This window comes from Vanellus vanellus, assembly GCF_965231255.1.
Source record: "Vanellus vanellus genome assembly, chromosome: 2".
Lineage (NCBI taxonomy): Eukaryota > Metazoa > Chordata > Aves > Charadriiformes > Charadriidae > Vanellus > Vanellus vanellus.
Genome location: NC_138906.1, coordinates 26,995,228 through 27,258,837, shown reverse-complemented (window position 1 = coordinate 27,258,837; position 263,610 = coordinate 26,995,228). Strand labels below are relative to the sequence as shown.

General features: G+C 38.9%; 3 protein-coding genes across 3 annotated transcripts; 2 read left to right on the top strand and 1 right to left on the bottom strand.

The window, feature by feature from the left end:
* Window positions 1–43,809: 43,809 nt before the first annotated feature.
* On the bottom strand, window positions 43,810–140,418 carry VPS50 (VPS50 subunit of EARP/GARPII complex). Its single transcript, XM_082480020.1, has 28 exons — window positions 140,298–140,418; window positions 138,004–138,072; window positions 129,727–129,849; window positions 129,047–129,118; window positions 124,945–124,998; window positions 121,581–121,651; window positions 121,035–121,152; window positions 120,907–120,942; window positions 118,310–118,392; window positions 112,674–112,716; window positions 109,631–109,729; window positions 106,497–106,637; window positions 101,593–101,728; window positions 94,868–94,965; window positions 94,018–94,112; window positions 93,196–93,294; window positions 89,728–89,818; window positions 88,263–88,439; window positions 79,410–79,528; window positions 77,758–77,864; window positions 69,772–69,893; window positions 65,778–65,858; window positions 53,313–53,461; window positions 51,613–51,709; window positions 51,307–51,465; window positions 48,821–48,942; window positions 45,904–46,093; window positions 43,810–44,459 (listed from the first exon to the last, which is right to left on the bottom strand). The coding sequence occupies exons 1-28, from the start codon at window positions 140,328–140,330 to the stop codon at window positions 44,340–44,342; spliced, it is 2,904 nt and encodes a 967-aa protein (XP_082336146.1). The 5' UTR covers window positions 140,331–140,418; the 3' UTR covers window positions 43,810–44,339.
* A 3,133-nt stretch (window positions 140,419–143,551) lies between these two features.
* Window positions 143,552–164,967, top strand: HEPACAM2 (HEPACAM family member 2; the record flags this gene model as incomplete). The annotated part of the gene is made up of 10 exons (XM_082499042.1): window positions 143,552–143,621; window positions 149,027–149,377; window positions 150,493–150,777; window positions 155,473–155,769; window positions 158,609–158,734; window positions 158,819–158,843; window positions 158,966–159,003; window positions 160,732–160,805; window positions 162,758–162,870; window positions 164,931–164,967. 10 exons carry the CDS (start codon window positions 143,552–143,554, stop codon window positions 164,965–164,967), a joined length of 1,416 nt encoding a protein of 471 aa, XP_082355168.1.
* A 20,710-nt stretch (window positions 164,968–185,677) lies between these two features.
* Window positions 185,678–190,476, top strand: SAMD9L (sterile alpha motif domain containing 9 like; the record flags this gene model as incomplete). Its single annotated transcript, XM_082479139.1, has 1 exon — window positions 185,678–190,476. One exon carries the CDS (start codon window positions 185,678–185,680, stop codon window positions 190,457–190,459), a length of 4,782 nt encoding a protein of 1,593 aa, XP_082335265.1. The 3' UTR covers window positions 190,460–190,476.
* Window positions 190,477–263,610: the final 73,134 nt, after the last annotated feature.

The following is a 263,610-nucleotide window of genomic DNA, read 5'->3' as shown; positions in this document are numbered from 1 at the left end:
TTCCGTATGGCCACCACAAGAACTGTTTACCCCCTGTGCATCCTACATGTTTCCAGGAGGAACGTTTCTCCTTTACAGTTTGCACCTTATGTTGATGTTGATCCAGGATGTACTCACAAGTCGGACTGGAAATTGTGAATTTTAATCCAAACCAACTCATAGAATTCAGGTGCTTGGCCCACATTGGTTGGTTTTGTGTTGTTTTTTTTTTTTTTTTTTTAAATCGGTGGAATTATGGAAGTGGTAGGTGAGGATTTAAAACTAAATTAGGGATAAAAGTCGGAGCACATAGATCAAGTATCCTTAGAAGCAGAATAACATTACCTTTCTCATTTTGACAGAATGTAATCCTGTCATCTAAAAAAACCAACACCTAAAAGCTCTTGAGAAGTTGAATGTTAGATAAAAGGCACAAAAAAGAAAACACCTGGAAATTCTAGGTAGCATACATACATATATATATATAAAACTATATATATGAATATATATACTATGCATTATTGTAAGAACTGTGTTCAGGTAGAGAGTGACCCGTAGTCCCACCCAAAATGCACAAAGCATCAGTCACGAGTGAGAGAGGCTGTGGGGCAGAGAAGGTATGTAGCCTCTCTTAACTACCTTAATGCTTTCTGGGGACCCCGTATGGAGCACCTGCAACTAGGGCCACCCATCTGCCTGCTCCTGCACCAGACAGGTTCATGATGGGAATGACTGGGACAAGGGGTGTTGGCTACACTGCATTTCTCAGCTTGCTGAAACAACACTGAGCTGATGAAAGGGGCTGATCAGGAGGCGAGCAGAAATAGGCTCTTTCCCAGCTGCATGTCTGCTCTTCAACAGTTAACCTCATCTATATCACCAGCATAAGACCCACTGTTGTGGAGAAGACTGACCTGAGACACAGACAGCTCCTTGGTGTGGAAAACCTCTTATTTCACTGTACCCTGTGTAACACAGCAGTAATTCTCACTGACTTCAGCAGTGTAGCTGAGGGCAGGATTTTTCCCTCGCTGATTTAAGGGGTTATCTAAATATCTGGCAAACACTGAAAACACTTGGTGAACTACAGTCTCACCTACATATTTAACATGAAGGATCTCAATTCATCAGTATCACACTACACATTGACTGATAGCTCTTTAGTTTTGAAGAAGTAAGGCCAAGGTATCTCAAGGGGTATCGAAGAGTAGTGGCTTCAGACTGGAAGGGGGTAGATTTAGAACAGATATTAGGAAGAAATTTTTCATTAAGAGGGTGGTGAGGCACTGGAACAGGTTGGCCAGGGAAGTTGTGGGGACCCCATCACTGGAAGCGTTCAAGATCAGATTGGATGGGGCTTAGAGCAACCTGGTCTAGTGGAGGTGTCCCTGCCCATGGCAGGGGGGTTGGAACTAGGTGATCTTTAAAGGTCCCTTCCAACCTAACCATTCTATGATTCTATGATCTCAATGCAGATGGTGGCACCAGGCCTATCACCAGAGTGTTGCACAGATAGGTGCTTCTGGCAACTGGTAAGCAAGGAGATGTACGGCTTCTCCCAATAATTGCTGCAGGGGATGAACTTATCCCAGTGTGTGTGTGTGTCTGCACATTTTTAATGAATAACCCCTTTACGGATAAATACCATCACTATTAACATCCCTTCTGAGAAGGGCCTCAGAGGGAGTTCTGTGCAATTTAAAGAATCTGTGAAATAAGATCCATGGAAAAAGAGGCCATATCTCTGCTTCAGGGACAGCATCAGCAGTATTGGCTTCCACAGGGATGAAAGTTACATAGAATAGCTGCCTATGGTGAGCGTTGCTCTACAAACGGTCAGAGCTCATATTCTGCTTGCTGCAGACTGTGTGGGCAGCTTTATCAAGTTCAGGCCCACAACAAATGAACAGGAAATAGCTGAAGTAAAGGTTTTGCTTATTGAATTGTATTGTACTACAGGCTTTTTTATTATTATTATTTTACAAGCTCTTTTATTGTCTTTGGGTATATAGCAAGTATTTAACTCCCAGGGACTTAGCCACCATGCTCACAATTGGCTCTCCAGCAAGCGAAGGGAGGTGACCCTCTGGCAGAGGCTGTAGCTTTGAACTGGCAGCGTCTTCACAAGAATTATAGTACAAGTGTGTCCAACACAAAGTAGATACAATCTCTACTGCAGCCTTCATTTTCAAAAGGAGGGAGTGCAAGGATTTTTCATTTTATTCCTCTGCTGTAACATTTCTTACTGATGGGAGACTCCTTGGGAAGTCAGAGTCAGTAAGGAAGTGGAAGGATAACAGGTCACTCCAGTTGTGCCATCACCTGCACAGGTACTGCCACGTACCTGATCAACAGTTTGTCACGACTTGTCAAGTTTGGGAAAATGCCAAAAAGGAGTCAGAGCGTGTTTCTCCTTTCTAGCTATAGACCATGTAGTAGTAGCATAGTATCAGTCTTTCTTACATATCAGGATATTGTGAACAAAGGTCTCTGCTTTTCAGCCATTTGTGTTACATTACACAAGTACTAACACTCTTGAGTGCAGAATGTTGTATCAGTTACCAATAATGCACTTCAGCAAAAGAAAGGAATTCAATCAGGACAAAGAAACATAATAAATATATTTTATGCTTAGCATATAAAATCTTTGTAAATTGGCAATAGACCTTCAGGAATCAAAATATAAACAAAAAAATCTGGACATACTTTAAACTATTCCCTGTGCATATAAAAAGTTTTCCTTTTTTTTTTTTAATTCATATTTAGATAAAATATTACTGCATGTTCGTGACAGGAAGGTTTTATGCAATTGAGTTTTATTGGATTATGCTTGAAATGCATGGTTCACAAAATTGAAAAGGCTTGAAAATGTAGCAAGACTTCCCATATTGGGAAATCTGAGGGACAGTCTATAAGCCAAAAATTCATTGTTTATGGCTGATATGAATGAAAACACAGTTCTAATTGAATCAACCCTTTGTTTTTATGAGCCAGGAAACTAACTGTCTACTTTAACATTTACTGTGTAATGTGTTTTTATGCCATAAAAATACCCTGATGCTTTTCTACACCAGGAGATGTATATTTCTGATTGTAAACCAATTTTCTGTTGCATTGTGTGCTGTACATAAGCTGAACCCTGCTGTAAATAATTCCTCATGTGTAGGACACCTTCTTACAAAGAAATACTGACCGATGTGAGTGAAATCTCAACCTTACCTTACTGAAATCAAAAGCATCAGCTGCTTGAGTTCTGCGGAAACCAGGATTTCACCCTTTACAGCTCATGTTTTATCACCATTAATGGCTTTGGATGGATCAGAGGGGATGCTTGGTACTGCCCCTGCAACACCCATGTTCCCCACAGGGCTGCAAGCATGTGGGGGCTGCTGTTGGCTTTTCAGGTCATTGCCCCAAAGAACTGAGGTGATTTCTCAGAGAGCAATGTTGGAGGAAACAACGCAGAAATTAAACCTTGCTCTGATATTTCCTATTGCAGCAGACACAGGAAGACGGAGCCCTGGAGGGGGGGTCAGATACCCTGGAAAGCCTGGTCCGCTCTAGCCCTCAGATCAGGTGGTGCCCGGTGGGGTCCATGTTGAGCTGGGTGCCAGTCGATTGCCCTTCCTTGGGTTATTTTATGTGTTGCACGGGAGTGTTTTACATGTAATTTCTTTGGTGGAGAACTGAGCATTCAGGAAATTTTGGCTTTGTGAGAGGCTTCTATTTTTGCAATTAAAGAAAACTCATTTTAAAAATGTTGGAATGTCGTCTTCTCCTAAGGTAATGAGATAGAAATGAATACCAAGCCACTGGTGCTATTGTTAAATAGCCAAATAACCCCCACCCGTCAGGTATTTCTTCAAGTCTCTGACAAGCCCGGCTATAAGCTAGTAGAACAATAGCATTAAAGGTCAGATAAATATCTATTAAAATAAAGGAAAAACCTGTGGTTAAGACACTGGACTGCATGGACTCAGCAGACCTATGTTTGGGTCATGTCCCTTCCACAGACTAACTGTGTGGTCCTGAGAAAATGATTGCAAACAAAGTGCTACCCTCCCTGAATCCATTGAAACTACCACTGACAGATTTAGGCTCCTACACTCAAAATTCAAACTTTTCCTCCAAGCATGTTTTCATTGGTAAAAATTCCCAACCTGTCAGATCCTTTTATTAAACCGTCTCTAAGTCCTGACCAAAGTTCCCACAAAAGTCAGTGGGGAAAAGCTGTCCCTTCCTCCTCCCAATTCACATATTCCTGAGTGACTGACTTGACTTTCTGCTTTCTGATGGGACTCTTCCACCAAAATCTCTTTCTTTACAATAGTGCTCAGCCATGAGCTAATGAATTTCTTCCCTCTAGTTAGTCAATTTTTCAAAATATTTAAAACATTCTGAAGTATTAGAAGGAAAAATGTTCAACAGTTGTTGAAGAGAGACCCATGTCTTTGGGAACCCTCCAGTGTGCTGTGATGTAGAGACTACACACACACATATATTTAAACATACACATATAAGAGAAAATACCTACACGGACTCTACACCTATAGTCCCAGTCATCCAACTGGGATGCAAGTGATGCAATTTCAAGTGCTGCTGGGCAGGGAGGGGATTCAGCTCCTGCGCTTTATGTAGCGCTCCAGCAACTAGTTTGCTAAAAGGCAGCTACTAGGTGGAGGCAGGGCTGGTGTGCAGAAAGACCTGGCTAAATTGCACATATTTTTTAGATGCCTCATGTAGTTCAGAGAGCTGAATCCTTCTCCATCAATTAGGCCCATCTATATAGAAATATGTATTAAAAATAAAAGACGAGCATATCAAATGCATGCAATACATACAGTAGTAGCTGCACGCTTTGCTAACAAACTTTTGATGTACATTTTCTCGGCTTCTGCTATGAAACTCCTCCTTTCTGGGCAACAAGACAATGCTGAAAATCACTGTGGGTACTACCAGTGACAAAGCCACCAAGAAAGTTAAAATCTTCTTCGTGTCACAACGACCCGATGAACACACCTCTGTTGGCAGAAGGGCAAAACAGGCATAGGCAAGACATCCCTACACTGTGTGTGAACGCCAGCAGTCCTCAGAAAGACAAAGCCCGAAGGCCCTTTTCCCTTTAACGTTCAAAAATACCAGCTCTTCAGCAGAATTCATTTTGGCAGAGATGTTTGTCAACCTGCCAAGAGAGAGTTGCTTCTGAAGCAATGTGGCTGAGCTGTAGAAGTCAGCTAGCATAGAGAGAAAAATATATCCTGCCCCTGAACAATTTATATTATTAAGAAATGTTTCACATTAGATGAAACATCACCAGTGAGCAATATAGGATGCACAAATAACATTAGGCAATTAGACATTCATGGGACACAGCTGTGGTCAAATGTATCCTAGGAATATTTTCATTTAATCAAGAGACAAAACCTTTCAGTGGCACTTCCCAAATACAGTTGCATTTGCTATTCTGCTCAGTGAATTATAAAGCTGCTCAGGAGAGGCTGGAGCATTGCTACCCATCAGGTTGCTTGGGCTGGCAAATGTACCTCACAGATAAATGCTTCTTTGGCTTCAAGTATATCTTGCTCTCATTTAGTGAAGGCTTCTGCATCTAAACAGTATCTGTGAAGAAAAAGGGGAAAACCGTTTTTTTCATATTCTTTGGAAAAATGGCAGGACTAATGGACTTTGATTAACAGTTACGCATCATCTGTCTTCCAATTAGAAAGTCTTTCCTCATTTGGAGGACATATGGCCCCAGAGGGTGCTGAGTGTCTGTCTTGGGAGGGATTTTAAAGACATATTAGACAGGCAAACTTAGAACTGATAGAGATGGGCCTAACTGTTGTCTTTGATAAGATTGAGATAACAACGAATCACTTGTTAATAATATTCTATTTCCAGTGGGGCAACTCTCCTCCAACCTTCAAACACTTACTTCACTTTTGGAGGGTTCCTTTTTGTTTCTCCTGGTAGCAAAGCATTCATAATATTGCCCATCAAAATAGACTTCATCCCTACCAATATTTTTCCATAATGTTGCTCGAAGTTCTGATTTGAAATGCAGAATAATTGCATGTGTGGATGTGATTTAAAAGCAACAGACGAAGATGATTGCTCCATTTCCAAATTGAAAACCACTTTGCTTCACTCAGAATTTTGTACATTGCTATACTGTTTTCAGATATTGCCCTGGGATTCTCTACTGTGAGACATTAGTGACTTTCACAAATGGCTCTTCATCATGAATGAATTGTGTAATGCCAATACAAAAAAAACACCCACACCAAATATTTTTTTCTTATATGGATTTCAAGGTCATAGGTGAGGGGGGGGTTGTGTTCAGACTGTGTGGCAGAGACGTGTAGAATGGGCATGAAGTCTTTTACATGTTACAGCAACAGAGAAAGCCTAGCTCTTCAAAGGTATTTTCTTACAGTGAATTTCCCAAATTCACTTGAGGATGGGGTCAAGCTTCGAAAATAGTCCCACTGGCTCTGCTGGGTCAAAATCTGTACTCTCATCTGTCCTGAAAAGTATTTCATATTTTCACAATGCCATGTGCACAGCATGAAAGAGGTTATCGACATTATGTCAGAGTAATAATCTTCAAAGCAAGCCTCTGATTCTTAACAGTGTAGTAGCGAGGCAGCGAGTACTTCTGCAAGTCTAAGTTTAAAATAACCCCCCAAATAGTCTGCCATAGCAGGATGGATTCATAATATATCCATAACTCTTTTGTGATTAGAGCCCTTGCCCACTCCCCCAAATACCCACTTTATTTCTCCTCAAAGCCCAAACTCTTCCCTGTCATGAAAGCCTTGAAAAATTCCCACTGCTTCATGCTGGAAAGCCTCCAGCCCTTTGCCCTTCTCGGGCTGATTTAACTGGGGACATTCTACTCCTGGTTAAAAGTGCTGTTTTCTCCTTTGCTGGAAACAGCTTCAGCAGTAAAAGTTCTGGTTAATCTCCATCCGCTTTCTTTGGGTTTGGAATCTGTCTCCACCATTGGTGTGTTAGCTGTGAGTGATCCAGAACAGGCAAGGACCAAGAGCAATTTTCCCGCACATTTCTATTTTCTCAAAACCAGGCTGTGTGGGATGTAGCACCTTGGAAAATACATCTGAAATCAACAGAGGTTTGCTATTTTTATTGCACTTCAAAAAACACAGCTCACTGGATTCCTTGGGAAACATATCTGAGTAAATAGTAAAGCCAAGTTTCAGTGTGGTCAAATTAGAAGCAGCTGAAATATTAAACCCTAATTTCCAAGATGGAAACTACAATAAGCAAAATATTATGTTACAATTGGTACTAAGAAGAAACTGGGATTAAAGAGGAGCCATGGTGGCCTATAGTGGTAGAATATAGGTGTTCTAGTTGCATTTTTGCATAGAACTCAAAATGCAAAAGTCATACCAGAATCAGGCTTTGGATATCTTTTCTTACAGAGTAATTTTTCGTTTTGTCATCTTTGTCTTTCAGAAAACTGCTACAAATGGCTCTGTCACAACGTGGTTTGAAAGTGTCAGGATTTTCCGAGACCATGCACATGAGTAAGGTCACCTGAACTGTGGGTTCCTTAACAATAGCATGTGCTTATTAGCTTCATTTTTTTTTTTTTCTGACATTGAAAGAAGGCATTGATAGTGGAGGAACTGTGTCTTCCTGTTGACTTGGTTCTGGTTTCAGGTTCTCACAGCCCTCAGAGGAGGTTTGGGGGGTTGGGATGGGTTTGTTGTTATTTCTTCCCCGGTGATGGTTCTGGTCTTACACAGCCATAGGGCAAAATGAAAAAGACAAAACAGTTCCCTCACAGCCTGAACAACACAGATCAGAGTGACTATACTGAAAAAAAAAAAAACACGGCTGGGGATGTATGTCAAATTCCTGCAAGATACAAAGAGTTTTCTCCACCACTTGTTAGTGCTGCAGATCTTGGAGTGACATAAGCACACCGTCTGGAGATGGTGTTTGCTCCTTGAATTACAACACCACAAAATGAGAAAGAACCTTTCTATTGCAAACAATTTTTCTAGCTTTTCTAGCTAGAAATTTTGTGCCGTGGGGCAGCGTGCTCTATGTTATGAGGTTACTTTCTTTCTCAGGCTTGGGAGGGACTCATAAAAGGAGCACCAACACCACTTTACTATGTGAAGTCATAAGCAATCTGCCTAAAGCTGATACGGTCTCACTGAGCTAGTCAGATACAGAGGGATTTGGAAGGTCACCATTTTCCAGACAATCCGACTGTAACTGGACACACAAGAGTTAACATGTTTGACTTTACTTACCTTTAAAAACATGTGAGCTCCAAATGGAGCCTGTTTCCTGTCTCAAGCCAGGCTTGAGAGCTTTCACTTTCCACTAGCATCACTTCTGTCCAGAGACAATTTAGCTGCATGAAAATGATGTTGACAAAGCTTGTGTTGATCTGTTTTTATTTTGTTTGTCTTAGAAAAATCTCTAAAGAATCCAGAAAACACTTCTATGCATCCAAACTTCTTTAGCAGAGTTATTCATGTTAGCTCCCAACCTAACTTCTTGGTTTCTGGCCCTTCTACCAACAGCCACTAAGAACAGAAAATTATGAAATTTGCTGTACTCCTCCCAAACATGATGATCACAACACCCTTCACTGCTCATAGCTATCCTTCAGGTTGTGTCTAAGCTACGATTGAGACAGTCATAGTCTTAATTATGATTATTTCTTATTTAAGTGTTTTCATTGTCAAAAGATCCTATGCAATGGCTGGGAGTTCTCCTACCTGGGTGCAGCAAGACAAAGCCACCAGGAGAGCCTTCTCCATGAAGAGTTCACATCCTGACCACAGCGCCTCTGTTTCCACTCACCGCATTACACCGCAGCGGTGAAATTACACAGACACCTGGGCATAGAGCACTTCCTACTGTGAGAAAAGAATATTGGGAATTCAGTCTGCAAAGTGCAGAAGCAACACAAGTAAAAAAATCTGGTATGTGTTCTCACAAGTGCGTGTATACTTACATGTAGATGTGTGTGTCTCTTAACACTTTGGACACACTTCATTTGGGCCCCACATGTGCCATTCTCCTGGAGAAACTGGCTGCTCATGGCCTGGACAGGTGTGCTCTTCGCTGGGTAAAATCTGGCTGGCTGGCCGTGGCCAGAGAGTGGTGGTGAATGGAGATAAATCCAGTTGGTGTCCAGTCATAAGTGGTGTCCTCCAGGGCTCGGTGCTGGGGCCAGTTCTCTTTAATATCTTTATCAATGATCTGGATGAGGGGATCGAATGCACCCTCAGTAAGTTCGCAGATGACGCTAAGATAGGCGTATTTTGATGTAATGAAGCTTTTTTTTTGACTGAAAATAACTGTCATAGGTGGGGTGGGTTTTTTGTTTTGATTTGGGCTGTTCCTGATTCTCTTGCACCTGGGCTTCAAGGAGTCTTCAGCCCCTGCAGTGGAAAGGAGAGCCTTGCTCGCAGCTACTCTCCACCCCACCCTGCAGCTCTGTGTTTTTCTACATGAAGTTAGTTCTTTTATGAAAGCGCCAGCAGAGATTAACACTTCATTAACAAATTCCACTTCTTCTTTAAGGAAACTTTTTTTTATTTTCTAAGATCTCTCACTTCCTGATTAATTCCTCTGTCATTTTTTTTCACAGTGCCTCAGGTGGGGGGAGTACAGTCTTTAATGAATTACACAGCGTCATATTTTTGTCTTAGGGCTCCAGGTATATTGCTATTTAATTCTGATGCTCGTTAATCAGTTCCACCCTCCTCTTAGGCCAGACTCCTTATCTAGGGGGAACAGCAATTGTTACTAACCAGAACAAAAGTAATTTTTGAAAGTACATTAAGTGTTTTCTCTCTTCCCTCTCCCATCACAATAGCCATTTCTACATGCCCATGTTGAATTGCCGCATTTTGATTCTTTTCTCTAAAAATAAATACATAAATATATACATTGTGCACTCCAAAAACATTCAGGTTTTTTCCTCATCTATCTCAGCCATTTGATAGACTTGGTTGAGGACAACGCAGTGAGGAGATCGCAAACTGCAATGTGGGAAAGGAGAGGGGAAAAGGAAGCCCCTGGTATTGCTTGGCTTCCAGACAAAATGCAGTATGGGTCCTCTTCTTGTGTTTAATTTCATTCATCCTGAAGGCTGAATTGGTGAAAATCCCTCTTTAGTTATGCTCTGAAAAAGAAAAACACACTTCACACAGTAGAGATGAGGGGAATGGCAGCAAGAGAAGGGCTGATATCACCTGTGAAAGAGAAGATAAGCTGGCAGAAGATGGGCATGGACAAAAGTAAATTGAAAACCTCTACTTCTGTTGAGGTGGCTTTTTTTGGTGTTTAATACTCTAATCCTCAAGCTCAGCTTCTGAAGGTATTTTATACCCTAATCATATGGACTGCACAGAGAAGGAGCGTTTCATGGGCTCTCAGCACTGAAAAGCCATATAGCAAAGAGGAAGGGAACACCTGTTACACAATCATCTAGAAGTTATGGTTAGAAATATAGCAGGAAGGACTTGGAAACGCAGTATTCTCCCTGAAAATAAAATGTGACCTTCCTGTCATTTCTCAAAGACTCTCTCTCTTTTTTTTTTTTATTTTGGCCAGTTGAAGACCCCAACAAGCCACTCATTCTTTTCATTAATATCGAGTCTGGAAACTGTCGAGGCTGATTGCTAATATAAATGGTCTACAATTATTGCAAAAGGTCTCTGTCTCCAGAATTTCATTATGACATGGAAACTTCAGCAATTGTTCTAATTACAAATCTTTTGGTCATGTTTTCAGATCTATGCTTCCAAACAATTACAACTGCCAATCCCTGCAAAATAGGACTCACAAATGAAAAATTACTGGTTTCTATAACACTCATGCACGGGGATTTTATATCACTGCAGCTGACGATTGAAACAATCAGCAAAGAAAGGCTGAGACTCAGTCTGATAGGCTGACCCTTTTAATTATCTATTCATTAATTGGCTGCCTGCAGTTTGCTACTGTCTCCGTTTTCAGGAATTTCGATATTAAATTCTGGGCGGATCCAAAGGCCACTCTGAGGTTAACTGAAACATGTCTGTCTGTAAAAGCCATATTATAAATTCACTGAAGAGTCAGAACAGACCGATGGGACAAAATTAGTTCAGCCTCCAAGCACTGAAACCAAGGAGGTTGCTGGAAGGGCTCTAACAATTATTATTTGCCTACCCTTCCTATGTCCCCATAGCTGAACAATGATATACCCTTTTCCTGGTCAGCATTAAATCAAAACACTATCAATTTGCGGTCTTAGGCTAAGCTGTGAGCACTTTTGTTGTCTCTGATTTAGGGACAGAACCGTTAAGACCCCAAAATGACTGACAATGTTTTAAGTGATAGTGAGGATAAAAGGGTATTCTATGAATTGTCTGCCAAATGAGGTTCAAGGAAACTGAAGCTGCGTATACTTGTGCTTTTTCTTGAATAATTGAGCCAGATGTACCAATAACATAGAACAAAATAAGTCATTTTGGAAACAAAAGTCACTATACTTTGCTATAAAATTTCATTTTAAAAGGTAAGAGAATATCATATTCTATCAACATATTTTCAATCAATTTACCAAACCGGAAAAAATTTAATCCAATGCCAGAAGGCTAAAACAATAATTGTTTTGGTTATATGTGCCAAATCTCTACACTTGCAATGGAAAAAAAAATCATCACTTCATGAAAATAAACTGTAGCAACTACTTTTATTCAGAGATCTTGTAAAGGAAGCCAATAAACAGTATTTTATCTCTGGTTACAAAACATACATCAGCCACGAGAATGTGCTTACCATGAAAATAAAAAACAAATGAAAAATATTGTATGATTGCCTTGTGCAAATAAAGAAAAAATATTTGTGTAGGTCTTACAAAGGAAAGAAGAGGAGGCTTGTTTGTTTTTTTTTTTTCCCAGAAGCTATTAGTGACTTTGGATTACTGCAATTAGGATTCCCAGACTTGGATTTACCTTAAAGGAGTTATGGTTTTCATCGGTCAACATGTGCTCTGAAGGATATCTCAAGGAAGCTATAATATATAACATTATTTATTGTATTGTATTGTCATTATTTATTGTATTGTATTGTATTGTATTATATATTGCTTTAAGATGTATTGATATATTATATATTGATATATTATCATATGTTATAGTAATACATAATATAATACAACATAATTTTGACCAAATGTTTTGCAAATGGAGTAGAAACAACACCCATCAAATTCCAGTAAGAAGTTTGCTTCAGAGAAGGATACGCAAAGAGAGAGCTGGGGTAAGGTAGAGAACTGCAAACTAATTCACCAGCCACGCAATGAGGAGAGAGGAACTGTGCCTGTGATTAGTTAAGATTCAGGATTTCCATCAGAAGCCCAGGAGCTCTTAAACTGGGCAAAATGGGGCAGAGCCCTGGTCCCCCAAGCCCTGCTTCCCAAGCAGAGAGCTGGCAATGTTCACAGCAGCTCTCCACTTGAATCCTTGCTTTGCCGCATGTGGGACAAATATGTTCGTGAGAAATTTCTGTGCTGGTCCTGAGCAGGTGGAACTTCTTGTTGGGTTGTTGAACCCCAAAGGGCTTTGCCACCTTATGTAAGGCTCCTGGTTGCTGTCAGGGAAAAGCATCGGTGATACAAATGAGATCGGGGAAGAAAAAAACCTGTATTGCAGTTTTTGCGAGGAACTAAAAACGCACATAAAAATGAAAGTCTTTTATTTCATGGGCACAGCCTCAAAGTGGTGAGTAGGCAGAACAGGATGCAGACGTGTTGCAAAACAATCTGGGATAAATTGCTTATAGAAAAAAAATCCGCTTCAAACCCATGAAGAGTGTTGTGTCCAAGCTGCCTTCCCTTTGCCCTGGACTTCTGGAGATTAATTTCCTCACCTGGACTCCTGTTGTCAACGAGCTGACCAAGAATGGGGTAAGTGCATTCTCTACATGCTGGGGATGGTTAGATTAGGATCCAAGCTCTACAGCTGTACGCACCGTGTTGAGTACAGTTAGGGGAAAAGAGGCTTGGATAACAGTACTGCACCCGAAGTTAAAGTCACATCTCACAGGAACGCGAAGCTTCATTAAAACGAAGCAGAGCGAGCACATTCCCGACTCATTTGAATGTATGTTAGAGCAGGGAGCAGCATGATCTGGAGGATGGCTGGACTGATGTACACCACCTAACGCAGTACGGCACAGGCAGCTGGCAGGAGCTACGTCAGGGCTGGTTGCGGAGCTGGGAACACATCCTGCCAACTCATCAAAACTGATTTCTGGTCACACAGGTAACTCACATCAGCTCAAACAAAATTTAAGGTTGTGATTCACAAACAAAACCACTTGTCTTTGAATGACAGCAGTTGTTCTCATCCCCGCTAACCTGTACACAGGTATATAGTGCCAGCTAGTCCCTGTGACAACAGTGGCAGCCTCTAAAAATCAGTGTAACAGATAGGAAGGGGCAGGAAAAGCAAGGTAAGTTATCTTTGCTCAGACTCAGAGTGGTGAGAGCCACACTGTGCCACGCAGGCACATAAAAAAAACAGTGATGACCTCCAGCCCATAGTGACCTCCAGCCTGTGGATCCAGCTCACCTGCTGCCTGAGACCAGTAGGGAGGCAGAGCCTGGCACCATCTCCCTCGGCCCCGATATCTCCTGCTTCAGAGATGGGGCTGAGAGAAGAGGAGGAAACAATTTGGTCTTTTACCGTATGGGTTGCGAAGCTGTCTGGAGCGAGAAGGTCCCCCACTGGAAAATTAGTGAGGTTTAGAAAACAATTGTGCCACCTGAGCAGAGGTGCTCAAATCTAAGGTTTCAAGGAGTAAGTGACAAAAGTAACAGGCTTTCTAGATTAGCTAAACAATACTTAATACTTCAAATCTCATCCTGCTGTTGCAACTCTTTGCAGCTTTATTTAATACGAGAAACACAGACCATCTGCCGTCTGACAGCAGATAAGAGACATCTGTGAGGTGTAATGTCCCCACAGGATCCCAGCAGTTTTACTTGAAATCTCCAGAGTTCTCTTGGATACACCTTGGACAAATATCTCCTTATAAACCTGACAAGGTTTTCTGAGCCAGCGACACAGAGGGCTTTTTATGCAGTAGGGCGAGTGGAAAACCAGATGGATGAGAAGATCAAATTGTCAGTGCAGGTTTCTGTTTCAGACACAGCAAGAACACCCACATGTGGATGCTGCCACAGAGTACACACTACCCTGTCTTCAGCAGAACAAGTTTAAATCTGCTTTTATGATCATCTGGTTTTCTTTTTAGTAAAGAGAAGCAGCCCCTCTGCACCAGTAAAAAAATCTTCTGAGGTTATTTAACATTACTTCAGGAGCTCAATTATTCTTAAGAAAACCTTGAAAATTATTCCCCTGCCTTCAAGACAAATGAACGAGTAATCCCTCAAGACAGAATAAAAGCGAATGGCTAGGCAAAGAGAAACATACGCTTTTGAGTTTTCATTTGGCCAGACACTGCGAGGGCTTAAGAGTGATGCAAACACAGGTGTCTCATGAAGTAGAATTACCCCCTCTACTTGCAACACCCTTGCCTTCAAAAATCCACTAGGTTCACCACTAAATATTAGTGACAGTATTAGGAAAAGTAACAATAATGAGAGTTCTCTAACTGGCATGCTGAAGCTCTTGCTTGACCATTTCAATCCTGGAGTGGTGACTGTAATTAAAACAACACGAGGCTCACCAGCAGTAAGGTCCCTGCTCCGGCTGCTTCTGCAGTAGCATCCCCCGGTGTTTTCTTCTGACCTGTGATCTCCTTGCAGATAGTAGGGCCATTTTCAGACTCAGCTATAGTCAGAACCACAGGTTTCCATATAAGCGAAGGGGTGCAGGGGTGAGGAGGGACAAAGGGACCATAGAATCATTCAGGTTGGACGAGACCTTTAAGATCATCAAGTCCACTTGTTAACCTAACACTGCCAAGTTACCCCTAAACCACGTCCCTAAGCACCACATCTACATGTCTTTTAAATACCTCAGGGTATGGTAACCTTTTCTCCAGGCTGAACAGCCCCGGTTCCTTCAGTTGCTCCTCATAAGACTTGTCCTCCAGATCCCTCACCAGCTTTGTAGCCCTTCTCTGGACATGCTCCAACACCTCAATATCCTTCTCATAGTGAGGGGCCCAAAACTGAACACAATACTAGAGGTGGGGCCTCACCAGTGCTGAGCACAGAGGTACAATCACTTCCCTAGTCCTCCTCACCACACTGTTTCTGATACAGGCTAGGATGCTGTTGGCCTTCTTGGCCACCTGGGCACACTGCCGGCTCATATTCAGCTGGCTGTTGACCAACATCCCCAGGTCTTTTTTCTGCCAGGCAGCTTTCGAGCCACTCCACCCCAATCCTGTAGCACTGCATGGGGTGGTTGTGACCCAAGTGAAGGACGTGGCGCTTGGCCTCGCTGAACCTCATACGATTTGCCTCAGGATCCAGCCTGTCCAGATCCCCCTGTACAGCCTTCCTACCCTCAAATAGATCAACACTCCTGCCCAACTTGGTGTTGTCTGCAAATTTACTGAGGGTGCGCTTGATCCCCTCGTCCAGATCACCATTAAAGATATTAAACAGAACTGGCCCCAATACTGAGCCCTGGGAAACACCACTTGTGACTGGCCACCAACTTGATTTAACTCCGTTCACCACAAGTCTTTGGGCCCGGCCACCCAGCCAGTTTTTTTACTCAGTGAAGCATAGACCCATCCAAGCCATGAGCAGCCAGTTTCTCCAGGAGAATGCTGTGGAAAACTGTGTCAAAGGCTTTACTGAAGTCCAGGTAAACAACATCAACAGCCTTTCCCTCATCCACTGAGTGGGTCACCTTGTCATAGAAGGAGATCAGGTTTTTCAAGCAGGACCTGACTTTCATAAACCCGTGCTGACTGTGCCTGATTGCCTGGTTGTTCTGTACACGTTGCATGATGGCACTCAGGATGATCTGCTCCATACCCTTCCCCAGCACTAACGTCAGACTGACAGGCCTGTAATTCCCTGGATTCTCCTTGTGGCCCTAGTGGGGAGGGCCCCGGCAAAAGGGCATAAAATACCTTTTTACTTCAGCTCCATATTCAATGGCTAATTTCTTTCCTATTCTCTTATAGTTTACGCCAGAGAATAATGTATCTTCTGGTGTCTATGCACGCATGCCGGGACAAACAGTCTTCATTACTATTCCGTAACCAACAGGAGAAACAAAAACAGAAGGGCATTTTAAGGACAAGTTATAGTTTTCCCTGAAGCCTTGCAAATTTGATATGCTTCGCAAAAGTTACCAAGAATAGGGAAAGTTTACTGTCTTTGGATCATTTATAGATAAACTTGATGACAAGGTGTAGGAAAAATATTTCGGTTTTCTGACTCTGCAGTCAGCCAAGTGGACAGACCCTTAGGACTGAAATACTCTGCGAGTGCAGAACTACATTGCTTTTGGATCTAATACGTCCTTAGGCAAAAATCAGCTCTCCATTTTTCCACTGCCTTCAAAGAACATATTGACAGGCAGAATGTGACAATTTTAATTAATGAGGCGAGGAGAAAAAGCTGTCGATTTTGTCTCCGAGAAATTTTCCCAAATGGCTGTGTTACTCAATCAGTGAAGAATATTATTTCAGACAGTGGTACAAAGGCTTGATATGTTTGCCAGATCTGATCAAGATTGATGGCTCTAGCAACAAACAGCACAAGTGGACACCTTCCAGCTTCCCGAGCTGTTTAAACCCTATGAAGGCTGTTCCCCTGGTGCAGTAAGACTGTAAGGAAAAATGACTAAGCTACAATCTTTAAGCTAAAGAATACTTATTATTTACCTAAAGAAAAGGTAGCTGATGAAAAAGATTCCAACAACCTGAATCCCTCCTTCGAACACCCACCCTGTTCGGTTCTTCAGCCCATGTGCCTGAAGTGACAGGCTTGAAAACTGATCTGGCTGTTGAAAGAAGGTGTCCATTTAAAAGGAATTAAAATAAAATAATTTTGTTCAGGTAAAAAATGTAGTGGCCATTAAACACTCAAGTATTTTTTTTTTCTGTTAAAAGTTTAGCTAAACACTTTCCCAAGTGTTTCAATGAACTGTGGCTCTAATAGTTTTCAAAATCCGGTACTTGTCCTGTAAAACGTACTAGGTTTCCCTGCCTAGAGGCAAATGAAAGAAACTGATATTGTGTGTGTCCTGAAGTCTTTACTTAATCCAAAGAGGGACTAAGTTCTCCCTGACTTTAGAAGTGACATTAAATTGAGGACATAATGTAGCAGGACTTTTAGGATTTGACCTGTTGCAGGCTTGTGTGGCCCTTGGGCAAAGGCTGCAGTCCTTATGGATCACACAAAATGTTCCCCAAAGTTTACAGAAAAAAGATTTAATAAAAAGGCAGAGGAAACACCTCTGGAATTGTCCAAAGATTCCTATGGGATCTTGAAGGAATCTGCTAAAAATACAGAGCTTTTTTAAAGTGATCTTAATCCTGTGAATTATTTTTTTTATATCACCCTGTTCTCACAAGCTATTCGGTGAAATGAGAGACAATTTTACTTCATCTATCTGATATCTGCAGAGCAGAAATGCTACACAACAGTAAGGAAAAATAATCACGCAGCTGTCTTCCAGAACTGCTTATTCTAGCAAGGATTTTTCTTATAAAAATAGGTTGAAAGGTTGAAATCTGATGTAAAAAGCAATATTTACTAATTTTATTTTCTCACCATATTTTCTTCTGATGCGGCCCAGGATACGGCTGGCTTTCTGGGCTGCGGTCGCGATCGTATCATCCTGCATCTGCCATCTTCCACAGCAATTTAATTCCAGGCAATTCATAGGAATTTCGGTCCACGTGGCATAGCTACTCGTTAAACTATAAACTACAACTCAACCAAAACAAGCCTAGGCAACAGGTACCAGATGTTAGACAGTTGCTGTCTCAGTTAAACATCTAAAATCAGCTTCAGCCGAGACAGCACCTCAGGTTATGCACTTTCGGGCCAATATAAAGCCTGTAAGTAGTAATGGCAAAAATCACATTTACTGGCCTGTATCATCTGGACAGTTGTTCAGTCTGAGTGTAGTACCTTGGCTTTGTTGGAAGCTATGTTGAAAGGCTAAGGCAGATCCAACTATGACCTTCAGGCAGACCACAATAAATAGGCTGACTAGATTTTGTAGCTGTCAAGGCATTTTTAATTGTGCATGATATATTGAAGGACATTTAGTTGTCAGATGGATAAGAAGGGCATGTGCTGGACTCTGTGCAACAGTCTCAACCTCAACGTCGGACAAGGCAAGCAGTCCCATTTAGCAGCAAAAATCAATCAGTTCCAGGCACATGAATTCCAGATGCTTTTGCTTTTTGCCTTCAAAAGCTACCATAAAAATGGTGTTGCGTTTTTGCTAGCTTTTACCAACATGTAGATGAATGACATGTTCCATACATGTTCGTTATCCCATTTCCAAGAGAAATAGCAATGCGTTTGTATTTATGCCATTCTTTTCACACAATAGCAAGTTTTAGTAAAGAATGAGCTCTAAATGTTGAAGTGATTAGGGCTGGTTAAAGAAAGGGGTCTTGAAGTGTCCCAGTTTTGACATCTGGGTTGACTTCTCAGTATTGGTGGGAATTCAGACAAGGAGAAAATCTGTTGATGTGAAAATTTGCTGCCAGGGCCACTGGAAATTGGTACATTGCCATGACAAGTTCATTAGGTCTCCATTTCAGTCCTAGCAGTGAGGGCTGTTCAGGATTGGAGTAGGTTGGTATGAAGCAATTTTCTAGGAGTGATGTTCTGTATAGCGTGACCTCAGCACGTAGGTGAAATTTGCCTATTACACATGCAGAATTTTTTCCTCTTTCAGGCACAGGTTGACAGTATCCAGCCTTTTGCAATTTAATTCCAAGTCAGTCTGAAATTTGAGGGTAAATTTGTATAATTCTATGGGCTTTTCTATGCAATTCTATGTTGCATTTCTTTCAAAGATGATTATTTATGTGTGTGAGCAGAATGCTGGCTATTTAAATGGGTCCAATCCCATGAGTACCTAATGTGATTAATTCCCTGTGTCTGGTGTGTTTTAGACAATCATTTGTTGAGTGCTTGATATATGTGGAGCCAATGGAGACATCCGCATCAAATCTTAAATCCTCAAATCCTCAATGTCTTTGCCTTTGACTGTAGGAGCCAGGTTCTGCTCACTGTTTCACTAAGGGGAATAACACAGAGAGTTCAGACAATGGAAGAGCAATAGGCCAAGATCAAGCTCTTGTGAACTCTGCTATCTTATGAATTATTCTTACTTCCCTCTCTGCCATCTCAGTCACTGCTGTGAAGCAGATAGATTGATTCATTTTCTGCGTGTAAAGTGGTGCTTACCCTTTGGTTCCATCTCCCTGGTAAGCTGTTTGGGTGTTCTGTGTATGTTCACCACAAATAAACAAGTTGGGAGCAAACACACCATAGGATGTTTTGTGTTTCTGCTAGTGATGTGGCTCTTGGGTTTCAGACTAGAACCTCCTGTGGAGCCCCAGAGAGAGAAATCGACCCATGGAGCTCATGTGTGGCAAAGGCATCAAACAAAAAAACCCAAAAGCAGCAGATTTGTGGGGCTATAAAGCCCCCAGAAACCTTCCTTATATTAAAGTCTAACAAAGCTTCATACTGCTTATTTCTTAAATAAAAATATGGCTTCTTGTAAGACTAAATTTTAAAATCACAAAGTATTTCAAAACCGGTTTTTGATGCTTTGTACAAAAGTGCTCCCAGTACATACATTTGTATAAAATTTGAATGTTTCATATCATGCTGTTTCTCTTATATTACAAGAGTATATTTTCACTCTATTTCTGTTCTATTCTGTTCAATGTAAAAAGGAGCAGCTCCGATGTCCACCAGCACAGAAGCAGCACTCGTAAAATTCATTTCCACTTAACCACAACACACTGAAGCGTATGCTTCAAATCTTTTGACTTTGTGCGAAAGAAACGGACCATTCAGGCAATTCACTTTAGATGTTTGTTTAGGTACTCGGCTGAATCAGGGTATAGTTTAAGTGACGAAAAGTTATCTAATGATTGATCTTCAAAACACTTCATTGCAAAATATATTGGCAATATAAAACTACTCTATTAAATACAGGTAAACCAGTGAACTAGCGTGAGTCAGGAGGTAAAACTGAGCAAGAGCAGAGGCAGTGGCACAGACCCCAGACACTGCTGGGCAGAGCGACTTCCCTAGTCCTGTTTTATGGGTTTTATCTGTATAATGCCATGCAATGCATACAGGACCCCTAAGAGCCCCACAGGGCAAAAAGCCAGGCAAGAATGAAAGAAATGTCCAGGAAAAGGGCCAAACTCGGATGGAGAACATCTGGGTCAGCCTGTGCTGTCCTCTGCTTCCTATTGCTGTGGACCTCTCCTGGAGTTATGTACTCAATCCCAGTTTTCCCATCCACGAAGGACAAATGCAAGAGAATATTGCACATATTAGAGGACTCAAACATAAATATGCATTGTGTACAGAAGCATTCAGTCATTTACCAGAGACCATCCCTGCAGAACAGGTAGCAGCTCCCAGGTCAGGTGAGAGCAAGTCCCTGTTCAACCTGCTTCAAACCAAGGACTGGAACGTGCACGTGCTGCTGCGGGCGCCTGGCTGTCCGGCAGGGTTCCTAATGCCGTGCTCGGAGGCAGTGCAGAGGGAAAGACCTGGCTGAAGTTATTGTGGGTAAAAATTGGGTGTAGATAGATCCTATCAAACCACAACGAGAGGAAGTAACATCAGAGCCCTCTAATAGGAGCTTCTATTAAAGTGCTTACCATGGGGAACAGACTTACACACTGCATTTTGATAACAATTTTCTAAGGTCATTTTCCCAGATACAGAAGTGTAACCTTTTTCAATTTAGCTAGAAGTTAGAGAGCTAATTTCTGCAAAACATGGCCATTTTTCATCTCCTCCTGCATATCCAGTGCGTCCTTCCCCTCATGTTGCTCATTGTCATTCACAGTCTGCAGTTCACGGACACTGTTAAAAGCTTTTCATTTCACATCTGGAAGTTGAAGCTATCTTAAAACTTTCCTCATCTATTTTATCAGTTAACAAGAAGAATGAGGCCCTGGGGCCTCAGGGTGTAATTATGGGTGAAATTAGCCCAGCAAATGAAATACCTGTGTGTCCCTTCCGTAAACACACACCGCTTTTCTGCGGCAACTTGGATCATAATTTCAATAATGAACCTACTGTCGTTCAACTGGAGTTTGGTTTGCTGTGTGGTACGTTGGATCTCTTTATTTTCAAGGAGATTTTGGAATGCTGATTTTTAGGTGTCTCGAATACCAGGTTGAACATTTTTCACTCAGTTTTGCTCAAATAGCAGCTGTCAAATTACAGACCAAACAAAGAGACTTTAACTACATTTAACATAAACCTGAAGGTTAATGACATCACTCTGAACAATCTAAATATAGTAAAAACCATCTAGGTCTGAAGTACTAACTATAGACTTAGCACAAAAATAAAGCAAACCTGTGCAAAAGAGTCAGACACAGTTAGCCCGTAACCTGTGTTCAGGAAATAGTGAAGGCAACTGAATAAGGACCAGGTCCAAAGCTTGAATGAGTCAACATGAGTTTTTCTTTTGGCTTTGACGGGCTTCGAATCCCGAGTTCTTGTTTTGCTTCTCTCCCTGCTAAAATCAACATCAGAAACCCGCCTCTGACATCAGTGACGCACAAACTGGTGGCAGAGGTCCTATCCCAAAATTAAACACAAAAATCATGTAATTTCAACAGGAATAAACTATCCAGACCTAGATGGACAACAAGGTTGTAAGATCATGACCCCAGCCTTTAACTTTTAGAGGTTCTTCCGCCCTGTATAAGTCACAGCCCTGAAGTGTGGGGAAAGTTTGCTGTTCTAGCTAATGCGTTACTGGGCACGTAACTACTTGAAAAAGTTTAAGCTCTTGAAGTCGCTGGCAAAAATGTAGCACATAGTCTTGACGTACCTTCAGGGGCAGATGGGTTTTCAGGTTCTGCACTTTGAACTCAGGTGATTAAAGTGGAGCTCAATGAACTGCAGCGTGTTTTATAATTGATGCTTTCTTTTCTTACTCATAGTAATAATATTAATATATTCCTTACTTATTTCATATTTTATTATGCCTGAAGAAATGCTAATGTATTGCCATTTAAAGAATTACAAGATGTGTTTACTTAGAACGCTACTTTGCTCACAGTTTTGCAGATACTGAGATTCATATTATAAATAGAAATGCTTCCGTTATTGTAGCAAGGCTATTAAATTTTAAACCTACTGCAATAAAAATAATTGACAATTTTTTGTGAGTCATAAGATTCATAGTTGCTATAAATGTTAATGAAAAAATGGAGGGAAGAACCTGCATGAGAGATAAAAGTCATAACTTATACCAGACTTAATTTGCGTATTCACTATAAACTCAGTCTTTTATGATTCCACAAGCTTTGTCTGCTCTGTTCTGGCGTGCTTTTTCAAATTTTAGCAATATTGCAGCACTGCTGCTCCAAACACTACTATTGTCATTGTGGGGCCAGTCTCTCTGAACATAAATTATTTTGGCTCAGACCTGAAGCTGTTAGCAACTGGTTAACAAAACTAGAAATCTAATGGCTTGTGTTGATGGAGTTGAGGCAGACATGGATCTTTCTCATCATGTGGCCAAGAAGGACAGAGAAAATTAAAGAGGCCTCTGATGAGCCAACCGAAGGTGTGTCTGCTGTTTTCTGGGACACCTCAAGAGGAACTTTGTAGTTGCTTTCCAAGTCCAGGAGCTGTTAAAAGGAAAAATGTCCCAAGATCAAGAAAAAATGTCATGGTGCCTGAAGTCAACTGGAAATAAAGGCATTGTTTTCCTGATTTGGAATGAAGGGCATTCATATAGACTGATGCAGTACAGTTCACACATACCCTATCTCTGAGAGGACTGCCACATTCTCACACAGAGGAAGAGAGGTTTCCCTATGTGAACGTGAAATAATGTTCACAGATTTAGTTTTTCTTTGAAAATTGCTTAAAATTAACTACTGAAACTCTGATATTGTATTATCTCAGTAAATGGACAATTATTTGTTTATTTTTTGCTTGTTTTTGTCCCCAGTATGGCAAGGAGTACCAAATTTTTGGTTAAATAAATGTGAAAAAGTATTCTTTTAAATGGGTTTAATTATGCTGCCTTTTGATGCTCTTGCATCTTCAGACAAGAAGAATGGAAGTCCTGATGAAGTTTATCTGTTGCTCAACTTCTTAAATATTTTCATCAAACAACTTTTTAGTGATCCTCTTTCCAACATAAGCATTTCCAGACTACCTGTCTCTCTCAGAAGGGAGAATTAAATCTTGTTCTCTCGATTCCAGTGAGAAAGCTCAGGTGAATAGGGTATTTCTTGCAAAGGGCAAAACCAGGCTCAACTTCAGGTCATCCAGCCTCCTCGGGCCAGGTCTACCTTCAGAAGAGATCCCAAATGGGCAGCGCCACATGGTGAAAGGGGTGAAGTGCCCGCAAAGGGTGGTCACTCAGACAGGACTGTGCCAACCGCTGCCTAGTGCCCAATGTAACTTTCCTGTATGCCCTTTTAGAGGCTTCTCCTTTCTCTGCTGGTGTTATCCATGCTTTGAATCACTTTGTAAGCACCATGTGCCTTCCTTTAAGACTGATGATATCAACATTTAGTGGCTAATGTAGGCATTTTAACTCTCTCTTGAGTACTTTGGCTCCTTCAGAGTTCTTGGCGATGTAGTAATCCCTCTGAGGAATATACAGAAGAGGGTTATGCGCAATGGCACTGTGTCTGACAGAAAATCATCTGCCTTCTCAAAGTATTCCCTGAAACCCCTTGTCACCCCACAGACCAACAAATTCCACCGTCATTCTGCATCCAGCAGATTTGCAAGATTTTTTCAGTGTTCATACTTGCCATTGTTTGCTCTGAAAGATCTGGTGAGGATTCTGAAAGACAAGTCTCATGAAGAACAACTGAGGGAACTGGGGTTGTTTAGCCTGGAGAAAAGGAGGCTGAGGGGAGACCTTATCACTCTCCAGAAGTACCTGAAAGGAGGTTGTAGAAAGGTGGGGGCTGACCTCTTCTCCCTGGTGACAAATGATAGGACGAGAGGAAATGGGTTAAATTATGCCAGGGGAGGTTTAGATTGGATATTAGAAAAAAGTTTTTCACTGAAAGGGTTATCAAACATTGGAATAGGCTGCCCAGGGAGGTGGTGGATTCGCCATCCCTGGAGGTGTTTAAAAAAAGGTGGTACATGGGGACGTGGTTTAGAAGTGGTTTTGTCAGGTCAGGTTAATGATTGGACTTGATTATCTTAAAGGTCCCTTCCAACCTCAACATTTCTATGATTCTATGATCCTGTGATCTATTTTAGCTCTTCCAATTTCTCTTTAAGACATTGCTTGTTAAAATTTATGTCTCTTTTTAGTAGAATTTGTATGCCTACTTGTTGACAGAGAACTACAATTCCTCTGAGTGTATGAGCTGTCAAAACATCAATGGGTGCGCCACATTTTCCCACTGGAAGTCTCTAGAGCAAGATTGGTTGCCTTTCCAAGAACATATTTATAGCTTTGTCTCAGAATTTGTTGTCCTGATACAGAAAAAAATGAATGTAATTCTGTGGTCTGTGTTGTGAGGAAAGTCTTATTTTAAAAAATCATAGTTACACCCTTGATTTTAAAATGGATCCTGGTTGTATCTGGTTGTATTTTGTGAACATACTTCAAACACTGACATTCAGTCCGCAAACCTTATCTGTTACACTCCTGAAAAGCAGCTATTAATTTTTTCTATAATGGTACTTTAGGGTATTCTCCTAACTGGTTTCAGTGTTGTTTGCATGGTTCCTTACAGAGTTTGTTACCTGCCTAATAACTTTTTTCTTCCAAGAAGAGCACAATTAACCTCTCCTTCTTCTTTGTCTCTCTCCAACTGATACCAAACCCACGTTACAAGGATGATCTTTTTTGGCATGCGTGAAAGAGCCCACCAGTGGATTAGACGCACCAGACCAAGGAAAGCGTGGAGCACTTCTGTTTGTTACCTTGCCAGTGAAACAAAAATTTTGTGCCAGACTTGTAACTTCAAAAGAAGATCTAATATTTGAGATTTTGATGTTTTAAGATGTTGTTCTTTCAACTTACAGACCTGTGTGCTGAAAAGTAAGGCTGGTAAGGGACAGTCTGGGTGGAAAGTTAATTGTTCCTAGCTCAAAAATTGAATAATTTCTAGTTCAAAATCATTTGTATGTTTTATTGGTATAAACTGATGAGAGCAGAGGTGACGAGACATTATAGATAACTGTTTAGCTCATGTCATACCATGAGCTAAAATATATCCAGCACATTGCATGTTGAAGTAAGCTTATTAGTGGCATTAAGAACTACCAATTATACATGACTCTTACAAAACTGCCCTTGAGGTATTAGATTAAAAAGCCTCATAGGTAAGTATTTCGCTACTCTAAGTGGAAATATCCCAAGAGGGGAAGTGCTTTTTCCAAGAGTTTTGAATACTTTTGAAACCTCCGGGCTACCTTATGATTAAATATTGGGGAAAAATACTTTTAGGAAACTGCTACATAAATCGCTGTGGTATGAAAGCTGGCAAAGACTGCTGGCTCGGAGGTGCTGTGTTAGCTTGTGGCTCCCCACCTTACCCACCACAGCGTGGGATTCACTCTGGTTTCGCACAGCGTTTCTATAGGTTACTGCTATGTTTCTCTTGCAGTAAAACCAGCAGCAGCAGCAGTGAAAACCAACCTCGTGTGAAAATTAGTGTGTGTAGATGTGTCCAAGAGAATATTTATCACAACATGCAGCCTACAATTGGGCTGCCAATGCAGTTTGTAACCACGCCAACCTGTATCAAAACACGTCAGCAGTGGGTTTTTTTCATGAAATCTATTTATCTTTTCAACAGAGTTCTCCAGGGTCTACAGTTATTGTGCAACTTCTCTCTCTCCATCCTTTGGTCTCCCCCAGTCCTCTATAACATCAAATCTGAATTGCCTGTCTTCATTTTGAGGCCCAAGAAGTCCACCATGTCTTATACCTTGCTCACAATACCAGCTGTCCTCCCCATACTGATCAGTTTCCAAATGACCACATCTGTGTTTTCTCCTATTCTGTGCCTCATGTTTGGGGAAAAATGACTTACCAATAACACCCTCCTACCAACCCCACTGCTCTGGTGCAAATCACTCCCTAAAATTCTTTCCTTTGCTTTGACATTTTTAAAACCTTGGCCACTATGAAGTTCCTTATGTGCCAAGAATAACATCTGTCATGGTGACCAGCACTATCTCCCCGGTTTTCTGAAGTTCCTGGCTGTCTGCGTTTTTGTTTTTGTACAGTGCTGAGAAGGATGAGCTCTGGAGACATCTACACAGCAGCATCACACAGAAACAATAACAACATCACTTATAAAATAATGGACCTGCAGTTAAAATAAAACCATCTATTAAGGAAGATGAGGGGGGGAAATGGAGGAGCTTAGTTGTTTGGCTTCAGCGGCTTCGGCTGTTTGGATACAGTGGCAAGTGGGCAGCACAGAGCAGAGGACAAACATAACTTGGGAATATTTATGGAAGGATGAGTGTATGATGCACAGATCAGTGGTATGTGCTTTGGTGGTGGTGTGCTCTCCCCCCCACCCTTCCCGGTCTCCTGCTCCAGCCATAACTGTCAGTGGCAGCTGTGATGGGTTGCACCTGGATTTTGGGGGATGGATGGCAACATAGCCAAATGCTGTCTGTAATAAGGACCTAGATGTTTCACTGCTATGCAAATATGACTATAGGTCAATCATCTTACTCTACAAACAGCGTGCGCCCCAGGGCCTGCTGAGCTCTCCTGCACGGCATCAGGCTGTATGCCAGGATCTCCCCTTGAGTGGGGACACCTCTCAAGGTTACTCCTCAAGATTAAGAGATCCCTCGCTGCAACAGATCCTGGGTAAGTGGTTAATAGCATGCTAAACTTTGAAATCTTAGCTAAGTGATATAAAAGATTGATTGCACATACATAATCCTTTAGACACAAATCATTGACCAAGTCAGAGACTAAGATTGGATCCAGCTGCATCTAGACTCCTCTCTGAGAAGTTTATAAAGCAAGAGGGTCCTTTCTGAACATTGTGACTCAACAGGAGGGTCTCCCTGATAGTTCTGTCTGACCCTGTCCTCTATGCAATAAATAACCAAGTGTACTTTGCCATCGAATCTCATTAAAACACTGTTGCATTTACTATCAAACTTTGTTAAATCTCTGTTTTATATCAATAAATATTTTACTACTTCTCTCTTACGCATGAAGTGAATCACTGCACCCACGACACTGGCATCCCCCAGATTTTTCTGGGGGAAGGCAGGTTCCCAGGAACATTGGGAGCCTTGTTGATTAAACTCACTCTTTCTGTACAGTCGTCTTGCTACTGCCTAGTCACCATTTCTGACGATAGCTCTCACACTCGAGCACCTTGGGCAAGCATTTTTGTAAGTAGGCACTCCTACAAGCCCACCTCTGCACAAAGAGCAGAATTGTGCCCTATGGTCCCTTTGCCATAGGTGCAGGTTACAGGGGCAAAATGGAGGTGCTTTGTGTCGAGCAGTGCAGTAGAAGCCTGGGGTCAACCTGTATTATAAAATGGAAATTGCACATAGAAAAGAAATAAAGATGCATGACAGAAAAGGCATGAACCCGATGTTTCATCAGAGGAACGTGTGTTACCCCAGAGGCCAAACAAGTCTGAGATGTCTGACTGGGACTGGCTGAGGGGGATACAGGACATAAGAAAATCCATACTTTTCTGGAGGTGCAGCAGCCGGCCAGGGTATACCAGGACATTGAATTCAATGCTAGGTGTGACTTGTGCAATGAACAATAGATTTGCTTTCTTTTTCTAGACCTTAGTTTTGGGCTTTAAGCAAACAGGAAGTTTTACAGAAAATACAGATCTTTCTGTGCAATTCTTTAGCAATGAGGTTTTTAATCCACTGGTGTCTGTAAATTACTGGCATCTTTGATGACTGCTGTTTTCATGTGCCCATCATTAAAATGCAATTTCAGGCTGTGATTTTTAGCTGAGCCAAATGCATATGATATCAAACGTAGCATCCTATGTTTGCATGCCCAGTTAAAAAGTAATATATGCTTACTATCACTTTTTGAATCCCTCTATATCTTTGATTTTGTTCCAAAACTTTTTTTAAAAAAATACTACTTTACTTTAGGATAGTAATTTAAACCACTTCACTGAAGCTGTTGGATGTGACAAATGACTTCCAGGACAAATGATGGGACGATTAAATGGCTCCTTGTTTAGTAATAGCTGCAAAAATGGGAATTTTAGCTTCATAAAGGTTTAAGCAGGGGCTCAGGCAGCTGATTGAACAGATTCCTCTAAGGGCCTGGCACCGAATATGTAAAGGTAATTTATGTTTTGGTTTATTTTACTCTGTGTGTATCAGTGTGTGTACAGAAGTGGCAGAAGGAGCAGAGAAAGGGCAAGAAACTCAAGAAGATGTCCGGAGCAGATGCAATGACAGCAACCTAGAAGCAGATTAAAGACTGAGAGAGGATGAGTAACTGTAACTCCTTGGCTGAAGGAGAGACATGGAATTATGAGGAAAGGATCTGCTTTGCTGTGTCCATGGAGAGAGAGGGGTAGGTGCATAGTCAGTAAGCTTGCTTTATTAAAATAAAGTTATTTGAGAAACTAAAGATCTGTGGACTATAATGAGATAGAGTATAAATTCTTCTTAAACCACAGGACATAAACTGAGGCTGGCAGCTCCTCATAACCCCTCCACAGGCGCATACTCTGCAACTGTTGGCCTGGCACCCAGAGGAATATTGCAACGATGAGCGTAACAAGTGTACTAGGAATGGGGGCATCTTTCGTAACGTTTTAAAGTCTATTATTAAGGATTTACAGTATTAATTTGAATTAAATAGATGGACTATGAACGCATAGTATTGTAACTAAACTAATAATCTGTATCATTACACTCTAAAAACTTTTCATTAGACAAACAGCAAATTCTTGTTTTCACACATAAGGGAGTGTTCTCCCTTTTTCCTATAAAAAGATTTAAAATGTAAGAGTAAAGTCCTTCTAAATGCTTCCTTCCTGGCCACCCAGCTGCCTACCCAGCTGATCTCCCATCCAGATCAATTATATGGTATCTCTTATGAGTAGTTCCTCTGTTATTAGATCAGATCAATTTTGTGTTGTCTCAGGCTCTCAACTGCCACTGGATTGCAGAGAATGATTCATTGCGTTGCGTAGCAAATGTCTCGGGAAAAGCCAAAGGTGCTCGTTGGCAGTCACAGGGCAAGTGGAGCTTTTGACACACCGGAATAAAAGTCAGAGTTAAGAATAAGTCATTATGCACATAGGACCTGAGTGCAATAGAAAGGCTTGGCAATTTCAGGAGGTTTTTTCCTGGTGAAGAAAGCCGCGGAGAGCGAGGGAGAAAGAGGAGAGGAGCAGGAGCACGCAAGCACGTTCCAGAAAATGGCATAGGATAAAGCAAATTAGAAAAGTAACCTCCAGACCAGCCTGAAGTTTTGAGTAGATCGCAGTTCAACTGACTCATGCTTGTGTTCTATGTTCTCCTACATTACTTACAGATACGCCAAGCGTAAGCCTGTCAACAGTTACCAAGTAACTGGAAATTAAATAATATGAATTAATATTAATAAAAATGCAAAAACTCTACCATAAAATTGAATTAAAAACAGGAAGTATGGAAATATGCATATATATTAGCCTTTTAAAAATACAGTTATTTTTCAAAGTATCGACAGATTAATTTTATTCAGAACTGTCTTAACACTTTGTGACAGAGACAGCATGCTACAGCTCCTAATGTAAATTCGGAATAATACAAACTGTAATTCCATGAAATATTGCAAGTAGAAATCCTTCCTGTCCCAGGTAGAAGACAGTGTGTGTTCTAAGAAAGAGAAGTTTCTGAGAAACAACACCGCAAGCTCCTACATCAAATGGCAGATCTGTTCTATATGTTCTTTGGAACCAATGTAAATCAGTTTAGGAAGAACTCCACATTCTTGGTCATCCATAAGTTTCACTGATGTTTTCAGAAAGTGTGTGTGCCAAGATGACGGGTTTGAGCCAGCCATGGAAAAGTCACCGAAGTTTAACATGTAGTTTAACTCACAGGGAGTCATTTTAATTTACACAGGGTTGCCAGTGATCCCATGCAGACGTGTGTATATTAGAAATCTTGCGCATGCTAAGTCCAGCACCTTCAAGAAGCTCAGGACCTCCAGCTCACGCTCGGGGTAGTCACTTTACAAGTGGAAACAAGACGGGCACCTGGCTGGATCGCTAGCATGGCGGCTGCCTCCTGCTTAACACCTGCCTCCCTCTGTCCTCTGGAAGTATAGGAGACCTCAGTCTGCACGCTGCAGCCAGGTGCCTCCATGCAGCTTGTGGTCTGAACTGGGAGCCCACAGCAGTTCCCTAACTGGGAACTGTTAGGAGCCAGGAACCGAAATGAAGCAGGTATTGCAATTCACTGAGCTGCAATGTTCTTGCTAGAAAATAGTGTCTGTTCATGTTGAATGTAACCTGAGGGGCAGGTGATGAATAGATGCATCTGGTCAACTTATGTGCAGATACCTCTTCTGCAGAGTTTCGTTGTCGTGTTTTGACAAGTCACTGGCCCTGTCTGGTTTGGGAGAAAGCGCCATTGATTCAGTTTGTTTACTCTCTTGAAATATGTAATCACTTTAACCCCCACCTATCTATGTTTTGATTCCCATAACATTGATCAGTGAAATAAGATGTAATTTCCTTGACAATTTCCACTTAAATCACATGCAGGTAAAATTTCACAATTAAACTGTGGATTTTATCTCTTTTCCAGGGGCTTTGTGTTTTTAGTTTCCTCCCTATTCTTGGTGTGGTTAATTTTTAAGATTTAAACACAGAATCACAGAATCACCAGAGTTGGAAGGGACCTCTAGAGATTATCTAGTCCAACTCCCCTGCTAAAGCAGGATTGCCCAGAGCACATTACTCAGGACTGCATCCAGGTGGGTCTTGAAAATCTCCAGGGAAGGGGACTCCACCACCTCCCTGGGCAGCCTGTTCCGGTGCTCTGTCACCCTCACCGTAAAGAACTGTTTCCGTGTATTTGAACGGAACTTCCTGTGTTCTAACTTGTGCCCATTGCCCCTCGTCCTGTTACTTGGAACCATTGAAAAGAGCCTGGCTCCATCCTCCTTCAACCCACCCTTTAGATACTTGTACGCCATAATAAGGTCTCCCCTCAGCCTTCTCTTCTCCAGGCTAAAGAGTCCCAGCTCTCTCAGCCTTTCCTCATAAGGCAGATGCTCCAAGCCCTTAATCATTTTAGTTGCCCTTCGCTGGACTCGCTCCAGCAGTTCCCTGTCCCTCTTGAACTGGGGAGCCCAAAACTGGGCACAGTATTCCAGTTGTGGCCTCACCAGTGCCGAGTAGAGGGGGAGAATGACCTCCCTCGACCTACTGGCCACACTCTTCCCTATGCAGCCCAAGATTCCATTGGCCTTTTTGGCAACAAGGGCACATTGCTGGGCCATGGATAATTTACTGTCTACCACAACCCCCAGATCCTTCTCCTCTGAGCTACTTCCCAGCAGGTCCGCCCCTAACCTGTACTGGTGCCTAGCATTCTTCCTCCCCAGGTGCAGGACCTTGCACTTGGTTTTGTTGAACCTCATTAGGTTCTTCTCTGCCCAGCTCTCCAGTCTGTCCAGGTCACGCTGGATGGCAGCACGGCCCTCTGGGGTGTCAGCCACCCCACCCAGTTTGGTATCATCAGCAAACTTGCTGAGGATACACTCTGTCCCCTCATGCAGGTCATTAATGAATATACTGGGGCTTTTAAAATAGCTGATAAGAAAATGAGTAAAATCAGCCAGCACGACACAATTCTTCTTTCGCAAGCAGAAGAATCCTTTCCAGGGCAGCTCTTCGGTCATCAGAGTCTACGTTTGACTGTCCTCAGGAGCTGCATAGTGAAGCTCCTCATAGTGGAAGTCATGTACGCAACTGAGGTGAGCAGCTAGCGAGCCACTGGATGGGTCTCCTTAAGGTCATAAACAGAGCTCCTGCCTAAACAATCTTGTAGTTTCCCATAATACTTAGCAATACCTACGGCACTATTAAAAGTACTGTTGTGTATGGCTTAAAACAAGCAGAACAGTGAGGTGAGGTCAACCTCATGGAGCTCCCCCTCGAGCAAACTTAGCCATGGCCAAAACTTCCAGGCATTCCCCATTATGCCAGAAAAACTGGTCATATCCAGAAGGAGGAGGTGCCGATGAGGGGTCCCTGTTCCACTCACCACTTCCTGAGAGATTTAACTCAGAGATGGTCACTGATCTAATTCTTCTCATTGTAGCCCTCACTAAATTAAAACCCTAAGAGGAGACCTAAAAATATGGAAAAATGTCTTTAAAATAATTAAAATTAAATTAAAACAAAACCATGAAACTAAAGAAACAAACGCAGGAATTTGTCTGTATAGATCCTGAACTCTTGCTCTTTCTCCCTCTCCCAAAACACCAAAACAGACCCACATTCTCAACCAAGATAAGATCTGGGACTAATCCCCTTCCCCTGTAAAACATCTCCGCTGGGGAAGTAGAGGATGGAGACTAAAATTAAAGTCATAGAAATCTCTTCAGCAGCTCAAAGGCCAAGCACAGTGGTAATGTGAGCCCTGATATTGGTGCGTTAAGAAAAGATTTATTGAATGCCAAGGACCCAAACATTTTTTTTTTTTTCTCCCCGGGGCCATTACACAAGTTAAGGGAAAACAAAAGCAAATAAAAAAGAAAGAAAATGATAAAATTAATGACCTGAGGTTAATTGGTACTTCGCTGACTCAATTTGCAAATGGATTAGGACGGAGAAACAATGTCTTTCAGACAGAGTTCACATATAGCACTGGCCCTGAATACATTACTCTAAGGAGTAAAAAGTATGTTTGACTTTCTATGGAGAAAACCATTTCCTTCTTACCTTACTAATGGTTTTCATCTCAAAAGCTTGTTTCAGAGTCATTTCATTTCGTATGTAATGGGAATTCAGTTGCTGGATTTACTCTTTCAAGGCATGTATTGACAGAAGGTTGGAAGTCAATACTTTGTTCGTTTTGCTCAGGGTTTTTTTCTCCAAGTCCTTCCTGCAAAGTCTATTTTTTCCTCACTGCTTTGTGTTGGCTGAAACTGGGCTCATTCTGTGCTTTGTTGGTGTTTTTGAGAGAGTTCTGGACTTTCACTCCTTCAGTCCTCTTTATCTCAGTTGTGATGGTCTCCCCTGTATTTTGGGATTGATTTCTTCATACCTTCAAAGTTAACTTCAAGAAACTGTAAAAGTTTCAGTCACATTCATTTCTGACCCAAAACAGCACAATGACATTGAAGCTATACCATATCCTACCAGATGGTTAACGTTACAAGAAAGCCCTTTAAGAAAACTCGATGACTTTGCAAGATTTCAGGAAACAGGGACCCTTGCCGTTTCCTCTGGTCTCCTCCCCATTTGTGGGTTATCGAATCCCTTAAAATGGGAATTTATCTTCCAAGCGGTCTGCCTGGCTTTAGCTCCTGGCCGGCATTGTGCATTTCTGTATTGGACTAAATACCCCAATGTTCAGAAGAACATCCCACTTCCAGACCCATTAGACCTCACTCAGGTTTCTTCCTCGCCTCCTCCAGTTAAGGGCATGAGATCAAATCACGAGGGGACACCGGCGATGGCTTGAAGTTGCTGATGGTTGCAAGGGCAACGGCACCTGCCCAATCCCACCTCTCCCTCTGTACATGCAGAATCATTTGCGACCTTTATGTTTTATAGGGAAAATACTGACTATGGTGCTGCAGTAAACCTTGAGGTACACAGATGTGTCCATTTACAACGATAGCGGGATGTATACATGTACAATCAAATTGCCATTTCAGTCAAGGCTGGGGGAGGGTGGCTGAGTCAGAAGAGAGAATTATCTGACACAATGCATTGAAAAACCAATCTGTCTTTTGTCCCTGAGTTATTGTAGGAAGCAAAATAAAAGTGATTTGTCAAAGTAGTCCCTCTCCTTTCCAGGTTACCTTGCTCTTAGAGACTGCAATGAGAGTAATGAAATCTTAAGTCTTCTTCCAGAGCAAATTCAGCCTTTTCATAGCACTTTGTAGCATCTATATACTTCCTCTCCATTACACATAATTATTTGGACTAGGATCATTTTCACCAAAAATTGGCATTCTAAACAACAGACAATACAGATACACCCATTCTGCAAATCATTTTTCACGGTTACCCAGGCGGGTATATAATAATAAACAATGAAGAATGACTGCTTATGTAAACACAGTGTTTTCTGTACCTTCCAGAAGAAAGTGTTCAACGTATTCTTCATTTCCATTTATATGGGTTTGAACATAAAATAATGATTTGCGATGAGTATCAAAAACCAGGTATTAGGCTGATTTAACAGAGTGGAGGAGAGGAACCAGAAGGGTTATTGCTCCCGCTCCAGGGCAGGTGAAAGAGAGGCCACTTTGCTCAGTAGGTCTCCTCCTCTCCATATATTGGGGTAGATCATGGGAGATCCTATCAAACACGCAGACCATTTTCCCTTTCTCTGGTCCCTCATTACACAACTCCTGAGCCTCATCATCAGAAAACCATTTGGCCAATATAAAAAGTTTTCCATTTTGTAGTGGGATTTTTCCCACTCTTGCCCCTCTCCGGCCCAGGAAAATATTGGAAATACTGTCCTTGCGAGGTGGTGACCCTGTTTGGCCCTTGGCCCGGCTACTTTGCCAGTCTGCATCCTAGACCCTCGGTCAGCCTTGCTCCAAGGCCAGTGCAGAAATGCTTCTGTAGCCAGAGCCCAAGTTCCAGCACATGCTGAAAAGTCAGTCCCCGTTGCCTCCTTGGGGCACTTCATTTGAACCAAGATTAAATGAATCAGATTGGATTAATTTGCTCCTTTGATTATACTTGCATCTCCTCATCTGTCACTAGCAAAGAGAGGCCGGCGCTTGAGAGTGATGGCCTAATTTAAACTCTGCTAATACAAAAGCCAGGCAGCAGAGACTGGCTGGTGATTTCATTAGGAGGGATGTCCCCTCAGGACACCGTGGCAGAGAGCTTGTGACTCTGGGAGAGAGCGGCAGCCTTCTGTGTGGTCCCTCAGGCTGGTCTTCTGCTTCAACAGTGCAGGAAATGAAGTAAAACAAACCAGAAGATGCCTTTCTCTTGGCAGCCAGGTCTCCTCTGGTCACCAGCCCCCAGGTTTCTGTCACCCAGCCTGCTTTTTTTGCCCAGTGCCCTGCAATACCCCCCTGGCCGGCCACCCCTGCCACATCTAGCCCTCTCCTTGGAAGCCCACCACAGCCACAACGGGTGGCACAATGCAGAAGGTCAAAAAGATCCCACGGAGGCAGGGCTCATCGCCTGGGCAGTCGCAGGGCTGGATTCTGCTTTCCACTCCAGGGATGCCTCCACCCCCACTGACACCGGCGCTAAACCTGGCTGCGTCAGCAGAAGGTGCTGGCCCCGGGCAGCGCAGGCTCGCAGGTTGGTCCCTGCAGACTCGTGCAATAAACGGGGAGAGGGGCTGCTCCACTCAGCGACTCGGTGCACATACGTCGGGCTCCTGAGCTGGCCGGGAAAGGGGGGCGGGAGCGGGGATGAAGCTTTGCTCTCTCTGCGCTGTGTTTGTATACAGGCAAACTGACATCAGCCAAACACAGTCCTCCACCTGTGTTATTCTGAGATTTAGGCCCTAGTGAGGCAACTTGAACCATTTATTCCATATTTTCGACTGAAAGCCCAGCAGGGTGAGGACGTGGTCCAAGATCGGAGCACCCACGTGCTGGTGCAGTACTCACGTAAGTTGGAAGTAATGCCGACGACAAGGGCTCCCCCCACAACCTGCCACTGACCATTAATACGGTCTTTTTGTTTATGCAGTGTGCTGTAGAATGCAAAAGAAAGAAAATGCCAAAAATTAACCTGTCAGCTTTACATAAAAGCAGCTAATGCTTTGATTTTTATTCTACTCCGTACTGCAAAAGTAAAGAAAGGTGTAAAGAAGCCCAGTCTTCTGCATTTTTTTTTAATTTACTTTTCCTAAAAAATTAATGTTTGTAAACAGCAAGTATGAACACTAGCCCATTTTCAGGAAAGCATGCGAGGGTACAATGTAGAAGGGTTCAGCCTGAAAATCCTTCACTGACCTCCTGAAATAGTGAGAGCAGAAAGATTCACCGTGACGTACCAGGTAACCCCAGAAAGATTGCACTTGTATTTTTCAGGTTGCGATCCAGGCACATACTGAACTCCAGAAGATTTTACTTTATCAACTTCAAGATTTTTTTTTCTCATTCCTACAAAGAGTAAGCTTCAAAACTTCCTGCACGCATGTCACTCAGTCAATTCCCAGCCTTACTGACTATTCATTAGAAGTTAATGAATGTGTTTTAATTATGCATACAGTTCACTCTTTTCAAATGCAGAAAACTGAAATTTAACACAGAAATTAGTCTCAACCTAAAGACATTAGATAAGAGCACACAAGTTCATGGGAACAAATCACCCGGAAACTTAAACAGAGCCTACCAGCTTAGAGTCTGAACACCCACCCAGGCAACTGAAGCTAATCAAATAATTTAGTGCCTACAAAAAAAAAAAATATATATCTGTAGAGATATCATCCCATCATTTCCCATTATTGAATAGACAGATTTTAAAAAGCATGGATAGGCATTGGACAGAACTCTTCCCTGATCTCTTTACCTGAATACTTTATTTGGAACAGTCTCAGATTTGGCCTTTAAAAAATGTTCTTTGTAAAGAAAAGGAATGCTCAAGAGGATTTTTTCTTTTCAGGTTCTGTGAGCAAACAAGATATTGTCTTGTCTATACTGTTGTTGCCCCTCCTGGTCTAGCTCCTTTGTGTACTGACTCTGGCATTTAGATCATAACTCAGTGCCTTAAGAAAATTAACTTACTTTTCAAGCAAAATAAAATCCAGGTGGTCCCTGGAGCTTCCTGTGCTTTCTTCCAAGAGGTAAGAGGTTCTGCTGGCAGAAGAGCAGATGTTTGGTTCATAAAGCCAGTAGATACCTACAACTGGCCTGAAATGTCCCACATGTCCCAAATGTCCTCACAAGAAAAGTTTTGCCAGCAGCACTGTCATGGACTTCTCTGGGTAGACTTTCCTCAAGTCAGCCTCCTCTGGAAAGGGTGCCGGTGTGAATCCAGGTGTCTGGATGCATAGGGAGAAAAATATGGGCTACAGGCACACAGGAATGGGAAGGGAGAGGAACTGGTGCAGTGAAGACCTCTTGAGAGCATAAAGGTTTGAAACCTAAATGAAAAATGCCTTGATTATGTCCCCCAAATAAATTTTCCTTTACCTAGAAATCACGTTGAACATTACAATAAGGGCAAGATCTTATTTGCAAGCGTCTTGCCTCCTTGCACCTTGTGTCTCTCTGGAAGTCTAACTCTATAAACCATCTCTCAGCCTGCAACTATATGATATCTTCAGGGTACTTATCTTAGTATCTAACTATTCCCACAATTCACATGGAGGCCATGAGGTTCTGTTGACGATATATATAGAAGGACATCCATCAGGATGCCTACGTATGTATTTTAAATATCCTTTCACTTTAACAAAAGAAAAATCTCACTTTAATTTTTTCCACAGCCTTGCCTATGGATAACCTCTCTGGTTATTATTTCTGGCAGTAGCAGGTTACTGTAATGCACAGGTACGTCTCAGAAGAGTCCCATCCATAGCTGAGTGCGCTTTTTCCAGTTCGCAGCAGGGTGCCCCCACACAGGCAATGGCACTGCCTGGTGCGGTTTGAAGCATAGCCTCAGAAGAAATAATGTGCATGAGATTCCTTTGCGTCATGACAGAAGCCAGTAAACAGCCCCCAAAATGCCTGAGACACAGTGAAGGCAGTTTCCGTCAATGTTTTTTTTTTTTTTTTCTCCACGAAGATTTGATGTTTCGGCTTCCCCGGGTTTAAGTCACTGATTCACGCTAGAAAGTACAGCTCTGCCTACACCACTGATAGCACTTTACAAAACATGGTAGATAACATCATTCCTTTTATAGCTAGGGGAGTAAAGTACAGGAAAACAAACCAAACTTCCCTACACTAAGCACCAAGACAAAGCAGAACCTAAGCCAAAGCTCAGGACGGGTATGCAGCATCTCTAAAGTGTTACCGACCATGGCACCCACAGGGAGCTCCTTCCCCCCGGGGCCAGGGCAGCCGCAAACTCTCCTAGTGCGTACAGGCAACGCCACATGCACATCACCCAGAGCGCCGCATCTTATCGCGGAGATTTTGAGCAATAGAAAGCAGCAAAAATATCTCACTGAAAATATGGAGACCTCTCCTTCCCAGCATAAAAGGCTCTGTAAACTCGCAGAGGCAAGTGCCCTGTCGAACAGCGGAGGCACCAGGACAACGCTGGGCTGCACGTGCGGGGAGGGGGGGAGGGAAGGGCTAGCGGTATTACAGCTATGAGGCATTACTATTCATGGCAACAATTTTGTCTGGTTGAAATGTAGCACATTATAAACCGCCCATGAATGCTCAGCTGGTTGGAGCATTTGGCTGCTTAAGTATTCTAACCGCTCCGGAGGAGACAGATGTTGGCAGCTGAGGGCCAGGAAGCAGCCCCTGGTCAAACTCATTTACATCGATGACATTTTCCTACACTTCAAGAAATAAATGGTCCTGAAAACTCACAGGTGCTTAGTACTGTGCTAATAACTGCATCGGGCAATGATAATTCCTGTGTTTATCGAGGTTTCAGGTTTCAAGAGAACAGCGAGCTGTCCCAGAGGCAGCTGTGCATTCACCACGCTGACACACCATCGCCTTTCAGCCCAATTCTGCCCATCCTCCGACCCACAAGTTCCGTGCATTTGGAGCAGGTATTCCCCTGGGCAGCCAGGGCAGCAAGCATGGCTATCCACCATCGCTGCTTCAGGGCAGGAACATCATGCTCCACCAACAGTGTCCAACCTGACTCTTACAGGGTTTTGGGCTGGGTTGGGGCTCCTCTTCAGGCAGGCTCCCGCACGACGCTTCATACGCAGCACACGTCAGTGGCAGACGGGAGTAGTACGGTAGCTCAGATGTACTCAAAGCTCTGAATTCAGACCAAGATTATGACCCTGTCCTCAATGGGCACCAGTTACTCACACAAGGAAACACCTCTGCACTACCTGCCCAGGCTTCAGGGTCAGCCATTAACACCAGAGACACCAATAATGTGCTGCTTGCTGAATTTTGCTATTCTTTTTCATGGTCCCCAGTGTCGAATTACATTGCACACAAAGCATATATAACACTATAATATATGGATGAATTTCAAAAGGAACAGTTTTACGGTGCATATTCTATATGACATCCCTGTAGCTCTGAGGCAGCAGCCACAGGGTAATTTCTTTCCTGTACAAGGATCCTTTTTATTTTTAGGCTGAGTGACATTTCTATTTTATTCTTTACCGAAATACAATGAATGCATTGACTTTTTATTTGTGAATAGTGGTACTTATGAATAAAAGTCACTAGAGATATAGGGCAGGAAATACAAGTATGAACCTTGGATTTACTTGTAAAAAAGATCTTCAGAAATACCTGCAGTCAATTTGCACATCTGATTATCCATTAATCTTGTGCTTAGCGAAAAGAGGCAGTTCACTGCATCTCTTCTCGATCTTCAGCTTGCTCATATATTTTGTTTTTCAAAGATCAACACAGGTTTAGACAGTTGTTTGCCAGTTTTAAATCTGACAATGTTGAAATCTATGCAAGATAATCTACAAATGTAATACAGAGCTATACATCTCCGCTCTGAAAGTTGTTTTTCTTTCATGTATATATCCAGATCAAAAGTTTCAGACCACTCCAGCAGAGCTGAGGGGTACTGGGGGGACTTTCTTTAACAGTATAGCCAAGTAGATTTGAGTTTAGTTCACATCCAACTATTTTTAGTTTAGCTTATACATGTAAATTCTCTGGGACTGGACAGAATACTCCACAGCATTAAAATTGAGCAACGGATCCACCACACAAAAAAAGGTTACTCATCTCCTCATTAGTTTCTCAGGCATGTACTTCATCATATGGCATGTTATTGATTTAATGCCTTTTTTAAAACAAACAAACCACCCACCCACCCACCCACCCACAGGTTTGTGAAGTCTTTAGTATAGTTTAAAGATGCTGCTCCACACCACACTTTGGGACCTCATGGAAGAGCAGGAGATCCTTAAAAACCAAGTCCCTGCTGGGATGAAAACCAGCTCTGGCACTGCAAAAACAACACACTCACAAATATCCTTAAATAGCCAGCAAAAGCATGGAAACTTTGCTGTTTGCAAATTGTGTTATTTCCATACTTGCACCATAATCCTTATGTCTGGGGCAATGTTTAGTCTTTACGCTATGCTGTTTCAACCAGTGGTTATAAATAAAATAGATACCATCACCCACACACAATAAATCTACATATTTTCGTCCATCTCTGTTTGCATCATTTATAATATAGCAGGTGCCTGCTGACATTTTGCCTTTTGAGGATTTTGGTGAGAGACAGCACTATTTATCAATTTAAGCAGAGTAGAAGGTTTTCTTGTGTGGGTGTTTTTGAGGCTTTTGTTGGGTTTTTTTTGTGTTGTTTTTTTTTTTTTTTTTTTTAAAACATGGGCTTTATTCAAAGTTTGCCTTACCAAAGTACAGCTTGCAATACAGAAATTTCATAAACAATAACCGTGAGCAAGATCTTAAAGGGGAAAGACCCCAAATATATCACTTTCATAGTAAAAGGAGGGGACCTTTATAATTTTGTGTGTTCTGTGGCACAAGGACAAGTCAAGAACACAACCCACACCCACAGCTTTGCGTTCGGTATCACGAGACGTGCCTTTGTCACTCACAGCTGCGAAAATTAAAAGGGGATGCAAGGCTTTCACAGACAGCTTTGAGACAGCCATCGATCATTCCTCCATTTTTCTCTCTTAAGGGGACAGGGACAAAAGAAGGAAGGCTGTTTTTTCAGCGGTGTTCACAAGCTATAATCCACACCCCACATCCAGGGTTTGCTGAGCAGATCTAGGCAGGGTCTAGATTTTCACAGTGCAGATCAGAAGCAAGCCAAGCTTTCGTTTTACACACGGGAAGACTCTCTCCCATGCAGGAACAATGGAATCCAGAACACCCAATTATCTGGAAATCTGGCTACTTGTCTGAAATCATGGAGCATTCAAGTCCCTACCCAAATCAGGCACTTGAATTTACACCTCCAGGGGCTGCTCTGTGCACTATCCCATCAGCTGAAGCCCTGCTGGTCCCAGATGGTCTTTCCCATCAATACCATTCTCCTTTGAATAATTAAACCTATATCAGAGCAAGGACTTGAATCTTACACCAGGGTCACAGCAACTGAGCAGTTGGCTTCCCCCTACTGTTGTCCCAGTAGCTGCTTCTTTGGAGAACAGCATCACCATTAGATGCTTCTTTGGAGAACAGCACCACCATCAGATGCAACTGAGAGGAGCCAACTGTTGAAAAGCCAGTTCTATGCTGGTCAGGGCAGGGACAGGCTTTGCCTAACCAGAGACTTGAAAGCTGGTCATCTATGCTCCAGCTGAGTTTGGCAAATATCAGAGTACTCGTTGTCTGGGAAACAGGATTTAAATTCTTCATTAGGCTAAAGAAGGACTGACAGGTGCATTGCTCACCTCTGCAGTGCTGGTCATTCTCCTTGGAGACTGAAGGAAATCATCTTCTATTATTAGAGTATTCCAAAATACTCCTCTAAAACATAAAGAATATTTAAGCCACATTCTCTATTGCAGGAAAAGCAGTACAAGAGGTTTATTATTCTACAGGTGAATGAATACGTACAGAGATGCTCAAAAATCAACAGTTTGTGAAGAATTCTCATACCAGAGGATGGAAACTACCAAACAGACCCTTAGTAAGTTAAAAATTCAACATTCAGCCAGAACTTGGCTTCATTAGTCACTCAGGACCAAGTAATAAAGAATGTCCTGAGTTGGAAGGGACCCACGAAGATCATCCACTCCAACTCCTGAATACACAGGGCAAAGCGAAAGTTAAATCATATATCTAAGAGCATATGTAGGCCACTAAGCTATGTAGCTTCTCCCTTAGCATCAATCCTGGGCAGCAAGGGGAGGTTCCTCTGGAAAATATAATCATTCTGAGGCATATATGAATGAAGATCAAACAGTTGTTGCACAGGCTTAACAATGCATCTTACGCATTCTTTTATTTGGGGGCTTACTTAAAAATAACAAGTCAAACTATAGATACACTACAAAAAATTACCCCTATGATTCACGCAATTGCTCACCTCCTTCCTTGACCCTACATTCCAATCAGTGCTTATACTCCTACCTTTTGATAAGCAATCAAATGACAGCAACCTAAATAGTTCAGGAGAAAAATAACCATGTGTTCAGCTCACCAAAGCTCTGGTAAAGATATTTAAATTTCTTATTTCATCCATGAGAAGAAAATTGAAACGGATTCTACACTCATCGTCTCCGACATATTTCTATTTCTTCTGAGAGCTCTTGTTCAGGATCTGACTTCAGGGCAGATACACTGACACAAAAGTCCACACTTTCAAAATGAACTACACTGTTCTCTTTTTGAACCACCTTTTTAAAGAGGGTAAAAGTAATTCAGCTTCAACATATACATCGACACGCCACTAAACAAGTTTTCAGTGGAACTCAGAATGACAGCACAGTCAATAAAGAATGGAGTTAAATTTAGCTTTAGATCTTATTTCCCTTAAAATACAGATGAACAAGGGAGCTGAATACTAAACAGTCAATATTTAAAATGTAAATTCCATCACAGGCTTTCACTGAACTCGCATAATGATGCTCAGTGTGCTTCCGAAGAGGAAATTAAGCTACAGAAAAGAGCAATTATAATGATTCCACAGGGCAATTTTCTGTCACCAGGTCCTGCTGTTGTTCAGTAAGTCCTGACTCTCCTGTGTTTGAATTCAAACTACAATGGCAAATATGAACCCAAAACTGAGAATTTACCATGTTGTGGTTTGTAACTTACATAAATTATTTTACCTATTTTCTCAATGCTAGCATGTTTCCTTTTAAAGGGCCTGAGAGCACTGCAAAAGGTTTATTATACAATTTAAAAAACAAACAAACAAACAAACAACCTAAAACTTTACATACAGAATACCAAAGGCAAACCTGAAAACTTCAGTGGAGTCAGTGACGCTCTGACAAATTGATTTCTAGGACAAATAGACAGTCAAGCAACTTTGCTTTGCTCAGGATCACTCAGGATGTCTACAGCAGAGCAGGAAATAGTAAGATTATCTCAGTATCTATCTAAAACTACAGCCAAAAAAACATTATTCCTATTCCCTGACATTATTGCTTCTGAACAAGGAAGACTGCCAGAGGGACAAAAGGGAAGGGATATGACAGGAACAGTACTAATTTCTATTGTAAATGACATTTTGCATTGTTGAATTAGGAAAAAAGAGTCTCACAAAGAAATCATATTAGTGTACAGTATTTATTACCTTCTATTAATCTGAAGTCAATCAGTTTGATATGACTAAATTAATTCTGAAATAAACAGACATTTTTAAATACATATGAAGATGAGAGGCTTTAGTATGAGAGCATTTAGTTGATCTGCACTTTTAATCCACATGCAAAATACATCGATCAAATATTGTACATTTCCTTTCGTTTTACACTGGTCCATAATAAAGCACAATTTCTGAGGGTGACAGCAGGGAGGAAAGAAATCATATTTTCAAGTAGCCCTTTTATTAAAAAAGAGCATCAACTATATATTAAGCTAATGTGTTTCCGATTTTGATTTTACTTACAGTATACAGTTTTGCAAAATATACAGGTCACCAATGATACACAACAGTGGCCCTTTAGTAAGGGCAAGTAAAAACAACAAAAAAAAAAACAACAAAAAAAAGAAATGCAACATAAAAGAATTCTACAGATTAGAAAAGTCATGTTTTAGAATGTTATGCCACTTCAGAGTGCCTCCAACGCTGCTAAGAAAGGTCATGCACAATGTTTTTTAAGAGAATGTTGTCGTTAGTCCATGAGAGATTTGTCTGCATGCTTCACATGAACAGAAAAAGGTACAAGTCACAAGGAAATTAGATTTCTCCAGTTATCTTTTAGGCCTGTCTATGTCATCAATAGCAGCTAGCAGCTTCTGTCTTGCCTTTTTGTTGATGTGGGAGCCCAGACAAACATTCACCAGATTGGTCAACTGCTTAGTGGAATATTCCTGGCAAACAAAACCAGAATAAAACAGTTATGGCAGAATAAAACACTGGACAAAGACAGAAAACTAGAAAACACAGACATACACACTTCTCAACTGATAGAAACAGTCAGTACACAAGGGAGATTTAAAGTGGTAGTTCAGTCAGGTCTGGACAGATTTCATAGTTGAGGCAGAGGAAAAAAATGTATTTTGCTACATGGCAGATTATAATGGAAAATGCTTATAATTTTAGTAGTGTTGGACTGAGTTTACAGAAAGTAATTCTGTGAATACATATGTATATAAATCAATTTTTAATGTGTTTTCCATTCTTTGGGAGGTGTGGTGGGAAATATATATGCAAATGGGATAAGCTTTTAACATAAAAACATTTTTCTAAACAAACTGTGACAAAAGTTTATGATCTTTTTATTTTGACTTCTCATCTCCAATAAGCTTTGAAATACTTCTGTCTACGGTGTCTCCAAACAACATTAGTTTCAGTACATGATAAAAGAGGAAAAAATGGCAAAAATGTTAAGATAAGAATTCTTAGCACCTGTCAAAACACCACATTTGCCAGTACTACCTTTATACCTAACACCATCCAAAATATAGCTTCCACCAGTCGGTTTAAACAAGAGTTTTTCCATGTAGGTCACCAAACAACAGCTCACAATCTCCTTTGTGGCTCCAGGTAAAACAAGGAAAACGATATTAAAGACATATTTCTTTCATACATTTCTAGTGGGATTTAAAATAATCCCAAAATACAGATTTCAAAGTGCTCCATTTTAAAAGTCTTTTCATTTCAACAATGGGCAGCATGTGACTATAACTTACACAGTCCTGTAAGTTATAATTGTCAGGTTATGCTATCATGAAAGCATGCTAAATGCTTTCAAATACAAATGAAGACTTATCTCGGAGAGTAATGTTGACCCTGATTCAGTATTATTAAACAAAGGAAGAAAAAGCAATGACTCGTATACATTGTGCCTTACGACTTAGTTTAAGCCATCTACTCCTAAAGGCAAAGTAAAATTTCATGGTGTGATTTCAAACAGTACTTCTTGATAATCAAGTTGTGCACTTTGGCGTACTCTGAACGGCACACAAGTATTTTCAACTTCACTTCACTCTAGTTCCCTACAGTTTTTGATACAGTAGGTAGGTGTGCCTGGCTTACTTATCCTTCCCAGTCATCAGATGTTGAATCAGTACAAACACTTACTAACTTCATATGATAATAATGATATATAATGAACATACATATGCACACACGCTTTTATATTTATATAGTTATCCATACAGATTTTATTATAATAAATGAATACATACATATATATGCATAAATTCATTTTTAACACAGAGAAACGTTGCTCATTTATAGTTGTTAGCATGATTCTATCATCATGGTGAATTTTCCCAATAGACAGTAAAAGAATGCAAATTTAACCCTTACCCTATGTTCTTTTATCCAGCGCTCCATGTCATTTTCTGTTAGGTAGTATGCTTTAATGTAGGTCTCCACAAATTCTTTATCTGGAATAGGCCTAATGTCTGTTAACTTTTCTAGTTTCATTAAGAATTGTTGAAAGTCCAGTTGCATCAAGGCACGTCCTTCATTGCTGCACTTCTTTACATTGGCATAACTGAAAAGGGAAACACAGTGGAAAGTAAAATTGAAAAGGAAATAAAGATGAATTTTACTTCTCAAAGTTGTTTAACTCAGTCCTTCGAACCTTGAGGAGGAACATAAGTATGGCTTTAAGTTAAAAGCAGACAAGAACTCCTTTTAGGATGTCTGAAAGGTAATGCAGCAGCTTTAAGAACAGTCACCAGGAGCTTGCTGAACCAACAGTGGCAGCATCAGAGAAAGGCACAAATCTGTTTGTTCAAAAACATCCACAACAACCAGAGGATAAGGGATGGCAGCACTGGCTAATCTCTGAGGTTAGTGTTTTAATGAGAGTAGATGGACAGAAAACTGGTGACAGGTTTGAGCTCAAAGAAGAAGAGACAGTAGATGAACTTAGGGCAGTGTAATACCAGGAAGGATTACAGTGAGGTGACAGGCAACAAATGAGGAAAACGATCTTTGCAGTTTTTCAAATGGATAAGAAATTGCATTTGTCAAGATCAAAGGAAATGACACTGCAATGCCCTTAAGAATGCCAATTTCAGCTGTGTACAGGGAATAAGAGAGCTTTGGTCTGGGGCACGGTATCTTGATAGACTTAATCCAGCCCACCCACAGGCTGCTGCCCCAAGCGACGATCCTGTCCCACTGTTTCCACTTTTCCCTTCTACCAAATTTAAAACAAGCTCACTCTTCCATTGCTTCATGAAGTTGATCCTAATTATTACACAGTCCCTACATTATTAGGAATGCAAAGAAGGCAGCAGAAATGTGCAGCTGAAAACTGGATACACAGCAAGATCAGGTTAAGAATAAGAAGAAATTGCACCCTTACAGTTAGAAAGCAGAAAGAATTTGCAGAACACAGAAATAACAGAGGCAAAAAGAGAGGACTACAGCACAAGCCCTCTGGAGCTCCATAGAAGATTGGACGATTCTCAACAGGACATACTGAAGCACTTCAAGAAGTCAGATGTGAGACAGGAGAGAACATAGACAGGGCACACAGGGTAGGGCAAAAATTTAAAGGAGGATATGGCTGACTGCACTGGAGATGATTCTTCACTCAGCAAAGACCTGGATGAGAGCAATTTCAGTTGACTGGCTGACTTGAGCCTTCATGGCTTTTAATTCCATACCTTCATGGAATTCAGAGATGAAAGAAGTTACGAAGGTATTCATACTCAGCTGTTCAGAATACCTTCCTTCCCTTTCACCAGTGGCAAAAGAAACTACAAGATATGTAAGAAAGAAAGAATTTGGCAAGAATAAGATATTACAGGCAGATATTTGGGAGGAGATGATAATGAGTGCTCTTTACACTCTAAGAAAGTGCACAGGACAAATCACATCATCAAGGTATTCCCAGTCTACTCTGACCAGTCAGTGGAATGCGTAGATGAAAGTAAAGTTGAAAGTTTCATGGTAAGTCACAAGCATGAACCAAAACTGCAGCGTGGAGCAAGACATACAAATGATGATCTCCAGAGCTAAGAATTCAGTGGTTCGTGAACACTGAAGTCACAAAAGACGAGTAAGATTGTGAAGTAAGAAAAAGAAACAAGCCCAAAAGAGGCACAAGGGCAGAAGCAAAAGACGTTGATAGTGACTGACAGTGTTATCCACTTGAAAGGAAAGGGGCTAAGGGGAGGAGAAGAAACATGCTTTTGTTCCAATTCTTTTGATTTGAGGCATGATAAGTGGAAAATAAAATTTCAAAAAGAAACGATAGTTGTATAGGTCATATGAATGAAATGAGAAGCCAGAGGGACATCATGACTGGATTTAGTCTCCCTACAGATGAAACTGATCTCTTAAGAGACTGCAAAAGGATGATGGCACAAAAAGAAACAAGCATGACTTTAAAAATGATGGCTTGATGGAGCAGTGGAGGCTGATGATCCTCAATAGACAGCTAACACCTGGAGAAGGATATTGTTGAGGTCCTAAATTAGAATAGACAGCAGGAGAGTGGGATGGAAAGAAGTAAAATAGGTAGTAGGGAGTGCATAACGTAAAGATAAACAGGAAAGAAATATGGAAACATATGTAGAAGGAGTGGAAGACAGCACATATTCTATGATGTAGAAGAAGCTGTGATGAGAGCCCAGACAAATGTAGCAAAGGGACAAGAACACAAAAATAAATGCAGTGGATGAAAAGACTACAATACTCAGGCTACAATATTGACTTTGAAAAGACTGGGACACGGATTCAGAGGGAGGGATGAGCAAGGTATAGCTGGTCCTGGCTAAGGTGCCTGAGCCTCTATTGACTAAGTCAACTAAGATACCTCTCTGTTTCTGAATCCTGTTCCATGGCTAGTCTAAGAAAACTGCTAGGGTTGACAACTCCGTCTTTCTTCCTGGCAAAGACAAATGGCATCTCCACAGAGAGGCTGACAATTACACTTTAACTTTCTTCTTTGCTCTGTTGGGAAATGATAATTTTCTGACAGAAGTTTCTTCGAAAAAGAACTATTTTGTTTCAAGTGCTTCAGTAAAACACTCAGTGTCATTCTTCAGCAGTATCTAGGTAAAGACCACCCCGTTTAAACTTAATTGCTGTACCAGACTCCATGAAACAACTGCTAAGGACTATGTGAAGCCTTGAAATTTTTTAGGTTCCCCAAAAGCACAGGCGTTTACCAGTGCACTACAAAATTAGAACTTTTGATTCCATATGAGATTATCATTATAGAGGTATTTACCCAAAAGCAAGACTTTCATGAACTACTTACCCTTCCACGAGAGTTCTATTGGCCAAGCGTATGCAGTGCTCCCAAAGGATGTTGGAGACTGGCAGTGGAATACGGACTCTCTTGGACACCTCATTCAACCTTCTGTTAAATTCTTCAAATTCCTGACAAAACATGAAAGCTCATTATTCCTTTACCATAAAAGGGATTATATTCCATACATCCCTAGCAACAACAACAACAAAGAATTAGAAATGCACATGAAAGAGAATTCTGAAAAACAAGAGCAAAGCAGAGAAGCTTAATAAGCACAGACTGTAGAGACAAGCTTAATGCGTAAAGTAGAAAGCACACCACTTTCTAGTATATAATTCACAACATTACCTCAGTAATTTAAAAAAAAAAAAAAAAAAATACTGCTCTGTTCCTCAGAGGTGTAGCTCTCTGTGAAACTGCTATCTCTTAAAATTAACCAAGTAGCTAATCTTCAAATGTCATTTTCATTGCCTCACTCCCCAAACTTTAACTTTTTTAACATCAGTATACAGCCACTGAAGAAAATCCAGCGATTTCTTTATCGTTCTAAATACCCTCCCCATCAGCTTCAAAGAGAAGCTCAGAAATATTTTCAGTCTTCAGCTTCTCGCATTAGTTCCCCAATGCTTTAGAAAGAGCTGAGAGCACCCACTGAAAAGAGTGCAAATCTAACAGTTTAGGAGCATACTACAACACTGGATAACAATTCAGGTTGAGGGAAGGCACTTGTTTCCACCTGAAACATCAATGTCCTGGATGGATTTGAGCTGTTACTATGAGTGACAAACTAGTCATAACCAAACATAACTATTGCTACAATGATTTTGTGACTTACATAAAGTGAAATAGAAGTCTGCTGTCAGCGATTAACATCTCTATCATTTAAAAAAAAGTATCAAAAGACTTAAATATAAAGCAGACTGATAATGAACCGCTCTGTGTAACCAAGAAAAGCAGTTTGTACTGCAGCCTATTAAGACCATACTTGTCCAACAAAGTGCTTTCATTCCAAGGCTGTTAATCTAGGTGGTTTTGTCCTTCCTTTCCCTCCCCCTTTTTCTCCCCCTTCAAAAATTTAGTAAGTGAAGAAAATTGGAAAGGAAACTCAGTAACCAATTTAACCTAGTATGTGACCAAATAATTGGTGTTTAGCACAATATTTCTGAAAGAGGAATTTGGCAAGAGGAAGCAGGGTACCACAATGTCAGGCTTTAAACAGCATACAACTCACTCTTCTGAAGATGAAGATGCCTAACACTCTGTGTTAATGAATTTCTTGAACAATCCTCCTTCCCCACTTTACCTGCTTCCATACATGCTATGATTGACTATAGAATTTTGCATACATGTGTACATGCCTAAAAGTAGTTGGCTATTGCGTTAAACATTGTGCTTACGTCTGACACCCCTGGAGTCCCAGGGTACACAGAAGACCATTAATTGCTTAGCAGTAATCAACAAGTTTCTCTAGCAACTACTATTAGCTATACAATGTAGAGGCCAGAAATGGTTTTAAATGGTATTAGCCCTGAAGCAAATTCATCAGCACTCGCACACTCACTAAAAGGAAAAAGTTCTACTACAGAGACCAAATGTTGAAAGTACAAACAGATTTCAAAAAGCCATGGCAGCATAAAGAAGGGTAATCAAAGATTCAAATTCAGTGCAATGTTATATCCTCTATCAGATTCTCCCTTCTCTGCATTAATTTTTTTTTTTATAAGCAGACAACAGCTACAAAGTACAAAGGTCTAATCAAAACTGTTATTCAACACAGATGCATAACTTCTTCCGTGACACATACTTCACATATCTTTAAAATAAAATTTTTTGTTTCTCTGTAGGAATTAGTGTAATTCAACCACTGCCAGAACTTCCTTCTAAAGGCCTTTAGAAACATCCTTTAGGCATATATAAAAGGATGAGAGAGAGAGATTCTCCCAAGAAGTGGTTCTGTATTCCGTAAGACACAGCAATTGTACAACCCCTTCTACTGAATGCAGTTGAGAAGTTGGGTGAATAACTTCCCTTTTACCTTGCTTTTCAAAAGCTAACTTCTAAATATAGCAACTTTAATTAGATAGTGCATGATCATTATCGGTGCTGGTTTGACCCACAGCCCCTACAATACGTCTCAAAGACAACCGCTGAAATAATTCAAATAGCCATTGTTAAAAAAAACACTATCTCATGCCACTGTATTTTCCTCCACAGTACTCTGTTTACTACACATTTATCTACCATTCAAGACAGACAATGAAACTCATTACTCTTTTGTGGTCACTTTCACACACCATGTAGTCAAAAAATCATCACTGAAAACAATCTGTTAGCAGCAAGAATAATGAAAACTCTGAACCGACCTCCTTATAATAACTTACCGTTTGTCAGGATGCAGTATTGCTCTAACCGTGCTTTAACAGTTTTAGTGAAGTATTACAGTAATTTAATGTTTATATAAACTAGCACACCGTTTCCCAGAGAGTATTCACCTTTAAAAGAGCATCGACGTATATGTTGTGTTGTGACATGATTTCCTTCACATCCCATTTCACATTAGCCATGAGAAGCAGCATTTGTTCATAATCAATGGCTTTAGCAGCAACAATCCAATAAACTGGTTTACGCAGTTCACTGGCAGTTGACACTGTCTGAAACAGAATATAAACAAAATCCAATTCAGTAAATTTCTGGCTAATAAGAACAATATATAACTATGATGTACAAGTATTTGCAACATACTGTGGAAGTTTCAAATCTTCTGTTTAAAAATCAGCTGTGAATTACACAATTCTGACCTGAGAATAGAACTGCTGAAGAAAAGGCTTCTTGGCAGCTGGCATCACCGCATCAAGATGAGGCTGAAGAAATTCAAACTGCTCAGCCAGAAATACCCTTTGAAAGCAAAGAAAATTTACTGTGAACTAAATGCAACATTTGGCATGTCTCTGTACAACTTTTACTCTACAGTTGACATATTTGGCAATAAAGATAAGCAAGTTTGGAAAATTTAGTCCTGAGAAGAACCATATCAGTTTCATGCCAGCATATCAACAGGTATTCTTAATTCTGACAATTTTAAAATATGACTGCAAACAAGAAAACGCTTGAATAAAGAGATTAAGGATTGAATATCAACAATTAATTTCTATTTTACTCAGTTCTGGGCCCCTCAGTTCAAGAAGGACAGAGAGCTGCTGGAGAGAGTCCAGCGTAGTGCAACTAAGATGATTAAGGGAGTGGAGCATCTCCCTTATGAGGAAAGACTGAGGGAGCTGGGTCTCTTTAGTTTGGAGAAGAGGAGACTGAGGGGTGATCTTTTTAGTGTTTATAAATATATAAAGGGGGAATGTCATGAGGTTGGAGCCAGGCTCTTCTCAGTAGCAACTAATGATAGGACAAGGGGTAATGGATTCAAGCTGGAACACAAAAGGTTCCACTTAAATTTGAGAAGAAACTTCTTCTCAGTGAGGGTGACAGAGCACTGGAACAGGCTGCCCAGGGAGGTTGTGGAGTCTCCTTCTCTGGAGACATTCAAAACTCGCCTGGACGCCTTCCTGTGCAACCTCATCTAGGTGTTCCTGCTCCGACAGGGGGATTGGACTAGATGATCTTTTGAGGTCCCTTCCAATCCCTAGCATACTGTGATACACTGCAGAAGTTTAACTCAAAGTCTACTAAAGTCAGTGGACAAGTGTTATGTAATTTCCATACTGCAGGGCAGCCAACATCAATATTAATAAATCCATGTCAGAATTCCAAAATAACATTCCTAATTATTTACATACTAGTGAATCTTTAAAAGATAGAATATGAGACCAAATTCTCTCAGGGGTAGGATTTGTTAATAACAATATAACAAAGAAATACATTTCTAACTAAGTGTAAGTGAATGCAGAAGAAAAAAAATGTATTTTCAAAGGAGCTTATTAATATGAACTTCTAATCTTTAAGTGTCATCATGTATGGGGAAAAAAAATAATTCCTATCAGACTCTTACCATTATTCTGACCATATAAAAAAACACTTGAAGTTTTGCGTTACTTGCTCATTATAATCTCTTCTTCACAGGTACACTTCCACCCGTTGCAAAGAACATTGCAATCCAAGCCAAACCAATATGAACTAACCAGTTTTGAGTCTCAGCCATCACTATTTGAGTACTTAATATAAGGTTTAAATGAACCATACAGATTAAATACTCCCATTAGCCTATTTTAAATTAAACCTTTTTCCTGTTAGATTTGGCCTTGCACTGTAACAAATTACTGGACCAGCTGCAGTAAAATTTCATTGCTTGTGCTTGCAGGTGGTTAGACCAGATGGTTCGGCCCCATTACCTTTAATTAAGAAATTACCTCTATCACTCATATTTAAAATCACATTGAGACGTATGAATTTTTGACCTCTTAAGAAGGTTCTGGCTTGTAATCACAATCTCTTAAACAATCCATAGCTTCCAGTGACCACAAAATGCAGTGTACAGTAAATAACCTACAAGGATTCTGTGGCCACCACTCTCTCTGCCAAACCGTATAGTGAATTGCCAGATGTCAAAACTACGAGATGACTGAGATGTGGGCTTGGCACCTTCTCCTTTCTCTCTTCAGCAGCTGTGAGAGTTCCTGTGGGATCAGCAGAGACCTCCTAAAACAAAGAATTAAAAAAATGAAAACCCACAAAACTAGCAAGAATGGCTCCAGCTGAGCAGTTTCAGATGACAGATAAGATGAAGGAATGTTTCTAATTCTAAGGAGTAGTTTAAATCAAACGTCAATTAAAAGACAACCATAGAGTTTTCTATTTGAACAGTGTGGTGTTCAAACAGGTGAAAAACACCATATCATGTAGATCAATATCTATCTCAGAAAAAAAAAAAAAAAAAAAAAAAAAAAAAAAGAGGCAGAGAAGACACTTCTCACCACACCTTAATGCCCATACAGGCTTTAGCCCAACTGCCTACTCGGAGACTGGCTGACTGATCTTCAATCTGACAGTAATGAAATAAGGAGACAAATCAATGCAATATTACTTATGTATGGGCTTTCCTGCTTATGCGAGTTGTGGCTAAATTAAGCAAAATACAAACAATGTTTTTGAACAAGTTATCATTCCACGAAAACTTCTATCCTGCAGACATCTCGGTTGTAGAAAGCAAGGAAATATTTACAGCACAGGAAAAGAACCCGTAAGAAACACAGTACACCAGTGCCTTGTTGCAAAATTAAAACAACAACAAAAAAAGGAAAAAAAAAAAAAAGAGGAAAAACAACCAAACAAAAAAAAACAGAAACAAAGACACCGAAACAACAACAAAAAGAAATGAAAACAGAACAACAACAGAGAAAAAAGCAGGAGGGAAAAAAGAAAACAAAAAACTCAGGAAAACAAAGGGAAAACAAGAAGGAAAAAAAAGGGGGGGGTTGGGGGGGAACTCCACCTCTGCATTTGAGAAATGTAAATACAAGTTACAGCTAGAAGAGGAAGCACAGAAGGAAGAAATTCCTAGAGCTATCATATTGGTCTAAGTAATATATTAATGGACACCCTCTGAAGCTTAGTTGTTTGCCAAAACCGTATCAGGACATGAAAACATAAACGTAGTTCTGGCTTCAGATTAATTACTCATGCCATGCTTACTGCTTACACAAAGGCTACAAAAATATGAGAAATGGCACAAAGCAAAAGTGACATAGAGCACAGAACAGGTAAGGTAGGCATGATATGGCATTGATTTCTTAAGAGCCTTCCATGACCCTGGGGATAGAAACTCTGTGGCCAGACAAGTGCTATAACAAATCAGCCTGTTTGTATGGAATGAAAATAAATTTGGGCAATAACACAGTGTCAAAGTAGTGGTATAAATAATTTCTTCAAAGGCAAGATCAGCTGCACAACATGTCTGCTGTAAAGCAACGTATGAACGCACAACGCATATGACAACAATAATGCTTAAACATGACATTTATGGTTGGACTCAAAAAACAAATTAACATAACTCTCAGACTGCTGTAAAACTGGACAAAGATGAAGCCAAAAACATAATAATAAATAAAACAACTTTGCAGTTTGTGGGTTTGTTTTTTTTTCCAGTTGGAGACAGAAATAGAGAGGAAAACGCAGTGAAGTAAATAAAGAACAAGGAGCAAGAAAAATAGACTTAAGCTGACCACAACAGTCACCAGGAGTTTCTTCTAGGCTTTGCAGCAGGGAACAACTGTGAGGGGTGACATGAAATGGAAAAATTGTTATTTGCGTGTTTTTCAGACAGTTTGGCCTAAGAAGAAAAGGAGAGCAGCGAGCACTAGAAACACTGACAGAACTAAGTGGTGGTCTAACTCATTCCAAAGATCAGGATTGAGACAAGGAAGAATATGCATTGTAGAACTTGAAAAGCCAAGAAAAAAGGTACCACACAGATGATCAGGTGAGAAGGAGAAAAACAACAGGGAGGTTATTCTGGTAGCAAAATATCTGACAGACCCATTGTGTTTATACTGTAGCAATTAAAGGCAGGGCAGGCGAAAATTGATTACGTCAAAACATGTAAGGACTTGGTGAGAATTTAAGTGACACAGAATGAGCAGAAAGCTCAAAACTTTGCCACTATAAACAAAGCAGCATCAGAATGTGTTTAACTGCTTGGATGCGAGCCAAGCCAAAAGTGACATTAAGAATATAAGACAACTGGGAAGATAATAGTGTCCAAGCTGCTAAAAATGGTTTGAGGTGTGAAGGAACAAAAAGATCACAAGTTCCACTTGAATTATCTTGGATTTCAGTTAACAGTTGCCTCTTGTGATGTGACAGCCCAAGGCAACAGAGAGGTGGACTTGCTAAATCAGAGAGGCTTTCAGTACTGTCTTTCAAAGATGTCAAACATAAACATAAAAATGGGCTACAGCAGATGGAACAAAGCATAGACTGGGAAAGCAGAGGTCTCACTAACAAGGGTGAGGAAAGTATATTCAGACTTCGAAAAAAAAAAAAAAAAATTGTAATAGGTTACAGAAGCAGAGAGCGGATAAAGCAGGGAGCCTTGAAGGACCCCCACAGAAATTTTGACATTAAAGCCAAAGACTGCTGACTGAGCAATACCATCAACACATCATTTGTAGCGCTAAAAGATCTCACAGAAATAGATCAATGAGCAGAAGATAAAACTTCTAAAAGAAGCTTATGGTAAATGATATCAGATACAGTTGCACCAAGTATGGGAACAACTGTAAAGGCTAACCACATCACTAAGTTATTTGAAAAATGAATTTTCTTTGCTCTGATCTGTGTCCACATTCAGCCAGATAAATCTGCAATTAAACTGGCCAGACATTTCCCAATACTGTGAGGTTTGCATTGTGCTGAGTCTATCAGAATGGATAAGCAACCCAAAAAGCCCGGAAATCCGCTAAAATTCATGTAACCTCTTTCAGGCAGCTCTGAAGATACCTACCCAGCACATCCACTAGTATACTGCACACAAGCAATAACACCTAATCATCTAGGCATAATGGTCAATTCTCTAAAAATATTAACCGACCCAAAGACATCATTGATTAAGTATCAAAATCCCCTCTTTATCTGTCTTCTCTTTTTCTTTTTCACTTCATGTCATTCTCAAAAAAACCCAAAACGCAACAAAAAAATGAGAAGCTTTGAAATGTTTACACATGATAAATAACCAAACCCACAGCCCACTAACCAATTCCCTATTCTTCAGGGGAACAGCGAGCCACAGAGCTGAGGGAAGAGCATCAGTGGTAAAAATGTAAGCATCTTTGTTTCTTTCAAAGACTAATTACAAATTATGTAAAAACCAAATATTATAAAGACTGAATTTTGGATTTATCGCACTTCAAAGTTGTCTGTCACTTCAGTACTAATACCTTTTAGACATTTTTTTTTCTACCTGACTGCTTCCCATGAAGGTAAGTATCTTGTGAACCTATTAAATGCTGAAATCGTGTTGCACCTGAAGACAACTGGCTAAGTCAAAAGACATGATAGGGTTCAACCAGGGAAGGTCAAACTCTGGTTCAAATATACCAGCCAAACACAGCATGAGTATTTCATTCTCCTGACTTGTTCTAAAAAGCAGTCACTGTGTAAGCACGTTGATAGCAAAAAGGAAGCCCAAGGAAACAGCCGGTGTGCCAATTCCTAAGAATAGCACAAGATCATTCTGAAAGGGCTGCAGTGATGCATGTGTTTTTTCCTCCAGCCTTCATTAACAGAAATGATCAAATGACTGAAACCAGCAAAAAAAGGGCAAAACATACAGGCTGGAACAGGAAAAAAAGTCTACAGACTATTTAAAGAAATCAGATGTTTTGCAATGGACTGGACTTGTTAAAGTTAACCCTTCCAGTAATTTAAGAAAATCTGCAAGACAATCTGTTGTCAGAGATTCACTTTGAGTACCCATGGAGAGAGAACAGGTAAAGTCCCGTAAAACTGAAAGTGAGCAAAACAATGCTAATCTGAAGAGGAAGAGGAGGAGGAGAAGGAGGAGGAGAGTACAACCCAGGAAATTAAGCAGCAACCAATCCAACTATAATATCAAGAAATGTCAAGTTACACTGAGAACATATTGTAGCACCCAGCATCAAGCGTGTAGAGAGTGATACCAAAGCAGAACAAACTTTCTTAGCTTTTCTCTGCATCAGAGTAGCAGGTCGTGCTGATAGAACAGAATTGTGATATACCTAAGACATATTACAGCCCACATAACACCCTGGGCAAAATACAGATTTGATAAACGAATTTCAAGGTACATGTGGAAATGATGCAAACTACAAAATACTTTTCTACTTCCTTGCCAAACAGGAAAACACCCACAGTGATTAAAAAAAAAAAAAAAAAAAAATTTCATCAAAAGCACCAAACTTATCTGAACAATAACCAAGTCAACCGTAGCAGGTACAGCAGTAAACCAGCATTCCATGCAGACACCTTACAGCGGGTCTTATCTGTTCAGTTTTCTCTGGTCTTCGTCTAACTCCCTCATGCTGTCACAGGAAAAGAAGAGTTTTCTAATGCTACACATGATTGGCATACACAACTAGCAATTATTTATAAAAATTGCTTTGCTATAAAGGTCTGAAAACATCAGGATACAGAAGTGTTAAAGCAGGCTTATGACTGCTTTACCTGTTTAAGGGTTGCTAATAACAGTAGTATGAGCGTGCTTTGGGAAGTATCTTTATGCGATACCTATCTGAATCAAATGTCATCTGGAACGAGATTTTACAACAGAAAGGCACGTATTAGCAAATAACAGGTATCAAATAAATGTGAGAATGATATTGTTTGATTAATTATTGGGTATTTTATTTTAGCATTTAACTGTTTACTCCCAAGAAGAAATTCTTTAATGAATAAGAAAATAAATAAATAAATAAATCTATCTGTGTAAGGAACAAGCCTCTCCTTCAATCTCTTCCTCCAAAAAATGTCTTCTGTAACAAGAGGACATTTTCATTTCAACAGCTTGGCTGAACCCAGTGGCAGACCTCTGTTAAGCCTTCCATCTTAGTGAGAAGAAGAGACTATAAACTAATTACCTAAATCAGAAGTATAAACTACCTAAGCTAATTATGTAAGTCAAAAGTTTGACATGCAATTTGCAAGAGAGACATTTTTAAGGGGCTTGATCTCATCGTGAGCTCAGAAATATATATTTATTTCAGTTATCCAACAGAACTTATGACCAAAATAACTGATTATCTGCCACTTACGGTGGACAGTTGACAGTTAATTATAATCATCCACTTTCACTAACTTTAAACAAAAATCAGTAAACCCCACAGTGTGTCCCCAGCACACAAAGTTCTCCAGATCACACTAATAATCTTTCAAAACTGAGCTTCTCCTGACATAATACTTTTTGCTAAGACTTTAGCTTTAGAATTGTTTTGATGTAATATACGTACACAATAGGAACTATTTCAGGTTTGATTCTGCTATGAGCAAAGGGCAATACCTCTAAATGCTACTGAAGAAATCCCAATCTTAAAGGAATAAATGGTGTTTGAAAGGTATGGAAAAAATCAGACTACCTGAAAAAGTTCTGGCAGTCGAACAGTCTACAGCAGCTCTGACATACCGACACTGTTACCGAGAACTTGATGTGCACTGATGGAGAAGAAAAAGCAGACTGACTCCAGATGTTTACCTAAGACAGGATAGCTCCATCATCTCTGTTTAGAAACTGTAATTGATAGTTTCTGTAATATTATGAGCAAAGAGTACAAGAAAATAAATACTGGTAAAAGAAAGTATAACCCCTTATTGTATTCAAAGGCTGTCTGAAAATAGCTCAACTAACTGCAACTAATTGCTTAACATAGAAGAAGTTTTTATTATAACACACGTACTGAAAGTAACAAGTCAGGTTTTTTTTCCCTCCGCTTTAAACTTACACATCCCTAATAGTTCTTGAAAATAGATGCTGAAAATGACAGGTAAAGCCAATTATAAAATCACATTGCATTCAAGGGTGACTGCTTTTTGAATATGATATAAATGTGCTAAGGTTTAAAATGGTACTTTTCCATACTCCTACTACATTTTAAGTTGAAAACCAGGTATTTTCTTGCTGAGGGGCACAAAGCTTACGAAGTGGGTAATCCTGACTCAGCCCTTAGGAAACTAAACCAAATGCGAACCAAGTAACCTACTACCATGATCACCACTCAACGCACTGTAAGAGAGCGGATCATTAAAAACCAAACAACAAAGCCTCTTGAAAAAACATGCTATTAATTTTCTATTTATTTACAATCCTCTGCAGGCAAGTGATACCTTTACAGCACTATGAAGTGCCATGCAAGGGATCCCTGAGCTTCCCAACACTTACAATGGACGTACTACACACCAGCCCCAGAACAGAGTTATCAGCATTGCCTTGCAGTGGGCATGGGGTTTCTGATTTCAAGAGTGTGGATCCTTTATGCTCTTTGTTACAAAACAAACACGTCCCAAACCTCAGTTGGGTACTGACTTCAGTAACAGACTTCAATAACACGTGCACAGAAATTTATGGGATCTTTGCATTTCGTTTATTTCTTAGTGTTCAAAGTTAAATGGCAGACTTTTTGCATCAAAAATTACCAAAAGTTAGCAAGTTCATTTACTGTCTTGTCTAACCTAACGCAACAAGGCCTCTATCAGTAATCACTGTGTGCTGACAGACAACTCAGAAAATGAGTCATTAACAATTTTTTTTAAAAAAAATAAATCTCAAATGAGCCTCCACAGAAAAGGACACCCCCTGCCACACCCTTGGGAACCTGGAGCACTATCTTACAGAAACAAGGCAGCCAATCTGGTCCGGTCGCACACATTTTTACTGCAGCATTTTTCTTATCTGAAGAAAGATTTTTCAGGAGGAGCTGCTGCCATTCCCAGGTGCTTAGATGTGACTCCGCAGAAACCTGTACTCCTCTGGGACTAGGAATCAGCCCAAGTTTTGGGTGCCCAGGAAGAAGAGTCTGAAGTGACTAAAATGAGATGGCTCAGTGACTGCCCAAAGAGACAAAGCAATTGCCAAAACTCAAAATATTTCTTGAAAGAAATAAGCTAGAAAACTTCAGTAAATCATTCCAGTCTACTTAGGTAATACAGTCAAACAAAAAAAAAAGTTGTATGAAGAGCTCTAAATGAATAATGTGATGAAGCAAAACAGCTTCTAGCTTATTTTCAAAGTGTTTGTCACGTCAGAACTTTCTTTTGTACACACAGAGTTCTCTTCCCTTGACAAGCAAGTCACACAACACCTTAAACATCGTCATTATGCATGTTGTACAAATCTTTTCAAAGAGAAGAAAAAAAAACCTCCACAAATTGTCTTTTCTTTTATTTCCTTCAGGCTTTTTTTTTTTTTTTTTCTTTGAAGGAGCAGGAGACCAAGCAAGGAATGTAAAGGTTGCATAAATCATCTTCAGCCAAACAAAACCTCAACAAGAATCATAGCTCCCATTTCAGTGAGGAGCTTAGCTATGCCTTTTAGGTGCAGCATCTTGTGCTAGGCCTACCATGTCAACTAAGAAATTCCACAGCTTTGACTTCCCAGAGCCCGCCATTGGTATGCCAAACCAGGACATAACAGGGTACACATCCACATTAAGTAATGCAGGACTGTGCAGTGACATTTTAAGTAAAACTGAATTGTTTGTTTCCAGAACTGGGACTAGCATAACTGAACTGTACCGTTTCACAGCATCAAAGGGTCCAAGCCAAAATGGGTTTGAAAGTCAGGCACAACGAAAAAAATTGTTCCTCCCATTATTCCTTATCTTATTTGTACAGCTGAAAAATCTACATTTTCCATCTCTGCACCATCAATCTCTAACCTATTGTCTCTGCCAAAAGATATATACTTCAGGGGGAAAGAGCACAAAAGCTGAAGTAAACACAGAATCTAAAATACATTAACCAATACTTCTTTATACCAGTGACTCATTCCATCTACTCTTCTATACATTGCATTGCAATGCTCATATACTTTACTGCAGTGATTTATTTTCCACCACTGTAAAGCATAGTAACTCCAACAAACTTCATTCTAAATCTCACTTTTACTTGAGTAAGCCAGTTTGCAATGAAATATTTATGAGTATTCCATAGTTATTTGCCCCAAAAATCTCACTTTTGGAAGCAGCAGTATAACTCAAGACAGATATTTGCATAAACAGGACATTCACAAACAACATCTAGGTAATGGCAGTAACATGACTAAGTTACATTTTGGAACATTAAGGAAGCTGCTTATAGGCAGATAAAGCAAGGAAACAGAAGTAGAAATTTCCCTTCTGAGTCACCAATTATCATAGACCACATCGATCCGATTGATGTCTTGTACCTACTTGGGGGCTTACTGGTCTCAGTAGACTAATACAAACATCATTACCGTTGCAAAAACACATTCCTGTTAGAAATGATGAACACAAGGACCAAATGTGTGTAGGTATCTCTACATATCCCACTCAGGGCAACTGTCAGTGAGGAGACACAGGCAGCTCAGAAACAGGCACTTGTTTTGATGTGTTTGGCCTAATCAAAACCATACCTTAGCATTATAAGCAAGGCTGAATCAACAACACTTCTTCCTCCCCTTTTCACTGTTCTCTTTCTGTGTTTTCCTTTTAATACATCCTACCGGTATGAATGAAACACAGCTTGCACAGTGCTATTTCAGGAGGATCCAAATCATTAGCTCTGAAGCTGCTGCATAGCAGAAATCTGTACTGAAGCTACTTCACACTAGCTGTGGAAAGGCCTTAATACGAAGTTCAGATACACATACAAAGTTCAGTACAACGTAGCCAAACAAATTTTTGAAAGTCATATTGTTCTCTTACCTCTCAGAAATGAAACTGCACCCTGATCTACTTTAAAACAAATACTCAAAGTGTTTATATTTTCTGTACTTTTGAGTTAGCCTACAAGTATTTCCTTAAGGCAGACAAGTAGCTTAGACACAGAAAACTGGTTACTCAATCACTGTAAGCTCCCAGCACACTTCTACATAACTTACTGTAAGAAAGCAAATAAAGACAGTTTTGTTAATTGGTAGCTCCCTTTTATTTATACTTTAACTCAACCTATTTCATTTATATATCAAAAGAAATTTCAGACCATACTTAAACCAGTATCAATACTAGCAGTGCAGAGATTACCAAAACCCATCGCACGACAAAACCTCATTATTGGTATGTTTATAACAGTCTTAAATAGGCAGCATATTTAAATCAGTAGCACCTAAAGAACATGCTTGCTCAATCTTGTAAGGAGTTAAGTCCTCTCATCATTGTCATCATAGAGCTCCTTCATCCTTGTTATTTTGATTAGATCATACAAAACATCCAAATTAAAAAAAAAACACCCAAATGACAAACACATTTTTATGTCATAAATACACTTTTACTTCCACCTGAAGTGGTGATATTCGGTGGTTATTGTTTGGGGTTGTGTTTTTTTTTTTTTTACTACAATGTTTTATTATTATTATTATTATTATTATTATTATTATTATTATTATATCAGTGTAGAAGCAGCATATGGATAGCAAATAATATGGGTCACAGCTGAGGTGTCACATTATTGCCCTGTAGTGAAGTTAGCACAAATGAATACATGTTCATATCTCAGCTATTTCCTGTTCACCTTCTAAAACATTAATCTACACTGCAGGTGGACTTGCTGCAGTTTACAAAGTAAAGTTGGCTTTGCTATGAAGTATTAGATCACGAAACAGAGGAGAAGTGATTCAGCTACAGTTGAGTAGTGCTTAGAGGGGACAAGGATGCTCCAGCAGAAGCAGGGGGTACGTGATGCATGAGGAGGGATGCAGGGAGGAGGAGAGAAGCGCTTTAAATTGCTGCAGCCTTTTTGCTCAGTGGCCGTGAGTCAGAAACCCAACTCTCTGTCTCTCAGTGGTCCAACTGAAAACCAGGATAGTACTTGTCTCTCAAGTATGGTGAGCATGCTGTACCCTTTTAATATATACTGTACTTACACTTCTTGCATTATAATAATAGGGAAGCATAAACTTCAAACAGAGCAGCTCCATAAGGTCCTATTGGGAATGCCTCCAATTGACCTCCATACTCTTCATACAGAATACGATACAAAGATGCAAGAAAGAACATCAGAGCAGCTTGGCTTTACTTTGGCAGAAGTGGAACCCTCTCTTACACTTTGCTTTTTTCCTTCACAAAAGCAGCTCAAAATTCAGCGGAATAATAAAAGTAGTATCATAAAAGGTATCTGAAGTAAATTAGGTAGCACTAATTCAATACCAAACAGGAACTACAGAAAGTCTACAAAAAGCTGGAGGAGATGACCTCTAAACCCTCCAACTAAATTCAAATAAAACCCTCCATTCCTCTTTCTCCTGAAAATAAATATAGAATTAATAGGCTTTCGTCCACTTGCTATCTCCAAAATGTAATGGACAGAGTCCAAGAGGAAAGCTAGGAACAATCCAGTCTAAATGACAATAGAGTCTCAACATAGATCGTAGAGCTCAACCTTCACAGGCACTGAGAGATCAAAGGAACGATTCTGATCTACATGCAATTCTGGCAGAGCCTTAGTCACAGATTTGGAACTATCAGATTCAGACCATCTTTATGAAAATAAAATACTGAAAGATGCTGCCACCAGAAACTGAAATGCAACAGAAGTCCTTAATAAAGTTACCATGAATAGAAGACAATATATAAATATAAAAACAAAATTCCCAACAGGCCATGAGACTGAACCCCACAACACAAACATGAATATTTTCAGAAACCCATTTACAATAATCTAAGATAAGAGAGAAGAATTTTGAGAGCAGTCCAGAACAGTCCATAAAATCTTGAGAAATACCCATTTTATGGCACAGTAGAGACTAATCTTGACTTTCATAAACTCTTAAAAATAGCAAACAATAAAAATACCCAGAAGACTTATTCTTCCTCATGAATCAAAAAGTGAAAAAATTCCATTTATAGCATAAGACCAGCATAAGTTCATAAGATATTAATAAACCTCATGGAATGCCTTTAAGTTCATTGTAGTTTACTAAGATTTCTTCCTCCTTTCAAATCTTACCTGGAACATAGCTATTAATTTTAATTTATACTAACATTATCTGTATCAGCATTGTTAAATGACTGCAGAAGAAAAAGAAGTCCTGTTATTTTTCCAATTTGCCCCTAGAAATTATTTTTTTAAATTATTTTGATTGATTAAAAAAAAAAAAAAATCAAGACTGTAAAGCACTGCCATGAACTGTGACTACAGAATATGTTTAAAAAATTAATTCCATAACTTGCCATTTTCCCATAATCTTTAACTGACTCATTTGCAAGATCTTCCTAGAATTAATTTGCCTTTCTGAATACACTGTCTTTGAGAGGAATATCAATATGACTAGCCTTTTTCTGTTTTATAGAGGCCTGGGGTTATTAGTTATCTTATGCTCCCTCTACTGACTCTATAAGAAATGGCCCCAAAACCCTTTAAGAAGCTTCTCTGAAAGAACAGTTTAGGATTCGATATAATACTTCAAGGAATTAAAATGGTATAAAAGTACAATTCTGTGGAGTGCCAAATCCTTGTGAGAGTCAGAGAAGAGCATGTGTCTTCTACTTCTTTCTAAGGCAGAAGCCTTTAGAAAATAAATCCTTCCTGCAGCATCCATGGTATTAATTACTATACAAGCCATTTGTGCTACTCATGTTTCCACGAGCTTTATATTTAGGTGGAAAAAAAAAGAACTACAAATTTCCAGTTTTGCACAGTTCTTAGCAATATTTATAAACTCTGCTGCTCGGTTGAATCCACGAAAATCTACCTGAAGTATCCTGTTTGTCTTTATAATATGATGTGAAGGACAGTAACCTACTACCCCTGTGACACAAGCACCATATTTACTTTCCACGCTTTGAAAATAACTCATGAAGTGGCCAATGGAATATAATCTATAAAATACGTCAAGGAAAGTTCCCCACAATTCAGAAATGACTTAACAAAGGACTTAGTATACTACTTCTATTTATCTTTTTAGGTGAATGGTCTTCAGTAAGGCTTACTGGTTTGCTTTTTTACTGATGAAAAATGAGTCATCTATTGTGTTGTTTCAGTGTGTTTTTTATAAAATGTCTCATTTAATAAGGATAATACTGGAATGTTTCTCTCTATTACCGTATGAACCGTAATACATTATAAGATTTAAATACATAATTTTGTTGTTACATCTAGCAAAAGCTATTAAACTAGTTTTGTTGTATATTAGAAACAAGTGATTTATACAATAATGATATCTGTATCATGATACGGCAGGAAACTAAGTCTTTGTCATTATAGACACTGAATAGGATGTGATAAAAATCAGAAAGCCATGATGAAAAACAATTCCTAAATTTCCTACACAGACCTCATTTCCACTAAGCATTAAGAAAGTCCAGGTACTTACCAGATCGATCAGACTCTCCTGGATTCTGTTCAGTGTGGTGCGTAATCTGCTGCTACTGAGGCCTAGTCCTGTTGATTCAAACTAGAAGAAATACGTTCTATTTAAATTGGGAAAGGAAAACCCATTGGTTTAAACTTTACAGTGATACAGCAAAACTTCAGTTTGTAAACACTAGCTACTATTTACTTACATTAAAGTTTTAGCACATAACCACAACCATACAAAATAAGAAGAAAATCAACAGAGGTCACGGCACTCAACACTGCACTGGTGTGAAGAACGACCCAAGTACCTTTCATGAAGATGACAGCCTATCATCCATACCAATAAGCAAACAGTACCCTTTATTGTTATAACACTGTATTTGGGTGCAGGTCCCTAGATTTTCTCGTTTGGGCAATGAGCTAAGAATGGTGCACCACAATGCCCCCACTGAGACTCATATGCACACCACACACAAGCCAAAAGGTCTTGAATTCTCACTCAAGCTATAAAATTTCTTGTAATTCCTTACAAAATATCTGACTTGCAAATGTAAAATTATACCCATTGATCTTTATAAAACAGTCCTTATTACTTAATACTTATTAAGATCTAGCTGAGAAATGTGCCATCTTCATGTTCATGGCTTAGAGGTATTATGGGGCAGACATTCAGCTGGGATAAATCAATATAGCTACACTGATTTCCTGGTAAATGCAATGAATTATACCAGCTGAGGGTCTGATTCAACACGTGTAATTAATGTAGCTACTTATATTCTACTTCCAATTAAAAAAACCCCAAAGAATAAACTAAGACAACAAAGGAAGTGGAAATGGACAGCTAAGAAAAACACATTTACGTCAAGAACCTGGAAATATTTTAACACAGTTCTGGTATGTGATTCACACCAAAGGGCAATTTACTGAACAATATTTAGGCCACTGTTGTACACTGTATTATTAGACTTCTTTTCAGTGCACTACATCAGGGAAGGAAACGTTCAAGTTTATGTCATCCCATCTGCTCCTTTTAAATACAAAAAGGTATAAATTAGATCCCCATTTACTGCATCTAACATTTCTGACTTCAGATGTCCACCTACCCCAATCCTCCTATATATTCAATGAAAAGTTACATCTGAGCTGTATTCCCACTTGAAGTCCACTCTGCTGAAATCTAGAAACTGAACTAGGAGACATAAATCACTAATCTAGTGTCCACATGTGATAAAAATTGCTCACACCTTTGTTTTTCCACAGGTGAAATAAGCTTTTTTAGAAAAATAATTTTTATTTTTCTTCATATTTTTACTGTACAAATATTAGTTCTGAACTGCCTTTGATTTTGCAGGTATATGGGTGAAAAAGAAAATTACTTTTTTCCCTTTAAGAAACACAGCCTTAATTCTCTTTTCCCTCCTTAATATCATATAGTAGTTTTTTAAGACATGGCCATAAGGACTGCAAATTCAAGACTGACTATTCTCCCTATTAAGGTAAGAACAAACAGAAAAAATACCATGCTTAAAGCAAAAAAAAATACATACACTAAAAAAAAAAAAAAATATTTGCAAGTTTCAGCCACTAAATTTCATTAAGAGATTTGCACCTGCACCATCAAAACTACACGTCACACAATCTGCCACTAATTCTTTCTCCTTCTGCCTTTTAATTTATTAACTTTCAATAGCTATCAGTAACTTTTACTTACTTATTCTATAGCGCTATATTTAGTTCTAAAAAATGGCAATTTCTCATTTGAAACGTATCTGAATGAAAAGGAATGTAAAAATAAACTTAAATTTCCATAAAACATAATATGTTAAGAGCTCCAGATTTACCAGGCAACCAGTTACAGCCTTAAGCCATAATTGTGCAATCATATATATGAGGAGGAAAAAAAAACACAACAAAAAAACAAGCAAAAACCCCCCAAAAGATTGTTGCTTAGCATTCTTCAACAAGGACCTCATAACTTCACATAGAACATAGCAGTCAGCAGGAGGACTGCTTTACTTCATGGAAGTTTTTGCTATTTCTATATGCAAAATAGCAGATATTTAAATTCCACAAATTGATGACCTAGTAAGGCTAGTAAGCAGAGCATTAGAAAATTTACAGAATAATTTTACTCATCACCAATTCTACATCACCTCTTACAGTTTTAAAAAAAAAAAAAAAAAGTGTTTTCCATAAGAATAGCCATAGGCTTACAAATTATTATGTCCTGTCAAAAACATTAAAACTCATCTCAAATTTATTCTGCTGTGGTATGTTCATAAACGTCTTACACTTTAGTGAGCAGATATTAAATACAGGCAATTCTTTTTAATTTCATATTAGGTTGCTCCATAATTTGAGATCAGGAGGAAAGGCAGCCTTAACTTGCATCCCCCAAATTAAAAAGGTTTTGAAAGAGCAATTCTGGTTACAATGGTGTGCAACTTCTGGCAGTGAAGAAAGGCGAATACTGACTACATAGGGTAATCATTCTAAAGGGGTCTGGAAAGAGCAATGACTTAGCATTGCGACTGGACATAGAACTCAACATATGTATTTTAAATCCTTGGTCTGCACTGAACTGGCAATGAACTCTGTACAATTAATCACTCTCCTTATGTGTGTACTAACACATACAACATAAGCACAATATTCACAAAGAATTTCAGCCACTTAAGGAAGTTGTATATACCAGCATAATTTAAAGAATTCCATTTTATGCCATTTTGTAAATAAAAATAAAACAGGAACACTCTCAGTGGTCTAAATCACATACCATCACCCATCTCTACTTTCTAAAGGTTTACAAACACTATAGGGAATGAAGACATTCAAGCAGCATTACAAAAGGGTTTATTACATTCATAGACCCTTTGCAAGCATTATGTTTCCCATGGAAAATCACCTGTCAAAACAAAAATTGGGCACACTACAATAACATCACATTTTACCACCCATCTGCTATAATGTTTACCTGCCTAGCACTGTGTTCTCTGTTAGAAGTAGAGAGTGCTGAACTCAGTATGAGCTTCAAAAACACAAAAGAGGAGGTGCAAAAAAATAAAAATAAATGCAATACAAAGTGAATACCAAAGCAGCTGATTAAGCCAATGGAAAACAATTATCTTAACAAAACCCAAAACAACAACAACAAAACAACCAACCAAACAAAAAAACCCCAATGCCCATCTTCTAAATACAAACAAATTGCAAATACATTTGTCCTGCCAAAGGGAACAGCTCAAAACCATTTAGAACCATATGTGGAGTTTGAAAATCCATTACAATTTGCCAACAGATGATGATGAATTTGGAACCCCACGACATTATTACTTGTGGAGTAATTTAGGGGCCAAGAGAGGAGAAAATTGCTTTTACATGCAGCTTTTCATAAATGCTTTAAGATAATTCTGTTGAAAGTTGATCTATGTTATGTACAGACATTGCCAACAAGCATTTATTTCAACTACAAGATCACTCAAAAAACCCCGTTTTCATTAATTCAACTAGTTTGACAGAAGAATACTAGATCTGAAACCCCTTCAAACCTCTTAAACCTTAACTTTTACAGTCCCCTTCTCTTCCTTTTGCTATTCTTATCTAAGTTAGAGAAATACATATAGGAAAATTCAAACAACTCCTACTCTCTAGGCTCCAAACTACCACCCTCCTTCTACAGACTGCTCCTTTGCTCTCCACTTTCTGCCACTACTTTTAGGTATTTTGTGTTGTCTTTCCTTTCTTTCAAAATACTGCTGGAAAAGGAGTACAGAATCTGTTCAAAACATAATAGGATTCATGTCCCAGTGATAATGATGCTGCTGCCAGTGCTTATTCCCCTCATTGCTGATCTAATCAGCCTTTTCTTACCTCTCCATTCAAATCTATTCTGTTGCCACTAATTTTTCTGGGGATTACATATTAGGTAGTATTTTAAGTGAAGAGATCTCCTCTGTATTCTCATTCTGTGTGAGCAGTGATACCTGGAAATGAATAATGTTTCTACCTACCGTGTCATTTCGGCCAAAAAACGTATAGACTGCATACAGATAGTAATCGAAGAGCTGGGACATGAAGTGGATCACATCAAATGCAATTGGTTTCAGAATATTCATCATCTGCATGTATTTCCCTTAAAAATTAAATACAGAAGATCAGTTTCCTCAGCATAAGTGCTACAAAGACAGCACTGAGTTTGACAAACTCAAAATCAGCTTTATGAATTTTATTATTTAGCCTTGAATATTGATTAAGAACAACTTAGTAATATTTTAGAGATTGGTATGTTTAAAAAAAAAAGAAAAAAAAAAAAAAGCTAAATATGATGACTAAGAAACCACAAATGCCTCAAGACTTCTCCAAATGTAGATGTTCATCCGTATCGAAATGCCTTGAACCTTTCTTGGCCTCCTGGTACCAAATTCAAAATATACAGCTTTGTGGATCCTCTACAAGTTTCAGCTTCATTTACCCAAAAAAATAATAATCTCCTAAAGTAGTCTCCAGCAAATGATATATATAGCCACTGAAGATTTTATGCATTAGTGTGTGTTTGTATATGCACATATGGCTATTTTTCAAACAATAGAAAAGCACAGTATAAAAGTTATATGCCCAAGATTGGATTTCATCCAATAACTCGAGGAATAAAGTGTTTCACATCAGCAATATAGCATTTCCTGCTCTCCTTTCTTTTTATCCTCAGGTAAGAAACTCAAATAGTTTAAAGATGTATGTTTGAAATGTTTCTAGAGGGACAGACCAACAGAAAAGGAGGATGCTGGGACCCTGACACATGCAAGTAGAAGAATAACTCCTTCTCTTTCCTCCCTGTTATCTGTTGTTGCACATTTGACTTGGAAAAATAAAAAATAAAATAAAATTAAAAAAATTTTTAAAATATCAGGACCTTCACCTATACATTAGCTGAGTGAAACTGATCATAGGATTTGGACTCAGAAATAAATTTTTCCCTACAGGTCTACTTCACAGGGTCTATAGTTTTTAGTTCTTTTGTTTTTCAGCATAGGGTGTGGCTCTTTTCACAGAGTCCTACAAGAAGCATACTTAATGAAAACCCCAATATTGAAGATACCTTACATTTCTGGCTGGCTAGCTCAAAAATGACAAACTGCTTGCCCTATTAGCATCTAAAAACATAAAGAATAAACAATAAGCTTTGGGTTGTTATAGTAATAGACAGCAATTTTTGAACCAAAATATAAATGCAGTCCACCCAGAATGTAGGATATAGCAGATCATTTAACAAATGGTGATATTCCAGACATGTTTTGATGGGACAGGTTGGAAAAAAATTACATGAGGATACTAAAATATTTTCTTTTTCCTGCCATCAGCAACACTGTTTTTCAAGTTAATGCCATGCCCAGTAAAGTAATTTACTAATCGATACAGAAAATGTTATTTTATGCAGAGAAACTGAGTAACCAAAAAAAAAAAAATAGCTGTTAGTATTAGAGGAAGTTATAATATATTTTTTAAATAATTTCTTGTGTAGGTCAGTAAACATTAATATTAATTTGACAAATACATGATACAGCTACATACATAGAAAGATGATATAGCAGTATGGTAAGAATCAAGCAATAACCTGACATTGCTACTTTCAAGGTTTCTATGTAGCTTGGACTGTCTGCTTGAATACTACGCATCTGTGTCCCAGTTTGCTAACACATGCAAACATATATTTGATTATTTTGGGAGATTTGACACAGGTTGCAATACTTAATATTTGGCAGTTTAGCCCAATTGTTAATTATATGCTTATTTATCAATGTTTTGATTCACAGCATTATGAACAAACTGCAAAGCAGACTTAAAGAACTCTGTCTTCCAAAAGGGAAAACCAAATGCGGATAGTTCTAGCACAACACACTGTGGAAATTTTTGGACATTTGGGAAAGGATGGTACCCTAATCAAAGCAGCTGTCACCTCCACATGTGCTACCTGAATATTCTGTATTGCCACAGGCTGATATTTTCCACTTACTTTGTGATAAACACATTTTTAAACTCGCCTACAACGCATACGCTATATGAGGGTGATGTGTCACATTCTGGACAGTTAGATTTCCAAATATCTCTGCGGTTGGCATGAATATTCAAGGTAATCTCTCAGGCAGTGTCTTATGCTTTTCCAAAGGTCTACACACTGCACACTGCCCAAGTATTGTCCCTATAAAAATCTTCCGATGCCAAGAACATTTCTCTATTACTACATCACTCAGCATCTTGACACAACAAGTGTTCCAAGAACATTTCCTCCTAGCTGCTCCCTCTAACAGGACGCCAACTTTTAACGTCTATATATTGTTACCTAGTTGCACTAAAGTTCCTATTTTGGTTGAAAAGGGGTGTATGAGAACATTTCCAAACAGCACTAAGAGGCCAACCCATGCCGTGCTAGAAACTCCCAGAAATACTTGAAAACACTGCTTAGAGTTTCAACAACTCAAAGCAGCTTGGCTTTGTAGAGGCTCGCCGTCAATAGCTAAAACTGCTTAACATTTGCCAGGTTTCTTTTGAAGTATTATTTCTAACACTTCTTTTGTTCTTAAAGACAGTAAGTAGAGAGTACTCTCTATCAGACTAATCTATATAAAACTGATCACTACAACCAAAAAGGTAAATACACAACCTCCTGAATAATACATGTTTGAGTTTTAGTATATCTACGGTCATCAGTAAAATAATTTCCTAGGGAGTCTCACAATTCCAAATAACCAGCTTCTTATGACATACGTTAGGAGCTAAAATGCCACTCCGAAGGAAAAGGTGAAAAGCTCATTGTAACTATATCATTTTTAAAGACACTATCATTTTTTTAAGTCCCATGAGGTTCTGTGCTATGTGACCAATCACTTATTTCAGCTACAAGATTTCTGCTGTGAGATTTGTCATCACCATTATTATTTTTTTAGAAGTGAATGGGTTTTAAACCTAAAAAAATCTAAGTTTCTTCCCCAAAACCATTCACAACAAAAGCAAAAGTGAGGCAAAGAAAAGGCATTAAAAAACCCCAGCCTAAGAAATAGTCTAAGGAGTATTTCTTAAGTCAGAACGATATTAAGTAAAATAAGAAATCACCCAAGCAATACATACAATGACACAGTCATTAATTATTTTTGTTGATGTACAGAACCTAAGTCAAAATATTCCATACAGATTTAACACAGGTTCATTCTTGCTTTATATTTTAAGTCAATATGCAACAGCTTGATAGGAAAAAAATAGTCTTATAAATGAATCTAATGGTTACTTTATACCAGAAACAGAGAAATAACGACCTGCTTAGAAACGTCAGGGAAAAACAGATAAATTGATCCATTCACTTGAAATTCAAATTAAACAAAGTTATAGCAGTTCTCATTACAGTTATACATAGCAACTCATTTATTGTTTATATATATTAAGCTACACCTTGTTTTAGTCATTTAGCCTCCATACAAAGCATACAGCACACAAAAATAGTTCAAAATGGGTTATGAGCACTGTTATACCCATTCAGTGAGTACTACTAGTTTCTATAAAGTGAGGCAACAATTTCTATTACTTGATTGGGCATTGTGGATTTAAATCCACATCTTCATCTTACTCTGGACTTCCCTTTTTAAAAAAGTTTCCTTAATGATTTGTTTTTAATTAAAGTCAGGGTGCTAGTCATGCTGATGCAACATACAGGAGGCAGCAATATCAGTGACAAAATGCAGCAGGAACAAAAACTGCTTAAGTACTCACATTACGGCTACCAAAACAAATGTCTCTTAAAATAGAGCCTTATTTTCAAGGAATAAAACTCTAAGAGTACAGGCTTTCCATAGATAGGACATATCTATAGTGTCCCCTGTATTGCTGTTGTGGTTTGGGCTGGACTGGCCCCAACTTGTTTTCTGAGGCGCCACATTGCTGGTCTTGCATATACAATTCACTTTCTGCAACTTTATCTAAAAACTAGACCCTTAGCCCACACTGGTCGCCTAAATCTCCTGTGCAGAGGGCAAATAGCTCCAGAAGAAAAGTGCTAAAATATCTATGCAATGACACGCAAGCAACAACATCCAGGACAGTCAAACTCTATCACCTTCTGGAGTTACCTACAGTTCTCCATTGATAACGAAGGAATCCTAGACAACCACCTCAGTTATACTCCTTGAAATTAGTGTTAAATACCATTGCAGTTTCCTCGCCAAAAGTCTGAGACAGGGCAAGACAAACTGGAGTCTTCCATGGCATTAACAGACTACTGCTCTAAAACAGACATGTCCCAGGGCATTCCTGTCTGCAGGGGGATAATCCAGGAGACTGGATCAAACCTGGATCTCCTACAGCCTGGTGTCACACCCAGCCAAATCTGCCCAGCAACAACACGTTTATCTTCACGTTTTATAGGGATGATTCAAAAGACAAGAGGGGAGACAAAAAAAGAAAAACTAATAAATCGAATAGTCTGGCTAAATGGTGATATCTTATTCGCTTCTTGTTTCTGTAGCCATTAACCCTTTGTTAAAGAAACATGTCTGATGCTCCTGCGGATGTTGTCTAGAAGAAGTGAATGAAGTATTTGTATGCTAAGGCCAAAAGTCAAGACAAAAGATGAAGGCATTTTCAACTTATGTGGCACAGGTGTAATATGCAGTTTACATCTAATGGAAAAACGGTGCAAAAAACCCTGTTTCATTTATGATATCAAATGGCATGTATTCCTCAAAAAAGATAAAAATTAAGGTGAAAATAAGGCGGGCTCATCGCATATTAGAAACACAAGAAACTGCAAAGAAACTAGAAGGGAAGAATGACTGGGACAAGGACAAAGGGGAAAAACAGACCTATTCGCTCAGGAAGTTACATTAAGAGCTAGACGTACCAAAAGTCTTTCCAAAACAAAATTTTCCAAAGATGGTGACAATCAGGAGTTTTCCAATTACAGAAGAAAACAAAAACAAACCAAACCAGGGGGACGTGCCAGAACAGAAATTGTAGACAAACAAGAAAGCCCAAAAGCAAGAATGAATAGTTTGCCTTTGTTTTCATTGGGGACAATGATACTGACAGTGAGAAAAATGAGGAGAAGGGGAACAGGCTGTCTAATAGAGCTGAACTGGCCACTTTCAGGAACACTAAGAATGAGCTGGAAAAGACCTTAAAAGAGTCAAGCTACAGGAGCGAAGGAATCAGGACATAATAAAAAAATGGTTGTGAAATCACCAGTTTGGTAATCAGCAAAATAATCTGTATGTGCAATAAACAGGCAAGGCACAGGTTGTACCGCTATGATTGAAAAAACAGCAAATAAAGACATAATCAAGAGGAGGGAAAATAGTCATCCAAGCAACTATTGATCTACTGCTTTAATTTGTAGGACTCTCAGATCAAGTTCTGAAGAAAGTATGGAAGTGACAGAACCAGAAAGATAAAGGCAATTAAGATTTAGTCAAAGTATTATTTTAATGATACTGCACAGTAAACAAGTGAAGCTAGAGTTTTTTAAATGAGTAAGTGTTCAATAAAAGAAAAGACAGAATGGAGTGTGTTGGGAGGGGAAGTATCTGGAAAAGCTACTACTGGAGTTCCCAACAACTGGCCTCTTCTTTAATATTTTCATTAATGGCTCTGGCACAAAAATAAGAGTGTGATAATGGAAAAAAATAAGGAGGCACCACCAAAACAGAAAAGGACTGACATAATGTACAGAACAAACTGGAGAACCTTATTGACTGCTGTAATAAAAATTGGATGAAATTCAGTAGTACAAAATGTAAAGCCATGCATTTGAGGACCAATTAATTAAAAACACGCATCTTTCTACTATAAACTAGCAGCTCATCCCTTGAAAAAAAAAATGGGAAAGTGAAGGACCTGCTGGCTGTACAAAGCTTATTACAGATAGACTGAATGGCCAGTACAAGGAAGCTGTGAGAAATCCAAAGAGGTGCAAAAGGGAGGCAACTTGTGACCAGAATGCTGCGATACAACAGTGACACAATGCAGTGATATCTCATCCAAAGTACATCATTTTGATAAGTCTACAAGAGCTGAAAAAGAACTTGTAAGTAGAGGACTTCAGTTTCTGGTGGATAATTAGAGAAGATACAAAAAAGCTTGGCACATTCAGTTTAGCAAATCAAAGACTGAGAAGAAATAGGATTGCTTTCTGTAAAAACAGCCAGGCAGTATGCATCAAAGAACAAGATGATCTGTTAAAACTGAAAGTTTATTTTGGCACAAGATCAAGTAGGCACAAAATAGGTGGATAATTTTATTTATGTTATTTTTTTTTTTAATGATGAAGTTGATAAGGCTTCTGAAATAGAATCCTATCAGAGCGGTGGGAACAAAACAGAAATATTCTTAAGCTGGAGCTCAAAACAAGCATATTTACAGGCAGTACTAAATGACATGTCTTCCTGTAGCAGGAGCTGCAGGAGATCCCTTTCCAATTCCATGTTCCAAATAACACTATTATCAGTCATTACAGAAACAATATAAAACACCCTCAATAACAGAAGTATTGAAAATTCATTGCAATTCCAGAAGGGGGGGGAAAAAGCATACATAAGCATATAAAAGCTTTGCAAATAAGGTTGAAGTTTGGGGTTATGGCCAGAATCCACAAATACAAAGACTTGTTATGTAAAACTAGAAAACTAGAACTACAGCTCCACCTACTCTTACACTGTGTTAGGGCAGGGGGGGCAGGGGCAGAGGCTGGGGGAAAATCAAGCGGTTTGCATGAAAGTTCGATTTGCGATTTCTGGATTCAATTCTAACTTTTCTTAGAGCAAAAGCTTATTCTAGAAGGTAGCAAACAAATCTCTCTAACCTAACTCACAGATCAATACCAGAAAAGTTATGACAGAATAGTCTCAATTCTTATTTCATGTCTATATTGTAGATGCTCCAAGAGAAAAAAAAAAAAAAAAAAATGGCAAAACCAGTTTAGAAAATTAATTTCTGATTTATATGCTGCCCTCTAAGACAGCAAAAGGTACTAACCAGGTGTTGGAGTAATCTCTTTTAAAAATAGCTTACTCTGAAGTACCACCATTATTTCCAAGCACATAAACATTGAAGGTGAATTTCATTAATATAACATATACAGAATTCCTCTCTTCTGCCTAACATGATAAATTTAGGTAGTTACTTCCCATTATCTATAGATAAAAAGAAAGTCAGTAGCAGAAAACTGCTATTGTACAATTATCTAGATAATAAAATGGAAGTCATGATCACAAAAAAATAAATCAATCCCATTACACCTAGAACTGGAGTGGAGTGTTTTCATAGGAAGCTTTTTGGCTAGAAAGGACCTCCAGAGGTCATCTAGTGCAACCTCCTGCTCAGAGCAGGTCTAAGGAGATGAGGTTGCTCAGAGGCTTGCCTAGTCAAGTCTTGATCACTGCCAAGGACAGAGATTCCCTAAACTCCTCTGGGATTGCTAAAATGCATTCCAATTACTGAAATTACCAGTATGAGAGGGCACTTTTCTTCTAGTTGTCTACCATGTACTAAAAACAGTTATTCTGGGTGTGAGAATTTGAGTAATGAAAAGAAAGAAACCTCCAGTCTTTAACTTCTTACTTTTGCCACTATACTACTGTAAAACGAAGCATTTCCTCCTCCAAGATGAATTAGAAAGAAAATAGATTAATGTTTTGTGTTGTTATCTCCACTGGTTTTACGCATTTAATATTTTAGACAAATAATCCACCATTATTGATTAAAATCAATATATGCATACAGATTAACTTTGAAAGTAAAAATAAATCACAAGATATAACCAAATTTGTCTATTTAATAAAAAAAAAAAATATTTTGGTTTAGTGCTGTATTTCTATTTTATTAACATTTTAAAAGAGCAGAAATAGAGCCCAACTATGTATATTTTTAAAAGCTTTAACATTCATTTAACATATCTGCTATCAATACGTTTGCATTAAAATAAAAAACATATAAAAAACTACAATTGTTCTACATACCAACAAGCCTTATTACATTCAGCGTAGTGTTTGTTAGAATAGGTGCATTCACTTTATTGAGGTTATAATCTGATCTTTTTCTGCTCCTCAGAGTTTCTCGAGAAACACTTTAAAGAAAACAAAACAAAATACACCAAATGTGACTGCCTATTATACTCAAGGACATACAAACAAAATTTAGCAGAAAAGAAATCCTTCCTCCCCGCTTCTTTCATGACACAACAGCACGTCTTCCAGCACAGTATTTTATTCATGCCAAAGAAAAACGGGTTAGGACACTAACATTTAAAGAGAGAAGCCTGGCCTAATTTACATAAATTTGAGCTAGAGAAAGGAGTTTCTCAGTTGTGGTCCAATGCTTGAGTTCTGCAGGCCTCTGTCTGACCTCAGCAGTCATTTTAACCACTCTGACTCAAATTCATAGTTTATGAAGTAAAGAAAAGTAAAATAACCCAAGTCACAACCAAACAGAGACAGACTAGCAAGTTGCAGCTGAAAATTACTATCTGGAAATGGAAAAAAGAAGATGAAACTAAGACAACATTCCATTTTTCATAAATCATAGTCTTGTGAAAAGCAGGGAGCTGGACTCGAGGATCCTTATGGATCCCTTCCAACTCGAGATATTCTATGATTTGAAAAGAGAAACCTTCCGCCAGCTGCCATACCTCAAAACGATATTCTTCCAAAAATTCAGAATGCTTCAATTTGACAGCACAGAGCAATGGACAGTGACTGTTTGTTCCAATTAAGTAATTTTTATCAGTATCTCCATCACTTCTCTGAAATGAAGTAGCTTATGTGATGTATCTTACGAAATCATGCTAACAATATTTTATCGTAAAGTTATTTTGTAAAAAAAAAACCAAACAAACAAACAAAAAAACCCCAAAAAACAAAACACAACACAACATTCCTTTGCTTTGACCCAAGTGACGGCTTTCTAGTTCTCCTGCAATCCTCTACATACAAATAATGTTAGCCTGCTTCGCAAAGTCTGAATGGACATCTAAGTAATATAGTGTCCTAGATAGAAATTTGTATTTCAGATCCTTTTAAAGGCCACACAGTTGGCTTTTGTTTATATGAATATATATAAATAAAATATTTTTATATACATATTCATGAAAATATAATGTATATTCATGTGTGTTTCTTTTTTTTAAAAAAAATTTAAAATTTCAGGTGACTGCCTTCAAGCTATGGAAGAATTTATTTTTTTTTTTTTAAATCTGTAATAGTTTACTTTTGTTCTGCAAAAGCAGGAAACCAAGCCTCAAGCCATTAGTCTGCAAACAACCGCTTTTGACACAGCAGAAACTATATGTATGCACAACAACAGTGGTAGAAGAACCTTCAGTTAACATCTAAAGTTGCTAATCAGTTTTCCCACTACCTGCTTCAGAGAGGCTTTATTCTCCTTCAAGTTCTTGCTTTCCCAAGTTTCTTTCTGAGATAATGATGAGGAGTTTAACATTCCTCCCCCTTCCAGAGATCTAAGTGCTGAGCCTTTCTAAATGTGCAGGTAGCATAAGGATTATTTGATTATTATTCCATTGTCGTAGAGTATAGATTAAACAGAAAATGAACTAATTAGAGTACTAGATGAAAAGCATGTAAATGAGGCCAAGGACTCACACAAGTCTACTTACCTTTTCACAGGGGCATCTCCTGTCTGCTCATCCACATAATCTCTTTTCAGCTCTTCAGGAACATCACTGTCGCTATCATACTCTTGATATGCACTTTTTTCTTGTTCATCCGATTCATACTGTTAAAAAAAATAATTTGATTGCCATTATTTTCCTTATAATATTGTCACTCATTTAACATGGCATTTTGGTCATTTCTTGGCTCGATTAGGATACAAATAATTTTGCTGGCTGAAATGCTGCTGACAATGTTCGTTAAAAAAGAAGCAGACAAATTATACAAAGCCATTTGTAAGTGCATTTCTAAACAAACTTCTATTTTCAGATGTTGATTAAGAGTAAATATTTGCACCATCCTATATCTCCCAGCTACTGATAATTTTTTTTCTTGTTGCTGTATCAAGTACTCACAGTTTTTATTATTTGCTTTTCCAAATTGAAAAAAACAGTAATAAAACCTCAAATTGTATCCATGCAGTGGCAATAAGCCAAAAAAAACCTGGCACCACACAGTCCTTAATTATTAATGCAAGAAGGACGAAACTATCGCTTCACAAAGCTACTTATTGTATACATTCATTTAAAAAAAAAAAAAAAAAAAAAAACGACAAATACAATACCAAAAAAACCCTTGCAGTTTTGTGTAAAATTGATTTTAGTACACTCCAAAAGACATTTCTACTAGAGTCTCTCAATCACTTGTTAGAGACCAATGCAATTTTGACTAAGCATAAACATTTCAAGAAAACAATAAGCAATCAAATGCTACTGCAAAACTATAAGTATTTCTCATGGCTACCATTACGACGTAATTTTTTTTCTCACTAATTTTTCTGCACTTATTTTCTCCAACTGTATGCTGTTCTATCTACATCAACAGCAGAAGAGTTACTTTGTACACATCTGTAGGTTCTATAAATATAAACTTCGTACTGTACATGGAACGAGCGAAAACTGAAGAGCAAGCAAGGAACAGGATTCTGCAATTCAAACTGATACACCTTTCATTAGAGAGTAAAATAAAAATGACAACAAAACCCAAAACCACAGCACACACTATTGTTCTCAGAAACACTCTAATTATATAACTCAATGATAAAACAGGACGGGGGGGAGGTTGGATTAAAAGTATTTTCTTTTTTCTTTCCCCCCCCCCTTGTTTTCTCAGAAAACTTCATTAGGTTTTTGGGGCACGCTTGGGTGTACTGGTTCTTGGTTCTGTTTTGAAACATAAAGCATCCTGTATCTAGTTAAAGGCACAAGATACTGATATTTGAAATATTTATCTAGTTACATATATATATATAACTATATTATAGATATAGATAGATATATTGTATTTATCTAATTATTAGTGAAACAATTCCTCTTTGATGGAAGAAAGCCTCATGCACCATCTGCTTCATTTGCCACAGATTCCACAAATTATTCCAGAATAACCTTATGAAGAATGTGAATGCATAGAAAAATTAACCATGTATACCTGCTCCGAGATGTGCCTTCTTATGCTGAGGAACAACATTTGGTGTTAATTGCATCTTTTGAAAAATAAGAAGCTTAAATAGACAACTACTGCCTCCAAGCACTCAGCTACATTTTTAATTTTTTGGAGCTGTTTCACTGTGTTCATTTGTTGAATTGCATTTCAAATATCACATGAGAATTATTTTCAGTTCAAGGATGGAAGATTTAAGCCTACCAAGTGATGTCTGCAACAAACGAGCAACACAGGCTACAGCATATATAATACATTATAGGATTTCCATGTATTATTATTGCTAGAGTATTACTTATGTGGAGAAATACTATTCCCAAACACAGATAATAAACGCTTTTTACAATTATGAAGCTACACATACATATTAAAAGTGTACAACTGGGATTTTTTTTTAAAACACCTGAAATTTGCAATCTTTTTTCACTCCAATTAAAAGCAGTGTTTAATGTCAATTTCTTTTTCAAAAATTGCTCTGTAGTATAGGTGCTTTAGACACTTCATAAATAATGAAATAATTTTTTTCACAAGGTGAATTTCTTAACACAGATGGGATTAAAGGAAAACAAATACTTGATGCTCTGTGATATAACCCTTTTTCCTGAACTCCTATACAGCTATCACAGCGTTAAGCATATACATCAGGCTCCAGAATTCGCTTGTGCTTGAAGAGAGAGCACAATACTTTTCCTTTGAAACTTTTCCTTAACGTGTACACTGCTCTGCAGCCATTTTTTCCAAGGAGGCAATAATGACACATACGACAAAGACAGGCTGGTTCCAGCATCCTTAAGAAATGGCAGGGTTTTAAAGGATACGACTGCTCTCCAGAGGGGAAAACCAAGAAAGATACACTAAGGTAACTGCACTAAGAAATTTTTTTTTTTTTTTTTTCATTCATGCATGGCAATTCCTGGCCCCAGCCCCAAGCTATGCAGGTTCTTGAAGCCTACGTCGCACTATGGAAGCGGTGTACTATAAAAGTGGGAAGCCCACAGTACAAACAAATTCAAGTCAAACAGCTCAGATAGATAGAAAAACGAATGTCGTATGAGACATAAACTAAAAGGAAATGTTCTGATCATTAGTATTCACAGGTAAAATTTCTGCCTCGTGAACATTTCAGATGAAGGAAAGCTACAATGAAAGCAGTTCAGTTTATTTAAAAAATGAGCTGACTTCAGGCTTGATTAAGGACAAAGAGAGTCATAGTTTAACTAACTTGGCTGGAACATTAGCATGGGGAATTACCACCACTTATTATGCATCAATATATGATAAATGACATGCTGATTGAATTACAACCCAGTGACAGTAAAATGATAAATTGACTACAAATTGTTAACTACAAGTCATACTGATATATGATATCTGACAGTTGACATATTAACTGTCTTAACATCAGAGCTTAAGAGAATTTTAAGATTTTTTTTTTTTTTACATGTCCTCAACCTGATGTTATTAATGAGCTGGAGAAGTTATTCAATGAGATAAAAATGCCTGAAGAGACCTTATAAATCCATTTTGAATATGCACAGTCTGCAGTAAAATTCTAAAGTGCTAAAAGGAATTCAGATATCTTGTAGCAATAATCAGTTCACAAATGTTTAGGCAATCAGCCCAAACAAACTCGTAGGACAGTAGTAAGATTCATGAAAGCTGATGAACTTTACAAAATTGTAAGTTAACTGTATCACAACAAAGATATTTTAGGGAACTACAAGAGAGAAACATAAAGCATCTCACTGAAGATCAAGATATAGAGCAGAGGTGACTGGATTCAGAGGCCCACTTTCAGTTGTCCAGAAACGCAACAATTAACCAGTTAAAAAGACTTTAAAATTCTCAAAAGAATCATAGAATCATCGAACAGTTTAGGTTGGAAGGGACCTTGAAGATCACTGAGTTCCAACCCCCCTTCCATGGGCAGGGACACCTCCCACTAGACCAGGTTGCTCTAAGGCCAGGCTGGATGGGGCTTTAACACCTCCAGGGATGGGGCCTCCACAACTTCTCTGGGCTATTTGTTTCAATGGTTTACCACCCACAGAGTGAAAGATTTCTTCTTAATATCTAATCTAAATCTACCCTCTTCTCGTTTAAAGCCATTCTCCCTTGTCCTATCACTACATGCCCTTGTAAAGAGTCCCTCCCCAGCTTTCCTGTAAGCCCCCTTTAGGTACTGGAAAGCTGCTATAAAGTATCCCTGGAGCCTTCTCTTCTCCAGGCTGAAAACCCTCAACTCTCTCAGCCTGTCTTCATAGGAGAAGTGCTCCAGCCCTCTGATCATCTTTGTGGCGCTCATCTGGACCTGATCCAACAGGTCTATGTTTTTCCTGTGCTGGAGGCCCCAGAGCTGGATGCAGTACTCCAGGTGGGGTCTCACGAGAGTGGAGTAGAGGGGCAGAATCACTTCCTTTGACCTGCTGGCCAAGCTCCTTCTGCTGCAGCCCAGGATACGGTTGGCCTTCTGGGCTGTGAGCACACACTGCTGGCTCATGTTGAGCTTCTCATCAATCAGCACACCCAGATCTTTCTCCTCAGGGCTGCTCCCAAGCCATTCTCTGCCCAGCCTGTATTTGTGCTTGGAATTGCCCTGAACCAAGTGTAGGACCTTGCACTTGATCTTGTTGAACTGCATGAGATTGGTGTGAGCCCACCTCTCCAGCTTGTCCAGGTCCCTCTGGATGGCATCTCTCCCCTCCAGCGTGTCTACCTTGCCACACAGCTTAGTAGCATCAGCAAACTTGTTGAGGGTGCACTCGATCCTACTGTCCATGTCACCAACAAAGATGTTGAACAGCACTGGTCCCAGTACCGACCCCTGAGGAACACCACTTGTAACTGCTCTCCACTTGGACATTGAGCCGTAGACCACAACTCTCCGAGTGCAAACGTCCAGCCAGTTCCTTATCCATCAAGTGGTCCATCTGTTGAATCCATGTCTCTCCAATTTAGAGACCAGGATATCGTGCGGGAAAAGAAATGCTGACAGTTCTTACCATCCCACAGATCATTTGACAAGTAAATCAACTGCTTATATCCTTGTCATGGCATTTCTGAAATATCTGGAAACATGCCTGCATTCTCTGGAAACAAAATTTTGCAACCTCCATCTGAAATAATTTCAATTTTAAGTGCTAAAATGTACCTCCACCTTCACTGGTCAGTCAAGAAACTGAAACATAAAACCTTTGTAGAAATTTTATCCCACATTACATAGTTACACCTATTTGGTTATCCATTACCTAAGCAAGTAATTTCTGTTTCTTTTTTAAAATAAGGGTTCTTTTTATGTGTCAGCACTTTGGAACAGCTTGTAATGGACAGAGGAGATGAAAAATGTGAAAAGGGAAGGTAGGATGGTCACCTGGAGAGTATACTCACTTGGGTCACAAGAAACCTTGGTTCTAGTACCAGCCACGTTAGATGTCCTGTACAACTACTGACAAGTTAATTAACCTATCCTGTGTCTCAGTTCTCTACGTAAATGTGCATAATACTTCCCTGGCTCTCAAAGATTTTGGAAAGGATTTTATCCTTTCAGTGACTGTGTTAACAGCCAAATACACTGACGAAAACTACATAAGTGCCTTAACATTGTTGATCACCCTCGTCCACACTAAAGGCAGTTAGTTCCTATTTTCCAGTGCGTTAAACTCAAGTTATCATATGCAATAAACCTGTTTATATACAGCATTGCTAGAAATATGTCAAACAAAGGAAATATTCACCACAACTGATTTCCACAAGGAGAGAAGAAAAATCAAAAGCATCATCCTCCATAATCAATTTTAAATTACGTTGAGCAAACTGAAGCTTAACTTTATATTTTAAAGTTTAGTTAAAAGTTAATTCTATACATGACTCCTAAATTCTCCAGATACCACTACATTTAAGTTAAAAAAAAACCCAAAACCTATTTTATAATATGAATGACTGTAAATCTAACCTATACTTCACAATAAAAATGCATAATAAATTATATCATTGGTATTTTACTTTTTTTCCCCCCACACAGAACATTCTGTCCCTCTGGTGTCAAAGGAAAGCCAAAATTCATTTTAGTTCTTCAGCAGGTACAAAACCAGTTTTTATCAATTTAAAATATATTAAGGTTTCACTAATAAAGAACACTAAATTGGCACACAGCTTTGAAAAAGAAGACAGTGCAGTCCTCTGCAGACTTGCGGACTTCAAAGTCCCTGACAATGTGCAAGCCTACCAAATGGGACACTGTTGAAAATTAAAGACAGGGAAACCACAACGCGGACTTTGCTACACGTGTGACACATCAGCCTACTGGTAATTCATGGGATCACAACCCCCTCTAGCCTCTTTCACCAAGACCACAGCCTGCCACTGCTGAACCACTGAGGCAGCTGCTCTCAGCCTCACCGGAGAAGGCATACGGCATCCCAACAGTGATTTACTGTAACCCCATTTCCGCCATGGTGCTTGCAGCAACAGCAGCCCTAAGTGCTAAGCATAAGGCAATCCTGCAATCCTTTACTAATGAGCTAACGCTTACTGTCTTAAGTAGCTTCAGCTCTGCCTCAGACTGAGCCTCACACACCTTCAAAAAAGAGACAGCAGTGATCAATCAGTATGAAAACAGTAACCCTTACACACAGAGTTTTTTCACATCTAGAGACAAACTCAGAATAAAAAGACATTTTTACCCAGGATGATTAGACGGTTGAATTCATTAACTCCCTGTGGAAATAAGGCAACAAAGATAACAGATAACATCCCGGACAACAATATTACTCCATTCCAGTAAAGAACGTGGTTCTGAGGTGGGGGATGGCTTCTTTGCCTTTTTCCCCATGAGAATTCTGGAACAAATAAGAGGAAAACCATCCCACATATTTACTTTTTGTAGCTCATACAGGTTATGAAGTGTTCCAATAAGACTTACAGGACAAATTACCTTTCCTTGAGTCTGCAGTGTCTATGCTAACCACTACCAGAAGCAGGATGCTGTAAGAGAACCCCCGCTGGTCTCACATAAGGTGACAATTCCCCTCATCAAAGTAACACTGCATGTAAAGTTTGTACTTGAAACACTGTATTTCTACAGACAGCTAAAGCTTTTTTGTTGTTGTTGTTTTTAATCACAGAATCATAGATTTTTTATTTTCTTTTTTTGCTTTTAACCTGTTCTCCAAATAGGTTAATCTTTGGGGATAAGGAGGAAAAAAAATAACGTACAACTGAAGACAGAAGAGGGTATTACTGACAGCAGTCTGCTTGGCAGCAGTATGACACTTGAGGCCAGCAAAAGCCATTAAAACAGTACCTCCAACATGTTCATCAGCATTTGCTACCTGATTTTTTTATCAAACGATCGCATGATTATAGAAGCAAAAGCTTAGTGCAGAGGAAGTCAATGTCATTTAAATTTTACTTAAGCTAAGAGAAACAGATTCTGAAGGGTAAAATGTTAAAACTGGAAAGAACAAAGCAACTCTGTCCTAACTTCTGTGCAAAGTTTTCATATCTCATACAAGTGTGTAGATAAAAAGAAAAATTCCTCAACATATCCACAGTCCTCATCATATCCACTAGCCTTCTACAAGTGTAAGTATTCTGCTTACAAGTCACCGCACACAACTATGGGGACAGTGTATGCACTCATTTGCTAGCAGTGACCAGAATCAGAGAAGACTGAAATCACGTTCTAGCAATTATTCTTTTTGTTTGAGACATTATCCACTTTCAGTAGCTCCAGTTAATATAATCTTTGGAAAATAATTTCACATTTTCCTAATTATTCTAATTGCAAATACTGGCAAAAAATATCCTGCAATATTTGAGATGTATTTCTGCACTCACAGTGCAGGTCATGATGGCTCTATACATTTGTTCTGAAGGTTTGACTCTAAAAAAACTGCCTTGGGGGGAAAAAAAAAAAACAAACAAACAAAAAAAACCAAACCACCCCAAAGTTACTTTTCTAGTCCTTTTTCTTCAGAAAAATCTTTTAAAAAGCAAAACTACTCTCAAACATATACAAAAGCCTAAAATAAACTCTTCAGTAGAGCTTTCATTTCGAAAACCTCAAAAGTACTCTTGGTATCGTCTTTAATCCTTATTTCATTAAGGGTCATTTTAAAAAATACCTATCAAATGGCTCCCCAGTTTCCCCAAGAGCTTTGTTTCAGATTGGGTTTCTACAAAGTACTATGGAATTCTGCAGTTTTCAGTGTGCCCTGCAGTGCATTCATCTTTGCTTAACACACTCATTTGGAGTCCACGTATAAATCTAACAGCGATAACCATGTAACTCTTCTCAGTTTACTGATACGAACAGGTAAGACATATGTTCTGCTGTATTACTTGACAGGGGAATAACTACCACCAGGAAACTGGCTCTCCGGCAGCTTCCCTTAAGCACGATGCAACAACACTTTATGCCAATCAACTGGATTTTCTCTTCAAGTGATGCAGTAGAAAAGAGACTGCAGCATCGCTCCTGGAAGGAAAGACATTGCAGCATCACACTTGGGTGTGTGAGATAGAGATTAAGCTGCTTTGCAACTGAAGTTCCACTGGAAAAGCAAGAAAGACGAAGCTGAAAATCAAAAAGCCATTAGTGTGACAAGCTGGATTAACTAACCTTAAACAAAAAAACCTAAACCCAAACTTACCACAAAAAAAAAGCCTAAGAAAACATTATTCATCAAAGGGATAACCAAGAACAAATGCATTAACAAAAATATACTAATACAGCATTTAAGAGAATAGTAAAAAGTTTTAAAGTAAAACATATCTGACCACTGCTAGATTTTGACAGAATTCTGAAAAACAATACACAAAGTTATTGTTCAGTTTTATAGTAGATCCCACTGTAAAGCATGTGTCCTGAACATTTAAATTACAATTAAAAACTGCCTAACAAACATCAGATAAACCATGGCAAATCACGTAGGTGTGAACAAATAAAAAAGAAGGCGCAACCCACAATGATTCTTCCTAAGAAGCCAGAAAGCCAATCCTAAAATGACAAAATCACTTCAACAAAGAAAGCTAACTTAAAAACCTGGGAAAATACTAATTTCAGTAGAACATGTCTTGCTAGCCTTCAGGAACACTTGACTTCAGTGGAAAAAAATATTGATCCACTGCAAAACAAACTGAACTTTAAAGAGGATGCCTGGCTTTCTGACACCGTTAAAAGCAAAGCAACCTACCTAATTAAAGGAGTAAAGTAGCTTGAGATTTTACGTAGTACTGCAGTTAACTGATCTTTGTACTAAGACTTTTTCCCATCACTGATACACAAAATAAATCATCATTTACTGAGAGCAAGATTTGCTTTTCTTTTTTTTTTGTTCTCCTGAAATGCTCCATACCCCATTGGAAGCTAACACGTCTTCTGTCTCATCATCTTTGCTGTCGGCCTGAATTTCAAATGGGTTTCCTCCGTTACAGTACTGCTCAAATAACGTTACTGTTGTAGAAATTGCTGAAGCAGGCTGCTTACTAGGTGACACAGACGGGGAACGTGACTGCTCCATGAACTTAAATTCCTATTAATAGAAATAAAGTACAATTTTAATCACCAAAATAACAGTTTCAGTATTATTATCATTCCAGTTCCATAAAACCAAAGCATAACAACAAACTTGTGGACAACTGACCTGATATGAAAACTTTTTGCCAATGTTTGCTGCTTATTTAAACATGCTTTTCATGCTGGCTCAAGTTAACCTTGAAATTGGCAATCTTACACTACTCGTCCTTCTAATTTTAGTAGGTTTTGGCTGTGATGTGCAACACATCTGCATTCTGATAGTACTCTGTCTAAAACTAGGTGAAAACTTAGTGTTTTTTTTTTCACAGAAATTAGAAGTAAAACAAGACCTAAATTCTACCCAAAAATGTAGTTTTCTTTAGAAAAGTTACCTAGCAATTTACTGAACCTGAGATTTTTTTCTTAATATTTTATTTTTTAAAAGTTCATTTCAACATTTATTACTTTTCAAACCCATTACACATGAAGTAGCTGATGACTGGGTGAGTGCACAGACTTTTGCAAATACATAGACTAAGTAGGGCACATGATGTATGATTTTAGACATTTTTTCCTAAAAATCTTGACTTATCTCAATTGACATATCATTTTTATCTATTCAGCTAGCTATTCATCTTCATAAATGGCAGAATGTACATCATGATCTATCTGAAGGTTTAAAGATCAAAATGTATGCAGCTAAAAGGACTGCAGTGTTAAGAGTTCCCTTTGTTTAAAATGAATCAGTTACTTTCTGGCATTTTCTGCTGCTCCAGTCCCTTAAGCAGTATGTATGGATTTATAATCCCATTTCTCCATTAAAACTATTAGTTCTTTTGCTACTGGATGCTACTGAGGGTCCTCTTCCCTTTCCCTCTGTGCTATTATTGCCCAGTAGCCTCTTGCTTACTTCTACAGTTTACTCTACAGAAGCTGCACAATTATCTTTTGCTTGAGATTGCTCAGCTTTAGCCATTTTTTCACTTTAGTGATAGCTTTAATCATAAGCACCCACATTTCATTTAGCAAAACAGGTGAAATACACCCACCACATGCTAAACTTCACAGAAAACACTTTAGGACAGCAGGTGAGCACACTAATTACTTGCTTTCAGTTGGACTCACCACAGAAGACTTGACTTCAATTTTTTAGTTTCCAATATCATGAAGCAAAATTTAGGGGTTTTTATCAGCTATTGAAAATATTTGTACAGTAGTTCATGGATCTTACTGCTTCTCAGAACACCTGGACTCTCAGCAATTAAAGTATTAAAACATTTGTATATGTTACTCATAGAACATACATGAAGCTGCAGAATGCTAAAGCTTGATTTAACAGGACAAAGTTCCCAGGTCTCATTCTCCAAAAACATTCTTAATTCTTCAAGACGGGTTCTGAAATACAACAAAGGAATACTATTAATTAGCAGCAAGAGTAAATCAGGAAGCAGACAATTATTTAACTTACACAGTGAAAAACACTTTCAAAAACCATACAAAAGGTCACATTTGAAAACAGATATTTAACTCATTCTTTCAGCTGAGAGACCATCTAAAAGCTGTGGCTACTAATACAGCGTATGTTTTATGACACCTCTGGAGAAATTCTCAAAGAATGTCAACTTCCAAAATTTGGAAAAAAATTTTTTGGTCAAAACCATTAGAAAGTATAGAGGAACATCTATGATTATGCAGTAATCTGGACCTTTTTTCCTCTATGTAAAGTGTAGAAAGCAGTACAATATATACAAACACTCTATTAACAGTACAGCAGCTTCTGTGAGCCCACACAAGATAGATGCTTCTTCCAATAAACACACTGAATCCAACAGGTAGCAAAGGGAAGTGGAAAGAACTAATATTCTACAGACATCTCAACTTTTCAAAGAAGAAAAAACTTAAATGCCTAATTATCTCCAAAGCTATATTTTTCTTCATAGATTAACTTTACCTTGGTATGAATATAGAAAACATATTAGGGAAATGTAATCAAGCCATTACATCTCTGCATTGTTTCTGTTATGGTTTTAATCATTAGAAAAGCTTCCATTCAGCGATAAGCAGAAATATCTTCAATAAAGAAAATCTTTTTGCACATATGCAGGAACTCATATAGAAAAAGACAGCAATGAGTGCTTATAGAGGTCACATTGCTGTATCGTTTCTTCTTAATATATGGTATGTTGGTTTGCTTAACAAGTAGCAGTTGGTAAATTATGCACTGGGTTTCTAATTAGGCAGTAAAATATTCTAGAAATACCACTAATAATGAACTATAATGATCACTACAATTAAATTTTCTTGCCTCAACAAGATGAGCAATGTGTTGAATTATGACTACAGTTTGCTGTGTCTATTTAAATTCACCAGTTAAATGCAAAGAGATTTCAAGCACTGAGTACCCATAGCTTGCAGATCTTCTTGCAGTAAAGCCAACAGAAACAACAGGTAGAGATGCTGTGAAAATCAGCGTTACAGACTAAAATTCTTTGAGAGGAAGACTAAGAAGAAAGAGCCATAGAAAAGAAAACGTTTAAAGGCCACACAGCACCAGTTTTTGTATCATTTCAAAGCTGAAATCAAGACACTGACAAAGTACTTGAGCAAATACTCATCATTTTCACCAGCATACAAGCCTAAAAAGTGGCACACATGGAAGGTAGGATGCATTCAGTCTCTGAAAAGCTTTGGTAATTAGACACACCCTTTTACAACCCTAGCAGAACAAAAAGTAAACTGCATTCCAAAAACCGCCTTACTGATGTTCTCTGCCAAAAGCCCATTCTAATTTTTCAAAATAATCAGCTTTTACCAAAAAAAGGCTTCATGTATGCTCTAGTATTACATTGCTCTTCTAGACTTTTTTGAATGACACGACCAGTTCCTTTAAATGCTTTCTTTATGTTGGCAGTTCTCTAAAACACCACTCTGCCCATGAGGCCACATATGTCAAATTACAGAATCAAAGAACTAATTACTCCTAGACTCTGAGCATTTCAGCTCTGTGTAGCTTTTATGTACTAATGAATCCTTAAAAGCACCAGGGTGCTTTTTTTAACCCTCCAATTAAATACGCAAGGGGATTGAAACCCACATTAGCTTGATCTGAAACAGCAAGATGCTTAAAGTTTTTATATAAATCAACTTGAAGGCTATAGCTGGGAGAGAGGGGTTTTTATATTTTTCCTTCTGAGGATGAAAACATCAGCCAATTAAGTCTTCATAATACCCACACAGCATAAAACATGTAAAAATTATGAAAAGGTTCACATAATTTGAGTCATATCAAGAAGACCTTCATTTTATTTTCACGAGAATAACAAGAATCATTACCTTAATAAAAAACAAAAGCTATTTCAAAAAATGATTACTTCTATACATATTCCATCAATGTTCTTTAACCTTTATTTGACTCAAAGATAATTGAGAAAATTTGTTTCTGATTCCATAAGCTGTTAAATAGGTCCTTTAAACATAAGTAAAACCATAATGGTCAAAACAATATTTACTTAATCAAGTAAGGTATTACATGGTAAGTCAGTGTAGCAAAAGATGGTTAGGTAGACCAAAACAGCTTTTCTGAACCTAGAGCTGCAAGCTCAGTTTCCAAATCAGTTCGCAAAACTCAGTTCAGTGTTCAGAAATGCTTTCAGGAAATAAAGATGGGTGGCATGGCATCTTAATCAACTCATTTTCTGACAGGACTTAACATGCATCTGATTAAGGCTGAAGCTTTTCAGACAACTGGAACTGAGGTCTTCATCAAATGTCCAGAAAGAAATCCAAGCCAGAAACTACCAAAGGTGGAAGAAATTCCAAACCACATTTGCAGCTTCCGAATTTAGACACCTTCTCATGTTCTCCTGTCATAATTTTCATATTTTACGGATTTTAGGCAGAAAGTCTCAGACCAAATGGGTTTGGATGTATTAGTTGTATGGGAGCTCCCATACAACAGCGGTCAACAGATCACGGCTGGGAAAGTAAGAGTTTCTTAGAGCAAGGAACGCCATATTTCTTCTCATACCGTCCTAGCTATTTACACCCAGAAAGAAGATAAATGCTAGATAACTAGAATGAAAGAGTTGTCAGACATCCAAACTAAAACATGTGGGAAATGAAGACAATTAAAACAAACAGACAAACAAGTCTTGAAGCTGTCACAGCCATATGTCATATCTGAGACCAGAGACTGCCTGCACACGACAGCACATATGACTAGCCTCAGATATGATAGTAGACTTGACTGAAACACAATTAAATACCACCAATGAAAAACTATGAAAACATGATTCAAAAGGATGGAATCAGTTCTAAACATCTCACTTGATATAAAACAAAATTGCATATTAAAAAAAGACATTTCACAGCCACACACAATCAGGTCTTCTTATGTAATGGCACAGAAAAAGAAGTAACAATTTTGCTAGGAAGTATGAATTTCAGAGGCATTGAGATTCAGGATCACAGGAGACAGATTAAGAGACAGCCTGAAAACCTACTGAAATTCTACATAAAAAGTTTTTCATCTTTATCTGGCTTGCCTGCTGCAGAACTAGAGATTTCCACAACTATAGCGGAAGCAAAGGCTTCTTCACCCTCTTCCTCCTTCAGGGTTCAGAGCCCAATTCTCATCATGAAACATATTCTGCTATTTGTCAACCTCACTGCGAGAACATTATGCAGTGGAATTCTTCTGGAAAGCATTTAAAGTTAAACCCAACAAAAGTAAATGCTATTAGATTCATCCACTGCACATATAGTAGTCTCACCTGTGGTATGTTTTGAAATAGTTAACACTTTGTTTTCTGATAGATTCTTGCAAAACTTCAGACTTGCTGCCGCAAAATTCTTCTCCAACTTGCATAAGCCTGTAACAATAAAACAAAGTTTAGAAATCATAGATATACTCATTGATTTATTTATACAGCTGTTCCAACCTGAATTACAAGCCTCAATCATTACCATGAGTGTACATGTATCTCCATAAAAGCAAAGCACCAAAGTTAAGTTGCAAACACTTCACTCATTGCACAAAAGTCCAGGTCTCATTTCCCCTCCAAATCCTATCATAATGTCCCATAGAGATACACGCAAAGAGCCATAAACAAAGGAAACGTCTTTTTGAGATCCCACTATGCAGGATAAGCTGTACAGCTCACAGCCTGGATCCGTCATTTTATTACCAAAACAGAAGCATGTAATACTGTACAGGTTCGTAGTACCACAATATTTCACTGCTCTTGACTGAGGGTCCCTTTAAAAGCTTTTAGAAACATCAAAATTGTCAGATCTGCACATCTAAAATATTAAAGGTGGACAATACTGAAATCAGATCCCACTTTATCACTACTTGAGCAGCAAAGCAATTTTGCTACTTCTCCCAAGTACATCCTTGGAGCAGGTAGCAAGAACGAGAGATTGGCACTCACTTATAGACTCCCACATAAAGAAGTGGTGCTCTTCAAACTATTAGTAGATAGGAACAAAGTTGGCATCAGAATGTAAATATCAACTTTAATTAATTGTGCTGTCTTATCAGAGTTCACGTTTGTGCACATGTTTTAAGTGGTCTTATGACCACATCAGTATACCTGCTGATAACATCAAGTACAAATATGAAGTCATCATATTTGAAGTTAGACAGATCTGTTCCCAGAAGATATGTTTTCACTTTCAGTTGAACATCCTACAAAACACAAGCAAGTTTTGGTATACTTAATACACTAAAGACAAAAAGGTGAAGGCTCAGATGCCTGGTTCATTAGCATTTTTTGGTTTGTTTGCACTTACAACTTCTTTTTGAGATTTAAAGTAGAACTTCATTTTCTGTAATATGAATAATTGACTTTCTAAAATAATATTATAATCAGTTTCTTTAACACTCTATAACACAAGGTCAATCCTAGGTGCTTTATTGTCACTGCAAAAACAGAGCTTTGGATTACCATTCAGCCATGTAAAAAGTTTACAGCTTTTTCATTTTTACATTTGGGGTCTCAGTGCACATCAAACTGATCAAGCAGTCAGACTGGGGATATTGTGAAACCAGGCAGGTCCACAAGACTTCAGGTTCTCCATAGCTATGGTTATACCAGAAACATAAAGCAGTATGACTGTGCTAACAGAAAAAGCACACGAGAATAAAATAGATTGTGGGGCAGCACACAGGTTGGGAGGAGTGGAATCAGTCTGAAACTCCTGTTACTATGTTTTGGTATCCTGACTGAGTTTGTAAGCATAGCGACTAAGTCGTAACTGAGTCACGGAAATTATATTACCATGGTTTTGATATATTTAGCTCAAAACAAATCACTTAAAGAAATCTCTCCAGGGATTATTTTTTTCTTCTTTAAGAAGATCAGTATAATTGTAGCTGTAATTAACTGGGGGGGCAGGGGCTGGGGGAGGATAAATATTTTGGAAAAAAATCAAAAAACATACCTGCCATATTCGTGACAGCCCATGTTCCAATTTCTTTTTTACATAGCTGCGGTCAAAACAGTTCTCTTCAGTTCCAATCGCATTGCTGCCATCTGAAACTGAATGTGAATGGTATTGTAGATATTTCCAAAAGCCTTGAAATGTATCCTAGTTTTCTACCCATAATGAAACTTCTGCCTTAGACATTATCATATTATCCATTATGCAAACTCCAGGAGAGCTTCATTGCTCTTAACTTTTGAAAGGAAATGATAAAGCGCATATAAATATTATATGCTAATGCAGATCAGGAGAGCTTCTGATTGCTTTTATGTAAGCAAGATACCCCATTCAATAAAAATCAAAAAAACATGAGAGCAACAGATACTGGTATTTCAAATACAAAAGATAAAGCTGAATGCTGAATTAAGTACTGCTTATCCTCTACAACAAGACTTTCCAGGATAGTCTACCTTTGTAGACAAGAATCATGAACTTAAAAATTTCAGAAGCAAGATTTTTAATTTTCTGGCCCAGTGAATTCTATCTGCAACTCTGAGGAAAAACAGCGAAACTTTTTCCACGAACTATGCAAACAATGTAGCATGCTCTTTTCTTTTTTTTCCCCCTCTCATACTAATCTATGCTTATGCATGATGTCAATCATATAATCAGGTGTCTTTCATTTGTCCAAATTATTTTATTTAATTCTAAAATCTTCATTCCCACAGCACTGGATCACTTTCCAAAAACACACTGCAATGCATAGTAAATTTATCCTGTATGTGGTTATCTCTCTCCCTGTGAAGGAAATATATTACATTTCCATTTTAAAAAAAAAAGAGATGGCAATATTTTATATGTAGTTTGTGAGCATACAGTTGTGGTTATGCTTGCAGTCCATGACGGCACAGTGTCATGCAGTTTGCTTCACAGCATCTGACTGACCACAGGAAAGCTCTGTCTTAGCCAGACTATACATACAAACTCTCCCCATGATAAGTAAACTCTGCTGTTCCTGACAAGGAGGAAAACTATGCATGTCCTTTAAAGCCCCAACTATTAGTGATTTGACATGAAAGATAAAAATTCACATGAAATATGACACTGGAATATTATGAAGCGTACAGCCCTCCTTCTACCCCATCACTCAAGAAGTTGCAAACACAGAAGAATTAAGATTGCCTGTAGTATGCCAGCATTGCCATGCAGCTCAGACTTGTCTTTCCAACTTTTTCTGCAACACCCAGCTAGCTTAGTACTTGAGAAGACTATTCACTCCCTTGTTCCTGGCCCAGCTAGTCTCATCTCTCTACATCCACGCACAAGCTCCCAACTCAAAGCTATTTCCTCCTACGATTCCAGCATTTCCTCTCAAAACCCTCAAGCCAGTCCCAACCTTTCATTTTGCAGTCACATCAGGCACCTAGGCTCCACAGGAACAGGCAGCACAAAGCCCAGATCCTACAGGAACCCAGAGAGGGAACGGGAAAAAATAAAAATAAATAAATGAGTTTCTTACGATGTCATGGGATCTCCAAGACCTAGGCCAGACTCTCTGTAAGTAGGAGAGCATAATATGCATCTTGCTTCTCCCCATCAACCACCCGTTTTCTGCTTTGAGCTTTTTCAGAGTATGTTTCTCAGAACAAGAACTATTTGCATTTCCCATGTAAATAAAAAAAATAAATTTCATTCTAAATATATATAATATATTACCAATTATATGAATGCTTATATAATTTATAAGCGGAATAACAAAAATATGAAACCTTTAACACCTGTAGCTCCATTTAAAATAAGCAAATGTGAGCAATATGGTTACTCAGAAAGATGCTGCCCTTGCTTAATTTATTTCAAGTGGAGCTACGTGGTGTGTCTGGACATGTTATTAAATAAGAATCTTCAAGCCAGTTAAGTTAAAACTAGACTGCCTATGATGCTAGACCTCAAAAATACAGTACTAGTACAATACTGTATGCAGCCAGAATGTAAAAGCTCTGGTACTTTCAACAGAGTAACTCCTCCTCGCAATTAAAAACATACTAAAATACATTCTGGAATTTGGGCTTATATTAGGGATAGATATTCATTTTTTCCAAGGCTGCAAAGCTGTGTTCAACTCTTTCCTGTTTAAAGTCATTGAGACTGCTTTTGCAGGTAGAATCTGATAATTTACATTAATTACTCAAAAATGAGAAGATAAAAGGCTGCTTGATGTGAAAACAAGAGTCAAACATAATTTCATATGATATCTACTGTTGCGGGGCACTCACGGAACATTTTCCTTATGAAAGAAAAATTATAAGACAAATATTAGCCTCTGTATATGTAAATTATTATTTAGTATCTGTACCTAAATATGCTCCTCTTCTCCTGAAAGCAATAATTCTGACAAATGCATTTTCAAAAGTGACTTATCATGGAAGATTAAACAAAATATAAACAGAAAGAATAACCCAACTAGAGAAACACTAAGCAGATTTATCCTTTCTCTGACTATATAAGTAAACAAAACCAGCTATCTTAGTCACAGCATGCTCTTTAGAAGTTTCTGCAGCCTCTTCTCTACGCTTCTGCAGAGTGAAGCCAAGCCTAAATGAGTCAGTATCTTCGACCTACTCTCAAGACCATAGCCCTTGACCTCACCAATTGCCATTTATGAAGGAATGGGTGGACAAAAATCCATGCAATATTCTCTCTGGCAATCTCCTGGGCCTCCCGGTTTATGGCCAGTCATGCTAAGAGGTCTTGTTTCCAGTCTTTTAATAAACTGTGCTGCAGCTAATTCCAGACATGCAAATATATGAATTTAGGACAATTTCCTTGAAAACAAATCAAGGATTGGACCAAAGTCCACAAGCATTTACACTTTTTGCTTTGAAGAATTTGGAAAAGGTAGCAGAAGACATACATATTCATAATTTCACATAAAAATAAGAATCAGAAGCATCCAGGGTTATTCTTCTAGATGCCCGATTTAAATGCAGTAATTTTTCAGGTTTCTCAGTAGTTCCTCCAAAATTTGTAAAAGCAGCTTTCAGTCATAACAAAAGGGTTTTGTTTACTCTTTGCTAGGCAGAGAAAAAAAAAAAGAAGAGAGAAAAAAAATATATCAATCAAATCACTGTCTTCTAGCTTCATTCTTTGAATACCAAGAAGGCCTTACACAGAATTTATGCAGTATTATAAATGGAATGTTTTGAAAATTAAAATGGTTGAAATTAAATTTATATCTTACATTATTTTCTTCTCACTTTTCAGTGAATCTATTACAACTATCACAGTTGCTACCAACTTTTACCACTAGGATTATATTTGTGAAATCAAGAGTTTAAATGCTATAGGATTATTTTGCTGCTCAGTTTCAGTTCTTCTGTAAATAATTGTCTCAGGAATAAATGTAAATTATATCAATGTCACAGTAAATTTTATGAAATGTGAAAACCCAGCTGAACAGACACAGCCCCGCACAAAACAATGTGACTTTGAAGTTCACTCTGCTTTGAGCAGGGAAGATAAAATGACCTGCACAGGACCCTTTAAAACTCATTTTGCTTTAACTCTATACTACAAACACAAACGATGCTTTGACCACAACCAACAGTGCAATGGAAAATTTTCCAGTGAGCAGTTTATTTTCAGGGATCACAGCATTTTGCTGTTTGCTACATGAACAACAAAAATCACAGAATAAGTAGGAGTTCATTAAATGTGACATAGAAGTTATTTTAGGCTATGGAGTTTATACTTTTAGTTAACTAATTTTCACTTCAGTATGATTAAACAAGTCCTACACATGAACACTCTAACAGTGTATTAGAGCAATTAGTTAAGTGTTATTGATGCTTCACAGAACTATCAATACCATACATTTCACTATGATTTACTGCTACTTTGTTATAATAGTTTAGCAAACCAGATCTCATTAGTACTTCCTATTTCATGAAATGTACTAACATATCTCTCATGCTTTAAAAATTTTAGGATTGCATTTATATATAATTATCTGTTCCCATTTAGTTTATTCCAAATAAGGATCTTAAAAAAAAAAAAAAAAAAAAAAAAGTAATCTCCTAAAGACCAGTGCAGACTATAACTGACAGAACAACTGCAAATTCTGAATTCATTTCTATGGAAAAAAAGAAAAGCCTCAATTTCAAAGAGCCTCCCCTACAAACGTTCCAAACCAAAAAAATCCTGTTGTGAAAGTATCTTCTACTCCATTTCGCTCTTCAGTCCCAAAGTAGACTAATTTTCAGAACACAAATAAGCAGAATATTTAACAATATAAAGCAGACACACCTCTCCTCAAAAATGCAGAAGGACAATTATTAACAAAATACATTTTAACATCTGTAACAAGCATTAATAATCACAAATATGTGACACACGATCTAGATGAAGTGCAACCTCCTTTCTGTAATCCATGCAGAACTTCTTTTGGATAAGCTTCACTATTAAAATAGAAAGAGCTATGTTAATTCACCTCTTCTAAGTCCAGCTTCTGACTTGTAGAGCTGGGTTTGTGCCCTACGATCAAGAGTCCCTTGACCCATTTAAGGTACTTTGTAAGACGGCTGACATTAACTGGCATACGGAGAGAAAAATACTGGGACAGCTTTGAGCTCTCAAAATGATAAAAGCCAGATACACATTCAATACTGCTCCTTCTATTGCTCCAATCTATGGGGTTTAATTGAGGGAAAAATGTTTGCATGATCTGAACTGCCTCCATGGTTCCTTCTGACACACCCGCCCTTTCTACAGGAATTTTTCTAGCACATATCACAGCTACTAAATCAATAAATATGGAATGAGAAATCCATGTACAGGTTAATAATTACTACAGCATGAGCAATGACTTCTAGGAAAAAAAAAAGACATTTCGCAGATATTTATAGTCCCTCTGAAATTAAATTATACTTGTGAAATTCCCTTTTCTGTGCTTTATCGTTGCTGAGGTATTTGAAAAAGTAATTCAGTAGCTCAAATACATTCTATTTGTACATAACAGCTAAGCCACAATACCTCCAGAAACGTAAAAACTGAGTGACAGAAGATTTAGTAGATTAGTAGTAAACATACCAAAGCACTCTGACATGCATTTAAAAAAGCAATACATTTCCAATTACTCATGTGACTGAATATGGAACTTTATTAGGCTTAATGGTTCCTTTAAAAGGTTTTGTAATGCAAATTATTTTCTTTCTTCAGTATATCACAAGTAACTGCACTAAGGGGAACTATTTTTAAAATTAAATCTAGAGCTGAGGAAGTAGTCTACTGTGATAATATTTCCATGCCATAAACTCTTTATGATACCTGCTTTATTTTGCACATGCAAATATCACAACCAAATGAAAACAAGAGAAGGAATGTAATTATCTGAAGTTATTTTAAATTTAAAATTAAATATTATTGAGAATGGGCAATTCACTCAAAACTTCAGAACCTTTTCTCACATGGTGCATCTCAAAATCAAATATTTCAACTGTGAATTTTAATTCTGATATACTGATATATATATTCTGAAATAACAGTTTCAACAAATCCACTTTTTTTTAAGATTCCACACAATACACCCCAAAGAAAATATTTTCATTAATTTTTCAAATTTAAAGTAGGAAGACAATGCTAGACAATGCTAATTAGTGTTAATTATCATTCTTTTTAAGACTTAAAATCTCTAATAAACCTGACTTTTGAAAGAAATGTTCAATTTCAAATACATTGTAGGAAGCAAAGTGTTCTGAGATCTGTTCTTTATTTCTATTTACATTTTTTTCCCTTTCTACTTATTTTCTAACGTAAAGGATACAATTTTTATGCAAATCAAAAAAGGAGGAATAACTTTAGCAGCAATCATACAGTCCTTGTCCTTTGACAGAAGCCTCCTTTTCACCAAGAAAAAGAGCAAACTTATCTGATTCAAATAAATAGAAGTTTTGCATAAATCTTACTACTCTAAATTTCACACTCTGCCCTCTGCCAAACACAAGCATCTTGGGTTAGTGGGGAAATAAAGTCTGTCTTCAGACATTTTATATTAATTTAGAATATGTCCAGCAAAATGTACTTAGGAGGACTTAGACAACAGATGAAGGTTTTGTGCTTCTGTCCTAAAAACATAGACTGGAACAACAACAAAAGAAAACAAAAATGATACTTCGAGATGAAACATTTGCCTTTTCCTGTAAGGGTATTGAGGAAATTTTGATCATATCTTATGATGGATACACTAGTATAGATGACATACAACATTAAGGAAATTGGATTTCCTGAAAATCGTGACAGATTTACAACATATTCATTCACTACTCTCTCAGTCACCTTTCCTAGTACAAAATCCAGTATCCCAATCTACTACACTTGATATGCAGTGACAACGTCAATGTTGACCACAAAATCTGAAATTTCACATTGGTCCCAGATTAAAGGGAAAAATCCTCAGATTTTGTAGTCATCTACCACAGCTGACTTCCAACTTCAGAATAATCACTGTTTAAAATAAAACTGTTTATATCTGTAATAATGGCACATACCCACATTCATTAAAAAATTAACCTCATGCTGAAGACTACAAACACCCAGTGACTATTTAAGTCCTTAGTGCTCACTATAAGCAATAAAGCTGAAGGCACTGAGTCAAGATTACAAAGGTACTAACACACAGATTAACAACTTAAGCATAAGAAAAGTTACTTCCAAATATCAGAAGTAGTGTTTCCAGAACAGTTTCTTACCAGAAGACACAGCTGCTGCCTCATCTTGGTCATGACTCTCATGCCACTGCATCGTTCGGTAGTAACTGAGCATGACTTCCCAGAGGGCTTTGCAGAGATCAGCAAGGCATGGAATGTAGCTGTCTGATGTAATATGCTACAGAAAAACAAAATAATACTGTGAAACTTGACAACTGTGTTCATTTTTTTCAGAGGCAAAACAAACCATACAAAAACCTTCACATTCACACAGCTGAGGTGCTTGACATGTATCAGTTTCCTTTTCAAAAGTATTTGAGCCAACAAATGCCCGATTTTAGTGAACTAATCAAATGTTGTCTAAAAGTGCAAAGTTTATTTGTTAATGCCTTGCCTTTTTTTTTTTTTTTTTTCAGTTGGCCCTTATATTAAACACCTCTTATATTTATGGAAAAGCGAAGTGGATACAGAAGTAAAGCCATACAGCCTAATGGTCAGCACATCTCACCATCAAAAAGGGATGCAGCCACCTCTGTGACATGCAGACACTGTGTCAGTTCAATGACATATATTCTTGTCCTGGTTTTGTGTACTTCAGTAGTACACAGAAGCCATCCTGGTTGATGCCCCATTGGAATGAATGCTGTATAAAGAAGTATAGAATCACAGAATCGCACAATACTAGGTTGGAAGGAACCTCAAGGATCATCTGTTCCAACCTTTCTTGGCAAATGCATGGTCTAGACAAGATGGCCCAGCCCCCTGTCCAGCTGAGTCTTAAAAGTGTCGAATGATGGGGAATCCACCACCTCCCTGGGGAGATTATTCCGATGGCGAAAAATTTTCCTCCTACGTCCAATCAGACACAAGTAGTTTAAAAACAAACTTAGATGGCAGCTGTCCTACCTCCCCGATCCGCCCTGCTCCAAAGAGCCAATTCTGATTGGCTTATTATCTTAAAGATATTCACTAGGTGAAGAGTATCGATTTCATCAGAGATTGATGCACAGTAGGAATATCTAAGATGAAATTGTCAGGTAAAGGGATGAATTTGAGAAGGGGGTCTTGCTGGGTAAAGAAAAGACTGTAAAATATATTGCTTATCTGAGTGGCAATGGTAAGTCATCCTCATCTCACTAGCTGTGAAGAAGCACAGTATCACAGCTTATAAACAAGGGCAAAGTCCAGCTACACAAATGTGATTTCGCTTATGTTATTATTTAAAGGTTCTCAGAGAATTCTGGAAATTAGCACTTCAAACTAACACTGCTGTAGATAACAGTTCATACTTTCCCATTGCTACTGCAGTGTCCATAGTCGACTTCCGCCTGGTTAGTTAGCTTTTACCGTGTGGATACTGCATGCTAACCCAAAAATGTATATCCAAGATGATATAAAAGCTTTGACATTACAGTTACAACAAAACTCTTCAAAAATAGTAACAGCTTCTGCAGCAGTGTAGAGTGACGTCAACATAACCACCAAAATAATCAACCATGGATTCTACAGAGAGCAAACCCTTAATCAAAGCAATCAATTCTCCCTGAATTGCATCTTCATCCACTGATATAACCACAGCTTTCTAAACAACTGATATAACCACAGCTTTCTTCCTGAGCAACGAATTGCAACAAAACCTTGATAAGCTTGACTATTATATTTGTTGGATAATAAACATTAGACTGGACAGATTTCTTCACAAATGCAGATGCATAACTTATGCCCCTCCTATTTTTCAGCTTTCAGGTAAAAAAAAAAAATAATAATATAAACTACACGTCTTTACTCTCTATTTCATCATGTTCTCTTGCTTTCTAAGCTTAAATAAAATAAATATTAAATATTAATCACTACGTCTTTTCAGTTTGCTCGGGTTTTTTTAAATGAGTTCTTATTCTGCTTCTATTCCCTATCAAACCAGAGCTGCCTCAAGGATATCAATTAGGCATTCTGGACACATCAACAAAAAGTGAAAAAGTCAAGTTTTTAGTGCATAAAAAAGTAACAATTGAGAATACGACTTTTTTTTCTGTAACACTCTTTAATTGGACAGTTGATATATATTACTGACTGCATTACTGAGACACTTTAATCTCAGATCCTATAGACTTTGCTAACAATGGAACAAAATAGGGTAATAAGTTTATCACTTAAACAGTAAGTTGCCCTGCCATCTCAACAGCTGTTTCAGCAATTTTCTCTGCTAACTCATCAGAAAATGTTACTCTTACTGTATTTCAGGGCTTTTATTAGCTATAAAAATCTAAACTTTGGTTGTGCAGATCACTATACTTGAAGACATATTGGCTTCCAGGTGGCCAGGAAAAAAAGGATCACTTACTAAATACCAAGATAATTCCATTTAGATTAAGGAAATAAACAACTGAATTTCTTTGAAATTGTGCCAGAATAAAGAAAATCAAAACTTGAAGATGAAGCAGCCAAACTCTCCCCTTCTCCAGTAGTATTCAAAAGGAGAAAGGATGTCAGAGTTAGATCATGGCATATCACTAGGAAAAGAAATGCTCAACAAGGAAATAGTGATTCAGAGTACACAGGCACGTAACTTACATAAATGTCTAAGAATTAGTGAAAACATTATTCTTTTTAAAAAGCCCACATTATTATAAAATCCAGTATTTGATGTCCAGAAAAGAAAGAAACAAACAAACAATTAAAACAAAGAAAAAAAAAAAACCACCATAGTCCCCCACCACCTGTGTAAAATGGAAATTAGCTAAATGAGTTAATTTAATAAAGATTTTTAGAAACACACAACAGGAGATCTGCCCAAAAAGAAAGACTTTAATTTTGTATGACTTCCACTGTTTAGAGTAAGCACTCCATAACCACTTATATGTTAAGAGCACCCTGTCTTAACAGTGTAGACAGGTTGAAGAGGCTTCTCACTAGAAACAGACACAGAGAAAGAAGGCTCATATTTTAGTCTTAAACAATTATTCCCTGACATCTGAATGCAAGAGTTGAAAATCTGTCAGTATTTTTTCTATGGGAAGTTAGAAATGGAATTGCTATGATAGTCCAGCTTATTCAGCACTCTGATTTTAACAAATGTGCTGCAACAGGTAGCAACCAACACTGAACAGCACAGGTTGTAACAGTGACCAAAATTTCCCATCTGCATCCTGTCCCTAAATACCCAATTGTTACTAAGGGAGTATTAAAAAAAAAAAAAAAAGAAATCAATAAATTTCAAGGAAATTACTGCAGTATTCATAGTACTTTACGGTCCTAAAGTTTGGATACCTTCCTTCATACAGACTGCCAGATTCCAGCTATTGCAGGATCACATAACTAAAGAAGCATCTCATGAGGGTTCTGCAGAAGGAAAACCAAATAGAAATAACGAGGTAACAATTTTGTAACCACGCAGTTAAAGCCACTCTCTTACTGTGTATTACAAGATATGATATTTCCACTAATCTGAAAGATTGTTCTGCACTGTAAAGGCTAAGGATTAACAGCAGCAAAAATCCGTATTTTAGAAGATGCCAGGAGGAGCTCAGTTGTACTTTTTGTAAACATAAATAAATGAGCTTAGTATCATAAATATTAGCAAAGAATGAGAAACAATATTGAAGGTCATACAGAAGTATAAAGCATAAAAATACAGAAACAAAGTGCATTAGAAACTAAAAAATTAAAACAAAAACATCCTCTGAAGACTTAAAGCAGAAGTACAAAAGGGCTGCAGTCTGGAGAACAGAGATCAAGGTTTGCTGACTTTTTTCCACTAGAATTCCTCTTGGTGAAGTGCAAATATAACCTATCGGGAACCTTACTCATTCTGTTCATTAATACTTATGTCAATTACTCCCAATAAATTAATTTTTCATAATCCACTTTTGCTCATACGAACACTTTTAGATTATATAAGCCTTCAAAGTCAAAGGGGCGCCTCTTCACAATGAAATGGTTTTCAATATAGATGCACTGTTTACTAGTTAAAGCTACACAACCCCAGAAGATCCGAGATGTGAAAGAGCAGAAAGTGGATCAGAATATAAACTTTAATCTCCTTGTGACTGTACTTTGATTTAATAAATTGCAACTGATGGGGTAGGTGCTTGAGTTGATGAAGTACGATGAGGGCTTAGTCTGTCTGTGACTGAAACAAACACATGAAGAACATTCAAGAGAAACATAATTTCAAGTTTTAAATCAGTTACAACCACCTAAAATATCTCACTCACTCTCCCCACCACTGAAGTTTAAGAAAAATTCTCAGGGTGTAACAGTAAGATCACAAGTGAAAGAATTAGAGTGAACTAAAAATACTACTTGAAATACAGTAATGCACTCTATTAACATTTTATAAAAAATAAACAAAACAGACACATGAAAGAAACTGCATCTAAAATCTACACTAAAGGAAAATATACAGTTATGGCCAGTCCATGATCTGCCTATCATCAGGTTTTTGCATCTCAGTATTACAGCTGTCCCTTATCTTGATACCAGAAGTGCAATGAATCCAATACAAAGTTAGGAGTAATAGGAAGACTCAAATTGAGTAAATATCTTTACAAGAATCCTTACTGAAATGAAATATTTCAGGAATTGTGAATACTGTCAAAATGCATTGAAATAATGTTCAAAGCTAATAGTGATTCCAGTAACTAGCATATTACACTGAAGACATGGGAGCATTGTAATCTTGATCTCCTGTTTGTATCCTACAATCTACTTCTTAATATTTATTTAGATGGTGTGTACACTAACTGCAAAGTGCTAAGATTTAGTGCAATCGTAATCAGCAGTAAGTTGTGAATAACCAATCTCTCAATTAACCTATGAGTTGTCTTAAGAAACTACAGTAGCCGCAGGGTTATTTTAATAACCGCATCCCTACTTACATAAGGTATACTTACAACAGTGCAAAACTTCAGATTAAAAAAATACATATATATGCAAGTATTACATACTGTACAGAGGTCTTTGTACTGTAACTTCTGAAACTTGGTGTCTGTGTTTCCTGCACACAGCTCCACATATCCAAGGACTACTTGAAATACAGTGTTGTGAATGGCTTGAGTGAAGTGCATATGTAACTGGTCCATTGCTGTCTGAAAGAAAAGGAATAACACAAAATCAAGTAGTAAAATTCAATTTGTCATTTGCCATAGTCTTTTAATCTAAGTCTTTTTCAGTACTGAACACAGGAGACTGTAAGCATGACCTCTAATCTTTGTTTCAAAAATACCTAACATAGGACTTGGCAATATTACAATACGGTAACGTAAAAGAGTTCAGGTATTACCAGTAAAATCAGTTTCCCCTGCCATTCTCCCTCTAACTCACTGGGTTTTTGACATTATCACTAGTAAATATTAATTTTACATAGAATTATAGAATGGTTTAGGTTGGAAGGAACCTTGAAGATCATCGAGTTCCAACCCCCCTGGCATAGGCAGGGACACCTCCCACTAGACCAGGTTGCTCTAAGGCCAGGCTGGATGGGGCTTTAACACCCCAGGGATGGGGCTTCCACAACTTCTCTGGGCAACCTCTTCCAGCACCTCACCACCCTCAAAGTGAAAAATTTCTTCCTAATATCTAACTTAATCTACCTTCTTCCTGTTTGAAGCCATTCCCCCTTGTTCTGTCACTACATGCCCGAGTAAAAAGTCCTTCCCCAGCTCTCCTTTAAGCCCCCTTTAGGTACTGGAAGGCCGCAATAAGATCTCCCCGGAGCCTTCTCTTCTCCAGGCTGAACAGCCCCAACTCTCTCAGCCTGTCAATATATACATGTGTGTGTATGTATATACACCCACACACGTGCATATATATACACACTTATATAATATATTTAATTATAGAATCTACTCATTCATTCATTTTCTATCCCAATCATTGATGAATGTCTCAAAGAGAAATTAATTGAGATCAGTGCTATTCTTCCCACTGGAAACACTTTCAACAAAAATAAAAATATTTCCTTTGCAATTAATAAAACTAAAACCACAAAGTCTTCAATCCATCCACTTGCCAAACCAAGTTCTTCCTTCAAGAATATAAAGTAGGATTAAGTGTTACAGAAAGGCACGCACATTACATCAATATATTTCTTACAAAAACCGTCTTTGCACTAAAAACTAAATATGACATTTGTTTAATAAAACTTATTTTTTCCAGGAAAAAAAAAAGTACATGTACTAAACACTGATGACTATGTAAGTTTTGTCATAATCATCCCCGAGTTTCAGATCAGGCTGTTTCCCCGATCCTTTGTTAATAAACCGTACATTACATTAGTCCATTTCAGACACTGAATTTTCTCACTGTTTAAAGATATGCTAATAATCAGTATATATGATATATAAGAATTGATAAAAAAATTATTTGATGTGCAGGAATGAAGTTAGTAGATCCCGCAATTTGAAAATGGTCAGTTTCACTACTTGCTATTTGACATTCTCAGCTATTGACAAGAGCTGAGAACTCAATTATGCCTATAAGAAATGAACAAGCAATTCTGCTCTATCCTATTGCAAATAATCAATCTTCTGCAGCTACTCTTAACTTGAATTAGTCAAAGAAAACAGAATGACAAATGAAAACATGAAAAGTACCGAAGACACCGAAAGTTCTTTTCGTTTTGTTTACCAAGGAGGGGTCAAAATGGGAGATACTTCAATAATGATGCAACTAAATTCTTTCCAGGACAAGTTCAAAATACATACTTTAATAGTAATAAAACGAATGTCAAAACCAAGTCATTCTATCATGAGAACAGAGCAGACAAAGCCGTGCAGTAACAAATAACACTTTTGTTTTGTTCATAAACTTCATTCCTCTCCAACAAAAAGTCTTCCTTTTTCAAGGCTAGACTTCGGAGCAGTGAATGCATTATATCTACTTTTGTTCAGTAAATGAAGAAATTGCATACAATGCACTAGCAAAGTAAAAGTCTAATTAATCTTCTCCCCCGATTTTAAGTTGCTGTCTTTAGGCACTCCAATGGTTCTGCACATTGTCAAAGTATGGGAAGAGAAATCCATTTCTAACCTATTGCAAAGCTACACTTATCACAGTCAGGACACGGAAAAAAGAACTTTACTTTGCTAGAAAGGTTCTAATTAGAAAGAACAAACAAACAAACAAACAAACAAACATTTAAAAACAACCCCCAAAAGGCATTCTAATGTCAGCCATGCTTCTGAATACTGGGGAAAAAAAACATTAAAAATCCCCAAGCATAATAAAGAACGAAAGGGATCCCTGTCTTGTCTTCATCAGGGGACAGGCACTTTGACATGATCTTTAGCAATTAAAGCTTTCTGGAGGAATCTCTTCTCCAAGCAAAGCATCATTGCTGCACTGGTGCCACCATGTTTAGGCTCACTATATTATGAACACCAGTCACTGACGAAAGATGCCTCCAGGACTTTCTCGTCTCCTTACCCTGCTTGACATCACAGGAGCTTGGTACTAGTTCCCACACTGCCTAACTGCTTCAGAAGGAAACAAGCTCACCGCCTTCCCAGAGAAAACATCCTAAGCCTCAAGGCAGTGCACCAACAGAAGAGAACTACATCCTATCGGAGAGTTTAGACCTACTCTTGTTTACATATAAAAAGCTCTAGGCACACTGAGACCTAACTTTTAGGGCATGACCACAGTATAGGTTTCACATGCCTTGTGTCATATTGTGTTGTCAAGAAAAATATCTCCTCACATATTCGTTCCTGTTGCATTCAAGTACAATATAAAATGAGAATGCACACATAGAAGGTACAGCTTGTGCACAATTCAGTAACAGGGACCTAGCTATGAAAAATAGTACTCACATGCCCAAATACAATAATAATGCAAACAGCATTACAAATAGAGCTGAAATATGGAACTGTTGCAGTTATACCAAGTCCAAAAAGCTACATCACAGTAATACACAGTTTCCCTTTAGCAATTACTGTTAAATTATTGGAACGCTATAAAAGTCTTCGTATACTCAGCAAGATTCATCAGCATTAGAAAAATAGATTTCCGTCACAGTACTCAAAGCTTCATGCTGTTACACCACTGTTCTTTGTGACTTACTCAGAAGATGAATACTAACCTGTGTTTTTCCAAGCAGCCTATAAGCCTGCTGAACCTTTGTATAATGACTGATATCAAAGTTCTTGCATATTTTGGAGAGTGCTACATCCAACTGTTCCTATATAAATGAAGGAAAAAATGTGTTAAGCACTTAATAAAAACAGGCCAAGTAATACATTGCTTAAACAACAGCAAGTGAGGAAATAATGCTTATTTAAACAGCCTAATAAGTATGCTTGTACAATAGCCAATTCTGTACATTGCTGAACTATTTTGAGGTGCTCAAATGTGACTTCTTGCAGCCTGCAGTACTTCAGTCTGAAATTTTTGTCAGCTAAACAGTTCTACTGTTTCCAAGAACAAGCACAGTAAGAAGTACACTACTTCACTGAGTAAAATTCAAAGTGATGTTTACTTTGAGAAGGTCTAGCACCACAATATGGGAGAGCTGGGATTTCTAACTTGGTCTACTCCCGTTCCTAAGAAAAACCCAGATGTGGGGAAAAACCCTAAAATGTTACAAAGGTGTTTCACCTCAAGCAGTTCAATCAGACTTCTTAACCCTCTGATGACATCTATTGAAAGGAATTAACACTGTCTCACGTAGAAGTTCCTTGTGAAATAAGTCATTTATGGACTACTATACCAACACAATGATCAGTACCACAGGAGAAGAAAAGAAAGCGCGCAGACACACATGCGTTCTGCCATCAGAGCTGTGTCTGAGCATACTGAACAGCTTTGCAATAAATGAAGTTCATTTATTATGTGCACTGAATGGAAAAAAAAAAACAAACTAAAGTAGGATCATATACTTAATGACTAACTAAAAAGGCTTCCAAGAACTTGACCGTGTAGCTTAGTAACTTAATTCTCACTTATATGCTTTAATACATTCAGATACACGCAGCCTAATTCTACTTATTTTCAATCAACAATGCAAGAAAACAGGAATCAAGAACATATAACATACACAGCTAGTAGATATTTTCTCTCCATGCTAGCCACTAAAGCCATTTCAATTGTAATTATTTAAGGATCTTGCAATGCAGTCTTGCTCTTGCAAATAGGAACCACAGGAGATGGTTGTTTAGTACCCATGTACTTCTACATTCTCCACTGGAAAATTTTCATTAATTACTTCATTAGCCACAAAATATTTACGGATTTTAATCCTAGAGATTGGGGGGGGGGGAGTTGTTGCTGTTGGGTTTGGGGGTATGTGTTTTATTTTGGTTGGGTTTCTTTTAAGCAGATCAATATTTTCTTTAAGCACGAGAAAGAAGAGTAGAATACAATTGAGTACTGCATTTTTTCCTAAGCAAAATGGTAAAAGGACAAGTAACCTAAAGATTCAGAACTTCTCTAAAGGGTTACTGAGCAATTTGAATTTCAGACATATACTGATTTTTAAAAAATTTCCTTCTCTTATTTCATGCAGAACAGCTGTACAAAGAGAGAAACAGGGATACCAAACTGCCCATGAACAGAGTTCTTAAACATACAGCACATTAATCTTTTCAGCTACATTTTTCAATGGTTCCTTCCACTATAGCCACCTTGCATTTTATTTTTAACATAGAATAAAATTAAGGTCAATGTTAAAACCTAAATTACAAAAGGAAAAAAAAGGAAAAAAAAAAGGTATGGACATAAGCAGAGGCACGAACACTCTATGACTTACATTCTCCCATATGTATAAATATAATTCCAATAGAAAATAAGATGCTTCCCCATGAAGGAAACGAGATATTTCTATAAATCAAGAAATAATAAATGAAGATCTTGAATATGATTATTTAGCTAGCTGTGAATTGCTATCACCAACCAACATGGCACATTTTACCAGATTTTAGCATGAGCAGAATTTGCTTTGCAAAGCTGTTACTGGAAGGAAGTAAAGATGCATGTCTCCTTTTAAGCAACTTCAATGTTTGCTCACAAGTAATAAATGGCACATAAATGAAAGCAATAGGAATGAAAGCTGAGTGATTAAAAAAAAAAAAAAAAAAAAGATGAGTTTAATGACTCGCCTATGTGAGAATGAGAACAAAACAGCCAATTCATTAGGTCTTTTGAACAAGCCATGCTCTGAATAGAGCATAGACCAGTGAAAGAGTAAAAGAATAAAGAAAAGCTTTGAAAGAAAGCAAAAGTACAAAGGCATAAACGAAGGAAATTTAACAAAGTTCTAATTGTACAGGGAATTAAATAACAAGGTACAATAATACATGCACTTATCTGACCTTCTAAAGAGCAGAGGCATAGAGGGCTGCTGGGATAGCTAATTCAGTTTCCTGCTATGCTTTAAGTGTGTAGGCATTACATGCACTACTTATACATTATACATATCTACCTTACTATACTTCTTACAAAAAGCTTGTCAAGTTCCAGCTCAAAACTACCTCGTAATGGACTTAAAAGAATTCCTATTGTTCATTAACTTTTTTTTTTGTCACTAATTTCCAGCAAGACACTTAGCATTTTATATTTGTTTGCTTTTGCGATACTATCTACCAACTTCAACTGATCTTCTGTTTTAGGCACATCTTTCTCAGCTATTCAAGTCTGACCTCCCATGGCTTAGCACTGGCCCTATCCAGAAGTTTCGTTTCCTGACCTCTAAAATTTCCAGTGAAACTGTGACCTTCTGTGTAGCTTATACAAATCTTTTGGCATGCTGCTAACCTACTTTTCACAACTATTTAGGAGTAGTCTAAAAGCAGTTTATGGACTGAAAACCAGCATGCTTCTTCACCGTAAAGGGAGCATACTGTGCCCCAGTACTTCAAATGTTACGTGCCTGTTTTATTTGACTGCTTCAGCACTTAAAGTGGAGACAATTAGTGAGCTAGGCTTATAAATTTGACAGCATATTTTACATCATTTAAGTTGACTGCAGCATAAAAGGCTATATGAATAGCAATGACTATAGCATTTCAGAGACTGTATTTGAAAGAAATGTGCATGTTATTTAATAGCTAATGACACTGCATTAGAAAGCTCTAGTACCTAGAGGTTAAATACTAACTTATACTAAACATCAATATATTAATTCTTACCTCTATTTGTTCCAAGGTGTCTTGCAGTTTTGAATTCAACTCACTATTAATGAAAGAAAAAATAATGTTTAAAATTGAACTACTGATGATATTAACATTTCACACACAAGTTTCTTGTTTCCAAACAACATATTTGCCTGCTACCAAGCCACAATATAGTAATTTATCATAAATCTGCTGTTACTGTGTCACACTAGCATCACCACACTACTGTTACCACTGAAAAGCACTTAATGCAGGCATTTGCAGTATTCCTAACACTTCAAATCAAAACATTTGTTGCAGCACCACATTATCCTGGGTTTACAGTGCAACAGTGTTAAGAGGGCCCAGACAAGACCCCATCCTGCTAGGATTTACTCGAGCATTCAAAGACATTCCCAACCCCCAAGAAATTTGTGCTCTAAACATTTTGATTTGGCACTTTGGTTTACAGTAGAACATAACCTGAAAGGTCAGGGCTATCAGGTCTTTGCAGACTCTGGTATAGTAACTTTTACTTGTTGCTCAGAAACACCTCACAGAAACATTATAAGAAAAAAAAAAAGAACTTAAGCTTAAAAAGATTTTTTGAGAGTTGTGTAAGACCATCATTTCACTTCGCTGAGCTATATTTTGTATAGAAAGATTAACAAAAATAGCTATCATAAGAGAAACTATTGAGGACAAAGAAAGGCACAACTGCTCCTTTCCAACAATCAGCTTTAAAAATTTCAGAACACCAGCCAGAAAAATAAGACACAAAATATGACCACTATGTTTTTGTTTGGGAGGGTCAAAGTAACTAAGAAATAGGCAGGATATTCTCTTCGGCATGGAAAGCACAGAGTTTTCATGGGATAATTGCCGTACCCGATTTTAGATAACTTACTTCTGCACTCTGAATCTTTTCCTAAGGGGCCTAAGTTAACTATCAAAAGATGGATTCTAGATTTCCTACCTAGTTCTCTCCACTTAAATGATATGCCCATCATCCCTCCTTTCTCAGTTTTGTTAGATAACCTGGACACAACACCCTCCAAAGAAAGCTTTAAATAGAAAAAATTGTATCAGAAAGGGCTGTCATTAAACACTAAATCGAGTAGCCACTATTTCTTTGTTCTTTCTCCACATGCAACAAGCCCGCAAACAGAAAAGCCTCCACAACAATTTCATGTTACTACATCTCCTGCTGGAGTTTATGAGCATTTCCTGTTATTTAGTTCTTTTAGCAAGCAAGACGATATTAGCACAAGAGTAAGAACCTTGCTCTGTGCACAGAACCACTCCTCCTTTCCATCTTTAGAATGAGATAGAGCATAGACCATCACCCCCTGGGTATAAACATATAGTTGGTTTACATGTTGAAATTAACTGGCTTCGAATAAAAGCTGCTGACATTAGCAAAAATGATGCAACACACAGGTAGTCTCACACAGATTGAACAAATTATGCAATTGTAGTGCTCTAAGTCCTGCGAAAATTCACAAAGCCCCTAATGGTAGCAGGTACCATATAAACACAGGACTATGATTCCTTTCAAACAAACGTCATGAACATGTTGCAGCTAATCTAGCATTTCTTTACCTTTTCTAATTAAATTAAAAATACACATGGATTTTTCACCTCAGCCAGGTAACTTACATGCTCACACACAGGAAGAACTTGCTCGACTATTGCAATATGAGGCTGAAAAACTTCCTGGGCCCCAAAAACCGTTTCTTGATTATTACCCATTCAACTCCTGTGACAATGCTGTCTTCCCATTCAAGTGAGGGCTCAAGCACCAATTTTAAATACGCTCATTCACAGTTTATGTATTCAACCAAGCTATGACATAAAGAGTTGTTTGCAAGAATACAGCCAACATTTATGCTGACTAATTTAGAAAAAGAAGGTGTGATCACAAAATTTCATAAGAAAAGTAACTTTATTAAAGTATTGAAGTGAAAATGTAGTAATGCAGTCTCCAGCTAAACCTGTCTGTATTTTCTAAGCCAGAATTATAAAGTAGTGCTGGGACATAATGGTTACATGATTATTATGAAAGTCCATTTACCATAATTGAAAAATTAATTCAAGGCATTCATTTAATTCATAAAAAAATGTATTAGAAGTCTTTTTTCTTTGCATCCCCATGCATACAAATCTAAATTAGCACATATTTAAAAGGCACATTACTGCAATATAACAGAAGTAATACTTTGACCTAAATGCAACAGACAGAGTCATCCCATTATCTGTCACTACATTTTCCTACAGGTTTTTCAAGGGAATCTACTCACATCAGAACTGATCAACAAGCAGAAGTCAAAAGACTTTGATTTATATTTTTAAACAAAAGCTAATCTCATAATGCAAGCATTCCAAAGCAAGACAACAATGGAGAACAAAAATAACAGAAATCTAGACCATTATTTCAAAGGCGGACGAGCACCAAAATAAAAGTTATACACTTCATAGAAAGATTTAAATCCCCTGCTGTTTAAGAGCTACACCTAATTCTTACCACCATCTAGCAAGAAAAACGTGAAGAATGACTGTACAAAGGAAGGCACTGATTCTTGTCATGTGGACAGTGGACAATCAAAGGGATACTGTGAAAATTTCACACTAAGAGAGAGAGGTGATGTCTCATATAAGCACACGTTATAAATGCTAGCACGTCTGTTTTCTTGACTAGCTGTTTTTTACGGCAATCCTAAAAAGAAATGCAAGAGATCTATTTATTAATTTAGCCTAATCCCCTGCTAGCAAGACATTATTCCATACAATGCATATTCTCTCAGACTTCTGAAAGTACAACAGTGAACAGACACTGAAATGTATGCACTGGGGCTGGGATTTACAGCTAAAACGTCCTCCTGCTCTCACAATGCAAACAAAAACAAGCTCTAAAAACTCTCTCAGAATAAAGCAGTGCCAATTTTTTCTGTTACCATCCTTTCTTTCAAAAAACTGTCTTCTTGGGTGCCAGGATATCCTTATGATAGCAACAACAAAGTAAACCCTCACAGCTACTTGTCATGTATCTTGTCAGTATGCTATCAGATTTAAAATAGTATGACTTCTGCAGTTCAGTATCCTAAATGGCAAAAGCACGAACTGATAGTTTAAGTTCCAAATTTTGTTACAGTGGACATAGTGTAGTGGAGATAAACTTTGAAGCTGCAATAAAAGCTTGAAGTGATGCAACATTAAACAGAAACTTTCATATCACTTATACAAAACAGAATTTAAGTCAAAGAAACTTTGTAATTTAACCTACATCTCAAAAGAGCAAGGTTTTCCAGGTGAGCACCCTTGACTTTGGGAGAGTTGACTTTGGCCTCTTGAAAAATCTGCTTGGCATTGTGCCATGGGATGAAGCGCTGGAGGGAAGAGGGGTCCAAGAAAGTTGGTTAATATTCAAGGACCACCTCCTCCAAGCTCAAGAGCAATGCATCCCTATAAGGAGGAAGGCAGGCAGAAAAGCCAGGAGGCCTGCATGGATGAACAAGGAGCTCCTAGACATGACCAAAGGAAAAAGGAGGCCTATAGGGAGTGGAAACAGGAGCAGGTAGCCTGGGAAGTATACGGAGGAATAGTTCGAGGAGCCAGGGATCGGGTTAGACAAGCTAAAGCCCAGATAGAACTAAATCTGGCCAGGGACATTAAGACAAACAAAAAACTCTTCTTTAAGTATGTCAGCGAGAAAAGAAAGACTAGGGAAGATGTGGGCCCTCTCTGGAAGGAAACGCAAGAACTGGTTACCCGGGACAGAGACAGAGCTGAGGTACTCAATGACTTTTTTGCCTCAGTCTTCACTGGCAAGGACTGCAGCGGCACTGCCCATGACGCAGAATGCAAAGGTGAGGATTGGGAAAATGAAGAACCACCCACTGTAGGTGAAGATCAAGTGCGAGACCACCTGAGGAACCTGAAGGTGCACAAGTCCATGGGACCTGATGAGATACATCTGCAGGTCCTGAGGGAACTGGCTGATGAAGTTGCTAAGCCACTAGCCATCATATTTGAGAAGCTGTGGTGGTCTGGCAAGGTTCCTGCCAACTGGAAAAGGGGAAACATAACCCCTATTTTCAAAAAGGGAAATAAGGAAGACCCAGGGAACTACAGGCCGGTCAGTCTCACCTCTGTGCCTGGCAAGATCATGGAGCAAATCCTCCTAGAAACTCTGCTGAGGCACATAGAAAACAAGGAGGTGATTGGTGACAGCCAGCAGGGCTTCACCAAGGGCAAGTCATGCCTGACAAATTTGGTGGCCTTCTATGAAGGGGTTACAGCGGCAGTGGACAAGGGAAGATCAACTGATGTCATCTACCTGGACTTGTGCAAAGTGTTGACACTGTCTAAACTGAAGAGACATTGCCTAGACAAATGGACCACTTGGTGGATAAGAACTGGCTGGACGGTCGCACTCAGAGAGTTGTGGTTAACAGCTCAAGGTCCAAGTGGAGAGCAGTTACAAGTGGCGTTCCTCAGGGATCGGTACTGGGACCAGTGCTGTTCAACATCTTTGTTGGCAACATGGACAGTGGGGTCGAGTGCACCTTCAGCAAGTTTGCTGATGACACCAAGCTCTTTGGCGAGGTAGACACGCTGGAGGGGAGGGATGCCATCCAGAGGGACCTGGACAGGCTGGAGAGGTGGGTCCAAGCCAACCTCATGCAGTTCAACAAGGCCAAGTGCAAGGTCTTACATCTGGGTCAGGGCAATCCCAAGCACAAATACAGGCTCGGCGGGGAATGGCTGGAGAGCAGCCCTGAGGAGAAGCACCTGTGGGTGCTGATTGACGAGAAGCTCAACATGAGCCAGCAATGTGCGATCACAGCCTAGAAGGCCAACCATATCCTAGGCTGCATCAAAAGAAGTGTGGTCAGCACATCAAAGGTGATTCTGCTCCTCTACTCCGCTCTCGTGAGACCCCACCTGGAGTACTGCATCCAGCTCTGGAGTCCCCAACATAAGAAGGACATGGACCTTCTGGAGTGTGTCCAGAGAAGAGCCACGAGGATGATCTGAGGGCTGGAGCACCTCTCCTATGAGGAGAGGCTGAAAGAGTTGGGGCTGTTCAGCCTGGAGAAGAGAAGGTTCCAGGGAGATCTTATTGCGGCCTTCCAGTACCTAAAGGGGGCCTAACAGGAGAGCTGGGGAAGGACTTTTTACTTGGGCATGTAGCGATAGGACGAGGGGGAATGGCTTTAAACTGGAAGAGGGCAGGTTCAGATTGAATATTAGGAAGAAGTTTTTCACTTTGAGGGTGGTAAGGCACTGGGTCAGGTTGCCCAGGGAGGTTGTTGAGGCCCCATCCCTGGAGGTGTTCAAGGCCAGGCTGGACATGGCTTTGGGCAACCTGGTCTAGTGGGAGGTGTCCCTGCCTATGGCAGGGGGGTTGGAACTCGACGATCTTCAAGGTCTTTCCCAACCTAAACCATTCTATGATTCTATGATTGTGAAAACTGGCTAGTAGTGGTACAGGGAAGGGGGAAACTACTGAGGATGCTTATGCTTTTATAAATGCCTCAATTTTACTTTTCTATGCAGAAAATAAAATTAAAATCAAAGCTGGTTTAGAGAATGAGTATTAATGATCACCGTTTTATACCATTTACAAATAAAATCACAGAGAAGCTGAAATCTGCACAATGTCATCTTACCTTATACAACTGTAATGTTTGAAAGTGCTGGCAGCTTTCTGGCATTCCAAGCACAGCTGAATAGCTCCTGGATAGTCCTCTTCCTTAGGATAAAATACAATGGAAAACTAATTTTGCTTTTGAAGCAAACACCGCAACACCCACGTTTGCTCACATGCTTATGTATAAACATAAGGAACAAAACATTTTGCCTCTCGCATTTATACAGTAAAGTTAAAGGAAATGAGTGAGGGTCTATTGCAGAACTTACTGTGCAAGCAGTTTAGAAGTAGAAACAGAAAACATCTGAAAACACTGTGTATTACATTACCTTATGCAATTGACTTGCTGGTTTGTTTCCTCATGCATTCATACAAAACATACCCCAGAATATTTTAATAACAAAAGAACTAACATCTTCCCAGTCAACTTTCAACACTTGTTAATACAATATGATCTATTCACGAGGAAGGAAAGAGATAAGTTCAGGCACTGGCAAGCTGTTGCCATAGTTTACAAAACCTATTAAGAGACAAGGGAGACACTCTGACATTATGCTCAAATAAACACTACTTAGTTTGACACATTCTGTAGCTAATAATTAATGAATTTAAAGACAACTGGCTCACACAAGTCCCCAGGACAAAAAGAACATAGTTTAGAAAAAAATATGGAAATATTATAAGAATATCCAATAGGTAGACGTTTCAATCAGGAAGTACATGAAGATGCCAGGACAAAATCAAATCAAAAACATACACACAAAAAGGTAAAACCCCAGGACCTTGCCAACAGAATACGAGCAGTGCCTTGGGTATAACTACTATTTTTGTATTCTATTAGATATGGGGCCAGAAAGGTTCTTCAAGGAAGGAAACCCCTCTTTAATAGCTAAGAGCTTCCCATTTTTGTCCTAATTACATCTGTGATATTATGTGCTTCAGAGAGCTCAAATGCAAAGCTGTTACTGAAATTTCAAAGTTATTGATTGAAGAGTAAAAACACAAGGGCAATTTATATTCGGCTATTATCATAAAGGAGTTTCTGAAATGAAATTGGTTTTAACAGCAGCATTGTAATGCAGATCAAGTTTAGCTAAAAACACACAAAAAACCCACACACATTATCCACTAGATGAAAACAGAACAGTACATTGGTCTAAAATGATTGCTGCTTTTATAGCTCTTTGCATCTTTCTCCATTGGAAACCTAGTACTTGCTCCATTGAGTCTAACAGCTCAAATCAGAAAGCCTGCTTGCATAACATCTATTACTAATATATTCCAGATGTAGCTCACCCCTGTAAGTTATTATAGCTTCATGCCTGGTCTTTTTTTAATTGGGAACTCTATTTAAATGTTCCTTTGTGAATGCCTACTAATAGTGTTCATGCATATTCCAAGCTACAAAGTTCTCCTCGGAGTAAAGACAACAAATTGGTCAACATCTTGGACAACTTATTGGGAGCAGACACTGAGCACAGCTCTAAAACTGCACTTAGCCAGAAAGGGCAGTTCCAGCCCTTAACATTTAAAAAATCACTGGCAAATTATGATAATCAGACATTACGGTCTGTGTGTGGACGCAACACCTAAAACTCTGTCTCAAGACAATTCCTACTAGTAGACACTGAAGAGCTGATTTCCTGTGCAACAAAATATAGCACAGAAATGAAAAGCTAATCATTGTACAGGGCTTACTGAGCAGAAGGCAATGTTTATGCAGCCTCTAAATTAATACATTCTTGCTTGGTAAAGAATAACCAAGTGCACTGAGACAAGGTGTATTACACAAGACGGAATTAAACTCAACAAATCCTAAGAGTTACAATTATTAAGGCTCAATTTCAAAATTTAGTAACTAGGGATTATCATAATAACATTCCATCCAATATTAGCTGTAAATATTTGGCAAACTAGCAAGTCAAAATCTTTACAATACATGATTAAAATATAGTTGTCAATAAAATCCCGATGATGTCTTTCGTACAATTTAATTACCTTAAGATGTTATTTTTGCTCTGTGCAGTATCTTATGCATTTTTAGGCAGTATATATACTGTATCAGTAAAATTTTCAGTGTCATGGGCTGCATGCTGCAATGTTTTCAGCAACTGACTATTAAAAAGCCAACCCAACGAATAAGGAGAGAAGCTACTACATGTACAAATAAAATACTACGCAGGGAGCCCAGATATAAATTTGTACAGTAATATACCAGTAGAAGTATTTTATCCAGACTTAGTATATCATCAGTCAGCTAAATCTCAGCTTCTTTTTTCTTCCAAATATCAAGCTAAGGCCAGAAAAGAAGTATAAGTTGAGAGTAGGGGGGGGTATGAAGACTCCACAGCACTCTTACTGAACTAACTCAAGCCTCAGTGTCCAGATCTAAAGGCAGGATTGAGTCTTTGACAGAAAACTCCCCCAGAAAATACAGGGGCTATCTAATTTGATGTAAAGTATTTCTCACAACATTTAAAAAAAGAATAAAAATATAATTCTACCACACGAACACCCATAGCCTGTTTGCAAGAGGAAGGAAAGAAGGGACAAAATTAAGATGACAAAATTAGACTTAGAAGAGCTTCAAATTGTAATAGTCTGGCAGGGACTTACCTCCAACATCTCACTCAAACGCACATCAGTTCTTTGCTAAAAAAAAAAAAAAAAAAAAAAAGGGGTGATAACTACATAGAAATGAAGAAAAATTTTTTTTTGCCGTTGAACAAAACCACTGTACATACCAGTGTTTTTATTGTTCTCAGAGACTTTAGCAGTCCAATAAGCAACTGTCGTTTCCTTTGATTTGCAAGAAGCCCCAGACTAGTTTGGGTGAAGCCTTCCTTTGCTATATTCAGGTGTCTGCAAAAGTTAAAAAATGAACATAATCTTTGACAACATGTAAAACAAAACATATTTCTGATAGATTCTAACATGTCCATCAAAACACATGATAGAAAACAAGACTGTCAGCATTGCTAGGGAAACCCAGAAATTGAAATGATACCAGAATACTAAGAAGGTATGTTTTCCCTTCTGCAGAAATTGTCTGTGGATCAACGGCGTATCTCAAAAGGTTGCTGTTTTAAAGACAACTCCCAGTTGAAAAAACTGAGAGCTGCAAGACAGAAAGCAGCTGGTATTTCTTTCAGTATCTTTAAATACTATTCCTAATTCCATTCACCACATAAACAGGAAATATCATCAGCAAGCAAACTTCCTGGGTTTACAGATTTCTTTTTAAATACTTTTCCCCTCTTTCAATCTCTGCCGTTATTTAAGCAAGATACCTTCTTCCATTTGTGCAAATAACAGCTGCTAACTGAAGGCCAGTCTGCAATGATGTAACACGTTCAAGTTCCTACAAAGAGACAACAGGTTAAATAAATATACAAAAAGTGGTGCTACACACCGGTAAAGACTAGCAATTAGTAGGTTTCTCTTGAGATGTTATAATAACTTTGTAGAGTTACTTTATGCATTATTTGTTTCATCATTTTATATAGGCTAACACTGGAATGTAACACTAATATAAACTATCCTTTAAAATACTATTCTCTTGAAGAAAGATACTTGAAATTCATTTTGATTGCAGGTGGACCCTCTACATTTATACACTGTACATTTAGCCTAAGAAACTCTATACCATTCATGCACCACAGCAGAATGATCCAAGCTTCAGGGACAGAAGCACAGGGTTTAATTTGCATTAATAAGCCAGAGAGCAGCAAAACAACAACAACAACAAAAAAATCATGTTTCACACAGCACTTTCTTGTTTAGAAGCACTTGTGTTCTACCAATTTAATAGATGTCACTTCATAATGAATGTTAATTGTATCCTGTTGAATTTCAGCTGAAAACTCTTCAGCACAGGTGACCTGAATTTAGCTTGATTTTGACTTCATGAAGTGCCTGGCATAATCTCAACTCCTTTAAAAAATAAAATTTTTAATATACCTATTAGGATTTCTTTTGTTAGGAACAGCACTGCAGAAAAGTCAATGCTCTCCCCACACTAAAGGAGACAAAACTTTTTTTTTTTTAAATACTGCTCATCATTTCAAAATATATCAAATGTTTTCCATGGGGAGACTCACTTCGAAAACTAATCTAATTCTAAAGATATGACAAGCAAAAACAAGTCTAAAGTTTAGTTCAGTTTAAGATCAGCTCCTGGTCAGCCTCTAAAGACACAAGTAATTCTGACAAATCACTGAGCTGAACCTTTCACCAAAACCAGTTCCTCCTTTATGTTAACAATGTTGCTTTTGCAAAAATGACAGCTGAGTTGCTGATATGCATAATATTTTAAGAAACTGAATTCAAAGATTACTTTCTTCAGTACCTACTTCTCACTGAAAACATACTTTGCAAATGTCAGAGCTATTCAAAAGGCCATTTTTCCCTTTTTCATGAGGAAACACATACAATAAGGAGCAACTCCATTCCAGTCTCGCCTCTTGCAAAGATTCTGTAAAATCTCTCATTTGAATGCGACTGGATGGAGAGGCAGAGGGAGAGTACAGCTTAATGGTCTCCAGAGAGGGAATCTTCTGTCCAGCATTTAGGGCTGAATACATTTTTTCTCTTCTCAAAGACAGTCTTCCACCCATTGGTTGTTCCTAAAGCATGTCTTTCGTTTCAAGGAGAAGGAAAGGCTTGTGTCTGTGCCATGCCTGTTAGACCAGTACTTCACACTAGGAATGGGGTGCAAACCATGACTTCCCCACACTTTCCTTTGTATAGTGGAAGCAACTTGTTCAGGAGACAGAGTCAACTGCATTGTTACTGTAATGGGACACTGAACTGGAGCTGCCATTACAAACTACCCACGGCACATCAGGAGGTTCATTTCATGAGTCACTGGGAAAGTGAGTCCTATGATGCCCACCAGAAATCTGACAAATAAATATACTGATACTGACAAAAATAACTCTGTGCAAGCCTGTTCCCACAAGTAAAACTGAAGGATTATTAACTTAATCAGGCAAGTATGCATTTGATAAATTTTTTTAAAGACTCTTACTGGCAGGATGCATTTTTAACTGTCCCTTTGGAACATCTGAAGGAACTTCTTGGTATAAAACATGTGCACCTCACTAAGACGTTGCTGGGATAAGAGTATTAACATTACACAGCAAAATGCAAGAAGCACATTCTCCACAGTACTATTATGCACTGAGAGGGGGGTTTCAAAGGGAAGCTGCTGGATTCAGAAAAAGCAGCACTTGCTCAACATCATCAATTCTGAACATGCACAACAGCAAAACTATACCAGAAGGATTTGATACCGTACAATTACCCTTTCTGCCCCCCTCTACACTAGTTTATGAAGACTCAACCACTGTAGCACTTACCCAGCCTCCTTCTGCCATAGCCTCCCACCTGACTCGTTTAACTAAAAGTGAAGTAATATTACCCTTACAGCTTTTTTCTTCCACCAGCTATTGCAGGAGAGGACACAAGCAATGCTCACCCCCCTATTTTTCTTTAAACAGCAGCACTCCTCCTTCTACCCAGAAGAATGCCAGAGCACAGATGGGACACTTGCAACATCACTAAGGCTGGATGCACAGGCCAGGAGCACAAGCAAGCAGAAGAGGAAGTTGTGTCCTCTGGATGAAATAGGAAAATCATTCCAGCTCCATGACATCTACTGTGGGTCAGTACCTAGGAGGTACAAGCCCTAGCCTGCAGCCACAGTGTATCAGCTGAGAAGCAGGAGGCAAGGAAGGGAGGGATGCAATAGGAAGAGGGGGAGGGGAGTGGAGTAGAGGGGAGGGGAGTGAAAAAGAGACCTCCACCACCAAATGCAGCCATCATTACCCACCCACACTCTCTCCAGCTTCTTGACCAAAATGAGAATTGCCATAATCACTAGTATGACAATGCTTACACAAAGTGCTGTATACACACAGAATTATCCACTACAGGATAATTTTCAGAATATTTTTATAACAATGCCAAGTTTTCACTTTGCAGAATTCTCACTGTCATTTCCTGGAAAGATCAGATAAAATCAGGCAGAGCGGATCAAATGCATAGGGGCATTATGAAAAATAAATAGGTAGGAAAAAAAAAACTTCTCTTTAGATAACTATTAAGATAGGTGTTCCAATTATGTTTTGGGAGCAAGGAGAGAAGCCATGCAAGCAGCTAAAGCAGTTTTGCTTTGTTTTGCTCTTGGAGATCTTTGACATGTTGAGGTTCTGATTCCAGCTCAGTCTTCTCTTAGATGCCGCCTTCTCACAACTGCTTGAGATAAGTGTCAGGTTTCTGGTTAAGTGCTCTCAAATAATGTTCATTGATGTTTTCTCTTGCGGAAAAAGATCTGAAACCATTACTAAACACAGCACTAGAGAAGCTCCCATTCAAGTCCATTACAGATATCAGTCAACCTGTGAATTCATATTTTCAGAAATCCTCCTTAAAATGGTCATATGCTGAGTCCTTTATCATCCCAAGGGCCTCCAGCTCAATATACCCTTGGTTCTTTTCACTCTACAGATACATGTTTACCTAGTTTCAACCAGGCACTAGCATCTCTGCTAACAAATTGCAAAAATTTAATCCCCAATGAAACAAGAGCAACATTATAACAGCACAAAATAGAGTTGTTTACTCTTAAATATTGACTGTTAGTTGTCTTACCTGAACATATGCAGGCTGTTTTTCAAGAATCAAGTCTGCAACTTTCTTAGATACCTTAAAAAGAAGAATATTACATGTGATACATTGCAGTATCAATTAAGTAGGCCATCCCTATGCTAAAGTTCTATAACAAGTTTGTGATTCTCTGTCATTTAGTTCTGCAGTTTTCAAATTTATTAATAAATATGCCACAACAAGGTAAAAAAATCCTAAAAATGACAATCAGCTTTCCTTAGGAGCCAGATAAGAAAAATATTTACCATTCTATCTAGGAATTAGTGGGCATTTCTAAATTAATCCCTTACCTCTCTGCTCGTTAAGGAACATGCTGGAATAGAAAACAGAAATAATATGGGACACGACAACTGTTTACATTCTGCTTCTGCTACCACTAGAGTATAAATTTAAGTTACCCATCTACCATGGAGATCTAAGAAAGCCTTAAGGACACCTACCTTTCAGACTGATATTGTATTAAAAAAAATCTGTGTCAAAATGAACAAATATTTGCTCTGTGCACATTATATCCTCTCTTTAGCAAAAAGAACATGCATATTTTAAAATTTTCTCCACTGTTCCGAACTAACAGCAAGTGGAATGCTACTGAGAGCTGCTGTCTGTACTGAATTTAAAAGTGAGCACTGCTACCTTGATCAGTCCCTTGTGCACACACTTGCTTAGAAAAAAAAAAAAAGAAAAAAAATAAATCCATCAGTAACAGTCATATAAACGCAAGCTTGAGAATAGTGTGTTTTATTTTGTTCTTCAGCAGGGACTACAAATATTTAAGAAGAAACAGTTTCAAACATGACAAGGAAATTATTGGTATTGCTCTGTATTTTTCTTGGGGAAAAATACTCCCAGAAATGAAAATAAAATAAAACTGGCTATGACAGTCAGCCAGCCCACAATGCGCTTCTGGGAATGAGAGATAAGGAGGGTTTTATGTATTTGACTGCTTAGTCAAACATAGCATGAAGTTAGGATCTTCAATCAGCATTCACATGGAGTGAGTCCACCAGGTCAGTTCCCATCCTCTGGAAGAGCACCCACACACAAACAGTCTTGAAAGTACTCTGATATCACCAGCTGGCAATCTGGAAAAGGGACACACATCTAGCTCTGCTTTCCTCCTTCCATATTAAAAAATGGCCAAGAATCACCAAATGATTTTAAAACCTCTTAGTTTTTCTATAAATAATAAAGCTTTCTTCTGCAGGACAGCAAAAGAACCACTCCAGAGCAGGGTGGGGGCAGAAAAGGATGTTATCGGGCCAAAAGCTACACAAGCCTACATGACCTTGGGGTTCTAAAGAAGTTTTTTCCACTGCACAGTCTATATCCTGTGAAATTTTCACCTCCCTTTTCCAACCTGTTCTTCCCACTAGCACTGTACCTGTAAAAACTTTAGGACTGAGATACACCTGCTAGTCATGCAGTCCCCTAGTACAAATCAACTGTTTGATTCTTCACTGTTAAAGGGATTCATCAAGCAGTACACATGAATAAAAGATTACTTTCATTTTCAGTTTTTACACTGCTTTTTCTTGTTTTGCAAGTTCTCAGTTACCCTTGACTAACAACAACCTAAACACTATCAAGCATCTGCCACAGCCATTTTTTTCCTTTCCCTGAACTTAGTGATACTACATTTCTGAGCATCCATGTCATTCTTTCCTTTCTTTTGGATAAGCGATATTATCCCAGGTTACTTTCATTCATTTCCAAATTATACCACCCCTTTTGGCATCTTCCATACAATTGTGTTGATTTATTTTTTAATTCTTAACTTTTGGAATCCACAATTGCAATTGTTAGCAATGAACGTGGCTGCAGTTAACAATGCACGCAAACAATGTTCTTTGAGGGGACCAAACAATTTTCTCAAAACAATTTTCTCTTTCCTAACCACATCAGGAAAAAATATTTCACCTCCTGAAGAAAAAAAGATACAGCTGAGGGTATCGGTCTACCAATTAAAATGAAGCCAAACAGACATACAACTAAAAAGCTTCCTAATTCAAATTGCCTGTACCAAGTTGATTAGACAAATTAAAGTTGACACGCTATACATATTAAAGAAGTCTTGAGTGAGTTGGAATCCATCCAATGGAATGGAAAACCATAATGGGAAAACTACAGAAAATACACAATCTATAGTGACCAAAAACAAAGGCATGACCAAGATCAGCTGTGCAAAAGTAGATGGTAACAGTAATTGGGAAGTGGAAGATCAGAGCTCTATTACATATAATTCACATTCGTTTGAGTGCTTGTGTTACAAAAATTTAGAAGCTGGAATTATCTCTAAACCGCTGTTGTAAATTCCCGTGTCAGCTATAGATACAAGCACTGAAGTGAAAAGGGCAGCAGTATTTACTCTTTTCAAAACCAGAGGCATTGTATGATCTGTCAACAGACTTCTTGACTCTTCTATCTATTCACAATCAGCATTAAAATATTTTCAGGACTGAACCAACAACATATAACATTCTGCAGTAACATCTTCCATGAAGGACACTAATGTCCTTTAAGACATACAGTAATCTAAATGACATATCACAAGATAAATGGACAATAACTGAGAAAGGAGAAGAAAACATGCAAGTCTCTCATGCTCCACCTGGAAATATGACACAAGGACATAATATACAGCATACAAGAAATTTTAGCAACTTGGCACATGCCCAAGGAGGAAGACAAAGCCAAGCAACAATTCCTTCCTGTAGCAGAATCACATTTAGACTAGATCAAGGAAGACACAAGAATGGCCCAATCCCAACTGGGGAGGATGGTGGGGGAAGAACTGGACACATGTTCCTTGTCAAAAGTTTTCTCTTTGATAGTTTTTGTTTGGTTTTGGGTTTTTTTTCCTAAAGAAGAGACATATCCAGGTCATGTTTCCTGGAAACCTCGTGCTCAGTTCTCACCCCTGTTATTCATTAGCTGCATGCACTTTCCAGCTCACATGTTTCAGCAGCAGTTGTGCACTGAAATTACTCCCCTAGCTGCAGCCAGTTCCCATCATGCAGGCAGAACGGCCAAGACACTGGTAGCGGGTATTAGGATTATCTCAGCGAAGTTGTCTCAGCCTTGAGCATATTTCCTTGCAAAACTAGGTCACCACCAAATGTCCTCTTACACTTTAAAAAACAAAAAAAAAAAACAACACAAAACCAAAAACCACCAGCCACTTTCAACTTCTTTCCCTATACCTCTAGGTGAGAAACATGGAATATTCATTTGTTCAACTTCTCACTAACACTTTACAAAATTTCATACGTTTATTCTGGGAAAAGCAATCTTAGGTAGAAGGAGCTTGTTCCCTGTGTATTGTTAACGATCCAATATTCTCCTTCTGTACATTTCATTCATTTAAAGACAAGAATTAAGATTATTACTGTTATTTTACTTGCAGATACTCTCCAAATGCCACAGTTAATACATTCGTTCCCTGTACCATATTATTCATCTTTAATAGAGCAATGAATCAATAATTAATGTATGAATAGAAAATTTTAAAAGTTGGAAATATAACAAGTACCTTTCAGAAGCTGAAATTCCGATTATCCCCCCCTAAATTACAGTTATTACTCTTTGTTACATCTCATTTGTTTTGTTACATAATAACTCTCTACCAGTGTTCACTAGAAACCCTTGTGGACGATTAACAAATTGGCAAATGAAAAATAAGAGAAAATAGCAACTCTAATGAAAGAGTTTTTAAAACATTCTATGTTTTACGTTGCCAGAAATACCTCAAAAAAAGATACTACCAGACTATTCAGCACTGTGTTGAACATTACTTTTCTTGCAATATGTAGCAAAAGCTGAACATTCAGAAAATCAAGTTTCTAAAGAAATAGCACATTTGCTCCTTGTTACAATACTTATCACCAAGATTTACTTCCATTATTTCATATGATTATATTATTTACTGATATGATTTTCTACTATAAAAGCACAAAACAAAATATTAAAAGAAAAAAATGTGTAACATCTGATGTGTTTAAGAAATCAAAATTTTTTCAGTTACGCTTCTGGCTATACTTACAGACAACACAACAAATTGCCTGAGGGTATAGAAGAAAATTTTACTTACAGCAGCTTGCTGTTGTTTTAATTTGTCTCTGTACTCTTCCAGTTCTTGAAGACTCAGTACTGGAGGAAGCCTCTGCATGTAAACAGCAAATTGAATTCAGTGAGAAATTAAAGGAAGTTAAATACACATGTAGTATTAACTAATCAATCAATTCCATTAAAGAAACATTCTTATTACTTCTGCAATCTAATTTGCAGAATTAAACCATTATTTCAAATGCTGGATACCAAAACAAATCAGTGTTAAGATAAACAATGTATTATCATAATTATATCATATAATATCATAATTACCTCAAAGTCACCTTATTTTAAGCGATATATATACACACCACCACTCAAATCATTTAAATTATTATGTCTCAGTCAGCTTGCTAAAAAATTACCCAAAATATAGAACAGATTTTTTTTTTCTCCAACTATTTTGGCTTTTTCACAGTAGTTTAAATTATGAAGTGCCTATTAGCACAACTGATACTAATTCTACCATGTTAAAAAAAACTCAATACCAGTACTATATGGTAGAAGCTCCACACAATCCCAGGATGAGGCAGGATGGTACAGTTTTGTATTAATGCAAGATACAAGAAACAAAACGAAAAATAGCTCATTGTCACAAGCATATTTTTCACCCTCATTTTTTGTTATATAACTGTCTTTTCTTTTAAGAAGACAACTTACCTCTAACTCATACTTCACAATATCAAAGGAATCATTGGAAAAATAAACTTCTTCAATGCTGTTAATTATTTCTTGCTGAGCTTGAGGATCAGTTGGTTCTTCACGTAGCTCTCTGAGGTCCTCCTTCACAAAACAAAAAAGGATTTCCATAATGTAGTATCACATCCTAACAAGAACAATGTTTAGCCAAAACAAGTATTTTTCAAAAGCCATTTACAACATTAGTACAAGAAGCAACGGCAAGAACAGAAAGATCAGTGCACTGTGGCTTGTTCTTGCCATTACAAACAGCAAGATATTTTTCAAAGAACACAGTGCAGATGTGTTGCAGATCAGTTAAACACTTCTTCATCAATACATTTATGGCACAAATGCATGTTGGGTCCACAGTTTTTTCCTCCTGAAGTTTAGAAAGTCTCATAATAAACTAAAAATAAATTGGCAGGCTATTTCTCCAGAAGAAAAAAAAACAAACCAAAACAAAACACAAAAACATAACAAATACAACCTGAATTTTTTAAACCAGAAGAACCATCTTTGCAAATATAGGTAGACAGTTTCCTACAAACGTCTAACATTCCAATTCAGCCCTTAGAATTCACTTTTATTAAAGTCATGCCATTAAACACTTGAACTTTACAGGCAAAACCAGAGCAGTTTTGCCTTCTTTGCACAAAACTAACAGATTTCAGATTTTTCTCCAACTACCAGGGTGGTCTTAGCAGAGATGCGCTGTCAGCTTTCTGAAAGCTAATATTCAAGAGGTGAATATCCCCTTCCTTGCTGTCACGATCTCCCTTGGAAGGTCTTCTCAACAACCCAGTTACTTCCATTGGTTGCAGCAAACCAAATGTCCACATACTGGACATTTCAACTAATATTAAGCCCTCTCCTGGAGGCTGTTCCCACCAAAGGAATGAAAATCCTTCAAGAGACTCAAAAGGGAGAAATGCCAGGATATTCTTTCACCAAAAATCAAGATAAAATTGATCAAATTGATCAATATTGGAATTTAACCCTGGCAAAGAGATCCAGTGGACTGAAGTGTCCCATAAAGATCCCAAGCCTCCCTACAATGCCAAGTTGTTACAGTGGGACAAGGTTCTGGTATTTTCATCACCAAGAGCTCAAGGGCTTATTTCACTGGCAAGAGAGGGATCAGATTTTAGACTAATTGACTAAACAACCACTAACTTGCTTATGTTATACATCAGCAGTGCTCGGGAGCCACCCACTGGAGTGCGGGCGAAGACGCAGCTGGAAGGCAGCTTCGAGCCCAGATACCGGAGAGGGTCAAGCCTGAGAAAAGCCACACAGGAACCACCTTCTTCCTCTTCCATGAGGCCCCAAGCTCCTCAGATCTCCACCGAAGGACCGTCTGAAGACGCCTGGTTCAGCCCCTGCCACCAGTGGCTGGCTGCCGGGCAGCCAGATGGAGAAACCCACCTAGCACCGCGGGGTGAATGCAGCAACCTGCCTCCCAACCACATATGCACCTGGCAGGAGGCTGAACAAGGGACGGAGGCATGGATGAAGGGAACACACCAACAGACATGAAAGAAATAAGGAAATGGTACACATAAATAACAATATAACAACAATAAATAACAATACCAAAGCCAAATGATGCTGTTCTTCAGGCAAACTCTTAAAAATGGATTTTGAGCACAGTCCTGCTCATAGCGAGCGCACATCCACAACAGCCCCTGGCTCAGACCAGGGCAAAGGCCAGGTTAGCTGCGTGGCTCTGACAGCGATGGTACCCACACAACAAGTTTGCAGGACAGCAGCAGGGAAGAGCCAGTGCCACCACACCGGCACTGAAGAGACAGGCAGGATTCCAGGCAGGCAGACCTGTCCCTTCAGCTTCAGCCACACAATTCACCCAGCCGTGACACCTTTCCACCTCACGTCTCAGCTGTACTAAGAGCATGAGAAACAGAGGAGAGGAGGGCAGGTTATGGGGGACAAGAATGAAAAGATTCTTGAAAAATAGCCCCTTTAGAGTCTTTTTCAACTTTTTAATCTAAGGTTTTGAAGTTTCCATCACGAGGATGCATGGATTGGCAGAGGACGCACACATTCAGATTCAATGGCATACTACTCTTGCAGTAATTTAACTTATAAACCAAGAATCTATTTTCTAACTGTATGTATTCCTGTCCTTTAAAACAAACAAACAAAAAACTATTTCCTTCTGGACTCCCTAACAAATGGCAGCTCTGTGCTGTAGATCACTCTATAAATTAGCTTAACATCTTACAGTACATTGAGTTTTAGCTATATGAAACTAAAATTAGAAATTATCCAAGACAGGCAACAGGGTCAGCTTAATTTGTCCACAGAACCATTGCAAATGGACTCATCTAATTTATCATCTGATGTTTGGCTGCAAGTTCCTACGCAGTTGTTTGTTAAAAGAAAAAAGAAAATCTAAACCCAAGAAGCAATCTTTAGGATCATTCAAATTTCTAAACTACTGCTATCTTGTCATATTGGTGAAATGATATGTCAATGCCATAGGTCAATGGTAATTGACAGCCCCTGAAGATGTATTAAAAAAGCCATCGTGGACACGTATTCTGGATTTAAAGCCATATGATAATAAATTGGGAGGGTTGTTTTTAATGTTAGCATTTCAATGAAACCTAATCAATGACCTTTTTGTCTTGTTGCAGAAGACAACAATTTTCAGCACAAAAATAAAGCTGATATTGATGTGTCCAGGAAAATCACTAAGAAACCATTTCACCCTCTCTCAGAAAGATCGTTCATCTCAATGTTTCTTGCCAAAACGCTACCTAGTAAAATACTCATTAAATGGACAGGGTTTTTCTGTATCTTATTCATTCTTTCTAGAAAAGCAGTCTAGTGAGAACAACTCTCCAGGATAAACTTAAGCTCCCATATAAATCAAACTATCTACCACCAGACTTTATGCCATGATAAACTGCAGCTTCCAGTCCATCACGTTTCACTAATTTCAAATAACTAACATGCTCAAGGCCAATCTATTAACTTACCACTGAAGGAAGAAAATGTCCTTGGCTAAAGTTTTTTTGCTGATATTCAATAATCCTCATCCCTTCAATTAGAGATACAAAAAAATTTTACAATATACATATGAAGCCCATCGTTTCAGGGGCCTCAGAAAAGGTCAGATTTAGAACTGTGGAGCTTGTACTCACACACTTTGCAGAGGCAGAGAGAGAAGCTCCATTAAATCCCTCAAGACACTATTCCACCTCAAACCTTTTCTAACTATTGCCACTTAAATATCTGCCTTTAAAAAAATAATCTACATTAAAACACACTTGTCAGTAAATTTCATGTAAATTCAGCAATTCTAAGTGCTATTCTGAATAGAAAAAAAAAAAAAAACATTAAAAAAATGAGACAGAGGGAATCATATGATGGTAATCACACAGAGAACTTCACCATTGTTAAACTGAATCAATTAGATACACAGGAGATCAGGAAGAGCAGCCCATTGACAAGGTGGACCCCACAGTACTCATTTCAATCCACCTGCCCACACACATTCAGCAGCAGGAACTCTCCAAGCAATAATAGTCCAACACAGCCATCTAAGATGCTGTTTCATGGGTTACTCATTCTTCTGAAGTTTTGTTCAGCAAGAGACTTCACCTCCTTCATAAAACTTGCATCACTTGTGGTATCAAATGTGAACATTTTTTTGCCAGCATCATGCTTTTTGCCATGACATACTTTCATGGAAAAACAATTTATCCTGTCAAACATCCTTCCTTTCAGGTTACGATTAGTGCAAGCTTAAGCAGCAGGTCTCTCTTTCATAATGCCACCTAAATAGGTCAGTGAAAGACAGTTTCCGAGGAGAGAACAAAAAACAAAAAGAAAAAAGAAAGAAAAAAACAAGACATACTTATCTGTCTGACAACTTTCTGTACTTGAAGACTTCTCACATCATTTTGCCTTCCTGTTCTACAGAAATAGAAGTTTACAGGTCTAGGAGCCTGCGGCAAACTCCTTGAAATGTATTTCAGAAGAGTCATTTCATTGCAGACTCATCTGAAATGCAGTTCAGCAAGTTTCAGATGACTTACCCAGCCATTTCCTAGGGCGTCACACTCCCACTCTCCTTGTATTCTACACTGCCTGTAACACCAAATCCAATATTGCTCTGTTGAATGAAGCATTACTAGTAGAGAAATGGAGCAAACATCTTTTGCATTCCAGTAACTATCAACCAAAAGACTTGGGAAGAGAAAACATTGAAAAAACTAACTGATACTGCTCAGAGAAAAAAAAAAAAATCTAAAAAGTTTCCAACCTAATTAGTAGTTGAATGTCTGCAATAGCCTATGCACCTCTACACAAAGAGCACCAGAGGCCAAGCCGGTGCAGGACGCACTTAGACACAGCCTCCCTCTCTTTGACATGAGCCAAAAGCACACCAATGAATATGCTGTTGATTTATATCCCTCCAATCTGAATGTGGGTAACACCTATGTTAAAAGGTAATCCTAAATACCAGGATGAGGGCTCTGCTCAACAGAGCGATCAGCAGGTATGTTGCAACATCCTACCACCATGAAATAAATAATGTCTAAAAGTTTTTTTATATATACACAATCTTTTATTTTTTTCTGTATAAAAAGATATATTTATAGATTATATACTTGTCATAATGTATGTATAACTGCATCTGTAAGCTCACCTCTAAACTTCTTTTTTCACCTCCCCCCATCTAATCCACAGCTAGGGAATGCAGTCCCAAGGGGAAGTTTGTGGTATTCCCTTATCTTTCATATGAAACCTTCCTTTTATCTTCCCTTCTTCAGTATGTATACAGAGTGCTTATTAAAAAGCCTTCACTCTACCAAAACAAACATTACACTTGAAAACAATTCTCCTGGTGGAGAGAACAACAAAGCCTGATCCACAGAACTGATATCAGTCACACCACCACTTAATGCACTCCTGAAAAGCACTCAGCTACTGTTGGGGAAATAGAAACCGACAGAGACTAAGAAAACCACACTTCTATATCTATAGGAAAAGCATTAAAAATAAACTTTCAGTGTTGTTTACCACCATAAGCCACAAAGTCAACTAACAATTGTATATCGCATGAGCTGATTATCATCAAGATAAACATAACCTCACTCAAAGTCAACTCATTATTAACCCCACACACTTGAATTCAAGTGTACAAAATACCTATCTCACCCTTTTGTGACAGAATCTACTAAACAAAACTGTTATAGGCTTGGGAAACAAAAAAAGCTGACAATAACAGAATGGTTCAAAAAGAATTACAGTTCCCCAGGGTGATCAGAGCACACAGGTGAAGTAAGGTATCTCAATCAAAAAAGACGTGAAATCCCTCTGCAGACAACTTGCTCTTCCAGATGTCCTGCTTTGCAGTTCAGATTTGCCTGACCTACAGACTATATCACAGACAAACTATTATACACTTACTTCTCTGTGTGACCGAGTTGGCAGTATGAGTCCATGTTACAAGTAGAACAAGTCTGCTGGTGATTCGCCTTCATATGACAGAAGCAAATTGAAAAATTTCGTGATAGTTGCAGAACGTACTGGAGTACTGGTTAATGTGAGTGCACACACTCGGAGGTATTCTGTGAAATATCCAGGTACCAAATAATTTCATTGTTTAAAAATAAAAAGTTGAGGAGCCCAGTCATCACTTTAACATACTTGCCAGCAAGCCACCACTCAGCAAATCAACAACTTGCAGTTATCAAGACCCAAAAGAATTTTGCTGTTTTTCCCCTGAGGGGATGCAATGTCAACACGTTCTTCTCCCTGTGCTCCATATTTCCCATTTGACCTCCAAACTAGTGTGACGGTCCTCCATTTCAAAAACACGGTTTTGTCCCTAGAGTTAGCATTATTTATCAATGGCTTGTGCTCTTTGCAGTAACTCACGCTGGCTCTGGAGCCTTTCATTCTGTATACCTCTCTATGGCTTTAACTCAGCTTTTGAAACTTTCAGTAACAATTGCCCTAAATCAATCCAGAGATACCACTTTGAATGTGGAATTGCGATGATGAAAGTGCAGCATCATAACCATTCTATCACCAAAACAGTATTTGGCTGGTGAGCTTGAGACTTTTATTATTCAAGGTATATACAGAAACAGTTATTAAAATGTGGCAGCAGAGAGCAACATATGCTTTCAAATAGCAGTCTGCAACAGTATGAAGTCATGCTTTTACTTGCTGCCTCTAAAAATCTGCACCTTTTCTGTAGTTTTTATTTTTTCATTCCAAAGTGTATTCCCTTTACCAAACTCATCCATTATTACAAAATAATTATTGAGGGGCATCAGCGTATAGTCAGCAAAGCTGCTTGATCCTATAATTATAATGTAATTCTGATTTGTGACATCACTATGTTGCCATGGCATTGAATGTAGCTTCAGTTCAAAACAAATACCAATATCCAAAAGCTCAATGACTTTCAACTTCTGTGCAGTACTGAAACGTAATCTCCTTGACAGTTACTCATACCACAAACACAGATAATATCTCCCCAACCCCAAAAAACTACTGTTTTCAAGAAAGGGTATCTGAATCTACGCTTACAATGACACCAGATATATTACAGTGCCTCATCCAATGTCTCATAATTTGGAAAGTAAAATCCTACAGTAAAGGTTTTACCAAAATTAAGGAGGCATGACGATGCAAATCATTCCTCCAAAAGAAAAGGGCTGGAAGTAAAGTCACCATTACAAATGGCTCGGGGAAAAAAACATATTAGAAGACTGAAAAATATGAAAGTCATTCTGTGGCACAGAAGAAAATAATATCATAATTTTATCAGCTTTAAAAAAACATATTCAGGTGACAAGTTATAATGTTGATACAATCTTGTCTTGTCAGGCACAGAATTCATAACTACAATGAGATTCTGTTTGCAGAACAGTTACAGATAATGTTTTCATATTACAAATGTTTGACACGGATGAATGAAACAATTACAAATTATTGACGGGTATTTGTTTCCCCATTGTTATTGATACAAAGTATAGGCTTACCAGACACATAACATCTAACTATTAAAACATGGAAATCCAGCCAAGATACCCTACATCTACTTTTACCTGGGTAGACAACTTGGCAAAAAGGACAGTTTGAAACTGGATGCTCAGTGGGTGGCAAGAATCTGCAATTTTGAAATCTAAGCCGTGGAGATGACAGAATCACGGAATTTTCAGAGTTGGAAGGGACCTCTAGAGATCATCTAGTCCAACCCCCCAAGATGAGACAGTTCTTTCAACATCACTGCAATTGAATACTTTTGCTCTTTGAAATCAATATATTGTCTCCTGTTTAACAGACTATTATGTACCAATTCAGAGATTGTTACTTGATTTTTTTAAATATACAGTAACGCTGATTTTCTGGTTTGCCTCAGCACAAGCAACATATTACACAGTACTTATATAGAGACAAAAAAACACAAGGGGGAGGTTGTTTTGGTATTTTTAAATCTATTGTAAAATAAAGCATCCAAATTCAAGTCAGTAACCTAAATATCTCATTGGTTAAAGGCAAAGTCCAAATTAGGAGAAAATAATATACAACATCCACAGCAAGTCTTGTGAATCATCCACTCAGATCAACAGGGTATAAGGAGCAGTCAAATATTGTGACAATTGTTTCCTTGCACAGAGATTATTCAGCATGATTTGTGAGACAACAGTGAGCTGGCATCATTTATGTAGCAAGACCCAAAAAAAGCCAAAAAAAATACTATTATTACAAAACTATAACATTTAAAGTAGAACATGAAGCTAACTATATATGCTGAAGATTAAAACCACAACACTACAAAATATACTTATGGCACCAAAACCGTGAAGAGACTAAATATGAGGACTAGAACTATACAGGCTACCCATATAGCATCTACTTTCCAAAGTTTAAAAAAAAAAGGCACATTTCTTTTTTCTTCTTTTGTTTTTTCCTTCATTCCAACAGGAAACCTAGATAATATTAAGATCAGCATCCAGTGACAACTCAAAAGTTCCAAGAAAGAAATTTTAATGCTAGTTCATTCTGAGTTGATGAACTGTTTTGCCTCACAGCTCTTAATTCTTTCATTAAAATACTTTTAAAGATTTTCAGCAAGAAATAAAACTGTCAAAAAGAACAGCAGCAAACCGGGTGTTAAAAAAAAAAAAACAACCACAAGTGTCATCCAACTATAAAACGAAAAACTAAAGAAGAAGGGGGTGGGAGTGGAGGGACTGTGTATCATACCTTACTTGGAATCCGAAAGCTTTCAATAGGACTGAGGTCATGAACACTCTCCTGAGGACTTCTTAGACCCTTTAAAAGAATTTTAATAGTCAGTTAAGACTCATTATTTTACATATCTTGGAATCAAACTGCACAAGCCTTACCTGGTGTTGAATATATATCTACAAGTCCTTTAGTAAATTACGCTGATGTGAGGCTAGGAGGCTAAGACCTTATTCTATAAACATTTAAGCAGGACCACTGGTGTATAAATTATGCTCCTCAAACATCTAAGCATTTCCAACCTTATGCTGCAATATGCACCTTTTCAGTACAGTTCGCTAACATTCTCTTCAGAAAGTTCCTCCTCTCAACTTCCAGATGTTATTTTAGATTTAAAAATGTACATGTCCAAAAATCATAACATACTTTGTTCCACTAATTTAATGGTTTAATGGAATCAAATAATCGAATTCAAGTGAAGTGCCACCTACTCTACAGCAAAATTATATTATTTTTGCCTGATGAGATATTTGTCTATTTACCATATAACACTATTAGGACTGGTTTTCCTTTAACTAAACTAAAAATTATTCAAAATTTATATAATTATTACTCTTTAAAACACCTATAGCCACATAAACAGAATATGGTCTGGTAGACAGAAGCTTTGTATAGGAAGCATCAATTAACCAGCTGAGTATGTGTTTGCTAAATATCCAAAACATTCACAATTTTATGAAGCAGTGTCACAAAACATGCTGCTTAGTGCATTTTCTAGCAGCTCCCGAGGCAGAGGTGAATCTAAACATTCAAGTTTCAGATATGGTTCTGAGTACAGCTTCCCTTGAGACTTCAGGGTGTTCATGTGAGCCATGAGTTTCAGGCAGACTTCCCTCCTACTCTCACGGTTGATGTTCTAGTACTGTTTCCAAGCCCCTTTCAGGCACCAGGGTGCCTACACTTTCTTTGAAACAAAAGGACCTATGCAATTACCATGTGAGTGGATAATGAGAAAAGTTGGTATTTACACTTTGAAACTGATGAACTGTTTTACAAGTTCATCACTGTTACGGTAACTACTACGTTTTACAATTGCTTCATCTTCCTAGGATGCAAAACCTCTTCATTTTAGTTTTGATTCTCAGCTTTCCTTGCACCTCAATTCAAAACATCCTTCCTTTCCAGTTACCATGACCAAGGGTGACTCACCTCTCTGCATCAGAAATTCACGGCAACAAACAACTGCTTCTCATACTTCACATCTTCCACACATCCTCTCAAAAAACTGCAGTACTAGCAGCTTAGCTTCAGAAGCAGTAAAAAGTTTCACTTATCAAATGCTAAATGGAACTTAATCCTTCTCAAAGGCTGAAAATTGCGTAAGTCGCATCATTTTCAGACCACAGCATTTCCACACTGGGAAGGTTTCCCACAGCTCCTCTTAGTCAAGCTGAAAACTGTACTAAAGGGGAATAGAGAATTATTTTGGATATTCAGCTTCCATGCCCATCTCCATTTTTAAGCCCTGCTTCCTGCATAAGCATCACAACTCTGAGGACATAGTTTAGGAAAAAAAAAAGTTTCTATAAACGTTTTCTATAACCATGTAAAATATCTGATGCGGCAGGTGACTCAAGTGATTTTTTTTACGTTCTCAAATTTAGAAACATAGGCAAACAGGCTTCATTTTAGAGGTATTTCGCATATGCGAATGACTTGAATGCTCTTCTAATACATTCCTTTAAAAAGGCTCACAACCTTAGAAATACTGGTCCAAACGTAGCCTAGATCTACACAACCCTGGAGACAACTGGTACAAAGGAGTGGGTTAACAGACACACATTAAGTGCTCCAGCACACAGACAATATGTGCCCACCCAAATACTTCCCCAGCACCTCCACAGCCTTTTCTCCCTTCTCATCTGAAGCGTCTGCTACCGGACAACGCCATGTTACAGTGCCACGGCCCAGCACTCCAAAATTATAGGTGAAAATAAAAGAAAACGAACACGGCCCAGCCATGTCGTCTTTAGGGCCAATTTGCCTGTGCTGGCACAAGCTACGTGCTGGCACCGGTGCGTGATTCCATTTCTTGATTTAAACTGGGGGGAGGGGGCGGGAGGTGGATTCATTCGTACCGAGAGCTAATACACAGCTAGACTCCTCTAGCTCCACCAGCAGGGCCGAGGGCGATGTCCGCGCCCCAGAGGCCCACCAGGGTGCCCGGGCACAACCGCACACCCCGGCCCGCCCCTCGCCGCGGGCCCCCAGAGCCCCCCCCCCGCGCTGCCTTCCCGAGCCGAGCCGCTCACCTGACGGGTCATCAGCGACTTGATCTTCTGCATGATGGTACCGGTAACGCCGCCGCCCCGAAAAACCCTCAGCAGCCCCGCACGGCCGCGGGCTCCAGCCGTAGCGAGCACGGGGAAGCCATGTTGGACGCCACCTGACAGACCCGCCCACTGCTCCCTGGGACCGGTAGTCCTCGGGCGGCGGCGCCCAACTACAACCCCCATCAGCGCGGTCGGGAGGGGAGGGCACCCGACAAGGGGGCGGCTCTTTTCTCCGGGGCGCCCCTGGTTGGCGCTGAGGCGGCTGTTGTATGCCAGCTGCGGGGGAGGCCGGGCAGTGGGCGTCGTGAGGGGGAGCCGGCCAGGCTGGGCCGTGCTGGGCCGAGGGCGCCGTGAGGAGGAGCGGGGCGGGCCACGGACCGTTACGGGGAGGCAGCCGCCGCCGCGGTGGCTGCGGGAGCGGGAGGCGCCTCCGCTCGGGGAGACGGAATGGGTCGCGGAGGAGGAAAGGCTGCGGCCGGCGGCCCTGGTGCGGCTGTGGCAGCGGCAGCCCTCCGGGTCAGTGGAAGGAGCTCGTAGCGTGGCAGCCGGCTGTTGGAAGGCACTGCTAAACCCGGGTGGCCAAAACCCGTGCTCTGCCTCGGCCTCTGTTCGTAGCGGCGAGCGCCTGGGCTGGCGCTGGCGGCCCCGCAGGCCGTGGGGTTTCTCCGGGGCTTGGGGGGTCTTTATAGAATATTTGGACGTTGTGGTTTGCTTGTTTAGACTTTGAAAGTAGTTATCCGAGAAGACAAAATGAGGCACTGTTTAACGAGACAGGCTGGCTATACAATACCCTTGGAGAATGACCATTTTGTGCTTGCTTCAGGTTACTTCGGGTGTTAGGCACAGGGCTGTTGGGCCTGTTCACAGGCGATGCTGTTTTGCCTCACCAAAACAGGCTTGTGTGGCTCTGTACTCTGGTTGTATAGATCTCAACTAAAATAAAAAGCTGATAACTTTAAAAATCTCTTTTATATCGATACAAAAAAAAAAAAAAGAATTTATCCTATAATTTTTGCTTAACCAGAGGTGACATTCACTACTAAGGCTACCAACACATCCACTGCAGCTTAGCAATACCTGCAGAAAAGGTGGTCTTTCCTTTTGGAATTCTGGAGTATTTTGGAATTGTTGGGATCCGTACACCTTTCCTTATCCCTTTATTATCATTTAGCCCCTCAGCTGTTGTTCATTTAGGGGCCAGCCCAGCCTAAACCACAATAGTTGTTGCAGGGTATGACAGGTAAAAGGAGGAGTGCTGCCGCTGTTTGAGCCTGACGCCTTGATGAGGGGAAGTTGGGCCCAGCAGTCCCCTCCCTCCATTCTTTAGCAAGAATTCATTACTTCTGGCTACCACTCGGAATATAATCAATAATTATTTCTGTGGAAAACTTCTAACAAGTTTAGCACATAATAAAGTTGCTTGTTAGTAACAAATTAACTAAAATTTATGGGAAAAAGTACTCAGAACGTTACTGCTGCAAATTAAGTTGCTGTAATGTAGTTGCTTTTATTAAAAAGAAATGAGTGAGGTTTGATTAAATGTCATTTAACAACCAGCACAAGATAGAATTCTATAGAAAAAATAATGTACTTCTTTAGCATCCACCTTATTTGTGTAAATTAGTGTTAAAAAAATGCAGCATGTTGATGACATCAAGAGCATATCCAAACGCTGGAAATACAGGAATATACTTGAAAAATACAATTTTGCTAATTTGTTCTTTTTTTTTTTTTTTTTTTAAATTTTCTTTGCCCACATAGGGCATTTAAAACACCAACACAGACTTTATCCCAGTGTGAAAGCTCCCATTCATTTCAGTTAGAAATTAATTGGAACCTGTGACCAATACTTTATTACATGTTGAAATCAAGTAGATAATTTCTAACTCAGGTTTTATAAAAGGTTGCAGTTTGGTATGTCTAGCCTACAGTTAAGTGGATTAAGCAGGTTATAAACAGCAGCATTCAGGAGGGGCAGAACAGTGGACCCAGGAAGCCTTTGGGAATATGCAAAATACCCTCCTCACCCACTGGCTCATGTCAGGTGATGACATCATTTCTGGTGGGACAACTGTACTTCCCTTTTTTTAACCTGGAATAACCCTCATGTTTCTTAATGTTTGATTGTACAAAGCTGCTAAGAATTCTGGAAGGATCTGGGCATTTTCACCTCCCTTATGTAAAAATTGAGCATTCAGCCCTTCTGGTGGGGGCTTAGCACCTTGCAGAACCCTTGCAGTGAGGGGGAGGCAGTTCCTTGCTACCAGTCCCTCCTGCACAAGGAAAGATACAGTCTAGCCTAATATTTGTTAATCCATAATAATCGGCGTAAGTGCAGTATAGTGAAAACTTTGTGTGTTTTTCTGTGGATAAACCGTCCCTGTCGATGCAAATATTTGCTGTTGCAAACTGTTACTGCACATGCAACTATGGGAGGTTGCCTGGTTTGCTGCTGATAAGATTTGTACAGTGAGTGACAGCCTTGGACAAAATCCAAATCATACATTAATATTAAAATTAATTAAACTGATGTAAGTTAATACAGAATAAACAGTAATCAGCAGCTAACTCAACAACTCTAGTAAGCTGTCCTCTCTAGCCACAGGACTCCTTGTTAGAAGAGGCCTGACAGACACTTCGTGCTACATGTTGTTTAGAGAAAGGGAACAAAATCATCACTAAGTTATGCTTATGTTAAGGAAAAGGATACAGAAAAGTTATGGGCTTGAAAATGCTTTAAAAAAATTAAGAAGAGTCTTGCTCTTAATATTTTTTATAACAGAAAAGGAGAGGCTGTCACTGGAAAAGATCTGAAAAAAAAAAATTCTGAATACTACTTTTCAAAAAGCAGAACCATCTAGCAGCACGGTATTTTTTATGAAACTAACTAAAGGATGTTAATACCTGTATAACCTGTACGTTGCGTGCACTCACTTATTTTTATTAATTGAACGTACTTTGTATTCTGCGCCTCATTTATTACATTCTGTGTCATATTTGCTGTGACTGCCGGGGAAGGGTTACGATAAAGTCAGAGGCAATGAAGATGGGTGCTCATTTAACAGGTGCTCCACTCCCTTTGTTCTTTGTATACACATATTCAAATCACATAAGGCAGGGGACAGGATAGGGCCTGTTAACTCATTGCTGATTTCCCTGGCAAATAAACCAGCAGCTGCAGGTCCGAGCCCTGGCTTAGCACTGAGAAGAAGGTGGGATTTGTGTGGGACAGGATGCTTTCATGGAGCCCTTTAGCCAACTTCTTTTGTGACTTACAGTGCAAAATATATTTTCTGCTTGTAGGTAAGAAACAGTATGAATTATATTTTATTGTCATTGTGGAAATGTGAATTGGTTTTATACTTCTAAATTTAAAGATATTTCTGTTGTATTATCAGATGTTTTATTTTAAGAAGGGAGCCTAAAAGCTTTCAATCAGATAGCGTTACACTGTTTTATGAGTGGAGCTAAAAAGTTTTAGCAATTGACAAAAATTAGCACTATACATAATCTGTAAATAAAACACAGGCATTGATTACATAGATATTGCCACATTTTATTAAATAATATTTACATTGTGCATTCTTTTTAACAAGTAAGGCTGGACAGATTCTGAACCAAAGTTTATACTGAAGCTGTTACACATCTCTTTAAAATGCATTATGTTGAGACAGTGCTGATACATTATTTTTCAGGTCATTGTGATGCCTTACAGTTAATAGGGAAAATTTATGTAATATTTAAATTTACGTGGCATTAAAACTAAATTAAGCTTTCAATCAACTGAAGAATGTCTTTCAATTAATAGTACATTTGTTTGGTATCTGGGTGCAGTTTTTGTAAGTATACATTTGTTATCCATTCAGTTGATAAAAAATAGATGTTCTATGCACTTTGACAGGAATATCCTGTGATCAAATGTTAGATAAACTTCTCTTTCTACAAACTCTCGTAGTTCACTTCTGTATTTAATGGTTTTTGTAAATATCAACAGAGGGACTGTATACTATTACAGATGTAGTGCATCCTCATTCATGTGTAAGGACAATTTTTTTTTAAATTCATATACTGTCACTTAGTTTCCTTGATTTTAAGCTAAATACTTTGCCAAGAGTTTTGGCTTTGTAACAGTTGCAGTTTTATATGAAGTTCATCACATTTCTTGTTTAAAAATGAAAACACTGATTAAAAAAAAAGTGAATATTCACTATCTCTACATTACAAATTTGTTCAACGTTTTTAATTAAAATCCTGCAAGAGATACTGGTCTGCAAGCAGAGTGGATTATTGTACACAGTTATTCACCAGGAAGTCTCATCGTATACCCTTACTCAGAGATACATTTTTCCTAGTATGGGAAATATGCAGCTTGTACTTTACATCATGGCAAGAATCGTGTGCATTGGAGGCATGACACAAAGCCCACCAAAAGACAATAACCTCAAAGGCAAGAATAAGGTCAAATAACAAAAGCTTAGTGGAACTTGTTCTTGGGCAAAAATCCCAAAATAGGGAAGAGTATGCCCAAGTTCCTCTTGCTATGACTGCAGGGTACAGGAATTGCAGATTTCCTGGTACGTTATAGCTCTTTTTTTTCATAAGTGAACATACTTGCCACAGATCTAATGACATTTTACTCCAAGTTCATGATTTTTTGAGAGCAGAAGAGCTAAATGAACACTGGTGAAAAGCAGTTGAGAATCCAAACTCACTTTGACAAGGAGATGTGCATGTTAAATTCAGAGGACAATAAAACCTCGCTAAGCAGGTTTGAGTTTATGCCGTAAACCCAAAAGTTATGTCATAGTTTTTTATTTAAACTAAAGCTGCAGCCCTTGTTTTATGTCAACAACGATTTTGTTGTGCTTGCTAATAGTGGGGATAGCAAAGTGAGATGGAAGCAAAGCACAGATCACTGAGCCCCAAATGGAGGTCATTTTGGTACAACCCATTTGCCTTGTGGTTACTATACAAAAACTAGTTTTTGGAACTCCATCGTCTTGGAAAAATGTGTATTATGTTTAGAAAGCTATAGAGATATGCTTAAATTACATTGAATTTGTGCCCAATGAGAATGAAGCAAGAGTTTGGCACATTGGCTTGATTTCACTATTTGCATTAATTCAAGGATCAGTCATAACTGTCTTCAGTTTTACCTAAAAATCAAAACTTGCGAAGTTAGTCTAATATTCCAGGCTGCAAAAGATTTGACCTCTTAAAGCCAGAAGTCTCCAAGCATTGCTCCTGTAAAACCCCAGCCTTCAACAGAGCACCGTTGTCTAATAAGAGCTTCTCCGAGCCTCTGCCTGTGTTCCCCTGGCCCTGCTGGCCACAGAGGAGCTCCAGGTGCTGATGGCACTCCATGAAATCACCCCAGGAGAGCAGCAAAACCTGTGCTTGCCCAAAGCCACTTCCAAACAGACTCCAGGGGAAAACGTTTGTTTTTTTTTTCCCTGACCGCCTCTGGTCTTTGCTTAAAGAATTCACTAAACTGCCAATCAAAATGTCTGTCCAAGCTGTTACATGGATACACTTTTCCCCATGAATCAAGTGCAACCAAGTCAATTTACAGTTTTTATTCACACATTTCCTGAGAAGAAATTATGTTTTCCAGCCATAATTCTCTTCATCTTACTCTATTACGATGATACCTCCTATACCCATGGTCCTACTTTTCCTTGTACTCGTTAGACCTGCTTGGTTTTTGCTAATTTTCTGCACAAACAGATCTGTGAGAAATATTATTTGTTATACATATTTTATGGTTACTCTGCAGCTGTTACTGGCTTCTTATCCTACAGCACAATAGCTTATTGACAGCTAGATAAACCCAAAAATCATCATGCATAAAGAATGAGGAAGGTTATGGACAGATCTTTTAATTGGTCATTTACAGATCTCCCAGTGTTTGAGAGATGCTTTTGACTTAATTCAAGGAGATTTAAAAATTGAAATGTATTTGATGTGTTGTATGAAATATATTTCCAACATCAAATATGTTTTGAAGGATTTTACTGAGGAATTATGCTCTTTTTTTCAAACAGACAACAGCAGTTTAAATCTGATTTGTATGGTAAGGTTCACATGGAGGCAATTCGCCTCTGAGAAATGTTACAACAATCAACAAAACTAATCTCCCATTAACCAGAGTCTAGCAAGTCCCTAAGAGTTGTGCAGCGTTAGAAAACAGTGCAAGAACACCAGGCCAAAAGTATTATTAAAAAGGTGTAGGGAAAGAGGCTTCAATTTGATGTGCTTGAGGGTTTTGATCTAGAAAAAGTTAAGCATGTAAACATCTCTCTCCTGTGCATCCTTCACTTAAGTCTCTCCGTATTTTTCTATGCTCTCCCTCCCTTTTTGTCCCATTCTTCTCCCATCTCAGCTGACTCCCAACCGTCCTTTCCACATCAGTGTCCATACAACCTGAAGTCCTCTGCTCGCTTCTTCTTTAGCCCCTGAGAAGGTGGGTTTGCAGTCTTTCTGTCAAGGGATTTCACTGTCTCTACACACACCACCCCTAGAGTGCTCTGCCACATTTTCCTTTGGTTTCCCTGACATATCCTCAGAAACGCTGGGAGCTGACTTCTCTAGTTGAATATAGTATTGTGCAGCTTTACGCAAGGTGAAGACAGCCACAAAATGATGGGATTTTTGGGGGGTAGATTCTGTAGCTGGCTTTGTATTGACTATAAAACTTGCTAGTTCCTGAATGGACAGAATATGACCAGAGATTTCTTAGCAATAGGGTTTTTTCTCGAAATAGAGTTCATATATCTGAGATGCATTTGTGCAGCACCTTCAGCAGCATGGACAACATTGCTGGCTACCCACAAGCCAGTCCCCTCCTATGGCATCTCTACTTTTCACGCCCTTCCAGAGTACCTCTAACATTAATTACCGGCATCACGTATTGCCGTGCTGCGTCTGTTACCCCCACCCCCTTTATGTGTCCCTACCCTGATCCCCAGCGACAGTTTTCTTTGCTATTAGCTCAAGTGGCAAACAGCTGTGGGGTGAAATTTGAAGGTTCTAACCCAAAAGACATATACAGATACCATATTATGCTCCTGAATTGATATTTTTACTTTTTCTGCTATATAACCTAGGAAATTAGACACAAATGAACCTTTAACAATTTTTTTTTGTCACAAAGACAAATGCTATGAAGGTAGGAAATTCAAAAAACAAAGTTATCTCTGCATTATATTAATTTTTAATAGCACAGTCACATATTTTTCACACATAGCTCCCTCTGCCTCCCTTTCCAGGTAGAGGGTATATGTACGTCAGCAGGAGAGTTACTTTTTTTGTTACAGATATTGGGAAGCAAGTCAAGAAGATGATGTTCAGTAGCAGGAAAGGAATAGATGGTGCGTGGTGAAAGCATGATGTACTGCCCTGGGCAGTGCATTCTCTCTCAGTTTCCAGTGCATATTCAGATGACTTAAATAATTTTTTTAACATGTCATTAGTAATAAGAGGTTGCTTTTTTCCTAGGGTTTTGATTTAGCACTTGCAGTGTGTTTTTCAGCATCACTGAGCACTCAAAGCTGAGCGCCCAAACCTGCAACTGAAATCAATTGGAGTTGCATCTTGAACATACTAAAATCTGTTTGTGTGTAATTTGAAAAATCCAGTCCTTAATATTTCAAATTGATCATCCAAAATGAGTGGCTATTTTTGCTGTTAATTTTCTATGCATAAATTCCTCATTTATAAAGTCTTATCAGTTATAGTGGCTATTTTTGCTATTATGTGCATAAATTCTTCATCTGTAAAGTCTCATCAATTATAATGGTGGTGTGAAATCAATTCATTAATGTCAACGCTTCACACCATTGCTGTACTTGTGAGTGCTGTGGAAATCAATCACTCAGTCCTAAGAGTAAAGTTTTAATAATGTTCATAAATCTGTCTAAAGCTGACACAATGAAAAATTACTCTCAAATGAGACACGGGAAAGCTGATGATTAACTCGGGAGTGGCCTTTTTTGCCCTCTAATAGAGGCAGGATCCTTGGAAAACAGGATTAATAATGTGGCTGAAAATTTTGCTTTCATGCATATCCATCAGCAGCAACCCTTAATTCTGCTCTTCCTTGAAATTGTAATACTAGGCTTTTGCAAGCTTAGTAATGTTTCTTGTATTTAGTCTTATGTGTACAGTGCAGACAGAAATAATAACTATATGTAATTTTAATAAGACAAATTCATGGAAGTGCTGCTTGTTAGATTTTCAGTCAGTTTCTCAGTATTACTGCTAAAGTAACTAAGAAATTTCTCCTTAGCTAAACTCAGAAAAAAAAAAAATCTTAAAAATGGAGTTTGCAATCCATGACTGTTAGACAGTATAAGCTCTAGGAATTGGAAATATTTTAAAGGAAAAATATTTTAAACCTTAAGGTAAATGCAAGCCTCTGACCTTACAGCAGACTTTCAACAATAAAAGATCCTCTGCCCAGAAATCGCAAATATCCTTCCTTTGGCTTTTCATGTATTTTAAAGCTGGAGCTCTATAGCTAGACCAAACATCACCGAGGTCAATGAGATTTTGCCCCTTACTTGAAATCTTACTGAAATCTTACATAAAGAAGTGTAAGCTTTAACTCTGAGAGTTTTTTCTCTGTGGGAATTTCTCATTTGAGTTTTCCACTGTTTCCATTTGTGTTTTGGGTTTGTTTATTTGTTTGTTCTTTCATTTTTATGCAGGTATTTGTTCTGCCTTAAAGTTGACAGTACCGTCTCATACCATCCATGGTATTGAGGGGCAACCACTCCGTCTTACGGTTGACTACAATTTCAACGCTACAGCTTCTGAAATCCAGATAATCTGGCTTTTTGAGAGGCCTCAAAGTAACCCAAAATATTTGCTTGGTTCTGTAAATCAAACAGTAGTTCCAGATTTGGAATATCAGAACAAGTTTACCCTCATACCACCGAATGCATCTTTGATGATCAATCCATTGCATATCAGTGATGAGGGCAATTATATTGTAAAAGTCAATGTCCGTGGAAATGGGACAATAGCTGCCAGTCAAAAGATTCAAGTAGCTGTTGATGGTAAGTTGGTAAAATACAGTATCTTATTTTTGAAAAAAAAAAAAAAAATCAAAACCCCACCAAAACTGCAATAGTTTTGAAGTACTACTTCTTAGTATACAGATACAATAGTGTATAATTTAATCCAACCGTACCTGAATAATACTAACAATTAAGTTATGTTGTTTTCTACAGCTGCTGCAGGGTATCCTACAACATCTCATCTTGAAACAAAATTAATATATTGACTAATATTTCTGGATCATAGGTAAAAAAAAAAGAGTTTAGAAACCAATAATTACTATTAAATTAGACAAACTTCTAAGAAATAATGTTTCATAAGGCTCTGCTGTGCTATCAATCATGCATTAACTTTCAAATGGTCTTTCTCCCTGAGCAACTTTACCATTGCCTTCTGTAACTACCAAAGAGGAGCCATTGACTTTTGCTGGTGACCTTGTGTCTGTAAAAGAAGCCCAGGTCTGAATTCCTAAGGTTCCCTCTTTGTACCGTGCTCCTTGTAGTGAGGCTATTAAAAAAAGGGGGAAATAGAAAAGAATGATCTAAAAGGATGACAAGAAGCTACTGTAAGTTATGGATTATACAGAGGGAGCCCTGTGACTGTTGGGCTCGAAATAATTAAATGAATGACATATTGACATGACAAAGTTGTTGCATTTAACTCCCATGCTCGTCCCAGCTTGCAGCCATTCTCATGGCTGGATTGACAGAGTATTTCAGCTGTGCCCAGTGGCAGCAAAGCTGCAGGCAGCAGTTCTGAGGACGTGGCACAGTGTGCGCTGTGTGGTGCTGTGCGCTCTTTTCATTTCTGTGGCCACCGGGATCTGCCTACGAGGCAGGAGCTGGAGGCCGTGCTATACCTGACTGCAGACTTTGCTGTATGACCAGTAATATAAACAGCCAAGTTTTATTTAAGTACTAGAACAATTCTTACAGTCACCAGCTGAGAATATGGCCTTCATTTTTCAACCTTCGACCACATTTAATAAACGAAATTTGTAATCTGAGTGCTTTCCAGAGAGGATGAAGACTGCTATTTGTAACATCTTGGCAGTGAAGACTGTAATATAGTGGCTTGCCACATTTATAACTCTTCATATCTCTTTAATTTACAGTTCCTGTCACAAGGCCAATTGTATATACTGAACCATCTTCAGGGGTAGTGGAGTATGTAGGGAATATTACATTAAAATGTACCGTGGAAAAAGGTACAAGGGTAGTTTACCAGTGGATGAAAAATGGGAAGCCTCTCCACGCCAGCCCTACTTACACCTTTTCATCAAACAATGCAACAGTTCTAATTGTTCCTGCTGTAAAAGAAGACATTGGGAACTACAGCTGTCTGGTATCTAACCCTGTCAGCGCAATGGAAAGTGAGATAATTGCACCAACCATATATTGTGAGTATATTAAATATTCATAATTACCTTTGTATAAATGATGTGTCTGGAAAGAGTGCCTCTAACTATGAAAACAGGCAGAAAACAGTTGAGTCAACATTATATCTGAGCTTGCATTCAAAATGAGCTTGTTTGTAACAGCCCTAACTTACAACAGTACGGTAAAAAGTTACTCGGTGTTATGTAGTTGTGAAGATGAGTCCAAACTGCAGAATTCAAATCAGAACTTCAGGAATTCCACAGCACAGACATCTTCAGATCTGGAGGAGATGTGACTCAAATGGAAAAATTAATCAGATGGGTATACATGAAAATATTGTTGAAAATGGAGACAGCAAACGGTATCAAAAAGCTAAGTACAGGAAGTACCAGGCTGAAGGACTGGTAATAGTGGGTTTCCTCAAGATCATTTCAAGTCTAGTCCTGTTTAATATTTCCATTAATGACATCAGCATAAAGACTGGGAGTATGTCACTGAAGTTCACCTGTGGCATTAAACGGAGAGCACTTTGTCAGAGTAATAGAACCGGTATGAAATTTGCTAGTAAAAAATGAGTGGGCACGCACTTGTAGAGAATAAAAAACATGAACTGCTGATAAGATGGAGATTGGTTGGGAAATAACTGAGGCAACAAGCTTGGGTGATTGAGCTATCAAAAGATGTCTGTGAACTGGAAGTGTGATTCAGGCGTAAGAAAGACATATGTAATTCTAGGGTGTGCTGGCAAAATGTTTCCAACAAGGAAATAAGGGGAATACTAATGGCACACAGATGATGAGATCGCATGTAGAATACTGTGTGCAGTTCCTGCACATTCCAGAGCAATGATCTCGAACTGGAAAGAAACAGAACAGAAAGGAATGTAGAAGAGACCCCAGCCTGGTTCAGCAAAACAAGAGCTGAAAGGAGGGTTTGCTTTCCACATCAAGTGGGAAACATGAGGGAGGAAGAAGAGTTGTGTAAAGACCAACATTTGCAGAAGAACAGACCATAAGCTAGCCATATATTTTGACTGGAAACAATAGCAGAGGGAAACTAACTGTGACCATAGACCGAGTTCATGAATTAAACAAGTTGAAGGAAACAAAAGATTGGTTTAGTCAACATTCAACAATTATACTTTAAATCTTAGAAAGGGCACTCTTACTTTGTTCCTTTTCCCTCCAGTATTGTCAACTCCAAGTGCCTCCAGGGTTTGCAAGTAGCACATGCTACATATGTGACCTCGCCAGACTCTGATCCTCATGTTCTCAGGGGTCAAAGTGGCCTTTTCAGATGACAGCTGAACTCAGACAGGTCAGGATATACTTTGCTACCAGCCCTGTTCAGGTATAACCAGTTCACCTAATGGCGCAGTATGGATGGCACAGTGCAAGGACTGGGACTGGATTCCTGTCCAGCCAAGGGCCGTGGCTGGCTCTTGCTTTTGCCGGGCTCTGTAATCTGGCAGCTGGTAAACAGCCCATGCCCTGGGCCTCGTATTACCACACTACCAGCATATTCAGAACCTACACCTCTCACTATGTCATATTTTCCTCCTCCTCCTTTCATCTCTGATTATCCATTCTGCTACTTATTTATTTTTAATTATAACTTGGGAGAATTGGATGAGGGGGTGTCTTGCATCTAAAGTGTGTGGGGGGGTTTCTACACTGCACCAGGAAAACAGAAAAAGACTGCCTAAATTAGTGAAAACTAACAAGGACATTGGTAGACGAGAGCTGATCCCTTAGGTGCAGCTTATCAAATTGTCAGCAATGAAAACATAAAGATGAAGGTGGTGCTGCAAAGAGTCCTAAACAGGGCAGATGTGAATTGAGGTTCCATTCACATTAGACAGAGGAATCATAATAAAATGCTCTACAAGGAAATAACCAGCACTGATGGATTTTTAACTTATCATTACTGTAATAAAAATGAAAAAATTAATCCTATCTTTTCTTCAAGGTAGCACATTTTTAAATGTCTGCTTTTGTACAGTCACAACCTCAGCTCACGTAAGTGCTTAAAGTGCTAAGAATGAGAGCTGTATGTGTGTGAATGTGCTGCATCTACCGCTTTTCTCACTTTCATGAGCTTTGAATGGACCCCTCTCTTCAAAGAATACCTACACAAAACTTGGGGATGCTGTATCCAGCACAACCTGACAGTGTTCTTACAGTGCAATAAAATCAGCTCAGGCTAGAAAAATATCTGCCACTTTCGCTACCTTTTGGGCTGCTCTGTTCATGGCATTCGCATTTCTGATGTGTAGTACACAGGATTGGCTCCAGAGCACTTCCCGCACTGAGGGTGTCTGGGACACTTGCAGTGAGAAGGTGTGTGCCCTTCAGTCTCAGTTCTGGTACTGCTTCCTCCCTGCTCCCTCACTCAACTACATATATTCTCCAGCAAATTTGAAAAATCTTTCGAAGTTCTAAACCGAAAACCTCTTTATGACCCATTGTTTTAGCAGGACTTTCAAATCTCAAAGTTACTTCAGTGTCCACATTTCTGGATTTTTTTGCTGTTTTAGTGATTGTGATATACAGCTTAAAAAATCTGTATATATCAAAAACTTTGAGATTCAGTCTTTCTCCACATGTGGAAATATTGTAAGTAACTGCATTTTCCAAATGCACTTTTCATTTCTTCAGAATGGAGGGTTTGCTTTTTGCATACTTTAAAATTTGAAAAAAAAAACATTAAGAGAAAACAATGCAATGCTGAAAGACTGCAGTACTTGTGCTACTGTCCGTATCCAAGTGAGTGATGGGAGTTGGGGGGTCTTACTTCCTGAGCTATATGAAGTCACATAATTCAGTCCAACCCCTGCTCTGCCTGCAGAGATGGTTTATCTCCCAGCTCCCAGTTGTCAATAACAATCCAGAACACGCCCCAGGATCTCTATGTGCCATATGTCGTTGCTGCAGGGGAGTTACTGGAGGTGATAAAAAAAAGGTCACTCACAGTAAATACCTGCCATCTGCTTGGAAACTGTAACAGTCCCATGGTGATACGAGCAATTGGAAATATTCCCACAAAGCAGTAAACTGTTACTCATAACAGATGATTTATTATTTTACAAGTCATTTAGTTCACTGGCTTTATGGAGAGAAGAGGCAGGTTTCTGTTTGGAACAATACTGGAAAGGAGAAGTAGATCTGAGGGATCCATGAAGGCAGTCACACCCCAGAACATGGCTATTGCAGTAGTGTGACCCAGAAACAAATTATTTCAAGACTGGAAGAAGCCACTGTCATGGAGGCTGCAGTAGAAACTGCTGTACTGTGCCGATGGAGCTGAATTTTAAAGACTAAGTGGGGTTTCCTTCCTTGGTACTTCCCAAAGCTAGAATATATTTAGTCCTAGAGAGGAAATGGTTAATTACCTGCTTTTCAGAATCATCCTTGAAGTTGTGTGTATCCCTCAGCTACCCAGTGTTTAGGGATCTCCATAATGTATGCAATGTCCAGGAGAGGCCAGAGACTGATCCAGATGAAGCAGAAGGTTTACCCGATGCTTGCATTGACTGCTTGAGGTTAGGAAGGCTGTACAGGGGGATCTGGACAAGTTGGATTGATGTGCCGAGGCCAATGGTATGAAATTCAACAAGGCCAAGTGCTGGGTCCTGCACTTGGGTCATAACAACCCCATGCAGCGCTACAGGATTGGGGAAGAGTGGCTGAAAAACTGCCTGGCGGAAAAGGACCTGGGAGTGTTGGTGGACAGATGGCTGAATATGAGCCAGCAATGTGCCCAGGTGGCCAAGAAGGCCAATGGCATCCTGGCCTCCATCAGGAACGGTGTGGTGAGCAGGACTAGGGGAGTGATCGTTCCCCTGTACTCGGCACTGGTGAGGCCCCACCTCGAATACTGTCTTCAGTTTTGGGCCCCTCACTACAAGAAAGACATTGAGGTGCTGGAGCATGTCCAGAGAAGGGCTATAAAGCTGGTGAGGGGTCTGGAGCACAAGTCTTATGAGCAGCAGCTGAAGGAACTGGGGTTGTTTAGCCTGGAGGAAAGGAGGCTCAGGTGAGACCTTATCACTCTCTACAACTACCTGAAAGGAGGTTGTAGAGAGGTGGGGGTTGACCTCTTCTCACTAGTAACAAGTGATAGGACAAGAGGAAATGGCCTCAAGTTACGCCAGGGGAGGTTTAGGATGGATATTAGGAAAACTCTCTTCCCAGAAAGGGTTATCAAATATTGGAACAGGCTGCCCAGGGAAGTGGTTGAGTTGTCATCCCTGGAGGTATTTAAAAGACAGGTAGACAGGGTGCTTAGGGACATGGTTTAGTGGTGATTTTGGCAGTGTTTTTAGGTGCCAAATACTTAGCTGCTCAGTTTTCTGAATTATGAACACATGACTGTTGGACAATAGTCCAACAATAGGAAGACCTGCTCCTTTACTTCACAGCTTTTCCAACGGTTTTCAGTTTTCATTCTTTTTATCGTACTGAACAATGCATAGACCTGTGATTTTTCCCTAAACAGCGATTAGATCATTAAGTGGGTGTAGTCTGCAATGAACCTAGTACAGATCAAGTTGCTGAACTGAAAGCCTTCTAACTGAAATGATTGAACCCAATGCCAGCCATTGTAAAGGCTATTCTAACTTAAAAAAATAAGTTTAGAGATATGCTTCTATTTAAAGTTTAATTATATACTTTTATTTAATTTTTTCCACTGTGTTTTCTTTTTTTTCAATGCAGATGGACCTTACGGACTTAAAGTTAAATCAGATAAAGGTCTGAATATTGGGGCGGTGTTTACAGTTGACATGGGGGAAGTTGTACTGTTCGACTGCTCAGCAGATTCAAATCCACCAAATACTTATTTGTGGATTCAAAGGGCTGACAATACCACTCATGTAATCAAATATGGACCCCATCTGGAAGTTGTATCTGATAAAGTGGCCCAGAAGACAGTAGATTACATGTGCCATGCTTTCAACAACGTGACTGGAAAACGAGATGAAACTCACTTCACAGTCGTCGTTACTTCTGTAGGTAAGAACATTAATTCATTGCTGTAACTGTAACATCTGAGCAGAGTGTCAACCCCAGGACAAAGGAAATAATTCTTAGAGAATATATAGCAGAAAGTGAGGTCTTGCTAACAATGTAGTAAAGGGGATTTTGGCCATTCAGTGGCATCCGGGTTTTACTCACAGTGTGACACGGCTTGGGACAAGACTCACTAAGATGCTGAAGTTTTGTGAGAGTTTCAAACTAAAATATATTTGGCCATGTGGAACTTTATCCCTTGAGTAGAAAAACTTCCTTGGTAGGCAAACCTCATCATGACCAAGTAACATGGCACAATTATATGTCTCTTACTCTGTATCTTACATTTTGCCTTTCAAAATGATAAAAATGGATGGACAGAATGATGCGGAAATCTGCTGAATGCCAAGGTGGGCTTTTCCTCCCAGAGGGCAGATTTTGTCCAAGGCTCACTGTCCCACAGGTTTCGGGAGCTGTGAGCCCTGGGACCACCAGGTGACCAGTACATGGGATAGTTTCAAGGATACATCATAGACTAAACTAACCAGGCACAGACTATCAGCAGTGAAGGTCTTCAATGTTTTCCCAGTGTGGTTAGGTATTATAAGAACCTTAGTTTAGTGTATGATAATAATGCAAGCTGTATGATGAAAGGTTTAATTGTAATCTGTTCATAAAAATGATGTCACTGTCGTATTTGTGAATCTATGGATTGACTGCTAGGTTCTGCTGAGTGCACACCTTTATTTCTCATACATTATAACTTCAGTTCCTGTATCAGATGGTGCTACACAGCAACAAAGCAGTTTTTCAGAAAATCTCCAGAAGCACATAGCAAAGAACAAGTTATTAATACAGATCGATACAAGTATTTCCAGATAAGGAATGTACGCTATTAATGTTCAACAAGATGGAATAGATTGGCTTTTAGAAAATTTAACAAAGCAATTTCACCTGTGCAGAACAAAGAGCTCAGCCATTTGTTAGTCAGATAAACAAGGAGAGCAGATGTCCATTGTTCAGGCTGACTTATGGATTCATCACAAATCCATGGCTTTAAGTATGCTGGGAGAAAGACGTGTTGAAATTTTACAATGAGAATACTGCACTTCAAAACTAAATTTTGTGGTTAGTGGAGAAAAAAAATGCAACGAAAAAATCCATGAAAATGTTACTGGAAATTAAAATTACATTTCTCCAGAAAGTTCATGTAAGATATGATATACATGTGAATTTTCATGAATAAGTGTTAAAAAAATCAGCTGAGATTCCCTTTCAAAGCCCCCAAAGAAGGGAAAACTCCACAGCTTTATGTTTAGTTGCACTTAAAAGCATTTCCTAATTACAAATATTTTGCTTAAATAAAGCTTTTTAAGACACCTCATCCTGTGTTTTTTGAAAAAAAAAAAAAAAAAAAAATTCACTCCACTACAGCCATTTTCTTCTTGAATATATATTTAGTCAGCACTAAATCTAGATCTTGAGCCCACAGTTTGTGATGCAGCACTGGTTGAAGTATGAATTCGTGCACGAGGCTAAACCTCCAAGATCCTGCTCAGGCTAAATTCCGTTTGGAACTGAACAGAAATTTTATACCATTAAACATGCTAAACAAAGACTATGACTATTATTCTATATCCCTTCTCCCTGATAAGTTTTATTGAGTTTAAAATTGAAATTATTCTTTTTAAAGAATATTTTTAAGGTCTCAGATGTTTCTCCAGTGTTTGGTTTGTTTTTTTTTTTCGGAGGAAAGAAGTACATTGAAAGAGTATGAAAAATAATTGGTAAAATTGCTGCGATTTATTTTCCCACATCTTCTGGATGCATCTGGTTTGAAATCCACATATTTAATTTTTGTGATAACCGCTGCGCACACAGCCAGCACAATGTCAGTGAATTACACGGAGGTGTGAGTAGACGTAAGCAATGCTGGCTCTATGCCCAGGAGCTCATAGAAGTACTGGAAACACATCCAGCTAAGCAATGCACGTTTGAATTGTATTAATAAAGCTGGCACTGACAAATATGCAGCAATAATTTACCTGTATGGATTTTGACATGGCCTTTAATTACATTAATTCTGCACAAATCAGAGCAAAATGAGGAAATTAAGGCTGCACAAGCACTCTTGTGGCATGTCCTAACTTTCACATTCCTGTCTTTGCAAATTCTGTGCAAATGTTTTCAACATGCTTTTGTGTATGTAATTATATACGTATTGTGTTTGTGTCGTATCAGTAAATCCTGCTGGAAAACTGCTGCTAATGCATATCTCAGCAAAAGGTCTGAGCAAAGGAAAGAAATACTTTGGATATATTTAGACATGAATACAAACAAACATAATTTATTAGCTTTTGATGGGATTTGATAAACAACCAGACAGTGACCTGACAAGCTTTAGAAAAAACACAGTAGTTCAGTTATCCCCTCCTACTCCACAGCTCCTACAGCTAAGAGGACTTCCCTCCCATATAGCAAAAACTGTTCACCTAATAGTCACCTAAGTTCTTGGTAGTTTGGTGTCTCTATGCCTAAAATTTGAATATTCATCTACTATTTATGATTCTGTAATTCATGGATTACATTTACGGACCTTCACTTAGCTCTAGGTAGCAATCTGTTCTGGACTCATTTCTGATATGGATATTATTGCTTTTCCAGTTCAGGAGATTTGTGGGGGAAAAAAAAAATATTACCAATTTACAAGAGCCCAAATTTTCTATCTATTTTGTATCTGTATGCAGGTTTACTAGCTTAAGATGAATTTCAAAAGGTGCATTTTTCAGATAGCACATTGTACTGAACAAGAAACTAAATACGGTACTCTTCTTTGACACAGGATTGGAAAAGCTGGCCCAGAAAGGAAAATCTTTGTCATCTCTTGCAGTAATAACGGGAATTTCATTATTTTTGATCATAGCTATGGCCTTTTTATTCATATGGAAAAGATATCAGCCACATAAAGGTATGTAAAAGTTAAGCATGCTCCAGCTCTTCTTTCAGACCATCAGAGGAAAAAGAATGATTTTTCTTTTTCTCTTCTTTTCAGTGATACAACAGAAGCTGCAGAGCAGGTACAAAATAAATCTTTCTTAGGTCTTGAAGTCTTTTCCATCAAGAGAATTGTGGTTTATCATATTAATTTTCTTTCCTTGGCTTGTGACATCAACCTGAAAAGCATGTTTATGTTTTCTAGGCCAGAGGCTGATTACAGAAGGGCACAGACATTTTCAGGTAATGCTAATGAAAGCAATGGGAGCATAAGGTCAAAATCCATACCTGAAAAAAAAAAAAAAATAGCATCTCCACATACAAAAAGAAAGAAGGAAAGGAAGGGAAGTGTGTTTTTAACTTGGGTTGTGCACCTCTATGGTACCTTACTTGAGATAAAACCAAAATGGCAACAGGTCAGCGTGGTTTTAGCTCATGCCTGGAGTTCACAGCAGTACGTGCCCTGTTGGCTTGAATTCTGGTTGTTAATCCCAGTTGAAATCATCTGTATTCTGCTGTTCTCACCAATATGAGATAAATTAGTGTTATTATGGGATAGCAATGAGAGGTTATATGCCATGGGAGGATCACACTTCTAAATGTTCACGGCACCAATCAGTACCTAAATCGTGAGATGTTAATGTGTGATATATATTTTAGCCTCTACCGCATTCTGTACTACCTTTCTCTGTGTCATCAGGACCCAGTGTGTTTTTGTCGCAGCCTCTTTTCCCTCCACATCATCCTGGGCAGGAGAGGCTGGAGACCAGCTATCCTTTGGAAGGGTAGCACTTTTTTTCCCATGCCTTTCTACCAAAGCATCAGAGCAGGCCATAAACTGCTACATGCAAGAGGATAGGGAAGTATATGAAGCTTAGGAAGGTAAGAAAAAGTTACTTAAGCATGGAGGGTCCCTCACCCCAGCAAGTGGTATCAGAGGAGAGAATCTTGGTGCTGTCTTTAGTGCTGCAGCCTTTGTTGTTGAGTGATGGCCCAAGAGACAACCAAGAGTCTCAAATCTCTTGGACAGTGGGAGGGTAGAGAAAGATACTCCCACCCTAACTACAAGTTCTATCTGAAGTCCCAGATACAATTCGTCAACTGGTTTAATAATCATAGAATAACAGATCATAGAGTCACAGAATGGTTAGAGTTGGAAGGGACCTTAAAGATCACCTAGTTCCAGCCTCTCTGCCATGGGCAGGGACACCTTCCACTAGACCACGTTGCTAAAAGCCCCATCCAGCCTGGCCTTGAACACTTCCAGGGATGGGGCTTCCATAGCTTCCCTGGGCAACCTGTTCCAGTATCTCACCACCCTCCGAGTAAATAAATTCTTCCTAATATCTAATCTAAATCTACCTTCTTCCAGTTTGACTACACTCCCTGATAAAGGTCCCTCTCCAGCTTTCCTGTAGGCCCCCTTTAGGTACTGGAAGGCTGCTATAAGGTCTCCCTGAAGCCTTCTGTTCTGCAGGCTGAACAACCCCGACTCTCTCAGCTTATCTTCATAGGCGAGGTGCTCCAGCCCTCTGTGGCACCTGTTATTATCATGTTCCCTTTTTTTATTCTCAGCATTATGAAAGATTCAGGTGTTACTCTTTCACTACATTGTAGACATGCTGAGTTTATGGATTTGGTCCTCTTTTCTATGGGAAATGAAAGTGATTATGTTTAGCCTTCCAGCAAAGAGAGTCCCAATGGCTCTACCAAAGCTGTCACTGAGGTTAGCAAGAGGCTCCTCACTTGGTCCGAGGTGTTGGAGATAGCCAACCACTGTGCACACCAGCTGTGCAGCTGCCCTGCCTCACTCCACACCAGCTTAGGAGCTTGGGAGGGCAGTGGTTTAAAACAGATCAAACAGCCAATATTCAGATGTTTTAAAAATTAGGGCAAATTTCATTGCCAGTCATTATTTTCTGGGTTTTTATTACATCTTGATACCTTTTTTCATGTTTGTTCTGACTTTAGGACATGAAAGTGCTTTGGATGATTTTGGGATATATGAATTTGTCGCTATTCCTGATCTTGCCAGTGGTTCTAGGGTATGTGGTTTTACATCATAAACTGACAGTTGCTTTTCTAGTTCTTAAGGTGTGCTAAATATCTGTACTAGAATCTTTCAGTCAGTTTTATTCTGTTGCTGTTTACAGATATCTGTGTGACACCATATTCACGGCTATTGTTTCCCCAGCACTTTCTCTCTCTTTACTGTGTTACTAGTTCAGTACTTGTATCAACATGGTACAGTAAGGAACTAACCAAGCTCTAAAGACAACAATCTCAGTTCAGCTACTCTGTATCAGAAGCACATTGGTAGTGTTGGGTGGATGAGTAGCACTGAACCACTTGTGTCACACAAGCAAATTAACTATTGTGATGCCATTTTCTCCCTTGGCCCTAATATTGCTGCTCATGCAAAATACAACTTCGGCAGTGGAGAAAAGCCTCAGGGGGGTATTTAAAGTTTTCACTGTAAAAATATGCAAACTAAATCTCAGCTGTATTTCACAAGAATTATTTTGTTAGCTTCATGTATTGCAAGGAGGGCTTAAGCACAGGAATTTTGCTAGCAGAAAAAAATCCTACTGCATATGCTACTTCTCTGCATTGTGGCTTTGCTGACAGTACTGTATAGCAGTTGGAGATCATTCTGATGTGGTGTAACAGGAAAACCAAAAAATGAGAAATAAGGCCACAAAATTTAGGGTCAACAGACTAAAACTGGAAGGAAATAAAAGAAGCACTTTCCCTTTGCTGGGGAAAGTTTCTGGCAATACAATGTTGTACCTGTGGAGAGCATCAATAGGTAAGGGAGAGCTCTTAAAACATGATCACCAGGATCACATCAACAGTCACACCTATTTTTTTATTATGATTAGTTCTTTCTGAGAACGTGATATATTAGCATCCTACATGATATATTAGCAAAAAGCAGTCACAGATTAATAAGCCCTTTTGTCTACTGGGGTTAGGTGATTGAAATGGACATTTCTGGGGCTGGAGTGTTATCATAAAGGTTAGTGGAGAGGACAGACTTTTACAGTAGCAGAGGTAAAAGGCTTTTAGAAAACAGAGGAACCAAACTGTATCTGTGAAAGTTTATGACTGTAGGAGTCTTATTAAGTACGGAGATCAGGCCCTAAATCATCGCAGCCTTAGGCACTGTGATATCTCTTAGGCTGACCATATCCCAGAGCCACATTCTTGCAGAATCGGGGCCTTAGTAGGTCAGGAGGGAGAGAGAGGTAAGAAGGGCAACAGAACTGATGTACGAGCAAGGAAATCTATTCTAATTTCCAGTAAAATTTCAAGAAACAAGAGAATCTCTACTTGTTTATGTTCAGTTACTCAGATTTATGGCGTTGCAGATAAAGTCAGCATTTCATCCACTGATTCATTTTAGTTATTTAGCAGAAAAAGGGAAAAAATAAGATAAATGGAGATAATGAAGAACTGGAGGTTAGGTGTAGACAGAAAGACTGCAAATTCCTTATGGATGGGGACTATAGGTGTTGTGTTGCCATAAGAGCAGATTTGTATACTAAACATACTGAACAATTTCATTATTATTTCATTTATGGAAATTCCTTGCCGTTCCCTCTCTTTGACATACTGGTGGGAGTTTTATGCTGAACCCTTTCCCTGAATATTTTCTCTTTTTTTAGTATTGATTCTTCTGCTTCTCCCTTTATTAAATATTCCTTCCTTGACTTGTGGTACACTAATATAAAATACTTGCTATATTAAATGCAAGAGCTGCGTCCTAATTCTCATGAGATACTAATTGAATTTAAAACTATTGCTTGCCTTAATATAAATGTGATGAAAACTTACTGAAAATTAAATGTAAAATAATAGAGATGAACTGTTAAACCCACACGCAAACCATTGAGAGGGAAAAGTTAAAAAAATTAGAAGTTACATTGTCAGTTTAATTTCTGTTGAACCTTTTCCCAGTTGTACTTACAGCAGGAATACTCTTTGCTACTTTTAGGTTGCAAGTCCATCTGTTCCTGGCCCTGACTTTGTTCCAGGCCAGGACATGCTTAGTACAGTATATGAAGTTATTCAGCATATTCCTGAACAGCCGCAAGAAGACCATCAACAGTAAGTTAAAGCCTGTGTGCGCTCACGTGGTAGCTCAAAGACAAATACTTTTGCAGCCAGAACAGTTCACATTTTGGTAGCTAGTGCTTGATTCCAGCAAGAGGGGTAAGGAAGGAAAACAGGTATAAGGTACATCAGTTCCTCCTTCACCGTTTCCCATCCAGTCCCTCACTATTCCTCGAGACTCCAGTCTGTTGTTTCATCGTGCCAGTTTTGTCTAAGTGTGCAAGACAAAAGCTAAGATCTTCAAACACAATTTCAAATGAAAATTCCCAAATGCTTAAAGAGGGTGGCTATAGTTTCAAGGCACTGAGACATCAGCACTTCCCACAGAGCAGGTTAATACTTCAATCAAAGCAGTTTAATCGGCAGCACAGCTTCCAGACCTGCCAGCTCTGTGCCAAGCAGAGTTGGGGGGGGGGGGGGGGGGGCGCGGTTTGCAATGTTGAAACCAGTGAGCTGATCAATAACTAGTGGTTGTTAAAATGGTCACTGAAATATTTAACGAACGATGCTTAGTTACCTGAGTAAGCAATGTCTGAATTTGTATCTTAAGCAATGGGTTAGAGCAAAGGAATTCTTGTTCTGCAGTACTCTGGCTCGGAACTACAGAAACACTTTTGCTGAGTTAAATACCAGAAAGACCACAGCATGTTGTGCTTATGCAGTTAGTGTCTGGTAGTCCTGGTTTTGTTCAAATCACCTACTTTGTAGCATTTCTTGGCATAAGAAGAGTGAATACACTGTAAAGTTTCTGTAATTGCCGTATAGCTGCCATAAATCTGTTGTGAATATCGATAGTCTTTCTCACAAATTAAGAACAGCACACAGGACTTTATTTGGTAACAAGCTTATTATATCCCATTTTCCATGTTTTTATGATGTGTTCTGTTTCTTTTACGGTTGAAAAGGAAAATATGCACTCTTACCAATATACTAATCAGTTGGCTGGGTAATCACAATGTTTATCTGACTGCATTAGCATTCAGTACTTACACTATTAAATTTGTGCAGGTTACATCTTCAACTGTGTGTCCAAATTATGTATGCAAACACGCAGCCATGCGTGTAAGAGCAAGCTGATCAGTGAGAAAACAATAATGAATTACCAATGACATTTTTGTTCTGCTTGGAGTTACTCACTTTGAACCTTAAGATTATTTTTTTAACCAGATGTAAAAAATAGCATTCATAAAGTACATCTTTTCTTATTCTTCCTCCTACACCTCTTCCTTCTCAACTTTCTCACTGATACATGACCCCTCTAAGAAAGGAATAAATTCAAAGTAAAGGTCACTTGAACTTTGTGACAGTTCAGATTTCAACTCAAACTTCACAAAGTATATTCTGTAGTTGTAAAGGACTTGTTTGCATAAACCCATTCTGCTGCTTTTTTCATATATCAAGATTTTAAAAAGAAATGGAATAAAATTTTCACTCATAAACCCCAAATCTGCTAAACGTGGTAATGGGTTTACTACTCATATTGGAAAAACTGCTTTCATGAATTGTCCAATTCCCGATCTGCCGCAAAGGAGCACTCTGAGTGGCAAATAAATAAGGACAATTGAGTCTATACTGGTACTTGCAGCAGGATGCTTCAGCATTTAGTATAAGGAAAAAACAAAACACCACAGAACAGAGAACGGAGCTGGGAAAGTAATTCCTAACTCCTGTAGTGCAAAGTAATGATTGCTTATGGATGGATCCCACGGACTTGGTATGCAGCCATCTGTACAGTAATCAGCAACGTTCATGGGAAAATGATACAGAACTTGCCTGCGCTCTGCTTACAGTGGGAATTTCTCTTTGTACAAAACAAAAGAACAGATACTATGGGAGCCGAACAGGTTTGTTGGTAAAGTGATCGTTTTACTCTTGTCCCCAGTGGTTCTGACTGTAACTGCTGTAATTTCATAAATTTATTAGAATTAATGTGCAAAGAAAAATAAGTCAAAAGCACTGCTTCATGCTCAGATTTACAGTCTGAGAATCTTTCAGATCCTCTCTTTGAATCTAACTTCTACAGTGTTAGACAATGGTCTCTCTCTTGCTCTTAGAAATCCCAGTGACAGTACCAGCAAATTTACAGACTAGCCGATACCTGGGAATAGGTTTTTCATTCCAATTTCCTTATGCTTATATCAGTCTTCTTATCCACTCATCCACACATGCACATGTCTCTGACGCTCTAAATAATTACAAAATTTACAGCTCTTACAAAGTTAAAATATTGCTGGAAACTAACTAAACACTTAAATTCTCTTGTGTTTGGACTGACGGCCTCGTAACCTAATTGCAGTCAAAAAATGAGCTGAGATGATAGCTGGCTTTGCACTTTTACATTCGCATGGTGATATTAGTCACTGTTCACAAGAGTCTTTTGCAGATTTGCCTCCCCTGCTCCTCCGAAGAATCAAAAGGAAAACATGAAATCAGTTTTTGAGGAAAGTGTTCTGCTCCATCTCTGGGCTCCACAGTCACAAGGTGTTACGTGACTGTCACTTACTCAACTATTTCATTAAACATACTCTTTTAAACCGTTGGGAAGGGGGTTAGGGAGTGTTTGTGACCCTTGCACACGTTCTAAACTAAATACGAATCCTGTGACAAACTGGACAACAGGGTCTTCCACATATGAAAGGAATCTGAAAATGGCTGCGAAACTAATGAGCAAGAAGTTTATCCAGCTTTTATACATAAGCACTGACAGCTCTCAGCTCTTCTGAGAGCAGAAACCGTTTGTAACTTAGGTTTCATTTTCACTTCAAATGCAGATAAATGCACGTCGTCTCCCTCTCCCCTCACCCACACTGTTTCTCTCAGATCGAGCATTAACCATTGCGCAAATTCTTGCCCTGCCAGCTGCTGAAGAGCACTGAGGCTGCAAACCCTTGCCAGGCATTTCAGCCGGGCGTTGTGCTGCGGACTGCGCTGGCTCAGCCCCCCGCTACTGCTGCCCTATAGCACGTGCTCAAGTCCATTCCTGTTGGTAATGTACGAGCAACTGGAAATATCTGTACTGATAAAGCATCAGCATGGGGTGATATATTAGCCATTATATTGTTTATGGCTCAGAGTTGTCTTGCCACTAGTCATCCCTTTTCAAAACTCATGACCTTATGGATACTAAAAATTCAGTCACGTATCAGTCTGTTCCAAATATGTCCCTGGAGGTGTCATTCATACTGAAGAACCATTTTACTTTTGTGTTTACAACCACTGGTTTCTTAATATGTTTGCAATAGTGTTTTTTAAAGAAAAGAAAGGCAGTATTGTAGAAAACTGTTAAAATATCTGTTTTTTCCTAGGTGTATATGATGACATGGGAACAGGAAAGCAAAGCATCTGAAAATACAAAAGTGAATTCTTTATTATATATTGAAAGGAAATGCCAACAACTCCAAGAATGGCAAAGGCTTCTGCCAGCTTTTCTTGAAATAGCAATTTCTCTTCAGACTGACAATTCCTTTCCTTCGGGTGCTCCAAATTGCCCATTTTTAAATTATTTTTTTTTCCTCTTTGTAATTAATAGGGTTTTTTTCTTCTTTTTAATTAACAGTTTTTTGAAAAATAAGGGTTTTCTTCATTTCTTACATTTTTTTTCCTTATTTGTGAATACAAAAGACAAAGGGACAGCTTAAAAATTGCAATATAAACCCTATATATTTTATTACAATAATGGGTAGGAAGCACAAGGAGGAATCAGGCTCAAGATGCCTCCCACACTTGTTTTATTAAAAAAAGGGCAAAAAAAATATGTATGGGATTTTTTCATTGGGGTTGACTTTCACAAGAGAAGGTCTCTTGGCACGAAAAGCAATAAATGCAACATGTCAGATTGCAGAGTATATTTGGGGTTTAAAATAAAGTCATTCTTTTAACTCTTTTAATGTAACATTATCTTTTAATTTACAAACACAGAAACTGATCTGTCAGGCAGTCACAGTTTAAAAATGTACATATGTATATTATTCAAAATAATGCGTTCTCATTAAATTCTTTCCTTTGCATTTAAACTGGTTTTCTATTTGTTGCCGAAGAGCCTGTTTCTCATTGCCTAGAAGAACAAGTAATATTCAAGTAATGTCTGCAAGCTGCAGAGTGTTCAGCCTATTTATACATTAAAATTATAATTCTCCAGTGGAAATGAAACCAATCTTACTCTGTTTAAACAGACAGTGGGCTACAAGTCCCTTCACAAACAGAGGAATCCTCTTTCACAAACTTCTGCTAGCAGGTGGCTGAATCCTGCAGGAAAATTCACTATCATTTTCCCAGCGTTAGCTATTAGATGGCATCAGTGAGCTGCAGCCAGGGAAAAGGGGAATTATGAATTGAATTAGAATAAGCTACAGAAAAAAAAGGGATACTTCCCTAACAGCTAATTGTGTGGAAAGTCGTTAGGGTGAGCAATAAGAAAGCATACCATGTGTCCACCCTTTAAGACAGACTGTATGGGATTATTTAAAGCATTCTGTATTATGAAAAATAATTTGCACTTATTTGAAATACCTCCCTAATCCATGTTTACTAAACATTCTTCCCGCCTCCTTCTTTCAAAGACGAGGAAAAATAACATGGTTTTCAGTGAATATTCTGATCTCATGATGCTGAAAAAAAGGGAAAAGGACAGCTTCACTGTTGCATGTGAGCGAGAGGACTTGGCACTTCACAGAGGCAGCTGGTGCTGCCCAGATTTGGCAGAAGTCCTGAGGTGATCTCAAAGGTAACGTAGTCACCAGATTTGCTCCCTAACAAATAACCCTCTGACACAAAGGCGTCAGGCAGAGACTGTAAACAGAAACATTTGGGCAGAACTCTGAAGTACTGAAGTTGTCCTGAAGGACTGAGAAGCTCAGGGGCCATCCTCACAAATTCTCCATCATTCATTCAAGGCTGACTTCATTTGTGTGTTTCAAATTGGGACAGCCCTTTGGGATGTGCAAAGGCTGATTTTGCCCTCTTTCCTCCTCCTCTTCTTGCTGGAGTGGAAATTTTAATTGCTCTGAAGTGAGCATGCAAATTTCTGAAGCACTCGACACCATTACACCTTACCACATTTGATGTCACTGCAGGGCCACAGGACAAAAAATGCAGATGGATTTACAGAAGTAACTGTTTCTCCACCTCTGGAGCCTCTGTATTTAAAACTGCCAGGAGTATACATTGTTCTAAGTATTTTTGTGACAAACAAAGATAAGTCAATTCAATATCAGTTCCATTCTTCGTTCTTTTAAGCTCACTGCCTAAGGGCATTATAAGGCTCCTGAAACATTTTGTTTCAGAATCTGCGCTCATGTCTTGATAATAGGTCGGCAAGCCATTTCAAATTAAGCCATCTGTCAATAAAGTGAGGTGACTAGCAATCCAAGACAAAAGTCCACCCTAACAGTCTATTAAACTTCTGCAAAATACCTGCACAATATTTTAATAAAATAATTTTGTTTATGCAACACACAACGTCTGATAGTTCTGCGGATCCATGTATGGCTATGCATTTTCACTGGAAAGGACATCTATCATTAGGTTTGTAAATAAGGAACAAAAGGCTGCCTGTTGCTCTGGGGAAGCTCAAGCGAAAGGTCCCCCGGAGGCCCTCTCCCTTCCCTTGTCACGCAGCGGCGCAGGAAGAGCACACCAGCTCCGTACAGCCGCCGTAGCCCCCCAGCCCCACTGCTGCCCTGGGGCTTCTTCCCTGCATCCACCTACAACCTCTCTGTAAAAATGTGAACGTGTATGCGGCTCATGGCAGCCACGTTCCTGCTTACAAGCAAAGTTTACCGACAAAAACTCAACTGGTAGGGAATCTTATTTTGCTATAGAAAGAAGAAAAGCTCATTGTCTGGCTTAAACAATTCTTCTCGCTACAAAAGCAGAACTAGCTCTGCAAATAGAAATATGTTATTGCAAGGGACAGAGAGCAAACACAGGCAAGTTGCCTTCTGCTTATATTATATTGTTCTCATCTATTTTTGTTTCGCTGTGTCTTGTGTATTGCTGGCTGTTAAACAAAAACATACTAGTGGTTTAAATTCCTATTCAAACTGTGCTCATTCTTTACTATTCTTCCAAAATTTGCACAGCGCACTTAGCTGCTTTTGGTGGAGAAATCCTTTTGGTGGAGGTATAAAAGCAATAAACTATGGGGAAAAAACAGCTCTGAAGTGTCACAGAATTTTAATGGATGAGAAAGAAAACCTTCTTATATTGGATTCTTGCCCTTTTCTCACTGGTACTACCACATTCAAAAGAGACTGATAGGCTTTTATTTATTGATGTAAGATCTACTTCAAATCTTCCCCAAACCAGTGGACAGTTTGTCCATTAAACTAGACGATGTATACATCGGGCTGTTCAAATGTGAGATGGGATAATGAGAATGTAGTATGTTCAAAACTTGAAATGGGGCCGGGGGGGGGGGGGGGGGGGGGATTAGAAAAAGTCCTGTCACGTTTTCATTTCATTTCCTTTGGTGGAGGCTTTTGCTATTTCATTTGTCCACCAATGAGGGTGAAGAATGGCTTTCTTTGATGAAGTGTGGCTGTGGACTTGAGATAAAAGGTAGGGAAGATAAGCTGTAAGTGGAAGCAGAGTGTAGGAACAGCAGCAGCAGTCAGAGCAACTCCAGGCCCTTGTACTGAATCACAAGGTGGTGTGTAGTACTTGGTCTTTTCTTACTCCATAGCTTAAAGGCACTTCATAAGAATACTGAAGAATGTCACTTTGGGCTTTCACCGCCGCTTATGTGACAATGCTCCATCTTACACTTCGTTATGGCTTTGAAACATTAACCCCTTCTTCCTGGGCAACAGACTAATATTCCAGAATCCTACTAAGAATACAGCAAGATCAAGAATGCCAATGGCATCCTGGGCGGCATTAAGAGAAGCGTTGCCAGCAGGTTGAGGGAGGTGATCCTTCGCCTCTACTCAGCACTGGTGAGACACATCTGGAGTGCTGGGTCCAGTGCTGGACTCGCCAGTACAAGACATGGACACACTGGAGCAAATCCAGCGAAGGCCCGCAGCGACAATGAAGGATCATCTGACATACAATGGTGAGTGGAGAGAGCTGGGACTGTTCAGCCTGAAGAAAAGAAGACTCTGGGAGATCTTATCAATGTTTATAGATACCTGAAAAGGGGGTGCAAAGATAACAGAACCAGGCTCTTTTCAGTGGTGCTCAGTGACAGGACAAGAGGCAATGGGCACAAACTGAAACACCATAAATTCTGTATGAATATAAAAAAAATCTCTTTTTCCTGTCAAGGTTCACAGTTCACGCACTGGAACTGGCTGCCCAGAGATGCTGTGGAGTCCATCCTTGGAGATATTGTAAACCCAACTGGACACCGTCCTGGACAACCTGCTGTAGCTGACCCTTGTTAACAAAAATTCACAACTGGCTCATGCTGACTAACGAGAGAGTCTAGCATGGAAAGCACAGTATTACAAGAGTAATTCTTTGTTCGCACACATGATGTGTCCCATTCAAATTGGGACACCCTGAATATAGTTTTACAAGCATTTCAATTGTTTAGGTGCAACACGATTTGACTAATTGCTACTTAACATGCACACACTACTGTTTACTAATCATAGTAACACTTTGCAAAGCAACTGTATTTCTATGGTGTCATCAATCATGTGCTTCTCTATTGATCAGATGGCCCTGGAGTCGGTCTTGCTATAGTTACTTATCTGTGATGACAGAAAATGGGAGGGATTCAAAGACGTGTTAGAGGGGCTAGGATGCTGGCATTATCTTGGTTGTCCAGGGGTATCTTTTATCCTTCAAGGACAGCTTTTAAGATTCCGAGAAGCAAAGTCCTTATCTCGGGGTCTAGGCTGTCCTTCTCCTCCTTATAATGAGCTGAGGTCCTTTAGTTTGCTTCCTTAAGCATGGCTATTCAGTATACAATGTAAACTTTTAAAGAAATTAATACAATTTTATACTATAAAGATTAATTGGTATAATAGTTAGGGAATGAGATTTTCCTAACACCCTGCTTTGAGCAGGAGTTGGACTAGATGATCTCCAGAGGTGCTTTCCAGCCTCAGTCATGTTGTGATTCTGTGACCACAGGGAGGGAAATGATTAGCAGGAAGTTCTCAGCAAAAATGTCACTAGCAGTGACATAACACAGTGAGTTCATGTTAATGTAAAGAGAATGTACGCTTCCATTGACCACCCCCTTGAAACACGTATGGCCAGCTAAGCTAGATACGAAGGCAAAATACAAGCACAGCACTGTGCATGTACCTCCATGCTCTACCTGTAGAAAGCTGAACCTTGAAAAGGAAAGAGCTCATTGTTTTATAATCTCAGGTTAATTTTTTTTTTGTTTTAATTCTTTTTTATTTCTTTTTGCCTTACTCAGATAAAATACAATCACATATTTTCTGTGGACTTTTTTTTTCAGTGTTAGCATAATTCCTTTGGAAATCTGTCCCCACACTGCTAGCCATGCATCTGTATCATACATCTTTCTGGGAGCTAGAGGGCAATGGCTTCCCACGGGAGATGGCAGGAGGTTCTGGGTAACTATGCTTGGGACGGGAAAAAGAAGAAAGGGAAAGGAGCTGCTATGGACAAATACTAACTTTTTCTGACAGACATGCAAACTGAGCATGTCCCAGATTACTTGTACATGTGAAGGGGGACTGATTCCTCAGTCCTGCTTCCTATAAGAGGCTTCCTGATTTATAACACCTATTTTCTAGGTAGCTAAATGGCTGTGTTGAGTATATTTTTGCAGCCGACAAAAGATTTTATTTAGTGCCATTGTATTAGAATGCCCTTGAACAGTAAGTCACGCTGTATTTTTGAGTATATTCTCTACTCACACGTGAAAAACTGCAGAATATTGTTCATAAGCATCTCTTAAAAACATCAAAGCGCAGGATCCAATCTTTATCACTGGCTCACAATTTCACAGTCCATGTCAGCCTACACAGAAATTACTCAACAAGTAATTCTTCATAAGGACTCTTGAGTGTATGAAAAGAGCCCAGCTCCTACAGAGTAGAAGCCCTTCTCCCTCACTGCCATTCTGCAGAGGCTGTAAGGATTTTCTAGAGAGCAGCAGAACTGCAGCAAAAGTTTCCAAACACTTCACAGGCAGATATACAGGGATCACATTGTGAGCAGCAAAATGGATGCAGCCTTGGGATGGAAAGTGACAGTTGTGCTGTGTCTTAAAATAATGAGGAAAAAAGCGAAGGATCATTTCTTGATTAGAATCTGTGGTAAACAAATGATAGACAAGAAGCTTAGAAGACAAACAAAAGATTAGACATCTAAGGAGTCCGTTCAAGTATAAATTTGCATCACAGTTGAGTTAAACATGCAATGCAAATACCAGTGTGTTGGAAATCCTGCTCCACCTCAAAAGATAATATGTATGTATCTCTTCAGGCTATGTGCTGCATTCCAGGGCAAAGTACAAAGCTGCTGGTCGCTGTGGATCTCATAACTCAGATATAATTTAATGTAGAAATATTAGGGTAGGGCTTCTGAAATAGAGCACCTCTATACAATAACATAACCTGACCAAAAATGAACACATGTTCTTACTTAGAAAAGTAGTCTAATGTCTACACTGAGATTTTCATCAAGGTAAACCTTTTATATTTCCTCTAGTTCTAAAAAGTAACTTCTATATAACTTTTTTGCATCTTAACAGTAAATGAATAATGTTGGTTTGCTAAGTCAAAACAAAAGTTTGCCTGGGACAAAACTAAAATTGTGGTGGACATCATTCATGTATCTTCCTTAGAGCTAAAATTTCCTCTTTAACTTCACCTTGCTGATTTCTTATATTTATGAAATCATATTAAATTCAAAACCTGGCTTTCTAGCACTTTCCAAGTCCTTAAAGCCTGTCATGCTTAGTCCCATCCACAAGTTGTATCTAAAAGTACAGAACATTCCAATTATATTCAAATAGACTGAACATTAGGAAAGAATTTTTCACAGAAAGAGTGGTCGGGCATTGGAATAGACTGCCCAGGGAGGTGGCTGAGTCACCATCCCTGGATGTGTTTAAGAGACGTTTAGATGTGGTGTTGGGGGATATGGTGTAGGGGAGAACTTTGCAGAGTAGGGTAGATGGTTGGACTCGATGATCCCAAGGGTCTCTTCCAACCTAGACAATTCTATGATTCTATGAAATATTCCAGATCACTATTCTAAACAGCAGGCTAGGACAGTTAGAAAATTAGATTCCATTTGAAATTCTTTTCAAATGTGTCTGAAAGATACAGCCAATTGAGGAAAGACTTTGAGAAGCAATATAAATGAGAAAAAAGGTTTAGAAAACACCTAAAAAATTGTTTTATCTTGGTGGGAAAATATACCAAGAAAGATGAAATAAGTCTTCTGGTATATAGAAAAAGTTATTTTAATAAAAGTGGATCACTTTTTCTCCATTTCTAATAAGACAAGGAAAAGGAAAGACCTACCCAATTTATACAGAAGGGCAACAAAGCTGGTGAAAGTGCTAGAAGGAATGTGCTGGAAGGAAAGTGCTGCCATCCAGCGTGACCTGGACAGGCTGGAGAGCTGGGCAGAGAAGAACCTAATGAGGTTCAACAAAAGCAAGTGCAAGGTCCTGCACCTAGGGAGGAAGAATGCTAGGCACCAGTATAGGTTAGGGGCGGACCTGCTGAGAAGTAGCTCTGAGGAGAAGGATCTGGGGGTCGTGGTAGACAGTAAATTATCCATGGCCCAGCAATGTGCCCTTGTCGCCAAAAAGGCCAATGGAATCCTGGGCTGCATAGGGAAGAGTGTGGCCAGTAGGTCAAGGGAGGTCATTCTCCCCCTCTACTCTGCACTGGTGAGGCCACAACTGGAATACTGTGTCCAATTTTGGGCTCCCCAGTTCAAGAGGGACAGGGAACTGCTGGAGCGAGTCCAGCAAAGGGCAACTAAGATGATTAAGGGCTTGGAGCATCTCCCTTATGAGGAAAGGCTGAGAGAGCTGGGACTCTTTAGCCTGGAGAAGAGAAGGCTGAGGGGAGACCTTATTATGGCGTACAAGTATCTAAAGGGTGGGTTGAAGGAGGATGGAGCCAGGCTCTTTTCAGTGGTTCCCAGTAACAGGACGAGGGGTAATGGGCACAAGTTGGAACACAGAAAGTTCCGTTCAAATACGCGGAAACACTTCTTTACGGTGAGGGTGATGGAGCACTGGAACAGGCTGCCCAGGGAGGTTGTGGAGTCCCCTTCTCTGGAGATTTTCACGACCCGCCTGGATGCAGTCCTGAGTAATGTGCTCTGGGCAATCCTGCTTTAGCAGGGGAGTTGGACTAGATGATCTCTAGAGGTCCCTTCCAACTCTGAAAATTCCGTGATTCTGTGATTCCGTGATTCCATGAATGTCCTATAGGGTGCGGCTAAGGACTTTGGACACATCTAGGTTGGAGATAATGAGGCTGAGGGGCAACCTCAGCGCTCTCTGCAGCTTCCTGAGGAGGGGAAGTGGAGAGGCAGGTGCTGACCTCTTCTCCCTGATATCCAGTGATAGGACAGGTGGGAATGGTTCAAAGCTGCACCAGGGGAGATTTAGACTGGACATTAGGAAGCATTTCTTTACAGCGAGGGTGGTCAAACACTGCAAAAGGCTTTCTAGAGAGGTGGTTGATGCCCCAAGCCTGTCAGTGTTTGAGAGACATGTGGACAATGCCTTTAATAACGTGCTTTAGCTTGGTCAGCCCTGAATTGGTTCAGTAGTTGGACTAGGTAATCATTGTAGGTCCCTTCCAACTGAAACAGTCTATTCTAGTCTATTGCAGATCTGCAGCTAGGACACAAGCTCAGCTTCCTCCAGTTGTCTGACTCCCCAGGTGCCTTGGACACAGGTGTTCAGTGCTGGCCACATAGCTCAGGGGTAGCCCAAGTAACGTACGTTGGGGTCCAGCCCCTCAAGGGTCCTCGCCGCCTGTCTGCACAGCACTCAAGCTAGCTAAATCAGCTAGGTTTGCACAACCTGCAGTCATAGCAGCATGTATCTTCACAAAAATACCACTGAGCTTCAGACATCATCTCTGTCTGCCTGCCAGCATAGGAAGGGCACACAGGGTGCCAGTTGTCAACCATACCTATTTAGGAAACCGGACAAAAAAAAAAAAAAAGGAGTACTCAAGAAATGTCTTTGCTCTAACTTCATTAGTCAAGGATATCATCTATGTAGGAGTTCCACCACAAGGAATATGAATAAGGGCTGTGATGTATAATTTTATAACAAAAGTCATAAACTAAGAGGGAAATTGTTAGGACAGGAGAATAGCTGTGTATTTCCAAGAAAGGCAGCTAACCAGGTAACAGCAGTGTTTCAGATCACAGTGCCCAAGCCTTTTAAGCAGCCAGTTACCTTACGAAAGATAACAGGAAAGAACAAGACAAGTTACGAGCAATCAGGGCCATTTCACAATTACCTGTTAGAGCCTCCCCATACTTTGACTGACATTGCAGAACACGAAAGAATATGCATAACAGTTTCAGCTGTTTGTGTAGATTTTGGTAGCCTGCAAATGCACATGTCCATACAAGTATGTAGTTTCACAGCACCTTCCACTCCTTCCACCAGTATGGTCTAATCCTCACTTGCAAGAAGCTCAAGCAACCTCCCAGAAAGCTGACCAGATCTGATCTGTCCATAGACTAAGCAGACATGTAACAGAGTGCTTCAGTTCCTTGGACCAGCTCACCACACAATCATACAGTGCAAGAGAAGAGGCCAGAACCAGGGGAAGGATGATACCGCTTTGAAGCCCACTGAGATCACAAGCTGCTGGGGAATGGTGGGTTAAGAGCCACCTGTTAAATGCTGGTGCAGGGAAGGAATGGTTGTCACATCAGCCCATACAACACAGCTCAGGGAAACACAGTACCATGGCATACGATCAGGAAACAGCCAGCAATTTAAGAAAATGAAACTAACACCCACAGAATGGCTCAACAGATAAGTGGCCTGCAATAATCAAAGGAGTACAGCTGCTCTGTACAAGAGCACTAAGGTTATGTAGATAGAGGCTTATGCCTGCGGAGATTCCCTCAGGCTGTGAGTTCATCAGAGTGCACAGCCGAGCAAGGCTGGTGTGAGTCCCAATCTGAACATCAGTTCTGCCGGCTGACAAACCAAGAACTATGTGGAAATGATCTATGCCAGCCTGCCTACAGCTCCTAAAAGACTAGCAGGTCCTGTGTCTCTGGACTGGTTGCTATTAGCGTTACAGCACTTGCAAGACTCGTCCCCAGGGAAAACGATCATTTGCAGTTCACTCAACTTTCCCTATTCAGCAACTGAGAATTTAAGTGAATGCCAGGGAATGCATCTTCCTGTGGGCCAGTGGCAGCAGGCAGAAGAACACGAAGAATATAATGCGGTGATCACTGTAAATGGATTTGTGGGCATTTCTGATTAGCGTTTGCCATTTCAGTTTCGTTTCCCTTCTTTAAAGAGAAGCCTCAGGAAGCACAAACATAGAAGGAAGGAGAGTAACATGCAGGAAGTGTTGAGAAAAAACTGAAGGTAGGATGACAGGAAAATGATGAGAGAGGTGGCCAGTCACATCAGCAGCAGGGAAATGCAGGCCTATGTGACTAGTAAGTCTTTTTAAAGAAAAGTTGAGAGGCTATTGCTAGAGTAGACACAGAAGTTATTTGCCTCCGAAGGGAAAAAGCTCTGGAGACCTCTGTGTGACCTCCACACCTGAAAAACAGAGCAGATGCTGGTACAGACAAATATCATTAAGTATCACTAGGACAGCAAGGAGGACCACCATAAGAAATGGGTGAGTAGTAACTTAGGGAACGGAGAAAAGAAAAGTGCTGATTTTTTTTTTTTTTTTTACCAAAAAAAAAGGGAAGAAGAAACAAGTTTTGTAATGATCATGCAAATGTTTTTTCACTAATAAGAAGAGCTCAAGGAGCTGGCTGGATTATTTAAAGTGTTGATGTGCAATGTGATAGGAGGAATTATTAAGGTAACAGAAATACAGTGAGGTAATAATAATGGAATATAGCTGTCATAAGACAGAGTGAAGGTTGAAATGACAGAATAATATTGTACATATAATGATCTGACAAATATAAAGAAATTAGAGCAAATAGCAGAAATCAAAACAAATCTGGAAGCTCTTATAACTGGAATCTTGAGAATGCTGGCAGTCTCTTCTACAGATCACACTGGATATGAACAGTGATTCCTAATTTCAATAGGCAAAGAAAATGCAAAAAGAATGGTATCATTATGGCAATCACTAATAGAATATATTAATAAAATAGGAGAACAACTCCTGTGCAGCAGGGGAGAGGATTTCAGTGGTGAGTTTCCACACCAGTCACTGAGAAACAAGATACTATTTTTGACTCACTTTTGCTGAATAATGAGGCTACAGGGAAAGACATGATATACAATAAGATTTTTCGTTTTAATAAATAATGAAGTCATTCTAGAAGAGTTAATTTTGTGCTGGTGTTGTGGTTTAACCCCAGCCAGCAGCTAGGACCATGCAGCCACTCACACAGTTCTCCCCGCTTCCCCGCAGAAGGGCAGAGAGAAGAGGCAGAAAAGGAGGGGAAAGGGAAAGCAAAAAAACTTGTGGGTTGAGATAAAGACAGTTTAATAGAACAATAACAGAAAAGGAAAATAACAACAATAAAAATAATGACACAAGTCACTCTCATCGCACGGTGAATTGGTATCTTCCAGCGCAGTGATCGCTGATTCCCAGCCAACCTCTATTTCTATACTGAGCATGATGTCTATAGTACAGAATATTCCACTGGCCTTTCCATCAGTCTGTCTGTGCTCCCCCTCAGCTTCTATGGGAAGCTGAAAAGACTCCTCAAAAAGTATAAACATCACTTAGCAACAACTAAACCAACATGCATGATTGACATTCCTTTCACAGTAATCACTAGAAAGAAAATTAACCCTTTCCCGGCTGAAACCAGGACAGCTGGAGAACCTCATCAACAAACTTCATGCTTAAATGTCTGCAAATGGCATCTCAAGGGAAAAAACTTGTGGGAAAGGGATGCTGCTGATGGCCAAATAGGGAAGACATACCATACCAAAACAGCAAACCTGGTTAATGGAAATAGCTAAGACAAAAAAAAGAATCCCAACCTAAAAAGCTTGTGAAAACAATGGATGAACAACTTAGTCAAAGCACATACAGTAGAGCATCTAAAGACGAGTCTGTCTCTCAAGACTGGTAGGATTGAAGCTGATTAGTGGTAGTGATAGATGAGAAGACACAGCTAGCCAGGTGTACCAGCAATGATATGGTTAATATGACGATATATGATCTGCATGGCCTCCCAGCCAGCAGCCTTGAACATGGGGTAGGTAACCTGGACAACCAGGCAAGTCCTTCTAACTGGCAGCAGATCTGTGACCCTACAAACTGGGGTGAAGCTGGGGAATCTCACCAGCCCCTCTGGGGCAACAGCTCAGTTTGGGCATTGCTTGGATTTTGACAGATGAGGAGTAACCAGCTGCCTCAGCGAGCACACACAGCGACAGGGAGAAAACTTTAATGATCTCCAGGGAAGCAGGCTATGCCTCGATAAACAAAGGCATCTGCCAGAGAAAGCAGTTGCTCTTCCCCAAGCAAAAGGGTGCAGCAATGGTTCACATCCAGAGCTCAGGGCCAGCAGCATCTAAAGTGGATGCTGCACTTCATGGCACTTGGTGTTCTCTGAGTCCCACGTGCTGAGTCAAAGACAGAATTATTATTTCTTATGTTTTTTTTTTCAGACCAGCGTGTTTAAAATAATGTCAGACCTGCACCATACCCTGGAAAGGTGATGTTTTTATTGCATCACATCAAGCATTAGTTTGTATCCCTTGCTTGGCCTTGACATGACAATATATGGGAGTGTTTAATGTATATCTATACCATTCTATCTGCCGAGGATACATTCCTGAAAAGTGTAGGAATTAGGGATTCAACAGGTAGTGTTGAATTTCTGCAATAGCAGACAGGTGCATGCCAGGATTTAAGAAACACACGTAGCTAAAGTACATAGGGAAGCATATAAGGATAGAAAGCAATACTAGTATGATCAGCATCAACAGCTGCCTTTTCCACAGCTGGCCTTGTGGTGGCTGGAAGGTGCTGTTTGCTTTCTAAAACTCTCAGTACCCTAGTGACCTCACCCAGTTGGTCTCAGAACAGATATCATTCTGAAGGATGGTGGTGGGTTGACTTTGGCTGGCTGCTAGATGACCACCCAGCCACCCTCTCACTCCCCCTCCTCAGCAGGATAGGGGAGAAAATAAGATGCTAAAGCTCCTGTGTCAGGAAAAAGACAGGGACATAACTACCATTATGGGCAAAACAGACCTGACTTTGGAAAAGATAATTTAATTCATAGAATCATAGAATGGTTTAGGTTGGAAAGGACCTTGAAGATTATCAAGTTCCAACCCCCCTGCCATAGGCAGGGACACCTCCCACTAGACTAGGTTGCCCAAGACCACGTCCAGCCTGGCCTTGAACACCTCCAGGGGTGGGGCCTCAACAACCTCTCTGGGCAACCTTACCACCCTCAAAGTGAAAAATTTCTTCCTAATGTTTAATCTAAACCTGCCCTCTTCCAGTTTAAAGCCATTCCCGCTCGTCCTATCACTACATGCCTGAGTAAAAAGTCCTTCCCCAGCTCTCCTGTAGGCCCCCTTTAGGTACTGGAAGGCCGCAATAAGATCTCCCTGGAACCTTCTCTTCTCCAGGCTGAACAGCCCCAACTCTTTCAGCCTCTCCTTATAGCAGAGGTGCTCCAGCCCTCGGATCATCCTCATGGCTCTCCTCTGGACACACTCCAGTGTGTCCTTCTTATGTTGGGGATTCCAGAGCTGGATGCAGTACTCCAGGTGGGGTCTCACGAGAGTGGAGCAGAGGGGCTTTGACGTGCTGACCACACTTCTTTTGATGCAGCCCAGGATACGGTTAGCCTTCTGGGCTGCAATCGCACATTGCTGGCTCATGTTGAGCTTCTTGTCAATCAGCACTCCCAGGTCCTTCTCCTCAGGGCTACTCTCCAGCCACTCCCCGCCAAGCCACTATTTGTGCTTGGGATTGCCCTGACCCAGATGTAAGACCTTGCACTTGGCCTTGTTGAACTGCATGAGGTTGGCTTGGGCCCACCTCTCCAGCCTGTCCAGGTCCCTCTGGATGGCATCCCTTTCCTCCAGCGTGTCTACCTCACCAAAGAACTTGGTATCATTGGCAAACTTGCTGAGGGTGCACTCGACCCCACTGTCCACGTCGCCAACAAAGATGTTGAACAGTACAGGTCCCAGTACCGACCCCTGAGGAACGCCATTCGTCACTGCACTCCACTTGGACATCGAGCTGTTGACCGCAACTCTGAGTGCGACCATCCAGCCAATTCTGTATCCACCAAGTGGTCCATTTGTCGAATCCATGTCTCTTCAATTTAGAGACCAGGATATCGTGTGGAACAGTGTCAAAAGCTTTGCACAAGTCCAGGTAGATGACATCAGTTGATCTTCCCTTGTCCACTGCCGCTGTAACCCCTTTGTAGAAGGCCACCAAATTTGTCAGGCATGACTTGCCCTTGGTGAAGCCATGCTGACTGTCACCAATCACCTCCTTGTTTTCTATGTGCCTCAGCAGAGTTTCTAGGAGGATTTGCTCCATGATCTTGCCAGGCACAGAGGTGAGACTGACTGGCCTGTAGTTCCCTGGGTCTTCCTTATTTCCCTTTTTGAAAATAGGGGTTATGTTTCCCCTTTTCCAGTCGGCAGGAACCTTGCCAGACTGCCACAACTTCTCTAATATGATGGCTAGTGGCTTAGCAACTTCATCAGCCAGTTCCCTCAGGACCCGCGGATGTATCTCATCAGGTCCCATGGACTTGTGCACCTTCAGGTTCCTCAGGTGGTCTCGCACTTGATCTTCACCTACAGTGGGTGGTTCTTCATTTTCCCAATCCTTGCGTCATTGTCAATTAAAATAGAGTTGGGGTGAGAAATAAGGAAAAAACCTAGAACAACTTCCCTCCAACATAATCCATTTTCCCAGCCACAACTTCACTCCTTTCCCAACCCTTCCACCTCTTCCCTCTACCATCCCAAGCGGTGCAGGGGGATGGGGAATGGGGGGCTGTGGTCAATTCATAAGTTTGGTCAGTCCACAGCTATTTTTCTCTGCTGCTCCTTCCTCCTCACATTGTTCTGCTGTCCCAGTTTGAGTCCTTCCCACAGGCTGCAGTCCTTCATATACTGCTCCAATGTGGGTCTTTACACCCAATACAAGGATTTTCAACCTCTTCATCTGTGGGGTTGGACACAAAACCGCTAGTACAAGCACTCTTGCTGCCACCTTTTAAAACAAATGTGTTGTAATGATCATTGTTACCTTCCTCAGATGCTTGCTGCTTATCATGGTCATTCAAGACAGTCAACGGCAAAGGATGAAAAAACAGGGTGATGGCAAATGGTCAGTAGAATAAGGTATTGTAAGATCAGTGTTGGTACTGTGAAACATTGAAAGTAGAATCAGTCAATAGCAGGGTATTACAACATAAAGCTTGTTCATTGGGCGCTGGAGGATGGTAGAGTGCAATACAAGCACACAGCCAAAGGGAAAACATTTCTGGAGTAAACTGTCCACAGAACTATACCCAAGCTACCCTTCACATCAAACCAGTTGTTTGCTCCAAAGAAGGAGACTAGGAATAAACTAATGTATTTGCAGTGCGGGAAATCAAGCAACCAAGATGAGAAGCAATTCACTAAGCCTGATTATTAAAAAAAAAAAAAATCACATTTCTCAAAAGCATCTCTTGGATTATTTCCCTTTTTCCCCCCTCATTCTAGGAAAGTCCAGCTGGTTTAAGACCATATCTCTGATTACTTGCATTTTATTAGATAAGTATTGCTCAGTCAGTGTTTCCTAACTTCTCAAGTTTCTGGATAGCAGCTCAAGAGAGTGCTGTGCAAGTGTTTTAAGAGTTTCTGGATAGCAGCTCAAGAGAGTGCTGGGTAAGTGTTTTAATAAAGGCATCCTAGAACAGAATTCTTGCATTAATTTCCTAAGAGAACAGTGATTTCCCAAACAGGAAGTTAGGAAGAGGCAGACCAGAAGCAACTTTGGTTGCTAAAAGAGAAAGCAAAAGGGGATGAGAGCAGTAGAACCTCCCAAACACCCAGCATCTATTTCCTCCTATTTCTCTGCAACGCCCAGCTTCTGACTTGCCCAGTCTACAGCATTTAGACACTGTGATGAAGGGTAAATTAGAAGTATGCAAGGAAAAGGTAAGGTGTTATAAATATTCTCTAGCGGGCACTGTCATTTCTCTCCTCTAGAGATGGGTGTTTGCCACTGGTAAAAACTGATCGTGTGTCTATTGATGCTCTTTCCTTCCCGCTGTTTCTTACCCCAGACTTCTATTAGAAGTTTATAAACTAATTTTAGGTTTTTTTCCCATATTTTAGAAGAGCAGCTCAACTGAATTTTAGCTGTTGGGTTTCCTGCTTGAACAAAATACATGTGTTGAACAATTATACGAAAAAATCCTGCAGAACAGACCAGTTACAGTAAGTATGCACATATTTTCTTCTAGGCTGGAATAATTTATGAAGATCTGATGGCTTAGTCTAATACCATTTTTTAAGACATCAATTTTATATATAAAATGATCTATAATCTACTAAAATAAACTCTTCCAAATCTGTTAAATGTCTGCACATGAAAAGTGGTTGTTATGAGATTACAGTGAAATAATCCTGACAAATATGTCCTCAAAGAAATTATTCTGCAGAAATAATATGATAGAGTTGTTCCATGTTGGAAAAGGACATATTTAAAGTGTTTCAGTTGGCCAGAATCATTAACTAGTCAGTAACATGAAACCTAGAAACACTACGTGAAGCCTAGGAAATGAAAATACCCCATTCTGAAACTTTATCTCATTAGCGGCGTTGCAAACACTAAAACACGGAGTAACTGTTTTAAGGACATAAAAACGTTTGCTTTTATGTTAGGAGTAAATTGTACCTCAGTTAGAAAGTAGAAGTTTGGTGGGAAATAAAATCATACTTTTACGTTGCTGGGTTGAATGCTGTCACTGAGCAGAAGTGCTTTAGTTTCAGTTTCTTTTCTCAGCTTTTAGATACCCTGGGTGGAGTCACTGGTGAATACGATAAGTACTTCAGTCATGGAATGAAAACACCGAGCTTCTTTCCCCCTGCACCCTCAATTTTTGACAATATATGCTTACCGTAGTGGCATTTTAAAGAACTAGAAACTAGTTGGTTTTTTTTTTTCTGTGAGCAAAAGGGAGGGTCTGTTAAAAGACAACGCAACTGCAGGCTTCCGTAGTTCGCAGTCCCACCTTTTTCTCTGCTCTCACAGTTCATTAGTTACATCAGGAAGCAGCTTCACCAAAGGTAGGACAGCTGTTTTTCTGCACTAGCTATAAGATATCTTTAATATGGCTTCTTGTTGAAGTTGACAGTTTAGGAAATCAAATAACAGATTGAGGAAAGCATGTCACCAGGGTGGCTTAGTTAACCAAGTCTTCGTTCAGAAAACAAAATTTCACTGAAAAAATCTAAGAAGTCATTTTCTCTCAGGAACATTCAGCTACGAATAAGAAAAGATGCATGGAGGAGACCATTACCACTAATGCAACAACTGTAGCTGGGTGCAATTTCATAAAGTAAAAATTTCAGATGAAGGAATATAATTCTCTGAAGGCAACTGAGAGAATAAAGTAAAATTAGACACTATTAGGGGAAATTATTTTATTTCTTTAAAGCTTTTGCAAAAAAGTCCACATTTATTAAGACCAAGTGGATTGCAAGATGCTCTTCTTCCTGTCACTTATATCCACAAATGCTGCTGAACTATTTGCTTTTGTTTAATTTGAGAAAACGTAGTGAACGCAAAAGGTACTGAAAAGGTAATACAGAAAAGATTTTCCTTCCATTTGCAACAGCAACAGCTAAGTAATCACAGCAGTACCTTTCCACCCCAATGTCTCTTTGCACTGTTATTTAAGCAAATTCTGTACCTAACCACACCTCAGGGTAAAAAAAAAGGTTGCATTTCTGTGTGCGGTTCATTTTTCTTCTTCACCAAACTGGGAACTTCATGAGACCCATTAGTGACGTACACAAAATGATGGGTGAACAATTGGCTGAAGGGTTGGATTCAAAGCATTGTAGTAAATGGAGTAACGTCTGGCTGTTGGCCAGTCACTAGTGGTGTTCTCCAGGGCTCAATTTTAGAGCCAGTTCTCTTCAGTGTTTTTATCAATGACCTGCACACAGGAGTTGAGTGCACACTAAGCAAGTCTGCCAATGTTACTAAATTAATAGGCATCATTGATTGAGAGGCCTTACAGAAAGATGTTGGTAGATTAGATTGCTGGGCAGTCACCAACACTATGAAATTTGTTGAGGACAAATGCCAGATTCTGCACCTGGGACAGTGTAATCCTGGTTGTACATATAGATTGGAGGACAAGAGGCTAGAACGGAGCCCTGCAGAGTGTAGTCCAGCCACAGATCTGGGAGTTTTGGGTGATGGTAAGCACAAAAAGAATCAACATTGTGCCCTGGTGGCCAAAAGGCCAACCGTATCCTGGGGTGCATTAGGCATCGTACAGTGAACTGGTCAAAAAAAGTGATTGTTGCACTATACTTAACATTGGTGTGGCCTTGCCTTGAGTACTGTGTGCAGTTTTGGGCTCCATAATATATTATATAAATATAAACACATATAGGAAGTTCCGTTCAAATACACGGAAAAACTGCTTTACGGTGAGGGTGACAGAGCACTGGCACAGGCTGCCCAGGGAGGTTGTGGAGTCCCCTTCTCTGGAGATTTTCAAGACCCGCCTGGATGAAGTTCTGAGTAACGTGCTCTAGGCAATCTTGCCGTAGCAGGGGAGTTGGACTAGATGATCTCTAGAGGTCCCTTCCAACTCTGAAACTAATATAAATATTAGAATGTGTCCAAAGGAGGGAAACAAAGATGGTGTAAGCAGTAGAGGGCATGACTTATGAGGAGCAGCTGAGGATACTAGGCTTGTTTGTGTTAGAAGAGAGGAGAGTGCAAGGTGACCTCATTGCTGTCTACAAATTTCTTTTGAGGAGGAGCAGAAACGGAGGTGCTGATCTCTTCTGTCTGATGTCCAGTGATAGGACATGAGGGAACGGCTTAAAGCTGCCGTTCAGATTGGATATTAGAAAAAAATTCTTCACTGAGGGGGTGGTCAAGCACTGGAACAAGCTCCACAGGGAAGTGGTCATGGCCCAAAACCTGTTAGTGTTCAAGATGTGTTTGGCCAATGCTCTTAGATACATGGTTTAACTTTTAGGTTGCCTGGTATGGAGTCAGGAGTTGAAATCAATGATCCTCGTGGGTCCCCTCCAACTCAGGATATTCTATGATTTTATGTTTTATTTATTTTGTTTTATTACTGGATGGTCCATACAATCACAAATAGGTGTCCAAATAACCACAAATAGGTATCAGTCACAATTTTTGTGTAGTGTCAGCCACAGAATTGGTTTGAAAACAGGATTAAAATAAAATTATTCCGTAATAAACCTGTCTCTTATGAGTAGCTAATGCTTTATATATGATCTTACATCACATTCCCACGACGTCTCCTAATCAAACTGTTGTATTTCATGTGGCAGATGACACTAACAAAGATATTAATGGTTGATAACAGCAAGGAAATACATGTTATTCAGTTAATAGGCTATTATAAATCACTTGTTTAGTAATTTTGTCGTTTTTTTCCTTAGAGAATGGAAAATGCAAACACTGAAAAAAAGGAGAAATCACATTCACATCAACATATTGAACAGTTGACAAAAGAAGAAGTGAAACAATGGGTGATTGAAGTTGTTAAGATTGACCAGAAATACGCAGAAATCCTGTTTAACCAAGATGTGACTGGCTTTACTTTGAAACTGATGACTAAATCAGATTTTGTGCAAATGGGCATACCTCTTGGGCCTGCTCTTCAAATAACATATTTCCTGAAGGAGCATGACATTCTAGCTAAAGGTTCAAACCAGGCTTTGGATCAAGAAAGCGCTGGACAAAGTTTTGATGGAGAAGGAGAAGATGGAGAAATTGCAAAGGCGTGCAAGAAGACATATGGGTCACTTACTTCCAGTACACTGCAGGATTCTAAGATGGAGCCCATAGAAGATGAAAAAGCAATGAAGTCAGCTGACAAAGAGAATGTATCAGAGAAGGCGCTGTCAAGCAACCAGCACCCAACTGGGAGGATGTGTATGCCATATCCTTTTGATAATTTCAGTGATGGTACTCGATACATAGAGTATAGTATTCTTAATGTCCCTGAAACAGGGCCCCTCAATCTCATTGATCCAGCACATGAATTCAAATTACTTACCAACACAGAGAAGACAGCAGATGAGGATATCATGATGAAATTTAGCAATGAAGTCTTTAGATTTGCTGCGGCCTGCATGAACTCCCGCACAAACGGCACTATTCATTTTGGAGTACGTGACAATCCGCATGGGGAAATTGAAGGAATGAAAGTTACCAATACAGCAGCATATGTTGACCATTTGAATCAATACATCGGAAAGTACTTTCATGGGCAGTACATCAGCATTGCAAAAGATTGCATTAGAGAACCTAGATTTGTGGAAGTATTATTAGAAAATGGAACTCCATCACATAAGGTTGTCATTGAAATAGATGTGGTTCCCAAACACTACATCTGTGGAGCAAAATATTTCTGTACCAACACATACGAATATAAGACTAAGAGTTGGAAAAAAGCTGTCTTCATCCGGGATAGAGCTAGTTCCAAAAATATTCAAAATACAAAAGAATTTGAAACTTTTAAAGGTACCTTGACATCTTTAGCAGTTTCTCGTAAAAGAGCAGAGGAAGAATACAACTTAAAGCAAAGGAAGTCAAAGAATGAAGGATTAAAGCTAGTTAGTCTGCTCACAGGTAACAGGGACTCACTAGATAGCTCTTATTATGACTATTACATTTTGGTAACAAACAAGTGCCACCCAAGTCAAACTTTGTACTTAGACTTTTTACAGGAAATCAAATGGTTTGCTGTGCTTGACTTTGATTTTGAATCAGAAATGAATGGTGTGTTCAATGCTTACAAAAAAAATCAAAATGCTAAACTTTACTTCCCAGATTATTATGAAAACGTGGTGGGTCCAATTTCTGAACAAGCTGCAAAGCTGAAACTGCATCAGGAGACCAACTGGATTTTATGCAATGGTGGATCTGACTTCAAAGGCAATAACAAACTACCATTAGATCCCACTTCATGGCAACGAGACAGAGCTGCTGGTGTCAGAAAAATGATTTCATTTCTTTCACACAAAGATGTAAAGCAGAGTGGAAAGTTTTTAGTAGTGTTTCTTTTGCTTTCCACAGTGGAAGATTCAGCGGATCCCCTTACTGAGACTTTTATGACATTTTACCAAGAATTAAAAGGACTAGAATCCATGGTCTGCATTTGCATTGGTGCAGGTACGTACCAGCGATGGAAAGATCTTCTGCATGCCAGAGGCGTTAGTGAAGAAGAACTTTCAAACAAATGTGTTTCTAATTTATCCCTGCAAATGGTAAATGGTACCATTGTGAAATTAAAATCAGTGACACAGTCTTCCGTAAGACTTCTGCCCTCTGTTGGTCTTTCTACCGTTCTTGTAAAGAAGGAAGAAGACTCCATGGCAGCATTGGAAATACTTTGTGAAAATGAATGCAAAGACACAGGAATAGAGAAAGAGAAAGATAAATTCAAAAATTTCCTGAAAGAGCGGGAAGAAGTTTTTTATCGAGGTGGTAAAGTATCATGGTGGAATTTCTATTTTTCTTCTGAAAAGTATACTTCAGATTTTATCAGAAGGGACAGTTATGAAAAGCTTGAACACCTAATTGTGTCTTCAGCTGACAGTCCAAATCAATCACCTGTAAAAATTATCAACCTTTACCACCACCCAGGCTGTGGTGGGACAACATTAGCTATGCATATCCTTTGGGATCTCCGGAAGCGATTCAGATGCGCTGTTCTGAAAAACAAAACAAGTGATTTCGGGACACAGCTGACAACTTTACTCACCTGTGGAGCAAACAACGACACAGGCTATTTGCCAGTATTACTTCTTGTGGATGATTTTGAAGACCAAGAAAATGTCTATTTTCTGCAGAAAGAAATTCAGGCGGCTCTAACAGAAAAATGCATTCGGTATGTAACCCCTTTAGTGATCATTCTAAACTGTATGAGATCTCAGAATCCTGATGAAAGTTCAACAATCAATTTCTTGAACAGTACTTCTTTAAAACATATGCTTTCCGAAAAAGAGCAAAGGGCCTTTGATCAGAAACTACAATATATTCAAAAGATGCATCCAAATCCTGACAATTTCTATTCTTTTATGATTATGAAGAAAAACTTCGATCCACAGTACATAGAAAAAGTGGTAAAAAATACCTTGCGTAACTTGAATACTGCCTCTAAACCAGTGCAACTTGTTTGCTATCTAACACTGTTAAACTCATATGTAAGAACAGCTGTAGTTTCAATATCACTATGTGAAGAATTCTTAGGAATTAATTCTCAAGAGATTGGCTGCAGTAAAGACAAATTGATAGAAAAGATGGGAATTTGTTCCAATATTCTAATATATGATCAGGTGTATGACTACGCAAGATACAAAGGTCTTCGTATCATTCACCCATTGATAGCATCTCACTGCCTAACAGAATTGAAACTAACCTATGACTTGCCTAAAAGTCAAATTACATTGCAGTTACTGAAAGAAGATTTATTTTATAAGACTTTGTTAAAGCAAGACAAACTTATCCGTGATATACAAACCCTATTGATTACTAGACAGCGCAAAGAACATGGCGACGAGTCAGACACTTTGTTTTCCCCCTTAATTGAAGCCATTCATAGGGAAGAGAAGTGTGGTAACGTGGAGTATGTGTTAAAACAAGCATCCACTAGATTTGAGCAAAATGGTTACGTTTGCCAAGCCTTAGCAAGATACTTCTACATTAAAGAAAGGGATTTTGACTCTGCATTATACTGGGCCAAAGAAGCCAAACAAAGAGCACCACACAATTCATACATATCCGATACATTAGGTCAAGTCTTTAAAAGTAAGCTAAGACACCATGTAGAGTGCAAAGCAAAGAGTTCAGTCCTGACAGCTGAGGATCTGGAATACTTGCTAGAGCTTGCTGAGAACGCTTCACAAGCTTTCAGAGAATCTCAGTGGCAAGCTGAAAATGCAGACAATGAACAACATCTGCAGCATCAAAAGCCTAAAAGAAAGTCTCAAATATACAATACTGCTGGTTATCAGGGAGAGATAGAAACTGGTCTTTATGTTATTGATGTCCTTTGGCATGTTCCTTTCTTCAGCAAAACAGACTTACAGTGTAGAAAAAATATGACAAAGTATCTATCAGGAAATGGTGGTTTGAATGTTGATAACCCTAACACAGGGAGGGAAATGCTCAAGGTTCTTAAATGTCATTCCAACTTTTTATGTAGTTTGCGATCACGGTTGAAAAGGGCATTTGACTTTTTTGAAGACTACTTTGTGTTTTTCAAACCACACACCAATGAAAAAGAAATTGTAGAAGCAAAATTGTATGAGAAGGTTCAAGACCGTTTTACCAAATACAGGGAAATATTTTGTGATTTACGTTTTGAGCAACTGAAATGTGAACAGGTCTCAAAGCGGACCATGGCCCAGTACATAGAAGCATACAGGGACACTGTGGAGGCTTCCAAAGCAGGCTCGTTTTCTGGCATTTTGGAATACCTCCACAGAAATCACCAAAATGCTGACAGAGAAATAGAAATCATAGTAGAAGCATATGCATTTTTGTGTGCAGAGAACGCACAAGCAACTTTGAAAGACAAACAGAATTTGATTTTGGCAAATGTTGTTCTGAACTGCATTAAACCTAAATCTGCTAAGTTATATCCCTCTGAGGTGCTGAGAAACCTGCTTCTAAGCATTCTACAGGAAGTGGAACCAACTTCACAGTGTGTAGAGCCTTTCTTCCTAGCCTCCTTGTTGTTCTGGCCCCAAAATATAAAACAACTAGATGAAGATTCCAGGAAAATGGAAACCTTTATTAGATGCTTAAGTGAGTCTTTCAAAGAGCTCTATGGAACTCTGCATCGTTCCAGGCACCCTCTGGCTCTTTTCTATCTGGCGAAAGGCAGTGGCCTGAACAGATTTGTTCACAAAGGAAAAATAGATCAGCTTTTCAGTTCACTTTCAGAACAGGAGCTGAATTCCCTCTGGCAGAGTGAAAATATCTGGAAGGAACAGGCTGTTCAAGACCTTTTGCTTCCTTTGGATGGAAGAGCTGAGGGTAAGGTTATCTACATAGACTATGGCCGCAATGAAACCATTCGGATACCAGTGCAGCCTGTTCCCTCATGCCTATTGAAAAATGACCCAAACATACGAAGAGTGTCTTTCTACCTTGGGTTTTCCATTGCTGGTCTCCTGGCATACAACACACAAAGTCTGTCACTAAAACAATAGGTATTGCTACAAGGCTTTTTCAGGCAAAATTATCCTTTAACTGGGCTGTGGTTTGTGGGTGGGTTTTTTGAGTTGACAATTGCAAATGACAAGCTCAGGCTGTCCATTATATTTCCTTCTTCACTATATTAGTCATTCAGTCCCATGCAGAGTTGTCTCCCTGCTGTCATAACTGCTGTTTGGACAGTCAGTCAAACTGAAATGTTGGTGCAGTTAGTCCTGTAGACTGGTCACTAGCTACTCAAAGTTCTGTGGTTGCTAACAATATGAGAAATGATTAAAAAAAAAAAAAAAAAGAGGATTTTAAAAGAGTTTTTTGAAAATATTATATTTAAATACCATCGCTTTTAAGAACCCACCTACCTCGCTAGCTATTTTGATCCTTGTAAAAACTGGCAATTTAAATGCTTAAAGTGGTCATTGATTGCACTGCCTTCCTCACATGTATAAAACTGCCTGCTATGTTTAGACACAATTAACATTCCAAAAAAGGAAAAGATATGGTGTGAAGCATCAGAAACAAGAAATTACTACTGTTTGGGGGGTGCAAAGTGCTGCAATTTGCATTATGTGCATGTGATTCATGAAAACCAGAGGAGTTCAATGCAATTAACTGCCTGAAAGAGGTCTGCAGGGCGGCTCTTTCATCACGCCACAAGTCATCTTTGCTCTTAGTGTCTGGCAAGGAGGTAGGCAAAAATAAGTGACATCTCAACAGATTAGTAAAAACAAATTTTCATAAAGAAAAAGAATAAAGGGGCAGACTATTTTGCTGTAGTGCAGCTCTTCTTTTAGTTGTAAATGCAGATAAGAAGGTTTTTTATATAATCTAGACTGCTTTTTAACTCTAGCCAAAATATAGTTCTCTTTGCAAGAATGCACACTTCATTTTAACCTATATCCACTTTGTTTCTAACAGTATACTTTTATTTCAGATAGGGTACTATCAAATCAATTTTCATGATAATTCATTACTTGTTCTAGTTAGTTCTCAGGATATCACTGCACAATTTATCAATGAATAAAGTATTTACCCTTCCAAAGAAAGATTTACAGCAAATAATTTGCCATGTCTTCATGGCAATTGAAGACTTCAGTCTTCATCTTAGTCAGTCACATCGCCTAAGAACTGCAAGTATTTTTACGTGCTCAGACAGAGCTGAGCTGTATAGGGTGGTGCGGGTAGTGCATTGGGCACACTTGCAGGGTGCGGTGGTGGGGGGCTGCGGGGTGCCCCATGGTGGGAGGCCATGAACCACCCTGGGCTAGTGGCAGCCGGCATGAGCACCCCATTGCCCACCAAACCTCTACCATTCAGGGGAGCCCATGGTGATCAGACAAGTTTAAGAAAGAGCAGCAGCTATGACGGGCAAGAGAAATGGTGGAGGAGACGCTGTTGTAGACATGTGGAAGGGGACATTGTTGGGGCATGGCTGGAGACACACTTCTGGAAAGGGGTGACCCATATCAGGGCTGGGATACCCCTGAGGGACTGCAGCCCATGGGCAATACACCCTGGGGTAGAGGAAACAAGAAGGAAGGAGCAGCAGAGAAGCAGAAGAGAAGAATCGGGAGCAAGGAGTAGCAAAAATAAACCACTGCACACTGAGACTGGCCTCCTCCACTGCAGGCCCGTCACCTTGACAGGGGGACTGGGAAGGACTGAGCAGAGGTGAAAACAATGGGAGTTGTGGCTAGGAAAGGGGAAGGAGAGGTGTTGGACTGAAGTTGAAAGGGGAAGAAAGGCATTTCCCTAAGGTTTTGCTCCATTGTTTGTCTTCTTGGTTTCTCAATACCCCAATCAGTAATTAAATGTTTATGTTAATTGGCAATAAATTAAGTGACACTCCCCGAGTTGAGACTGTTTTGCCTGCAACATGTGTACATTTATTAATAACCCTTGGGATCTGGCACAGTGTGTTACATGCTAGACACTGCACTACTTGCCTGTGTGTTTACAGAAATACAGATTTTATTATTTGTATATATCAGACTGTTTATTATAAAATTGTATTTTTATCAGCAGCAGCTCATAAATAAATACAGATATTTGACAACATCCTTAATTGCACAGTGTGGAACTGTATTTGATGACACATATCACACACAAAGGCTGACAGAATTGCTTTTTACTATATTTCCTATTTTACATTACTTTGTAAAGCCATTTTTTTTCATGGCTCATAACTTTGTTAAATCTTTTTATTTTGAAAACTAAGCGCTTCCATGCCAAATATCTGCCTCAGACATATTTTGTGTTAATTAAAGCCAAAGGTTTTAGTAACTTCCAAGTGTGAGGTCAAGAAAAAAATATGCTGTATTGCCTATGTTAAACAACTCTACCAGCTTTTTCCAGCTTGCTCAAGAATTCTGTGGAGTGGTGCTTTAAAAAAGGCTTTACTCTGGTAGCAGAAAAAAAGTAAATGTGAGGGGACATTTGTCTGCACAAGCCTAATTTTATCAAGTTGCAAGGCGTGCAAAGACTGCCATTCATATATGGGCATATGAAAGGTTAGTTTTAACAGCAGAGTCTATACACAGATGACAGCCCCAGAAATTACAGATCCAATATAATTTGCAGTTTGCATATTTGTATATATACATATATCATATGCCTATACAGTATACATACTGTGGTACCCATGCCACAGCTGTTCTTCCTAGTTTGAATTTAATTTGGAGTTCTAGATTATCTTTGTAATTTTTCTCACCATGCTGGCAGCTCTGAATTAACTCTTGTCTTGTTTAATCTAGAACTGATGGTGTTGGGGATCATGGTGAAAAGCTACTGAGCCATGGGGAGCAGTTTAGCTGTATTGAGATAACATTGCATCCAAACCGTTTCCAAAGGAACTTACCAACATGGGAGTAGCCCCACATTAATGTATCCATGACTAAAGATGCAACAAAATGGAGTGATCATAACCCATATACATGTACATGAAAAGTGTCATTGCTCTTGCACTATTGGACAACTACAGAGGAATCATGCCCATTCGAGGGATTATGCCATGGAGGAGGTAGCTTGGTCTGGGAACCAGCTGCTCAGCAAGGATGACCTTCACCAGCTGTCCCTTATTCTCCTCTTCTTGGCCTTTCTTCTGGGGCATCTCTGACTGTGAAATGACCAGATGCTTTCTTCCTACTCATTCCTCAAAAAACTTGGATCTGTGCAAATGTCCTGCCTGGATGCCTCTCACAGCTGACCCAGTATGGAGGAGAATGAGAGCTGGCAAACCAAGTGTGTCAAATCACTTGTGCCAGGTAGCAGCCACGGATGTCCCCTGAGAGTAATAAACATGCTCAGCTGGTCACAGAGCTTCCTAGATCCTCAAGTCCTGGACCCAGAGCAAAGAGAAAACTTTAGCATCATGCCATCCTAAATGTATTCCCGGGGAAAGCATCCACAGAGGACATCTCCTGGATGCTCAACATTGGAGAAGATTCCAGCCACCTCTTAGAGGCAGAGATAAAAATTATTTTGGTGGTTCTGTTTTCTCTGCAGTTCTGCCAACTCCTGCTGATGCCATAGTCCCACCCCTAGATATTCAAAGGCAGAGATCAGGTAGCTTTATTGCCACATTCCCCTCCTTTGCCTATGCAAACAATTTGTCTGTCAAAAATGAAAGCTTTTTCTCTTCTCACCATACACAATCTATAAGTAATTCAGTGTCAAAGTATGTGGCAAGAGCACGTCTTTCCTCTTTAGAGGCCACTGTGATTACAGACTGTGACAGTCTTGTAATCAGCACCTCTTTAACTTCAGCTATCCACTTTGAGATTTGAGCATCTCTGTAAAAGTCTATGAGTAAAAAATATGATTCAGCACTCCTTTTATTGATATTTCTTTATAACTAATATCTACTCAACAACAAAAAACCCTCTTTTCATGAATTTGAGGTGGGCAGCCACATGCACCACATGTGTTATCTCATGACACCTGAACTGAAATCTCAAGTCTGTCATTTATTCTCCATGTGACATAAGGTAAGCAATTTTATGGCAATATCCCGATCTGTAAAATACAACATATTAATGTAGTACTCATAGTAAAGTTGTAAGAATAACTCAATATTTGTGTTAAAATTTACCCACTCCTGCTGCCTAGTCCTCCTCCCACCTGTCTGGTGGAAGGCGCAGTGTCTCTATGACTCACGCTTCACACTTTTATTTCAGAAAAAATGGTGTGACCCAAGGCTTTCTACAGAACAAGTACGCTTCTGTTTATTTTTGGGTTGTTGGCGGTTTTTCTCACATAAATGCATGCAAGACTTAAAAGACTCAGGGCTGAAATAAACTCAAGTATCTGTGGAATGGGAAAATAAGGCAGGAAGAATTTTATCACAAGCGAGAGCTGGGCTTATCTACAGGGCCGATGAGGCAGGCGATGAGGCAGTCTCACATGTCAGAAGCAGCCAAGATGATTCACACTAAAACGCAGCAGTCATGAAACCCTGAGGAGAACCCAGTGCTGGGCAGGCCAGGAGCAGCCCCCGGCCCAGGGAAGGCTGTGGGAGGAAGGCCCTGAGGAAGAGGCCATTCCCCACAGCCGCCACACACTTCACCCGTGGGGGTGCTGGACGAGAGATGAACCTGGGGGGCTTTTGCTACGTGTAACGAGCCGTGTTTCTACCACAAAAGAGAAGGCCACGGATATTGAATTCTTAGCCACGGAAGACAAAAAGGTTAAATAAACCGGCCCGCACCAGCTCCGGACACAAAATGGCAGGAAGGCGGCAGCCGCAGGGGCGCTGCGGCCCGGCCCGCCCACGCCTCAGGCTCGCGGCGGCGGCGCGGGAGGTGGCCAGCAGGCGGCGCTGTTGCTCCGCGCGCGTGGGGCCCGCGGGGGCTCTGCCTGGGCCGCGCTCCTCCGCCGCGGTCGCGCGTGTCCCGTCGCACCGCCGGAGGCCGAGAGGGAGGCGCCGCTCTGCTTACACTGACGCCAGCGGGGAGGGTTGAAGAGAGGCGCTTTTGTCGCCGTGTAGCAAGAGACCAGTCGTCCAGCGTGAGAGGGATGAGGAAAACGCCGTCCCCCTGTGGCGGGGGGGCCACCTCAGGGGAAGTCCCACAGCTGTGAGGAAATTGCTCCAGAAGCTGCACAAGAGCAAAATTCATCCCGAGTGGGACAGGGCCTTCCCCTTCCTGACTGCCTCGCTCCTGGCATGGCGAACCCATGCCAGCGTAACCACCAGCGGTGTTGCAAGGGGACTGAGCATGGACCTGTCTGAGGGTGTCACCTGTGCCCGGGCAGTGGCAGGCCCTCTCCATCGCTGCCGCTGCTTTGGCAGATGCTGAGCGGAAGGACCAGGGACCGATGGGGCTGCAACGAGCCACCTGGACTTTTTGTAACTGCAAAACCCCCTAGCTGGGCTGCTCCATGCAGGGCCCAATCCCGGAGGCAGTGTGGGAATAGTTAATGCATCCTGAGTGAAAAGGATGGAGGGAGGGTGGCAGGTCTTGGCTAGAGGGACTTACCCTTGCCCAAGAGGACTGAGGAGAGCCAGCACCACAGGGAGTTTCTCACTCTGGGTTGATCCCAGCTAGAAGCACAACCCGCCCTCCAGTGTGGGGAGTATTGGCCGTGACAAATCTGTATTGCTTTAATTTGAGGACTCTGCTGCAGAAAGCTTTTTCTGGTTTCCCTTTGCCTATTGGAACCACAAACCTTCAGTTTATGTAACTTGTCACAAGACAACTTCTGACTTCCTCTTCATAGGCACTTGCTTGTTCCTGGCTGTTGCTATAAAGCTCAGAATGAAAAACATGCTCTTTCTTACTCAGCAGCTGTGTTCCGTGAGAGAAGCTTAGGGCTCCACCACTTCTTGCTGAGACAAGCTGTGGCACCAGCTATGGCTGCATTGGGAGAGGTCTGGCTGCGCAGCAGATGGGAGACTGAAGGAGAAAGTTGCAATAGCAAAGAATACAGTAACAGTTATGAATTAATAATGATAATAATGAGAAGGAGTGAGAAAGAAGGGAAGGAAGAAGACCCATCCTCATGCTAGCTTTCCACCTTCTTCAACGATATGTCCTGTATTTAAGTCTTGTAACTCAGGGAAAAGAGAAAAGAGCACAAACTGACTCTTTTAGTTCAAGCAGTCAAGATGGATGCAGTTTACACATATGATGGGGGGTGTGTGCTCCAATGAAACCAAACATAGGAAGAGTTACAAAAAATACCTCAGACATACTCAATACTATGAATTAAATGTTGCATGAGTTACCACCTCATGATAGACTGAGTAGTGGACTGCACAGCAGAGGAATGCAATAAACAACAACTGAGATCCTTGGTAAAACTCCTGTTGGCATCAGCGGACAGGAGATTTCAAGATAATGATGATCAGTGTGGCCACAGGGATCATTTGGGAGTTACATGTTGGTATATGGACATGCTCTCCCAAAAGGCCGAGTAGAAGGCAAAGATTGAGCAGGAACGGGAGTCTTGTTAAAAGGAGAAACAAAACAGCTTTTTAAAGTCCTGCCTAGTTAAGCTGTTTGTAACAAGTCTTGCGGGTAGAGTCCCTACATAACAAGAAAATACAACTAATCTTTAAGGTTAAATTTCTTCAGCCTGCAGTTATCATGAAAAGGCAAGTATCAAAAGAAACAAAATGAGCGTAATAGCAAAGAGAAATCAGCTCTCTTGAGAACTAGCTGAAATGTTAAGGACTTAGGGTCTACAGTGTGCTGATAAGACACACGGATGTGTGAACTTTCCCTCCCAAAGCCATCCATCTTTATTATCACTGCCTGGAGATGGTTCTGTGTCAACTTTGCATCTGCATCAGTAACTCATTCTGTTCAGCCATCTGTTCCACAGACATCAAACTGTTAAGAAGCCCCAGTACAGCACAATCTAGTCCAGTAACACAGAAACAGAAAAGAAAAGATCTCATTACCATTTGAATTCACAGACTCTCCTGTGATACACATACAATATTTTTTATATTGACATGAACATGGTAATTTGGTGAGTGAATTCTCAGTTATAACAAAGGGATTAAAACCAAACACATAATATGCAACAGCTATGTTCAAAGGCAAAATAGTTATTGAGTTAAACTAGGATTTAAGGTAGTTGTTTCTAACTTTGCAGTCTAATGAGTTAAGAAAACATTCCTATTGATTAGGATGACTATTACATATTCCCATTTTAACTGCTGAAGAGTTCACTAATTTATAGTCTGAATGAGATAAGATAGGCATTTAAAAGCCAAGATCTTGGAAGAAAATTATGAGAGTAGATTGTTGACAGGTTTCTGGTGCAATTTGAGGTTTCTTGGTTTGTTTTTATTTATTCAAGTCCATATATGATAGAAAGTTAGGATTTTTTATTTCAATTGGCCATGCTGTCTTTCTCAATTAATATATCCCAAGAGCTTGTAAAGTTATATGTGCCTAATTCAGTGGCTTTTGATTTTTTTTTTCTAGGTTTTTTGGCACTATAGAACTAGGATAATTAAAGGCCAGAGAGCTGGATTCCACTCTGGCCTCTAAATCTTCAACAGAACTGGTGCTGAAGTTTCAATAACAAAATCATTATTGTGAATGATTACTGAGCCAGAGAAAACCATTGATTGACAGTCAGATTCTTAACTGAATTTGCAGATGCTGCGAAGTGAGAAGATTTGGTGGGAGGTCTGCAAGAGGCATTGAGACAGGATCTTACCCTCACATTTTTAGAGAGCTCTCGTTCAGAGAAGCACTACACTCCAGCATTGCTTTTAGGCTTGGGGAGACAGGGGCTGCAGAATCATGCGGGAGCAGCCTTGTTCAAAGGAGAATGAATGCTGTGTTTAAAACAATGATCTCTTTGGCTAATTAACATGTGATCTGATTGGTAAATTAGCTTGTATGAAGTTTTTGCTGTCACAGCTCAAGTATTTTCAGTACCTAAGGGCTTTTATTATTTACAGGTAACTCTCCCAGGAGGGAGGCAAAGATTCTGCTTATGCATTGCCCCGTATACTCTTAACACATTATTAAATGTAATCATCTGTTGTGACATAATCTCCAGTGAAGAGAGCGGGATATACAGCCTGATACAATTTGTGACTGTGTAGCATGCATCCCATTAGATACACTATACTCTAAGCTATGTGTTCAATTTTGTTATGTTCTAAAGGTTTAATACAACCTTTCTGTTTTCACATGGTGCTCTGACCTGTGCACACATTAATAGTGCGCAAAGCCTGTCTTTGGAGATGAAACTTGCTCAGCCTTATTGCATATCTTTCATTTCACCTCTATCTGTGTTTTATATAATTCTCCCCACACTGTCTCTTGGAAAGAAATACACCAGACTTGTGTCCCTCAACAGAGCTGTGGTCTCTAAGGAAACTTGTGCATTAATTAAAGAATAGTATAATGGGTATGGTTTTGTTTTGTTAACCAGGGCCCCAAGGAGCATCGTTTCACTTATATAAGTATTTTACCCCTCCCCCCACTAGCAAATATCAGCATATTTCTGGTAACTGTCATGTGGGTATGTTCAAAACAATACTTATGAGATAAAATTTTGTCTTTTGAAATAGCAAGCAAATTGGCACATGAATGTAATTTCTGTAGTAACTTGGCGCTGTCTTCTCTGGTTACTGGTTGTTGGCCTCCTCAAAATGTTCTAGTATTGAAGCCAACACCCATGGCCACACACTGGGTGTGCTTGGCAGCTGCAGGGCCCAGATGCCAACCACTGGAATGCATTTTATGTACCAGTGTCTCTGCCTGTGGCTTGGCTTCCTGGCCAGACTTTAGCAAAGTCTCTTCTCTGGACTCATCTGGCTCCAGCGCTTGCTGCTCTTGCAGCTGTGAAACTGAAGCAAAAGCAATTTACAGATGAGCTGTCTCATCATTCCAGGAACTGCTTACCTGCACCAGCTCCTAGCAAGATACATACACTGAGTCCTTTTAGCATGTGAGTAAGAGATATCCCACTTGCCTGTGTTCATTGTGAAGGACCGAGTGCGTGGATTGACAGGGGTCTGAAATGGCAGAGCACCTGGTAAACCTGACAGACGCCACTGAAAGGTACTTCTTGATGTCAGTCATGGAAGCCACTGTCCACTGAACTCTCGAGAGAGACAAACCTGCAAGAGACTCCCATTTCTCTATCAAGTGTCTATTTCAAGTTCCTTTTAGCTAAGGCCCCTGAAAAGTACAGTATTGGCTCAGAGTCAGATGTTTTGCTTATATGGACTTGCATCACTCTCTTCAGCAATTAGTGTGGTGATCTAGGCATAGATTTATCTCTACTATTCCACAAGATTTTTTTTTTTTTTTAAAAAAAAGCAAATCCACCTGGCAAGCAAGCTGTCTCATTGTCTGGATATATTTAACAAGTATGAGAGAAGACTGTCTTTCCACAGAAGATCAGTTAGAGTAGCATGCAAAAATACAGCTTATTACCATATGTTATTTACTGAGTAGCTTTTTGTAGTATAATTAATAATGTTTTATATTTTGTAGGGCTTCCGATCTTAACTTTTTCATTGTAGCATTCCGCTGTGGTTTCTCTGCTACAGTACCTTCTAGACTTTTACATTTGCCTGGAAAGCTGGCAGCTCACTAAAGACATGCCAAGCAGAACACTGGAGGTGTGTTTTGCTACACACCCATGATACAGTAATTGACATAACTGCAGTTACATGCATCTAATTCTGCTAGAGAAACATACCCAGCTTCTGTTAAGAAGCTACAATAAGAAAACATTGACGTATCAGATACTGAAACACTCACGCTTTGGTGCGCACACAGGTAAATTCATTGGAGGGTAATGTCTCAGTTTTCCAGGTTGTATTTAAGAATGGCTGTAACCTGAGAAGGTGCACAGTTAGCTAACCATCTCATATTCTGAACTGTATTTAAGAACAAATATGTTGACAGTAGAAGACAAGACATCCAGTACATACACTTTTGAACAATGTTTATGCACAGAAGAATGAAAAAGTGTACAAGATACAAGATCCTGTACAAGTTGTTACTACATGCTCACCTGGAAGGTGTCCTTTAGGGAAAACAAAGTATGAATTTATGTTATATTCTTTAAATAATATTTTGCAAACATATAACCAAAGATTATGGAACTGGTTCTTTTCTGCCTTAGCACTGATACAGCTGTGTCTTGTAATTGTCATTCAGTGCTGTCATTCCCAAGGGCATTGATGCCACTGGGAGCACTGTTATCTGCTGGTGTTCTAAGTAATGTTTGTGCAGATTTCTCAGTGCACTTTTTTTGATAAGGCATTTTTTAAACAATAACATTAAAATATAAAATTCTGCAGTATGGCAATATTTGGTTAGGACTCACAAGATCTTATTCTAAGTTAGAGGTTCTCTCCTGATTTTTAACCTGGAGAAAAAAAAAAAAGGAGTCTTATCAATCAGTACAAGCATAGGTGGGAGAGGGAAAAGGTGTAGTAAAATGGCAAGAAGCTAGTGAAAAACTTCAAGGGAAGATAACAAAATGTAAAAACATGATGACATATAGAATTCAGTGTAGGTAAGTCAAGAAAATAAAACTACTTGTGCATATTGATGTGCTATAAACCAGCTGGGAAAACCTATGTGTTATTATAAACATAAAAAATCCACTCCATTTTTAACACTCATTGAAAAGCAAGCAAGAAATTAAGTCACTCTAAGAAAAGCATTTAGAATAATACTGTAAACATTTCACTGCCACATAGAAACAGTTTTACCTCTCTAACCTGAGTGTTAAGATCACACAAGCTCCGAAACAATACGGCAAATGCAACTTTATTTTTACTCTCTCACTAATTCTTACTAGGGCAGAGAAAGTTTTCAACACAAAGGCAGACTAAAAATTTTGAGGCAATTTAGTTTAGGGAGAAGGGATATTAGAGAAGGTGAAGTATAGGAAATGATGGTGTAGAGAAAACTATTTAGGAGTATCAATGAGCAATGTTTTCTACATAATGAATGTCTGAAGCATGCTGTCAGAATACCCACTGAGAAAGAAAGCTTTTCAGTATTTTTTATAAAATGGTTCAAACATTTGCATCATATAGGTGTTTTCTATGAGGTTAAGCAAGACAACGTCTGCCGCCAGATATATTCACCTTCACTGGAAGCTAACTATGAGAGACATTCATCTGAAAGGCCTGTTATGATACAGCTCTCAATGATGAGTGTTCCCCTCCTGTAGAATTTTATTTTCCCTATATTTAAGTATGTGGCCATCATTCTGAACACGTTGATCAAGATTTACATTACATGTTTTCTCTTCATTCATTTAAATGCCTGAAAAGGAAAAAAAAATGTAGGTCTACGTGAATACAAGCTTATTTTCACCAGGTAAAAGTGAACTCAGTGTAAAGGTACTCATTAAGTCTGGGGGCATTATGTCTGCCCATATCCTGTGCCAATTGATTGCCCAATCATTTCCCTTTGACAGGAACAAAACATTGAACCATCTCAGGGAGCTTTGTTGAATGACCTCCCAGTAATGGAAGAGTCAAACTTTTTCATTATATAAGCTTGTTGTGGTTCGACAACCACACGTGCCTTCTCACTTTGATATTTCAGCTATTCTTTAATCCCAGTTTCATGTTGACTTGCATAGAGGCAACTGACACATGGGTCCAGTACTTTCAGCAGCAGGTGGGAAATGAAGTGGAGAAGTTATAGAGATGTTATAGAGAAAGGGGTGGATTAAATAACAGGCATGTTCTCTTGGCTTCTGATATTGAAAGACCTCATCACATAAGCAGGCCTACTTAATATTTTAAACATAAACCTCCGAGGAACTGGTATTCATGTTTTAGTGAGTGATACTCTGACATCGTGGCATGAGTGAGTTGGAAAACAGTTTCTTTGCTCATGAGAGCCACTGTAGTGTTCACTATGACATTTTCTGATGAGCATATAAAATAGAGGTCTAGACTTCTATAGCAATCTTAACAATGCAGTGGTTCAGCCAGTTTAAAAGGGCCCATCTCCAATTCCAATAACCATAGAATCATAGAATGGTTAGAGTTGGAAGGGACCTTAAAGGTCATCTAGTTCCAACCCCCCTGCCATGGGCCGCAACACCTCCACTAGACCAAGTTGCTAAAAGCCCCATCCAGCCTGGCATTGAACACTTCCAGGAATGGGGGAGCCACAACTTCTCTGGGGAGCCTGTTCCAGTGTCTCACCACCCTCAGAGTCAAGAATTTCTTCCTAATATCTAGTCTAAATCTACCTTCTTTCAGCTTAAAACCATTACCCCTCGTCCTGTTGCTACAATCCATGCTAGAGGGTCCCTCCCCATCTTTCCTGAAGGCCCCCGTTAGGTACTAGAAGGCCACTATAAGGTATCCCTGAAGCCTTCTCTTCTCTAGGCTGAACAACCCCAACTCTCCCAGCCTGCCATCTTAATGCTTCCTTGCTTGCAGTCTTGTTTCATTTCAGTAATGTGAAGCAGTCCTTCCATTCACACATTTGAAAGGATAGAACAAAATCCCACTACTGTGGAATGGTAGAATGGAGACTCCAGGGTCTCCTTGCACCAGATTTACCTCTGTGTAGTTGCATTACTTCAGTGGAAATAATCCTGGATTCATGCTAGTTATCCTAATTTGAACTAGTAAGACTAGAAAAAACAGGCAGCGCACTTCAAAGATACACAGCTGCTTTTCAAGTGTGGAGAGTAGTCTTCATGTGCCATATATAGTAGAAATCAAAGTAGGTATATCTCTTTTTTGTATCTATTTTCCATACAAATTATGGGGATATACACTACTGGTCAAATTTGAAGGTGAAACATTCATTCTTGTTTATTCTGAATAGTCATGAAGGATCCCAGGTCACCTTCTACTAAATTAAAATTTGGTCATGATCCCTGGCCAAATTCTCCTTCCCTAGTAAACAGCGCAACTATCCATTAGCGGTTGTATATACATGCAATTTAGATGTATATGTTCATAGATATTGTATACGTGATGTACCTACATATGCAGTTTTACACTATGTGGATAGATAGTGTGTATATGTATAGTATTATCTTCATAGATATGTGTACAATATCTTGGTGCTATTAGTGAGTAAGGACAAAACATATTCTGTAAGTTGTGTAATGAAGGGGTGGTATTACATGGCGAATATGAAATCTGTCAGACTTCCAGCAGTCAGTTGCAGGAGGACAGCTTGCATCCATCTCCTGTTTCTCAGAGGCAGCAACAACGGTGGGAGTAAATCTAACAAGTCTCAATAGACAAAGATTTTGTTCCCATTCCTCCAGCCTCATCCCCGCTCATTTTTCTCCACATTTCTTAGACAAATTATTACTTTTCCCTTTACATTGTCACTTCATCCAGTCCAGCCCTGAACATTCATTGGTTTTGCATCTTCTCTAACGTTCTCACCCTGGAACTTTCTGCTGAGCATGCATGTGTATGCATGTGTCTGCACATGTGCAACTGTCAGAAATGTTCCTTTATATTTATTAAGTTATAGACATTTTGAAATAAAACGACTGTTAAAGTCAAGGGGACTCATCTAAATGCAGTCTTTTAGAGACCAGCATGGGTTTTATAGCTCACAGAAACGTGCAGACTGCCTGTATTTTTCTTTCGTGGAAGAACATTGCATAGTAATTGGTGTTTGCATTTACTGGAGTTCACATCTCAAGAAGCAGTTCAAAGCAGAATGCAAAGGAAACTAATGTGCTACCAGAGAGAAGAATATGGAGAAGTTAAACAGTTAATTTTTAGTAGGCACAAATCACATTTCCATCAAGTGCAAGCAGTCAGCTGTTATTGTAGGTCACTAAGATACAATGAATTATTTTCTGCAGTTCGTGGAAAACATTAGGCAGCTGTAATAAAGTCAATGGTATTTCCTTCCTTACTGAAACATTACTTCAGCAAAACCCCCTGTTTTGTTAAAACACCATTTCATACTTGATAAAATTGCATTGATTTCTTCTTTTGTATTTTTTTATTTCTTTTATTGATTGTTGCAGATAGAGAAAACACTGAGGGAAAAATATCAGAAGTGGCTTTTCATGTTCAGATAGATGACGATTGATTTAAACTAAAAAGGCTATAAACAGAAGGGGGAAGGGAGCACTTCAGTGGCCTTTATATAACATAGATATTCAGTCCAGGAAACATACCACAACATAAATGTCTTTTTAAGACATTAAAATTCAGCTTAAACAAAAACTAGAGTATTTCATACTGTAGTTCATCATATTTACTTTTTCTTATATATTTACCCATACTTATCTGTAGTAACATACAAAGTTACTGTTTTCAAAGTTTATCTTGCTTTATATCTATTAAAATCTTGCATAAAGTATCTTTAATAAATCCCTTTAGGTCAGACAGTAATATATTTTTTATTCTCGTTTTCTTTTAAGATCTGATGAGCATAAAGAATTTAAGGGTTCCTGGGAATTCCGAGTGGATCAATTAAGATATGGTAAGTTTTCTTTTGGGACACTAATCAGTGGTGAATCTCTCAGAAAACTGTGAAATGAACAACAATAGACCTTAACTGTACATAGGCAAAAACCGGTCAGCCAGCTGGTTGTACATTATCAGGGAAACACTTTTACTTTCTACCGGGAAACAGCAGCCTCAGTGTTTAAAAAATATGCGAAGTCCTATGGATTGGCTCACAAACAGTAGCAGCTGGACCTCAAGTTAGGTGCCCACACTTTAGTAAGCAAACTAACATTACAGCAGAGGAATGAGAAAAATGTAGAAATTAGTAAGGGTTAGAGGGGCATGTGTGGATGGGAGGTTACAGCATTTTCACTAGCTGGACTGGGATCCAGCTTGGATAAAACCTGCAAAGACTTTTGTAAATGTTGCATTAACAATTGGCATGCTCACTTTTTTTAACATAGTTAGCACTGTATTAATAAGATGGAGTTTCCTTCCCCTCCTCCCTTTCAAACTAATTTAGCTACTTTAAATATATGTCCAACTGAATATGAGTTTGGAAATGCCAGATCACACAGCAATTTTTCCTGAATATTCGGGAACAGTATCCTTGATCCTGCAGAGCTAGTGATGGTTTGTAAAGGTTTTTAAAACTAAAATTGATGGAGTTGATAGATGCTGGCCCCGTCATAAGAGAAAGTATTAATAGCTCTCTCCAGATAAATGGGTCATGTTTGTGCCTACAAGTAAACTAACCTGGTGGCTTTCAGGAAAAGGTTTCCCCCATGGGGAGGAACTCATCTTTTAAGGAGTCGTTAGTTCACTTGGCATTACACTTATTTCTGGTTTATAATGTATGGCTGTTAATGCTATGTCATCCCCAAACTAGTGGGACAAGGCAACTGGTGAAAATTGTAAAAACTGAGGAATCCACCGCTTCATTCTGCTACCTCCAAGACTTCCTGGGTTGCTGCTAATGTAAAGCTGTGGATTTGCAATTGGCAGACCAGAAACCCAGTTTCTAGTGCAGAATTTAAGTGCCTAGTCAGTTACAGCATTTTTGAAACTCTTACTACTCTACTTGAGACCCTTAAGTATTTTTTATTATCAGCCCTCAGCTTGTTACGTTACTGTAGTGAAGCAAGACCTTCCATCTCACATCACACCTTTTGTCCATCTCAGCTATATTGTCTACTGTCAGATCTTTGAAGAAGAGTTCCTCTGTCTTAGTGTATCTACACAGTGTACAACATCCACTCTGGCTAGTGAGCTCTGTCATATCCATGATCAGGTCTCCATTTGGCAACCTCTTCACATTGGGAATGCTGGGTAGAGCTGTGTCATTCACATGCATGAAAAACTCTACATGGCATAGTTGCAGAAAAGGACTAGCATGGTCTGAAGGGGAACAGAATGAAGCAAAGAGGGTGGCTTACTCAAGCTAGCAAAACAATGGTAGATGCTTACTCAAGCTAGCAAAACAATGGTAGATGCTTACTCCATATAAGAAAATCAAGAGTACAAGACTGAGGGCTGGGAAAAAAAAATTGTAGAAGCTGGGGCACAATGCGACTTGCTTTTGGAGACTTTTATTTTCTGACTAGCTCTTTCATTAACATTCAACTGCATAATTTAGGGTGGGTTTGTGAATTGTGCTGTGAATTCTGGACTAGACATGCATCTAGGAGCAGCAGTGAGTTACAGGTAAATCAGTGTTTACATCACATTCAGATATGTTGTCTTCTGGTCTTTGTACTCAGTGCTGAAATGTTTGTTCCCTATTACGAGAGTTCTGTTCATGTTTCTCGGAAGTGATAGTTGTAGGTGGCTTGCTTTATGTTGGTGCTACTTTCTGTGTGGAGTTCCTAATCTGTTGCATATTGTACAAGGCCCTGCATGTATATATGATGAAGTTAACAAGGCCAAATCTTTTCTGCTCTTTTTTCTACCTTAAATTTTCTTACTACCTCATTGAGCATTGTGGATGTGAATACAGCTTGCTGCAGTTTCTTAGAAAGCACCGATCCTCACAAGGTCATCTACCAATAAAGCAACCAACTCAATTAACTGCTCCATTTGAAGGTTGGAGGACTAACAGGAGCAGACTTCAGTCCAGTATGGAGGTCTGCATGGACATACGCATACTGTCCTGCACTATAAGGCAGGCCCAAAGAGGTACAGCTGTAGCTCTCTAGGCCACTTGACAAAGCTGTGCCACGGTAATTCATTATTTGGTGCATTAACAACACAAAAGACTGCTTATCTTTAACCAAGCATTTCCAGAATATAGGCAGTGGGTTACTAGTCATAACTATTTAGTTAAGACATGCCAATGTGGGAGTTATCTGCCTTTTATTATTACTTGTCTTCCACCTGCATTCAAAAAAAAATATTTTTTTTCTATATATTCCCTACCCAGTAATATAACCCTGATTGTGCCATAGCTTTAGCATGAAGCAGACCCACAAAAAGCTGTGAAATTTAACTATATAGAAAAAAACAAATGTTATAAACTAACACGTAATGAATTTTATATCACAGGTTTGCAGCTTGTCTTAAGTAACTTTATTTGCCAATAAGCATCCCTCCATTCTTACACTGTGAGCATTTCTACATCAGAACCTTATCTTTCCTGCAGTTAAACTGAGCAACTCATTGTCTCGTCAAGGTTAAGATCACAAGAGATCACAAGAGTCTAATCAGTACATCACAGGCCATCGTATTTTACTTCACTCATTCACTGTTGTTCTCTATCTTGTCTTCAGCTAAACTGTGTATTCTAAGATATCCGATTGTTCTTCAGACAGGAGATTTCTCCATTTGCTCTTAGTAGTTTGCTCCCTGTTTAGCTACCACTAATTTACATTTTTGTTATTCTCTGTTTTCTTTATTCTAAGAAGTAATTTTTCAGTCTTCTGATAACATAAACAATTGTGGATTCTTCTTGTACGTAGTTCTCAGGCAGCTTGGGATAACTTTGCATGCTCTCCAATTTTTCAGTACTTTTTAAAGTATCTGACACCACAGATGGGATTAATTTAGCCTAAAGAGAAGCACCTATGGTGTGCTTCAGACAGCCATGTTCAAGTTTAGGATGCCTTTTATTATGAAAAGGGCATCATCTTAAATAAGCTTATTTCCATTAAGTATGAAAGCCATCTAGAGATTAACACATGCAGAAGTCTACGCTGTGAGTGTGTGTGATTAAGTGAAATAAATTCCATCACAGGACTGTGCATAGTATCATAATGTGGGCCACACCAACACAATTCGCAGAGGTGCCTTCATGTCTCTTGTCCCGCTCAATGCTCCAAATAATGTATCCAAAGATGTATGTATCACACTAGGTGTTCATGTAAAACTTTATTTCCAGCATGATCTGTAACTTCTGAGAGTTTCTGCTTGAATAGACATTGTAGCTAATTTAGTTGAGGATATAAGCAAGATAACATACAAGGAGAAATATTGTCTTTTTATTAGGACAGCTTAACTAACCTTTTCCATATAAAATTTTCTTTGCTGTTCTCCAGGCAGAACGTGGTGTTGTCATGCCTTCTTCTTCCATGCATGTCCTCTATTTACCTGTATTAAAATGTGTCTTTGCCTGCTAGCTTTAGCAAAAGTCGTTTCATATTTACTGCCAGGTCATTTGCAAAACTGCTGAACAGCACGAGGTATAATAATGACAGAATGAGTCTTCAGGGAAAAATGGTTCTGATTCATCAATAACTTTTCAAAGCCCTTTTTAATCTTGTTCATAAACTGTTTTAATGTCTGATGCACTGAACAGTGGCAACGCCCAGTGTAATGCCAGGAAAGACTTAAACATCCTATGAAGGACACTGTTTCACCTGTCTAGTTACCTTTACCAAGCAAAGTTGGAATTTTGTTTAAAAATGGCAACAGTTTAGTTTTAAATCCTCAATTTAAAGAACATAGAGCTTTACTGAAAAACATGAATTCCATTCCCGTCCGTTCACTCTATTAAATTAATTGCATGCCCTGTTTCTTATAATTCTGTCTGGGCCTTATGTCACAGCAGCATAATTACTCAGGCCTTCCTTATATCCTTCTTTTTAATATTGAATCAATATTAGCTCATTTCTGCTCTTCTAGACTTACCTCACTATTCCAGGATTTATTGAAAAACAGCATTGGCATACCAGACATTTCCTCAACCAACTCTTTAAGGGTCTTTTGAGTGCTAGTTATCTAGCTTGCTGATTTAAAAACGTTTATTTCTAGTAGATGCTGTTTAACATCCTTCGTACTTACTAATGGGGTGCAAACTACTCCATCATCAATGCATGAGTAATGTGTAATCTTACTTCCTTACAGATATGGGAAAGAAATATTTGTTGAGTTTTTCTGCATTTTGCACAATGTGCATCAATAATTTTACTTGTCTTTTAGAACTGAATCACGGGATTAAACTGCTCAAATATTTCTGACTTTTCAATAACCCCTTATTGCCACTTTTTTTTCAAGCATTTCTTTGTGTATATTTATATATGTATATATGTGGTGTAACTAAGCTCTCTAAACTGAGAACCACAGAGGGCATGCATTCTTTCAGTAGCTATCTATAGTGGTTTTTACGTCAAATATATTTAGAAGCTATCCTTATGACTAGTCTTGGTTTTAGGTGTAAGCAAATGGTGAAAATTAATTTACACTAAACTTAAAAGTGGCCTGCAGTAAATACTGTTTTTAGAGTCATGAATATGAAACAAGCATTTGTATAGATATCTTGGATACCTATTTTTATGTATTCCTTTTGGGGAAAAAAAACCACACATAAACACACACACAAACCCCCCGCATTGTGCTTCCATCTAAAATGCTCCATCACTGCTTACTCATATCAGTCAGCCTCAAGTGATTTCTTTTTCAGTCACTGTCCCTACAGGGAGGCCGACATTACTATAGTGCTGTTTTAGTAATGGGTAAGCAGTGGTAGCTCTAACTGCACCAGACACCTTTAAAATGTTTTTTATATAGAACTTAATCACACAAGATCACCATACATGGTAACAAATAATAGTAATTTTTCAGGAGTTCACCCACAAAAATCAGCCAGCAGGATGGAGGCCCCAGTACTTCACCTCACTCATGATGGGGAGATTGGATTTCAAATTCTCCATTTTCAGTTGCTTATGTTCCTGGGTGGTTGCCCAGGGCTTCCTAACAATTGGTGAAGGGGCAGGCTTCTTCAGAGAAGTCAACACATATATTTCAGTCAGGGTCCTGCTGTGAGCAGCTTCTAAATCCTCTCCTCCCATCTAGTTTTTGCTTATGACAAGATATGACAGATATGTGGTGAGCAAAAGCCTGAACACTGTCTTTGACAAGGTCATCGTTGGCCTGTAGGTGCGTCAGTCACAGCTCCACTCAGTCACATCAGTGCAGATCTGATACTGTAGCTGGAAATGGAGTGTCCCCTGGAAAACTCCACAAAGAGAGACTGGGAAATATCAGGGTTGGTATTTGTGGTCTATACTCCTTCAGGTGGTTTTTTATCAGCAGTGTAAGGCCGTCTAGTCTAGTTCGTAATTGTGGCAATTCCTTAAGCAAAAGAAAGAAAATAGCACATCCCGGGTTAGGGAAAGAACATGTAAACAAGGTGTTTTGTTAGAATCCGTGCACGCTTGCGCACCCACACACAACCCTGCAGTCAACTCTATGGGTATCAGAAGGCCTGTCAGCCAGGATAAATGCATTCAGCAAATCTAAACAGAAGGTAACTGTCATCCAAAAGCAATAATAAGGACCTAAGAATGTCTGGAGAGCCAGAAAGCCTTTATTATTTCAGAATCGCTTGTTCTTAGAACAGGGTGTTGAGTATTCAAGAAAAGGATGACATATCTTTTTTCTCTAGCAAACAAGGTTAAAAGTATGCCTGGTTAAGAAGCAGAATTTTTTTAAGATTCCTAAAACTGAAAAATTTACTTTGAGAGGTATGTAATAGTCCAGGTGTGTAATTATTAGTCAGGCTGCATTAGAAGGACCTGTTTTCACCTGAAAAGAAGCTAACTCAGATTTACATGTTCTTGGACAGTTCCATCTTCTGTGCAAACATTTTTTCCCACTTTTTTTTAAGTTTCTTTCTGGACATGCAATATAGAGGGAAAATAGTCTCAGATGCCTGCAGGTAGAACAAGTACTTCAGCATAACGAACCATGCTGATCTCATTAGTCCTAAGAGGGGTCGGGTTAAAAAGGAAAATGTTCAAAAAGAGCATAAGAAAAAATATATATCACATTAACATTTTTGTGTCCTAAACCTAAGAATCAGTCATGCCTCTTGGCTGACACGCTGAGTGCTTAATCTTGAATATAGGCCTCAGCAGATGGTTTAACTTTTGGATTTTCTCCATTTGAGAGAAAGGCAGATTTAGACTGTTGCTACATGAGATCCTCCACAAACACAGGGAGTTCTTTTCAGCATTTGCGGTGGAATCTTTCAGGCTCCCTTACACAACTTGCACACACCATCCACATAATTTATAGCTGTAGGAAATATCGGATCATTTGATACAATTTGACAATTGATGTTTGTAGAAAGCAAGGCCATTCTTTTCACATGAACGCAAATTTAAATTAGTTTAATTTTAAGGTGGTCTTGTAACTCATTTCTAATTGAGCGTGACAGTCTTTGGCATGTTTCACCAGTTAATATACAAAGGGGCAAGATGAGCCCTTTGTACCACCAAAGGGGTGCTTGTCAAAGGGAATTCTATATGCAAAATCCTTACCAAGTGATGTTCACAAGATTTTTGCCTTTCAGTTTGTTTTTGTATGAAGAGTAAAAATTCCCAGATAGTGCTGATTAGCTCAATGTCAAAACCATGTTTTGAGTGGTTCCTTTTCTTTTCTGGGTCAGTGTGATTGCCCTGAAAACAGTATGCATTAAAAGAGTGCATGCTTCTGGATGACATGAAGCATACATCCAAACAGTGTTGGGATGAAATATGCCGTAGCATAGTGTTAAGGGAATGGGATTTCTAAGGAATTGGTGAAGAATTGCTTTGGGAATCTAGGTTCATATGGTCAGAATGCCTTTTTCCCAATGTCATTCTAGTGGCTGTAACCTAAATGACTGAAGACATTGAAAACCTTGCCATTCATGGTGCTAGGGACAGGATCAAGTCTCAAGGTTGTGTTTTCTTTACAGATTTTTTTACTTTGACTTAATAAATTTTTAGTCAACTTGAAGTAACATACAATTTTATCATGTTTAGCAAGGTTCCAACCCAACCAGTATTTTCCCAGGCTCTGGGGATTTTTAGGCCTAACTTGCTCTCCAAAGAAAATTTTAAAAAGCATTTGAAACTTGAAACAAACATCTGCAGAACATATCTGCATAGAGGAGTACAGACAACTGCACAGCCACTTCCCCTGTGCTCCACACTGCCTGAGGGAAAGCCAACTCTGATCCAGAAGCCTTGTAATCATGTTTCTCTAGCTTTGAATCAGACTTCATTTAACGGGATCTCAGTAGCACAGTCATTGTTTCAGGATCAGAGCCACTTCAAGTGTGGTTGACCTAGAGCAACTGCCCCGTTATCTGCCACTACCTGAATATCTGCTGAATTCACTGCACCATGCAACTACTAGATAAACAAAGAGTTTACACAGAAATTACAAAAACACCCTCCTCAGATTTTAAGTTTCCTCAGGCAGGGCCCATCATTTTGTGCTGTGTCTGTGTAACAGCATATGGGGTTCTTGTCTACCCTTGGGCTCCCAGGTGTTGCCATGATACATGGAAACAAATCCATGTAAGTTACATACTAAATGTAAAAGTACCGTCATCACCCACTTCCTTAAGTGTGTAGCAGATATTTTCAGTGATATCTGCTCAGGTAGCCTGTATGATCTTTTAAGATTTAATTTTCTGAGTTGTGCATCCAAAACTAGTACTGACTTTGGGAAAACCTGACCTGGCCCTGTGTACAGGTAATCCCAGGAGGCAGCCTGACCACATTTGTGGTCAGTGTGTTGCACAGGAATTTCTTTTTGGGGGAGTTGCATATTTTAGTAAATTGGTAGGTTTTTATAGTCAATAGCACCTTACAGGGTAATTCAGAGCAGGCCACTTAGGAGATTATCTTCACTGATCAGCCTACACCTTTTTCCTCTCACTTCAAGACTATGTTTATAATAACCAAAGAAGTTGTTGACTCTCAAGTGAATTCTGCTTTATTATGGTTCTTAGATTCCCATTATAGTTACATTTCTACGGGTCTTTCAGATGTTCAAGAGGCACTTCAGATAGTTTTTGTCACGTGTGAGCAAGTGAAGGTCAAAACCAGAAGAAATTTATTTGAGATTATAATACTAAGACAAAACATTGATATTCAAAACACTTAAAACTCTCCAGTCATACTGGAACTTTGATTTTAATTTAATTGAATTTGTCCCTTTCCCAGGATCAGTAAATTTTGGATTGTTCCCATCAGACTTCTTCATTTCCTCAGTTGCAGATTTAAAAAATTTCAGTATAAAAACATGAAGAGAAGAGGAAATAGATCTTTTCTTGTAAAGTCCTGGGTGCTTTTTTGACAACTGTAATCAGGGAAAAAATGCTTTTGGAAGGTCTGTTACTTACCTCTGTGCTCTTTGTTCTCAAACTCTACTTCAGGTTATTCAGAATTTTTTTTTCATATTTCAGATTGTTTTCATAAATATGCACTTTCTCCATTATGTTTCTATATCTGGGAATTATTTAGTCAACCTGCTTTATTTAAGATTTTTGCATACGTGTCGATTTGTACAAGATTTTAGTTGCCTTGGGAGCATACAATGATAGAATGGGTTTATGCTCAAAGAAGGATGATAAGCAGCTAATTTATATATGGTATCAGTTCACTTTCAGACACAGTTTGTAAGTAATACGTACTTTCTGCATGTTACAGATGCGTTTTTTCTTCTAGTCAACTTAATGCTTTCAGTGGAAGAAAATACTACGTCTGCCTTTCTCTCATTAGTTAAACTGCCTTCACAAAGCCCTTTCTGCTCCTATAGAACTGGAATGGGATAACACTAGTTTTTGTCACTGGATTTGCATTTCAGATGCAAGAACTGTGGGTATTTGTTGCAGATGGAAATATTTGACATGGCTATGATTTAGCAGCAATTCAAAATTTATTACTAGTTTGAGGTAAATTCAGAGGTTAAATTTTAGCAGCACTTAATCATTAACCAATTTAAGGGTTTGCAAGGTGATTTAACAAAGTAATTGAACAGCAACTTAATTACAAATTCGAAAATGACAAGATTCACACTAACTTACTATAAGGTATCCAAATCAATATATTGATATAAACACCAAAACATGTAAACGCACACCATTCAAGGAGTTGCACACAGTATTGCAGGTACACAGTGACAGCACAACTAAGTTTTAAATAGATTTTGGATTTAAAGTCAATTTTAAATTACACAAATACTATATTACATTTCATTCTGTTCCTTTCTCCTCTGTTCTCAGTATCCCACTCCCTATTTTCCGATTCAATTTTTCTTAGGCTATTTTTCTTTCTCCTCTTATTGTTGTATCTTCAATTCCTTTTATTCCTTCCTTAATTACTTTCTTTCTTTTCTCCTTTTCTTGTCACTTTTTCTTTCCCTTCCTCTGCTATGAGTTTTTTTTTTGATTGGAGGATCAATAAATTTGCCAGAAAAAATGTACTGTTGCCCAGATCACTACCATAGATAGGTCTGATTTTCAGCTCAGTTACAGGTTGTGAAGAAACCTGGCCACTACCAACTTGCACTCACACTGTACTTCTGGCACAATTTTCTTCCTTTTGCAGAGGATATTTGTTGACAATGTCATGACGTTTTTCTCCATACATATATCTGAGAGGTCCAAAGTGGTGTAGCCAGGAGTGGTAAGGAAACAGCACCTGGAAAAGGTTGGTGTAAACACGTAGTGTTAACTACTGTGCTGTTCTACACTGATAGGCAGTGCTGCTGAAGCCTTTCCATTAGTGCCTGCTAGAAGAACAGAAGTAGCAAGCTAGATCCTCTGTTGACAAGCTAAACTTCCCACTTCTGTCAGTACATGCTTGAGTTCTTGGAATCCTTTCTCTGCAGCAGTCCTGAGTGAGGCTTGCACAAAGTGAAGTGAAACCATACACCTATTTCAGCTTGCATGTGGCTGCAGCAACATGCTTCCTTTTTTTGCCTCTGCCTTATGACATCTACACAAACCTCATTATCACTATTATTCTGACCATTCATGAAGCATATGTTGCATGGCATGTGGATAGACTCATAACACAGGTGTATCTTACATTCTTAGACTGCATGTGATGTGATGACTTTCCTTCTATTCATCTGTATGAATTGTGACTTGCTGCAGTGCTGTGCATTACTGAGAGCCTGAAACAGAGCACTGAACAAGCTACTGCTGCACCACAGTGAAATCACAAGGGAAAAATAGATTATTCCATTTATATCTCAGCTGAGATTTCAGAGTTTGGAAGATGTTGTGTATCTAGGCCATGAAATAGAAACTGTCTTTCTGGTCCACTGTGGCATGGGGACTTCAGCTGTATTAATAGTTTATTTCAGGGGTTTTCAACCTTTTCCTTACTGGAACTTTGACAGTTCCTTAAAACTTCCCTGTTTTCATATTATTGGAAGAATGCAGCACACAGTACTTCTCAGGTTCGAGATTCACCATCAAATGCAATACACTTCAGCATTGCCACCTCTTTTAAAGTTTTTAAAGCTTGTGTGCTGCCTTTTCTTTCTTCAAGCAGTTCCATCTGCATGGTAAAAGTCGAGGCAAAAGTTTTCATGTAATACTGCGGCACATCAATAGAAAAATCCTAGGTTTATGATGTCTTACATCTGTATATGATTCACTACTAATCTAATGATTAGACAACATGGACAGAGGTCGTATTTTGGTGTCACTTTCCGTTACAGGTGTAATATCAGCACTTCTACAAGAATAGCAATGCACAATTTATTTGTACATGAATAGTGTATACAAGCCAAGATCAAAACAAGGAATCAGTAGAATGGAAGTAGTAAAGGAGACAGCTATATGTGGGGCAGACTGTAACCAGATTACACAAGGATAAAGATAAAATAATGTCTATTAGACTGGAATATAGAACTGAGCTGGCAGACATCTCTTTATGACTCCCATGCATCCTACTAGGATAGCTAGCCTTGTATCCTGCTCACCAGCTCAGACCTCGTCATGAATCAGAATATGGTTGGGGTTTTTGTCTTAAGTTTCAGAATAAATTTACTGTTTCTATTTAATAATAACTTCTACTCTCACTATTCAGCAGCAACTGCCTATTTTAGTGCTTCATGATAAAAGAAGCACTGGGGACTTGTGAGGGGGAGTCACAGCTATACTACTAAACAGAACAGGTTTGGGATTCTTCTCTTGTTCTAATGCACAGTTAAGACACAAGGTTAAATGTGCATCGTTTAGGCAAAGGGAGTTAGCTATGCGTTCGTGCGTCTAATTACTCCTTCATCCAGCACAGAGCAGATACATCTGAACTGTCTACTGCAGAAAGTCACTATGGCAATGATTCACAGTGCATATCAAATGCCTTTCCCAAGCACTGGTTGGGAAATTACTGTCTAAAGTAAATCAAGACCATGCCAATGTAACAACTAAACAATGTGAAAAATTGGGGACCCGGACCCTGCTTTGATGGTTAGTATAGACAGAGCTAAAAGAACCAAGTACAGACTGCATGGAAATAGAAGCAAGCAGCAGTATTTTTGAAGACAGAACTGTTGAGGGCTATGAAGCACTAGAACCAGTTGCCCAGAGTGGCTGTGAAATCTCCATCATTTGAGCTATACAAAACTTACCTTTAAAAGACCCACGCAACAGGATCAAAATTTAATATTCGCCCTGCGCAACCAGAGACTGCTTAGGACAACAAAGTGTTCTCTTTGGATAGGTCCTATACTGCTAGGCATTCACCAACCTGTAAAGTCAGGAGAGGAGATGGGGAAGCAGACACACTATGACTGATGGATATCTTGGATATCACAGTGTGCTACTGAAAGAACAGCCTATTTTGTGGCTTGCTATTATTAATCAAAACCTGTCAGGCATGAGTATGATGCTGATCTAAAACTGCACTTCACTGTAAACATTCTAATTACTACTTCCAACATTTGGCTTTCATTAAAGCCAGAAAAGTCTTTTTAAACTGTTTTTATAGGACAAATATTGGTAACCTGGCTCTCCTAATAGACTTTTTTTTCAGGTCTGTTAATTTTTTGGCTAGGGTTTTCCTGGGGTTTTGTTTGTTTGTTTTTTAAAAGCCTCAGGAACAGTCTTTTTTGCCTGTCCATTTCTAAAGCTCTAAACCAGAGCCAGCATTTGGGAGGACAGAATCACAGAGCCACGGAAGACTTTAGTTTGGAAGGGACATCTGGATCACACCTTGTAGATTTAGATGCCCTCCAGCCCTCAAGCACTTAGATCAGGTTGCTTAGGCCTTGTCCAGCTGAGTTTTGAATATCTTGAAGGATGGAAATTCCACAGTCTCTCTGAGCACCTGTTCCAGTATTTGGCCACTCTCATAAGTTTTTTTTTATCCCCTGCTATCCGATCAGAAATTCCATGTTCCAACTTGTTTCTATTGCTAGTTCTTCATCTTCTCTAAACCTTTCCATTAGATAGGTGAACATAACAATAAAATCCCCCTTAGATTTCTATTCTCAATGTGAAACTAAAACAGTTCTCTCAGCCTTTCCTTGAAATCATGTGTTTCAGCTTCCAATGATCTTCATAGCCCACTTCCAGATTCACAGTGTACATTGATGACTTTCTTTTACCAGGGAGCCCCTGCACTGAACACAGTACTACAAATCTGGTTTAACAAGTACTGATCAGAAGAGAATGACTTCCCTCAACCTGCCAGCTACACTACTGCACAGCTCAGCATGCAGTTGGCTTTCCTCACCATAAGAGCAACACAAGTGTTCATGCTCAGCTTGTCCACTAGGATTCCCAGGACACCGGTATGCAGAGCTGCTTTCCAGACAGTTGTCACTCAGACTGTACTGCTGCATGGCTGACTCCATCGAAGTTGTAGGATTGTGTTCTTAGGCATGAGATTCCTGTCAGTCCATTTCTCCAGCTACTTTAAATAGCAGACCTGCTTTTCACTGTATCACCACACTTTCCTCAGGATGATGTCATCTGTGAAGCTTCTACAGGTGCATTGCATCCCAATACCCAGGTCTTTATTAGACATTAGATAATATTGGCCTCAGTATCAGATTAATCCATGAAGAAGAGAAGAGAAGAGAAGAGAAGAGAAGAGAAGAGAAGAGAAGAGAAGAGAAGAGAAGAGAAGAGAAGAGAAGAGAAGAGAAGAGAAGAGAAGAGAAGAGAAGAGAAGAGAAGAGAAGAGAAGAGATTTGGGTTGGAAGCGACCTTTAAAGGTCGTCTAGTCCAACCTCCCATGCAATGAGCAGGGACATGTTCAAGTAGGTGTCACTAGTAACCATCCACTGGTTGAACTTTGATCACAATGCTTTGAGCCCAGCAATCTATCCAGTTTTCCAAATATCTTTTGTACACCTAATCAAACAATATTTCACTGATTTGACTATGGAAAGCCACACCAAAAGCCTTGCTGGGGTCAAAGTAAACATCATCTACTACTGTCCCTCTGTCCACAATGCCAGTCTTCTCATCATAAAAACCAAACAGATTGGTCAGACTTATTTTGCCCTTGGTACAGCTACACTATCTGTTTCCAGTGACCCTCTTGTCTTTCATGTGCCCAGAAACAGCATCCAGGAGGATTTGTTTCATAGTCTTTCTGGGATCAGGGGTGAAGCTGACTGTCCTTCTTGAAAATGGATGTGATACTCACCTTTTTTCTGTCATTAGAAATACCTATATTGCTTGTCACTATCACATTTGAAACACAGCAGTAAACCCACGTACTGAGCTGCATTCTGCTGACATATTCCAGCTTTTCTTGTTGATACGGTCTCAAGATACCCAGAAGAAAAAAGTGCAAAATATGCTGATTGGTAGTGAGCTCGAGTATTTTTTCTTTTTCTTGTTTAAAGCATGATTAATACTCTATTATCTGTCATTCTTTGCATGGGCAGCAGCCACAAAAGAATTCGGTCTTTTTTCTCTCTCTCCTTTCTCTCTCTTTTTTTTTTCTTTTTTAAACCTGTATTTTTCCAATAACAGGTTGAAATATTGAGCAGGACATTTGTGAAAGAGCAAGATTAGGGCATCAGCTGCTGATGAAAATTAATTGATGTAGCATGATAATCAGTGCTCGTAGTATGCATATATTTACAGTTTCTGAGGCTGGACACTTGAGAACACCTTGAGAAGGGTTAGAGCTTACAGGGAGCTGAGGGCAAGGAAAAACAGTGGTAAACAGAGAAGCTTGTTGAGAACAAAGTTAACCAAAAGTGATACTATTTTAGGGATGCATGGCATAGAAAAAAACATGCTCCTTCTTGCTTAAACAGTCTCACTGTTTTGTTCAGCTGATATAAGTAGTTCATGCATTTATTTCTGAAGTATAATTCACAAGGGTAACATTAAGCTAACAAATCTGTCTGGGGGGAAATCTGTATCCTCATTACTCATCTGAGTCAAGCCAAAAAAATGTCTTTAACTGTTCTTTTCACTTCTGATATTAGTTTTTGCTTTTGCATACAATATGTTTGTTATTTGGGGGGAAGTCCAACAAACCAAAGACAAGTTTAAATGTACTATGCGAGAGCCAACTAGAGCTGAAACAACTTTATACCTAATAGTTGGAAATGAGGCAAGCATAACAAACTGTGAGCAGTTTGTTACATTCTGTGTAGCAGTCTGTCGCATTCTGTGAATCAGAGGAGCTGAGCCTTGCTTTATACCACTGTGGGTCAGAAGAAAATCAACTAATATCAATGAAATGACAAATGCAAAGCCTATATGTGTTAAGCCAGAATCAGACCCAAGAGGAGAGCACTTGACTTGAAAAACTTGTTTGGGATTTATATAGCCTGAATTTAGTAAAAATATTGACGTTTGTAAACAGATTTTGGAATGGTATGAGAATATAAAGGAAATCTGTTGGAATTTAGTAATGTACAGAAAATCCATAGCTGGGGACTGATTCAGCACAGGCAGCGATTATGCAAGTTCCAATTCCGTCACATACAATAGGAACCACCATGTCGCATCAGAGCAAATAAGGAGAAATGGTAGGGTACTTTTAAATCATTGGAGAATTTGGGAAGAATAGATATTGAGAATTAATTTCTAGTTGCAGAAAAATAGTTAAGGAAAAAAGCAAAGAAGGAAAAAAAAGAAAACACTTAAGAGATGCTAATAGAAGACAGATCACCAGATCAGAGGAGAAATGGGAAGATCAGAAAAATACATATAAATCTATATAAAGTCAGTAAAACAAAAAAGGAAAATCACTCGTAAGTGAGAATGATTTATGATGGTATAAATACAAATCCCCAACTCAATATTTATAGGAAGGAGATAAATATCTGTTAAGAAGAGGCAGTTTTATGTATATTAGGGGGGAGAAATGTGCAAACCAGAAGATTAGAGGCACTAAAGACAGAAAAAACATTAAGGAAAAATAGTGTATATCTAAATATTTTAAATTAAATGATGAAGGAAGACTTGAACTTTTGACTATGGCAGGAAAATGGCTGAAAGGGAACTGGCATGGAAACAGGTGAAATTCTGAAATGAAAAATGTAAAAATTCACTGGAATTAGGACAGGTTCCTGAAAACTACAGTATTTTTATCAATGCATACTTCCAAAACTTGAAAAGATAAACCAGGAAGCTGTAGATCAATAGACTTAACAACAAGCATATGAGAAAATCTTGGAAACGATCTTAAAAGATATGGTGTGGCTGCAGATGGAAAGTACATTTCATTACCTCAGGCAGATGCTTAACAATTCACAGAACTCTGAAGGCACGGCTTCTTGCACTGAGTGGGTGCAGTGAACACAAATGTGCTAAAAAGCACTTGACAGAGCCCAAAATCATATCAATACTGAATAAAAAAAAAAAACATGAGCTAGAATAAGAAACTATGTGCTTAAATAAGAACCAGTCTGGCAGAAGAGCAGGAAGGAGCAGGCTTGAAGAAATGGTACCAAAGAGCAATTAGAAGTAGGTCTGAAGCCTTACACAATGGCCAGGACACAGTGCCATACAGTCCTGGCATAAATGGGTTACTGTGGAAAATCAGTCCACTCCAACTCTTTATGTGGCAGTAGGGTAAAAATCCTATGAAGGAGAAGAAATATTAATTTAAAATACCTGCTAGTAAGATTAATTTAGATTATCTCACTGGCAGAAGTTTGATTTTAAAACATCAAATGAAGCTTCAGGAAAACTAGGCAACTCATGTTTTTGTCAGACCCAAAGACCGGTTTGTCTGTATTCCTTGGAAAGTAAAATGACTAAACAAATGCATACCCATGTGCTCATAGCAATGACTAAAGTTTTGTAACCCAGCTGGTAAAACAAAATACCTCCTCAAACTGACAGGCCTTGAATAACTTGCACACAGTAAAAGAATACCAAATATTTCTCTGGTCTTGAGTTCTCTGGTCCTCCTTGGATGTGAGAATTGGGTATTTTCCCATGTATATTTGTCATCTTTGTTCGGAATGGACAACGGGTCAAGATAACAAACACTTCACTCAGACATCACCCTTGCCTTGATAAAAGAATCTTGCACTCTGCTGGCCACTGAACACTCTTTTTCCGTACTATTTTTTTGTATTTTTGATGTTTTGATGTTTTGATGTTTTTCTGCTAGATGTCTCTGTGTCAGTACAGCTTCCACACAGCTGTGATCAGTAGCGATACCTGTTCACAAAATTTGGAAGTTAATTGTATTTTTAGCCTATTGATAGTCATTCTGCCTATGGCCCGCTGCCAGAGAAAGATTTGGAGTTCAAGGTGTAGGCGCTCTTTCCCCTTTACCACAGAACTACCCCAAATATGTGCCAGTATTTGGGGAGTAGAGAAACAAGTCTTGCATTTAACGAGTGAGGATCCTACGACTGCAGCATTGACCTGCTGCAAGGAGATGGGCTATGTAGAGGTAAGGGTGTGCCCTGCAAAGTGCTTATCCCAGCTGCAGCCTGGCACTAAGACTCTTGAACAAACTGTGCAAACTACCTCACTTCTGCTCCGTACTAAGGCAGGATGCATCGATTCTCACACTTTTTTGTCTTGCTAGTACCTGTAGAGATAAACTGATACCTACGTTGTTCTCGTGCAGCTCGGCTAACTCACCAGCTGCTGTCTCAGATGGGGTGTTCAGAAATCGCCCAGAGCCAGGGAATTTGCCAAAACCTATGTTTGCGTTCCTTACAGTCAGCACCAACCAACCAAAGCCTCCACCCAATTCACCTGTGCCTTTCAGTTGGTTTACTCCTAGAGAAACCAGCTAAGCGTTCAGATCCTTACACAGGACACTATCTGAGCTGTAAACGTAAAATGCAACAGCTGAAACAGAAGTTCTGCAGAGGTGGGTTACCACAGCTTGTACCTTCTGTGGACTGGCTTGAAAGATTTTCATTTTGTCATTGCAGAAACATTTACAGAACAAGAAATAGAGGGCTTTTGCACACGCTTTTGCACACTTATGGAAATTGCTGGGATCTTAGTTATGTGTGAGAAATACCAAATTCTCAGAAGATGTAATGAAAAATGGAGAACTTGTAATTGTACAGAGATCAGTTTCCTTACTCCAATGAGAGAACAGTTTATACCATCTGGTATAAAATGCACACTGATCAGAGTATCTTGTGTTCAATGCTGACACCAAACAGGGATTCGTTTAACAGACTGACCGTCTTCTTTCACCATGGCAATTTAAAAGCTTCCTCATAAATATTTATCATCCTTCCAAGCTGAATCTCTGAAATAGCTGCTGCAAACAAACTCGTTGGCCTTACCTACCAAGTCCACAGTATTTGGACTATTTTGCCTCTTTTTATGTCACCCCGTCACTCCATATGGTGCATCAAAGATGCCAGCCTTTGTTTTCCATTTATCTGCCTCTCTCAAATCTGTTTTCCATGCTTTCCTCCCTGGTGTTTCCTATGCGTTATCTTCATAAACTTTGTTCCTCAGCTGGGTCACAGGACCTTTATTTTCTGCACTGTAACCCTGCAACACCTGTTTTCAGAAAAATTTCTGTATCTGAAATAAACTAAATGATTGAAAATAGCAAACCTAAGAGACCATTTAGAAGTCTCTTTGCTTTCAGTTTTAGAAAAACATTCTCAAGATTGACATTGTCAAAATATATTCAGTTGCTATATGGCAACTTTACTTGTACTTTTTTTTTTTCTCCTTCAATCTTCCCAGGCAGTCTATACAATAGGGCAACTTTCTGGTGTTTGTATAGTATCCATGAAAACAAATGATGATTTGCTTTAGTAAATAGCTATGATAAGTAGAAAAATACTCAACTGTAGTTACCCTAGAAAAATGCAAGCTCAGTCATTTATATGGAAGTCATAGAAAGAATAGTAATTCAAAGACTTCAGTTCCAAATGTGGTTTTACAGACTTCCTGTATTACAATTTGTTCTGGAAGAGCCCTAAGCACCACACAGGATCCAAACTTTACTTGAAATCAGTGTGACAAATTTATCTTTGGCCAAATTTTGTGAGTGGAATAAGGCCAGATACAGAGTTGGCTCTGTGTCTGTAGTCCTAGCCTGCCTGGAACAAAAGTTAGACACCATAACAATTTCTGTTAAAGGTCTTGGATTTGTCTTAGACATGTTCAAAAGTATCAAGAGGCAGCTATTTCTCTGAAATAACAAATAACAAATGGAGTGACCATTGACATTTCTTCCTTTCAACTATAGGCACAGCGTAAAGATTTTGTGGAATATATGCCAGTTAATTCTGTTGACTTCTATAAATGACATGGCTTTAAAAATCATTACACTATCACAGTGAAGTTATACTGAACACTCTATTATACTAAAATTTCTTTGAGACACATATATTACTGACTTGCATACTCCCTATGTTATTTGTTGCCAATTGTCAACATTTATAGCAGCAAATTTGATTATCTTTGCATATGATCGTATTTGAAAATGTGCGCATTGTCTGTTTTTGTCCATACCCCCTAAAGAGTTTTCATTTGCTGTCGTAGAATCAATATTTTGTCTACGAGATGTAGTGTTAGGTTTTAATACTTGATTGTTTTAACATAAAAATTAATTACACTTTTTTTAAAGAAAAAAGGTTATTCATCTTACATTGCACTCTAGGAAAGAAGGTGAGAAATATGGCTGTAGCCAGCTGTCTCCAACAGTGTTAACTGTTGTTTGATTTGACAATGCAAAAGGAAGTTGAGAAAACTGTGTCTAAAAATCCTATGCCATAAGAGTTTGCAGTTGAATTTAAGCAATCATCCTTCAACTGACGACAGTGAAATCCATTTCCCTAAAGATCCATGGACATCATTCTTCTAGTCATAGCCAAATAAATGAAAATTGTCCCTATTTTATTCTTATATGAATATTGATCTGAAAGTGAATATGTGTCTTTTGTGGTTGCTGTGAAGTTGTACACATTAGCATTGTGCTGGGATTATTTTTTTGTTGTTGTTATTTGCATTCATTCACAAGAACTTTGTTTTTCAATATGCAGTCAGCAGATTTTCTGATAGACCTGTCAAGAGTTGCAGTTGACTTTTCCAGATAGGGTTACATGGTTTCAAATACAGACTGAACTATATGAGTTTCTTCTATGTTAGTCAGTTTCTGAAAAATACAGCATTTTAATTTGGTTTTGAACAACCATTCAGCCAGGGTGCCTGTTAACTCAAGAATCTCCTAGAACAGCATTTAGCAGTAGAAACTCAGCACATACACAGCATCATGTTTAGAGACCATCCAGTTTAGCAGCACCTTGAACTTGGTACTGTGATACAGATTTCTCAGTCTACATATGCTGCATGGGAGTTTGCACCTTTTCTAGGCCATTTTTAAGCAGCACTGTTCTATATTATGGTAAACTGAATTTGAAGCACATGGTCAAACAGTGAGTTTAACCACAGAAGCCATGATATAATCTATTATCACATTTTTTACTTCGAATGTCAGCAGTATTATAGAGGATGAAGAAGTGTGTGATCAAAAACTGATCACACATACCAGTATTTGAAACAGCCTTTCACAGATCAATCACTGAGATGTTAAGCATGTCCATCCTACTTCTGTAGATGATCTTCGGGTTCATTTGTGTTCACAGTCACCATTGACAATAGCCACTACCTGGTACTGTTTCAGAAGTACTGTGTCTTTGTTTTTTGGGGGCTGTGCAGTTGGATGTAAACCCAAATTATTTAAAAAACAAACATCACTCAGGTCTGCATAACCTGGTACTACTTCTCCCATACAGAAAATCACACTGGTCATCTACAAATCACCATCACCTTAGATAGGAGTGAACCTTTTCCAAGTAGAGAACTGACTTCTGGCACTGAAAAAAAAAAAAAAAACAAAAAAACCAGAATAATTGATAAAAGGAGCAAATTGTCATCCATGATGTGGAGCAGACACACGATAGGATGATATGTGCCTTTTTCATACAGGTTGTTCCCTGAACTGTATGGGCAGAACATTAGGAGGCTGCTTGCTTTGGTGCCTAGCTGCAGCAGTGAAAGCTTGTCTTGGGATAATGTCTTCAACCATGGTCTAATTAGCGTACAGGCAGAAGATTCTGATGATCATTAGCATAGGCATGGTTGTAAGCATGATCAGGTGAGAGATTATTTCAAAACTTAAACGGGCAAAGCAAATGTTCAGATTCTTACAGATTGGTTTATTTGGTAAGTTTTTTCTAGACTCTAAAAACTTGTGTCCCTCACACATACGTGGTGCAAAATATGGCACTTAGACCTGTTCACAAAAGCACTTTTAAGACTTTATAGTGGAAAGATAATGTACTGTTGGTGATCTATTTCTTGGAAACATCTGAAATGTTTCTACTGCAACATAGACTAACCAGACTGAGGCAGAAGATATGAATAATTTAATTCCAGAAATTGTATTTTAACAAAATTATAGACAACTAGTAGTAGTCTTATAAAGTGTCAGAATACTTCAGTTGTAGGTGATGTTATTGCTTTTACCTACAGTGCTGAGAAATCTTGTTGTAGTTCTATTCCTATTAAATACCAGATAGAACACATACTCCTGCTGTGTCAGTAAAAGTAAAAATAATCCCTCAGAAATATGACTTTTCAACTGCAATTGGATGGTTACAGAGATGATGAAACTTTTCATCTTTGACAATTTTTAACTCATCCTTATTACATTAAAGCTGAATTGCAAAATCAAGTCAGCTCTTAATAAAGGATTTGAGGTTTATAGTATGGCTTCTAACTTTGTAACACTTCCACTGCTGTACCTAAAGCCAGGTGTAGCACATACCATTCAGGTCTGTAGCATATATATAATAGTCATTAATCATTTGTTAGTCTTTATAATCCCTTTATGAATGTTCTCATTTATGCAATATGTGAAGACACTGAAGACTGGATCATGAGAAAGTTTACATTGCTGCTCTGTCATGCGTTATGTTTGAAGAATTGGACGTCACATGCAATTTTCAAGATCTTTTTAGCAGAATTTTGCGGTTGTTTTCTCCTTCTCTTTCTTCTGCTCTCTACTTTTATCTTCTGCTTTCTGTGTCCATTTCACTTCTCTTCCTTTTCATTCCTGTCTCCATGTCCCCTTCCCAATCAATTGCAAATGATGCTAGACAGAGGGACTGTGAAGGACTCTGGAAAGATTCATGTCAATGGACAGCTGAGTTTTTGTTTACATTTGTAATTCTTGGGCCATTCTCTACAAGTTAATCTTGCAGAATCTTCACTATTCTCTCCCAGACAGAAGTTGTTATTCTGTTGGTTTTCAATATAAACTAGAGGACAATTGCTCTTTTTACTCAAGTTAAAAATGGGACTTGGTTATGTTCCCTGATAATGACACTCACCCTGGAGTCAGGCAGCCAGGTGGAATTGAACAGGCACCATCCCTACCCTCTTTGCATTTGCTGCATCCTCTGTGTTCCCTTCATAGACCTGCGTCCATCTGCATCACTTCCTCTAATCTGCCTTAAATCAGATGAGGTAAAGCAAAATAAGCCAGAAATGGCAGGCTGACTGCCACCTGCCAGTTTCTCAGCAGAAAGTTCTTACATGATGAAAAGCACCAGAGCGTTCTCAGAACAGGTCCCTGTTTCCCTGTAGAATAAAAAGTCAAATCATATTTTTCAATCTATATAGTCAGAGTAACTTAATGGTGTCATATTCAGGATTTTGTCAAGATGGCTAAGTTCAGGATCAGGATTTTGCTGCTGCCTTTGGAGTAATTATTGTCTGAAAATTGCAGTCAATTGCTGGTGGGAAGATTGCTTCCTCTCCAAAAACAGTTCCTTCTGCAACGACCCGTTCAGCTGTGGAGGGCGATCTGCCAGCTGAAGTTCACAGATTTTACTCATATGTGACACAGAGGAATTCTGAGCCCAGTTGTGTGTTTGGGCCTGTGGTTTAAAATTAGTAATAAACAAGTAATAGGACACGAGTCAGTTACCACTGAGATAGGGACTGGAGTGAAAACACTGAGTGATAACATTTAAATGTAACTCCAAACCACAAAACAGAGAGATGACACCTTTCTCCTCTCCCACAGAGTCTGACAATCTAGTTTTTAGATTCTTGCCTCTGAAACTCTGGGACTGATTCTGTGTTTTTGAGAGCAGGTAAAGAATACAAGTTCATAGATACAATTCAATTTCTACTTAAAAGCACATTTATTATTTATGTCTAGATTTTGAACCAGAAAGACCAAATGAACCTGTATTGCCGCCATATGCAGTTCTGGTGACGGGATTATTCTTAAATCGTGGACAGGAAAATTAAGTGGTTATTGTTGGATTCTCTGCAGTACAATGTGTCCAAAACTGCAATGATGATGTCAGAAAATGCTACATTTTTTCCCAATTGTGAAATGAATTATGGGGAGCTAACTCACTACAGCCAGAATTGTTAAAACAGCTATTTCAGCTGATACACTGTTGTCCAGCCAGAAAACACAGGTGCTTTGTTTTTAAGTATTTTTTTTTTAAATGCTGTGTTTCAAGGTTACATTGACCACCTCTTTCTCACTCTCTTCAGAATTTACACAGTAAAAGTCACATATGTTGAGAATTATCTGAAGAATTAAATCTTCTGCTATTTTCTTTTCTAAAACCAGATAAAAGAAAAAGCTACAATGCTCAAACGACTGATGACATCTATGATGGCCAGGGTAAATTTCTGTCTGACTGTTTAGAAGAGAGTACAGTGTTATTTAATAGTTTTTAACTATTCAGCTCTTTTTAGTGAGAGATGTGAGGTGCATTTCCTCCAGTTTGACTTGCAAGCTCCTTAAATGGGTGACATTAGGTTGTCTAAGTACCCTCAGCCACTGTAATTGTGGGGAATGAGAACTCAAGTTAGAGTTATGGAAGTGATGAACTCTAAACTTAGTGCTCATTCGAATGGTTTCAGATCAGCAAATTCAACCAGTTTCCTAAAAAAGATTGTGCATACTCATTAAGTCAATACAAATCTTCAAAATTTCATGTTATTTTTTGGTTTAAGTTTTCATTTTTCATTAGCTTTAAATCATACCTAAATGAGACAGCTGGGTTAGGTTGATCCATTTTAGGAATTTGGTTATCTCATCCAGCTATGTCATCCTGAATCCCATATTAGTGGAATATTCAGGGAATTAAATTATTTTGTTTTCAACAGGGAGGCAAGTATCTCCTCATGTCTCCCTAGGTGAGGAGCACTGGGCCAAGTTCTCTGCTGGTGTAGGTCAGCACTTATCAGAATCTATTCTATGTCTCTGATCTGTAGTACATCTTCCTTCTTATCCTTATGAATCATGCCAAGTATCAGAATAACAACACAGACAGGGAGGTTGTTATCTCTACTGGCAGATGGTGACTGCTGAAGATGTAGGCTACAGTCTGAGATGCCATTCTCCTGCCTCACAAGGAATAAGAGACTCTAATGCCTACAGATACAATAAAGGAAAGACAAAACTTCCAGTTTTAGCACTCTTCGACCCTTTCTTTAGTCTCTTTTTATGACATGTGAAGATCTCTCAGAAAAAAAGTTCTATGACCCATAAGTGCTCCTCCAAAGAAAATCCTATCCTTCTTGCTGAATAACGCACAGGATTAAATTCCACTGCATCTGGGAAGGAGACAGTGTCCTGGTCAATTAAGAGATACTGGGCTGAGGTGAGGCTGTTTTGTGGTTGTTCTCTTTTGCAGCCTTGCTTTAAAAAAATAGTGAATTGTCTGGTTAGTTTTTGCCCTTCTTTTAATTTTATTTTTCATCTTCCAGTGGCTCCAGATGGACTGTATCTTTTCCTAAAACTGTGCTATTAATAGAAATAACATGTAAAACTTCTGGTCATCCGCTCTCCATCTGCCCAAACTGGCCTGATTTCTATTTTACTCTGTGTAAGTGGCAACCCCCGTCATACTTGCCCCAATTCTTCCATTCCAGTACAGTGAGAAACATGTTGAGTCCAGCACCAGCCATGTAGCCAACAAAAAATATATGTGGAGAGGAGGGAGCTTCTTACCTAAATTGCACACTAACACTGAAATTCTGGTCTTAATATCATCTGTGAGAGGTGAGAGCCTGAAGTATGGGGTGTAAAGCTGGGAATTTGCACAAGCAATGAATACATTTGATCTCAGCTTGTAGATACATAAAGGATATTTTTTCTTACCTGCCCCAAACAGAAAAATAGCATTGTCTCCTGTTAAAATAGGGACCTGGGTATCTGAATCTTACCTCCTTTTATTTCCCCTGTTATTTATACTGCTCACATAGGATAAGAGAAGGCCGTCAGGGTATTGGTTAAAATACTGAAAAGTCTGGTTTAAATTCGGAGTAATTTATTTTTCTACCAACAGCGTAAATTAGTAGAAAAAAAGAATAGGTTGAAAGATCTACATCTAAGTCTGTACAAACTGTACGATCAAAGCCGAAATATTGAAATTGTGTTAGCAGAATTGGACTTATTTCAGATTTTGTCAAAAAGGAAAACTGCATGAGTTACTGAAATATAGATGCACCCCTAATAAGACTGAGTTGATCACAGATAAGAAAGCAAATAAATATTTAGGCATTTTCTGTGGAGTCTACAGAAGAATATTGCTAAATTACAGAAGTTTATATTTTATTTATTTTAATTTAATAAAATCTCCATGTCTAAAAGGAGATAAAAAATACATTTTGAATGAGAACATAGCAGAAAAAAAATAAGGGATGAAATTAAATCCAAGAAAATCAGGAAAACTTCATAGTATATGGGATCTCAGAAATTTTTTTATTAGGCTTACAAACTGGTTCTAATGGCTGTTCTTAGACAAATAAGCTAATCAGTTTTGGATGATGCACATTTACAAGATAAAATAAGAAAAATCTTCTTAAAATAATTCTAAATACTGGAAATGCAGGAGAGGTATTTGCTTAAGCAAATATCCAGTGTCATTAATAACTACAGACTCCGACGTATTGGCAGATAATCTCTCAGTTTTGAAATGGTCCCCGGGAGTTTTTTTCATCTCAACCACGCAGAATTAATTGATAGTAGATTTTTCTGTAATACTGTGAAAGAGATGTAAAAAAAAGTAAGGCATAATCCATAACTGTTGTTTCTTGATCCTGAAGAGGCATTTGAATGAGTTGGCTTAAAGTTTGTGTTCTACATTTTATCCATGGATATGGCATCTTATGGTGACTGGTTTCTCACAAGAGTGTCTTTCATAGGATTTGAGTTTTATATAACAAGCATATTCATGTGTATCTGCAAAGGGGATAACAATGAACCCTTTAGTCCCTACAGAGGAACATGCCAAAAATATCACTTCCTCATTATCTTATTTTATATAACCATCTTTTACATATGCATAAAATTATTTACTACAGGAAATTAGCAATACACTTATAGCTTTGATATAAAAAAGTGAATGTTAATTTAAAGGGTGAACATGGGCTAACAACACTTAAGAAAATAGAGCAAATGTTCCCCACAGCATTGGCTGGTTGCAAATTAATTGGGCTGTACTAGACATTTTAGCAGTCTCCAGTACTTAAAGGTATGGGTTTCAGCTCAGCTTGAAGCAGTTTAAGGTATCTGGTTTCTCAAAAATGATTAATATTTACTAAACTAAGTTGTTTTCAGGTGACTGCAATAAAAATAACAGGATCTGTTAAGGCAAAAGTTATCATAAGGTAAGTATTTCTTACGGAGGTGAATGCTCTCTTTCCATTTTATGGAACTGATTCCATGTTGCACTAGATCGGCGCCTGACTAATTTGTATTATCCTTAGTAAGCTGAAATCAAATGTCCTTTCACACCTCCTTGCAAATTCTGCACTGTTACATGGGGAAGGTTACACTGGAGAAAGATTGACCAGAAGGATTGGATGTGGCAGGTCCGTTGTACGTAGGGTGATTTTAAAATGATCTCATGCTAATTTTACAGTAGTTTTGTGCTTGCACATGGATAGGAAATGAAAGTAGACAATCAGTGCCTTTCATATGTGCTCCTTTATGTTTACTTGAAGGGTTCCTAGGATATAACTTCACAAAAGCTAGCAATACCTTTAAAAAGTCTTTTGGCAACTCAGAAGGAGTCCTTAAATTATCCTTGGATGAACAGATATTTTTTTTTCTACTAAAATTTGTAATGATTTAGAAAAAAATGAGCCAGGTGTCAGTTGGATCTCCTGCACTACAATTTCCCAGCCATTCTCAAATTGGCAGTCAGACTCAGGGAGGACTCTGCTCTGAGGAACACCAGGACTAGAGCAGAACCAGCCTTAGAATTAAGGAGCTGCAAATGGACATAGCCCTTGTACTTGCAGCTTTGATGTAATACACCAGGCAAGAAGCCTGAAACTGCCACTGGATAGAGAAAAACAAAACCCAACTTGTCTTTCAAATAAAAAGTCTTTGGAGAGGTTTATGAAGTTGGTGCAGTTATTTTCTGATAGCCTTTTGTTGCTATTTCAAAAGAAATACCTGTTAAATAGCTGACAAAAGTGGACTTTTTTTCAGCAAACACAATCAGTATGACAGAGGTCTAAGATTATTACATTCTTCTGAGAAAGCAGCGCTCCTGAAATCTAGAACTACATTGCATCAGACAATTACCAGCCAGGTTCAGTCATAATTTGCTTTGCTAGAACGCCACAATGAGTGCAGTTAAACAGAATCAACAAAAACAGTTCTGTATATAAAGATAGGGATTGTACACAAGAAACCTTCTCTTTCCAACAGGCCATCTCACATAAAGCTCTTTGCATACAATTACGAACTTTTTTAATCACTGCCTTTGCTAATTTTAAATACCACTCTTCTTTTGCTCAATATTCTAGCTTCGTCCCTACTGAAACACATCTGGCATGATAGGACAATAACTGCTTTTGGTTAATGCATGGATGAGGAGCTCTGTCTTTTCTGAGACCTTTTAGACACACTTGGCAAATTGCATATCTGTACTATACAGTGTGAGGTTACCCAGCAATAAGGAATAAAAGGATTGCATAATTGGGAGCCATATAAAACAACACTGGAGAGTAGACCACAGGTTCCTCACCCTTGCTTTAATCCAAGAGACACACATTTACCTGGCTGGTGAATAAAGATTTCCATGGACTGCATTCGGAGCCTGCCCTGTGGCATGTAATATATAGTACCGTTTCAGAGGGTCATCATTGATGAGCCTAAATGGAGAAAGTAGTGTACAATAGTCAGAGTCTTTTTGGATGCTTTCAGGAGACAGTGTGAATTACAGCTGCAGGTTCTTGCAATAGAGGACTTCACTGTCTCCACTAGAGTAACAGTTCTGCAGGTCTAAAATATCAGTGTGTGACTTCGTGTCTCAGGAGTTGGAACAGTTGCTGCGTTGCTCAGGAAAGTTGAAATACTGCCAATCCTTTATTTTTATTACATGGGTTTTGCTCTAGACCTCTGTGAAAGAACTAAAAAAGTTTGTATATAACTAGCAATTAGGAAGACTGATGGTGTATTGGTCTTTCTGGACTTTATCATATGATACATTTAGTTTAATGTCAGATCTTCAAAACCAGTGGCAACAAAGATAGCTGTTCATAATTAAAAGAACGCAAATAATACTGGTCATGTACGGCTAGCCTCCTCTTCAATTCAAAAGTAAGACCATGTTCAAACTGCAGAGATCCAGTGGTGTAAGATATCCCTGGCTTAGTTCTGTGTAGAGAACGTATTTTGTCCTAAAAACATATTAACTACATTCAGCAGGGCCTGAAAGACAAGTGCTGAAGGAGATCTAGCATTTAATGAATGCAGAGAAGATGAGATGCATTTTAATTGAAGGTATGGAACTATTTGTTGGCTGTGTGTGGTTTTGACAGCTCTGCAAAACTGGCTACTGCTTCAAAATTCATACTGGTAAATTTGCTATTAAGCTCCATATAGAAACCACAGCATGATGTAACACTACATGACTTGACTGGGAGCTGAACACAATGGACTAATTGTCAAATGCATGTGAGAAGAGGTACAAAACTAGGTAACCAGCTACAGACATTTGACTTGAAATGTTTGATGCATTTTCTTTGTGTTTCTTTAACAAATATGAAGTTACCTTAGGACAAAACATTTTCAGGAAGAATAACCTACAACTAGTAAGGCAGAAGGGAAATTCAGAAGCAGTTTTTTTAAGCTAAATCAGACAACTGACATAATAACAAGACCCAAAGACCTCATAGCCACATCTACAAACTAACTCATTTACAGTTGTTAAGGCTCTCAGGCTACTGAGGTGAACAATATGACAATGTTTGCTCTACTTGCAAAAAGCTGAAATAACGTCTCTATGGGGTACAGCTCTGTCTGGGGCACCTTGGCATTTTCAATTCTTATAGAATGAATCACAGAAGTCTATTTCCCTGCCTGTGCTGAGGGAATTGTTAGGAAGAGTGAAAGAATGAAGAGAGGATAAAAGAAAAAGTCTGAGGGAAAGGGAAGAGCTGACTTCAGTCTCATGGGATTGTTTTAGCTTGCCCCTGAGTCTGTCACCATGGATTATGTGGTTTAGGAACCCGATCAGAGCAAACTGTCACTTCCCTCCTACCCACACATTGGTGTCCTTTGCCTAGAAAGGAAAGTCTGGTGCCCATCTATGCCTTATCCTAATACAGATTTTGTGCACAATTACATCATGCACCCAAACTGAAGAACACAGAAGAGGTCTAAAAGCCTCTGCTGGGTATAGCCATTGTACCATATTTGCTTTGGAGAAGTATGTTGGAAACAAGTAAAGTATTTGTTTCGGGTTGGGTTTTTTTGTTGTTTGGTATTTTGTTTGTTTTTTTTTTTTTTTTTTAATGTCCCGGGGCATGCAATTTAGGCAAATGTTAATCTTATTTAAAATTAACCAAACTAAAAATTTATCCAAACTAGCTATCAGGCATGATTGTTCCCCCGTGCTTGAGACATCTTACTGAGGTAGAAGGAATTTCACTCTTCACTGCCTGTCACTCTTCTCCAGGCAGTCAAAGTGTGCTTTAAAGGCTCTCTTAAAATAGACACCTCACTATAGATAGCCAAAATCAGGTTAAATAAAACCTACCTGTAATGGTTGAGGCACAGACCAGTGAATCCCATAGAAATATTCATGAAAACAAATAGACTCAGCAGGACTGCTTAAATTTAACCATCTGGCATAAGTTTTCATTGTTAATTTTAAAGGCAAGGCTGTTCAGCACCTTGCAGAACCATTACTGGTTTTACACCTAAATCATACATAAAAATGTAAGTACATGAATATTTATGTGCTGAAGAAAGATCAGGTCATAAAGACTTATGAGAAGAAGTGCTGGAGCCCAGCTGTCAGAAACTCCTGCCGAGCTAGCCATCTGTCTATAATCACATATCTATCAGTTTTCTGTCTGTAATTACACGTCTGTCAATGGCCCCCTCATCTTGAATCCAGACTTCAAAGAACTTAGGTTTTCTCCTGAAAAATCTGATCTTTCCTCCACTTCTTCCTTCTCCCCTTTTCCTCTCCCTATGTAACTCTATGTACCTTGATTAGTTCTGCTTTTTTTCTTATTTGGGATGATTACACTGACATGATACAAATGGAGAATCTGTATTTATTCTGAGGAAAGAAGAGTCTTTTGAAGATGCCAAGACAGCATTTTTTTGGTAAGGTGACATTTTCATGGACCAAATTGCACTTGCCTTCTACTTACAAATAAACTGCTATGAAAGCAATTGGCTATACAATGAATGTCAGATTTTAAGCAGTTCTCTAGGATTCTGTTACATTTTACTATTGTTTTATGGTCTCTCAGATTCACTCAGGCAGAAATGTGAAGGTACTAAATTAGTGCAATATAAAGGTGATCTAGGGTGTGTACAGTTGTTAGTGATTCATGTAATATGTACCACCATTCCAGTAATGACAGGGGATTATGCCTTGTATGATTAGTATTAAGGGAAAACATGGAAAGTAATCAAATAAAATCCAACATATGTTGATTATTGTTACTTAAAATATACACTGTTTGGAGACAGGACCTTCCAGAGCCTTTTTCTTTTCTACCTGGTAATCTCCACCTTACTCAGTCAGAGTAGGTTGCATGTTTCTCCAGTACATCATTAACACAGCTGCCAGGGCCACAGAAAAGAACTGAGCTTGCAGCACCTACCATGTTTTCTCATTCTCTTGCCCAGTAGTAAGGAAGTGAGCTCAGAACTTAGTTTCAGGTCTCCCGTGAGACTCCTGTTGGCTTGTTCAACATCTCCTGGCTCTTTAAAAAGAGACTGAAATAAACTCTGTCTCCTAATGATTTGTATTGGATTCATGCTGAGAAATTCCAGTTCTGTGGCTGCCACTTAGATTGGTTGCACCTTCCAAAAAACACAAAGTCCTTCTTTCCTCTGATCTAGATCCACACCCTTCATTAGCTTCAACCCTCTTTTTTTAATGACCTCCATTAGGCCATGCATGAAATGGCTGCAAACACTATTTTGTCTTCTTCAAGGAATCTTCAGCTTGGATTCCTCCCTCTTGTTAGGGCCCCATAACACTTCTAAGAGACACTTCAATGCTTCTAAAAGACATGCTGAGAACATCAAGAACTGAGAAATAAGGAAAAAAAAATGAAGAAAAATCTCAAAATGTTAAATAACATTTACGTTGTTGTAGAGAGCATCGAGCACTGAAGTATGCGAAACTAGAATGGTAGAGTATTTTGTTTAGAATGAAAAGCTGGAGGAAGAGCTTTAAAGTGTGGTAGTATGCTGAAATAGAATTCTGTTTAAAGGTTATATAGGGTTCATTCACTCCTGGAACTGTACAACTCTACTCTTAGGAGATAATAGGATACAAGTTTATGATGTTGTGTACAATTGAAAAGATTCCTATCCTTCTGCTCTTTACTCTAGATAGAGAAATAGGAGAGAAGATATTATTCCATTCTTTACCTGGAGCTCCTCTTCAGCAGTTTGAACAGGGAGGTGCACATGCTTGTTCCACGTGACTTCTACATTTACTCCACTGATATGTTAAAAAAAAGCTTTTTAGAGCAAGGCACTGAAAAGTCACGCTATATCCTCCACAGCTAAATAACAATTTTGTTGTTTCGTGACGAAGCTACAAAACCTGTCCCTGATATTGGTGCCAAAAGGAGAAGGAAAGGTTGGTAAAACACTTCATATGAGTAACAGCACAGCTGTAGCAGGACCTTTTGGTTCCTGGAGTACACCTTCATCCTCTCAGTAGCTCCCCCTCTTATAGCATTTCAGGATTACAAAGTAGTGCTACAGAAAATAATAAAGACAAGTAAAATCTCAGTTTTAAAACAATGTATTTTTTTAAGAAGACAATGGATCATATCCTGATGATCCTATGCATTATACCTCTCAGAGAGTGGGATTGTCTGGTGTAATTATTGATTTAGATAAAGAAGGCATTGGTTTGTGTGTGCATGTGGTCATGAATTGCCAAATGACAAACATGCTGTCACTCTTGACAGAACAGGGGATATTAATACCCCTATTTATTAATTGTCTCACACTTCATCTGTTTGTCAAACTACCAAACTGATCACCTTTACTGCAGATTACTGGTTTAGGTTTGGATTACATCAAACTTTTTTAATCAGACAGATAGTAAGTGTAGTGCTCTTGTTTGAGTACGTTTGTCTGGGTGGATAGGATTCATCACATCTACATTTAGCCACCTAGAAGTTAAGTGTCTAGTCTAAGATCATCCTCAACACTTTCTTTGCAGTGAGTGAGGGGAAAGAAGCACCCTAAGATAGTTGTGTAAGGTAGGCTGGATGGACCCCCTTCTGGAGTTACCTGTGTTTTTGCATTGACTATGAAAGGACTCTAGATACCTGGCTACAGCTAGGCACAGCTCTGAAATGGCTGAAGTTAGGCCTGATAAATTTCATGAATCTCTGCATGAGAGTTCAAGTTCATGACTGCTGCTCAGTGAGAGGAGGCTCACCACATGTTTCGCAGTTTTATCTTATGATGCTTGGCCATTTTGACCCCGTCCTCCTACCCAGAAGAGAAACAAACAGACAAAACCCTCAAAAGTGCCTGCATAGCTGTATGAATAAAGAGGTATTCAGAATTTAAAGGGCTCTGCACAACTACTGCTTGCAGTATTCACTCAGCTCTGCTGATGTCTATGTGTGCATAAACTGACTGCACAAGTCAGTAAACTTTTCCATATTATGTTGTTAACAGCCCTCAAACCTGAAAGGTTGGGCTATCTCTGAGAACTAAAAACAGCTAAATTTCCATGCCTGTTTGGGAGTTTTGACACAGAGAGGATTGCCAGCAAATGTGTGGTAGTTGTGGTTTTTGTGATGTGAACACTTGGACTGAGACACGTGTTTCTTTTAGCTGCTGTATCGTCATTAGATAGCAATAACTTTCCATTGGTGTTGCACTGTTCTACACATAAATCTGTGACCTGGACCAGAAAGTCTTCACAATCCTTCGCTGATCCCCAGAGTGATGCTGTCTTCCAGTCCGTGGTCACTCATCATAGAAAAAGTTGATCTGAGCACAGAATGAATCTTAAGAAAGAGAAACTGAAAAACTGCACGTGTTTATTTGCAGAAGTGTGTGTTTTAATTTAATTGCATTAATATTGTGTTGGCATTAAATCAAATTGCTAATCTTTGCCTAGCCAGCCATCTATATTTTTGTCACAAATGGATGGAAAATGCATACCACATAAAAATGAAACACTGACAACTTTAATCTGCATTTTCAGATTAACCAGTGGAAATATCCTTTGTCACTTACAAAATACACTGTAGTTCAATATAGTTTGGTGGAGAAACTATTGTTTTCCAAAAGAGTGCGGGAAGATGACCAAGGCCCCAAAACCACGATATTTTTATTAATTGGACACTTTCTTAAAACAGTTTGTTTTTCTGAACCTTGGTGGTCCCAGATCTACTTTGCATTTCACCTCATTCCTTGCCCTCTCTATCTATGGAAAAACCTCAAAGGTTTGAAATTATTTGGTTCAAATATTCTATATTCAAAGAGTTGGGTGGAGCAAAATGAGCCGTTCTGAAGTGCTCTGTAGCTATGCTCTTCTTTTAGCACCTGATTTAATAACTGCAGCTGCTGCTAACAAACAGAAAACCGGTCTCCTTTGTAACTTCATTTTACTGTATGTCAAACCTCAACTGCAAATATTTTTTTTAAATAATCAAGTGCGATGTGGTATGCCTGAACAGCAACACTTTATTGCTACTTTATAAGCCGGAGTTCCTTTGAAGGGATGCTGTTGACCAAGAAAATTTGCCAGATCAAAATGGTTATAATTGTTCACTTATTTAATCAAGTACTAAAACAATGCATGTAATTGTATTGCCAGTAATATATTATTAACAAAACATTTTGTTGCTATGCAGTTCTTCCTGTCTTATCGATGGATATTGCTTATCTCAGACTAGCAATAAGCCATACAAGCAAATCTTACTTGCATGGATCAACAAATTTAAAAACATAAGTTGCATATTTGCTTTATTAAATATAGTAAATCTACTCGACAGAGACATCTTCCTTGCTTTTTTGTATTTCTTGTTGACAGCCTTTTCCAGTGTAGGTCTCTCAGAGTCATCGTATTATGGTGCAGGTAGGTCGTCACGGGCTTTTGCAAAAGGTTCCAGGCAGCAACCGATATTGTGTTTTCATTTTCCCCTGTGATTTGACTGTCATACTTCAGGGTTTCTATTGTAAACATGAGAAGGGTAAAAGTGTTTGTTTCTCTAAAATTTGGAACTATTGGGATATTTGAAAGAAAACAACAACCACCCTGAGTGCAGTCAGAAATCTCCAAAGCACAGCTCAGGCAGCCTCACCTCCAGCATAGATATCTAGGCTTCTTCTCTGCATTTTCAAGTCACATTCCCCAGCACTTCAGAGAAGGAAGAAGGAGCCCATCACAATATAAATTAAATATGTATTTTTCATAACTCCTGTCACTGGAAAGTGCCAACAATAACCAAGGGGTGTGTAGAGAAGAAAATGGGGTCCTTGTCCAGAGCAGCCAACAGCCTGGAGTGTTTGTACATGCTGGAGATTACAGGCAAGCAAGGTAAACGAACATTGAATAACCGAAAGAGGGAAAATTAAATAGCATAGTTCGTTAATTCTGCAGTCTTTAGCTTTAATTTGTTACATTTAACTGTTAGTTTTGTCTCATTGGTTGTTAACAAGGAGAGGACATGCAGGCTGGCATGGGAAAGACCTCTGCTAGGGCTACGTTTTGAGGAAGGTTTAAGGGTAGGGTAGAGAATTACTGGTACCTCATGGCTTTTTTGAAGGATGTCTAAAGACAAAAATGACAAAGAGGGATTAAAGAATAGTTTTCAGACAAAGATCTGGAAAAAAATCTGACTTAAGGGAGGTGAAAATAAATCTAACTTAAGGGAAGTTAAAAAATTCTGAGCTTACGGAAGCACTAGTGTAGATTGTCCTGGGAAGTATGGAATCCCTGTTGTTGAAGGAAATAACAGGTTAGACATCTGGTAGTAATGACACCGGTCTATCTGATACTGCTTTGAGGAATGACTCTTTTTACAATTCTTTAATACATTCACAATGATGAAGGGGCCTGGATGTGGGACTGTTTTTACTCGGGATCCATTTCAGTCCTGTCTTTGTAATGGAAGAAGTCGGTGAAAGTTTTTGTTGTATTTAATAGAAAAATATTTCTTATTCTAGAGCTGTCAAGGTTTGATTTTAAGAGTTCATATATAAATAAATAAATAAGATCATTTTGGAGATTCACAAATGCTCACAATACAAGAAGCTACCCACTCTTAAGCAAAAATTTATACTGTGTCCAAACATTTGCTTATATCCACTTTTGAATCTGCTATGTCCTACCTTCGTATTACTTTGGAAGAGGCATGAGTTAGAAAGTAAGCAGAATATTTTTCTGACTTCTCTCTGGTATTGCTTTGGTTTTGCCCTACCTAGACTATGACATTCACATCATGAGTGTCTATAACTCTGTTCAGTGTTGAGAAAATGGGAAGAATTGGTTCACTGTTCAGATTCATTCTGAAAGTTCATTCTGTATGTTCAATTGTGCATGTTCACGACTGTCCAAAATCTGCATGTGATTTCAGCCCACGGCTTCTGAGTGGTGCTTATTGCTGAATTTTGAAGTCTGTACAAAGACAACAGAGTAGGCTGTCAATTCTTATTATGATTCACGGCATTCTAACTGATTAATTCAGTGAAACATGGCATAATCACACTAGGCTAGACATATGTCAGCAAAACATTTGTGAAAAACACAGGACAGCCCCAGCTTTACCCTATTTGGGGGGGATTGTTTCTGAAGCGGGGCAAGGGAGCTTTCTGACCATTAGTTTCCTGGTCCTCTTTCCCCAAAACAGGAAGAAAATTAGATTCATCATTCTCTCCAGAGTGATGAGTTTAATAAAAAATAATGGTTTCTTGCATATAGCACATTTGCTCTTAGCTATCTTTACCTTCTTCTCAAGGCAGGTACAGGGCACTCCTTTTCTTCAAGCTAACTTTTAACAGGGATAAAAGTAAAGAGGCCTCAGCAGCTTGCTAGACTCTTTTCCCACATTTGTCTTTCCTTCCTGTCCACAGCTAACAGAGGGAAGATGTCAAAGGTGACAGCTACTGGAATTTTGCAATTAAATGTTTGTAACATAGGACCATCTCTTTCATTTCCGATGCAGAAAATTACCATTTTGTTCCAAATTTCAGGATTCAAAGGTACTGGTTTTGGAGAAGAGTATTACTGCCTAATTTTTTTTTTTAATTAATTATATTTTTTTTATGGTGCAAGGGAAAATATTTATTTTTTAACACATAGGTTTTATTATGACCTGTGTCGTGTCAGCCTCTGTCTATGGTAGACATCCATCACAACTAAACATAAGGTTTGAACATTTGTTTCCTGAAAGAAAAGATGAGTAAAGTGTAGGCTTTACTGATAAGAAAAAAAATGAAGTCGTCAGGAGTTACTCTGAATCTTTCTTTTAGCCCCCTTAAATGTATTTTTTGACTTTTTAAAGAGAAAAATGTTGGTATGGTAACCACTAATGGTAAGCATTTAGAAAAAGATACAAGGGAAAAACCTGTGACTATATGAGAAAAAAAGGTGTGTGAGGGTATTTGAAGTAACATGAAAAGCGGAGTACCAAACTAGGTATTAGTCAAATAACACCATGAAGCCTCATACATTTTTTATCTTCAACAGAATAAATGAGAAAAGTGGGTAGATTTTTTTATTCCATATCTTCACTGATTGAATCACACTCAAAATAAAGAACTATCTTGGATATAGAAAAAAATACTATAAATGTTAAAAGTATCCATTTGCTATAAAATTAGAATGAGAATTTAGAGTATTAATTCCTTTCACAATCTCAGCTAAAGCTTCTTGCCATGATATTTTGAAAGGCATGAACCCTTCCCTTCTGCTTGGAGACTAAAATTCAGTATTATGGCAACAAAAGTCATTCAGTACTTCTTATGAACAGCCTCTCATGTTGCCTAGGCTGAAACAAATATATCTATTACATCTCACCGTTGTCTCTTTATAAAAAGTGCACAGTAAGGTATGCAGGGGAACAGAGGAAGTGAAGAGAAAATGGAAAAGGAAAATCCTATCATAAAAGACCCAAGAAAAGTACTTGTTGACTTGTTAGGCTATCAAACAAATCTTTCAAGGTAAAAGAATCCCATGGTCTAAGAATGCAGTCTGCCCTGGATGCTTAAACAATTGTGAAAGAAAAGTTATTTGACTTCTAGAGGCAGCAAGAACTTCAGCAGCTTCCAGTCATGAGATAGATAGAAAAGACTTCAGTCTGGGCCCTTCATTTCCTACACAAGAAATGCAATGGCACTTGCGGGTTAGGATATACCGGGCTGGGCTGTATCACTTCCACAGGGCACTCAGCCCATAGGGGAGGGGCTGTGCACAATGGACACTGATAAAGAGCTCTCTCTTCTTAACACGAGCGAGGTGGGTGGATATTTATGTAAGATATAGGGCCCATATTCAAACTATCCATCTTTTAACACGAGTGAAGCAACTGAATGACGAGCTTAATTACTCTTGTTTAATCTTGGTTCTTAGCTCTGGAGGCAGTTCCGTTCATCTAAGGTCTAAATTGCCCTCTAGAGTTTTCTAGGTCTTACTGGGACAGGGAGTTCAGTCTGATCTCTTAGCTCAAGTCTGAGGTAAGGTCTGAAAAGTCCAGTCCAGAACCCACAGACATTCACTTTTGCCCATGGAAAATTATCCAGAAATTGCATTTCCTGTTTTAGTCTATATTAAGAGCTAAACAATGTCTGTTCTACTTTTACTCTCCTTTTGTTTCTCTCCTTTTAAATATAGTTTTAAAATGGAACATTTTTTTTTTTTTTAAAAAGGACTCATTCACAGTGCTTGCTTTGTTAAGTTAGAACTTTAAAACATTTGGCCATCATTTGTCCTGTGTATACCACAAACAGTAGACAAACTCTGCTGTGCAGCAGTTAACAATTTCAGGGCACTTGCCGTATTCAAGACTGCAATGAATCCTGAACAATTCCTGCTTACCTTTCTGGTATGTAAACTAAAGCCATAATTTATTTCTTTTGGAGTTTTGTTTTAGCAGGTGTATTATCCAAATTTGAGCAAAGAACATTTTTCCAATCATTTTTATGATTGCTTCTTTGAAGGTAACTTCCTGGAGATAAATCCAATTGCAAGGAACGATTCACAGTGTCCTTGTCAATCACTAAAAATTGAATTTACTGATAGAAAATTGATGCGGTCAGAAGATGAAAGAGCTATTTCTTCATTTTCCTGGGATCTCCAGTTCCTTTGCTTCTCCTGAGCCCCTGGATCTTTGTATTCCTCCTTACATCTCGGGATTATAATTTCAGAATTATAATCTCAGGATTAATTTCAGAATCAGGTTGAATTGTTACTTTTTTTCAAAGATAATTGGACATTGAGGTGTTGGAGCGTGTCCAGAGAAGGGCTACAAAGCTGGTGAAGGGTCTGGAGGACAAACCTTATGAGGAACGACTGAGGGATCTGGGGTTGTTTAGCCTGGAGAAGAGGAGGCTGAGGGGAGACCTTATCACCCTCTACAACTACCTGAAAGGAGGTTTTAGAGAGATGGGAGCTGACCTCTTCTCCCTGGCGACAAGTGATAGGACAAGAGGAAATGGGTTCAAGTTATGTCAGGGCAGGTTTAGATTAGATGTTAGGAAGCATTTTTTCACTGAAAGGGTTATTAAACATTGGAATAAGCTGCCCAGAGAGGTGGTGGATTCACCATCCCTGGAGGTGTTTAAGAAAAGGGTAGATGAGGTGCTTAGGGACATGGTTTAGGAGTGGTGGTGTTTTTATCAGGGTAGGTTAATGGTTGGACTTGATGATCTTAAAGGTCCCTTCCAACCTCACTGATTCTATGATTCTATGATTCTATGATTCTATAATCTTATTTAAGAAAAAAACAACCTCTAGGTAACATTTTCAAAAGCCCATCAATCACTTAGGAGCCTGAAAAGAAGGATGTCAAGTGCGTAAGAGACAAGATGGGGTATAATTCCCATTAACTTTCAGTGGTTGACAGGTACCTAACTAACATTTGTGCCTTCAAAAATATTGCATTAGCCCTATTTTTAATAGTTGCCCCTTTGCAAGGGGCAAAGACAAAAGTCCACTGGGGCATTACATTTGCATATTTACCTACACAGCATTCTCTGTTCATGGACGCATGTATTTTCAGTATAAAATTCTGAAGAAACTCTAGGTGAACTTGTAGTTTAGCTACTCAGAATCTAGAAGTTTCCGACTAAACCTCTCAGTGACCTCTGCTTTCAAAATTTTAATCTGTGATTTAGGAAATTACTTAGACTAATTTCAATTTTGGGGTTTAACAAATTTTAAAACCGGCAAAAATAAATTTTAATTCCACACCTTAGCTAGTCTTCAGAAGAATTTATGTTTTAACATTTAATTTCAGGGAGAGCTTATAAGGTCCAAGGTTGGACAGATTTTGACATATGGTAAGACTGTACAATTTAGCTTTGTGAAAGAAAAAATTACAGAGTTTAAACTCTAGTCTGTTTGGTTTTAGTAAATTTTAAAGCATAGCTGTTGAACATCATAGATGAAAAGAAATCCGCAGATTTCAAATACAGGCCTTAACTAATTTCAGACCTTACAATATCTTGAAAGCAACTCTTGCGCTTTCCACTGAGGTGCTGTGCATTGTGGCGGTAGATCTATCTCACTATCAATGCACCAGGAACTAAGTTTCAGTGCATGGCAGTGAATGTAATAAAGGAAAGAAGGGATTGATTTATGAGGGAAAATTTCTGAATAAATAGAGCAGGAAGGATGAACTTCATGTAAACCAAAATGGAATCAGGCTGCTGACACTAAAAATAGAAAAGGTCACATGGAAATTTTTTAAGTTTGAAGGAAACCTGGCAGGTGAGGCAGATTTCGGAATGCTGCATCCTCTAGATATGAAGTTATAAAACCCTGTATCCTTAAATAAAAGATAGAACAGAACTTGATACAACTGAAGAAGGAAACAGTGAAGAACAGGTTTAAGTAAAGTCTTGTTTAAGCAGAGGATGTAAAAACAGACAAGCAGGCTGACAACAAATTTATATGGATTTCAACATATATGCTACAAGTCTAAAAATAGCTGAGTGAACTGGAGCACTAGATGATATATGAAGATATTAAAATAGCAAGTAGTAGACAGAAATTGGTGGAAGTTATGAGACAGTGAAATATTGAGGGTGTAACATATGGGCTATCCCAACAGTCACCCAGCTCAGAGAGTGACAATGACTGTGACATGCCAAGGGAGAAAGGGAGCCAACTGGGCAAAAAGCACAAAAATAAATGGAGAGTTCATTTATGCCCGTGAGTAAATATCTTGAAAGATTACAGTGCAGAGACTGAATCTTTTGTTGCCCTCCTAGACCAACTAGTCAGCAATTCATAAGAGAAAAAACAACTCTTGATGTAGTCCTAAGCAGTGCAAGGGGGACCAATGAAGAAGGGTAGGAGGGATAACAACTTTTTTTAATTCAGGATCCTTATTACAGCAACAGACAAAGTATGTCACCCTCTTCAGTAGCATTTCATTTCATTAAATTGAGAGCACTTTTTAAAATAAAATTAAAACTGTAATCTGAAAGGGTAAAATGTTTGCATCTGGCGTGGAGATTGTTTACTGTCATCATATTTTAATCTCAAGGTGAATGAATAATATCAATCCAAAAAGACTTTTAAACAGTCACACAAAAGCCTAACAGACCCTCCCCCAAAGAATCATCATATTTAAACAGTAGAGGAGAGTATTAGAAACCTAAAGAGAGTAGTTGGTCCTTCAAAAAGTGGAAGTTGTATTCAGGTGAGGAAAATCTTAAAGTGTGTAAGATTCAGCAAGTTAACTGTAAAGCTGTAATAAAACAGGCCAGATTATATTCTGAGGAATAACTCTCTGAGCAAATAATAACGACTAATAAAAACTTTTTCAAACGTATCAGAAGCAGGAAGCCTGTCAGACTCTGCCAAATGGGTGATCGCAATTTAATAGAAGCACTTGAGAAAGATACAGCCATGGCAAAGTTACTAAATGAGTTATTGTATTGATATTTATCACAAAGAGCCTTAGGGAGAATCCACACAGCCTTTCTTCAGAAGTGAAGTGTTTGAGGCACTGTATCAAATTGACATGTCAGCAGAAGAGGTTTCAAACAAATCTATCCAATAAACAGGAACAAATCACCAGAACCAGATGTTCTAAAGGAACTCAGATTTGAAGTTGCTAAACTATGAGACATGCTATTTAGCTATGTCATCACTTAAGTTCAACCAATACCAAACTAAATTAAAGGAACTAAAGCTGGCTAATATTCTTCAGGTTTTAAAGGGGTGTTAGTAAAGATTTGAGCAACTTTTCCTTCTGTTCGAGAAAAAAGGTATAAAAATATTAATATATTGAATTAAAAGATACTAGAAGAGATTAGAAGAGGCTTTAACACACCTGTTGCAGAAAAATCACACCTCTCCAGGCCATTGAAGATTTTTGCAAGACTCCATTTTAGAGAACCACTGGTGGTTTATAGAGCTTCAATGGATTTCCAAAAAATCTTTGACAATGCTCCTCAACAGAAATTATTATAAATGCCATTTGAGGAAGGTCATTCCATGAATAAAAAAGTAGTTAACAGTCGGGGGACAAAGGCATGAGTAAATAGTTGGTCTTCGCTACCTGCATAGTCCCTAGGGAGTTGTCCTACAAAGAGGAAAAAAGATGACTGTCATGATACCACTTGATAAAGCAAATGTGCACCACAAACTGCCATTGAAAAGAGAAATCTTGGGCCCATTTTGGTTAGATCCCTGAAGACATTGGTTCCATGCCTAAGACTGCTCAAAACCAGAAAATACATGTTGGGAAAGAAAGCAAGAATAAAGTGGGAAAACAACATTATGCTACTATATTATCGTTTTGTGCCAAAAAAGTTAAGTATTGTTTACCATTCTGGGAAGCCTTTTCTAAACATTTATGGAAGAACTAGAAGAGGCACAGGGATACATTATTGATAATCAGAGGTGGAGAAAGACTTCTATGCATGGAGAGATTGCACAGATTAGGACTTTTAGACCTAGAAAAGAACAATTCATGGAGAACAGAGTAGAAATTCAAAGGATGGTGAAAGGAGAGGATGACTAGAAACAGTAACTTGCTCATTTACACCTATCTCAAGAATAAGGAATCACCAGACAAAATTCTCAGACAGCAGATTTAAAACAAACAAGAGGAATATAAAGCATGCAATTTCATCCCACAGCTCATTGTTCAAGACCAAACATCTAAATGGCTTCAAAAAGCATTTACAGAAAGTCTATGACGAAAAGACATCATGCAGTTCAGGAATTCCCCAAAGCACAGATTTCCAAAAGCAATACTCCCATGAACAGTATCTTCCCATATTCACCCATTATTCTATTACTTTCCACAGTCAACTTTGGCCATGGGTTTAGTGAAACCCATTGATTAACCCAATGTCCTTATGCTTTTTCTGAGGGATCTCCACACACCGGTGCTGAGGTATATATTGCCTTATGTCTTTCAGGTGGCACTTTCTATGCAGCCTATAAATCCATAAGTGGGCTTATATATTATTTTGCTGGAAGACAAAAAAAAAGGTCTCCAAAGTTACTGGTTTCATTTTCAAAAAGGAAACTGATGCTTCCATTACAAGTGTGTCTTATAAATTCTTTGGGGTGATGGTTGCTTTCTGTTGCCTTCTGTTTCTTTCATGTAGGGGGCCTAATCCTGAGAAACAAGAAGGCACCAACATAATTTCTCAAGGTCCAGAGGCGAGATGTCTCTGCTCCTCCTGTTCCCAAGTAGCTGTGCAGTTATGAGTACAGATCTCCAGGCCTTAGATCAGAACCGTCTTTCTGCTTGTGCTGTGGCGATACTGCTCGGTGACTCCAGATGTTGCCGCAGATGCAGAAATATGTAGAGACAAATCTAAAATCAGACACTGTTGAGCATTAGGTTTTGTAAATCTAGCATGGGCTTGTCTTCTTTTAACCAATCTAATCTGCCTCCAAGGGAGTATATTACTCTGTTTTACTTTTGGCCTTCTTTCGCTGGCTGACCTCCTCCTAATTAAGCCAACCCATTGGAGAGCCAGCATCTTACGGCTTCTAAGACATGCACGGCCAGAAAGTCATGTGTCTTTTCTGCTTGATCTGACCTTAAAATGAGAAGAAAAGGATTAAAAACAAGCAAATGACTCTCCTAAGAGAGAAGGGAGAAAATCCAGCTGCTGGCAGGCACACAGCAGCAGCAGAGCAGGAGCGCATTCCCCCTCGCCTTCATCCTGGGCCCCTGAGTGAACGCTCAGGGTGGTCTCCAGAGAGCTTGCATGGACACCAGAGTCCACCCGTCACAAGCTCACTGTCGGTCCCACAGGACTGACTGCAGACGCACAGCAACAGCATCGTGATGTTACAGGAATAACTGTTATGTTACATGATGGTGATTTTTACGACTGTGTCAAGAAATACTGGAAAGAAACAGTTCAAATAATTCAATTAAGCCATGCAGCACTGAAGTTACAGCTGAAATTACAGGACACCAGCTTTCATATTGGCACTTCTGCCAACATATGATAAAGAGAAAGTATTTCAAGCTACCTCCATACAAAGAAAAATCCAAATATAGACACAGTGATTTTGATTTAAATGTGTGTTGTTTGATTGACTTGTTTACGTTGAGGAAGTGATATTACATCTACAAGACAAAGTATGATTTTTACTACAAGATTTTGCCACTACCGCGGTCTGGATATATCTGTATTTGAGTGCAGATCAAGCCTGAATTTCTTCTGTCAGATAGACCTTTGGTACTGTACTTTTAATCAGTTCTTCCAGAAAAGAAAGACACAGAAAAACCCTCATTTCATGTAGATGCACCTGCTTCAATGAATGATGACTTTGTTCCATTATTTTATCTCTACACTTATCTTTATTGCAACAATGAAATCATTCTTGCAGAACAAAGTAAATTCTTGAATTGACTATATATTTACAGTACATAAAACCACTGAGAAATTTACCTACTGATTATCCCAAGCACGTTTTCAGTACTTCTCTAAATACAAGAGGCAAAGATAGAATATAGCTTTTACTTGAAATAAGACATCCAATGTTTCACAGTGTTTCAAAACTATATTTCTTCTCCAGCAACAACGTGCTTTTGTGCCAACTCCTAAATAACCATAAATTTCTTTTTTATAAACCTTAATGAATACTTGGCCAAGATGCTGTAACTATTGGCTTCTACCTTTGAGCAGAAATGGAAAAAAAGTGTACACTGAGTAAAATGGAAAAAAGATCACAGCAAGCCCAATGTTGCATTTTGCATTTAATGTGAAGGAAGCCTTGTTTTCGTGGTGTTGCAGTTTTCAGTGTTTTTAATCTTAAAGTGGCTGATCAATTTAAGGTAAGTGGCAGGCATTTGGCCTAGTTCCCAGGCTCTGCTTTCCTCCGAGAAAAGAAAGGATTCAGTCAGACACACAGACAAGGGGCATCATCGGTGGCTCTCACATTCCAAGCATTTTAGCACAGATTAAGTTGGAATGGTTTTACTGTTTACTGAAATCTCCTAGGTGTTGCATTTTATCCCCCTCTGGCTGTGGTTATCCAGGTTGAGCTTCTCAGGTCAGGACCTCCATAAGAAAAATGGCTTGTCGAGCCTTGAAGGGAAATACACAGCACAGGTCAAGACTCCTTATTAAAATGCAATTTCAGCAGCTTATTGCAAAATGTAAGTCCCCAGACAACAGGTAATTTTGCAGTGAACTTTTTTGCTAAAGCTTGCAGCAAGGCAAGAGCTGTTTTACATGCATTCCAGAGGAAACAGCGAAGATAATCTTCTTAACAAGGACAAAACCTCAGCACTTTGTGTGTCTGGAAATAACCAGCAGATAATTACGTGTTATTTTCAGCCTCTTTTTCTTATGTCTTTTTCATTTTAGTTGCAATAAAGTATAGATTTCAGTGTCTAATAACAAATTCAAATTTGGCTTTATTATGTAATTGTGAAAATTTAATAGGTCCTTTTAAGAGTTTGTATCTTCAAAAAATATTTTTCATAAATATAAGTTATATGTTTTAATAGAGTCACCCATTTTGTACTTAGGGCCAGATTTTTTGAGATATTATAGTGACAAATTACCTCAGGCTTCCTGGAATTGCATGCATAAAGGGCACTGTGTGGGAGAGTTCACACTATTCACGTTCATAGGAGTTATCAGATGTGCAACTGTTAACAGTATCAAGATCAGAGGTATGAGTGTGAGGATATGACAGTTGTTGGCTATTTTCTTACTGATAGCTTTATAGTTTTAAAAGAAATCCTTGCCTACTGTTGTTTTTTTTTTTTCAGTTAGTTATGCCTTTAAAAATAAATTCATCACCAGATTGAAATGCCCAGCATTTTCTGCCCAAAAGCGAACTGGTGGTTTTGAAATTTAAGCAGAATCTAAGCATGAAAAAATAGGGGGGTACATTTTTTTTTTACAAGTGAAGACATTTCTCAGATATATATTCTACCCAATTTATAAACAGTTTCCCTTGAAAATGTCAGTCTTTCCACAGCTTGGGTTTTAGTGACCCCTAATAACACATTTGAAGATATTCTGTTCCTTGAACGATATATTGAAGAATAATGTTCCAGATGTATACATGAGCATGCATATGCATGCCAGTGATTGGACTGAACTGAACTGACCCTGCCGGGTGCCTCACAGAAACACTCTGGGAGGTATCAACACATTGCAGCCAGGTGCCAGTGCCTTTCTGGAAAGCATCATTACATAGTCAAAGCCTCTGTCATTAGTGCCTTTTTTCCCTAGTTCAGTCTTTAAAAAACAAGGAGCAAATTCAATGGGAAAAGTTGCTGGTTTAACCAAAGATGTTAAATTACAAGGGGATACACTTGTAGTCTTTAGCTAGGAGATAACAAAGTGGTGCTGCAGAGAGAGTTTGTGAAGGCTCAGATAGCCATCAGGAGCAGGGTAAGGAGGAGCTGTGTACAGTCCACACACACCGAGAGGCAGAGAAGGAGTTAATGGCAGCCCCTAGGAGGGGCAGGAAGCCGACCAGCTGTATGCAATTGCAGCTGCTGCTATAAAAAGGCTTTGCCTTAGAGGATAGGGAATCACACTAGAAGGGAAGGAAATTCTTCTTGTGAACTTAGTTCAGTTTTGAAGGGAAGGAAGTGGGTTCCTAATGGTTGGGTCCCGGGTCTCTGAAATTTGGAAGGTCTTGCAAGTATCTGGCAGGTAGAGTGAATTTGTCCCTTTGGTCAAAGGCTCTTGCTTGCAGTTAGGGTTGTCTAGCCAATGCGTGTCTTAAGCTTTCTTCTATGTTCCTGTTTAGCAGAAAGTTGTTGGATACTGTAAAAGATAACACTGTATCTCATACTGATTTTTTTTTTATGTCTACCACTGTGCAGAAGGCCAGTGCTGACCCTTCTGCAGGGGGAGCTTGATTTCTTATGGGACTGTTCTCGTGAGCTCTATGAAAGAGAACTAGGTCTAGGTAAGTCAGGCAGGGGTGAGAGATGCTGACTGGGTAAACTTGTAGTGCCACTATCCCAGAACAAGGCTGCCCTTGATGAGGGTTCAGCTCTAAAGGGAAGGAAGCATCTTCCTGACAATCGTTGAGGAAATGACTTAACCCTTAAGGGGAAGAGAGTGGAGGAAAAGGGCTGCTTTATATAGCCCAATAAATACTCTCGTGCACACAGAGATGTTTAAAAAAACAGGGTTTTGACTTGACATTGATTTATTCCACATGTGGCTGTCCTCTTTCTCCTCTCAACATTTGTATAAATTCTTCGGGGGGGGGGATAACCTCAGCTGAACATGTCCTAATAGTACAAATAGATTTTTTTTTTCCCACCAATAATATATATTAACATGTTATCAGAAACTATAGGCAATATTTTTCCATCTCTGTTTTTAAGGTGAAGGCACGCATACAGGTCAAGCAAAAAGAACAGCCATAGGTAAATAAAAATTGTTTCTAACCGTGATGCCACAGTTCAGTTGCTGGAAGACTGCAGGTATAGCATATAACACACAAATCCTTTAGCCGTTCTTGGACACCAGCTTTCCTCTGCTGGCTCTACAGGCTGGCTGGCTCTTACTTTCCTTTGGCTAGTCTGTGGAAAACAGAGAGGGTTTTATTAACCAAGATTGCACTGCTCGGGAATGGTTCGTAGCTTGCCAAACTAATCACAGCGAAGTGTCGCAAGATTAGATTTGTCCTGGCTGACTAATACGGACTCTTATGAGACAGAAGGAAAAAAGTAGCAGAAAAGGAGTAGGACAAATGAGATCTAATAGGAACTCAGGCCAGTTGTGCTGCAGGGTGCAAAAGAAATAGCAAGTCTGATTCCCATTTGTATTTGAGATGCTCTGATACTAGTAGAGGAGAGTACCGTGGAGTTCAGCACAAATGAGACACTGACATTCGCCTCTCAAATTGCTTGGGCTGTAAGTGGTCATGTCAGACACAGCTTGCCCAGAGAGGGCTAAAGAATGATTGATTAGCAGGTAATTGTACCTCTAGTGTCATGTGAAATGGCCACCAATGACCCTGCTTGTACCAAGGGAGAGTATAATGCTAAAACCGACCCCAGCCTTATGGTGTGCAAGGGAAGTCCTGATTTTACAGGCATCATGAACCACACATGGCATGGTGACCATTATTTAAGGAGACGGAAGTCAGCAGCTGACTGGCAGTTTTGATTGCTTCCTTCTTCTAGCCCAGATCTTCACATAGGGCCCATTAAAAAGAGGGTTTTGAAGAAGACTTCTCTGTTTGCTCACAGTTTGTCTCCACAGAGCTCTGCTATGCCTAAATGAGTCTGTGATGACCCTTGTGAAGTACAAGCATTTAACTAAGATGTCATGGATAGGAAGACAGTGCTAATCAGTGAAACTGCTGTACATCCCACATGAATACTCTTTATCGACCCCATATATAAAGTAAAATATGACTTTGTGTTCGATCATTAGTTTAATTCTTGGCATACAAAGAGTTGTTCTAGTTAAACTTATTCCTGTCCAAATGGCAAGAATATGAGGAAAAATAATTTTGCCCTTAATTCACATCCTCCTTTCATCCAAAATAATATTCAACTGTGGACACCCTTGACAACCTCTACCTAATTGCACAGAATAAATGAAGTAGGACAGGACACCTAAACTCTCTTAAAATGGTTTATTTATGTTGTTGGGGGCTTTTTTTATTTACCCAAGCAGGCTATGCTGAGGCATCAGGCTGTGTCTTGCAGACAGCATCTGAAGTTATAGCTTGGTGAATGATATCAACAAAACAAACATTAGGTCAGACAGATGCTTTAATGATTTGGTTGACAGAATAGCAGAAGAATAGCAGCCAAAAGGCCTTCATTTAATCCCCAGTTAGGTCATCATTATTATTTATTTCTTACAAGAACATAATGATTTAAGGGAAGACTCATAATTCGGATTATACAGTTCAGTCACTTATTTGAAGAAAGCCAAAAAGTGGAATTGTTGATTTCTAATAACTGAGCTAATCTCCCAAGCTGTTGGCATGACAGGCATTATTTTTTTGACTTGAGCCAAAATTTTCAACAGGGAAATCCTATGAAAGTTCTCTTTCTTCTGAGAGCTTGGTAGGAGCAATGCTCTGCGGACATCTGGATTGCAATCACTAAATCAGAAGGTCACTTACATCTTTACCAAGCTCCCATATTATTTCAAATTAGCATGTGGCATCCCCCTCAAAGGTAAACTGGAATATAATATGCTGTGTTTGAAATCTATACCCATGTACTTGTTTAATAACCTAAAACAACCTTTTAACAATTGCATTCACTCTCACAAAGTATCTGTGATTGGTCACAAATAATTATATCCATATTTCAACCTACATTTTGGAACATAGGTGCCTCTTACAGGCAGTTTTCCATTAAGTTTGTTTTAAGGCAATAAAGCCTGACATTTCTCATGCTCCAGGTCAAAATGCACACTTTCATAGGAATCTATAAAATGTATGAATAAGGTTGCTTTTAGAAACATATGTTGATTTTCTGAGTATATAATGGTTAACTTTTTTTTTTTTTGAAAGAAAGGTATCCTATTAGAAGGAGCTTTGGGTGAATAGCAGGAAGTGCTTCAAATGTTCAGATGCTTGAAAGTAAATCAAATAGGCCAGGATATTTGTTAATTATCTTCCCCACCAAAATGCTGGGAGAGTAACTGTGGAATTCAGATGTTAGCTCTACTTTACTGTAACCATACCACACATTGTATCAACTTTTCCAGACAAAATTTAGAAGCCAAATTTTGACTCATGCACTTAGCTAATTCATTCAATGGAGACTTTCCAAGTAAATTTTTAATCTATAAAAAAATTACAATGAATTTCCTTAGAGTATTTTTTAAATATTCTGTAGATCCCACCTACGTTTCTAGGTCCTCTATTCTTCTTTTTCTTTTTCTTTTTCTTTTTCTTTTTCTTTTTCTTTTTCTTTTTCTTTTTCTTTTTCTTTTTCTTTTTCTTTTTCTTTTTCTTTTTCTTTTTCTTGCAGATGAGTTTTTACAGTTTTCAGAACTCTAATACAAAATCAGGGCGAGGGGGTGGGGAAGAAAGAGAGAAAGATAGAGAGAGAAAAAGAGAAAAATAAAGGAAGAAAAGAAAGAGAAAAGGAAAGTATTGTGGCATGCAACTGTTAAGGTGTCTGACAAAATGAGTACCACTTTTTCAACAATTTTATTGTTGAATTCATCCTTTATCTAGTTCAATTGACATTCGCTAGGAAATTCACAAAGGATTAAGTTACTATTGAGTGCCATGAAATGACCTTGCTAAAGTTCTTTTACAGAGCAATTTAATAATATTTCCTTGCTATTTATGCAGCAAACAGAATGCTATCTTTATGTTCACAGTTCTTGGAAGAAACCAGCTAGCTTCTCATTTGTTCCCATATTTATCTGCAATAAATTATAGATGCAGCTGATGTCATCTGGGTATCTGTCTGAGTCAATGGTAAATGCCTGAATCTAGAAATTAGACAGTTACTTCTTTCTTTCTTTTTTTTTTCCTTCCATCATTTTGTCCCTTCTCTAATAATAGAAAAATTCAGAAAACATTGGCAAAAACTTTTAATTTTTTATGAATCAGTTAATTTGTAAAAAATTTAAAACTAGGTTCTTCATAGTTTTTCCTACCAACATATTTCAGATTTGTACAATGTACTCAGTAGCCTGCTGGTAAACAAACTGAATCATAAATGAAACTCTCAGAATTGCCACGTGCTGTTTTTCCTGTAAGTGACATTCTACTGATTTTTGGAAAATGGATCGTTTGTTGTGCAGTGCTGGGATTTATCTAGCTGGTTGATCTTGGTCATACAGTCTTGAAAGTAAATGGAGCAAAAAAAGACCAAAACCCAAAAAGTGGTGGGCAGCATAGATGAACGAAATCTTCAGTTCATGAATGCAGGTAGAAAGCTTTAGGACAGACTGTTAGCTTAACGACTCCATGACACTGTCCATGAAAGCATGGGTTAATTTTGTGCAAAAGAAATAATTGATTCTCCATCTCTTGATGTATCTAAATAAAGGATAGAAGTTTTAGTGGAAATTACAGTATAGTCAAGGGCAAAGTATTACATTCAGCACAGGCTGAGTGACATTTAGTAGACTGTGATGCAGGTAGTGAGAGTAAAAAGATATGGCTTGTGCTATATCAGACGTCAAACGTAATCTCTGTGCCCCCTTCAGTCCTTAAAATCTGTAACTAAGATGTGTTAAAGCCCAGTTTTGCACTAATGGAAACAGAGAACGGTCAGAATATAGGACAGTGGTCCCAGTTAGAGCTTGGCTAAAAAATTAGGGTTTTGTAACCCTATTTTTACAAGATGATGTCATAGGATTAATGGTCAAGATATCTACTTACCTCTTATTCAAAAGATATAGAATGTCTCCCTTAGTGTTGTCTCAGTGTTAACCAAAAAGTAGAGAAGCCCCCACTGAAATATCTGTCCTTCAGCACCATAGCTTGCACTCTCACATTCCAGTAAGACTTAACTGCAGACCTAGAACATATCAGCAAGTATAAGTTAACCAAATTAAGAACTCAGGTAAAATATTTTATATGAATATCAGAGCAGAAAATTCTAGAATAGTACTATCACAAAAGCACATAGACTAATAATCTGAGTACATTTCATCCTGGAAGATATTCTGGAGCAACCTAAACAATTTAGGTGGTATTACTCACTGGGTTGGGTAAGAATAGGAAATGTTAAGAAATTAAGTTGTGAAAAAACTGAGATTTTAACAGTATAAACAATATACTTTTCAGAGTAGAAGTCATATCTAGAATCTTAAAAGCTGCTGCATTACTGTTATTGTATTAGTATGCACGTTAAAAACATTATCTAAGATGGGTTTTGGGACAACATGACCACCCAGCCTCCTCACAGTCCTACGGAAACTGCAAAGTGCAAGTAAACATAATATAACCTGATAGGATTTGGGTAGGTTGTAAATTTGTAGATAAAAACAACCTGGGAGAAGTAATTTGTGTGGATTTCAAAAAGTTTTGATAAGAACTTAATAAGGAAGTCAAATGATCATGGATCATTGGCCAAACAGCTTCTCTGGATTAAAAATTGGTTGAATGATAAAATCAAAGTAATAATGAGCAGGTGCTCTGCAGAGTGATAAGAAATAATCATAAAATATGCCAGTTGCTGCTATGGGCAATGGTGTTATTTGATACACTTAGAACTCATGCCATGAAAGAGGAAGTAAATTTTCATTTTGAAAAGGTGGTATATTCAAAGTTAAGCACCAGCTGGAGGAATAGGATATGTAATTGGCTATTTCGAAAGCCTATAGGCTTTCAAAAGGGCTTGCTCAGACCCGAAAAAGGAAATAAAATAGGTTTTCCAAGCCGTTTTTTTCATTAGAACAAGATAAAAATAGATAAGTATTATGGGGAGTTGAAATTCCAGCTGCAATTTCTCACTGAATTCCTCTGCCATGGCTGAAGGTGATTGAATACCAAAGATCAAAACTTTTTTGGATAAACATGTGAGAAGTCATACTTTAAAATCATCTTTTGTCTGCTGATAAACTCTAATTCTTTGCAAAGGAGGATGTATAAATACAATAAAATGTGTTTCTATTTCTTGTGAACTGATGTTAAAAATTGTCATTTGGGTGTATAAGGGTATTAACCTTTATGGTCCTCTAGTACAGAGTGAAAAGATGGATAACATAGAGGATAAATGGTCTCAGGCACATGCAGAGCTTATAAAGATGAATATGATTTTAATCCTAAAGAAAACAAAAAGTTGAAAGGCACCTGACTGAAATATTGAGAATTCTCAGGGATTCCACAGAAACTCACAGCCCATCTGCTGTCCACAGCTGTGTAACGGTAGAACAAAAAAGAAAAAATGCAAAGGCAGTGCATTTCTGACAAAGAAAAGGAAATATTTCTTTCAGCAGTGAGCAATCAGACTGGAATTCAACACTGCAGGAGGTAGCTGCAAGATTGCTGCAGCTGGATTTTACGAAATGATTGTTCATTAGTTGTTTGTTCATTAATATTTGTAGCTATACAAGCCAACCCTGTGATAAGAGTGCACAAGCTTCCTACCTCAGGCCATAGGAAATCAAGACTAAACTCCCCTTCCTATATAGTTTTCGACAATGACAAGCAATGCCTAGTTGGGAAGATTCTTAAACTACTAAAAATGGTGATAGCTTGCAAATCTGACACTTTTCCACCTTTAAACCCGCTCCTGGGGCTAGACCACCTGCGTGAATTGTTGCGGTAGCAGTTGTCAGGGTTCCCCAAGCTGGACTGATTGTTAATCTGACCTGAGCCATGGACACAGTCAGCTTAAAGTTCAGTTCTCAGAGCAACACCAAAGAGAAGGAAATGCCTCTGTGAATGGATCTTACAGAGTATGGAGGTTGGAGAGGAAGATCTAATAATCATCAAACAGTGCAATGTTTGCTTAATTTGTTATCAGTTGCTTTAACGTTCAGAGGCTCCTAAAATCATCATAATATATTTCTCCCTTTTCGCTCCTTCAGTTGTCCAGTCTGAGCTGTTCTTCCAGGTGCTAACTGTTGTCCTCATTCCCATGGCAAAACACACCTCCTTTTTTCAACTTCTAAACCTTCTACCCATGCCAATGATGCACAAATCCAGTACCCTTTTTCATCAGTTATCATCTCCCTGTTTCCTGTGCTTTGTTTTCTGTTCACATCTTTTTCATTCCCCGTGCAAGCTCTCTTCACGCTATTTTATTCATAGTTTTAAACATCACCGTGAAAGGACTTTTCCCACTTTCTCTGTTCAGCATGCCTCATCCCTGGGCATGAAAAAAGTGTATACCTGATGTGGGAAATTACACCTAAGACCTAGTTATCTACAGCACTTCTTACACTCCATCATCTTGTAATGACTCAGAAAAAGATATGCCACTTGGTTTATTGCCTGGACAGGAAGATGTCCAGGTATCTTCTTGTCTTTTCCTCCATTCTACATCTATAGGCTTACACTTCCCATCATAATTTAATTGCATTTGTTTTGATACTGTGCCTATTGGCAGTAAGTCAAGGAGTGTTGCTCGAGATCAGTATTCACCTGTTACATTCTTCTAGCTCCTCCTCATTTCCAGCCTTTAAATCATATTAAAATGCATGAAAGTTATAAAATGTTTTGGATTTTTTTTTCATTTAAATGATACTGAGTGTCGAGCCCAGGTCAAAGCACCCATATGTTAACCCCTTGCTTTTAGAGATGCCCATACAAAGAAAGCTGACACCCCCATGCAGAAAAAGTAGTTTGTGGCTCAGAAAAGCAGCTGAGAAGAACCAAGTGAAAGTGGATCACACTGGGCAGCCCCAGACACTTCCAAATCTTTGAGGGGCTCAAGGCTAGACGAGTCACAAAGTATTGATATCCTTTTAGAGCCTCCTTCTGTAATAACGAAACTGCTCTGCAATTATTCTGCATAATAATTTACTTCTTTGTGCCTTGTACTTTTTAAGCTTTTCATAGCAGAATCTGTGTTAACTTACAGCACATAAATGATTATGTTCCCAATAACATCCAGAGATGTAAATGAACAGAGATTTACTAGGGACCAAGCTGGCAGAGCAGTGTAGCTCATGCCCAAATAAAAGTTGTCTCTATGGTCTGTATTCATTAAATGCCTTAGAGCTCATGTGAAACTCTAAGTTTAAGGAAGAGATTTTGTGGCAGAGCTGGATGTAAACAAAGCAGCCAGTATTGTTAACGGTTTGTGTTCCATGTGATTCCACAAGTCTGCAAGTCTGTAATATCATAGTTGCATCAAAAAATGTGAAAATACTATATTGCACGCACATTCTTGCCTGCTTCTAAGTGAAGATACAGCAAATAATAGCAAGACCAAGCCAAAAAAAACCCCTTTTCTTACTCCTGCTTAGTGGATGTCCTTTATTTGACGAATGAATTTACTATAATGCTATATTCACAGAAATTTCTATTCATTGCCCTGGGACACATTGTGAAATTTGGGTGAGTAGTTCAGATACAACATTAGAGAATAACCACTGCTGTTGAACACAGTTGTACAGTTGTCACATCTTGGAGGTGACAGCAACAGCGGTGTGTTGTGGGCTGCACCACAACTTTAAAAAAGAGAATAAAGTAATCACAATATTCTCAATTTAAACAACAAAGTGCAGTAAAACATAGCACTAACATGCTTTAGCAAGGTGATCTTTAACTGACAGGAGCTCTGTCCCTTACACAAATCACGGCAGGCTTTACCTGTAGGAGCAGCCCCTTTCACTAGGTACGACAGGACAAATTTCTCAGATTTGTTAAGAGTCAGCGGTAAAGCCTCAAGACAATATTGGCCGTCCAAAGGAATGAGAATCCTTTTGCAGGTTCTGCAGCCCTAGGTTAACAAGCCATCGGCATGAAAGAAAAGTGAAAATTCGTTCACCACAGTGAGAAAAGATCCAGAATGTATGGTCTCTTGGATCCCTGTGAAAATGATGGCAGAAGGAGAAGGAGAAGGATCTGTTTAGCATGTCCCATCTTGAGTATTTGTTGCAGCTACTGACAGCAAGGCTAAGAGCTTGGCCAAATGCATATTCAGCATTAGCAGATCTCAGGGAACTCTGGTACAGAGCCAAAACCAAGCTGTGCCATCTGAAAGACAGAAAATGTCAGGATTTTGACATCTTATAATTTGGCTAGTTTTGAACAGATCTACATAGTTCCCACAAAAAGCATTTTCTTGACTCCAAGACTATACTGCTGCCAAATTTCAAAGCCTATTTGAAAACCATGGAGATATGGAAACTTTTCAAACAAAATTAATGATATTTTAATGTGGTTGAAAGCATTAGACATCCTAGAGATAAGGGGAACTTGTACTGCCCCTGTGTTGTAGTTCAACTGTTTATAGAACAGCATAGCAGAGATCCTTAGAGAGTAAAGTTAGACTTCCTCTTCATAGGCATTGTATATCTTTTTTTCAGAGCTGCTGTAATGCAGAAATAAACAATCTGTTATTACAGCCCTGTTATATGTTATGGTAGACATATTCATGTATAGCTGCATGCAGTAGTGGAAAATACAGGTTGAAGGGGCAGGTAAAAGGACAGATACTTGTACTGTTTAAAACTCAGGGATGAAACTCATTTAAGTCCAGAGCACTTTGCTCTCAGATAGTTAATAGCAAGCAAATCAGGCAATGCAGAGGGAATTTGCAGTGAAAAGGATCCCTTTCAGTCTATATTTCATGGTTCTCTTTAAGGAGGGGTCCCCTCTTTTCTTTTATTTTTAAATCAATGTCTTTTATAGCAGTCATTGTGCTCCCTGTCCCCCCGCCCTGAAACGACAGGATGGGTTTCAGTTTATCCCAGTGGGAGCCCAGCAGCCTGGAAGCCAAGTGGTGGGATATCTTTGTAACTGCTTGGCAATTCCGATCAGGACAAAAGTTCTCCAGCAGGTTAGAAAGATGGATTCAACGACTATGGGACCAAAACAAACCAACAAATGTTGGCCAAATTAATCCCTTGGTGTCAGCTATTTATTGTGCTTTAGTATGATAAAACCAAGAATGAATCTGGAACCTGCTATCTGGCAGTTCTGCCTTGAAAGAATTCTGACCTGATTTTCAGAGGTACCCATAGCTCCTGCTGACTCCTGTCAGAGACGTAATCACCCAGCATTCCCAAAAACTTGACCAGTGATTAACTGTAAATTTTCCCACAGTATAGGATGCCTTTTAAAATGCTTTCTAAAGCACTTGTTTGAATCCTTTAAGGTTTATCAAATCTGGAAAGAACTTTGGGGGCAGGGGGAAACTGCAAGCTTGGTCATTTAGCTACTGTGTTAAGTGGAAAAAGTGAAAAGAAAAATAAAATGGTATATTATTACTGAAGTATCTAGCTCTCTTTGTGTATGCATATCAAGTATTTTTATGGAGGGGAAAAAAAAAAGATGCTACACTCAAAACTCCATTTTTCCTCAAGCAACTGCCTGTTTTCTGTTTTTTTTTTATGGCCAGAGAAAAAAACATATTGGTATGCCCTGAGACAAATGTGCACCTATGCTCTGCTGCAGCTCTATGCCATTCTGACATTGATATGACTAGGTCTTTAGTTGTGATTATGTTTGTCAATGAAAATACATTTATTTCTGAATTCAAAGACCAGATTTACATCTTCTAGGCTTCCAGATAGTTTGTTATGGTCTAGTTAAGCCACTGTGGAAAAAGCCATATTTAAGCTACAGAAATATTTCAGTCCCAATACAACTGTTATTAACAAGTGACTCACAGAAGCTGTAGAGCAGTATTGCAGTATTCATTTACTGGACCTAATGCATTACAGCTGAAACATTCGTCATATCTAGCATGCAGCATATTGTACACTTACTAATAACTAGCAGAGTACTTTTGTGCTTTTTAAATTGTTCTTGCCACCACACCTTAAAAATGCTAAACTTTTCTTGGGATACCAATTCAGTTCTTCCCTTGGGCAAGAATGGATTTTCTCCTATTTCCTCAATGTTTCTTCTTTATTTCTTTGTGTACTGAAGTCATCATTCAGTTAACAGAAACAAATACGATTCCAGGAACAGTGCTCATGAGAAAACTACTAGTCCAGAGCCAGAAGAGGGAGCCTAGAGAGCAAAACATTGTTATTATTTCTTTGCCACCAACTTCAACGCAGGGTTGGATTTTTTGTTGTGTTGGTTTGAGTTTTTTAATAATTTTTCCAGAATAGATCTGCATAGGGGCATAGAAATGGGAATAATAAGAATTTTCCTTCTCAAGTTTCACTGTTATAAAAGATACCATCAAAGAGTAGAAGGCATTGACCTTTGATCATCAGATTTGGAGAAGACACATAGATGCCATAGTGCAAAGCTCAGCCTTTTATTGTGGATCTCAACCACTCTACTGATCATACTCCCACCTTCTTTTGTAGATGTTGGCAGGGAATAAAAAGCATTTCTACTCTTAATCTTAATTTTCCACAGTCTCACCTCTAAGCCCTTATTACTGTTTGGGGGTTTTTCTCTCCTTCATTGTACTTTTCCTAATTTTGGCCACTTGAAGAAATGGGAAATGGTCCTTCCTGTTGCCATGTTTGCTCAGCTGTCTCTGTCCTGTTTTATATGGGTCACAGCGCTCACTCTTGTAACAAGCTTTGGTCCCCAACCACAGAGAGGAATCCCTCAGCTCCTTTGGATTCTATCAGCCCCACACATGATGGCTTGAAGCTGTATTTGTGGCTCCAAAGCCACAGACTCAGTATTATTTTGTGTGCTGGCGGCCAATGTTACCTCTTAAGAAACAACTATCTTTAGACTAGATGTGAAGTTCACTAAAATCAGTCTTGGGACCATTAGGTGACATCAACTTCAACAGTAATTCAGAATCATGGTTTAATACATTTTTTTTTTGCATTTCCTAAGCTGTGTGTTTTAAATTACTACAATAATTTGCAATATTGTCAATTTTTGCAAGACTGTCTCTTATGACCAACTGTTACCCTGTGAGTTTCACTGAAAAAAGCCCGATTGAGGGAATTACTTTTATGAACGTCTGGTTTCTACACCACTGACAAAAGGCTTGAACTGTGGGGCCCTGTTGTGTAAAGGTTCTACTTAGATAAAGCCTGTTCCAACCAAAAATATCAACAAAAAAGCAAATGATGCTAAACTTAATTGACATAGATTTTTGTAATTCAAACCTTTTTGTGGAAATAGGTACAAATCAAAAGAGGTTCCCTTCTTATATTAAAGGGAGCCAACTTTTGGATTGTACTCATTCCAAATGTTACTGCAGTCAGTGGATCTGCCTAAATGTAGTCGGTAGAGATTTTTACCCCAAAAGTGCTAGTATTCAGCTACCTTTTTTGGCATGCTTTAAGGCAAAATATTTTTTCCTGTTTTCTAACATTAATCTCC

Excerpts from the sequence above, each read along its gene's own strand:
- VPS50 (XM_082480020.1), bottom strand. The coding sequence starts at position 140,330 with ATGCAGAAGATCAAGTCGCTGATGACCCGTCAG. Across the intron at positions 118,393-120,906 it reads GTTTGAGTGAGATGTTGGAG|GAAGAGGACTATCCAGGAGC; the intron begins GTAAGTCCCTGC and ends TTTTATCCTAAG. Across the intron at positions 79,529-88,262 it reads ACGTGTTAGCTTCCAATGGG|TATGAATCGGATGAACAAGA; the intron begins GTATGGAGCATT and ends TTTTTTTAACAG.